General features: G+C 45.0%; 9 protein-coding genes and 1 non-coding gene across 30 annotated transcripts; 6 read left to right on the top strand and 4 right to left on the bottom strand.

The window, feature by feature from the left end:
- Positions 1-7,222: 7,222 nt before the first annotated feature.
- WDHD1 (WD repeat and HMG-box DNA binding protein 1) lies at positions 7,223-33,829 on the bottom strand. Its single transcript, XM_015632281.2, has 26 exons — positions 33,794-33,829; positions 32,974-33,066; positions 31,896-32,007; positions 29,736-29,887; positions 27,670-27,781; positions 27,089-27,139; positions 25,905-26,000; positions 24,416-24,508; positions 23,391-23,497; positions 22,306-22,441; positions 21,952-22,150; positions 21,576-21,766; positions 20,757-20,941; positions 19,433-19,674; positions 18,820-18,957; positions 17,733-17,889; positions 15,887-16,001; positions 14,475-14,606; positions 13,763-13,980; positions 12,236-12,366; positions 11,528-11,587; positions 10,654-10,697; positions 10,366-10,524; positions 9,854-9,993; positions 8,705-8,840; positions 7,223-8,128 (listed from the first exon to the last, which is right to left on the bottom strand). The coding sequence occupies exons 2-26, from the start codon at positions 33,048-33,050 to the stop codon at positions 7,928-7,930; spliced, it is 3,384 nt and encodes a 1,127-aa protein (XP_015487767.1). The 5' UTR covers positions 33,051-33,066; positions 33,794-33,829; the 3' UTR covers positions 7,223-7,927.
- A 58-nt stretch (positions 33,830-33,887) lies between these two features.
- On the top strand, positions 33,888-42,163 carry SOCS4 (suppressor of cytokine signaling 4). The gene is made up of 2 exons (XM_015632312.3): positions 33,888-33,994; positions 40,305-42,163. The coding sequence occupies exon 2, from the start codon at positions 40,406-40,408 to the stop codon at positions 41,714-41,716; it is 1,311 nt and encodes a 436-aa protein (XP_015487798.1). The 5' UTR covers positions 33,888-33,994; positions 40,305-40,405; the 3' UTR covers positions 41,717-42,163.
- A 19,366-nt stretch (positions 42,164-61,529) lies between these two features.
- Positions 61,530-73,873, top strand: MAPK1IP1L (mitogen-activated protein kinase 1 interacting protein 1 like). The gene is made up of 4 exons (XM_015632050.3): positions 61,530-61,612; positions 69,428-69,455; positions 70,006-70,719; positions 71,176-73,873. The coding sequence occupies exons 2-4, from the start codon at positions 69,432-69,434 to the stop codon at positions 71,185-71,187; spliced, it is 750 nt and encodes a 249-aa protein (XP_015487536.1). The 5' UTR covers positions 61,530-61,612; positions 69,428-69,431; the 3' UTR covers positions 71,188-73,873.
- Positions 73,874-82,260: 8,387 nt separating this feature from the next.
- Positions 82,261-87,100, top strand: LGALS3 (galectin 3). The gene is made up of 7 exons (XM_015629632.3): positions 82,261-82,313; positions 84,605-84,658; positions 84,805-84,827; positions 85,090-85,587; positions 85,739-85,827; positions 86,070-86,238; positions 86,847-87,100. Exons 3-7 carry the CDS (start codon positions 84,810-84,812, stop codon positions 87,000-87,002), a joined length of 930 nt encoding a protein of 309 aa, XP_015485118.1. The 5' UTR covers positions 82,261-82,313; positions 84,605-84,658; positions 84,805-84,809; the 3' UTR covers positions 87,003-87,100.
- A 970-nt stretch (positions 87,101-88,070) lies between these two features.
- DLGAP5 (DLG associated protein 5) lies at positions 88,071-107,512 on the bottom strand. 2 transcript variants are annotated; one of them, XM_015632277.1, is made up of 20 exons: positions 107,470-107,512; positions 106,818-106,875; positions 104,682-104,931; positions 103,274-103,482; positions 102,711-102,815; positions 102,170-102,254; positions 100,376-100,468; positions 99,494-99,564; positions 97,544-97,836; positions 97,048-97,163; positions 96,853-96,970; positions 96,378-96,463; positions 95,683-95,843; positions 94,858-94,950; positions 93,226-93,445; positions 92,008-92,230; positions 91,596-91,653; positions 90,353-90,509; positions 89,966-90,015; positions 88,071-89,295 (listed from the first exon to the last, which is right to left on the bottom strand). In XM_015632277.1, the coding sequence occupies exons 3-20, from the start codon at positions 104,920-104,922 to the stop codon at positions 89,173-89,175; spliced, it is 2,502 nt and encodes an 833-aa protein (XP_015487763.1). In that variant the 5' UTR covers positions 104,923-104,931; positions 106,818-106,875; positions 107,470-107,512; the 3' UTR covers positions 88,071-89,172. The 2 variants fall into 2 exon arrangements, with proteins under 2 accessions (XP_015487763.1, XP_015487764.1); XM_015632278.3 differs by lacking the exon at positions 107,470-107,512 and adding an exon at positions 107,363-107,439.
- A 6,884-nt stretch (positions 107,513-114,396) lies between these two features.
- FBXO34 (F-box protein 34) lies at positions 114,397-153,592 on the top strand. Of its 11 annotated transcripts, XM_033514907.1 has the most exons (6): positions 114,397-114,498; positions 128,030-128,108; positions 130,848-130,899; positions 139,770-139,869; positions 142,257-142,456; positions 150,785-153,592. In XM_033514907.1, the coding sequence occupies exons 5-6, from the start codon at positions 142,380-142,382 to the stop codon at positions 152,916-152,918; spliced, it is 2,211 nt and encodes a 736-aa protein (XP_033370798.1). In that variant the 5' UTR covers positions 114,397-114,498; positions 128,030-128,108; positions 130,848-130,899; positions 139,770-139,869; positions 142,257-142,379; the 3' UTR covers positions 152,919-153,592. The 11 variants fall into 11 exon arrangements, with proteins under 11 accessions (XP_033370798.1, XP_015486768.1, XP_015486766.1 ...); XM_015631282.3 differs by lacking the exon at positions 130,848-130,899; XM_015631280.3 differs by lacking the exon at positions 130,848-130,899 and having other exon boundaries at positions 139,770-141,992.
- A 3,701-nt stretch (positions 153,593-157,293) lies between these two features.
- Positions 157,294-176,270, bottom strand: ATG14 (autophagy related 14). The gene is made up of 10 exons (XM_015632073.1): positions 176,053-176,270; positions 171,317-171,379; positions 171,139-171,181; positions 170,653-170,734; positions 166,223-166,460; positions 165,349-165,578; positions 164,718-164,835; positions 163,495-163,585; positions 163,298-163,383; positions 157,294-160,451 (listed from the first exon to the last, which is right to left on the bottom strand). The coding sequence occupies exons 1-10, from the start codon at positions 176,268-176,270 to the stop codon at positions 160,145-160,147; spliced, it is 1,476 nt and encodes a 491-aa protein (XP_015487559.1). The 3' UTR covers positions 157,294-160,144.
- A 1,021-nt stretch (positions 176,271-177,291) lies between these two features.
- TBPL2 (TATA-box binding protein like 2) lies at positions 177,292-187,623 on the bottom strand. The gene is made up of 7 exons (XM_015631402.3): positions 187,462-187,623; positions 184,184-184,590; positions 183,377-183,464; positions 183,060-183,151; positions 181,831-181,998; positions 180,724-180,818; positions 177,292-178,984 (listed from the first exon to the last, which is right to left on the bottom strand). Exons 1-7 carry the CDS (start codon positions 187,510-187,512, stop codon positions 178,905-178,907), a joined length of 981 nt encoding a protein of 326 aa, XP_015486888.1. The 5' UTR covers positions 187,513-187,623; the 3' UTR covers positions 177,292-178,904.
- On the top strand, positions 187,322-187,393 carry TRNAG-UCC. Its single transcript has one exon. It is a non-coding gene; the product is annotated as a tRNA-Gly (tRNA).
- An 11,203-nt stretch (positions 187,624-198,826) lies between the features above and the next one.
- KTN1 (kinectin 1) lies at positions 198,827-273,201 on the top strand. Of its 10 annotated transcripts, none has more exons than XM_015631398.3 (44): positions 198,827-198,870; positions 221,262-221,713; positions 223,415-223,552; positions 225,934-226,101; positions 228,359-228,489; positions 230,880-230,996; positions 233,247-233,387; positions 235,267-235,373; positions 236,685-236,817; positions 237,781-237,868; positions 238,162-238,328; positions 238,934-239,002; positions 240,567-240,604; positions 241,186-241,276; positions 241,543-241,611; positions 242,332-242,369; positions 242,486-242,576; positions 244,819-244,887; positions 245,952-245,986; positions 246,110-246,200; positions 247,643-247,711; positions 248,558-248,595; positions 249,223-249,313; positions 249,473-249,541; positions 251,057-251,094; positions 251,549-251,639; positions 251,743-251,820; positions 252,692-252,729; positions 253,413-253,503; positions 253,603-253,671; positions 254,038-254,075; positions 255,012-255,102; positions 257,068-257,154; positions 258,966-259,055; positions 260,073-260,156; positions 260,724-260,813; positions 260,897-260,989; positions 262,441-262,512; positions 262,930-263,013; positions 263,213-263,296; positions 265,528-265,611; positions 266,884-266,976; positions 271,421-271,540; positions 272,691-273,201. In XM_015631398.3, exons 2-43 carry the CDS (start codon positions 221,296-221,298, stop codon positions 271,523-271,525), a joined length of 3,966 nt encoding a protein of 1,321 aa, XP_015486884.1. In that variant the 5' UTR covers positions 198,827-198,870; positions 221,262-221,295; the 3' UTR covers positions 271,526-271,540; positions 272,691-273,201. The 10 variants fall into 10 exon arrangements, with proteins under 10 accessions (XP_015486884.1, XP_015486878.1, XP_015486877.1 ...); XM_015631392.3 differs by having other exon boundaries at positions 221,262-221,818; positions 226,000-226,101; XM_015631391.3 differs by having other exon boundaries at positions 221,262-221,818.
- The last annotated feature ends 8,460 nt before the right edge of the window (positions 273,202-281,661 follow it).

The raw sequence follows: 281,661 nt of genomic DNA, 5'->3' as shown, positions 1-281,661 counted from the left end.
AGGGGATGGATGGGGCAGGGGATGCAGGTTCTTGCCCTGCACAGCAGCTCCCAGCATCATTCTCCATGTTCTCCCCATCCCCTCAAACTCCTAGGGCTGGTCCCTTTCCCACCAGGGTGATGTTGGTGCTTCCCACCCAGTCACTCCCTGGCACTGCTGGAATGCCACCAGCACCACTCTGAGGTGCTGTGGGCTGCTGGGCTTGGCATGCAGTCACCAGAATGATGCCAGGCATGGACTGACCCTCCTTGGTGACCATTCCCACCCCCTCATCCCAGCTGGGCTTCCATCCGTTCAGACCCCTGATCTCTGCAGACACCTTCCTGCTGCAGGGCTGGCGTGTCCCAGTGTTTTCATGTTCCCACCCAAAATTCTGGAACTGTGCTAACTGATGACCAAGACCAAATATTTTGGGAATCTGTGGGGATCTTGTTGGCATGTCACCCCAAAAGGTGGTTTGAGCATCTTGTGTCCTCCTGGGCACTTTTGGGGCAAACCCAGCAGACAGAGCACAGCTTGGGTTCAAGTGTTGGTGAACAAATAAATGCTGGGGCAGATTTTTTGAACACAGGTGCCCTCCAGCTGGAGCTATTCCAGGATTTTATGGGCTGGAAACTGAGTCTAAAGGCTCAGCTGAGCATAGCGTGAATGTTCCATCACCCAAGCACAAGCAGGGGGACTCATATTTTCTGGATTGCAATCAAATAAATGGCCAAGATCTAAAGGAGCCACAAACCGTTCTCTTCACACCATCAGTCCTTAAGGCAGCAGGGACAAATTGTCCCCCTCTTGTGCCTAGGAAATGGTGAATTGCTGGGAAGATAAGGAGGGGAAGGAGCTGTCAGAGGGTGGGGTGTGACTCACTGGCTTTCCTCCTCCTGACACAAGAGCTGCATTTAACAAAAACAGGCAAGAGGGGGAAAAAAAATACAAAAAAATACCCCAGCAGCTGTAACACGTTGCATATTTCCACATTTATCATTTGGTTTCTGATCACAGGTTTTACCAGAAGAGTCAGGATGACTCAGGTGAAATCCAGGGCCCTGCAGCCAGCCAGGCTTTACTCTGTTTTATTGCCCCAGGCTCCGACTGGGAACAGGAACTGCTGTACCAGAACGATTTGGAGCCCTGAACTGCATCCCTGCTCCTCCCCAGACACCCAGCTCATTTCCCAATCCTCTGAGGATGTCCAAATCCTCTTTTTGAACCAGACAAGTTCCCTCACTGAAAACATCAGCAGAAGGGTTGCGCTTCCCTTTGGATCCTGGCCGATCAGACACGGTTCAGAGGGCTGGGTAACGCTCCTGAGGAGCTTCAAACCACTGAGACCTAATCATCCGTACAGAAGAGGGGTTAGCAAAGGGCATCTAAGCATCTTGTCCCTCCCTCTTCTTTGCTCTCTTTGTTTTCTTGGAAAAGAAGAAGATAAGCTCCCTCCAGAGTCAACCCTGACTTTGTAAGCACCTGAGCTTAGCTGCTGTGGGAGCTGGTTGTACTTTTTCTCTTATTTATGGGGCAAGAAGGGCAGTTCCCAGCTTATTTACCAGCATGATCACTGCCTGGCTATGCAGAAAACCACTTTTTTCTGAGGATATTTGAGCAGAGGTTGCACACACAGGAGCTGATGCCAGCAGTTCTGTTAGTGGCCTTTGCCAACGCGGAATTAGGAGGTTCAGGTAGTTGGGATTTGTGCCAGGATGTGGAAGGACACAGCCCAATTTCCAGCCACTGTGGAATCCTCTCCCTCTGAAACACAGCCCCACATCAGCTGGGTAAGAAGAAGCACTAGGACTTGGCCTTTTGGGTTCTTGAAGTATGTTATGATGTTTTATTGATACACAGTTTTATTGACAGTTCCCTGTTATTTACACCCTATGTTCATTAAGCCTTCTCAAAGAAGTTTTTCTTTGCTATTTATGAATACATACCAAAAAAAAAAAAATTTAATACAGACTACAGACCAGAGGAATCAATGAATATTTAAGGTTGGAAATGAGCTCTAAGACCATTAAGTCCAACCATTAACCCAGCACTGCCAAGGCCACCACTAACCCATGTCCCCAAGTGCCGCATCCACAGGATTTTTGAACACTTCCAGGGTTGGTGATTCCACCACTTCCATTGGAAGCCTATTCCAATGCCTGAGAACCCTTCCAGTAAAGAAATTCTTCCCTAATATCCAATCTAGACCTCCCCTGGCACGACCTGAGGCCGTTCCCTCTCCTCCTGTCCCTGTTCCCTAGGAGCAGAGCCCGACCCCCCCGGCTGTCCCCTCCTGCCAGGGACTTGTGCAGAGCCACAAGGGTCCCCTGAGCCTCCTTTGCTCCAGGCTGAGCCCCTTCCCAGTTCCCTCAGCAATTCTTCAGCCCCTTCCCAGTTCCCTCAGCAATTCTTCAGCCCCTTCCCAGCTCCCTCAGCAATTCTCCAGCCCCTTCCCAGCTCCCTCAGCAATTCTCCAGCCCCTTCCCAGCTCCCTCAGCAATTCTCCAGCCTGAGCCCCTTCCCAGCTCCCTCAGCTTCTCCTCACAGGACTTGTGCTCCAGACCCTCTCCTAGAGGGAATGTGCCCTGTTTTTCTCTCCTCTGCTTGCTCAGAGCTTTGACGATATTTTCACTGTTTAAAGATAAGAAATTCTTAAAGATCAACAAAACAGGGAATACAAAAAATCCTGAGATTGCAACTTGAATTATTTTCAAATGTGGAATAAGGTTTAGAGGAGGTGAAAGCTCTGTGCACCCACTGAAGGATACTGGGGGTCCCTGATAGAGTCAGGGGATGCTGCTGGGGGTCAAGGTCCATGGGAAAGCCCTTCAGAGACCTCTCTTATCTTTGAAGGTGGGAGAAAATATCAAGCAAGGACAGGATGGAGCAGATCTGTGTTCAGGCTCCCACTCCTTGACCTGCTTTAGTCTGCATAACTTCCTCGTGGCTTTGGTGGCACTGAGTGGGACCCAACTGGGAAGGGCTGGAGCATCATTCCCCATGTGCAAAAGGTGCTTCTCAGGGTTGGAAGAGTGGAGTCCCCAAAAGAAATCTCTCCATGCCAGGGCTAAGGGTGAAATACCCTCAGCAGTCCTCACTGGGGCAGATGAAGCCATCAAAAAAGTGTTTCAAAGGGAATTTCTGTGCCAACAGCTGCTAAAAAGCTGCTGGAATAAACAGAAATCATGCACAGAAGACACCTGCTTTTCCTCTGTTGGCTACAAAATGGGATCATTCAGGACTGGGCTCAGAGCTTAAAGTTAGAGATGATGAATTCCACTCTCTCAATCCAGCTGCACCAACCCAGCACATCATTAACAGCTCAAGCAGCAAAAGAGCAAAGCAGATCAATCCTGCTGTTAACAGCAAGCCAGGACGTGGCCCCAAGGTGATCCTGGAATAACAGCTGAACCCACAGAGGCGATGGATGGCAACATCCCAGCCTACAGGCATCCTTCCCGTGCTCTGGAAACACAGCCTGAGATTTATCGGCCGCTGGAATCACAGTGCGTCAGTTGAAAGAGTGAATCACGAGCAGTTTAATTCTATTACCCAGAATAACGAGCAAAATTGATTACAGGCTCCTCAAATACTAATCTGTTACAGGAGGATTTGTTGCTCCATGAGGACAGAGGACCCCCAGGGTCTGAGGGGTTTTCTGCAGATGGGATCTGCACTTTAACTTCCTCAGCAGGGTCTCACAATTTAGGGATGAGACTGGAGGTGGAGGCAGCAGTTTTGCCCTGCTCCAGCTTTCCTTTCCTGCCTTCACAGAGCAAGGGCACAGGATCCCTTGTCAATGGGCCTTTCCTCCCCCAAAACTTGGAAAACTTCAGAAGGATTGGCCTGGGTAGGCTGTAATAGGTGAATTCATATTTAGGAATGTGAAACCAGACATATCACACAAGTCTCTTGGTTCTCATGGACCTGTTCCCAACAGAAGCTACCTGAGATCATCCAGGATGATCTTTAGGTCCCTCCATTCCATCTCATTCCACAACCAAGAGTGGCTTTGGACTCACAGCCCAGGCTAATGGGAACAGCAGCCGTGTCCTTGCATCGCTCCCCTCAATTGCTCGTCACTGTTATTACCCCAAGATATCGATAATGTGATTTGGAGACCAGACTGTTCCCTGGCAACACATGGCTTGAAACTATTCCTGCAAATTTTCCCTGCCATTCATGTCCAATTGAGTCAGGATCAAGTGGCTCTTTTCACAGCCTGGGTCGGTATTTGTGTTTTGCCTGCCTTTAAGTAAATTATTTACTATTCAATTTGTTTGGCAGCATTCAGCTGAGCACATTTAGTGCAATAACCAGGCAGAGGGAGAAGCCAGATCTGCTGTTCTCTGTCAAAGAACTCCATGAGACACCTGACTTTCTCACAGGCAGCTCTCACAACTCATCTCCTCCTTGGATTATCCAGCCAGGACCACCAGGTCACTCCATGACCAGTTATGTTTTTTGGAAGGAAGCTGAGGTGGATCTCATAGCCAGAGGATCTTTGAGAAGGGAAATCTTGTCCAAATACAGGTTCTCCCTTGCCCAGCTCCACCCTGAGAATCCAAGAGTGATGGATCCATCCTGACTCTCCCCTTCCACAAAATCATAGAATCATTTGGCTTGGAAAAGACCTCTAAGATCACCAAGTCCAAACATCAAACCAAACCACTGGGATTTCTAGCACAGCCAAAGAAAAAGCATCAGGCAGATTCCTTGGAACAGTTTCCAAGTTCTTGATTTTCCAGCAGAAAGGCTGCAAATTCAGGAGTATTTCTGAAGACTTCAGTGAAATTCTATTGAATTATGCAGCCACGTTGTTTACATAGATTGAAAGCAAACAAACAAACAATCAAAACCAGTTAATAGAGATTTACCTGTTTTCACTCAAAAATCCATTCCACATTTTCTGTTTCTTAGTCTGGCATTTCATTTCCACTCAAATTAGGATTTATTCCTATCCCTGTCCTGCTGGCGCTGTTGCTGGATGAGTGCGCCCCGTTCCTGGCTGGCTCAGCACAGCTCCCTGGAAGGCTCCAGGTGATGGAGGATGTATTTGTAGCTCTGCCTGGAGCTGTGTAATAGAGCAAAACCCATCTTTGATGATAGAAATGTAACAGCAGCCTCATGGGAGATGATCCTTCCAGCACTAAAGCAGCTGGAATATTCACTGCCATGGTCTCAAGAGCCTGTTTGCTGTTTATTTTAGGGCCATGGACAGAAATCACCAGGGAACAAATCCTGGGAGGAGAAGCTGAGCTGGGGGGGCTCAGCTTGGAGAAAAGGAGGCTCAGGGGGATCATTCTGGCTCTGCACAACTCCCTGACAGGAGGGTGCAGCCAGGTGTGGATCAGGCTCTGCTCCCAGGGAACAGGGACAGGAGGAGAGGGGATGGCCTTCAGTTGTACTGGGGGGTTCAGATTGGATATTAAGAAAAAATTATTAATGTGAAGAGTTCTCAGGTACTGGAACAGCTGCTCAGGGCAGTGGTGGAGTCCCCATCCCTGGAGGGATTTAAGAATTGTGTGCATGTGGCACTTGGGGACAGGGGTCATTGGTGGCCTTGCCAGTGCTGGGGGAATGGTTGGACTTGATGGTGTGGGAGGTCTTTTCCAACCTTAAAAATCCCATGATTCTACCCCCAGTCATGCAGCTCTGATGCAAATTTTCAAATCTGGCATTGGAAACAGCTCTGCCAGCTCTAACCTGCTATGAGGTGCAGACTGTGACCCCGAGCCTGGGGACTTTGGGTCTGAGGACACCCACAAATGTTACACTGCAAAAACTGTTACACAGGGAGAAAAACCACGTGGAAATCAGGGTCCTGCAGGATGGTCCCCAACATCCCCAGTGACTTCCATGAGACCACCCCCTAAATCCAGGAGCCTCCTTTTAAACTGACCTTTGGTGTTTGTTCAGAAGAGCTGCGAGATTGCAAACATCCAGCTCCCAGAAAACTCCCCTGGAAGTTTACTTTGGCTGTTTCCTCCCTCCACTGGGAGCCAAAAGGACTTCGGATGCTCTGTAGGACCAGTTGTTTGCAGCAGTGGATGCCTCCCCAGCTCCTTTGGAAGTTTTCCCTGCCCTCTTCCAACATCAGGTCTAGAAAGGGCTCTGGACAGGCAGCCCACACATGGATTTTGGATGTGGATAAGAATTACCTGGAAAATCTCCCAGCACCACACTCGAGATGCTCAAGTCACCCTCAGAACAATCTCATCTAGGAGAAAGAAAACATTTCAGTTCACCAAGCCCAGTGATTTTTCATCAGGATGTTTTCCTCACCACTGCAATCCCATTTTTTACCCAATACACCCAAATAGGCTTTACTAGCTAAAAATAAATCCCACTCTCTGATACAATAATTTCTTCCCAAAGAACGTAGAAAAATCAGAATGCTTCCTGCATTATGTCAGTGCAAAAAATTACTATTTATATTAAATATTACTTGCTGTTCACTATCAGCTGAAACAAATAAAATGCAAAATGACAGATAAACACTGTGGATGACAGAAGTATTGAAGTTGTCAGGTCTTCAGGATTTTCTGTTTCCATCCCTTGTTGACATCACCACCCTCTTTTTTTTTTTGTTTTCACCAAAATGACCTGCAGCCATTGCTAAAATAGTCTAATAAAACACTTCTTATGTTAAAACTGAATGGTTTTTAGTGAAATCTCAATTTTCTACAAATTTCAAGGTTTAAAGTGTGTCTTGAATGGAAAGTCATCTGCCTTTTATAGAACCAAAGAATCATTGAGGTTGTAAAAGATCTTCAAGATCATCAAGTCCAAGTGATGTATTTTCAGTAATAATCACAGTGGTTTGGGTGGGAAGAGACCTTAAAGAACATTCAGTTCTACCCCCTGCCATGGCAGGGACACCTTCCCCTATCCCAAGTTGCTCCAAGCCCCATCCAACCTGGCCTTGGGCACTTCCAGGGATCCAGGGGCAGCCACAGCTTTCCTGGGAACCTGTGCCAGTATGAAGAGGAATGAAAAAAGAAAACAATGAAAGCCTGTGCAAACAGGAAAAAAAAAAAAAAATATCATTTGAGAACTCTTCAGTCTCAGCTGTTATGCTAAAAAGTTATTTTAACTGATCTTTGAAAACTTTTCAAAAACTGAGTTTGCTTCAAATACATTTATTAGACATAGTGCTCTGTCTCCAGAGCAGGGTAAAACCAACTGGCTGGGAGATAGAAATCTGTTTACTTCAATTACAACTCCAAAGAAGATTCTATCACCTTAAACAAAGAAAAAGTCATATTTTATTTAAAGAAACAAATATTACAGAAACAAACATTAGAAACATTACAAGTTCTGAGCAGTTTCTGGATCCTGCTGAGGCAGGGATTGGGAAAGCACCTTTGCACAGTCTGGAATGGTTTGGCTTTGCACACCTGACCTTCCTAACTCAGCTTCTACTCTGGTTTTCCATCCCTGCCCATATCAGGCTCTGCCACTGCCACAGGTGTTGAAAATGCAGCTTAACAAGTGCCGGTGTTCAGCTTTCTCGCCCTCACACCCATTCCCCTGAGTGTCTTACTCTCAAGGCAGTAGGGATGGGTAGGGAAGCCGTTATTTTGCCTCTCTAAAACCACAGGGCAGATTTTGGATGTAGTTTACCCTCCCCAGAAGGATTAAGCTGCATTCAGCACCCAATATCACTGGTATCAAGGCACACAGGGTGTACCACAGCTACACAGTGCTGCTCAGGGCTGTGCTGCCAGAGAACAGACCCATGAGCAGGAACTTGTAAAAGAGTGGGAGGGGGAACTCAGCATTCCTTTCAAAAATTCATAATAAAACACTTTCTAACAGACTATTTGGAGCCAGGCACTCTTTTTGCCAGTGCTCCTCGAGCACAGCAGCCAATTCCTCAACACAGAGGAATTTCTTCCACGAATGCTTTCAGAACACAGACACTGAGAAGGCATCACTTCATCTAGCTCTGCTTGAAGGCAAAAGATGACAATCTGTTGTTTGTGGATGGATCTAAAGGCTTGGATTTTTTGGATACATTTGTGTCCTCGGATTTCTGCTCCTGGCTCTTTTTCACTTCATCTTCCTCAGCTGTGGGACGTTTTCGCTTTTTGTCTTCTGCTGAGTCACCAATGCTTCCTCCTCTTGCTTTCTCAGTCCACACCTTTGAAGGAGAACAGAAAACTACAAATTAGGCCACAAACCTCACTACTTTGTTTTATACACATTATTACTCTGATTTTAAGGTACTGAACTAATTCCTATGAAGAACTATCAGGGATTAAGTGCGGAACTATTTCCTCACTTTCCTTTCTTCTAACAACATTCTCCTTCAAAACTGGACTTCTTTTGAAACTGTATATGAAACTGAAGCTCTTAATTGTCTTTCTGGAGAAATGAGAAACCCAAAAGGCCCAACAAGTTAAATTAGAACAAATTTAATCCCCAGTAAATTGAACCTGGCTATATGAATTTAAAGTCATTCCTTTTGTTATTTGTTCATTGATTACATTCCTCTCACAAGCCTCACATTGGAAAAGCTGCTTTCTGATATTGCTTATAATTCAGTTTATATTTTCATAAATTATTTGTCATAGATCATGGCAGAATTCAAAACTGAAATCCATAAAGATGGACAAGAGCGGATTTTCAAGAAAAAATTCCTAACTGAAAATAACTGAGGGATTCACTGGAGGGAAAGAAATTATAAAACCCACAGAATTAGAGAATGTTTTCTTACCATCCTTTCCTCTGATGTCAGCATTCTAAATCGACTCATGCCTTCTTTTATTACTTCTGCTTCGTTCAGATCAGGATTATCTGTCAAAATGTTTGCTCTGTTCTCTTCTAGCCACATCTGGAAACCTGTCTTTGGTCTAAAGCAAGCACACAAAAAATTGTCTGGTTAAGAAGATTATAGGAAAACCACATCCTCCCACAGCAACATTTCTGAGCAGCACCTAACTGGGTTTTTATTTTCTCAGAAGACCTCTCAGGGCAGCAGCCTCCTCTGTCCCACTGCAGGGTGCTCAGAGAACATGCTGACAAGACTAAGTCAAGCATTTTTATTAAAAACTGTGATATATATATATGTGTATATATATATGGAGATTAACATTCCAGTTTTAGAATGACAAAGCATAATGGCTCTCTTCCTTTCCCCCATCAATCTAAAAATAGAGCACATTCATTAGCACAGCTCATCCTTCTCACAGCTCTCCTTGCCACTTGTTGTGGAACATCATCTGTAAAGGTTAACAAAAAGAATGCCAGTCCAAATGAGTAATAACTACCTTCATCTTCCTCAGCTAAATGAAGCCTAAATGAAACATGATCATAATTATGCAGATTTCATGAGGATTGCAACTGTTAGGAAACACATCTGCCTCCCAGGAACAAGACAGATTAGAGCCTGAGCTAGGAAAAGATGAGCTCCTCAGGCAATTCAGGTTTTTATTGACCTTCTCTTTTAAAAAGCCACCAAAATAAAAGCTTTTACTCTTTCACATAAGACCCTTATAGCTTTGAGCCTTGGACATTTTCTAGAGCTGTTGAAACTTCAGTATTTCCTATACTTGGAACTGACACAGCAGCATGGTTTCATTTATCAAAGGTCATTACAAGTAGTATCAAGGCAAAAATTGTTGCTTAGAGCCCCAAAATTATAGTTTGAACTCATTTATTATATTATTTATTATAGTTTGAGCTCATTTATTATTCCCTCCCACATTTCTCAAGTGGATTCAGGAATGTGACAACTTGTGAGATAAACTTTAATATTCATGTTATATTTCTTTGGCTAGTCCAACATCTTCAGAAATAGAACAGATTTTGAACCTGCATTTCTATCAAAATTGGAATATGGCACTGAGATGCAAGTATCTCTCACCTTCTGTTTTCAGTGTTTTCCTGTGCAGTGACTTTGGCTTCTTGGGACTCGTTTCCTGCTTTTTGTTCTCTTTGTTCCACTATTTTTTCACCAGAATTAGATGCAGCTGTGCGAGCCTGGAAGAAGGAGGCTGCTAAAACCTAGAGAAATCAAGAATAAGAAAGAAAAAAAGTAAAAACACCTGACTCTCAGACAACATGTACCATGTAGCCTAACAAACCCCAAGCCTTTTCTAAAGATACAATAATCACTTGCATTAACAGAGTATCTAGTCCATCCAATTTCAGAACAGCAGATGTTTACATGATTTAAAATAAAAGCACAAGGCCCAGTACAGAAAGTAAACTGATCTTTTTTTTCTGCTGTTTTATGTGCCATCATAATTTTTGCACTATGCTTAAATGAATCCTGCTGCTTCACTCACAGGGTTTCATACTTGAATAAAAGCTGGTAAAATTCCATTTTTTGTTTTTTCTTCACTGAAATGATGCAAGAAAGACTACAGACATTACCTGCTTGGTCTTGGGTTTGGGAGTCAGAGGCTTTATAACTGGAGGGTTCTGCTTGTTTACAGCTCTACTGCCAGATGAAGATGTTTTCTTTGAGTATTTGGTCATATTGTCTAAAATATTTACTGAGGGGGCCACTGGGTCCTTTTTGCTGGGTGACACCTAGCAAAACAAATAAATAGGTGTTTTATTTATTTTCTGTCACGTTGCTCTCCAAAGTATCTGTTATATTGGAAATTCCAGACAGAATCTGGATTTGCAGAGCATTGCAATCGACCCAGCAATTCTTACCTTAAATGGATTCACTCGTCCTCGGCTGCTGGATGCAACCAGAGCTATTTCAGAGAGAAAAAAGAATGTAAAAATGTCTGCACTCACACATATCCAAATCTTTGAGACAAAGTGCACATTTTAGATGAGTAGAGAGAGACTTTAATAACCCTGTGAAGGTTATGCTGTACGTGCTCAGCTATTCTTAGTTATCAGAAATGCCACACAGGACCAACAGCTTAAAATACAAACCCAGAGGAAGACCCAGTATTTCCTCCACTCCCAAATCCGTTTCCACTCCTATTATTCTTGCTCAAGGGTTGGCAGGTTGCTTGAGGTCACATTCTGCCCCTGCCTGCCCACACTCACAGTTCTACCTCAGGATTTCTCACTCTGCCTTGCAAGTAATAAATGTGCCTGTGATTAGTGAAACAAATCCATTGACCACTGTTCTCATTTCTCCCTTGTCCCAAAGAATGCCTTCATGGAATAGCCAGGCAAGCACTGATTCAGCATTTGGCACAGCTAAGGCCATCAGAACAGTGTTAAGGAACATCATTAGGTGGTGAAGACAGGAATAGGGAACCTCTTAAAAACATGAGAACAATGAGTGTGACCAGGCCAGCTTGGACAGGGCTTGGAGCAATCTGGGACAGTGGAAGGTGTCCCTGCCCATGGCAGGGGGTTGGAATGAGATGAACATTAAGGTTCCTTCCAAGCCAAACCAGCCCATGACTCTGTGGGTTTGGTAGTTCTGTGAATTTACCATTTGACAACACTGCTATGCACTAAATTTAATTAGTAATGGGAGAACAAAGGATAAAAAACAGGAGCAGATATTGTGAAGAATGACAAAGGTGTTATCCTTTTGTCCTGGAATTAATGATTTACTCACCAGGCTTTGGAGTAGTCACCTCTGCTGAAGTGACACTTTTGGAGAAACTATTTGGCTCTTCTAAAGAAAGAAAGGAGTACATATTTAAATGCAATAAAATATTGTAGCATAAATTCCTTAAAAAATCAAACCAAACAGACAAGTAAGGAAGGATGGGGCTTGAGCAACCTGATCTAGTGGAAGGTTTCCCTGGTCTTGGCAGCAGGGCTGCAACTGGATAATCTTTAAGGTCCCTTCCAACCCAAACCATTCTGTGAGTCCATGATTACAGTAAAATTATCTATATTTTAAAGCATGACTTTTCATTTTCAGACAGTACAAGCACTTCTCCAAAACCATCTGTCACCTCTACCTAGATTTAGAGTTGTAAATTTATTTCTTAAACCTTAAGCTTATTCCTTAAAGTGTACCCAGCAAACTACTCAATCAATCCAACTCCTGCAAGATTGGAGCTGAAACCAAAGTAACTGATTAGAAGGTGAGCCAGTCCTTCAGGAATAAAATCAGGCAACAGGAAAAAATCCCCCAGGGCCCCTCTAATGGATACTGAGCACAGTGCACACACAGCAGTGACACAGCACAGTGAACTTGTTCCTCTGCAGTCACTGCAGGCACAGGCTGGAATATGGAGCCACTTAATTCCTTATTAAGTCAGCAAAAGTTGTCTGGATAACTCCCAGTCTGTTCAGAGAATGTATTTTTTCTTACTCTCTTTATGCACTTCTGGGGTTTCTTCTGCTTCCTCACAGGCATCAATTTCTTCAGCATCTTCCACTTCTTGGTCCTGCTGCACATTCCTGCCTGGCAGCTGACCCCACTTCGTGGCAGAGCTGCTGTAACTAAAAGGAAGGAATTCAGCAGAAAGGAAGTGGTCACTAAATTCAGAAGGAAAACAAACAACAGATACCAAGCTCACTTATCTAATTTAGGCAATAAGAACAGTAACATTTGGCATCTGTGCATTATACCTTGATTAAACTGTGATCATTAAAGATTCATTAACCACTCCATAACTTTATTGCCAGAACACTTTGCAACAAATATAAATGCAAATATTAAAGATCTTCTGTAATCTCCATGTAAACATATATACCTCCAGTATCATCAGATTACTTTTCTGCATCCATGAATATACACACAGATGGTAAAATGGATATATAATTTCATACTGAAGGCACCAAGTTTCAAAATTTAATCTGATTATTCTCCAAATTCCCAGTATAGTAGGATGCACAATTCTTGCATTTTCCTCCTAAAATTTGCCAATTACCAAAATCTGTGTAACATATATAAACAAAAGGCTCATTTCTTTCCACCAAAACAGTGTTTGTGATGGATTTTAACCCTCAGAGTGGCTGAAGTTGCAGACATGGGATTACAGCCTCCACACACAATCCAGAAGAACAAGCCAGAGTTATTTAGAAATGAGTTTTGACTGTGCAATTTAACACAGAAGAAGAAGGAAAAGGCTACAGATAAGTTCAGGGACTTATCACTTCCTTTTGCTTAAATAAGTCCCAAACTTCATACATAAAATTGCTATAGGAAGACATTGCTTCCAACAATATGATATAAATGTATATAAATATATATTATTATTATTATTAATTGAAGTATGCTAAAAAACAATCCTGTAACAATTAAAAAAACCCACCAAGACACACACACACCTTTTCCCTCATTGTGTTATACAAAGCAGATGCAGGTAGGAAAGACTGATAGCCCAAAGAGAAAAAGAATGCAAAGCCAACCTGTAGTATGTCCCATAGCTTTGAAGAGCTGGGATTAGTTAGGAGGGAATAAGACTAAACAAAATAAATTGAGATGGGATATTGAAAAAAAAGGGATGAGTGGGAAAGAGGATTTTAAGACAGGTGTGAAATGAATGAAGATTGAGAGACAAAGAGCTAAAAAAAACAGGTGGGAGCCAAATAACCAAAGGTAGGGAAAGGTGGGAAGAGAAAATTCCAGTCAGAGCAAGTTAGTATTGAGGCTGCTGGACACAGGCACACAGGAAACGAGGAGATGTTTCTCTCTGTGCTGGTATCTTGGGACTGAGGAGTCCTCACAAGACACCAACAAGGATGGCCACTTCACAGGAATAATTTACAATCAGAGCAGCTCCAAGTGTCACTTCACCAATACCCTGCAAATTGTGGGCCAGAGAAGTGCATCCAAACATCAACAGAGCAGTAAAAACCATCCCAGCTTTTCAGGCACTGAAATTCGCGTTACCCAGCGTTCGAGTGCTGTCGGAAATCCTCTTCCTCCTCCTCATCTTCCTGTGCTGCTGCCAGCTCTGAGGCTTTTTCCACAGCCAGCTCGCTGAGGCGCTGGGCTAAGTTCAGCCTGCGGGAGCGGGAGGCGTATTTGATGGCCAAATTCACCACGTTGTGGGTCATGAGGTCAGCGAGTTCCACGCAGCGGAACTCACGCTCCAGCTTACAGGAAAGCTGCAAGAGAAGAAGCCTGAGGAGTCACACACCTCAATTCCACAGCTCCCTCAAGACTCCAGGAGTAGCAATATCGTGGTCTTGGTGGAGTGAATGAATAAAGACAAGCTACCAACAATCGTGAACTAAAGATCAAAGTAAAAGCTTTTTTATTTCCTTCTCCCCTTCACCCTTCACACTGATAGACAAGATTACCTGCAGCCCACCTTTTGTCAGAGTCTGAATTAGCTGACTGCCAATCACTAGCCAGACTCCTAATAAGAGGAATCACATCAGCATTTACATCAGATGCCATCTACAAATAAACTACAGAATCATAAAATGGTTTGTGTTGAAAGGGACCTGAAAGCTCATCTCATTCCAACCCCCTGCCATGGGCAGGGACACCTTCCACTATCCCAGATTGCTCCAAGCCCCGTCCAGCCTGGCCCTTAGCACCTCCAGTCTCAGGAATAAATCTCAGGGATTTTTTTCTATCATGTATTTGTACTTACAGCAAACAGCTTCATTAGAAGTTCCTGCTGTTCTTTCACTGCCTGATTTTTAGCATTTTCATCAAATTCATAGCCATTTTTTGACAAGTAATCCACGTGGCTGTGAAATACAACAGAACGCCAGTACTGTTCCTGAAAAAAAAGGGAGTGTTGGAATTCAGAGAGGAAAAAACAGTCTATAACATAATGCCTAATAATTTACAATGTATTTTATCCACTTATTCTTAAATTTCCCCTTCCTCTGATAATGAGGGTTGGGGGGTAGACAATTCTCTTTCAAGTCAATGCTTACGAAGGAAAAGATGGATAACAACCACACTTATACAAACTGATCCCAACAGTTGCCATATATGCTGAATTCCATTTATATTACAGGCTTGCAGAAGGATGAAACCTACATGTTCATCAATACACTATCAAGATAGACAATTCTAGAATAAGTTCTTTTATCTGCTATCCCACAGCAAACTGGAAGTATTCCAGAAACTTAGGAGTTTACCTGAGAGATATATAAACAGAAACTATAAGGCTAGCCTTGTTCAAAATAATTATAAAGTTATTCAAAACCAGTATGTTTTCATCAGATATATTAGAATAACTTTTCTTTACCTACACATATTACCCCAAGCCAAATTAACAGTTCTTGGCATTCTCATCCCATTATTTTGGGTAGAGGGAGGAATGGCAAACATACTTTATCAGATAAAGAACAAAACACTTAACCAAATGAGGGAGAATTCATTAAAACTGACAGTGTGTTTACTATTGAAACTTTGTATCTACACTTCTACCAAAGAGAATAAATTTCAAATAGCATTTAACTGTTCAAAGGCTGAGGTTAGAATTTTATGGTCATTTCTCTTTTGTGCATTACAGCTGAGCATCACAAGTCTGAAATATTTAAAATTGAAGAATAAATAATTATTTTTCTAGACGTTGTCCACAGGCACATCTTGCTTCAACCAGCCTCTAAATAAACCAAGCCAGAAGACCTGTGTTTTCAGTGATTATGAATCTGGATACTTAGTACGTCTTTTAAAAATTTTGTTATGCCTAAAATAGTAAAGCCCAGACATTTTCAAGAGCATCTTGCCTGGGATCCCCAATTCTGTTATCACAACCCACTAAAGACACAAGAGTGAGAAATACTTCACTGGTCAGAAACAGATCATGTGTAAATACAACTTTGCACCAGCTCTGCTTGTTTTATTTTGTGTTCACTTGGAAACAGCTGTGAACCAAACCAGAAAAGCCCCACAATACACTGAACCAAATAATCCACTTGGCCACGTGTTTTACTCAGGGTTTGCACTGTCCTCTTTCACAGCAGAGGTGATTAATAGGGGTCTTAGATAATCCCCACTCCAGGGACACCTGAGCCTCCCAGCTGTGGACCCCACACCATCCCATACCTCCATCTGCCCCTTCTCTGTTTCAACTTGGCAATAAGGAAGTTTAAAAGGCAGGATTACTACAGCAGGTCGTGGCAGGGTGGGAGGGAACCGGGCTCCTTTACAAGGAATACACCTGTGCACAGGAAACAAAACACACCCACACTCAGCAGATGTTCCACATCTGAAGCAGGTCTCCTAAGCAGCAAGATAATTTGAGGATTTGTCCATGGCAAAGTGGCAATTAAATGACTGGCTTGAATATAGCAATGTATTAGTATTTAGTATTATTATTAGTATTATTAGTATTTTACAATTGGTATTTAAGACTGCTGTATTAAATGTGCATAAAGGGTTATCTTTACATGGCAAGCAAGAAAAGATTTCAAAACCAGCAAGGCACACGCTGCTCTTGTTCACACTTTAAAATCCAAATGTGGCACATAACACACTCTGATCTTGATCTCACATAATGTTTGATTTAACAGCTGTAACAAAGAGTAAATGCAACATATTAAACTCAGAAACCACTGAATAACTGAAGGCACAGACTTATTGTTTCATTATATCGAAAGGAGTAATTTCTGGGAACAATCACTTATGCAAACCATTGACTGGGGGAAGAGCTGTGCTTCCTGCAGCACCAATGCAGCATTGACAAAAACATCTGGGTTTCTAAGCTGCTGTTTCAGAGACTTGGAAAAAAAAGAACAGGAAGCATCAGTGTTCTGGCTATCTCTTAATTAAGGCATGTGGTGTTTCTACAACAACCCTCCCCCCTCCATATCTTCATTATTCTTCTGGCTTTGAGTAAAATGTTCTTTGCAATTCAGAGAGCAGCACTCTCTTTCTTGGAGTAAAGGAAAAACTCAGGATGAGAGACACACAGTTAACCATTTTTATCAATGTGATGTGACCTGCACATTTTTGGTGAATTTTCTAGAGGCCAACATAATGGTTTAGAGGGAGAAACAGGCAGGGAAGTGACTTTAAAGCAGAGGTATCAAATTATTTCCCTTAGTCCAAAAAAGCAGAGTATTATAAAGAATGCCACATAAATAAAATGCAGTCTCTCATCAAGCTCTACAATTGTCCATAATTAGTAAAGTAAGAGAGTCTAAATTTTGTTAAAATATGTGAGCTAATGGGTTCTGCCCTGGTAGGAAAAGGACACACATCACTGAATAAAAAAGGCTACAAATAAAGCTTAGCAACAAAATGTCCAGCATGCAGGTCACACTAAAGAGAAACAGTTATTTAGACACAGCAGTGTAACATTTTATAAAGAAATTGTTAGCTTTCAGCTAAACATTTGAGCAATTTTGCATCCAGAATAGTTCTTCAAGGTCACAGTTTAAATATTAATATAATATAAAGCAGACAGCTCTGATTTATCTATGTCTGATGATGCAGATGAGTTACAGGATTGGATTCTTTTCAAAGTCAAAAAAGGGGAAAACAGGGGGGTTGGAAGATACCAAGAACCCCCAAAAACTTGTGAAAAAAAGAAAAAACAACTGAAACCATCAAAAGCAGGAGTAGATTTCTAACAGTCACCATAACTTTAGAAAGTTTCTCTAGAAAAATGCAGTTTTATGAATCTGTCAATAAAGTGCACACACACCTCTGAGCCAATTAATCAGTTACAAATTATAAAACTCTAATGAATTACTCAAAAACAGTTTAATAATGAATCCTCCATGCAGAATTCTATTTGGGGAGTTACCATTTGCTGTGCAAATGTAGCAGGCACCTGTTTCAGCACCAGCTGAAGTTTGCAGTTTCTCTCTGTAAAAAGGGATTGAAAAGGGATTCTCTAGGATTGAAAGCCAAGACAAACAAAGCATTTCCTTGTGAATTATCTGACCTGAGCTGCTGGGGATTTTCATGGATGCCAACGACCCAATAATGATCATATTTCCCTTTGCAATGCTCTCTGGTGTTGCACACTGGAATCCAAGTGTTGCCAAGTCCTCGGTTCAGCATCTGCACAATTCCCTCGGAATCCACGTAACAAGGGGTACCTGTTTGTTATAAACCAGAGCATTTCCTCTCAAAGGCAGCAAATTACAACCCAGCACGATGGGACTGGGGGATACAGCTGGGAAATGATGGTTTACACGTTTCAGATGAGACATCCTCACCCCCAAACAGCACAAATGAGTTTGGGAAAGGCAGTTTCCTTGGAAAGATGCGCCACCTTCTGTCAGCCAACTTCACTGCTGGTCAATTGATAAGTGCAAAATTAAAATATTTTATGGAGAAATCGAATTTATACTGCTTGGACAGATTCCCAAAGGAAATCAGCTATTATAAAATTACTTCTTTTATGTTTATTATAAAAGGTCCTCCCAAGCTACCAATTTAAGGAGGTTGGGGTGCTTTTATGGTGTATTAACACAGTTTATTTCTTTTGGCTGAGCAAGAAAGTCAGTCAGGAGAACAAGTTCTGATAACATTTGAATGAAAAAATATTAAATATTTCTGACAAATATATTGAAAGAATAGAGAAATAGAATTTTGTTTATTCTTGAGGAGGTTGGAAGAAAAAGTCCAAGTCCTGAGATCTACAATACTGAGAGGGCATTAATTAGTCAAACTTATTCATAGAATAACAAGATGGTTTGGGTTGGAAAGGATGTTAAAAATCATCTTGTTTCACCCCCTGCCATGGCAGGGACCTCTTCACTATCCCAGGGTGCTCCAAGCCCCATCCAACCTGGCTCTGGACACTTCCAGGGATCCAGGAGCAGCCACAGCTTCTCTGGGCACCCTGTGCCAGGGCTCCCCACCCTCACAGGGAAGAATTTCTTCCCAATATCCCACCTATCCCTGCCCTCTGACAGGGAAAGATTTCCTCTTGTCCTAAGTCCCTCTCCAGCTTTCCTGTAATCCCCCCTGTAGATTTTTTGTAATCAGAATTTCCCAACACTTCTCATACAGGTGTTTCATACCTTCAGCAGAGAATCCAACCCACACCAAATAGGATTTCCTTGTAAGAGAAAGAGGGTCTCCATGCAAAATTTGCCTTTTCTTCATTCCCAGCTCCATCAGCTGTACCCCAAGGCACTGGTCCCCATCAAATCCAGTACCTAGGGAGAAGTTATTCAATGACTGTGTTAAAAAATAGAAGAATTGGCTAAATTAGTTTTGAATCAGAAATTAATTCTAATGCAGTGTTACCCATGGATACCACTGTCAGACTATTTGATATTTTGGACACAGGAGATGTGCACAACAACTTCCTTAATTTCCTGTTGTAATTCCTTCTGGCACATCTGAACCCCAAATTTAATATATTAATTTCACTGTTTCAAAATTCTCCCCTTCCCCACAGTTTAATCTCAGCATCCCAATATCAAACACAGGCTCTGCTGTCAGAAGTCACAGATCCATGGGTTGTGATGGATGTGTTTGTAAAAGCATCACCCAGAAAAGGAGAAAAACCATGAAGAAGCAGAAAACACTCTCTGGTGATTACAAACAAATTAACCAGTGTGAGAAGCCAGTGAGAGGTAAGGACTGAAAACAACCCCAGTTCAAAAAAGGACAAAAGGAGAAAACTACCTCTGTGATAAACAACCATCAGCTGCTCTCCATGTCCTGCCATGGACACCACTGGGCCTGGGAGACTGAAAATCTCTTTTTGAACTCCTCCAACTGTGAACACACGGACCAGCAGGGCAGTGGTGGCACAGGCAGCCCAGCCCTGACCCAGACAGATGGCCTCAATCTCCTCATCCTTTGGCATATCCACAGTCCACTCCTTGTTGGCATCCCAGGAGCCAAAATGGATGCAGTGGAGCTTGCTAAGGCAGAGACAAAGAACCAACAAACATCTCAACATGAAGTAAATACAATATCTGAAAATACACTGGTATATTTAATTTTTATCAGAGATTTCTGATGGACCTACAGATGGCACTGCAAATTTCAAGTGGTCATTTGCAAAGGTGTTGCTTTTATTATTCAAAAACTGAAGAGCCAGCCTGACCTCCAGCACTGTAGATGTGAAGCCTCTAAAGCCTGAAGCACAGACAGTTGAAAGGTCTGAGGGGAGATTTTTTAGATGGAAGCAGTTAAATATCCTCCTTGGCACCCTGAATATCAGCCCTTATTAGAAGTCAGTCATGTTATGCTCTCTTTCAAAGGGAGAAAAATATTAGAAACTTCAGTTCTTAATAATTGAAAACTGCCTATGACCAATCTACAGACAGTGATTTTGAGAGGTTACCCATTTCCATTGAGAAAAACACTGACACTTTCAAAATCAGACAATCAAAATATAGCAAATAATACTTTTAAAGGCCGCTTTTCAACTTACCACGAGGCTGTATGTGTGAAAATAAGAAGAAAGCTCTTTCTTCAAGATATTTCCACAGAAACCAACAATAAAATACTGTTAAAATTGTTCTTAAATGCAAGAACAGAGTTTAACTGGCCCAGCTGCTTAAATCTTTCTGTGGTTTTCATAAACTTGTGTTCTTCACACTTGAAATTATTATGGGTATCATCAAACATCTCCTTAGCAACAGTGTGAAAAGAAATAGCTGAACCCTTATGATTGATCTTTAATCTGAGCAGACTGAAAAACTATTGTTCATGTTTACAATTCCCTTTGAGCCTGCAAAGTGTGTGAAGTTTCCAGTACATATACATTTGAAAAAGGAATTTAAAAGAAATTCTCAAGAAACAAATTACATTTTTCAGTACTCTTGAAGTCTTCAAGTAGGTGGAAGCTAAAATCCTCCTTGAAAGTGGTCCCATAAATAAAAGGCATGATCAAAAGCCAAAAAGCTCAAAATTGATAGAAGCTGATAATAAAAGCCGAAATATTAGAAACAAGTTGAAAGCAGCTCCCTATTATGGGTTTTGCAGAGCAAGGCCATACCTTGCAAGTTCCTCTGTACTCTCACAGGCCAGCAGAATGGCTTCAGTGGAGAGGTCAGCCATGGTGTGGCTCAGGGAGTTGGGGAGGTGTGTGGCATGATGCACAGAGGTGTCGTGGAATTCGATGTCTATGGCGTTGTCCTGCTCGTCGTTGTAGCAGCGAATGATTCCAACCGAGTTCCACACCTGGCAAAAGGAACCACACACACCCCAAAAAAAAACCCCAAATCACATCAAATGTCCTAAACCCATCAGATAGACTGCCCTAAACCAGCCTGCTGTAATTATTTTATCTGAAAGCAGAGTGGGTGGAAGGCTGGAAAAAGATTGAAGAGCTGTGTAATTAGGACTTGTGGTTCCTAAAACAGCTGAATAAGGCTGTTTTAAAGTATATATATAAAGTAGTTTCAGTCTCATTGCTCAGCCATCATTCTCCTTACCAAAATAAGTGTAAAAAACTTGCAGATAGAAAGAAATAGTGAATGATTAACATAGAAGTCTTAACAGCACAAAAATATCCACAGTTCTGACTTAAAAGGAATTTTTAAATGGATTTGCTAGAATTGAGTAGCATGGGTACAAACTGCACAGCTTGATTTTGTCTTAAAGCAAAGTATTTCTTTCTAAAGCAACTGAAATGTAAATCAAAGCATTATGGAGTCCTTGCATGAAAACAAAACTGCTTTCCATTATTAAGTTTCACACTGTAAAGTATTAATTTTTTTTTTAAAAAATCTTGGATTAGATTAAAACATGACACAAAATGGACAATATTAAATATAAAAGAAGCATCTAAATCTAAATAACCACACAGATTTACCATGAAGCGATGCATGAGATGCACAGGAGTGGAGCCAGACTGGAAGGGCTTTTGCCTGGGGGTTGGCATTGGCCCATCATAGAAAGGCTGTTGTGTAGATGATGGTGGCAAAGCTGAAAAGCCACCAGTCTCATCATCACCATCATCATCCTTTCCAAGAAGGCCAGAACTAGCTTTTATCAACCCAATATCTAGAAGTTAAAAAAAAAATATATATATAAAAAAATCTTACAAACAGTATTATGACATATTATAGGTTAAAAAAAAATTAAACAGTCAAGATTTTTCTGGAAAAACAAAGCAGAATATATCTGACTAGAGGATGCTAAAAGATCATCCCAGTAGAAGAGCTCTGGAAAATAAGTTCATTGTGTACCTAGTGAGTTATCATCATCATCATCATCATGAATTACTGCCCGTCTCGTATGGCCTGGGGGTTGCATAAGGTCATCAGCATCATCCTCATTTTCTCCAGTTTTTGGGGAAGAAGGTGGTTCAATCATATCCCCATTTAAATAATCATCATCATCTCCATCAAACAGATCATTGTAGTCTTTGGCCACTGCACTGGCAACCTACAACCAGATCAGCCATCAGCACAGAACTTCCTTTGGACATGGAACTCAAGAAATAAATTAACACACAACAGGGAACTTGAAGAACAGAGTGTTCCATATAATTTATGACCTAAATAATGATATTCATACAAGAAGTCATTGGTACTGAGCACCTTGTCATGTGGCTTCTCTACATCACCAATATTCTCCAACAGCCCCAGATTTCCTTCAGTGTCTGTGTAAGCAATTTGTTTATATTTAGGGTGCCATGCCAGTCCACAAATTGAGTATTTTTTCTCGTGCTTCATCCTAAAAAGAATATGAAAATAATGGATTTTAGTAAGCTACTCAGGACAGAATCTTCCCCTCCAAGAGTTATTGTAAAAAGTGGTAATTTTTATTAGTACAAAAAAATTATATTACACAAAATAAGATAATTAATAGGTCACCTTCAGAATAAACAGCTGCTATAAAAATAGAACAAGTCTTCCTTTTCTACAAAGAAAATAATTTAAGGTTTAAAAATCAATCAGAATCATATTCCTAAAACAATAGCTTCCTGATACACACTTAGAGGACAAAGGAACTCCTCAGCACTCATTTATTCAAGAACCATCCAGTTATAGAAAGAATATTATTTGTTTATCTTTAATAAACTGATAAACTAATCCTCTATCTTTTCCACCCTTTATCCTTACAAAAACCAACCCACAAATTATTTATATAATCTGTCTATAATTCTTAACATATAGATTGCAGTTACAATTACATTTCTTACACAGAATATTCAGATAATTCTCTTCTTCTCTACCACATTTAATAATACCTTTGATTTTAATTGGGGGGATATTTAGGGGTTTTTAAGAGCTTTAGTTAACCAAATTGCAATTTGTCAGTCTGTCCTTTTTGGCCTACAGGTGAGGATGACTGACTGGCTGTTTCTAGAAAACATGTTACTGGGGGTCTGGGATGTGAGAATTTGTTTCCATCAAAGCTATCCTTTAATCAAACATCAGTTTCAAAAATAGTAACAGATACACACAAAGACAGATTCTGGGATTTGAACAAAATCCACATTCAAGTCCCTTCCCTAAGGTGCATGACAGGTTAAACCAAAAAAACCCTGTAAATCTCACCAGGGCTTTTCAAGAGGCAGAGTTCTACATTTGCACAAAAACAAGTTTTACAGAAAAGACCATAAAATTCTATTTTGAGAAAAAGAGATGAACTTGGGGATTTATGGAACAACACTGAATACCTCTCTATGCACTGCTGGGTTTCCACATTCCACACCACTATATTGCCATCCACACTTCCAGCTGCCAGGAACTGCCCACAAGGAGACCAGACCACAACATTCAAGGGCTAAGGAAAAAAAAAAATAAAACAAATAATAACAAAAAGTGACCAATGCATGCATAGCATTCCTATTCTGGAGCTTAAAACAGACAGATATTCTGGAATTAAAAAATTGATAATCATTTTTAGCAGACCATATTCAGCCTCCTGTATATGGGCTGGGGTTAAGTCACTCTTTTTCTTTGAAAACTATTATAAAAATGGTTGCTTAAAAAAAACACTCTTTAAGATAGCACACCTATTTTTGTTTCAGAATATGCATCTTTTGTCATTAAACACAAACACATTTTGTTTGCCATGAGGCCAAACAAAACCCAATTCTAGACATGCAGAAAGAAGCTGAGTGTATTTTGTAAACTCAGCACTAAACATAGCATTATTTATTTTGAACTTAATACAGTCCCATAAATTAAAATCCAAGGCTGTGTGTTCTGCATATTAATATCAGAAGGAGAGTCTCTTGAACCCAAAGATCCCTAAGTACCTAGTGAGGCCAAAAAAAAGAAGGTGGCACAGTCAAATTTCGTCTCAATAAAATATAAAGTGAACAACTGACATCTCTGCTCTGTACAGAAATAATACTCCTGACATTTTCTCTAAAAAGCTCTGTATTTAGAGCAATTTGTGCAAACAGATGTTCTTCAGCTGCAGTGGGTGAGTCATCAGGAGACTTTAGAGACCTGGTGGGTTACTATAAATGAAAGAGGGGAATCAGAGCCACATGAAGGTGTTTGACACCACTCAGTATCTCTGCCCTCTTTTCCAACAGGAAGTAACAGGATCAGAAATTAAACAGAAAATGTGAACAATCATTACCAAGAGAAGGGGGCCAGGGAAGAGAGAGGAACTGTGCAGAAGACAATTTCTAGCAGAATAACATTTAAAATACAGAGTATTTAATAAACCTCTGGTTTCTGCAACTACCTGTGTGATGGAGGCATCTGACAGATTGAATTGGCTATCCCAGGTTTCTCTTCTGAAGAGTTCAACAGCTTTATCTACAGGAACTGCCAGCAGCTGCTCAAAGGAAAAATATTACACAATTTAGAACAAGTTACCTGTCAAACAGAGCACTCAAACAGCACAGTTCCTCCATTCAGAAGCCTCACAGATGTGACTGCCTCAGGATTTAACAGCTCTCTAACATCCCAGCCATGCCAACTGAGAGAGGAAGCTGAAGTAATTTAAATTACAAGGTTCTTTAATGCTTTCCACAGGCAACAGAGCAAAACATGCCTGTTTTTACTGTAATCTTCATTTCCTTCTGGCAGAAAACTGCACCATAAGGTTATAATTTCTTATTTATCAAAACATGACATACACACTCATAGTTTTCAATGCCCTGAGCACAAGGCTTGGGTGATTCTTTACCCTCCCTCCCTAAATTCCTTTTGATCAGGTTACAATTTCTCAATAAATCTGATTTGAATACCTGATTCCCAAACCAGCTCATTTCATCTTCCATAAAACTACATAAATGTTAACAGCTGGTTATTTCTTTAGGATTTATTTTTGTTAGGATCTTAGCAGCTTGCTTTGTAAGAGAAGCAAGACAACTGCTTACATTTTGAATACATGGGTGTGTGAAGAATTAGCTAAAAATTGAAACTATTTGGTTTTATACAACTTGGATATTGAAACAATTTGTACTGAGGGTGACATTCACTCTTCCTTGGAAAATTGATACATAACACTGTCATAGCAGCCAGGGATTTTGAAGAATCATGCAATCACTTAGGTAGGAAAAGACCTCTAAGATCATCAAGTCCAACCATTAACCAGACAGCGTCATCTTCACCACAAACCCATGTTCCAAAGTGCCAAATCCACGCAGCTTTTCAATCCCTCCAGGGATGGGGACTCCACACTGCCCTGGGGAGCTGTGCCAGATCTGACAACCCTTTGGGTGAGGGAATTTTCCCTGATATCCAATCCAAACCTCCCCTGATGCAAACTGAAGCCATTTCCTCTTGTCCTGATGTTTGTGACCTGGGAGAAGACACTGACCCCCACCTGGGTCAGTGCAACTTTGATCTTCAGGTAAAAAGAAAGGAAACAACTTACTGAAGAAACATTTGCTGACTAGGGAAAAAATTACTTAAAGCAGACAAGGACAGGACTCATCTGATGCTCTGTTGTGAACAATTTGATTACTTCCCTCGTGTACAATGTTCCTTCCTATTCAGCACACCAAGACTGTTTAATGCTGGTTAGGGCTGACAGCTGGACTCCTGCCAAACTCAGTCTGGAGTTTAAACAAGGAGCCATTTCTAGCTTTTTATGTTTTCTAAAAGGGAATTTCACCCCAAATATCTTCCTTACTCCCAGGACAATTTGGGCTTGCCCAGAATGAATTCTGCCATCCGACTCAGAGGCAAAAGAAGGATTAAGATGTGATAAAACAGTCACTTACCTTGCCAGTGCCAGGTTGCCAGGCAAGCCTGCAGATTGATTTAGCATCTATCACATCATTACATTTCTGCAGCAGCAGCCAGCTTTTCGTGCATGTCTGAAAACAAAATTTTAAAAAATAAGCTCTTTAGCTCAGCAAAAATCTGCTGTTTAGTACAAATTCTTAAAGGAAAAGGAAATCTATCTGAACTGAAATAATCTCTTTCATCAAAATACAGTAGTACATATTGCCTTAAAAATACTTTGTCAATGTAGCCCTGAAACGATTTTAATGATAATAAAACTACTTGTAACAGAAATAAGATCACAGAACATGTATTTTTAATCAAGTACAGAAGAAATGAGCCCATCTATTTTTAGGTTATAGAGAAATGTGGCCAAAAAGCATTTGTCAAACCCGCATCAGCTGCAGCAAGGTGACACACAGCAGCCTGAATATGGTCCCAGCAGTATAAAGAATGAATGGCTGTAATCTCAAATCACAGCACAGATTCATGCATCAAGCTGCCCCAGTCCTGGAACATTCTCAGTATAATTTCCCCAGAAGGCACCCACAGTCAGTCTGGAACATGAGATTTCACACAACTATGCTTGTGTCTTAAAAAAGTAGCAAGCCACAAGTGTGGGGGGTATATTTTCAACTGTACTTACATGAATAATTCCACAGGGATTCTTATTCCAGTCAGTGGCATTTAGCAAAACTAATGCCATATTCATATGCAGAACTGACTTATTAAAGCCTTCACCTGAAATTCTCAAATCCCTTAGAGTTCTAAGATTTAGCTCAGAGGCTAAATGTGTTTACTACAGTTAATAAATTGTTTATTATAATCGAAATTCCTTCATCCTGAAAGCTGAAATTCTGAAATGAGGAGTCTGATGTCAGTTGCTATCCTCATTTTGTCCTTGGCACTTACAGTGTTGGCCAATTAGGAGAGATGAACGGAAGGAATCAGGGATTTCACAGACAGGAAGAACAAAACACAGCTACCCAGGCAACATTTCATAATCAGGTTTTGGAATTTCTCCCAGAAGCAGATAGGAGTATTCTGTGAAGTGTAGCTAGATTTCATCCCCAAAAGGAAAATCCTACTCCAGGAGGGTTATTTCAGTCCAGCTCCTCTTGCTGCCTGTGAAATCCTGGATTTCTTAGGAAAGATTTCACGTGGGAAGGGCAGCCTTTACCTGATCTGCAAGGTTCCAGACTCTGACAGAACCGTCACAGCTCGCTGAGGCCTCGGGAAGAGAATGGAGTAAACAAATTAATAATTAAAGATGCAGAAAAATTAATGCTACAAAATGGAAAAATGCCTATAACAAATGCCACAGATACAGGATACACAGACAGTTCTAAGAAAGCCTCCCTGTTTAAACCACTTTAAGATTTAAAACTTTTCAGTGCTGTCATCTTGATAATTGTACTCAGCTCCAATAACAAGTTTGTAATTTCAAACCCTCATACTTCAAGTGAGCTATTTATTTGCAAAAGAAGCTCAAAATTAATATTAAATTCTTTAGTGAGGCCCCTTTTCTCCTCTAAATTAGATTCCAGAAGAACACAGACAGTAACTGATTAGTAAAGCAAAGACTGAGTTCTCCTGAGAGGCAACAGAATCCATCACCAGGAAGGTCAGATGAAATGAAGTTGTCTCCTCTGCCCACCCACTGTTGGGATTTTTTTGGTAAAAATTACAGTTTAATTTTTTTTTTCCCATGAAAAATGAGATTCAAAACAGAAAGCAAGTAAGAAAAGTGGTTTTTTTTACCAGGTAAACATCCTTGGGGTCAAAAGACAGGCTTAAAACAGGAGCATCGTGTCCTCGGAATGTTTTCTGCTTGCTGCTATTGGTCACCTCCACAACTTTGATCATAAAGTCACTGCAGATCACAATGACATAAAATTGTCAACATTGCTATTAACAAAACCAAACTATGTTTTTATGGCAATAAAAATTGGGCATTAAATATCTTTTGGGGCAGCTACAGCTCTCAACACTATTTCCATGTAATGGAAAATGAGAATCGAGGCTTGTTACAATAGGAATCATGCCAGACTGTTTTTATCAAAAAATTATTTTTGTACATGTCAAAATTCATAAAATATGGTTGTTTTTTGAAGAAGATATTATGCACACACAAATCATATATCTCTTCAATATAATATTCTACATGATCTAATAAAAATCCTTGTTCAGATACCAGAGAGCTGATGACTTAACAAGAACTATCTGCTGAATGGGAACAATATTCATTACTATAATTATTTGGACAAGTGGCTTTTAAAAAAAAGATGGTGCAACTAGCTTGTTTTGTGTGATCTTTTTAACAGGATTTTAAAGAATATTTAGTGCATCAGATACAATAAGAGAATTTTTTTTTTCATTCCTTCTTCTGAAATTGCAGCCATTGCTGCAGTTTAATTCAAAATATCAATCCTAACTGCTAAGTCAAAGAGCTCCTGTGATAAACTTTCAGTACCATTCCCTCTCAAACCTCATTGCAATACCCTCAGAAATTTCATTTTAGGATCTAATTCTATAAGGTTAATCATTACTTTTAACCTTTTTCACATAGTTCAGGCCAGCTTTGGCAGCCAGTTGGTTGTTAAATTTATATACAACTGAAGTTTGAAGATTTCATGTAAAAATGGAGAAATATGGGACAAATAAAAGCAATTCTTCTCAGCTGCACTCCTTCACTTCATGTTTTCACCATTTTCCTTTCGTATGACACAGAAGACCTCACTGAGGGGTGGCTCACAGTCTTGTGAGCTCTTTTTCCTAAAAATGTGGGAGTGCCAGCCAGGCTGCAGGAGTACTGGGGGGTTATAAAAGTTTTAAAAACAGCAAAGAGTTTGCTGTCTGCCTAATCTCTCTAATCAAAGTCAGATCCTGGGGCAGAGCTGTTTTCTCAGAAACAAGCACTGGCAGAGGGCCCAAAGCCATGATCCCTGTCAGATTTGGAGATTACACTGGTTACTGCCCAGTTTTGGTGGAGCTGCTGCCAGAGTCCAACATGTTCCTCCAAAATGCTTTTCTGGTTCAATTCACACTTAGAGAAGTCAGGAAGCAGATCTCTGCCATCTCCCCTGTGGAGCAAAATTCCAGAAGAGAGGCAAGCAGACAGCCTGAATTAGCTATGGCTGCCCAAAGAGGTCACCAAATCCAATTAAGAATCACCTGAGCCTTAAACACATGAAAAAAACCACAAAAAACCCCATTGCCTGCTGGCTATTTTGCCTCCTCTGTTAAAGGACTAGAGTATATTCTGTAAAAGCACACGTGCTGCCCTAAGAAAAGAACTAAACTACATATTAAATTCCCCTCAGGCAAGTCTTGAAAGTGTCATCTGTTATCATTTGGCAGATCAGTGATGCTTATGCCAGAGAATGACTCAAAGCTCTCACACAAATCAGAACAAATCTAACTTTTAGATGTGCACATTCATCTGCAGCTCCATGATCCTGAGCAGTTGGGACATCATCCTCAGCTCCCAGTGACAAAACCCTCAATGAGAGGAGACATCCATAAGGGTGAACACTTGTGCTTCAGACTGAGAGCTGAAAACACTCAAGCCTCCTAAAGAAATGAAATTATTTCACAACACCTGCCTTCTATATAAAACTACTTGGTGGATCAAGTAGCTCCCAGAGCACTGTTTCCAAAACTCCTCTTCATTCCTTTCCTCCCCTCCACTCCTCTGAAGGCATTTCCCAATCCTTTACAGCCCTTGGAGGTTTGGGGGTTCATGACCTCGCTGGTAACAATCAGCCTGTGAGGAATTTTCTGGATTCTGAAGGGCAGCAGTGTTTTCCTCATGCTTCCCACATTACCTGGATCCAGCAGCAACTTTGGTGCCATCAGGACTAAAGGTGACATGGTTGACGTGCATGGTGAAACGAGTGAGGATCCCATCAGGAGCTCCCTCAGGAAATGTGTGGATCTGGACAGCGTTGTTGGAGACTGCTGTGATCAGCCTTCCATTCTGACAACAAAATCAGTCACAAAATCTGTCAGCAAAAACACATCCATGCCACAGAGACAAAAATCCCACTCTGATGTCACAAATATTCTGGCAGATTAACTTTATTCATTCCAAAAAGGTCTGACAGCAACAGCAATAAGGGAAATACTCTTTAACTATTTTTTTTGCTGCCTAAAAATACAGACAAGCATAGTAATTTTAATGATTTATCTCTTTAACCAAACTAACTTGCATGCTGTTTAGATTCATCTGCTGCAGCATCAGGAGAGGGCACCCTTGGACTGGAATTCTCAATTAAATGCCACCAGGGAAAGATGAGAAGTTCATGAGCTATAGCTCAGTTCTTTGCAGAAAACAAAAGGCAGATGTTTACTAAAAATTAATCCAGATTAAAAAAAGTGCAAAACAAAAGAAATGATTATCCCACACTTGGAAAATAATACATCTTTGAGCAACAATACTATTCCTTAGTTGCACACAGAAGTAAATCTTTAAAATAAATATAAAGAAATGCCTTATTTTCTTTTTTATTATGTGTATTTTTTTGGGGGGGGGCTGTATTTTCATGGGGTTTTTTGTTAAGGTGTACAAAATTATAGTAAAAACCCTGAAGGCAAAGGAAGCAGCAGTCAGTAATGAATAACCTAAAAAAATAAGAGATTAGATTTACAACATCAACATCTCAGATCACTCCCTTGTGGCATTTCCCTAATGAAGTGTAATTTTTGGAAAAGGATTTCCTGACATTCAAGTCTCCCACTGTTTAAAAATAAAACATCCCTCAAAACTAGGAGCACCTTTTTCAATTTTTCCCAGGATTTTTTCCTCATCTATTCTTTAATAGTTTTAGCAATTTCTGCCTCTGCCACTGATTTGCTAAGAGAACCCATTTCAAGTCACCTCACTTGGTTTGTGAAACAGTAACTAATGTGATGGAAATCTACAGCAAAAGACTCTAAAAATCATTGATGAAAATAGATTTTACAGGTTTGGGTTTTGTTTTTTTCTATTTTGAAAATAGATTTTTTACAGGTATTGAGGAATAGATATCTACATGCATAGAGGTAATGTTAAAAAGGACATAAGAAAGAGGATTCATTTAAGGCAGTAATTCTGAATAAGATCTCAAATGATAACTTGTATAATGCAATATGAATATTTTAATACTCATTTATTTCCTCTTTCATACTACTCTACAAAACCACTGGTAATCGAAAAACAATTTCAGAATTTCTCTTTATCAGAGAAATAGGTTAAATACACAGTATTTGTGGAACTGATGTTGGCTTCTGGAAGTCTTCTCTTCTAAAAGTGCCACAAAGACATTATTTTAGACCCACTATGATTAATGTAATATAAAAAAAATTGGACATGAAGGAAATTATGTCAATTCTCAAGCTAAACACATGAACATGAATAGCAAAAATAATTATTTTCTATCATATAAATCCTCTTCTCACTTTGAGGACACAGGGTCAGAGGCATCTTTAGGCCAAACAACAATTTTGGGAGTGAAACATCAACCAATTACTAAAAAAAAACGTGTTACCACACCATTACTCACTTTGTAAAATCAAGTTTTGATTAATACAGATTATGAGTCCTTGGGACTTTAACACAGGCCCACATAAAACAACCTCCTGGCTTTCTTCCTAATAATTGATGATCACACCCTATGCTGGGAAAATTCTTGCAACCCACATGGTGAGAAAACACTGAAACAGCCAAAAAAGTTCATTGCATAATTAACTTAATCTGCTGGGTTTGTTTCTCAGAAAGGAGATCAAAGTCAGAAATTAATATAACTGAACATGAAGGAAGAGAGGGGGAAAAAAAACATTACAAAAGTTTTGTATAAGTGGTAATTCCTCTACAACTGTGTGTGGGGTAGAATGAGTTGTCAGAGGTAATTCTTGTTTATTGTTACCCACAGAACAATCCCTGAGCTGGCAAACCCACAACCTGCAGGAAGACCCACAACTGTGAGGAGCTGTGTTAACAACCCTACCTTCAGAGCACATGAGAAGGCCTTTTCTCCCACATTAATGGACTTTGGATCATCGTCATCCAGGTTTTCCCAAATCCTAACATCTCCATCACTGCCACAAGTCACAATACAGCTGTGGAAAGACACAGGATTTGTCAACATCCAGGAATCTGCTTGGTTGTAATGCCAAACGAGGCTTTTTGTGGTTTCAAGGGTTTGTTACCAGACAATCTCTTATGAACAGTCTTTGCAATGATAAATGAACTTAAAAAAAGAATAAAATAATATGGACTTTAACCACAACCACTATATAAGGTTATGTTATATATCCTTTGAGTTTGTTTTGAGAGGGCTTGGGCTTTTTTAAGCTCACCTTTTAGTCTATAAAAAGGTAATACTAAATATATAGTTTGTATTTATACATTCAAGACCTAGCACAAGGAAGAGATGAAAAAATAGCAATCCCAATATTGCATTCCTTCAACTATATTTTTAATTTCTTAGTGCATACATAAACGTATTTACTCCCACACTACACTGATTTCTGCTAAAATCAATGAAGTCACTCTCATAAAATGTGCATATAGAGTTTTTCTATATATATAAGACTTACTATATATATATATATATATATATATATGTACATTGGGATATATATATGCTTACATTTAAGTTATAAATCAATCACTTTTAAACTCAGAGCACCTAAATATGTCACACAGCCAGTTCTCAGCACAGGCAAAACACCAAGGATTTCTTGAACCGTGCCAGGCCATAAATCCATCCCAGTATCTCCCACAGCAGTGGCTGATATAGAAACTTACAGAATCATTAAGATTGAAAAAGCCCTCTAAGATCATCGAGTCCAACCATTCCCCCAGCACTGCTGAGGTCACCACCAATCTGTGTCCCCAAGTGCAACATCCACAAAGCTTTTAAACCCATCCAGGGATGGGGATTCCACCACTGCCCTGGGCAGCTTGTGACAATGACTGACACTCTTTTAGTGATGAAATTTTTCCTAATACCAAACTCCTGGGGAAGCATGAGAGAGGAACAAGCCCGTTCCTCTCTCAGTCTCGAGGAATGGGGCTGTTACCTGCCGGTGTCATTGAAGAAGACATCGGTGTGTCCCTCGGTGTGGCCATACCGCATGGGCTTCTGTGTCGATGGCATCTCTGCTCCCACCTGTCTGCTTAGGGAGAGGAAAAAAGAGGAGAAATAACACCACTTAAAAGGAAACACCTCAGGAAAAGCATCAGATTATGGGGACAAAGTGAGAGCTGCTGAGACACCCACCCGTTCAACCACCTGCAGGGAATGGGGACACTAAGGGGACACGGGAGATGAGGACACTGTGAGGATGAGGACATGGGAATGGGGACATTGCTGGGAGAGGAGCACGGGGATGGGAGATGAGGACACTGATGAGGTTATGGAGACTGGAGATGGGGACACGGTAGGGATAGTGACACCGCGGGGATGGAGACACGGGGTTAGGGGGAGCCACAGGGATGGGGGCATTGGGAAAAAGACATGGGGATAGGAGATGGGGACACTGGATATTTTGGGGATGAGGGACATGCTGATGAGGTCACTGGGCGGGAGATGGGGACACTGTAGGAACGGTGACATTTCAGGGATAGGGATATGGTGAGCACCGTGGGGATGGGGACACGGGGATAGGGAGCGTGGGGATGGGGACATCGCGGGGATGTAGGCCCGGGTTCCCGAGGCCCGGAGGGGCCTGGCACGCCGGGGCCTCTCTTTCGGCCGTCCATCCAGGCCAGACCTCGGCAGGGACCCCCATCCCCCGCGGCTGCCCCCGCTCCGGAAAGGTCCCGCACGGCCCGCGAGGTCTCGGTGGGGCCGTAGCCGCCATCCCTCCGCCATCCCTCCGCCTCCCTCCCGCCGCTCACCGCCAGCCCCGCCGCCCGTTCGAGCCTTCCCGCGCCCGCCGCCGCCGCTCCTGTCTCTTATACACATCTGGCAGCGGGGATGGCGGCGGCCGGCTGAGGGGCCGCGGCTGCCAGCGCCGAGCCCGCCGAGCCGCCGGCACCCGGCTGCGGACACAGCCGGCGGAGAGCGCCGGCCCCGCGGGCAGCGCCCGCAGCACCAGCGTGAGTTGGGGCCGGGACGGCGCTGAGGGGCGGCAGGCGGGGGACGAGCGGCGGTGCTGGGGAAATCGGGCTCTCCTGTCACCGGGGGGCTCGGGGTCTGCGCCCCCGTCAGTCACCGGGGGCTCGGACCGCACTCTGCTGTCACCGCTGCGGGGTTGGCCTGCGGTCACCGCGGTGCTCGGACCGGGCTCGGCGCTCCGTCCCTCCGGGGGGGCTCGGTCCAGGGTCTGCTGTCACCGGGGTAACTCGGCCCGGGGGCTGAGCCTTGTCACCGGGGGAGGCTCGGTCCAGGGTCTGCCGTCACCGCGGGGCTTGGCCCGGGGTCTGAGCTGCTGTCGGGGACCGAAGGGCTCAGGGTCTCCTGTCACCGAGAGCGTTCGGTCCGGGGTCTCCTGTCACCGGCGGGGATTCGGTCCAAGGTCTTTGCTCTGTCACCGCGGGGCTCCGTTTGCTTCTCCTCTGAAAAACCCCGTTCCCGACGTATGTATCCTAACACTAACAGGGCACATATATTCCCTGTTTATCCTTCTGTACATGGATTTAATGGCAGCTCCTCCAGGGGCACAGGAACGGCAGGGAAAGCCCAAATGAGGAGCTGTGTCCTTCACCCCCCTTGGACATCACCCCCATACCAGCGGGGGCTGCTCTCACCCAGCCGCAGGATCAAACCCCTTTGGAGATCCTGCTGGTCATTATGGAATTACTCTGGAATTCCAGCCATCCTGATGCGTGTGCGAGGTGGAGTTGACAGCAGTGGTAGTCAAGCTGGTAGCGATTGCACTGCAAAAACCATTAAGCTTTTTTCTTTTTCTTTTTCTTTTTTTTTTTTTCTTTTTGGCTGAAAAATAGGGAGAAAGCATCCTGACTGACCTCTTGAAGGATTAAAAAAAAAAAATGCTAGAATTGAACACACCTGAAATAAAGAGGAGAAACGGTGTTATCTGTTTTCCCTTTATGTTGCCTTAATGATCTGGCCCAGTTTATTCCTGTTTCTAAGAAAAAATTGCTTCCAGGCAAAACCCTTTTATCTTCAGTTTTGCTCTGCAGCGGGGTTATTGGTGGTTGGGGTGAGCAGAGTGATTTATTTATATTGGAGATGTGTTTCTCTCTAACACTCACATTGCTGGTAGTTTCATGAATGAATAAGTGACAGGATTACAAAGCAGGCACACTTCATTTAAAAAAATATAGAAATATGGCCAGATTTCATTATTAAACCTCGTGGAAGCTGTGTAGAGACATGTTTTCCATGGGTGTATCCTACATATTTCAGTAAATCGTGATTTCTGGCGAGGATAATGTGTTCTAGAGAAATGATTCGGAGCTGAACTGCTTATCAGATGAGTGGGAAGACCAAGCTATTCCTGCTGCAAGCCTCTGCCTGGGATGGAGACAAATGCCTGTCAAATGTGTTTATTTTTCTTAATCACTTTTATTTTCGGAGGCCCCGATAGAAACTGCACTTAAAGTGTTTTGCAATATAAAAGCCATTTTACATTCGGTTCTGTGTAACAACTGATTTCCTTGTCTGGAGGTGCTGCCTGCTGGGATAACTCTTTGAACAGCACAGGAAAACTGGGGGGAGGTTTTTCAGGGGGGTGTCAGGATCCCGTGGTCACTTGTCCAAGGGACTGCAGGCGCTGTGGCTTTGTCACATCCCAAGTGACACGGCACCAATTGCAAAGTTATACTTTAAATCCGGTTGGGAACTCGGGCTGCTGCTGGCTTGATTAATAGGTGTGAGTGGCTGGGAGCGGGGCGGGAGCCGGGAATCGCTGCTCTGCTCGGTTTCTGGGTGGAGCACGGAGTGTTGGTCATGGACCATGAAGCTTTCACTGATTTAGTGCTGGAGAGGCTGCTGGGATTTGCCAAGCTCTGCCTGCATCTCTCCTGCCACACATGAGCAGAGCTTCATTAAGGCAGGAGATACAAGCAGCCCTCACCTCTGGCACCTGCTGCCAGCTCAGTTCCACCTCCTGGGAGTGAATAAAATATCCCCCGTACTGGGGTTAGCTGGGCATGCCCCCCCTCTTCCTACAGTTCTGGGGATAAAGCAAGGCTGTTTCAGAGGAAGAAATATTTAGGATGCAAATGGTACCTTTAAAAAGTCTTTTTCTTTTGTGTATATGTGTAATAATTGCTTTAATTTGCTGTTAAAGCCTCTGGAGTCAAGCTTAGGTATTTTTAGGTGCTATCATAAATCAAAGTAAAGCCAAAACTGAAGAAAAATAATTTAAGACAGAGGACTTGAGATTTATTGTTATCTTTAGTAGGCTGGGAAGGTCAGGTTTTAAAATGTGGTCTTGTGGCCAAAATCTAATCAGGTGAAATTATTGAAAGCAGCTTGTGACCAGTGAGATTTTGTTTTAAAATAACTTTTATGTAAGTTATGGAAGAAAAAGTACTCCAGTTTATTGCAGCTTGCTGTTTTCTCTCAGGATTTTATCAGCTCTACAAAATCAACTTCCATAACAATTCCAAAATTGATTCATTGTTCTTTGAGAGCCTTCTTTAGTTGTTTAATTAGAGGCGCAATACAGCGACGTGTGCTTGGACAGAAAACTTTCCAAGTACTTCCTGCACTAGGAGGGTTGTGCAGCATGGGAGCACCAGAGAGGTGGTGAGACCTTCATCCTGGGAGTTTTCAGGACATGGCCATGGCTCCCCTGAGCCCACGCTGGCAGCAATCCCAGCCCAAGTGGGAGGTCGGGCTGGAGACCCCCCACCATCTGTTCCTTCTTTATGCAGAAAGGGAAGCAGCTTGAAGAGGACTGTTGGGCTGGAGGCAAGGATCCAGCAGCTCAGGACATAAGTATCAGGTTAAAGCAGTTCAGTATTCAAGTACTTATTGAATAAATAAGTACATTTATGGTTTTGATTCTCCTATTGGCATTATTGATTAGACATATGGTGAGGTTGTCTCTGTCTTATCACAGCTGTGGGTTGCAGCCTACCCCTGGCTAGGAGGGAATAGTGTTATCCCTCCAAACAGCAGCTGGATATTGTTTTCAGTCTGGGCTTGAAGTCTCAGGTTTGGGGCATCAGCTTGTGAAAGAAAAAGCACCTTGTCTGCAGACAAGAGAGAGGAACCTCTGAAGGAGGGAGCTGGGCACAGCACAAAACCAACAGCAAAAGCCACCCAGCTTTCTGCCTGTCCTTAGGGACTGTAGCTGTGACAGTGTTGGGTAACCTTGGACTAACAGCCGGGTTCTGTGGCCCAAAGTGAACTCTGCTCATCCCCCCATGTGTCTTTATCTTTGCTGTTTCCGTAGGCAAAAGGGTTTCCAGCATAAGGGTTTTGTAAAATCTGCCATCATCAGAAGTGCCTGAGGTGTCCCCATGCAGGACGAGGCTTTTCAGGCAGGACACTCATTATTCCTCCCAAAAGGAGCTCAGGCCTGATGCGTGTGAGCTGCACAGCACTGGACTCCTCCATTTAACCTTCCCCTCTAGGGAAAAGAACACTTTGTGTTCCCTCTCTTTTATCCTTGCCCTCCTGTTCTGCTCTTCCAGCAGCGTCCCAGCCATTAATGGAAGTACGTGGCATTTCCCTTGGATGCTGCTTTAGATGGATGGCCCGAAGTGGTAATAGAGCACTGAATGCCTTCCCTGCCCTTTCTGCCTTTTTCCTTTCTGACACTTTAATTATTTTTGGTCCCTGTTTTATTGGTGGGGCTGTGAATTACTGATCCAGAAGGGTGTGAAGGTGTGATCCCTTGCTGTAATGCCAAGCAGTGGGATTTGGGAGGCAGCACACAGACGTTTGTAACACACGGTCAGGTTCAAACCTGGCTTTAGTAGGATGACATCCCTTTTTTCCTTCATTTGTTCCCTGCTCTTTTCACAGCTCTAGTGTTCTGTCTGATTAGCAATTCCTGCTCTGACGTGGCAGAAGCAGCGCCTGGGCTCCAGCAGCCCTTCAAACCCCAGGGAAGCAGCTCTGGCTAATGGTGCGTGGCTTTGCAGCATCACGTGCTGCTTCCCCAGCTTCTCTTTCAGGGTTCAGGTACCACTAATGATTCATGACAGGAGAAAGGTACAAAGGAGAAGGTGGTGTTACAGCTCAATACAACAGCAGCCCAGAAATTCCATAAAACCCAAGCTTCTTTCAGTTGGAAGGCTGAAGCTGGGAGATAACAGGCACTTCTGGGTTTTGTATGTTTTGCAGTTTTTAATTAAAAGCCTGTATTCTGCATGTTCTTATTCCTTATATGGGCTGGATGAGCAGAATGAGATAATTGAAGGTTTCAAAAGCAATTACAAACTGTCGTATCCTAATTTTTAAGTACTTGACTTTGCAACCTCAGTGATATCTCTCTGTCCAATTAAAAATCCCATATATAGACAATTAATGTATTTTACCACAGGATGAATCTAAAAACTTTTTGTCTTCAGTGACTTCAGATTATCACCAGGGTAAATGAGATTGCTTTTTTCCCTCTTTTTTTTTTGAATTGTGGAGAAAATTCAGTGCTCCACTCTAGGTATTTCTGGATGAAAAATATCAACGTTCCAAAAGCAATCAATGAATCCTGGTCTAAATAAAGATCTTTTGAGTCTCACATGCAAGTGTTTTCTTTCTCCTGTCTTCATTGTGTCTTGCCATGCTTTCACTGGAAAGCAATTTGCAAAACCCTGAGAGAAGAAAAATAAATCTTTAGTGTAATCTTTGATTTGTAATGGCTGAAATATGGACCCTTTCCTGTGATTACTCTTGGTACCAGTGAGGTGATATTCATCTGCATTGCTCTAATGCCTTTTTTCTTCCCAACATTTTTCCAACATTGAACCTATCTTACTTTCATTCTACATTTCTGCATCTCCTCCCTTCCCCTGCCTTTTCCTTTCCCCCACATCTCTCAGGTCTGTGGGTTTTAAATAAGGAATGCCATGTGAAAAATTCCTGGGTGAAAGTTCCATCTGGGATGCATTTGGCCCACAGATTGCATGTGAGCCTTTTGGCAAGGCTGTCTTGTTCTTTTACTGAAAGCAGAGGCTCGAACTCAGCCTGCGCAGCCCCGGGGGACTGCAGAGAGGTTGTGTCATGCTGGCTAATCCTGATGATGAGAATGGATTGAATGGAGAGAGGAAGTGGATGCCCTTTTCTTTTTCCTGCTTAGTCTTTACCATGTCAATTAGCTGTAAAAAAATCCAAAACCCCAAAACAACATGACAGAAAAACCCACAGCCAAAAAAATACCCAAGTGCAACAGAGAAGCTGTGCATGGTTTTGGTGCAGAAGCATCACAGAATCATAGAATATCCTGATTATGATAAGTGATGGGAAATATTTCTACATCCTGCCATGCCTCAGGGGGTATAGCATCCATACCATATTGCTATCTACGTATCTTGAAAAAATCCTGCTCCACTTTCAACTGAGTAATCAAAAGAGGATTTTTTTCATCTTTTTTTCAAAGTGCAGCAGTCAAAAGGAAACCTCTTATCTATTTGAGAATTCAATATACCTTTGGAAACAAAAGAAAATGAAATCAGCAACCGTAGGTCTCAAAGCAACACTGATTTTAATAATGTAAACTTCCTTCTCTAATGAGCAATAAGCAGTTCCATCTTTCACGGCCTTTTAAAATTGCTTTTAGTAAGGGGCTGGATTGTTTTAATCCTTTTCAGTATGTAAAGCCCCAGATATTTCAATCCCTTAGGGCCTCACTTATTCCGTAGCTCCCTTCCTTTGAAAAGGCAGAGGAAAACAGCTTTCAGAAACTGACAGAATCTGTGACTGATAAAATTTAGGTGTTTTGTTGTTTTTTTTTTTATCCTGAAAGTGACCCAAAAGTGTCAGTTAAGAAAAAGATCTCTGGCATCCCACCCTGTGGATTAGTAGCAAACAGGCATATCATCTAGGTACAGTAGCTCTTTGTACTCTGACCTACTTGTTTCTGTTCTGGTTTGTTCCTTCTTGAAAGGTTATTTGGAAGAGATGCAGAATTTGCTCCATAAACAGCTAAAGCAGTATCACCTGCCCCAGGAAGGGTTTCCTTTTGAAATGGGCCCTGGCACAATGGGGTTGCCAACACCTAAAACGTTCTGCTCTGCTGCATAATCAGAATGAAAACCCAACAAATCAGATAGTTTTTTCTAGAGGATGCTTTTCCCAAGGAAGGGCTAAGAGAGCTTTTTCTGGGATCAGGCTGGTTTTTGTGGGGTGTGCTACTGAATTCACCTCAATCACATGATTTTCACGTGGTCATTAATTAATTATCCCTGTTGTCCTGTATCCACCAAGCACTGCTGCTGCTGCACTGTGTGTGCATAGCAGTTAACTGAGCTGTGTTTTCTTTTTCCTTAGATATTTCCAGAAAGTGCCTCAAGGAAGCTTCCTTATGTAGAAAAACCCCACAAGAAGCACAGTGTGCGCTTCCTGGCAACTTGTGAAGCAAAGCTGTCACAATGGCAGAAAACAAGGACAGCAGTGCGAAAAACGCGGATGTGAGGCCCAAAAGCAGCCGGAGCAGAAGCGCAGACAGAAAGGATGGATATGTCTGGAGTGGGAAGAAACTCTCCTGGTCCAAGAAAAGTGAGCATTGTCCTGATGTTGAGACAGCAAATGCTGCAGGAAGGTCGGGGACTAATTTAAGGAGCCAAGAGAGGAAGTACAGCTGCTCGTCCATCGAGCTGGATCTAGACCGGTCCTGTGGCCACAGGTTTTTGGGCCGGTCTCTCAAACAGAAGCTGCAGGATGCTGTGGGTCAGTGCTTTCCCATAAAGAACTGCAGCAGCCGGCACGCCTCCGGTCTGCCATCCAAAAGGAAAATCCATATCAGCGAGCTGATGCTGGATAAGTGTCCTTTCCCTCCGCGCTCGGAGCTGGCTTTCCGGTGGCACTTGATCAAAAGGCACACGGCCCCTATAAGTCCAAAGGCAGAAGAGTGGATAATTGCTGATTTATCCCAGCACGAGGAAAGGGAGGATCAGCTGCGAGACGAGGACGTTGCCAACGGGGGAATGGACTCTCCCTCCCCATCCTGTGACTTCACGGACAGCAGTTCCTCTCGGGGTGAGCCGAGGCCTGAGCTGGTGACAGGAAAGGTGGCAAGGAGCAGTAGAGATGAGAGCGACATGGACTCCGATGATGAAGTCATAACCCTGTGCACAAGTTCTCGAAAACGAAACAAGCCCAAGTGGGAAACGGATGACGAGCTGCTACGGATGGAAACGCCCCCGAAATACCACACCCAGATCGATTATGTCCACTGCCTAGTGCCAGACCTCCTCCAGATCAACAACAATCCCTGCTACTGGGGAGTCATGGATAAATATGCAGCTGAGGCGCTGCTGGAAGGAAAGCCAGAGGGAACGTTTCTGTTGAGAGACTCTGCCCAGGAGGACTATTTGTTCTCCGTGAGCTTCAGGCGCTACAGTCGCTCCCTCCACGCCCGGATAGAGCAGTGGAATCACAACTTCAGCTTTGATGCCCATGATCCCTGTGTCTTCCATTCTCCTGACATCACGGGACTCCTAGAACACTACAAAGATCCGAGTTCCTGTATGTTCTTTGAACCACTTTTATCCACTCCCCTGAACAGGACCTTTCCCTTCTCTCTCCAGCATATATGTAGAACGGTCATTTGCAACTGTACAACTTACGATGGTATTGATGCACTTCCCATTCCTCCCTCGGTGAAGCTGTATCTGAAGGAATATCATTATAAGTCAAAAGTTAGAGTGCTCAGGATTGATGTACCAGAGCAGCAAAGCTAGAAAATATTTTTGTGAAAGAAGTTTTCTCTGAACAGACAATAGTATGTTCAATCTCTTTTCCTTCTAGGTTTTTTGGGTTTTTTTTTTAAATAGCAACTTGATTATTTTTTTCCTTTTTCTGCATATTATTTACCACCCAAACTAGTCTCTGTTTAAATGTACTTTTGAGTCTTCACAGCTCTCTTTTTTAGAAATTATATTCATTGTGGGCTTTTGGAACAGTCCCTAGGTTAGAGTTTTATGGAATTCCAGGTAGGCTTTCTGGTATTTCTATAGATGGATAGTCGTTAGATCTAAAACCCCCTGAAAATCAGTTTTGAACTTGATCTGTCTTTTCTATTGTAGTTGACACGTGCTGCTGACATGATTTAAATAATTCACTGTTAACTAAAGATTGACTCATCTGTATTTTCTGCATTTCTTTTAAAATGAGTGCTCTAGCTTCTGTGTGTGTGTGTGTCTGTCCATCCCTATCCACTGCAGTAAACTTGTCAGTCTATTTCTAACATTACTATTCCAAGCAAAATGAAGTTTGAAAGAGGATATGATCTTTCTATAAATATATCAGGGGACTAAATACCAGGGAGAGGAAAAACAATTCAAGTAAAGGACAACACTCAGTGCAGGAACAAACATGTATAAACTGGTCCTGAAAAGATTTTGGTTGGAGAGGAGGAAGACTCATCGTCGTCAGAGCAGCAGGGTTCTGGAAGAGCTTTTCATTTTGTATAATAGCAGTAAAAATCAAACTGCTCATAAACTGGGGTTTGATCAGTGTCTGGAAGAGATAATCTTGTAGTTACTTATGATAGATGGGACTTGGACTTGGGAGCTCTGTTTCTGTGTTACTGTTGCATTATATGAAATACCCAGTTTTTGCTGTAGGAGCTGCCAATGCTTAAATGATAAAGCACAGGGTAAGAGGGTGGGAAGGAAGATATTTCCTTAAAAATCTGCATATTTAACGATCTGATTCTGCATGGTTGAGCCTGAGGTGATGGTGAATAACTTTCCTACTTTGTTAGTAGGGGGGTTGTTTTTTTTAATAAGTATAGTTAAAAAAGAAAACAAGTCTGCTGATTTTTCTTGCAATGTGAAGCATTCAGTTGAATGGCTTCCTGCCAAATTCCATGTACGGGAAAACCATGCATGGATAATGCTCCTAAAAGCATTACTTACATTGCATGGATAGGCAGATCTGCTGCTGAGTCGTTGGTGGAATCCCAGGAGACTCAGTGGATGTGGGTTCAGGCAGGAAACTCCAGGCTGGCCTCGGGTGCAGCTCCAGGAGGTGCAGCAGTGACCTGAGGTTCTGTTCCCTCTGTGTGCTTTATCTCCTCTCCATAACTTCACCCTGAACTCCTCTGCCAAAAGAATGTGAGATGGTGTAATTGTAACTCCAACGAGCACATTGTTTCCTCTCCTTTGACCACAGGGAGCTTTTGTATCCTCTCAAAATGCTTTTGAAATTGAGCCCCAAGCCTGCCGAGTTACAAATGGGTTTAATTTCATGCGTGTGAAGGATCCTATCAAAAAATCAGCAATGGCCTGTGTGTGAGGTTATCACTGAATGGTTGGGGTTGGAAGGGAGCTCTGGAGAGGATCTCATCCAAGCCCCCTGCTCAAGCATAGGATCACATCCAGGTGGGTTTTGAACACCTCCAAAGCAGGAGACTTCACAACCTCTCTGTGCAGCCTGTTCTAGGCCTCCGCCACCTGCACACTAAAGAGGTTTTTCCTCATATTCAGATGGAACTTCCTGTGTTTCAGTGTGTGCCTGTTGTTCCATGTCCTGTCTCAGGGTACTGCTGGAAGAAGTCTGTTCCCATCCTCCTGACACCTGCCCTTATGGTACTTGTATGGATTGATTGGTTCCCTCCCAGCTGTCACTTCTCCAGAGTTGAGGCCTAGCTCCCTCAGCCTTTCCTCATAGGAGAGAGAGATGCTCCAGTCCCCTCACCACCCTCACAGCCCTTCCACTGGCCCACTCCAGTAATTCCTTGCATTTCTTGTACAGCAGCCCAGAACTGGACACAGTCCCAGCTGAGTCCTCACCAGGGCTGAGGAGAGGGGCAGGATCACCTCCCTCGACCTGCTGGCCACACTTTCCCTCAGGCAGCCAAGGATACCATTGGCCTTCTTGGCCACAAGGACACAGTGCTGGCTCACCATGGGGTTATTCTTCCCCAGGACAGGGGCACCCTGCTTGAACTTCCTTAGGTTCCTCCCTGCCCATCTCTCCAGCCTGTTCCGGGTCTGGCTGAGTGTCAGCACAGCCTGGTGGTGTGTCAGCCACTCCTCCCAGTTCTGTATCACCAGCAAACCTGCTGAGGGAACACTCAGTCCCTTCATCCAGGGTGGTGAATAAGCTGAACAAGACTGGACCCATCACTGATCCCTTGGGAATCTGTCTGCAGGCAAGGAACAGTCGAGCACAGTGCTGTAGAGTCTGGCTGCAAGATTGTAGACTCAGACTAAGCAATACTTCTGTTTGAATCTTTTTATTTCACCTTGTACAGACTCCTGTAGATTTGTGGACATCAAATCCGTCCTTCAAGGTGGCTGCTCAGGACTTACCAAGGGAGTTTTGCCATGCAACTCCACCAGGACCTGCCACCCTGCCCTTACCCCCAGCCTGAGCAAAACCCTTTCCACTGAACTGCTGCCACTGTGATGATGTAAACAGATTTCCAGGGACATCTGCCTAGAGACCAGCCCGTTTGTTTTCACTGGGTTTTAAATAGGTTTGGAACCAAAGTCTCCAGGGAGAAAATGCTAACACATCAATCCATGGCATCGCACATGGATGAACGCGCTCCGGGACGAATTCTCAGCTGCTATAAATCAGTGTGGATTTATTGATACACTTATAGTGGCTTATCCCAGCTGAGATCCTCCCTCCTCCATATCCTAATGGAATTGTGGGACTGATGTCAGAAAAATGACCCTGTTTTTTTCTGTAATTTTTATCTTGTGCTGCTTCCATTCATTGTCTTTTGCATAAACTGTATTTTATCAAGGGCAGCTTTATTGCTAAGTCTGTTCTACCCTGTCACTGCCATTTTCCAGACACAACGTAGGGATAATCATTGCTCTGCTGTTGTCCACTGTGCCCATCCCAGTGGGATGGTGGGTTGGGATTTGGGTGGCTGCAGTATGAAGGAAGAGCATCTGGTTCAAGATCTGGAGTGACACCAAAGATATGTGCAGTCTGCTTGATTAAAATTCTCTCTTAGAAACTCCTACTTAGGGCAAAAAACTCATACTTTTAGATAGGGAATAGCGTTATTTTTATGGCAGGACCACAACAATTAGATTTTGACCAAAAGTTGTGCTTCAGAAGTTGGTGAAGGCCACCACCATTTTCAATATCAGCAAAGATTTTGTCCCTTCAAAATTAAAGGCCAGGAGAGCACCTTTTTTGGGGTATCATTCCCCAAAACACTGCATTTCAGTGTCACTTTGGATGCAGCCTACATTGTTTTGACATGAGTTGATGCAACACTTACCCCAAAAAACATCTTGAGCACTCCAAATTTAGGAGACCTATATAATACAGCAGTTGGGGGGAAAAAGGTGTGACACATAAAAATAGTGCCTTTGGACTGTGGGGCAGTTAATTGCATTAGTTTAGAGAAATCATATGTGGAAAGTATTGATGAATGATATTTTGTGAAAGTTCTTGCTATTTTTTCCTGATTTTTGTCCACCTATGTGACATTTGTCCCTAATAACACTGAGTCGTGTCACACATGCAGTCTGTGCAAGATCCATGGCATGAACTGTGCATGTTTTATGAAACAGAAGAACTCAAAAGGTCTATTTTGTTTAAATCCATTTACCTTTTTTTCCCTCTTCTTTCCCTCTTTATTTTAAATAAAGCTGGTAGGACTGGTTTTACAATATGCCAAGAACTGTCATCCTGAAGTTCTCCTCCCACTGCTGTCATTATCAGTCCTATCAGTGCTGCTCGTTCCAGTGCCACCTTAGAACACCTTGACCCAAAGACAAGCAAGTGGAATTCCATTTTGAAACCCTCTTAAAAATTAGCCTCAAAAACAGGGTAAAAACTGCCATTTTCTAAAATCACAGAATCCCAGAGTGGTTTGGGTTGGAAGGGACCTTAGAGATCAGGCAGTTCCACACCCTGCCATGGGCAGGGACACTTTCCACTACCCCAGGTTGCTCCAAGCTCCACCCAACCTGGCCTTGAACTCTTCCCAGGATGAGGAGTCCACAGCCTCTCCTCTCAGCCCAAATCCTGCCAAGACAGAAATCCCCCATTCTTCAGGATGAAGATTTAAAGTGGAACAAGGAAAGGTGAAGAGATGTGCCAAAACCCACGTGTTCAAGATGCAGCAGGCCAGTGGCTGAGCAAGGTCAAAAATCCAGAGGTGACTCTGGCCACAGCTCCCCTGTTTTGGGGCACCCAACCAGATTTGCATCAGGAATTGTGTCTCCAATAAGTGCTTTGAATTGCTTTGAAGGTTATCCCATTGCAGCACAGTGGAAACAGAGTGTATTGAATTGGTGTGAACAGCTTCTGGTTAAAAAAAGATCTGATTTTCATAAATTATTTTGATATAAGGTAGGAAAAAACGGTCAGGTTCTTGATGCACGCTGGGCAAACTACATATACAAGTTATTTTTATGGGATGGTTTAGAAAAAAATTAAACACTCTTTCCACTAATTGTGTCCTCTGGAGTTTGCTTTTGCCTGGAATGACTTTTTGCAGGTTTTTAACAATGTCATTTGTTGACCTGGGGCCATCGATACAGAGCGACTTCAGCTCCAGTAGAATCATTGATGGGCTTGGGGTAGTTGGTGTGTCTGATAATTGGAAATACATATTTCTTCTCAATTTTCCTGTTCTCAGCATTTGTCTTGATTTAATCCAGGCTGTTTTTGGAGCAGGATATGTATATATATAGCAGCACATCCAACTTTAAAAAAAAAAACAACAAACCAACAAATTATCATGATTTAAATGCTTTCCTTTTAAAGATGCAGGTGGGCTTCCAGTGTAAAAAAGAAATCCTTGTATGATGCAGTCACACAGGGCCTTACTATAAAATTGACATGCTCTTAAATAATTAAAAACGGGGATACTTTAATTTTGAAAAAGGATGCTGGAGGAAGGAGGTTAAAGGAAGCTTTTAGTCAGATCCAAGGTTAGATTTATTGATCTAGTGATCAATCCTTTTCTCTTTCCTGAATTTAAAGCTAATGGGAGACTATGGTCAGAGATGAGTGGCTTTTAGTTAAGGTTTTTGACTCTTATAAATAATACAACAAATGTCCTAATAAGTAATAAGAAATAAGATACTCGCTCATTCTTTTTAAATAGAACGAATGTGGCAAACAAGACTCAGCTGTAATTTTTGAAGTCATTTATTAGACAAATTGCTCTTCTCTACTTCTTTTACAAGAGAGACATAAACCATTATATTATTTATTCATGAATCATAGCCATTAAGATGATAAATCAAATTATCAGCTTCCTGTCTCTCTTCAGTTTTAATCATTTTTTATAGTTCATGCACTAAAAAGACAGCTTCCTTCCTATGAAACAAGAGACCTTCAGAGACCTTTTTATTGTAAATGTACATTTCCTTCCCATTTTTAAGTATATCCTAGTGATTTTCCTTGTCACTTTTATCTGCAATAAAAATCCAATAAGGAACTTGTTCATTGATTCAATATAGCAAAGTTAGCCATGAAGTAAGTGATTTTGGTTAACCTCTGAAACAATGGAGCACTGGAAAATGTAGTTAGAGGACTTTCTTTCTGCCACCCCTAAATGTGCATGGTGGCATCATATATTTAATAGAGAGAAATATTTAATAGAGAGAAATCCTGACACAAGCTGATAGCCAGACCCATTACAAAAGGTTTAATGTGATCTCTGCAGTAGTATCACTTTTAAAATGCATTCAAGCTTATTTTTTCTGCTCTGTTCACACAGCCTTTGCCTCTGCCCAGGCGGTGGGAGAGCTGAGGCTGCTGTGTGTGAGCTGAGATGGTTTCACACATCCTCCCTTCGCTCGCTTTCCGCCCGCGTCTGTCTGGCCCGTGACGCGGCGTGGGTGGAGAAGTGTCCATTCAGAAGGAAATGCACATTGATTTCCATTCCCAGCAGCAGCAGCCAGCTGGTTTTAAACTTGAGCATCCTCGGTAAAGGATACTCCTTGCTCAGGAAGCACCGATGAGGTCAGAGGTAGCCAGGGTGAAAGAGGAGCCTCTGCATCGCTACAAATACTCATCTGTGCTGCAGTGTAAAAATCAATATTTGTTTACTCAACTCTATGAATAATAGAGTTTTGGACGTAAATATATAATTTATGCATCTAAAATCTATAGCGTGGGGCTGACAGGAGGTGCAATAACTTCCCAATATCCCTTTTAAAAATCCCCTGGGCGTCTGGGTGATGCGTTATCTGGACAAAACACATCCTCAGCCCAGCCTCCCCACAGGCAGGTCATTGCAAACATCTTCCTGTGGGGATCCTTTAGGAATGACTGCCAAGTGCCCCATGGATGGCCTTGTGTGGGCATCCCAGGTATTTTATTGCTGTGGAGAATCCCTTGAACAGGGTTTGGGACCAATCTGAGGGATGCCTGCAGCGAGCAAAGCTCCCGTGGTTGCCACAATGTGGTCAGAGGGCTGGAGCAGCTCTCTTGTGAGGAAAGGCAGAGAGAATTGGAATTGTCCAGCTTGGAGAAGAGAAGGCTTCAGGGTGACCTAATGGTGGCTTTCCAGTACCTGAAGGGAGCCTACAAGAAATATGGAGAGGAACTTTTTACAACAAACAGCACAGAGTGACAGGGTGAGGGGGACTGGATTTAAACTGACAGAGAGGAGGTTTAGATGAGATATTAGGATGAAATTCTTCCCTGTGAGGGGTGTGAGGCCCTGGCACAGGGTGCCCAGAGAAGCTGTGGCTGCCCCTGGATCCCTGGAAGTGTCCAAGGTCAGGTTGGACAGGGCTTGGAGCAACCTGGGATAGTGGAAGATGTCTCTGCTCACGGCAAGGGGTGGAATGTTATGATCTTTAAGGTCCCTTCTAGCCCAAACCATTCCATGATTCTGTGAGGAACATTCCACAACATAATTACCATCATTTCCCAGGAAGGATGTCTGGCCTGTGTTGAGGGCCAAAGCCAGAGTCCTTCTGCTAAAGCTGGGCCGTGGGAATATGGATCCCTCTTCCCTGTCCTCTTGTTATTCCTGTGGTTCTTGCACATCAAAATGATGCAGCAGGAAAAACACTGGCCCCAAATTACATCCTATAATCCAACATTGCTGGGAAGTGCCAACTTAAAGATTTGAATCCAGATTCAAGGTAGGAGATCATTTGACTATCTAGAAGCTCTTCCATCTTATTTTCCTTAATTTTAATTAAGGAATTTTTTGCAGAAAAAAGTCTTAGTTATTTAATAAGTCTGATGTTGAGCCGGTAGCTCAGAGCATCTCTTGAGTTTGTTTCAGATGAGCAGGTTCATTGCCAGACCTTTTATTTTTAATGTGTGTCAATTGGACTAGACCACAGTCCATGACTTGTGCTAATGTGGGATTTTTTTTTGTTCAGGAAAAGGCTGGGTTTGTCCTTCCTAGCAGTTACATGATTGTATTTATAGGTCAGGTCTTTATGTGTAGCCAAATGAAGTTTCAAACTGGACAAAACACCTAGTAAGGGTCTTGATGCTGTTATGATTAGAAAGTTGTCTGATCAAATTTTGTTTCCAATTAAAAAAAATTGGATTAGCTTTCAGACTGAGACCTTCACTGTTATTTTTAGTCTACAACTAATGAACCCCTGAAAATAGAGTGTATAATGAAAATACGGTGATTGGTTCTGCTGGGATGGTTGAGAAAATACATTAGCAGATCAGAAAGGGTAATAAATCTTCCGTCACAACCTTCCTCATTAAACTAGATAATTTGAAATTGCCTCTGGTGTATTAAACAGTTCATTATTTTGAGGGGAGCAACACACAAGACAAAAGAGTTGTGTTCTTTTAATTGATATCCAAAGCCTGAAAAAGAAAAAAAATTAAGCAAATTTAGTCAAGAATAATCAATCTGAGCACTGCCTGTGTTGTTTGGAGCCATCCAAAACTTCTCATTCTCCAACTCAGGGGAAGGAGGAAAGGTCTTTATGAACACAGAGGCAGTGAAAAGGGAGTAGCTTTATTAAATATGACATTTGCACAGTTGCAAATTGAGGTTATTTCAGGTTTGTGGCTATTTTGGAAGGTTTTTGCTTATTAGAAATTAATCCACCCACACAGCCCCAAACTTAATTTCTTTATCAGCATTGTATTATTATTCCAGAAGCCTCTCATGCAACAAACATACAAAGGGTGCTGTAAGCCTGAGGGAAGGGTGTCTGCAGGGGCAGGAAGGAGAACCAGACTGGGATAAAGAGGAGCAAGAGAGGGGAACTGGGTTAAGAGCTGGAACAAGGAAAAAATCCAGTGCTGAGGTTCAACAGAGCCTCTTCTCTGTGGTGCTGGCCACGACCTCACAGCAGTGGGAAAGGGAACCTCCACCCTGGTGGTTTTTTTGACATCTTTGACCTGGCAAGCTGGAAGCTGAGGACAAGCTGAAGGCTGCTTTTGTCCCTCTTTTCCTAGCAGAACCTCTGGCATCAGACTGGGAGCTGCCTGAGATGTCGCCGCAGCCAAGGTGCCGCAGGGCTGGCCACGGGGACATCCTGTCATTTTTACACTCTCTGAGACAAATTATATCCCAGTGTGATACTGCTGGCTCTGGTGTCCTTGTACACCAGGAATCTGGCTCCTGTGCCCAAGGAGAGAGCACACATGAAGGGGAAATGGGGGAATATATTATTGGGGAAGATATGGCCAAGAGGGACACTGAGTGGGAAGGTGTGAGTTTGAGCACTCAGCAGATGAGGCACTTCATCATCTCACTAGGAACACACACATTTATTAAGGGAAGATTAAAAAAAGTTCCCTGTTTGAGCAAAAACCTCTTCCCAAGTCTTTTCCTCATCCGAAGGAGTTGGGAAAAAAAAAAAATCAGCTCTCCTCCCCTTTCCAGGCAGCCTTCCTCACACATGAGCAATGCCTGGTTTCTGCTGGATATTCCCTCCTGACAGGATCTTCTGCTACCACAGGTATGATCTGTTGGTACAAATTACCTGAGTGGGCGGCAGATTCTTGGCTAGACAATAGGCCAGCCAAGGAATAAAGGGATCCTTTCTTTCACAAGGAGCTGGGAGGATGCACGGAATACTTTGATACTGTGCTTCAAATAATAGCTAAAGCATAAGGAAATAATCCCTTGCCTTATCTGATGCGCTCCTTTTATTGATTCCAGACAGGCAGGATTATCGAGGGGGAAAGGAAGGGGAGGAAGGAGACAGAAAGAGGAGGCAGAGCAACCGGAGTCACCTCTTTCCAAAGGCTTCCCAAGCTATGAGTTGTGTCCCTGCTCTGTAATCTTGTGTCCTCCTTCCCCCAGCCTGCACTCCTAATTATTTCGATACCCACACGCTGTCATCAAATACAACTCCCAAAAGCACACTTTGGAACTTTGTTTGCCAAATGTTTGGCCACGTTAGGGTGGAAATTATTCCAGATAAATTCATTCAGCACTTTATGAGCTAAAAATGGCACATTTGTTAGCACACAAATAACATATGGCGTTAGCAAATGAAATTTAATACTGTAACAGCTGAAATCACAAGTGGGTCTTATCCACCTTAACCTGAAATGTCCAGTGGGAGGGTGTAAAGCAAAAAAACCATGTACACTTCAATCCATCGCCTGCTGGCTGGAGTGCTGTCATGAGCATCCAAAATTCCTTCTTGTGCTCTAACACACGACTTGGTTTTCTCTAAAAGCAGAAGATCATCCATGGCCACACCAGGCTGAGGCAAAAGTCCATATGGATGAGTCCTCTGTAGCCCACAGTGGCCAAAATTGAAGGCACAAGGAAGAGGAGCTCAGGCAGAGGCCAGCACAATTTATCCAAGTGTGCTTTACTCACCTCAAAATAAAAATAAGCATTATTGTATGAAGTTGTTTTGAATGAAACATTGAATTTTTGCATTGGACAACGGTCTCAGGCATGTGTTGGGATTTTTGGGGCTGTTCTGTGCAGGATCAGGAGCTGGACTTGATCCTTGTGTGTCCCTCCCAGCTCAGGATATTCTGCAATTCTGTGATTCTGCATTTATGGACTAAATGTTATAAAGTGTCTGAATTTCTGTCAGTAGGGAGAGTCATTGTGAACAACTGACTGCAAATCAGTGAATGAGAGTGGATCTCCAAAAAAAAGTGCTCTTAATTAATTTGCTAATTACAGCTCCTTTTTAATTATGAAAATACATTTTGACACACGTGAAATATATACTTTGTCTAAAAGAAAAGTAATTCTTAGCAATAGCAGACCTAACCTCGGTGAAATCTTTGCTGAGGGAAAGATTCCTTTCATTTTTTGCTGCACTTCAGTACAATGGTTTTGCTGGAGTCTTATCCTGCAATCCTTGCTCCTACCTACGTGCTCTTCAGAAACAATATGTGTGTGATTAGGAGCTATTCAGAAGTTTTAAGAGCACTGCACTGGCTGTTTTTACCTCCTGTTACTTCATTAAACCCGAGGTTCAAGCTGGGGGAAGGCCTCGTGTTTGGGGAGTTGGTCCTCTCTGCTATTTTGGCAGCATATCTTCTTGTTTTCCCAGAATGTGTTCAGCGCTGAGGGAAGGAGGGTGACAGTCCCGAGCAAGACTGGTTTTCTCAGGTCACCAGCCGGCCTGAGAGCTGTGACACCGGGCTGGATATCACCGAGGAAGTGTTCTTTGTGTCGCAATAGGTTCTCGCTGCTGCACACCTCGAAACCAAAGCAAGGAGATGCTCCACGTCCTGGAGAAATTCATAGTGGGTGTTATAGATACATTTTATATTGTTGGCTTTTTGCAAATATTAAAATGAATGTTATGTGTATAAGAATGAGAAATTTTGTTGTATTAATATAGTTTTCTTTATTTCAGTTATTGATGAAATTTAGAAATAGTAGTATAATACATATATGTTAGGCTATAGCATAGTATTAAAATAAAAACTGCTTTTGTTTGTATAACCCAAAGACTGAGAAAAAAAAAATAGCTAGAGAACTCCTGCATTTGTAAACTCTCTTATCCAGATGAAGCCACCAGTGACCAGAACTCTGGGGGGAGGAATTTACTGCATCTTTGGTATCAGGGAATGTAAATCTCAATGGCGCCAAAAAGATTGATCTATTGGGAAGGGGGCAAGAGAAAACTCAACAGAAGAACACCAAAAATCCTAAGAAGAATGTCTGAATATGTATGATAATTTATGGTTATGTAGTAGGGTTCTGTTTTTAAGGGACAATCCTTTGTCAGTAAGGTGTGCTCTCTTGGCTGAATGCAGAGACACCCGGCCGTATCTGTATACTTTATTTTTTTCTCCTAATTGTTTTTTATTAAACTTTTAAATTCTATAAAAATTATGTGAACCTCGTTTTTTCACAGTGGGAAACAATGGATGGCTGCAGGAGCGGTGGTGGAGGCGGGAGGGCTCGGCAGTCATGGGATGGGGAATCAAAGGACGGGAATTTCCCAGAGGAGGAGGAGGAGGAGGAGGAGGAGGAGGAGCTTGTTGACTTTTAACACCACCTGGGAGCTCGGAGGGGGGGAGGAAGCAGAGAAACAAACCCAGAGGAGGAGGAGGAGGAGGAGGAGGAGGAAAACAAGCTCCTGCCAAGCGGAGCAAAGGCAACGAGGGAATCTGGGAAAGCAGGCAGCGGGGAGCGGAGTTTGCTGGAGGCACTTTGTAAGTGCCCGTTCTGCTAAACTGCCTCCAGCACAGCCCTGGGGAGCACGAAAATAACGAGGCAATTATGTCCTCACATCCCTGCGATGCTGTTACAGCTCAGCCCGGGATGTTTTGCCGTGCACTTTATCACAACAGTCAGTCCCTTTGCTTTCTAAATGCCTGTAGAGAGGAGTGTTCCCGCTAATTAATTAGGATGCCTTCGCCCCTGGGGGTGGAGAAAGAGTTTACGGTGGGGATTTGGAGTCTGTTTCTTCCGACAATACTGCAAACATTCACAGGAGGAGGAGTTCAGGGAGAGCTGAGGTAGGGGATGATGCTCACTCACAGCCTGGAGCTGTAAGGCTCTGCTCTGGCCGGGGAAGAGCAGCCTGGCTGCTGGGAAGGCTCGGGATGAATTCTAGATGTAGGATTTCCATGCCAAAAAATCCGGAGCTGAGTTGACATTATTTTGCCCTGCTTCAACGAGAACTCCCCAGCGTAAGCCTGCACAAAGACAAACCTGCCACTCAAACTCAGCGGGGTTGAGACTTTCTCATCTCAAGCCTCATCCAAAACGCCCTGAAATCAGTGAGGAAGATTGGAAATGAAGTTTGGATCAGGCTCATTCCCAACCTTCCGTTATCTCACTTGCAATTTATCACTGAAATGGCTGTAATTCTCCCCAGGGAGAATTTCTAGTATTTAAACAGCTACTACCCTGCATAATTTCTTCCTGTTTTCATAAGAGAAAGAGGAACTGAGAACATTATGCTAAATGCCTCAAGAGTCCAAAGAATAGTGATTTTCATGGAATTTTCTGAATTTATTATCATTGTGAGAGATGTGGCTGGAAACAAGCCCAAGGTTAAAAAGTTCAAATTATTGTTTTCCTTTTTTTATTTTTTAAAATTATTTTTTCTTTTTTAATGACTGGAAGTGATCTTGAGTTAATTCCAGCTCTATTTGCACTTTAAAGGATCTCTGTTAGTCAGATATTAAAAATATATAAGTCTCATTTATTTATAGGACTCCTTCATAGTTGGGCAACTATTGATGTGACAAATCCATTTGACCTAAAATATGACTAAGAAGTGTATTTTTGCGGTTTGTTTATTAGTTGAGAAGTCCTTCCTGGGCTAATCTGTTTTCTGGCTGTACTCTTCCAGCAGGCTGATGGAAAAATAAGAGCCAAAGAAGGAAGCGGATTCTTAACAGTGATCATGAAAACTGCTTTATTCTCAGGGCATTTTTGCATGGCATTAGCAACTAAAAGGCACCACTTCAGCCTGGCACTTAAGCTATTTGCTTAATCAGGGCCTGAAAGCTGAGGAGGAGGAGGAGGAATAGCATGGGTGTTATTCCCACAGAATTTCTTGGAGCATTAAATGGCTATTAGCTGATGGGACAAGATTTAACTCTATGAAGTTCCAGCGGGTGAAATTCGGGATTTTTTTTTATGAGGTAGCCCAAAACTGGCAAAGGAATTGCAGCCATCAAATCTCTGCCCAGAGCAGGGAGGGTAGAGGTAAATACAAAACTCAGTCCTGGAATGGAATAAACTCTCTTAGCTGCACCAGGCACTTGGTAAATGCCCACCCCAGTTTAGGGAAGAAATGGGGAAAATTTCTCCCACCCTGAAAGATTCCTATAACTACTGAAGTTACCAGAAGAACATAGATAGGAAAGCAGAAAATGCAGCTCAGCCCATGCTGCCACATCCTCCCCCCCGCCCCCGATCAGCTCTGGATGTAACTTTGCACAGAGTGTTTTTTACTCAATACTCTTGTCGATAATTCATCACATTCCCTTCAGTAGCACCTTTGTCACATCAATGACTTAGAGATCTTTCACGAGCTCAAACGATCCTCATTCCCTGCATTACTACAAGCCATTTGCCTGTAAATGTGTTCTTTGGCACCCATCAGTGGATCATTGACCTTGCCAGTATGGCCACACCATCAATACACATCTGAACTAGAGACATGAACAGCTTGGTACCGAGCATTTCATGTCATGTACAAAATCCTAGAATCATTTAGGTTGGAAAAGACCTCTAAGATCATCGAGTACAACTATTATCCCATCACTGCCATATTCACCACTAAACCATATCCCTGAGGCTTGTGTCAGTGGCTGTGCGAAACCAGACCTCAAAGGCCCTCAGAGGTTTGCAGAGGAAAGTGCCCGAGCACCAAAACATCACCCAGTGAGCAAATGGATCCCAACACAGAAAGATAAAAATAAGGAACAAAGATACAGCCACAAATGGTGTCACGAGGAAGTGATGAAAAACGGAGTGATTGAGATTTTAGCAATCCAGACACATCCTTCCTGCTGGGAGCTGCTCACAGGAGAGCAGAGATCACCAGCAGCCACCCCATGGCACAAATGACCCTGTCCCACAGCCTGGCCTTGGGCGGGTCTCCCACGGCTGCTGCTGCAGATGTAACCCCAGAGTGCCAATTGCCAGGGGCCTGGAGCTTTGGCAAGGCGAGGATCACTCCACATTCCTTGTCTTTCTCCTTTTCCTGAGGACCTGGTGCTGCCCACAGTCATGAGGCCAGCTGGACCTCTGGGCTGTCCCAGTGTGACTGTTCTAAAATCTCTCCCCCAGGGATGTGTGAATGAGCCTGTGTGTTTATATCTGTCAGAGCATCTGGGCCACAGAGAAAATCAACTCTGCCCTCACTGCCATGGCAAAGCCTCCACAGCCAGTTATTCCTCACCTCCTCCTCCTCCCTCCCCCCCAAAAAAAAAGCACTTTGTTTACAATTGCAACATCAGAGTGAAATAAAATAAGGGGTCCTTTTATCTGCTTTTCAAGGTTTTGGAAAATTCATTTTTCCAGCTTTTTCTCCACAGCACTGAGCACTTGAAAACTTGATCCTTCAGAGAATGAAGGGCCATAATTCTATATTATCATCTGCCTGTTGGAGCCATGGCTGCCAGCCAGCCAGCAAATGTCACACAGCTCATTGAGAGACTGCAAGGATTGCAACACCATGCTGGGAGCCACGCTCTGGGACTGGGCATGTGGAGCAAAGGGGAAGGGCAAGAAGGGATCAGAAGGAGGAATCAGAAGGAATTTTCAATATCAGAAGCAATTCCTTCATGGAAAGGGTGGTTAAACACTGGGAAGGGCTGCCCAGGGAGGTGAAGTCACCATCCCTCAAGGTGTTCAGAGAATGTGAGGATGTGGCACTCGGTGCTCTGGTCTGGTTGACATGGTGGTGACAGTCACAGGTTGGACTCAATGACCTTGGAAGTCTTTTCCAACCTAAATGATTCTGTGATTCCATGACAGAGAGTAGTGAAAAAGGTTTGGATCAGTCCAGGAAAGGTGGTTCTCACTTTGGGGGTGAGGAGAAGTTGAGCACCTCTCTGAGAGGACAGATGATGAGGCGGGTTCCATTGCTGTCACCCACAGAGGAATTTCCTACTTCTTATTCACTAAAAAAGAAAAAAAAAGTGAAGAGAGCTCTGTTTTCTGCTGCCAGACATAATCACTAACTCCAAAACCTGAAAACAAACTCATACAGTAACTTGACACATGATCAAGGCTTTACATATCCACCACTGTGGGAAGAAAATGTACCCAAAAAATTCACTCCTTGTCACAGAAAGCTCATGTGTTAGTACCAAAGTGACTGTCGGAGTGTCTTTAATGACAGTTCACCTGCTCATAATTTCACAACAAGCAGACAGCTACACTTCCTTTCCAGTTCAATCCAGTTTATCTCCTCTCCTCAATAGACTGAATTTGCCATCCCCATGCACTTTGAACCAGTTTTATGATTTTATCTTCATGGCAACAAGCCTCTGCTTTGAGGAAGAGCACTTATTAACTAGAGACAGCGTCATTTTCAAAGTGATTTATTTTATGAGAGTTTTGAAATAAATGATCAGTCAGTGATTTGCCATAGGGGAAAAGCATATAAAAGCTTACCACATGCATTGAACATACCATCTGGTATCCCTTAAAATCTAGCTTCAGGGTGGCTCAGCTAATTCTTCACAGTGCTTGATGTTCACAGAGCACACTGAGGCATGAATTGAAAAGCGAGTGACATCGCCCTGTAAGAATCAACACTGGAACTGAAGATTAATATCTTACATCTCACTGTTCCAGCCCATCAGCAAGAGACTGGCATTTTGTTAATGAAAGCTGACGTTACATTCCAGAAATTGAAATTAGTTAAAAAGACCTTTTATTTTCGGGTTGGATAGCAAAGTGATGCCTCCACTGTGTGCTGTTCCTCCTGACTGGCTGATGTAAAAGGGAGGTACAACAAAGATATTGTTATTGTTCCTTTGAATTTACTGTTCATGGCATGAACAGCCCTCCGGGTGCGATAAAGTTCCCTGCCTCTGATGCCTGTCACAACTCAAGATCTGTGTTATTGTCCCTGAAAAGTACTGAATCAGACAATTTAAGTATTGTCTGTTGGTCTTTTACCCCAAAACAAAGGCTGAGGCAGGCAATTATGCCCAATTTTGTCACTGAAAGACAAGAGAGATGCTGAAACTGGAGGGAGTTCAGCAGGGGCCACTGGCACAGTTGGGGGCTAGAGCATGAAGAAAGGCTGTGGAAATTGTATTTTTGAGCTGGGAGAGAGGGTAGGAAGGAGCTCACGGCAGCCTCCAGCCATCCAGGCGGGTGGTACTGAGTGGGCAGAGGTATCTGGCAGGAGGACAAGCCACAAGTACAGCAAGGGAAAGTCTGACAGGATGTGGGGAATAATGGCAGCACTCACAGGGGCTGTTTTTAGGGATGGAACATCCACAGAGGTTGAGCAATCTCCGACTTTGGAGACACTCAGAACTCGTGCAGACAAGGTTCACAGCTATCCCTGTTTTGAGACAGAGGTTAGACCAGAGCTTCCTTCCAACCCAAATATTTACATGAAGCTGAGCTAAAAACAGAGTGGCCAACACTTGCAGCACACAGGCAGCGGTGCAGGCCCTGCAAAGCAGGCCTGTAATGAAGAACTGTCCTCACATTATTACACCAAACAGCCTTTCTGAATAATTTAAATTCACAGTTTCATCCCAACTTTTCCTTCATTACATAATTTAGTGTGCAAAGTACCATCTTCCAATAGGATGTGGCCAGGGCTTGGTGTTAGCCCCTCCCAAGACCTATTCCTGGCACTAAAATTAATCAATTGAATGTAAATTCCACACTGGCATGGGCTGCTCAAAGAAGCTGTGTCTGCCTCATTTCTGGAAGTGTTCCTGGCCAGGCTGGATGGGGCTTGGAGCAACTTGGTCTAGTGGAAGATGTCCCTGCCCATGGCATAGGGCTGAAACAAGATGGTCTTTAAGGTCCCTTCCAATCCAAACCATCCTGGGACTGATTTTTCCACCTTCAGCATATACACATACAGAGCTGAAGAGCTTCATTTGCCCAAGGGAGGGGAAAAGTTCAAAAACTCATCATCCTTTTCTGCTTCTACATATTGTGTGGTCCTAACACGAAGCTCAGCGAGGTTAGCTGATGAGATTATTGATTAAAAGTGCTATTGCAGTCCCAGTTTGTTGGCTGCATGTTTGCTCATTAATTAGGGTTTCTAACTACCAGATTGCTCAGGAAGAAACATCAAGCTCCAGGGACTCCTGCTGTCACCACTGGCAGCCCAGGACACGGCAGCAGCTGCCCACAGCGCTGCCCTTTCAAGCATGGAAAAGCAAAGGTGCCCTGAACACAGCTGGGAGGAGGATTGATCTCATTCTTATTTGCTCATTTCTGCCAACGAGGCCACGCCAAAAGGGCTGTTCCTACAGGAACGCCCAGTGATCGCTGGACTCAGAAAGGCAATTGTGAAGGATCTGTGAAGTCAGCCTAAATTTTCCATTCCAGACTAAATTTTATTTAAATTCAGCGGGCAGGTTGTCATGTCCTTATGGGATGGGGTCTATAGCAAATGCCCATTTAATTTTGGTAGTAATTATTTATGAAAATTACTCAGTAAAAACATTGCAGCTTCATTCCTGTTACAGCTTTCATAGAATTTCAGAATGGTTTGGGTAGAAAGGGGCATTAAAGACCATCTTGTTCCATCCCCTGCCATGGGCTGGGACACTTTCCACCATCCCAGGTTGCTCCAACTCCGTCCAACCTGGCCTTGGACACTTCCAGGGATCCAGGGGCAGCCACAGCTTCTCTGGGCACCCTGTGCCACGGCCTCAGCACCCTCACAGGGAGGAATTCCTTCCCAATATCCCATCTAAGCTGGCAGTGGGATCTAACCTAGCATCCTCTGGCAGTGGGAAGCCATTCCCTGTGTCCTGTCCCTCCATCCCTTGTCCCCAGTCCCTCTCCAGCTCTCTGGAGCCCCTTTAGGCCCTGCAAGGAGCTCTGAGCTTTCCCTGGATCCTTCTCCAAGTGAACGACTCCCTTCCCCAGCTCTCTCAGGCTGCCTCCAGCCCTTGGAGCATCTCCTGGATTTACTTTGAACTTGCTCCAGCAGCTCCACTTCCTTCTGATTTTGGGTGCCCAGAGCTGGACACAACACTGCAGTGGGGTCTGAGGAAACTGGAGCAGAGGGGCAGGTTCCCTTTCTCTGCCTGCTGCTCACGCTCCTGGGAATGCAGCCCAGGCCCCGGGTGGCTTCTGGGCCACCAGCACCCGGCTCCTGCTCCTGCCGTTGAATTTTCCCTGTTACTTCAGAAACAGCCAAATAATGACCTTGAAAAGCACAAATAGATGCTCACTCTCAAGGGAAGGGCGCCAGCGGCCGGGTCGGCATGTGCTGGGCATCGCCTGTGCCCGCGTTTCTGCTGAGTTTAACGGAATTAGCCGGGCATGGAAAGGCTCGGGATTAGTGCCATAGCTGGGAAGGGCAGGGCAGGGAACCACTCCGCGTATTTGGGCCCTGCCACGGGGGCTGGGGACACAGAGGCACACAGGGAGAGGGCAAAGGGAAAACGCAGATTTTTACGTGCAACTTTAGGTTTGGAACATGAAAACTGGATGATTTGGGATAACTTAAAATGAAAATTTGGTGAGATTTTGTGCAAGATGAGGTGAAATCCCAGCCAGGGGTCACGGCCCCAAGGCTGACAGAGCTCAGGGAAAGTTTGGACAAAGCTCTCAGGAACTCGGTGGAATTGTTGGGATTAACTTCAGACGTTCTTATTGAGTGAGAAGAAAATCAGAATTGGACTTTCAGCAGTCATATAGATCCATGACAAACAGCTGTTTATATGATTATTAATTACACTGTTTATATGACTATTAATTAGACTGTTAAACATGACAGGAGTTGTGCAGCTTCTGAAGTGTTTGTGCTGGCGGCTGTGGATCTAAACAAATCAGTTTTCTTGGAGCTTTTACTGGAGCCATCAATGGCAATTTACCTTGTACATAGAAATAACAGTTTAATTTCTTAGTAACTAAATTGATATTTATATTTTTTTTTACGGGGAGAATATTTTGCCTTTTTTTTCCCGATAAAGGGACAGAAGCGCTTTGCTTTGTTGGTTTCTGATGCTGCTCTTGAACTGCACGGCGCAGATTTTGGTTCACGGACGAGGGGGGCGACAAATCAAGATACCACTTTATTTTATTTGTTTTAATGAAAGCTGTGCAAACGGTGGTGAAATGCTGTTTAGCAGAAGCTCTCAGAGCCCCGGGGACACTGCGAGGGACACCGGGCCGCGTCCCCTCAGGAATGAGTCACATGACCTCGGGGGGGCGCCGCGCGCCGGGCAAAGGCGGGGCCGCGCTCGCTGTCACGTGATCCCACCCGGACAGCGCGGCGGTTTCTGGGCGGAGATGGGCGTGGCCTAATAGTGATGGGCGTGGTCTATGACGCATGCTCGTGGCGGGGAATGGGTGGGGCGTGGCCGGGGCTGGGTGTGAACGCTACCGCGCGTGGCGTGAACGAAGGGGGCGTGGCCAGACAGGGGTGGGCGGTGCCGGTGACACAGCGGCCGTAGTGGGGCGTGGCCGAGCGCGCGCCCCTCCGGTGTGGCGGGGTGGGCGTGGCCGCCGTGACGCAATTCCGGTTCCGGTGCCCGTCGCGGTGGCGGTGGAGCTGTGGCCGCCGCGTCGCTCCGGGCCTGCGCCGGCTCCCCCCGCACAGGTACCGCGACCCGGCCCCGCCGCCAGCACGGGCCCTGCGCCGCCGCGGGGAGCGCGGGAGGGCGGGGGGGCTGCGGCCGGGGAGCCGCCGGGCCGCGCCTCAGACATCCCGGAGGTGCCGCCCCGCCTGCGGGGGGCGGGCGGTGCTGGTCCCTGCAGAGCACCGGGGGTCGCTCGTGGCGGGGCCTGCTGGCTCTGTAGCGGCGGCGGCGGCGCTGTCTTGGCTGGGTTAAATATTTCTTCGGCTTTTTTTTGTGTGTTGTGTGGTCGTAGTTTATTAATGAGCGCATCAATGAGCGTGGATTGCATATAAGTGACTTTAACTTAAAGATTCCTCTCTAAAGAAGGGTTCGGGAAAGCCAGTTTTTCAGAGTTGATGGCAAGTTGGTTTACCAGATTTTAACGTATTTAAGACAGCTGGCTTACAGGGGAGGGCCAATACTGATCTGCCTGCCTGAGAGGTTTTGTTTCTGGCGGAACACTTGTTTCCAGGTGAATTCCGTGAAAATCGGTGCTGATGTGACGGTACTCAGCCTTAATGTCGACGGTGTGTAAGAACAAAAGTAGCTTCTTTGTCTTTTTGAAACCAAAATGACACACCCTGAAACTGCCCTTCCCAGGACCTGTGGAGATCAGGGGAAAAAATTGTGATCAATATCAGGCCGGTCCTGGAAGGCATTCTTAGTATTTTTGAAGCTTGAGTTCGTTCAAGTGCATTTTAACAGTGCCAGTTGAAGAAAGATGCCAGGTGTGAATCCTAAAAAGCGATTTTCCTGGCGAAGAACCTCTGCCAAGGAGCAGAAAGGTGTCTGGGTTTGTGTGTCAGGTGGGGTTACAGCTGGAATGTGACACATGGGTTTGATGTTTTTTTAGGGGGTGGCACACCAAAGCCCTGTAGTGAAGCTGTTTGATTGTCCCTCCTTGGAGTCATAGTGTTTATTTCATCCAAAACAATTAAAATAACTAAGCTGGTAATGCCTGAGAGGAGAACAGGGGCTGCCCAGGAAAGCTGTGGCTGCCCCATCCCTGGGAGTGTGCAAGGTCAGGTTGGATGGGCCTTGGAGCAACGTGGGATTCTGGAAGGTTTCCCTGCACATGGCAGGGAGTGGAATGAGATGAGCTTTAAGGTCCCTTCCACCCCAAACCATTCTGGGGTTCCATGAAGTGAAGCTCTGTAGCTCTCAAGATAATTTGGATCAGAAGATCAATTTTAATCATTCCAAGCTGCTGGACTAATAGATCTTTTTCAGGATTCCCGGGGCTGGCTGGTGTGGGCAGGGGGGATCTTTGGCAGGGGGGAGTCTCTGTTGTGCCCTGACTTTGTGTCACAGCTGGCACACAAACAAGGCACCTCCTTTTGCTCCATGCCTGCCGGGTGTGGGGCCATCTGGCTGCGTTTGGGGACCAGATGAAGGGATCAGCACTGGGCTTGGTGGGGAGGCAGCTGTGAAACTGAATGGCCTGATGAGGGTGAAGAGCTGGCACAGATCGCAGATCCTTATGGCTTTGTGTTTTACAGGTCTTGGAAACTGCCAGGACCTCTGTTTTTGAAGAATTATTTTCTTTTGGTAGTTGACAGTTTATAGCAAGTGCCACAATTTGGTTGTTGGTGTTAATGACATCTGTCCTGAAAATCTGAAAACTGACTTCTGGCATTTTTTCACTTAGACAGGGAAAGGGGCAGAAATATCCCCAAACCTCTCATAGCCACTGATGATGTAGCTTTTGGTTTCATTTGTCAATTAGCTTTATTCTCCCAATGGATAAACACCCAGGACACACCAAATTATTTTATGGTATGTGAGCACTGGGGAGCCTTTAAAGGTGGGAGAAGGGTCAGAGGAGGGGCCACCAAGATGATCAGAGGGCTGGAGCAGCTCTCCTATGAGGAAAGGCTGAGAGTGTTGGGATGGTTCATCTTGGAGAAGAGAAGGCTTTGGGGTGATTTAATTGTGGCCTTCCAGTAGCTGAAAAGAGTCTGCAAGAAAGATAGAGAGGGGCTGTTCAAAAGAGAAAGGGGGAATGGCTTCCCTCTGCCAGAGGGCAGGGTTGGATGGGATACTGGGAAGGAATTCTTCCCTGTGAGGGAACCTGGCACAGGTTGCCCAGAGAAGCTGTGGCTGCTCCATCCCTGGAAGGGGATGGGCCTTGGAGCAACCTGGGATAGTGGAAAAAGATGTCCCTGCCCATGGCAGGGAGTGGAATAAGATGAGCTTTAAAGTCCCTTCCAAGCCAAACCATTCTGGAATTCTATAAAGGCCGGCTCTGAAGTGTTGATATTTAATGCCTGAAGCTGCAGAAATTTGCATATTTTAGAAAACATTTAGAAGCTGTCAAAGACTTGGTGTCTCTTCCATTTTCTCCGTGTGCTATGTTAGGTAGTTACACTTATGTGGGCAGAAATCCTGTCGTGGATGAGGTTATGCTGGCAGGAATTAGTCATGTTAGAGTGACAAAGGAACCTCTCTGCCGAGGCAGCCGTGCCACCCAGTGGAAATGCAGCACACCCTGTTGCATATCCAGAAAACCTTTTTCTGTGTTTGAAAGATGATCTTGGAGACAGGAACTAAATCTGGCACATCAAGTGTTGGAAAAATGTCATACAACTCAAAAAAAAAATAAAAAAATAGGAAGGCAGTTGATGCTTAGTTTTGGGTAAGGAAGAAAAAGTGCTTTGGACAGCTCTTCCTAAAGACGGTCTGTAAGGACTGATGGTGGATAAAAGCCAGGAAAGGCAAAAGCATGGGAAAAATTGCCACAACATCCATAGTTTCAGTGAGATGGATGCAATCCAAGAGGGTTTAGAGCTGAAAAAACCAGCGTGGAGCTGGTTTGTTGTGGAAGCTGTTTAGTAGGACGGATTTAGCACGGCACACGTAGCACCACGCTTCCAGAAACAGGCGTTTCACAGACCTCTCTGAGAGTCACCAGTTGGTTGTGAACGCTGTTGGAAGAACTCTCCTGCCAGATCCGTGTTGGAATTGTGCTTCCCAGCCTTCCTCTCTTCCCAGTGCAGCGTGAGCCCAGCAGCCTCCATCATCTCACCTACCTGCTGGTGATTTTGGGAGCAGCTCATGGATATTCAGGAGGCCTTAACCTGTGGCCTGAAGGTTTTGCAGGGTATAATTTCTGGGCAGGTGCAGTGAAGTCCTTCCTGCCTCTCATGGCTCTTCAGGATAAAGGGTGAGAGCGATTCAGCTCCTGGCAGTCTTTATTTTTTTTTTTTTTTTAGGCATTGATCATCTCTCTCCATCCCTCGTTTCAGTTTCGTGTTTCTGGCTGTTTATGTGCTCCGAGGTGGCTGAGAGGTGGTGCCCTGACCAGCAGAGCTGGAGGTGGCAGGCTCTGGGCTTCTGGAAAGCCAGAGATGTTTCCAGGGGCGTTGGCCTTCAGAAAACAAAGGGAATCTTATCTTATAGCACGCTGGATGCAAGCAGGACTTCACTTTGAATGCTGCCAGCTCTGTTTTTCTGCTCCCTGCCAAATGACTTTTACTCCTGAACCCTCCTTCCATTTGCTCTTTCTGCATCCCAGCTGCAGGGAAGATAATTTGGAGTAGAGTTTACATGTGGCAGAATGAATGTCTGTTACATTAAGGGGTTTCTCTCTGCTGATAACAGTGCTTGTACACCAGGAAAGCTTCAAGAGATAATTGGTTAATTCAGGAGTCCATTTGTTAATTCTGATGACTCTAAAAATCCCATCAAGATCCCATTCAGTGTGGTTTTTTTTTTCTAAAATCTTGAGCCCATGTGTGACCAGGAGGGACTTCAAAATTTAGTTACTTGGAGGTCTTCTGTCTGACACTGTCTCTGAGTCTGATTGGTGAGCATTTGAATGCCTTGGGCAATAATTGTAATAATATAATTGATATTCCTGTAAGGTTTTGACTGGAATTCTTTAACTAGTGTTGAACAACCTGAATGGAATATAGATTCCAGATTTAAGTACAGATGAGTTCATATGTTGTCTGAATGTTAAGGGTAATTTCAGTTTCTTTTTTATGAAATGAAGGTGGCAGTACCCAGATTAAATGTCTGTTTAAAAAACATCCCTGAAATAGGCCATCCTGTCTGCAAGAGGATCCTTGACATGCTTGGCATGGGCTCAGTTATCCCAAATGTTGCCAACAAATGTTGCTCTTGTCTGCTTGCCAAAGTAAAAAAGCCACTAAATCTCATTATAAGCTATGCTTAACTACCTTTCTTTTTTTTTTTCCCTCCCATAAATCATGCAGTAGAATTGTTCCATTCATTTTCATGGCACAGAAATATTTGGGAATGATCTGCTAACAAATATTTGGGATATTAGTTGATATTTGGGAAGCAGGCCTGTTTAAACCTTGTTCACCCACTGCTTGACTTGAATTTGCTCTTCTCTGACACTCTTGTGACAGATCACAGGATTTTCATCTGAGTTCTCCTTTAGTTTCATTTCTTCTCTTCCTTCTCTCCCTCGCAGCAAATGTTCCAACTTCTTCTGTGGATTTTTTTCAATCTGTTATAGATCTGGTGTTCAGTTGGTCTTACCCCATCTCTCCATCTGCCTGAAATCAGGATTCTCTTGACCTGTTTTGGTGGTGTTTTTTTTAATAACTTGATGATGATGATGATTATCTGTGCACTTATGTATTACATAAGTGTTTTTTTTGTGCTTGTCAGTATATTAATGATTGTTTTCCCTTATTTTGGGGTTATATTAAATAGCTTCTCTGTCCATAGAAGTAAATTGAACTACAGTACCACCAAAAAGCACCTGCCAGCTTATTATTGAATGTGGTTAATTGCAAAAATTAATGAATTCTTAGCAGAAGAGGTATTTCTTGAAGATAAATTGAGTTTCTGGTAGAAACTCAAGACAGATGAGCTGTTAATAACAGGAGCAGAAACCACTTCCCTGATGTAGTTCATTTGGTTTCTCAATTTTAAACAAATAGTCCTTGATCTGAACATGTTCCTCATCTGAGACAAAGAGTTCTCACTTGAAAGAACTACTGCTGTTATAAATGAGTGCTGGATTTTTAACAAACCTTTGTATTCATGCAATTAGGCACTGAATTCCAACAACTTTGTAGATACATATTTCTTGAAAGGTTTATTTAAATTGCTAGGTATTTCTTGAAAGGTTTATTTAAATTAATAGGCATTTCTTGAAAGGTTTATTTAAATTACAAGGTATTTCTTGAAAGGGTTATTTAAATTATTAGGTGTAACTTGAAAAGTTCACTGTGTTTCCACAGAGGTCTGGGTTGTTCCATGTGGTCATAAATAACTTGGGAAATGAGATGAGCAGTGTCTTGTTGATACAAAGTCATTCAGGAAAGTAAGGATTAGGTAATAAATTTGCAGAAATAATTCAATGGCAATAAATCTGCTGTGATTCAGAGTAGATAAATGTAGAGTGGTGCATATAATTTCACATATAAAATGCTGGGCTGACCCTTGACACTGAGGAGTGAAATATTGCCACAGAAGTGTCAGTTCCATAGGGATCTAAAAGCAGCTGAAAAATTAAGAAATATTAGGAAGGAAATAGAAGACAAACCAGAGCATAATTATGATACTGTATAAATCAATGGTTATCCCACATCTTCAGTTCTCTGTGGTTCTTTCTTGTCATTCATCCCAAAAGATCCCAAAGACTTAGAAAAGCCTTTAATTGAGGTGAGGAGAATATTCAAAGGTATGGAATAGCTGCTGCATGAGGGTCAGGGGAGTAAACTGGAGCTCAGCCTGGAGAAGAGACAGCTGAAAGAAAATGGTAACAAATTTTAGGATAATGATCAGCATGGGCAGGGTGGATAAGAATAGACTTGCTGATTTCCTCAGCTGGTAGAATGGAGGAGCAACAAGTGAAACTAGTAAAATCCAGGTTTAGAACAAAAAAAGGAGGTGGCTCTTGTGCAACAAATAGCAGCCTGTGGAGTTCCTTGCCAGTGGGTGTTAAAGGAACAACTCTGAGGTAGGCAAATGAGACATCCCCTCATCTAAGTGAGGAAACTGGATGTGTTAGTGAATAAGGAATTATTTGAGGGTTATTGCTCCATGGAAATTACCTAAAGCTTATGAAGTGTCTGAGCTTGGAATCATTGAAGTGTTGGGGTGAGTGTCATTCCTGGTCTTGTTGTTCTCTGCTGGTCATCATTCAGATAAAATGGATGCTGAGATAAATGGTCCCTTGTTCTGATCCAGAGCTGTCCTGAGATTAGGAGATTGTGTAGATAATAAATTTACAGTACAGTTTCAGAGATGAATGTATAAATAATGTAAATATATATTAACCTAAAGGAGCTTATAAACCTATTTGATCTATTTTCATACAAACCTTCATCTCTGAGACCATTCTCTGTCTTGGAAGTCAGATCTTCACCATCAACAAGGGGAATTCAAGGATTATGTTTTGTGGGAACCATCTTTGCAGTAGTATTTGTACTCTTGACTTCTATTTTACATTTTTCCTCCTCTTAATGTTCCTTTCTGGATCCTACACTCTCCCCTAAAACTTTCTGACTGCTCTTGGGTTATTTTTTTAACAGTTCTCACCTCTGGTTATTTGTTAATATGGCTCATTGGTCCCTATTTTTTGGTGCCTATTTTTTTGGAAGTGTGGAGAGGTTGGAAATCGGATGCATATTAGTGACACCTCTGTAGTCACTTGCTGGAGTTGGTGAATGTAAATAAAAGCATCCTTTGCCCTTGGTGTTATTATTTATTCTGAAATAATTGGAGGGTAAACAATCAGCAAGCTATAGTTCTTTTATTTTTGGCAGTAAGATCCATGTGGGGATTCCAGCTCTGGGGTCCCCAACATCAGGAGGATGTGGAAGTATTGGCACAAATCCAGAGGAGGCCATGGAGGTGCTGTGAGGACTGGAGCCCCTCTGCTCTGGAGCCAGGCTGGGAGAGAGCTGGAGAAGAGAAAGCTCCAGGGAGAGCTCAGAGCCCCTTCCAGGGCCTGAAGGGTCTCCAGGAGAGCTGGAGAGGGACTGGGGACAAGGGATGGAGGGACAGGACACAGGGAATGGCTTCCCACTGCCAGAGGGCAGGGCTGGATGGGATACTGGGAAGGAATTTTGAGGGTGGTGATGCCCCTGGATCCCTGAAAGGGTTCCAGGCCAGGCTGGACAGGATTGAAGCAACCTGGGATAGTGGAAGGTGTCCCTGCCCACATCAGGGAGTTGTAAGTGGGTGACCTTAATGTCCCCTCCAAACCATTCCATGATTCTCCGATTCAATCATGTTTTGGTTTAGAGGCACTGACTTCAGCCACAAGAATCCAGCTATACCTTTTCTGAATCCCAGTTCAGAAAACAGCTGGAATCCTTCCCAGGCATCCCTGTCTGGGCAGGCTCCATATGCTCCATATGAATGCTTGAAATATTTTTTCCTATTGCAATGTGACCCATTTACATCCTGTGTGGCACTTGTCTGAGAGGAGGCAGGTGGAGGCTCAGGACTTCCCTTTTCATGGAAACTTCATCCAGAGAAAGGTGTTTGGGTTGCTCTGTGAGCACAGGGAGGCAGCTGGGACAGCAATAAATCCAGGGTTAAAAAACAAAAGAGTAAATTAATTCCCATTAGCTCACTGAACAGGAATCCCTAAAGGAGCAGCTGGCACAGGTGTCCCAGCAGCCAGGGGCAGTGATCACCCTGATCCGTGGGCCAGAGGCAATGTGCAACCAAGGCACCAAGAGATGCTGCCGGTTCAGCACCTGCTGTGCTCCAAATGAGACAAATGTAGATGTCTCATGAAGTCTTGCTTAAAAATACCTTTATTATTTTCAACAAATTTCACTTTATCTTACCTTACTTTTCAGCACAATGTCTGGAACTGATGATTTTTCGGTAAGTAACAGTTTTTCTTTCCTGAAGATCAGCCAATTGTGTTGATTATTCCAAAAGCTGACATAGTTTTTTTGAAGGAAAAGGGGAGCTGACAGCTGAGAGATTTCTTCTGTGTCACAGTCGTGGTGTTTTCCTTTTGGGTAGATGTAGCAATCCCTGGACTAAACATCAGAAGCTGCTGGGTGCCTCGTGGGTTCTCTCCTGTGACTTTTAACAAAGGAGCTGTGTTTTCATGGCATCAGGATAGTCGTAATGGAAATCTAGGAAAATGTTTTCAGCTTTGTGCTGCAGTTGCTTGTTGTTCCGTGTGGTGGGTCACCTTTTATCTCTGGCTTTTTAACTGCGGCCTGTCAGAACGCCTGTGCTGCCTTAGTGATAGGAGCTGCACAGGAGCGAGTGTAAATCATCTGTGTAAATCATCTGTGCCGCCACCGAGAGCTCTCCTCCTGCCGCTCCGGCAGCTGGGCTGTGCTGTGCTGTGCTGGGGGGATGTCTGCAGCCGGGAATTCCGCCGGGCACCTTCCCTTCTCACCGGCTCTTTGTCTTTCAGTTGGCAGATGCTTTACCAGACCAATCGCCTGCTAAAACCTCCAAAGTGAGCAGCACCAAGCCTGGCCAGCAGCCCGGGCAGCCTCCGCAGGGCTGGCCGGCTTCCAACCCTTGGAATAACCCCAGCGCCCCCCCTATGACTCCAACCGGACTGCCACCAAACACATCGGCTTCCAGTGTGCCCTTCGGACCTCCTCCCACGGGAATGTATCCTTCAATGCCCCCGGGACCGCCTGCTCCATTTCCTCCTCCTCCTACTGGACCCTCCTGCCCTCCTCCTGGTGGTCCATATCCACCCCCAACTGTGCCAGGTCCTGTCCCGCCAGGGCAGTATCCTCCACCAAATATGCCCTTTCCAGAGCTTCCACGACCTTACGGAGGTCCAACAGAGCCAGCTGCACCTCCTGCTCCTGTTGGGCCATGGGGATCCATGCCCTCTGGAGCATGGGGACCAACAATGGGAGGGCAGTATCCTGCTCCCAGCATGCCATATCCACCCCCCGGGCCATATTCCGCTCCTACCCAGACTCCAGGGGCTGCGCCGACAGTACCGTGGGGTACGGTCCCGCCTGGAACGTGGGGACCGTCACCGCCCGGCCCATTCCCTCCACCCACAGGATCATATCCAGCTCCAGGACTATATCCTACGCCCCCTAATCCTTTTCAAGTGCCATCTGGTCCTGCTGGTGCTCCATCAATGCCTGGTGGTCCCCATGTGAGTATTTAATTTTTCTAGGTCTCAAATTACTCTATTTCACTTTTAAGCGGGGAAGTTGAGTAGTGTAAAACCTATTAGTGCAGGTAAGGAGTTTCAGCACACCTGTTTTATTCCTCGAGTCAGTGGGATAATAGCACCTTGTTAAATATTAAATATACTAGAATGGTTAAATTATGTTTAATTGGAGCATGTCTCACATTATAGTGGTCTTACACTGCTTGGAAAGACTCTAAAAGCCAACAAAGCGAGGAGAGTATTGTAATAATTCTGAAAGAGAAAATATTCTGATCTTTTCAATCTAGAGAGATTACCGATAGAGCAATAAGGAGAGAATAACAAAATAAAAGGATGATTAATCCTTATTAAATTAAGGTGATTAATTAACAATATTTAACTGTGAATGAACTGCTGTGTGAAGAGCCTGTACTGACCATGACTTATTATCTCTTGCAGCCTTACCGCTGAACACATTCTGGGCAACAAAATACTGTAGTTTTCCACCTTCATCCACTACTTACAGAGATTTTTACAGTTTTTGTTTCAGTAATGTATGGGGCTATGAAGAATATTGCCTCTTGTATGTGCATTTGAGGTATGAAGGAGCAGTTTACATCAATTTACCTTGCTCATATGCTGGCATAATTATTTGGTTTAATCAAGTGAAATACAAAGAGAAGAAATCAACTAACACACCTGTGGTTCTTATGTTGGCAAGTATTTCTTGGAAAAACAGGAGTTGCCATGTAAGGATTATAAAGAATCAGGCCCATGGAATTCAAAGTTAATTCTTAAATTTCCATTAATGCTTTAAGTCACGTTGCCAGACTCCTGCTGGTCATTGAACGGATGGATAGTCATATTTTGTCTATTTTCAGGTTATTCTAAAAAGTCAATAGAGAAAGTGTTTCAACATTTTAGTCAAGAAACCTAATTTTTGAACATGCTACAGTAATTCAAACTAACAAGACAGAGCATGTGAACTCGAAGGTTTTCTCAGCATTTTGTACATACTCAAACCAATTGCTCGGTCTGGGACTACGGAGGAGAAGAGCCACGTTTGGAAGCCTTGGTGTGACTTGTCAGCACACTGTTGGTGTTCACAAACAGGCATTCCTGTGCAAGTGAAATAATCTGGATGTGCAGTTAACTTTGAATCAGCAAAATGTGAGTTTTATGCATGCAAATGAGGACATCCTGTTGCCAGTTCTCATTCTGTGGTGGTTGGAAGTTTGGCTTGGTCTGTGTAAAGAGAAACTGATCCCCACGTAGGTACTTCCCTATTTCTGACCTGGGTTCTAGTCATTTCAAATTTGACTTGGCTGCTGGGTTGTGTAAACCTGGCACACTTTTTCAGAGTCCCTGGAAACTGAACTTGAGCTTAAAACCCAACCTGAGCATTCCCTTCCCAGCAGTTTTTGGCACAGTTGTGTCACGACAGAGATCCTCGTTGCCGCGGTTGGGCGAGAGGGGGGTCTCGTTTTGCTGTCCCTGGGAGCAGCCCCCTGTTCCCAGCTGGGTGTCTGCATACCTCACAGAGTAGGTGGAATTTGGGAGAAATTGAATGTCAGGAAGCCTGTGCACTGCTGTGCAGCTGCCTCCCCCAAGGAGCGCTGCCCTAAGCTTTTGTGTTCTTGCCATATCTGTGCCAAGCGCATCCGAGGGGTTTGCCGAGACACAGCCACGTCTCTTGGTGGTACTTCATGGCCTACACTTGGACCACGGACAGTTTGTTTCTTCCCCAGCTGGGGATCTCCTAACTTAGCCTCTGTGGGTAGAATTAGGAACAGATTTTGCTTCACATGGTAGCTCATTAGGGAGTCTTTGTATCATGGAACTGTGAACACGAGTTAATTCTCTTCCAGTACCTTCATGGCTTCCTGCATGCGTGTGATGGACGCTCTAAAAGCACATGGGGTGACCTGGTGGTGATGCTCCTTGGTGGCCAATAGCCTTTATGGCAAAGTCCTACAGTATTTTTTGCAGGAGAAAGCAGCCAGCTGAGTTGTGGCTGCTTCAATCCAACGTCATGAAAGCTGATAGCAAAGGAATGTCTATTTTTTTTTCTTTAAGGAAGACAATACTGGAGCTGAACAAAAATACTTTTAACATTTCAACTTAAACCCCAGCAACTTAACCCTTGGAATAAGAACCAAAAGTGCAAGTCTTCATTAACCTTAAAAAAAAAACCCCAGTTACCCCCCCAAGCAGACTTGGCAAGACTAATTAAAAATTAACATAAGCAACATTGACTGCATTTGCTCAAGTGCTTTTTTGATACCTGCAGCCTTAGACTGTAAATCATTGTAGTGAAAAAACATTTATTCCAAATGAATGGATCATGCAGTAGCAGCACTCCAGTTGGAATTGCACTGGCCATATGTCTCTGCAGGGAATGGGAAGAGGTAGGAAAGGATAAAGCAAAAGTAGCAAGTAATGATTTTTGGAAAGGGGTTTTGTAAAAGTAACTAGACTTCTAGGTTCTTCCTGAAATAGGCAGGATTTATTACTGGAACATTTAGGCTAAAATTCAATATATATGGGATGTTTTTCAATGTATATTCGTATTTCTTGAGGTCATGAAAACTGTTTCATAACCCCTTTGTTTTTGTGAGCAGAGTTCTTTGCATAGCAGTGAAAAGGGTATTCCTGTTAATCTATTGTGTAAAAACTCAAGGTGTCACTATATACCGTGTAGTAACTTTATCACATGTTATGTCAAGTGTGAGCAACTTCTGGCCTGAAGCTTTTGCAATGGAATTTGTACATTTCTATGCATCATTTTGAGTTCAATTGCTGAGGAGTTCGTTTTGACTTGTGCTTTGAGGTTGACATACTGCATTTGTTTACAATACGAAATATAAGCAATCACATCTTTAAAGTATAGATTATCACCTGCTGCTGTATTTTCTTTAGATGAAACAAATATTGCTGTATGATAGTGAGAAGCTATAAATACAGGATTTGATATTTTTTTGAAAATGCTGTCACTTTTGTATAAGATTAGACATTAAACGTATTTTCAAGACTGTTGTGTTCACTGTTTTTCAATTCCTGCTTTTGACATGCCTGTGTAGACTTTTGCCTTGAATGAATAGTAAAAATAGGACATCCTTGATTTGCAAAGCCTGAATATAAAATCAGAATTACTTGACTTCTGTGAGTGTTTTTCCTCTTCCTTTTGTGATATTTGCAGCCTGTACCTAAGGGATATTAAATGTGGATGCGACCATGGCTCTGGTGTAGCATGTCAGCCCCAGCTATTGCCTGTTCACAAATTCCTTGGTAATTAGGAGAGAAAAGATCTGTTCTTGCTTGTTCCAGAGGAGGAATGGGACTGTTTTTTACCTGTGAAGAGTTTGTGTGTGTTTTCTCTGCCTCTGAACAATTCCTGTGCTAGATTGACACACATGGATGTGGTAAGTGACCCCCAAACCACTGATCTTACACACTTACCAGGAGTTTGATGGGATAAAGTGAATAACAGAAATTCCAGGGCTTGGTATCAGTGTGAACTACTACCTTTGGGCATCACTTGTGGCTGCATTTCCATATATTGGCTTGCAGATCAATTCACACTGAGCTGGCCAATGCTGCTGCCTTGCTTCACACCTTCACCCTTCAGGGAAGGTAAAAATGGCAGCAGTGAACAGGAAAGATTAGAAACAAAATTATTTATCCACTTTAGAGCTTGAGAAAAGCTTTCTTGGCCATGGTCCAAAAATAATCCTTACATCTGTTGATAGAACAGTGCAGGGTGTGGGCAGTGCTTTATCCTGAGTGTCCAGCAGTGGGATTGTCCCTTCCTCTGGATTTCTCAAATGAATTCTGTCTGCAACTCCTGTGCATCAATAATCCTGTGGATCATGCAGATCCAATTATGTTAATTGCTGCCCTGAAGACCCAGAAAACTTCAGGTGAATATTTTTAGGGACCACCTCCAACAAGGAGCAGCTGAGGGAGCTGGGAAGGGGCTCAGCCTGGAGCAAAGGAGGCTCAGGGGGCCCTTGTGGCTCTGCACAAGTCCCTGCCAGGAGGGGACAGCTGGGGAGGGTCAGGCTCTGCTCCCAGGGAACAGGGACAGGAGGAGAGGGAATTACTTTAAACTGCACCAGGGATATTTGGACTGGATGTTAAAGAAAATTTCCTCCTGGGAAGAATAGTCCAGCCCTGACACAGCTGCTCAGGTGGAGTCCCCATCCCTGGAGGGATTTAAAAGCCATGTGCATGTGGCACTTGGGGACAGAGGTCAGTGGTGGCCTTGGCTGGGGGAATGGTTGGACTTGATCTTCAAGGGCTTCTCCAACCTGAAGGGTTCAGTGGTTCTCAGTGGTATTTCCCTATTTCATTGTTAGCAGTAGAAGCTGTTCCAGGATTCTTGCAGAGTGGTCAGTGCATGGTTCATCCACAGGTGGATGTGTCAGTTCTGCTCCCCTCCTGTGAGGGCAGGTGCCCAAACTCCTGCAGCCGAGTCCAGATCTATTGCTGTGCCCAGACATCAAGGGATTCACTGCCCAGCCAGTCCCAGCTGTCCCCAGGGAGAGATGGTGATCACAGAGTGGTTTGGGTTGGAAGGAGCCTTAAAAACCATCTCATTCCACCCCCTGTTGTGGGCAGGGGCCCCTTCCACCTTGATGGGAAGGGTGTCCTGAGCCTCAGTGCAGTGAGAGCCCTTGAGCATCTGGGGACAGATGAAATGTTCCATGCATATTTTTATTAATATTGGCTGTCCTCTTTCTCAAGCTCAGAATTCCAGTTGTTAGAGGGCAATTCCACATGCACCAAACAGCCACTATTCACCAGGCACCGGTATCTGAGTGTTGGGAAATGAAAAACCTCAAGTCTCAGCTTTCACACAAAGCTTCCAATCTGCATCCACACAGCAGGAATAACTCCCAGTGTCTCACACCGGGGTGTGCTTATCCCAGAGACAGCTGCAGGAGCATCCCGAGTGGACTTGGATCCTGATGTGCCCGTGGGTGGGTCTTGTAGGTGTTTGTGCCATGCAGGGAGTGAGCTCTGCACCCACAGCCACCCATCCCTGGGGGCCTGTGCTGCTGCTGGGACCCAGGAGTGTGGTCTGGAGTGGGGTGGTGGCTCCACTGCTGAGATACTCCCCTGTTGGCCCAGCTTTTCCTTTTCCAAGGTTGGTGTAGTGGGATGAGCTCCTGTAACTTTTCCTCTGCTCTCACAGGTTAGTGGAATGAGTTACCTGAAAATGCCAGCTGATACCAGTAGGGGAGGATATTTTGGTCACCTTTGCCTGCAGAACCTCTCAGGGTTGTTGGGAGCAGGTTGCCCATGGAAGTTGCAGCTGCCACATCTCTGGAATTGTCCACAGTCAGGTTGGACAGGGCTTGGAGCAGCCTGGGATAGTGGGAGGTGTCCCTGCCCCTGGCAGGGGGTGGAATTTGATCACCTTTAAGGTCTCTTCCAACCCAAACCATTCTGGGATTGTGTGACACTTTTGTCTCGGGGTTGGCTGGTCGGTCAGGTTTTCTGTTTGATGACAGTGGGACTTTGTATCCCCTGCACAGCAGATCCTGAGCTGCGATGGAGTTACAAGTTACACCCAGGTGAGTGACAAGGGGTGGTCAGTGTAGCAGTAGGAACAGTTCTGCTCCCTGTTATCACTTTCCAAAGTGAACCCTCCCTGTTAAATGAGACACAGGGAGATAAAATCACAGTGCTGTGTTCCTGTCCTCTTCCCTCTCATGACAAGACAGGGAAGGGCCGTGTTGAGCAGCCCTTGGCACACCTTGGGTTTCATTTCAGGTCCTCCTCCTACTGTCTGTGCAAGATCTTACCTGCTCCTGCACATTAATGTTCTTGTGATTAGGAGAGGGAATTCTGTAGCAATTAACCCCTAAACTCCTGCATCAGTTCAGTTTCATTCCAAGTGAGGGTGAGGAACAGTGTCCTTCCCAACAGAATCACACATCACTCTTAGAAAGCAGTGCTGTTTTATGCCTGGTTAAAAGCAAATACAGAATTTATCCATTCTTGAAATAAATTTGGAAGATGGCAAAAGGCACTAAGATGTCATTTGTGAATTCCTGGGCTCGGTGTGAATGGGGAATGGCATGAACCTGTTCCAGGGTGGGTTTAGGTTGGATATTAGGAAAAAGTTCTTCCCTGAAAGGGTGGTGGGGCACTGCCCCAAACCTGCCAGAGCTCCAGGAATGTTTGGATTATGATCCAAGGGATTGCTGGGGTATCTGTGCAGGGCCAGGAATTGCACTCTGACCCCTGTGGGTCCCTTCCAGGTGAGGACATTCTGTGACACCTCTGGCTCATGAATGCAGTGTTGTTCTGGGGCAGATCCATGGTGAGAACCCCACAAGTGTGTGCTGACAAGGGCATTTGGACAGGATACTCCACTTTTCTGAGCTGTTAAAGTATAATGAAAAGCAACCCTGTGCTGTGGTGCCTTTTCAAAGGAACATGCTTAATTTGCATGATGTGAAAACTTTACATCACAGTTCTTTGTGTGACAGAAATGGTTCAGAGTGGTGCTTCCAATTTGCCTTCAATTACAGGCAACACCCTCCAGCAAAGAGAAGGTGACAGAATATCACAGTTTAAATTCACTCAAAGTGGGGAAAATTACTGCTTTATTACCCTGGTGCTGCTCTCACTGCGTGCCAGGCTCTGTAAAGCCAGGGTTTGCTGGCACTTCTCAAGGAGACAGAGTTGTTTATCTTGAAAGTTTTTTAATTGAAAAGTCTCAAAGTCTCATCAGTTTCCACACCAGGCTTTCATTTCTGCATTTCTGCCTGGATTCTGTCCTGTTTTCCCCTCAAAGCAGCACCCCATAAACCTGGAATACTGGGCTGATCACATTCTGTCTCCATCCTTGGGGTGCTCCTCTCCTGGGGCTCTGTCCTGGCTTTCAGGGTAAGGAGCTGCTAAAAGGAGGGTGGAAGTGGAGTGAAACCAAGCAAAAACTGCTCTGAGTGGGTAAAAAAAAAATAAATTTATAAGATGTTGGAAAAACGAGCTTGTGAGTGTTGTGTAAAAGCCAAGCACAATGTCCTTTACACAATTTTGCAAAATCCCTCTGGGTTTTGCTCTCGGTGCTGGGGCTGCCCCTCCACATCCTGCTCATCACCCGAGGCTTCTGCTGCTGCTCCACCTGCCCTGCAAAGCCTCTGGGAGAGGTGGCTGTGCCTGGTATTGATTATTTTTAACATTGAACTTGATAAAAAAATTGTGAAAAATGACATTTTAGTGAATATGGTGCTGCTGGGAGAGGTTGTTATAACCTGCACAGACATTGTCCTACCTGAGCTCTGGCTGCTGCAGGAGGAACACAAACACACAGGGTTTAAATCTGAGCCCTGCTTAGTGTAAGGCTTCCTGGCAATATGAATTTCTGTGCTCTGCAGAAAATCTAGTGCAGGAAAGAAGGAAAGGGACTCCTCCAAAGCTCCCCTTTCCCTCTCCTCTGCTTTCCTGAGATATGGTAAAAACCACCCATTGAGGTTGGATTTGATGATCCTAAAGGTGTTTCCCAACCTCAAATAAACAAATAATAATAAAGCTGTTTTAAACTCTTCAGAGTGGTTGTTTTCTGCTGGGTGAGGCTGAGCTGTCCTGGCTTTCTTTGCCCTTCATGTTTTTTCCAGCCCCCTGTGCTCAGTGTGGTGTCACCCACGGAATTTGCTCTCCTTATGGAGCAGCTGTCCCAGAGACAAGGGGTGTTCTCCCTGCCATGAACTGATGAAATCCCTTCCCTCAGCACAGCACTATTCCTCACAGCTTTTTAGGCTGGAGTAGTTTCTGGAGGGATTGGCTGGGCGAGAAAAGCACTTGGATTTTGATGGCAATGAGCCATGGGGGTCTTTGACCCCATCTGCACCAGCATTTGGTGTCACTGGAGGCATTTCTCCTGCAGTTATTTAAGAATATTTGTATGAAGGAAGCTCCAGAAGGGCCCCTGGGCACCAGGCTGCAGAGGAGGATGGAATTTCTATGAAGTTCAAAGCCAGGGGGAGTTTGAGGACTTTTGTAAATCTCTGTTGACACAAATTGCTACAAGACTCATTTAACGCTTGAAAAGCAACTTATGCTGGGATCTGAATGTCAGGCTGAAAGTGCTTCTCTTTTTCTGGTCTTTAATAATATAAAAGCTTCAAGCCTCAGCAGGGGTTTGCTCATCTACAGCCTCAGCTTGAGAAGCTGGGTGAAGCTTTTTGGGGTGGACTTGCAGCTGTCCTGGTGCTGCCAGAGCAGGAGGGGAATGGCTGAGCTGCAGTTTTGTGTTTTCCAGGAGGAGGAGGAAGCTCCAAAGGCAGGAGTTTTGCTTTGGTGCTTCATAAAAAAAATATAAAAGAGGACAAAGAGAGCAAGTCCAGACTCGCTGGTACACGAGGGTTCATGTGAGCAGCAGGGGTGGTGCTCCTTATCCTCTGGTTTTCCTTTCTTTGCCATCAAACTTGAGCTGCTGAAGTTCTCAACTTTCCTCTCAGGGAGGTTTTCCCCAGTGCTGGGGCAAAAGGATTGGGGAGGGTGAGATGGGGATGCAGCCAAGGAAGAAGAAGAAGGAGGAGGAGGAGGAGGAGGAGGATGGTCACAGAGGAGATTCCCATTGCCTGATTTTGCCCTTTTTTATTGCCGAGGAGAGCCAGAGGTGACTCAGGCACTGGAATGTGGGGCTGGAGCTGCAGTGACAGCCCAGGGAAGGGCAGTGAGGGGCTCCACAAAGGCTCCTCAAAGCCTGAGAAAGGAGGTGATGTTGCAGCTCCCCAGGCTGGGAGGTTGCACGGGGAGGAGGCAGAGATGGAGGCTGAATTCAGCGCTCTGGGATGGTGCCAAGCACGGCCCCCGTGGCAGATCTGCAGCCCAAACATTGCACACTGTGGGTGCTGCCAGTCCCACACACGTCAGGCCACAGAAATCACAAGGCAGGGAAACATGTGGATGTGGGCTGTTCTGCTCCAGGAAGGGAAGCAGATCTCTCAGGCCATGGAGTTTCTTGCCCTCTAGATTGGTTTCCTCCACGTTAATTTGCCACCAGGAAGAGAGGAGCAGCTTCCTGTTGATTATTTTCCATTAAGCAGTTTGAAATTGCTGCTTTGAAGTGATTTAACTTTTAGAGATCAATGTTCTATTGCAGTGGGGTGTTTTTCCACAGCCCTGCACCAGCTGCAGGGAAGAGCATCAACCTCCCCCAGCCAAACCCAGCCACTGTTGGATATTCCCTGGCTCTTGCCACTGGAGAGATGCTGAGAATTCTAAATGGGGAAAGTAATTTGTGCTAAGAGTGTTTGGCTGCAGTGAAGGGTAAGGTGAGAGCACATCCCCAAGAAATGGGGGGGTCTCATGGCTGATCCACCTCCCTGGGTCCTCCATCTCCCACCCCTGGGTTTGCAATTTGGGGCTTTTAATAAGGAGGTAAGGAGGGTTTTGTTTTACATTGAGGATTCTCTAAAGCAAACAAAATACTTGGGAGTACTTAAAAAAATTCAGAGCCACAGAATATATTGATTTTGAGACATGACTAATTCTTCAGTCACTTTGGAAGAGCCAGGGCTGCATGGCTGGGCATCACAACGCTGTGGGTGAGGAGATCTGTGTCTTGCATGTCCCTCAAAGCTGGGGTGTGCCAGCTCTGCTCTGCTCACTCCTGGCAATAAACCAACCTTTCACTTCCCTGGATCCCAGGAGGCAGAATTGTGAAGCTCAGTGGCCACACCTTGGCATCCTGTGAGTCACCATGGGGTGACTCAGGCGAGGAGCATCGCTGGCTCTGTGTGCAAAGGGCTCCAGCACCCACCCCAGGGCTGCTGGATCATGGAATCACAGAATGGTTTGGGCTGGAAAGGACCTTAAAGACCATTTCATTCCATTCCTGCCATGGCCAGGGACACCTTCCAGCACATCACGTTGCTCCAAGCCCCATCCAACCTCACTCATCATCCTTGCTGCAGCTTGGTTTATTTAAATGAAGGAATTAATTAGATCTGGTTTTGATTTCTGTATTCACTGATTTCTGTATTCATTTTGGTCAAATATTTGGTCAAATATTTTTCTTTATCGTGTGTCTGTTGCATAACTGAAAGGACAAACCTCAGGCCATTGGAACAGGAAAAACAAAACCAAAAACAGGCAAACCTTTTTGGAAGCTTTTTAGTAAAATCCTGAAAACAGCAATACAGGTTTTCCACGAAAACCTCTCTTCCCAAAGGCTTCTTGAGGGGATCTTAGGGAGGAAGGGAGAATCCTGTGCACAAAGGAATTAATCCAGCCTGGTCTGAGTGGAAGCTGCAGCTCCTCATGCCATGGATCAGGGATCCTTCAGCTTTGCTGCCTTGAATCCTCTCCAGGTCCCTTTGCCCTAAAACACCTCCAAAGATATTTCAGTGTCTGTTTACTGAGGGTTGGGTGCTGTGAGAGGCAAGTGAAGCAGCACTCCCTAATTAGGTGTATTTCTTATGCACTAATATTCTTAATATATATTACTTAATAGGTATTAAGTATAATATACATATTTCCATGAAATATTTAATTTCCAGCCACTCCCAAGGGCAACCCTGGAATTTTTACACCCTCAGGTTTGGTTTGAACCCCTGTCACAAGTATTAAATGAAGCTGAAAGGTATGAAAATCCAGGCTGGAGCCCTGATGGGAGGCAGCCCTCTTTTAAACCAGATATTTTAAATAAGCAGAGTTAAACCAGAGGATTTTATACTAAAATTAATCAGAGCCAAAGTCAAGAGATTTTTGCCCTTTTTTGGGGGGGAATATTGGGTGCAGTATCAGCTGAACTGCTGCCTAAAAGAAGCAATTTCTGTATCTGTAATGACACCAATTATGGGGTGAGTCCCTTAATAACCTTTGGTCAGCCCTGAATTGTTCAGGGAGATGGATTAGATGGTCATTGTGGTGTCTTCCAGCTGAAATCCTCTGTTCTGTTTGATTCTAATCCAGCCCACTTTATCCCATTCCTTTCTAATTCCTCTCCCTTCCATTCTTTTCCTTCCCTTTCCCTTCTCCCAGCGGCACTTCGGGATTTCAGCACAAAACCACCTTGTTCTTTTCCACTGCTTTAAGCTGTGGAGCCCATGGAGCAAACCAGAGATGATTCACCCTCAACCTCAAATAAAATCGGGCTTGTTGAAATTCCAGCTGCCTCCATCAGCCTCCCAGAGCCCATCCTCTGCCGGCCTCACTGCAAAACTCTTTTTTTGGATTATTTTGGGCTTTTTTTCCTATTTTAATTTTTTTTTTTCCTTGGGGAGAAAACGTTCAGAACTTAAATCCAATTGGTGTTTTACCGAGCTTCACTAAAGGGAAGGGAACCGAGAGGGATGGAGACACACGGGCAAACATCTGGCAAGGAGAACATCTGGCAGCGGCTCCAGGTGGGCAGGGCGGAGGAAAGGGAACCTCCGTGCGAGGCGCAAACCGCGAGAAAAACCAATTATTCTCTGTTAACATCCCCTGTGGGTGATGTCAGCGCTGCTAAAGGGAAACACAGCGCTGTTCTGGGCTGGCACGGGAGGCTCCGGCCCCGGGACCCTCCCGGTACCGCCCCATCCCCGCCCCGGGCGGGTCCCGCCTGTCCCGGAGCGCAGAGCCGCCGCACGCAGGTGAGGGGATGCGGCTCCCGCGGGGATCCCGGGGGGAATCGGGGGGATCAGGCACAAATATCCGTGAAAAGGAAAGGTTTGGGGTGCGCTCGGCCCCTGGGAGTGCGAGGTGGGACGCGCCGGAGCTCCCGCGGGCTCTGCGGTTTGGGGCGCACGGAAAGCCCAGGCTGGGTCTAGGGGGGATGGAGCAGCAGCCCAGGCTGGGTTTAGGGGGGATGGAGGGATGGAGCAGCTCCAGGGGTGTTTGCAGCTCGTGGGGTGCTGGGCAAACCCTGCCCGTGTCCCAAATCCTTGCGGGGTGGGGGTGAGGGTGGGCGCACGGGAGATGGAACGCCCCGGGGAGCAGCTGCAGGAATAGCACCGAAAGGGAGAGAACTGGTGTTTCTTTCCCAAATAGAAACTTTTTTCCACTTGGTGTGAGCACTGGGAATGTTTGGGGTCAGCTCTGGGATGTTCCCTGAGGCTGATCCTCTGCGGGGCAGGGTGAGCTCAAGCGAGCTCGGGCTCAGCTGCCCCAATGCTGCTGGAAATCAGAGCTCAAGTGCTCCACTGGCCAAGGGAGATGGATTAAATGGTCATTGTGGGTGTCTTCCAACTAAAATCCTCTGTTCTGTTTTATTCTAATCTAGTCCAGTCTATTCCACTCCATTCTAATTCCCTTCCCTAGCTTCTCCTTCCCTTTCCCTTCTCAGCTGAGGGAGCTGGGAAGGGGCTGGAGAATTGCTGAGGGAGCTGGGAAGGGGCTGGAGAATTGCTGAGGGAGCTGGGAAGGGGCTCAGCCTGGAGCAAAGGAGGCTCAGGGGGCCCTTGTGGCTCTGCACAAGTCCCTGCCAGGAGGGGACAGCCGGGGGAGGCTCTGATCCCGGGGAACAGGGACAGGACAAGGGGAAATGGCCTCATGTTGCACTGGAGGAGCAACTGGAGGAAGTTTAATTGGTTATTAGGGAAAATTTCTTTATGGAAAAGTTGCCCTGCCCTGGCACAGCTGCTCAGGGCAGCGGTGGAGTCCCCATCCCTGGAGGGATTTGAAAGCTCTGTGGATGTGGCACTTGGGGACCCAGTGCTGGGGGATTGTTTGGACTCGGTGGTCTCAGAGAGCTTTTCCAGCCTCACTGGTGCTGTGATTCCCTTTAATCCATCACTGGGGCACTGCTGAAGAAGGTGGGAGAAAACCCCTCCCCATGGCAGCAGCAAATAACCCAGAGGGGCATTTCCAGAGAGCTCCAGCCCTGCAGAGGAGGAGAAGGCGACACCGGACTCTGAGCCTGGTGCACCCTTTGGTGGCAGAGGATTTTAGGGGATTTTGGTAACAGACTCCAAACTGTCCAGACCTGTCTGGGAGACACGAGGCTCTGGCCACCCTGTCCCACCGGGTTGTTCCTCAGGGAACAGAACTGCAGCTCCCTGAGCTGTTCCAGGGGAATGGGGGGATCACACAGCATTTCCCACTGGAGCAGCACAAACCACGGAGCAAACCTGACCTGGCTGGATCCATTCTGTGTGTGCACCCCTGGCCCCACCTGCCAAACTAATGGCAAACCCAAGGGCTTTAAAAAGAGCCCAAAAGGCAAATAAAAGTTTTGGGAGACATGAGCTGCTCAAACACTCCGGGATTCTGCTGGGAAAGCTGCCTTAAAAACCTTAAAAACCACTTCCATGGGCTCAGGAGAATGAGGGTTTTGCAGGGAAAGGAGAGATTTGCTAGCTGTGAAACTTGGGGGTTTGTTATTCCTGAGGCAGGGCAGCCACACCTGCAAGCTTTGTGCATCCGAATGTTTCTTTCAAGGAGAATTTTCCTTCTGTTTTAAATTTGGAATTTTCCTTTCCCCGTTTCTGGCTCTCCCTTTTTCCTTCTCTTATGAATGCTCCCTTTGATGGGAGGAGCCCAGCTCGGGCTATTCCTGTTCACAGGCAGGTGTGTGTTCGGCCAGGCCGTGGTGTGCACTCTTAAAACTTGCAAAGCAGCTTTTATCTGCTGTCCTTCCTGGAATGGGACAGCTGTGGATGGATGGAGGAGAAAAGGGACCTGTACCCGTGGCTGCCACCCTCCTGTCCCCATTCCAGGCCATCCCATGTGGCACGGGATGGCTCCTGCTTGATGCTGTGCCTGCATCCCCCGGGAATTCCATTGGGGTTTTTTTATGGAAATACTTTCCTGGGTGGCGCCTCGGGGCTGGGGAAGTGAATGAGGCCGGGAGTGTTGTAAGCTCAGTGGTGGATTCCATCCGGAGGCTGTCGGGGCTGGGCTCTCTGGGTTCTGCTCCCAGCAGCGACTCCCGTTTATCCCGCAGGTGTTGGACCAGGATTTGTTCTGTGGCACCGGAGCTGTCAGCTCTGCTGGGCAGGTAAGTGATGGGAGCTCGGCAATTCCCATCCATTGCCACTCCAAACTGTAACTCCCCTCAAAAAATCTCTGGTTTTTTTTGGATGGGGCAGGTTAAAAATGACTGAAACTTCCTTTTTTTAAATTTTTTTTTATTTTTTTCCTTAGGAAAAATGTCAGACGGTTTCTCTGTAAGTATGGATTTCTTTAAAAAACAGAGACCTTTGCCTGGGATGGGAGGGAACACGTCCTTGCTAACCTGGGTCAATCCCCAAGCCCTCTCCAGTTACACCAGCAGTTACTGGTTTTCTGGAAAAACCCCGGGGAGCAGCTGGGAGTTGAGCTCTTGCCCTGGACCACGCTGCAGGCTGCCAAAGATGGACTTTGGAGAAGTCAGTGTGATCCCAGGAGGAATCTCCCACACCTGACCCTTGTCCTTTGCTCTGTCCCCAGTTATCTGATGCCTTGGCCAACAGCAACAACCCGGCCCCCTGTGCCCCCCCAGGCCAGGGCTGGCCCTCCTGGGGGAACCAACCAGCAGCTCCTGGAGCATTCCCAGGATATCCTGGAGCACCAGGAGCTTATCCTGGAGCACCTGGAGCCTACCCTGGAGCACCTGGAGCCTACCCTGGAGCACCTGGAGCCTACCCTGGAGCACCTGGAGCCTACCCTGGAGCACCTGGAGCTTATCCTGGAGCACCTGGAGCTTATCCTGGAGCACCTGGAGCTTATCCTGGAGGACCAGCAGGACCAGGAGCCTACCCTGGAGCACCTGGAGCATATCCAGGAGCACCTGGAGCATTCCCTGGAGCGCCAGCAGCAACGGGGCCATCTCCTGCCCCAGGACAACCATCCAGTGGCCCTGGGTTTGGGCCTTCTGCTCCTCAGGGAGGACCAACAGCTCCACAGGGAGGATCAGCTCCTCCCCAGGGAGGACCAACTCCTCCCATGGTAATGGCTCCGTCATTCTCAGGGTTTCTGTGTCTCCAGTGGCTGATTTTGCTTGGCCACAGCAGAGGCCTGGGGCTGGCTGTCCCCAGGGGTGGCACTGGGCTTTTGACATGATTTTTTTGGCTGACACCAAATCCCTGTTGTCCCTCAGAAAGTCCCCTTTGAGCTGCCCCTGCAGACAGGACTCGTCCCTCGGCTGCTCATCACCATCACTGGGACTGTGAACCCCAACCCCAACAGGTACTGGGGGTGTCCAGCTCCCATGGGGCACTGCTGGGTGGAGCAGGGGGGCTGGAACTTGCTTTCCATTTCTGAATAACCTGCCTGGTATAACATTAACTATTACACTAAATAAATGTGTAAATGACCTGTTTTTACCCAGCAGGGTCTGTGGGGTTTTCTTTCTCCTATTTTTGGGAAGCCCTGTAACAAAGTCCAGGGATTTTGTGGCAAAAGCAGCAATTCCATTCTTGTTTTTGCAGGTTTTCACTGGATTTCAAGCGAGGGAACGACGTTGCCTTCCACTTCAACCCCCGCTTCAATGAAGACCACAAGAAAGTCATTGTCTGCAATTCCATGTTCCAAAATAACTGGGGGAAGGAGGAGAGGACAGCTCCCAGGTTTCCATTTGAAGCTGGAAAACCCTTCAAGGTACCAGAAAAACCCATCCCAGCTCAGTCTCAGTGCACCAGAAGCACTGGGAGGGTTTGGGCAACAAGAGCTGTGTAAGGACAATGATGCTTCCACACAGGAATCGGCTCCCAGGGCTGTTTTTGGGGCAGACATCCCTGGCTGTCCCTACAGCACCATCCCAGCTTTTCTGACCCCCTCCTGCAGCTCCAGCTGCCCAGGGCATAACTTCTCCCCCCTTCTGGTGTCCCCATGGATTATGAAACCCTCCTTATTTACACTGTTGCTCTGCACAGTGGTTGAACAGGTTTCTGTAATGTGTTTTCCCTGCTGGCAGCTCCTCACGAGGTGTTTTTTCCTGCAAAGGAGGTTCACGATGTGGAGTCTTGCTTTGAGGGACTGGCATAGGGATGAGGTAGCAGAAACTGGGCTAAAACACGGAGGAGGGAGAGCACAGGAGAGTTTTGGGAAGGCAAAGGTCACACTGGTGTTGCAGCTGAGCTGCTGCACCAGCTCCTCCACACGCCCCAGGGCTGGATTCAGGTGGCAGTACCATGCCAGTGTGTGGCTTAAAACTTCTGGAACAAATCCAGTTGGGTTTTGGGGCTGATTTGGAGTTTTTGTTTCAGCTCCAGATCCTTTGTGAGACAGATCACTTCAAGGTGGCTGTGAATGATGCTCACCTGCTGCAGTACAACTTCCGTGAGAAGAGGCTGAACGAGGTCACCAAGCTCTGCATCGGGGGGGACATCGCCCTCACCAGCGTCGTGCCCACCATGATATAACAGGGAAACTCTGGGCAAACTCTGTGCTCTTTTATGGTGTAACACAAGTTCCTTCTCACCAGATCACTGAGAGGTAATAAAACATTTAACCTGGAAAATTTGGTTTTAGTAATAGCTTAAAAGACATGACACCCTCCGGGCAAGCTGAGATCTGATTTGGAATGAGCTGAATTCTGTACAGACAGCAAAAGGAGTTTGATTTCTGTGGAGAGGAACTTGAGAAAGCAGCCTGTGGCACTCTGTCCCTGGTCCTGTGAACAGGAACAGCAATCCTCCAGGAAGCACAGGGAAAACCTGACAGCCTCTGAGCCTGAGCAGGTATTTCAGGAGAGGGTTCAGAGCTGGAGGAGACAAAATCTCTCTGCTAGACTGGCTGGAGAAGCCATCCCTCCCTGTCCTTCATGTCTGCCCAGCTGGGGCCCAAAGCAGCGTGTCCCAGGTCCATTTCCCAGCCCAGGGAGATCCCATCCCCACGAGTGTTACGTACTCCACGGAACAGGTCACGAGCCTTGTGCTGCTCCCCACTCATCACCCCTGTGTGAGTCAAGACCGGTTTCAAGGGTGGGGAGGTTTATTGGCAACTCTACCCCGTGAGTCAGGCTGGTAAAAAAAGAAAACAGAAGTATGTTCTCTTTGCTGTGAGTCACTGCAGTCTTGTCTGGAAAACAAGAACAGTGCAACAGCCACCACTGAAGTTTCCAAAGCTTTCTCTGACGTGGCTCATGCTGTTTTATAACAGTGACTCCTTTTATACTTTGAGTGCCAAGTTACAAGCAGAATCCTTCAAATTTCCAGCAGATGCAGCAGTCTAGAGCAGCACACTGCTATCACCAGCATGGAGATGCTGTGGCTGCCCCATCCCTGGAAGTGTTCCAGGCCAGGTTGGATAAGGCTTGGAGCAACCTGGTCTATGGAAAGTGTCCCTGCCCATGGCAGGGGCTGGAACTGGGTGGGCTTTGGGTTCCCTCCCAACCCAAACCATTCCTCAGTAGGAAAGTCATTAAAAGATACCTGAAAGGATCCCTAGAACTGGAGTTTAGCAATGAAGAAAATGGATTCCAGCACACATCAGCTTCCTCTCTTTATTCAGTGTAATCAGTACACAGCTTCCAGGTTAAAACTTAAGCCAGATGAGCTCCCCTGGCAGTGGCAGCAACACTTCCTGCTGAGGGACTGAAAACTCTGCTTGGTTTGGGATCAAGGCTGGTGGAAGGATGTGTGTGTTACACTCAGGTCACTGGCACAAGAAGAAGCCCAGTGAAGTGTCTGTTAAAAATATAACAGCTGGTGGTACAGTAATGCTGCTCCTCCAAATCCAGAGTCTGTAGAACTGGAATGTTCCTTATGCACAAATATGTTACAGTCTAGATGGGGAATGCACAAGGAACAAGATGAGAGAAGAGACTGAGCATAAACATGTCAAAAACAAGTAGAAAACATGGGTCCTTAAGAAACTCAATAGAAAACTGCATTCTTACAGGAAATAATATCAATGCCTATTTCAATACATTGCCAAGAAAAGGTACTATCTAACTTAGAAATCCTCGTTTTGGATTAGTTTCTGATATTATAAAGCCAGTAGATGTTAAACACCAGGAAAACTTTCCCAGGAAATAATTGCATGAATCCAACACTGTCCTAGCTGGTGCTGAGGCAGGTGTTAACACATCAGACACTGCAGCCTGAGGGTGCAGAGGTACCCCCAGAGCATGGCAGAGTGTTCTGGGGAGGGAACAGGCTGGGTCTCACCCCAGAAGGTGCCCTCCCTCTCAGCAGAAACAGGGCACAGCTGCTGGGGTGGGCACCTTGCAGTAACAAGTCATGAGGTCAGTCAGGTCAGGGTAGAAAAGTTTAAAGGTGAACAGTTTTACAAACTGGAGGGCAGAAAATACATGAAATGATACCAACATCAAAATGCTTCAAGTTACAGTCAGAATTTACAGCCAGAGGAAACAGCAGGGATCACCAGAACACAGCCCACTACTGATGTACAGCAGAGCTTGGTGCATCACAACTGCACCATAAAATGATACAAACCCCATTACCAGATCCATTACCACAGACACTCTTCCTCTCTCAACACAGTTCCAGGGTAGCAGACTGTGTTCCAGATACCCTCTGTGGGCTTCCTGTTCATAGAATATACATATTTTGCATTTAAAGTCACTTTTCATTGATCCCCAGAGGGACCAACAGGAGAAAACACGATGAGGTCACTGAATACTTCAGCTGCTGCAAACTTCTGGGCTTTGGTCTTGACTGGAGTGAAGGGAAGCTCAGCATCCAGCATTGGCTGTGGGAGGAGCCAGAGTGTGGAGTCAGTGTTTGAGGAACACTTAAACCACAGAGCACTGGAAGGACTCTGATTTCCCCAAGAGTAATTTTGCAAGCTTATTTCCCAGGCATAAAATAAAGTGATTACACATGGTCCGTGTTGAAGACAGACACTCCTTACTCAACTCAGTAATCCATATTTTAAAGAGGATTTTTCACAAGAAATCCTACCCCCAAATTCTATTAATTCTATTAAATGTGAAAGCTTTTGAACACCTGCTTTTCCCTGCTGAATGTTACTTCCAGCCCTAAATGCTGAAGTGATTAAAAAAGAGTTGGGGTTTAAGAGTTAAAAAAAATCCAGGAAGAAAAAGAAGGCTGTTAGTGAATACCTACAAGGAAATTTTTAAGAAACACAATTTAAAAGCTCAATCTGACAAGAATCAGACATTGTCCTGCTACAAATGTCTTGATTCATCCTACACTCATCATGTGCAATAAGGAATACCAGTGTGAGCCCAAGCAAGGAGACAGCTGGAATGAGGTTTGTATTTAAAGTTACATCAATTGGCTCGATAACATCTTGAAGAGTTTAATTTTCTTCGTGCAGTAACTGAGTCTGCAGCAAAGGTGAACAGTCCTGCAACATGCAGCTTGTCTTAGTCAAATAAACTTGAAGGTCAACTTACCATATCAAAAGGATTTCTGTCAATGAGTGTCAAATCATTGCATGAAACATCTGAAAAATAAGTATATAGTTTAAAAAAAAAAAGTTAGTCTGATGCTGCTGATGCATTTATTAAAAGAAGAAATCCAAACCCTAAATGTATTTATTTCTTTAGCTCTCTCCTTCACATATCACTCAGAAACTACAGAGAAATCCAAGGGCACTGTTTGCTCATGTGCAATGTGTGTTTAAGTCACACCAGCTAAGGGAGGCTTTTCTAACAGCACACACAAATCAAGCTGACATTGATTTCAAAGAGTAATACACAGATTATCATAAATCCTCAGAATAACCAGAAAGGCCCAAGCAATGCCACCCAAACTGCACCATGCAGCTCTAAGATAAGCACCTGTCTGATGTATTTGTGGCTCTCCAGACTGAGCAAAATTTGTCTCCTTCTCTGGGCTGCACATGATGATGTCTTGTCCCTGATTTTCTGCAGCAGACAGTTCCATCTCTTCCATGCCATCCATTGCTTTTGATTCACTGCTAGAACTTCCCAGAACCTGAAAAACAGGGGTTTTCTCTGTTCCCAGCCACATCCTTGTTATGTCAGACCAAGTCCACATATTTAACCTACAGTTTTTATGGACAGTTCAGGAGAGACAGAGTTTTAACTCCAGGCACTGTACAAGGCACAGGCAGGCCAAGGCTCAGTCAGGGTTTAAGGCTGTGACTCATACCCCAAACACCCTTTAAAAGCCTGAAAATCCCTCTGAGTATACAGGAGTATAAAGGAAGTTCTTCCACAGAAAAGGTTTTGAACTTTCAAGCGTTATCTGGTGACTTTTTCCTCCAGAAAAACCTATCAGCCACACTGAAAGGTTTCCCCAGAGAGTGAAATCACCAAAAAGTAATTTCTCATTTTATTAGAGAAAGGATGAAGTAAAAGGCAGAAGAAAAAAAAGCAGTAACCAGGATTTTTAAAATATATATTATACATAGGGGGATGAGAGGGGAAATGACTGCTGCAGTCATGCACAGATCAAGCAGTAACAAAATATAAAGACTCCATTTCCAATGGAAGTTACTAAAGGATGACTGACTCCAAAGCACTGCCTTTCACTGGTAGCACAGTATCATCTAAATTAGAGGCCACATTCCTGCTTTTTTAAAGGCTACTCAAACAGGCAAATGTCACCAAGTCTTCAAGCCATTTCAGGACACGGATTTCTGACACTTGGGTTAGTTCTTGCTATACCTTTAAGGAGATTAGGAGCCCAATGCTTTACTGTGGAGGATGCTCTGAGGACCTTTTAGTCAAGGGCCCATAAATGCAAAAGCATTTGAAAAGTCCACACCAGAAAACAGGAGGTGGTGGACTTCCAGGAACATTGCCTGTCCAAGTGACAAGTGTCCTCCTGGAGCAGCCAGGACTTCCAAAGTACAGCTCTAAAGAACAAGATAAGGTCCCCAAACTGCAGCAGTCCCTACCTTTGTTCACTCAGAGATAAAAAACCCTGAGGAATACACAAGGTTTCTAAGTGAGGATTTGGTCAGAAGTCCAAGTGTCTTGGGTAATCAAAAGAATTTTTCCTTTGCTAGTAACAATGGAATATTTAAAACACATCCATGAACAATGCATGACTTACCTTATTTCCCTCTGCTGTGATAGCAACCAGACATGTTTCTTCTGCAACCACAGAAAGGCTGGAAGAGAAAACAAAACATTTTCATTCTTCTCAATCATCTTCAATCACCTTCAATCATCTTCTGACTTGTCCAACTAATCTTACCATTTGTTCTGTAGTTTTGCTACCTTGGTTGGCACTGGTGAGCTACATCAAACTTCCTGGGCAAACAAACTTCTACCCCAGCACCAAAATTACATTTGGGCAAAGCTCTGAATATTTGCTTAAGGGAAGGAAAAGTCACAAGTACTTTGCAAACTTTATCACTGCCAAGTTGAAAACTAACATTTAATAGGTTTTAACACCATGTCTTTCAGTTCTAGCTTTAAATGATTTGTACAAGGTTAATTAAAAGCTGCTTTAACATGCCTACCTTTGTTCAAGACCATCAGAGGGTTTATCCAGTGGGGGAGTGCTTTCAGTGGGAAGTTGGTCCCTTTTCAAGCTTTCTGCTGGGTGGAAGTCTTTGAGGCTTGATGGGGTTTGTTTTGCAGGTGCATCCTCAGGGTCACGGAGAGGAGAAGGAACATTCAGGAGCAAAGATGTAAAGGATGATCTGGGATTTGCCAGTTTTCCAGGGGTCCTTGGAAGCAAACCTGGAAAAAGTGTTTAATGGTTCATTCTTACAGAAGTTTGCAGAAGCTGAAATGAACTGATCATTATGATTCTAACCAGGAACACAATTGTATTCTCCTTGCTGAATCATCTTATAAAGTATTAGATGGAAATCTTATATACACACTTGCAAAGAAAAATTGAAATTATTAACTTCCAACTTTCAAATTAGGCAATTTTAATAGAGTTTAAAATACACAGGTTCAGAACTGATGCTTATAACAGGTTCTCTGCTGGAGTTGGCTTAAACCCAGTGCTCCTCAAAGCTTTTCAGGAGTTCTCCCCTACTAACAAGAGGCACATGAAAAAAATTGTTAGTTTTGTGATGAAAAGAGATCTGCACACACACAAAAAAAGGAAATTTAAAATCATATTATGAACTAGAAATGGGAGAGAAGCAGAAGTATTGGAAATACTGGCTGCACATAGATGTCAATAAGATAAGATGCTGAAAATAAAGTTATATTTTGAGCACCTGTTAAAAAAACCTGAACTTCAAACAGCTTTTATAGCAAAATGGATTATGTTACAATCTTGTTAACCATGAACACAGACTATGGGCTGACTTTATTTGCAGCTTTGAAAACAGCACTGAGAGAGGTTTAGTTAGAAAAAAAATAAAAATTCCAATTCCTGTCCTACAATTAGAGGATGTGAGCTGTCATTGATGACAAGGCTCATCAGCTGAATCTGGGAACGTTCAGATTAGAATTTCATTATTAAATTTATGCTGGAAAAACATGAACCAGCTATTTCACTTCTGTCTAAGCAGGGATTTCATGCTGCCATAACCACTCAAATCAGCACATTCATGTACACCAGCTTACTTTGGATGAAATTAGTCACTGGTTGAAACAGTGTGTCCAGTACTGGAGTTGTAGCCAGTATAAACAGCACAATTCCTCTCCCCAGTGAAATGGATTAAACTCTCTTCAGTACTTTCAGGTCACAGAAATCATGATTAAACTTCACCTACCTGAAAAGTTTTTCACAGGGCTTTCAATCCTGAAAAATCCTGCTTCAAAAACCACTTTTTCCACCTCTGGCAGCCTCTCCTGTTGTGTGCCCTCAGCAGCTCCCTCCTGCTTCATTTTATCCCTCATGGCTGCTTTCACAGAAGCCAGGCGGTTCCGGGCAGCAGTTCTGGCAGCTGCTTCCAGCTTGGGTTTGGGCACTCCATTTGGAACTGCCTTTTTCTGGAATGGTAAAAAGCAGGGTCACACCTAGAAATTCTGGATAGGAGCAATTACACATGAAGCTCCACACAGGTGCTGCTGCCACAGACACAGCAGGGAGCAAAAGGAGGTTCAGGGGAAACCTTCTTACAGGAGGGGGGTTAGGATCTGCTCCCAGGGAACAAGAATCAGGATGAGAGGAACTGGACTTAATTTGCATCAGAGGAGGTTTAGATTGGATATCACAAAAAATATCTTCACTGAAAGGGTTGTCCAGCCTGCCCAGGGCATCCCTGGAGGGATTTAAAAGCGTTGTGGCACTTGGGGACAGGGGCCAGTGGTGGCCTTGGCAGTGCTGGGGGAATGGTTGAACTTGATGACTTTTCCAACCTCAGCAATTCTACAATTTTATGCATCAAAGGCCTCTGCCCATCCCCAGGATCTCTTGGGCTGCCATCCAGCTGTTAAATTAAGTCTGATGACAACATTAACATTTTTTTTTTTTTCCAAATGAATCTGCAGTTCAAAAATCCTCAATACAACTTTTTTTTCCCTAATAAATTCAGTGAGATTTTGGAAGCACTGGGATGCAGGGACTCCTAGTGGCAGGGACATAGTGTAACCACAGGACAGACTCCAGGCTCTCAGTGAAGTCTCACTTGGCATTCAGTTTTCCATGGGAAGTTTTGTTTTGTCCCACCTGAAGGGTTCTGACATTTATGGGCAGCTCCCACAGACCACATTCCCTCTGTTTTCCCATGCCTGGAGTTTCTTATCCACTTTCATCTCAAAGTTATAATTAATTAAGCAGTCTCAAGGAACTGCACCAAGTTTAGGCAATGCAAATACAACTCGATAGTAAGAAGCAATTATTATTCAATTATACTTTGAATTATAACTGAATGAAATAATAATTAATTATTATTATTAAGCAATTATTTCAAACCAAAGAGTAGATAAAACAACTCACAGCTTATTTTGCAATAAGCACTAACTTATTTTGGAGAGTGTCAGATCCATTTGTGCTTAGAAATGCAGCAGTTTAAAGCCACCCATGGTGTTGGCTTAATGAGACATCATTATAATTAAACACTCCCTGCTCAAAACTGGCAGTCATTCCCAAATTTCTGTATGGTTTCCTTTCCAGTTAAGTCAGTGGCCCAGATAAATTGTTTTACATCTGAAGGGTAAGTTTATATCCTAAATTTGAGAGAAAGGCCTTGCTAGCATAGTATCCCATGACTCAAAAAAAGTCATTGTTAATTCTTAGCTCTAATCTTACCAGCCAAAAGCAGAAACTAGGACTAAACTCACTAAATAATACAAGTATGTGTGGGAGAGGTGAGGGAGAAGGGTGCACTCAGAGGAATTTCATTTAATATTCAATATATCTAAAGAAGCCATACCAGATGTACTTTAGGGGCTATTCATACCTTGACAACTGCTTTTCTTGGGACATCAAGTGGCTGCCATTCATTGTCTTGAAGCTTCTTCAGATTATCAAATTTTTTATTCACATCTTCAATCTATTGGTCACATTTAAGGAAAGCAAAAGAATACATTGTAAAAATAACCTTTATCCAAACAAGCAGAGTCTTCCATCCTGCAGGAAACATCTCTCAAATAACTCTGAAACAGATCAAACTTTTATGCTTTCTGCTGAGAAGTCAAAACCTATGACTAGAACCATAACAAATCCATCTCTGCATTTAACTGCTTACAAACTCCTTTGTTGAGTGCTGATTTACAAATACTGTTGAGAGCTCCTTTGATAATTCAGATTATATTTCATTGTGAAACTAAAAAAAGCATCAACAGAGGAAAAGAGATAAAGGTTTTCTACCACCTAAGTTCAGCCCTAAATAGGGGTATTGTAGTTTCTGTATTATTCTCATACTGAAGCATGGAACCCCTACTTTTCAGTGAGCTTCAAGAATTGTCCAAAAACTGGGAGGCACACATTGTGACTGTATTCTCACTCCAAAACAATAAGTTTTGGCCAAACATATTCATTCCAGAAACAGAAAAGATACACAGGCCACAAGAAGACACAACAGAAAAATTGGTCCAAGAATTATAAATCATAGTATCCCAACTGCAACTATTCACTGTCACAAAGTATTAAAACAAGGGCATGCATTTTTTTACATTAAAGATAAAAAAATAGACCCTGGATATTAAAAAAAAAAAGTTTCAATACTTGGTTCATAAATAACTCCATCAGTTTTATCTTACTAAGTTAGCATGCAAGTACATACCTGAAAACTAATCATATCCCAAAATCCATCCAGGTCTGTACATGTTGTTTCTTTTTCACCTCGTTTAAATTCACAATTATCAACCAGTCCTTCAAACTGTTTGAACCTTTCTCCTATGAGCAGCCTTGTCTGACCAACTGTGGTACGAATCAGGTCTTTAGCTGGTAGCAACAAGAAAAAAATACAGGACATTTTAGATAAGTAAGAAGTCTGGAATTTGTTGTCCCATCTATTGCAAACCTGTAATTTAATTCAGATGGAGCCTTCCCGTCCACTGAAATGCTCTCAAGTTGCTTCTTTCAAAAAAAAAATTACTCTCTCAAGTCTTAAAGATATGTATTGCTGGAGTCATCTATATTTTCCCAGATAAGGACACTTATTCCACCTTAAAAACTAATTTTATTTCTAAAAATCAGCTTGGTTAAAGTTCATACATTTAAATACACTTCAGAGCAATAGAACAACTATTTTGATGTGCACTTTGTTTACTTTATCAATCACCATCACAGCAACTGCTACACAAATTTTAGGAATAGGAAACTTCCTGTATTTTGGGGCAGACACCTCTGAATTTTCTCTGGTACAGCTTTGCAGATTTTTTTTGCTATTTTGCAAAGAGCAGATACATGTCCTACCCTCTGTCCCATTCAGTTCCCAGAACTCTCCTCCCAGTGGTGGTTGCAGCTCACTCTTACCATCCTCTGGAATCTCCAGCTCAAGGTTTCCATCCCACTGCAGGCACTGAGACAGCAGCCGCTCCGTCTCAGTCCGAAGAATGTTTCTGAAAATATAGGGATAGAGAAAAAAATAAGGATTTGGAGAATTTCCTGACTCATGGCTGTTAATGGTTACTATCTTTTTGCTCTCAGAGAAGCCACAGTCTTTAAGCTGAAGATTAGATTGTTTTATTTTGCTGAGTGGCTGTGGTGCAATTTCTTTTCTACTGCTTTCAAGCTCATGGTCCTTAGGACCAGGTGCTAGTCTCCAGAATTTTACATTCTTTCCTTGCACCTTTGGTACAAAAAGGAAGACAGGAATGCCTGCCTGCTGAGGTCACAGCTGACAGACACCAATCACCATGAAATTCAGCTGATCTTTAGAAGAGGACTTGTTATTCCTATTAAGAACCTTCAAATGGACATCAGGGAAGGGAAACAAGTGAACCCAAACCTGAAATAGGGCACATCATGCTCTTGCTCTCTTGTATCATCTGACTTCACTGCAAGTGCTGTTGAGACAGGAGTTGTTTTGTTTGATCTCTGAGTGGAAGTTCTCTCATCTGATTCACCTGCAGCAAAACATCAAAGTGTTCAGAATCTGGTGATAATTAAAAGCAATAGAATAAACTAAATGTGAACTTCCTACCTTCTCCTTTCAAACTTGTGGTCATTTGCTGTTCTTGAATGCCTTTAACAGGTGAAGTTTGTCTTTTTAAACTAGGATTTTGTGCTTTAATTTCACTGGATTTTTCAAATATTTTGCTGGAAATAAACCAAAGTACATTTAGTTAAGACACATTGAGAAAGTGACATCAAATATAGCCAATATTACAAAAATGCATAGTTTAGAAGGCAAACCTCCACACAACACTAGAGAACTCAAATAAATAAATCTGTGCAGGTAGATACAGGGCAGAGTCCTTGACAGCTGCTCCTCAAGCATGGAGAGAATTACAGACTATATCCATATCTGCTGCTAAGTCCACATTTAAGCTATGATAGAAACTATGATGATCAGGTGTTACAACACCATAATACTTTGTTTACAATTTAATGTCATCTTTCTATAGAAAAATGGTTTTTTGCATCCCCACAGAGAGGTTCACTTGCATTTCAGGCCCCATTAGAAGGAAGAATCTTACACTGGAGATTTTGAAAAATTCCAGACAGCACTGGGTGTCAAAAAAGCATTTGCCCTTGAAGGAGACATGGGTGTCACAGTGTAGGTTGCCAATCCACTCAGAGGCTGAAACACAAAGTTTTGAGGAGCAAAGGAGCGTGTTCTGGGTCTCCTTGGAGAAAAATTGTTGTTTTCCACTGAGGTTTGTTCTTGCTGAAGTTCTGCTGGCATTGAGTGCTTGGAATCAGCTGCAGAACTTTTCACTCCTGGATCCACTCCAGCATTTGTCTCCACTGCATGTTTAGAAGAAATTATCTGTAACAGCATAGATAAACAAATCAAATCATCAAATCAATCATGTGTTTGCAATAGGCATGGGTTGAATTATAACATGAATATCTGAAAGCCATCAAGAAGGGAACAGCTTAAGGTAAATAAGCTCCTAAAACAGCACAACTGGGCAGAAGTCATGAGTTACCAAACAAGTCCAACCATTTTTGACACCTGCAAATCATTCTAGAGCAGAAGTAACATTTCACTACAAAGAATGCAACAATCCACTCCAGGGGCTAAAGCAGAACACCTCACCTACCAAAACAGTAATGATTAAAATTGGCAAATGCTTGCTCCCACAGCTAGGAAAAAAAGCTTTAAGGTGATAAAATCCTCAAGAGCAGAATTACTGGCTCTAAATCCAACTAGGCCTGTTGAATAATCATAGTTTATGCACGTACTCCAATCCAAAGACTGAAAAACAAGCTGGAATAGGCTGATAGCTGAGGAATGCAACCCAAGACAAGTGCAGTTAGCACCACAGAATGTCATTAAAAGAGGAGAAAAAAATTAAACAATAATTCACATTCTTATGAGATGAGTGACTAGATAGTCACATAGAACACATTTCTGAGATACCTAATTCAGATTGTTAGCTCAAGCCAGCCAAAAAACTTTGGGTGTTTTTCAAGAAAATATGCATCTTCAATCCACTGAATGTCTTGTTATACTTCAGTCACCTCTGCTAGGAATGTAAACCTTGAATTTTGCTTTTAACCACCTTTTTCAAATGAGCTGCCTGTGGTTACAGCAAGAGTTTACCAACTGGCAGGGACTCCTGCCTGTGAAGAGGTGCTTGTCCAAGGAAGATACAAGTGCTCTTACCTCCTCTCTGGGTGTGATTGCACAATCTCAAACACACTAAAGCAGAGCTGCAGTTACAGGAACAAAGTGGAAATGGGAGGTGTGAGAGGGAAGAGTGGAGCAAAAGAAGGTAAAAATTATGGATAGTTCTTGCACAGAACTGGCTGCACATGAATGCATAAAAAATGCTGGAAGTGATGACACCAAGAACCACAATGACTGCCTTCAGGTGTAAATAATGCAGAGATTAGTGTACTACTTTGCAGAGAACAGCATTTCCACCTTTATTTTTTGGTGGTTCAAAACCTAAAATTGTGTTTATTTCTTAGCTTCTAGTGTCTCATATTGTTACCTGAGCAGAAAAAGGATTCATTCAGAATACACTTCAAAAAGGAATGAACTGCACAAAATTCACAGCTGCTTGATTAAACCAGCAAAGTGGGTTTTTTTGGTTTTTTGTTACTATTTAAAACATCAGATATATGTCAAATAAGAACTTCTTCTCTATTTTAAATCATTGTCCAGATCTTGACTAGTAATCACATCATCCATCAGTCATGTCCATATACATGGTGGGATTCTTGGGGTTGTCCTGTAAAGGGCTAGGAATTGGATTGGGATGATCCTTGTGGGTCTTTTCCAATTCAAAGTATTCTGTGATTCTATATGAGCACTAAATTTGATCTTAATTTTTAAAATATGGCAGTGTAAATACATACAACTCCTTATTAGTGAAATTATTACTTTAGGCTTGAGCACTTCAGCTACAATGACACAGTTATTGGCTCTTAAATCAGTTTTACTGCTTTTCCATTTCAACTATTACATGACCTACCTTTGTGGGATCAGGTTTGACAGCTTTCTTCTGCTTTCCTACATTTGCTGTCTTTCTCTGTGACTGGTTACCTACAAAAAGAGACACTCCCAGAGGTCAAAAAGGTATCTGATTAATGTAATCTTTCACCAAAACACTGCCATAAAAATCCAGTTGCTAAAGACATGGAGTGACTGTTTTATTTCTTGGGTGGGAGGTGGCTAGAGGGAAGAAATACCATTGTAAAAGTTCATTCAAAAGAAAACCAGGCCTAGGATTTAACAACCTAGTAACAGATGTATCACCAAGAAAACAGACTCATTAAGTCATCAATCTTTAGCTGTTGCCATATAGTAAAATAAAAGTCACCTTATTTCCTAAAAGGTTTAAGAAAGTGTCAAGCCAATTTGAGTTTAGATTTTTAATTTCTATATGGCATAGGAATCCTGTTGGTGGATTGAATTATAGTAAATTCAAGTTAAGCTAACTTAATTTAAGTTTAAATTTTAAGTAAATGAAAAAAAAAATATTAAATTATAGTAAACAGGCAAACACAGAGAAATTCCTGACCTGAAGAACAAAGGCTCTCATGTCTGTCAGAGATCTTCCTGCTCACACATTTAATAATTCTGTGGTCATAAAGAGCCACACACCAAAGTGCCAATTGTTACCAGTTCTGGCTTTGTTCTTTGAGTTGGAACTACCATGTGGACATGGATGCTCCACACTGATGGGTTTTGTGGGAAACTGTCCAGTGTTGGTTTCAACATGTTGATGTAGATATTGCACTAGAGTTCCAGACAAGAGTCTGGGTGATCCAGCTTTTGGTGCTTTCTTAGATGATAATTAAGACTTAAATGCAGTCTAAGGTACAGCTGAGCTACACAACTCTGCCTCACTTACCAGCAGTAGCAGCAGCTGGTTTCAGCACCTGCCTGGCTGCAGCTGCTCTGGTGACTCTCACACTTGGGGCTGGTTGGGCTGCAGTCTGCAACACTGCAAGAGAGATTAATCCCAGAGATTCCAAGTTTAATAAGGAGCTGCACACAAAAAAATAACTGAAAGTTTACATTTTGTAGAAATCAGAAAAATGCACCAGCAGTTATCAGTTGCATGAGTTTGCCAGAATGAGCAGGGTTGGGTGGTTTTGGGACAGTGCATAGCTTGGCATCCAGGCAGTGCACTGAGGGATCCTGACTGGAGGTGGTTTTTCTGTACAGGTCCATCAAGGTACTCAAAGCTTAAGGAATGCTTCCCACTGCTCCCTGCAATCAGAGTCAAGGCCCTCTCTATTTTACAGATGAAGTTTTTTAGAGTAATATCTTTGGCACGGTTATTTGCACAGCTGGAAGCTTAAGCAAACCACTGGGGTAACAAAGAGATGCCCTGGCCATTATGTGAAAGTTTTCCAAGGTCAGAATTTAATGCAGTCTAAAAAAGTAATCTTAAGACTTATTGGCTCTGAAATATTTTATAAAACATGACAAGTTCATGCACAGTATTACCCATCTTAATCACTCATCTTTCATTTTAGCACTGTTTCTAATAGGCTTTTAAAATGACAGCATTTTCCTGCACAGACATATTCCATGGGAGCTCTTTATTCCATTCCCTGTGTGTCTGAAATCCCCACTTGGTTATTGTTAATGCTATTCCTGTCTTTAATGTCAAGCTGTGATTCTGTAGAAGCTAGAATGAAAAGTTGGGAAAAAAATTACTGACTAAATAACTACAATGGAATTATTTAGCATTCACTTCCCAAACACTTTTATATTGGTGTTACACAGAATCACAGAATGGTTTGGGTTGGGAGGGACCTCCAGGATCTCCTCATTCCAACCTCCCTGCAATGGGCACAGAAGTATAAATACATATAATGCATACCCTTGATTCAGTACAAAACAAATAATCGATTTTAGAAAGAAATAATCAATGGATTTAGAAAAAGAAATAATCAATGGATGACCATTTTGCAAAAATTATACATTTTAATTGTTATATCAAACACTAATAATACATCTTTTCAGTACTCACCAAAGGCACTACTGAAACTTATTTAAATAAAGGTCTGCTACTTGTTAATTTGATTAATGATGTGAAAGCCATTTCACTCTGAATTACTGAATATCTTGCATTAACATCAACATTCCACATGACTTGGTTACATCTACTTAAGGATATCACTATGAGGTGAGCTATGAGGAAGTTTCTGATCCAAGATAATCTATTCCTTTAAAGGTGGCACAGGTTGTTTGTTTTTTTTTTAATTGCTGTTTTCTTAAAAAATATCTGTAACTGTGGCACAGAAAGTGACAGACACAGAAGGCACTTGCTCTTTTCTAACAGCAGTCACCACCTGTGATATTCTTCTTGAGGCAGACAGAAACCTCTGCCCAGCTCCAGGAGCTGAGACATCTGGCAGTTGTGCAATCTGTCCACTGACCTGTTTCTTTTCCCTCTCCCAGAAGGAATAATCAGTAACCAGGACTGTCAGGATTGTGCATTCCATTTCCCCCAGCCTATGGAGGCAACAAGCTCATGTGATCCCTGGAGCCACACACTTGATAATCTACCAGCTGCTGCCCTTGGTAGGAATGGCCATCTTCAAATCTCCCCCTTCCTTCCTACACCCAAAAATGTACTGTGGATCTTTCCCTGAAAAAACCCCAACTTTCAGGTTCAGCTGTATTTCCATACCTTTCTCTTTTTCAGCCACTTTGACTGTACTCATCTGTTTATGTCCTGCCTGTGTAGAGCGCACACTCTGCCCTTGGGCACTGACCTACAAGAAAGAAACAGGTTTTTTGTGAAGTATCAGATTTCCAGAAATTCAGCAGCCCAATTGCTTTCCTCATCTATCTATCCTAGATTACAGTAAAGGAAAAAGTCAAATAATTTGGCACAGAGGGCTTTAAAAAGTAGAGACATTAAGGATAACTTAAAATAGATTGGTTTAGGGATGTGTTATCATGCATTATCCAGCTAGTTAATAAATTGTCAGAAAAAGAATGAAGAAAAATATTTAAGCAACAGTCTAAGTATCTTGAAAAACTTGATTGAAAAATAGATCCAGAAAACCTGTGCTCTTTTCTGCTTGTACTGATCTAATCAAACTTGTAAAGATACTACCCTGAGTCTGAAATTGCATCTCTTTCTCTAAATTTATTTGGTTATATATATATAAAGTTTTATAAGTATATATATATAAAAGTTATATATGTATCTTAAAAAAACAAACCGTAGAGGATTTAGATGCAGTTGGCATCAGAATTGGTATCATAGTTTTTCCTTCTTGGATCTTGGCTTTTGATCGAGTAATCCTTCCAGAGAAAGCAGGAGCTGCCTGGAAACACCCCCAAGGAAATGAGAGTTAATAAACTCCTTTTTCCCCTTGTCACTGAGAGACTGAGCAAGAAGCATAAATGTGAAAAACAACATCTCTGTGCAAAATGGGTCAAGTCTGCAATCTGGAAAGCTTTGAAAGCTAAATTGACTAAATATGAACAAGTTACTAGTTCTAAAATAACGCAGCTCTTTCATTTGTGAATGAATCATTCCAGTTTTTTAACTGAGCATAGTCACAAATACAAAAATCCACATATCATTAGTACTATTTCCAGCTTTGTTTAAAAAAGAGAATGAGCCAAATTACTCCCTTATTGTTCCTTATCATAACAAACATTAATAAGGCATTTGGAAAACAAACAGCTTATTTGGAATAACACATCTTGTCCACAAATAGCAATTTAAACAGAGTACACAGATGCAATTAACTCAGATATGAAATATTACCCTTGTTACCTTCTCTCTTGGCTTTGCTACTGCTGGTTCCTCAGCAGCAAGTGCAAGAAATCCAGGTGCAGCTGGTTTGTACAGCCCAACCTTGAACACCTCCTTCTTGGCTTTCTCCCTCTGCTCCTGCAGTTTGCGAAGCTCCTTTTCTTCCTTGTAGCGCTGGAGCATCTCCCTGCGCTCGTTCAGCCTCTTGGTGGCTGCATTTGAGGCTTGTTCTGCAGCAGATAAGGAAGACAGACGTGTTATAAAATCATGAAGGTGTTTTTGAGCCAATAAGAAGTCAGAAATTTCCAATAAACTTTTCCAAGCTAGAAGAAGAACGTAAGTCAAAGAGCAGAACCGACTGGAATCTCTAAATTGTTTTAAACCCTCCCACTAAAAGGGAACTCAGTGGTAAATTTCAACTTAAAAATAAACTTCCCCAAATATCCACCTGAGGATTACTAGAAATTCACTCCTATTTCACAGGCTTGCAAGATTACTGGTATGAAAATTAACACTTCAACTTCTTATTTGGTTTATTTGTACCAGTTTCTCTATTAAAACACTTGCAATGTCATTGAAAAATGAGCTTTAGATAACAAAGTCTGACTCAGGCTGAGAAAAAATGAGTCAGAAGTTGTATGAAAGAATAAAACCTTAAGATGATGCCAAACTTGAATTATGTCTACCTGAAAAATGAATATCCACTTTAAGCTAAAATTTACAAAATATAATCAAGACAAATTTATTTAATTTCATATGATACTATTACATACAGACTGCACTCCAATAATCTTCAAAATATTACTATCCTCCAATAATCTTCTGCTATCAAAATGCTAAAGGTGAAAGTATTTCCAAAAAAAAACATTTTAAAATATTAACTTAGACCACAAGGATCCAGGAGAGGCAGGGGGTAGAATTCAGCATATATGCAGGTGCTATTTTCTGAGAGGAAAATTAGTTGTCAAAAACTAGCTATTTTCAAAATAAAATCATACTGTGCATTTACCCATTAATGATTTTATATATAATATAAAATTGCCCATTGCTACTCACACTTTAAGCACATGACAGGCATCAGTTATATTTTAGATGGTATTTTAGATTGAAGCTTTTCACACCTTAAAGGACAAAGTAAGCATAAAGGCACTTCCTATTGAATATTAATAACAAAATGCATTCTTCCTTTAGCTGCTGCAGTCACATCAGAGCAAAGCTTCATTCATACAACTGGAGCAGTGAGAAGGATATAGCTGTATTAGGATTTTATTGTCTTGATTTTAACACTTGGGAAGGCTGATAGGGTTTTAAATCTTAAATATTTTCATCAAATTAAAATGTTGACTGTTATCAGGTTTCTGTGATAATGCTACTAAACTTACTTAAAATACTAAGATTTAAAAACAAAAATGTCTATAGCAAGACTTACTCTGTTTCACATTGCTGTTCTCTTGAGAGCACAAATCCTTGGTTTCCTTGAGCTCAGAAATTCCCCTGTCCTTGGAGAGCTGAACATTGACATCTGCCAGCCCAAACTGCCGGCCCTTTTCAAAGAGCTTGTGCCTGTTCTCCTTCTGAAGGATGGATTTCCTGCGGGCAACCTTGGTTCTGAGGGCTTCTGTGCTCAAATTCTTCTTGTATCTACTGGCAAACTGGGAGGTAGCAGCCATCCTGATGACCTTAGACAACAATCACAGTGATTAGGACAACACTGTCACGTTTTTTTTGCCATTTTTGTTAAAGTTTGCATGTTATGAGCAAAGCCCCGAATTCTTTATTTCTGTAGGTGACTGGAGAAAACTTAAATGACAATTTCAGCAACTTATCATTATTTTTATTCATTCCAGGGACCAGTTTGGTTGTTGAGTAGTCACCAAGTCTGACACAGAATTAGGACACTGCACCCATGCCTGGGATTGGCTGGGCTGCTTTCTCCACAGCTGTTTTCCACATTAAGGAGATGAGCAAGTAAATGACAAGGCTGTAGGACAATACTTGGAAGCAACATTCCATTTAGATTAGACCTATCTGATAGCAAGGAATTTTGTCATGCAGCAGAGTACTCGGAACCAGGATGTTTCCAGGATGCAACTGCAATACAATAGTTATTCAAGCAGCATTTTTCCCATATTTTATAACCTGAGGAAGCCTTAAGCCAATTATCAGTTGGTTTGCACTTGCTGTGCTAACAGTACCTAAAGGGGCAGGAGAGGGACATTGGGCAAGGAAGAGCCTGGAGTGACAGGACAAGGGGGAATGGATGTAAACAGAGGGCAGGATTAGATGGGATGTTGGGAAGAAATTCTTCCCTGTAAGGGTGAGGAGGCCCTGGCACAGGTTGCCCAGAGATGCTGTTCCAGGCCAGGCTGGATGGGGCTTGGTGTAAAGTGGGACAGTGAAAGGTGTCCCTGCCCGTGGCAGGGGATGGGAACAAGATGGGCTTTAAGGTCCCTTCCTACCCAAACCATTCTGGGCTTCTGTTATCCCTGCATCCCCACCAAAACCTTTCCACCTCAGCTGTGCTCTTTCACATCTCATTTTCCACCACTTACAGAAAACAGCTTTACAGTAAGCAGGGTGACAGAGCTAAACACTCAACAGTTATTAATTAATTGGTTATTTAGTCATGTCAGGACAGCATGCTCTGATCAAACTGAAGGAACCATCTGAAGTGTTAGAAGAAAAAAAGCAGTGCAAGGTAGCAATAATGCAGAAATAAACTGAATATATGTATGGGAGAGTCAAGGAGAGAACCTGAGCTGTTGAAAGAAGGAATTCAGGCCAAGCCTGTTCAGATGCCACTGAGTTCTCATGGAGAGGGGAACTTGCACAGCACCAACAGCATCTGCACAACCTCCTAGAATTGCTTAGAACAGATACTGCACATAAACCTAAATCAGTGCATTTTACCCCTTTTTTCTGAGATGTTCAGTGCTCCATGAGAGCAAAACGGTCAGTAAAAGTTAGAAAGCAAAGGGGAATATAAATCAAAACTCAAATTGAGTACTGGATCTCTTCTACACAATCCTGGAAGAGCTGGTCCACACCAGCAGCACCTGATTTGTGAATATCTTGGGCTTCACCCTGCATCTTGCATTTCAGCTTTTAGAAATTGATTAAAAATGCCAGTTAATGATAAGTGCAAGAACTCCACTGCAGTTCATAGGTCATATTTGCCCTGCTTTACATTTAAGTGATTAAGGGAGGTTAATTCATGAGCATCTCCAACAATCATATTTGAACTGATCCTGCTAGTAATTACAGAATTAGTCATTACAGAATTGTTAGTAATTACATGGCATTACAGAAAGCCATAAAGAAAACAGTGGGAATACATCTCTACTATCTGTGTCCTAGAAGCAGCAGGCTTTTGAGCCCAGTGGATGATAAATATTCCTCAAAGCAGCAGTTTAGTCTCTCCATTCATCCTTTTTCAGAACAAAGTTCCTAAATTTACCCTTAACCATGTTCTTTAAGTACAGCAAAGTTACCAGTGATACCTGTGGCCTCATTTAAAATGTATGTCATGCTCAATAACCCAAAGATGTGTTTAGAACAAAAATACCTGTCTTCTCTTCTTCACAGGTTACTGTTCCCGTGGACTATCTTGCCCAAACAGGAGCCTAAAAGATTAATTGGTATTTAAATTGGCATAAATTCAAGTAAAGACTATTAGAAAGATGAAGAGGGCTTACATAAAATATTTGTGACTGGCTAAGGTACAGTACCAAAAATTAAAGCTGATAATTTATTTTGATAAATAACAGAGAAGGGAAAGAGACCCTTTTGACCAATAACACCATAAGAACCAAGTGCAATATGAACATGAAAACATTTAGGCGCTCTTTTAACACGAAAAGTGAGAAAACAGAGCAGGAAGAGCAAACATCGCTACGTTTAAAGCGGATAGAGACTGAGTAAAACCTGGACTCTACTCTTTCGAGCTGGGCCCCGGGGGTCGGGCAGACCCTCAGTCCCCGCTGTGAGGGGTCGCCCCAGGATTGTCCCCTCAGCCCCTTCCCCAGCAGCGCCTCCGGGTCCTCCCACCAACCCAGAGAAGCACCGCTGCCAGCCCACCGCCAGGCAAGACCCCCATCCCGGGCCGCTTACGGAGCACGCTGGCGGGGAATCAAGGTCCTTCTGACCACTCAAAGCCACTCCAGGACTCCCAAATCCCGTCCTGGGACCCCCAATCTCCCCCCGGGGCCCGACATTACCTGCCCCGCGCGCCTCTCGGCCCCCTCCGCGCGCCGCCCCGCCTCGCTTTCAAATCTCACCCGCCAACGCTCATTGGCCAGCCCCGGCCGCCGGCTCCCATTGGCCTCAGCCGCGGCCGGTGATTGGCAGCGCAGGAACCCCAAAGCCGGCTGCTTATTGGTCGTTTGATGGTCACTCTTAATTTCTATTGGCTGATCGGGGAATTTCCCCGCCTATACTTGCCGCTCATTGGCTGGCGGAGTGAGGGAGGTGAAGCTGCTGAGGGCGCGGGGGCGAGGCCTGTCCTTGGTGTCCTGCGCGGAGATGGCGGCAGGGATCGCTTGTGCCGGGGGTCACCTGAACCTGGAGTCCCTGTACCGGGGGTCACCTGGCTCAGCCGGACCTGACGGACACCTGGCACCGGTTTGGGCTTGCAAAGCTCTCACTCCCAGCGGGTCTCAGGGACATTTAATGAGCCCTTCCACTACCCACAGAATCTCAGAACGGACAAGGCTGGAAAGGGACGCCAGTGGCTCATCTGGTCCAATCTCCCTGCTGAGGCAAGGACATCCCAGAGCACAGGATTGTGTCCAGACAGCTCCACGTATCCCCGGTGAGGGACATTCCACACTCTGTGGTCTCTGTTCAGGACTCAGTCACTGCACAGGGAAGTTCTTCCTCATGTTCAGGTGGAATTTGTGGGCATCAGTTCCCACTCGTTCCTCTGGTGCCATTGCTGGGCCCCCAGGAGCAGAGCCTGGTCTGTCTGTGACCCTCCTGCAGACAGGGACGGACAGGGCTGAGGGCCCCTCTCGAGGCTGAACAGCCCCCGCTCCTTCAGCCTTTCCCCGTCAGAGAGATGCTCCAGTCCCGCTATCGTCCTCCCCTGCACCCGCTCCAGGAGCTCCGTGTCTCGCCTGAACCCAGGAGCCCACAAGGTCTGTGTCCACACCTTAATATCTGCATTGTGCCACCTCCTGAGGAGCCGAAGCCGGGTCTCCACAAGTGTGAAAGGGCCATAAACACATTATTAAAGTGGTTTTTATTAACGACCTTGTATTTCCTGCAATACCCGCATCGCACTAACCCCGCGGGCTGCTGGGGTGGGCTGCGTTTAACCCCGTTCTCAGCAACCGGAGAGTTCTGCGTTTGTTTTTTAAGTGGTAACCTGGGAAATTCAAATGCTAACGGGGGAACCATCCGCTTGGTGGCACTGCAAAAATGGGGACGGCGTTTGGAGGGGAAAAGAAAAAAGTGTTTGGAAAGGAGAAACTGCTGAGCAGCGGGAGCGGTGGAGGATAGCTATGCCCTTCCAGCAGCCTGAAAATGTGGGATCCCCTCTGGCGTTACACAAATATATCGGTAATTTTGTATATAAATGCGATTTCAAGACAGCAATAAATGGATTAGGTACTACAGTAAGAGCACAGAGCTGTTCCCCACGGCAACGATCAGACTGAGTGGCTCTGGGCATCCCAGAGCAGTCGGGGAAGAGTCACCCCCTGTTTCTGCAGACTGACAAAGGTTCCAGCAAAGGTCACAAATATTGACCATCCAGCCTAATCCTACAGTCATTTATTTGCTAGTGATAATAAAAGAAATCAGCATGGAGGTTATTGAGTGCTGCCAAAGTGATGGTTTGAATAAGATTCAATTAAACGACAGAACCACAGGAGCTCAGGTCTGTAGAGTACACAGATCCAGTCCAATGCAGTCCTCGGTATTTGCTGATTTTTCTTAATCCGCTTTTTCTCCTATGGCAGTGGAATTTGAGGGCATTCAGCAATTCTACCTTATATCAGGATATAGTCCAATGATGTGAGCCATGCTGAAACAAGTTTTAGGGAGAAAGTGGGTTTAGGAGTGTCATCATTTCGACCAAAAATCGTGGTTTTTCCTTACTGCATACCTGAATATGCTGAAACAACTCTTGTTTGTTCCTTGGAGCATCTGGACTTTCACTTTTGCTCATTTCCACTCTCGTGGGTGTAGATAGAGAATTTAGGAAGCTTTGCTACAGCCTGGGCTTAATCTCAGGAGCTCAAGTAACAACAGGAGTGATAACACAGCCGTGGACCCTTGAGGAACCTGAGTAGCTGCCCTGGGTTTGCTGTGCACTGCTCAGGTGTTACCTGAGCCAGGTAGGTTACAGCCAGAATGGGTTTCCTTAACGTGCTGCAGACACCTTCCACTGACAATATTTAGGTCAGCACAAGCTGTGTTTGAATAACGCCAAGATTTTAAAGTGTTGTGATGTCACTGAAGATAAAACACTCTAATCAGGTGTTTTCCAGCCAAATCCCTGATTGCTACTGATTTTATTGTGCTAAGAGGAATATTGTGTTAAGAGGAATAAACATATTACCATTTCACAGAAATAAACAAGGGATATAGATTTCTAAACTCATTATCCTGTGCAGATATTAGCCATGCCTGAAAGGTTAAACTCCTTGTTCTCATACACACCTGATGACTTTATGATAATATCCCATTTTAGCCATAGAGCTTTTAGAACCAATTTGAATTTTTTTATTTCTTGGCAATATAACTGTCATTATCCTACACGTTTTGTACTGAGGAGATCATTATGTGGCAATCTGCTAACTTGTTCTTTCTGCTCTTCACTCCTTCACACAGAATATCGTTCTTTGTGAAGGTGATTCTCCCCACTCTTGCACAAATGAAGAGCAATATGGAGTGTGTAGGTAAATCTATCCTCAAATTTATCCCTGAAATAATTACATTTTCTGATCATGTTTTTGGTGAAAGTACAGGCAAATGGAGCTACAAAGCTGTACCTCACAGCCACTTGCATGCAGTCCAAGAAAATCCTCTGTAGGCAAAATAAGACACTGCAGAGGGAACAGGTTGCCAATTTAATTGATAACCTCTCAATCAAGTATTGAACAACAAATTCATCATGATGCATTGGCTGCTGTTCCCACTTCTGCTCAAGGTTTTCATCTGAAGTGGTTGCTAGTTTAAAAACCAGAAAAAATTCTAGGAGAGAAAATAGAAGTGAAATTCTTGTCTTTGAGCAACTAGGGAACACAGTTAAGCTTCTTGCTCTGTTCTGCAAGGTTTATTTTGCTCTGCAGCCCATTTTTACCAGGAATAGGAGGAAGCCACCCCCCAGTGTCTCAGCCTGTAACCTGGGAGGAGGGCATGGTCCAAGCAGGTAGAGATGTTTGGACTTGCACCTGGATGAGCCTGCAAAGTGTCTTCCCTTTCCTGGGTATTTTTCCAGCACCCAGTTCAGCACATACAACAAATAACATCAAATGCAACCTTGACACCCACGGTGTTAAACAGAAATTGTTATTGCTCCAATCCTTCAAAGAGAACTGACAGACTCTTAAACCCCAAAGTTTGGGCCTGGGATCCTGAGCTGATGGAAACACCTACACTGGCTGTGCAAAGTGATTCTAATACAGCCCTCGTTTGATGTTTCCTTCCCCCTGGTCTCTGCTCCCAGGTGGGAGTTTCCACTTGCCCTTGGGAAGTGTCTCTCTCTGGACTATAAATAGTAGGACAAGGTACCTGACTCTGGAGATTCTATTGCACTCTGGCAGCTGATACCCAGAAGTTGGATGTTGTAGCACATTTATTAGCTCCCAGCTTTCACAAAAATGCAAACTAGCAATGTCAGGATGCAAAGTACAGTTGGGAACACAGCTTGAGTGGTTTTATCTCAGCATATCTGTACATCCTCTCTCATTTATGGCTTGTTTACACCAAATGTTCCCTGCTGCTACAGATTTCACTCACAAACCTGCTCCAGCATTGGAGGTGAAAGCGTCCTCAGCTGGCTTCTTTTTTCAAAGTCCAAGGCCACATTCTTAAGGATATCACACTTCTTTCCAAACAGACTCAACCCTTCTTAGTTTTCTTCCATGGCAAAGAAGAGGATGGGAATTAAACCCAGAAGAAATGCTGGATTCAACAGTAAACCAACCATAAACTGAGTTGAGATCAACCTTTTTTTTTGTTTCCGGGGACTTTGAGTGGGTTGCTTTGGTGGAAATGTGTTTTTATCCCCTTGAGCAAAAGCAGATGAAGAAACCACTTAGTGGGGTGGGATTAGATGAAGTTTCAGCAGTGGGAAGTAGGTTTCTGAGTTAGGTCAAGACTATTATATTTTCCTCTGAAAGGAGCATTTTTTTCCTTACTTGCACAATAATTCCAGTTTTTTGGGTTTTTTGGCTTTGTTTTTAATTTTGGCTGAAAACCTGTATCTTTTTTTGGCATGTGCCTCCATTGTGTCTCCACAGGAGTGGAGTCCATGTGCCCAGGAGCAGAACTCCTCCTGTGGAAGCTGGATGGAACTGCTGGAGTTGTGTTTCATGGTTAAAATTAATACAGCCAGTAAGGAACTGTTTCTTCTCTTTGTTTAGAGACTATGACACAAAGCTGTGAGGAATATGACTGCTAATCAAGATGGGAACAATGAAAGAACTGTAAGGACTTGGTTAATCCTCTTTGCTCTGACAGAGTTAAACTTATCCAGGTCTCTGATAAGATAGGAGAGGTTTTCTTTATCTATTGTTTTTTTAATGTTCAAGGCTACTGAAATGCAGAAGGACCAGATGGCCATTTAAGCTAAACAATGTGCAAAATCTTTCTTGTATTATCACTAAGTGCCCCGAGGGGGTGGGAGGAGAAAGGTTGTTTAATCATTAGGAGTCACTTAGCAGCAAATGGCAGTTCACTGTCTTTATCAATTTACAATAGAAGATTGGGGCCGTATCTTTGTGGGGCCTTTTTCTAATACAGTAGGGCACATATTTAATTTCCCTTTAAGTGATCTAGGGATATCTTGCATCTCCCTGCATGTCACCAAACTTGAGGGCCCTGCTAGTAAATAGTTGTTTTTTTCCATATGCATTTGGTCCTGTACCAAAGTACAGAATTTTTCCCTGGAAGACAGGAAACTACTGTGTCAGCAGCAGCTAAATCCTGTTGTTGTTCTATGGTTTGTTAGAGTCCAGTGGAGAAAGTACTGGAGAGGTGAGAACAGTGAGAACTGTTTTCTGTCCTGATCTAATATTTGACCTTCAGCCATTCAACTTACCTCTATCTTCCCTCCCACCCTCGCTTTGTATAGCAGCCATAGTCAAAAGAGACTTTGGGAGGTCCGTCTCAGCCATCTGAGACACCGTGTAGATGTGATCCTGGGCCTTGGCTAATTAGCTCTGCCCCTTGTCAGGACTGTCATGGCACAGTGCTGTGCTGACACACTTACACTGCTTTTTAGCTTGAGAACAGTCTCAAGGATCTCCTCTCAGCAGTGTACACAGAGAGTAAGTAGTGCTGCCTTCCAAGAGGTAGGGCAGAGAATATTCTGAGTGGAAAAGGACCCACAGGGTTCATCCAGTCCAACTCCTGGCCCTGCACAGACACCCCAACAATCCCACCTTGGTCCTGAGTGTTCCAAACTCTTCTTGAGCTCTGGCAGCCTCGGGGCTGTCCCTATTCCCTGGGGAGCCTGGGCAGTGCTCAGCACCCTCTGGGGGAAGAATCAGGAAAGAACGGCTTCCTGCTGTTCCCTGGGCTGGAAAGAAACCGGGCCTTTTCAGTTTGCTGCCTGCTTCCATCCAAGTGGACACGATTTGCCAAAATCTTTTAAGGAGAGGGGAAGCTCCTTCTTGTAGAAACCTTTTTAGGTTCTGTTGCTGTAGTGTCACAGTGCAGCTGGTTTGGACTGGACACGGTGGGTCTAGACATAACACGGGTCTGGTCTAGCCATAACTCACATCTAATTTAGCTAGCCTAATTCATGTCTGAACCACTGCCCACCACTGGCCAGGACGCTGGGCAGGAAGAGAAGTATCCAATAGCTGTCTAGCCCGGGAAATTTGAATTGAGTATTTAAGTGAGTTCTGAATAATAAACGAGGCTGCTTGTCTCATGAGCACCTGGAGCACGAGTCGTGAATCTTTGTCTCCCCACCCAGGACCCTCACGCTACAAGGTTCAATCTATCATCTGATGCCACCACTTAATTCCTCGTTTCCCAATGTTTTCCATTTTGTTTCTCTTGTTCTCAATACCTTTGATTTCAGAGCATTTCTCCAGTGCCCTTCTCTCTTTCTCGCTGCAGGCTGAGGCTTCTTGAGCACTGCACAGCAAAGATGGCTGGGCTGACACTTGCATGACAAACCACTGCTATGGACACATCTGCAGCAGGAACAGCAGCTCACGTTTTCCTCTGCCAAGGACAGATGGCAGCAAAGGGTATTTAGTGATTTTGCTGGGGAGGAAACGTTGCCAAAACAAGCTGGCAAGACTGGCACCACGCTGGTGGGGTTCCAGTAGGGAGGGACAGTCTCAGTGACCTCCCTCCAGCTCTTTTGGGATGGAGTCACCATCCCTGGAGGTGTTTAAGGAAAAACTAGACATGGCACTCAGTGCCATGATCTGGTTGCCAGCGTGGTGTTTGGTCATGGGTTGGACTCGATGATCTCAGAGGTCATTTCCAACCTAATTGATTCTGTGATTGACTCTGCAGTCGAGTGTTCAGTAGGTTTCAAAGACAGGAGATTTATCGAAGGACTTTTTGGCCTCCTGTAGAGGACCGTACAGATTTTTAGCTCGTTATCACCAGACTAAAATCCACTGATAAGCTGCCGGTGCCCCGCAGCGGGCTGGGAACTGGCACCCTCGTGGCTTCCAGTGCCACGTTGGTCGCTAAGCCTCGTCGGCGAGCTGCAAGCCCGGCTCACCGGGGAGAGAGAGCGGGGGACCACGGGGTCGCCAGCGCCGGGGGCTGCCTTGGAACTCGCTGGCCTCGAACAGGGCCGAGCGAGGAGCCCGGAAGCGCCCCGAGCCGAGCCCCCGGTGCCTGGTGCGGCGGGGCGGCCGGTGCCTGGCGCGGCGCGGGGGCGGCTCCGCGTCCCTCCCCGGCGGCTCCGCGTCCCGCCCCGTTCCGCCCCGGATTGGCGCGGCCGCCCGGCTCCTCCCGCCGCCGCCGGGCGCAGGGGGGATCCGGCCGAGCCGAGCCGAGCCGAGCCTGGCGGCTCCGCTACGGCCCGTCCTCCGGCCCCGCTCTCGGTAGGCTCCCGCGGGCGCGGCAGGGGTGGGTGGGCGCTGGGTTCGGCGCGGTGCGGGCAGGTGGGCGGCGAGCGGCGAGCCGGGCCCGCCCGCAGCGCCCGCGCTCCGCCGGCCATGGCGGCTGCGGGGCCGCCGAGGGGCCGCTGCCGCCCGCAGGACGGGGCCGTGCTGAGGGCACCGCACTCTGTCCCCGCTCCGCTCGGTTTTATTTTATCCTCTCGCTTTATTCTGACCGCGGTGCTCCCCCAGCGCCCGCGCCTCGCTCCCGGCCTCCCCGGGCGTTTTGTGGTGCTCCCTCCCGGGCGCCGCTGGCAGCGCTGCCGCGGCTCTCCCGGCCCGGCGGGTCGGGCAACGGGAGCCCAGGAGCGGGGCCGTGTCTCCCGCACCTCCCGGTCACCGTGCGGGGTGCGGAGCATCCCCGCTCCCCGGGGTTGCGTAACGCGCCCGTCCCACGCGTGGCCGGGGACACCGAGCCCTCCCTGCTTTCTGCGGGCCAGTCTTTTCGCCGACCCTCTTTTAAAAGCAATCCCCCTCCCAAACCGCGTGTTTTCCCCCCAAAATTTGATCTCCTCGGTTGCGGTCACTTCCTGGTCGTGTTTTTTCTGCACTGTTTCCCCCGTGGTTCATGCATCGATCAGCCGCCCTTCAGAAGGGAGGGGTTGTGAACTCGCTGAACATAAACAGTGGTCCGAAAAAAGCTTTAATGGTTACTAGATATTGTGATAATTCTTGAATAACGCCTTCACGTGGGGATGGCGTAAGAACCTAAGGAAAGGTTAAAAGTACAATTACAGTGGAAGTGATTTCTTCTCGGAATTGCTTCCTCCAAGGCCTTACTCGAAACAATAAGCGTAGCTTTTAATTTGTTCAGTAAACCGAGGTTATTGACTTGTGCCATGCGGCTCCCAGTTGGAAAAATCTGCTTGGATCAGCCGGACAAGTGGGTCTAAGGCTCGTCCTGCGAGGTGCTTCGTACAACGCCCAGCAGCCGCGTGTGTCTCTGCTGTGTTTTTAAATAACCGGCTTGGATGGGGCTGTAAAGCTCAGCCCCAGCAGCCCGGGGCGTGTTGCGGGCTGTAAAACCCTCCTGCGAGGCCGTGTAAGTACTCCTGGGGCTGCCCTGCCCTGCCGGGCGCTGTCCTGGCCGTGCCACAGCGCTCGGCATCCAGTTTTGGTGGCTGGAGATATTCAGGGGAGCTGTGGAGCAGGCGCAGGCTCCAGCCGAGAGTCTTAATGAGTGTTTGCGTAGTGCTTCGTGTTTTCTCGGATGAAAGGTTTTACATAATTGGCCATTATAATTGTCTGTCACCCCTAGAGAAGAGCCAAAAAAGCCCCTAAAAAACAAGCGTGGAGGTACGTAGTTGTCTTAAAAGTCCAAAGTCTAAATGTGCCTGTAGGTTGTGGATGCTGTTACTGTTCAGTGTGGAGGCAGCAAAATGACTGAGTAAAAAACCAAAATTAAATAATTAATCTAATTCTGGCCTCCTTTTGAGTCATTTGATCAGCATCATCGGGACAAATTACATCCTGCTAGCATTTGAGATGCTCGTTCTTTGGTGCCCAGAAGAATTCCTAATGTGACTCTGGTTCTACTGGTGTTAATGTTGGTTGTATTTTTTTGTTTGTTTCCCCTTGAAATCTTAACTGGAAGCCTTTTACATGTTTTGATTCCTTTTTAATAAATGGCTAATCCCTTGCTGCAGGGGATGGGAGTGTTTTGAACGCAGCATTTTTGGGTCCTGAGGGGAGGGGGAAGGGAGTGCCTTGTGTTGCTTTCCAGCAGCCACCCGCCTTCCCCAGCCTGAGTGAAAGGGCCTTATTGACTGATTTTGAAGGTAACCTGCCCAATTCTCCTCTTACATGCTAAAAACCCATAAATTTGCTGTAGCACAGAGCCTTTGAGGGGAAGAAATGGAATGTCAAGGAGCCTGGGCTTCATCAGGAGCAGCCTGGTAACAAAGGCACTGTCTGTTAATTGCATGGTGCTTATCAAAATCTCCCCTCCTAATGATTTAATAGGTGTGAAAAGTTGTGGGATTTGATTTAATACCACTGTCTTAAAATCATCCTGTATGCTCAGTATGACTAAGTTGTCGCTTTCATATTTAATTGGAGAGCGAGCAGAGGCTGAGGAGAAAGCTGGGGATGTTTCACTTGCACTAAATGATTTTTAAAATCTTTTCTCCATTTGGAGAAGGATGGTGAAGAATTGTGAGTACCTTGTTAAGTGCTAAGCTGCAGCTGAGTGACTTATACGTTATAAAACATCTTTCTGTGTCTCTTAAATTTGGAAGCTCATCTTGATGCTTGTGCTGCAGGTGTTTATCCCAGTGTTCCCAGACTGGTCTGCAGCTCCCGTGTAAGGTAGGACTGTGCTTTTGGAGTGTGGAAGTGGCAGGTTAGGTTTGGCTGATGTGAAGGTGAGCACTGTGTGGTGGATGCACGACACTGCCTGGGTAGTAACGCTCCCCGAGGTTCCAGGTGTCAACACGTTCATCACGATGTGTTATTTTCACTTCTTGGTGCCCTACAGCATAACCAAACCAGCGTTTTAGTATAATCCTCACACAGAGGTTGTTGTATTCCCAGCAGATTGGGCATATTTCAATATTCCTGTTGCAAGTTTCAGAGAGGAGAGCAGCTTTTCTTGGACCTGATGGTTGAGTCTATAAGGAAAACACAGGACTGATCCTAAACCTATCATGAAAGATAATATAACCTGGGAAACATCTCTTGCCCATGTCTGCTGGGATTTTTTGTCTCTTGTGGATTATTTGGTCATTGGATTTATCCCTGGATGTTCCTATCCATAGATTTGAGCTTTTGAGGGAAATACTGGTTTAGTGAAAGTTATGGTTGGAGATCCTCTTCCCAGCTCTATAAGCTCTGCAGGAAGGAGGGCACAGGAATGGTGCTTTGGTATGTGTGGATGCTCCATTTTTATTTGTACCATATTTTACTGGCTTTGTTTTCTAAGCTATTTTGATTCTCTTAACTTATTAAACTTAGAGTCTATTAAAGTCAGTGTGACAGTCTTTCTTTAGTGTAGGAATGTTGTCCTTTTTTCCCAAATGTCATTTTTTCCCCCCTAAAATATGAAATAGAATAATTGTCCATAGTGCAGATTGTGCCTGTAATTGTGGGATTGGTATTTGGAATTCACACTGTAATTGTAGATTTAGTGTTTATTCCCCAAATAACTTAAGTTTTTTTTGGTCTTTGTTGTGGAAGGGGAATATCTGCTGTATCACTTGCAAATCCTGCTGTTGCAGTTTTATGCCTAGAGCATAACTGGAGCTGTATTTACCGCTGTAGGCATGGTGGCTGGTTTATTTAACTATTTTGGGTATCAAACACAGAGAAATCACAGCACAACTGTTTGGTGTAGGTACAGGATGAGCATCAGCGGTACCATGACCTGGCTGTCCAAATTTGGGTGTCTGCAGCGTCATTGCAATGGGTGTCAGGGAGAGATGGATTAAATATAGTTCAGGTGTGCCCCAACATGTTGCAGCTCTCCTCCTGTTGCAGTACAGGGTTAATAGGAATGTTTACATAGATCACCTTCCTACACACCCCAGGTTCAATCACCTCTTTGGCAGTAATTTGCTGCTGGACAGCCACATGACTGCTTAAAGCTGTTTGGAGAGTAGAAGTACACTGCAGAGGAACACCTCAATGGCTGTTAATAAAGTGTCAGCTTTAAAAAGAAAAATTTAGAAATGGCTGACTGGTGTCTCGGGGTGTAGAAACTAGTGCTTTTTTTTTTTTCTATGTGATTAAAAAATAATCCTGCTTTAGAAGCTGTTCTGTCTGCAGTTCACAGCGAAGTGATGGCATTTGGGTAGCAGGGAGGCAGAATTCCTGCCAGTTAAAATCTTGCTGTCCTAATGTGCCATTCCGTGCAGTGCTTGGAAGCTGATATATAGTGTTCTTCTGCCTTGCAGCAAAACAACTAGTGATTAAAAATTCAGCAGATGCTGTGGTTCACTTAACTACTTGTTCTTGCATCATTCAGGTCATATCACACAATTAATGTTGCTAATGTTCAGTCTAGATTTTTTTTTTGCTCTAAGAATGAAAATTATCTGAGCTACCATGGGATTTACAGAACTGTTTTGGCAGGAACTGGGCTATGCAAAGTAAGTTATTCAGGACTGTTTTTGCCCTTCCCCTAACTTGGAGAATCTTCTTTTGATTTCAGAAATATTATTTCTTTGTGCCAGACAGGGCTGTAATTTCTGCAGCTTTTCTGACTTTAAAAATCAAAGTGTTTTCTTTTGATTGCTTTGAGATAAATGAGACTCCCTAGATGAGAAGGAAGAGGGGGAGAGCACGATAGGTGTAAGTGCTTGCTTTCTTATTTAAACTCAGTGTTTCATTTGGCCACAGAGGTATTTTTGTAAGAGAGTTCTCATTTTGTTGCGGGCAGGGTTTCTGCTGCTTTCAGTACATCCACTTTTAACTTGTACAATTTTGGTTAATAGTATTCAATCCAGGGTGTCACTTACTTGACTTTGAAATTAGCGTTAAACTTTACCTTCCCCTCCCTATGTTCCTTTAATTATGTAAGTTTTGGGTTCTTTTTGTAACAGGCACACATTCTAGAAATATTTTCTGGGCTGCCTGAAAGTAATATTCATGTAGGAAGAGACTTGTAGTTTGTTTTTACTTCTTTTATCAGTTTTTTACTTGGAAGCTGGTGTTTAGGAAGAAGCTTAACCACTCTGTGATCAGTGCAGCAACTTGGTTTTGGTTGTCCTCCCTGCACCTTCTCAAGACTTTCCTGCTGCTGCTGCAGTGGGAGATTCTCCTGGGTGGTGCCCCCTAAACTGGGTGGATGTGTTGATATGAGCCTTCATGGCTTGTGCTGTTCTAAGGAAGATAAAATGCAGCCTGACAACACAGAAAAATTGCTGGGTCTTTCAGTGTCTTTGAGAGGGACTTGCTGTGGTGGAGCAGCTCTGGGCTCCAGTGCTGGGGAGATGAAATTGAGAATATGGAACACAGGTGGAGTATTTTGGTCAAGGGCACACACGAGGTTGAGCCCTTGCTGGAGAGCTGCAGGGCTGAGGGGAAGGTTGTGTCTTTTTAAGTGCAAAGCAAGGGGCAAATCCATAATAGGAATGGAAAAGTTGAATTTGTATCACACAGTATATGATGGATGCTCCTGTGAGCCAGGTTTTGGAGAAGTAATGGGCAAAGCCAGGAGCCTTTGTTGACACATGTTGTTTGGACTTGCAGTTTGGGTGACTTTTTGTGATCTGTCAATTAGCACATCAAGAAGATGTATTTTTAGTCAAGGCAGACATTTTTCTTTGGAAAAACCTGTTTGGACTATTAACTCTAAATGTTCTTTGAGAGAACTTGTCTCATCCACGTTGTCAGCAATCAGTTTGAAAAATGAGGTCTTAAATATGTAAACCCTCCCCCAGCCTCTTGAGTGTCCTGTTCAGAATGACAAAAAAGAAGGATTCAGGCTGGTTTTTGCATATTCCTGCTTCCATGAATGCACGTATCCAATGTGCTGTACTTGCAGAATTGATATTCAGGATAATATGTTTAATCTTCAATTGCAAAAAAATAGCTTCACACATAGCTAATTCCATCTGCTGGAGAAATAAGAGCGAGGCTAACTTCATCACTTATTTGGGACCTGCTTTTTGCTCTGCTAATTACTATGTATGAACTTTGGAAATTTGCATAATTTTTTGGCAAACCTAAGCGGCAGCCATTTAATTTAGAATTTTTATTAACTTTAAACATCCCTAGCAACTCCTAAACTACTTCTGGTTCATTTTGTGGTTTTGGTGTTTTACAGGTTTTGATTTTGAAAGCTTCAGTAGCTTCTTTTTTCTTTTCCTTGCAATGACTTTGTATAAGCAACAGCAGCTTGCTGCCATTTCCAGTAACTTTCAACCTGCAACGTGACACAGAATTCCTTCTGTCATTCAGATAAAAAAAAAGTGTTGAAGTTAAGTTCTTGTAAAAAAAAAAAAATCTAAAAAAGTAAAATTAGAAGGTAGGTTTTGGTTGCTCTTCTGCAGTGTGAGAAGAGCACTTGCAATATTTTAAGAGTAGATGCATTTCCAAAAGTAACCTTGGGGAAACTGGGGCATGTCAAGTCTGGTCCTAATTCTGGTAAAAGCTGGTCTTATGATGTGAATTTTTAAGCTCCAAAGAATTTGGATATAAATTCATCATTGCAGATAGCTAGTAAATGTTCTGTCTTACTCAAAGGCTGCATTTTAACACTTTTTCAGCTTCCCAAGCTTCAGCATGCCTTTTCCACTTGGTTTGCTTTTGTTTTTGTGACTTCCACCTTTCACTGATTTTGCTGGTTGGCAGTCAGTGGAGGCAGATAATCTGTAAAATATTGAAGCAGTTGGAATTTTATAGCAAAAAAATACTGTCTGCTTTATTGGAATGCTGTCATTTGGAGTCAGCTGTTACGTGCTGATTTTCTTTTGGAGTCAATAGACTGGATTAATTTTAAAGTTTGAATTATTCATGCCCACTTTCTGTCTCAGTACCATCTGAAACTTCCTATGTTGCTCTGTACAGTTACACTCCTGAGTCTTTGTCCCTCTTTTCTCATCCCTCTTGCTCCGTTGACCACTTAAAAATGCAGTTTCTTCCTCAGGATGAACAGGGTTATATTGCCAGACTCTTTAATTCCTCTCTAATTGGCAGAAAGCCAAGCATAAAATCTTCTTCATAAGTCACCCTAGAGGTTTCTTTGTATGTGCTATTATTTTCTTTGCGTGCTAACATTACTGAAAATACTTTTTTTTTTTTTTTCCCCTCCCCCCAAGTCTAGACCAGGCATAATTATGTTCGTGTGTATGTGTAGGCTTGGGTGTTGCCATGCTGCAGTCCAGCAAACAATTTGAAGTCCTTGGGCAGTTTAAAACCAAAATTTCTTGTAGCATCAAAGGCAGCACTATCCCCTCTGCATCTAGGGAGGTGAAGTAATTTTCTGGTGTATCTGAACTTCAAAGACAAGCTCATGGCTTGTGCCTGTGGTCTGGCTTTCTGAGATGTGTCATACTGGAGGCTATATTTTAAAAAAAGAGTTTGGACCCTAGGTTCAAGCAGGACTTGTGCATCTGTGACAGTGGCTTGTGTTGGATTGTGGATTATGTTCATGTGCTTCCAGAGCACCCCAGTTCTCTCTTTACTTATGAAACTCTTCTTTGAGGTCTTTGTTCTGAGCTTCACCCTCATTGTAAAAATCCTTTCCATCATGAAGCCTTTGCTTTTGTGTTGAGCCTCTTAATGTTTTTATGTCTTCAGAGTTTCTGTGCTTTCTCCCACTTTGACTCCTGAGGTTGAGACAAGCTCCCTGTAAATGTACATCCAAAACTGCCCCTTTTTCTCCTGCTGAAAGGCAGCTCTTGCTTTGCCATGATGTCTACTGTGATTTTCCCTGTTCATTTCCCTTCCTGACCTCCTACATGTGTCCTGGAGGATCCTCTGCTGAGCAATGAGGACATGCAAGGCATGGTACCTTAAAACAAGTGTCAGGCACTTGGTAAGGGAATTCTAAAAGAAAAAAATCCTTAAATCTTGTTGCCTGAAAATGGGTTTATACACTTCAGTTTAACAATCATGGCACCAGAACTTGTCAGCAGGTGTGGGACAGACTGTTAGTTCCTTGCATTTTTTCACTTAATTTCCTCACTAAAGAAGGATGACACTCTACCATTGTTTTTTTTTTGTTTTGTTTCTTTTGTTTTTTAATGAGATAACTTTATCTTAATAAACAGATGAATGAAGTGATGCAAAGAGTGCTTGGTTTTGCAGCTGAAATCTCTGGGAATCTGCTGCTGCTTCTGAAACTGGGGCTGTGGGAGGATTACTGATAGCAATGAATCCATCTTCCATGGTGTTAAGGAAAAAAAAAACGTTCCTGTATTTCTCTTAAAGTGCTTATGGATTTTTTTAGATGCAGTAGGACTGCAGATGTAATCATACTAAAATATAAAACAACTCACTTCGAATTGGTCTCTCAGCAGAAGGAGTTGGAGACGTGACTTTGGTAGAAGTTACTGAGAATTGTGTTTTTAATGCAGCTTTGCAGCCTGTGTGGATGGGAGCCCAGAGCAGTCTGAGTCATGCTTCCTCCATGGAGAAGACATGGGATGCCACCAGCAATGGACTAAACCAGTTTTCCTAATGATTGCTTTGTTCAGCTTTAGCTACTTATGGGGTTGTTAAGATGGTGTCAGCTGATGTGTCAGCTGGAGGCCATAGGGTAAATTGTAGGATAAAGAGCAGTAGTTTACATACCTTTGTTGCAAATGTCTCTGCAGCATTCTGTACACTCTTCTTGCCTTAAAAAGGTGGGTTTTTTTTTAGCCCTTTTTGCTGTTTTGGATCAGTAGATGTATGGAGTGAGGAAAAAAGGGTTGTGTAAGGATTTTGTGAGGTTAACACGGCTTCATCCCTGACCTGACTGAATCCAACAAAGTGAAGGCACCAGTGCATCCTGCAGGGATGGTCCCCATTTTCTTAGGGAAAATGTTTTTAAGAAATTGGGAAGAGCTTAGGAAAATGTCGAGGAACAAGTGAAAACTGAGTGAAATTCACTCAGATGAGTGAATTCAGAGAGTGAAAATTGTTGCATCTCTAGTGGACCTATACAGAGCAAGTTTGTTGATGTTGCTTTAATGGTGGTTGTAAGGTTATTTTAATTTAACATTTATATATTTATTTTATTTTAAGGCTTTGGGGAATGCCTCCTATCACCTGTGTTCCTTGGGTCACAAATAGACTTTACTGGGATATATGTAAGGCAGAGGCTGCTGAGAGAAGCTTTGTCTTTAATTAGACCAGTGGGTATCACTGGGGTGGAGGGGAAGAGATGAGTGAGCTTTTGAGCCTGAATAAATGTCAGATTGTATTTTATCAGAATTACAGTTAATCAGGGATTCACTGAGTTTCCATTTGGCTGTGGGCTGTCTGGGGCCTTTTTGCATCTTCCATCTCTTAGCTGCAGTTATGGGAATGCTGCATCTACCACTTTACAGATGTAAGCACAGCTCTTCAGGGGAAGGAAGGGTAAATGACCCAGGTAAAATGAGCCAGGCTGGAGTCAGTAAAACTACCCAGAGTGCCAGCAAGTGATACCTGTGTCCTGAGTTTAATATATTCCCTTCCCAATGGGCATGCCCAGGAGGATTAGTGAGAGATGCTTTAACCTAAAGCTACTAGGATCAGCAGTGCTTTTTTTTCCTCCCCTCTCAAAAGTGGTTTGCTTTTACTAAAATAACTAAATGCAGACATGTTAAGCTTAATATATACGCGTGTGTGGGTACCTGAGAAAGCATCCCATTAGGTAACCCTGTAACTTTCTCCTGGGGAGATGCTGAGAATATCACCTTTGCTGCCAGTCAGGACCAAGCCAGGCTTGTTAGCAGCTTGTAAGTGACAGCCCTACTTTGCTTTGTGGATATTTTAAGTGATGAGGGTAGCAGAGCTCCAGGGAGAGGTGATAATGTCTGTGCTGGTTTTCTTCTTGATAGGGGGGTGGCGGAGGAGGAGGAGATAGGACTAATTGCATACCTTCCAATTCCAGTTACTTCATTACAGAATAATCATTGGAGCAGCCCTGCAATCTGCTCTGATAGCAGATAAGTGGCATGGCTCGAAGCACTTCAATCTAAACAAAACTTAAGTGCTTTTTCCTTTTTCCCTGGAGTGAAACTGTAATTTCGTTATGTGAATGTTAGCCAGGACAAAGTTGTTTTTGCAGCTGTCATGATGATTCTCTGGGCTTTGTGTTAGAGGTATGTCCCCAGTGTATGTAGCAAAAATATCCTAAAATACTGCATTCCCTTACCTGGAAGCTTCAGTTGAAGGCTCTCCAAATGTTTGCCAGGTGAAGATCTGTTTAGCTTTGACGTTAGATGTCTCAGAGGGTTTAGATATAAACCAGTGAAGGTTTGGATTATATTCCTTTCCATAGCAATACATGTTAATTAGCTTCTCTGTCTGCATTAGGCCCTGAAATAGTTGAGTGAAAGAGCCTGAGTGCATCTCAGCTGCTTCAGAATACGAGTCCCTGTGGTGAGGGTGGTCGCATTGAAGCATTGCCTCATTTTGGTTCTCTGGAGTAGAAATGGTGTCAAATGTAACTTGTGATGCAAAAGAGAATTATCAGGCAGAGCTTGGGAGAGAGATTTTGCCTTTCTTTGAAATAGGGTAAAAGTAAATTTGTACTCCAGGCTGAACCCTGGGAAATCAAAATATCCCAGAATATTTAGGTTGGGAGGGACCTTCAAGCCCATCTTGCTCCAGCCCCGTCCCATGGGCAGGGAAACCTTCCACTATCCCAGGTTGCTCCAAGCCCCATCCAGTCAGGCTTTGGACACTTCCAGGAATGGGGCAGCCATGGCTTCTCTGGAAAACCTGTGCCAGTATCTCATAAAATACCTGGAATTGCTGTTGATGATGATGACTTTAAGGTACCGATTTAAGGCCACAAGAGCACCCCAGACAAGTGCCTGGACTTTGCACAGTGCAATACCGTCCAAACCTTAAACTCTCTTCAGGCTCATTTTTTCTGAACTGCCACAGAACCATTAAATCTGATCTGTTCCTAAAAAGACAGCTGACTGTGCAATCTGAGCCACATAAAATTCTTTGTCTCTGCTTTGCACTTGAATGGAAAAGTAGTTTGTTTTCCCATTAAATTGACCTCAACTGTCGCTGCCCCAAAGGGGGTCTGTTCTTGCAGGCTCTACTTGGCCGGGAGGCAGAGTGTGCTTGGCTCTCCCTGTGTTTTGCTGCAAGCCTGCTAACTCACTCCAGGACAACGGCAGGATGGTAATGCACTAAGGCAGGTATTTGTTAGCAGGTTAAATGTTTTGGGAAAGAAAATGTAAAATACTTGCCCAGTTAAAAGTTAGTAGTTTTGTAAGTTCAGTCCTGGTTGTGTTGGTTGTAACTTGGCTGATTGGGTTGATTGTGTAGATGCAACTGCAGCATTAAGCTCTGGGAATAAAGTGAGGTGGTGTGAATTTCAAAGGAACAAAGAGTACAAGGTCCCCTTAATTTAGTCTTACATTTTTAGCTTTAGATGTCAGAGGGGAAGGCCCAAACACACTTTGCAAACCAACCTGTGCATTATATACTGTAGTGGATCCATACCTTGATAAGAACAGTGTGACTTATTTAATGAGATGAACTACATCAGCTTTTTTGTTAGAAGAGGTATTTATTTATTCATATTGGGGAAAAATACATTTTTCTTGAGAGTCTGTAGCTGATCAGACTCCTAAATGCCTTTCTAGCCACTGATGTTGCAGGGACAGGAGGCTGGAAGGCTGGATTGGGTATTGCTTAAATAAAAATGAGGTTTAAACCTGGCAGGGCTGCCTGACCCCCACCTGCTGGGGATGTTGAGTCACAGTGCTCTTTGCTCATGGTTTCTTTGGGAGAATGTTTTAGGATGTGAGTCTCATGTGGGAGCACATGAGGTGCCACAGTGCCTTTTAAAGAGGTTGGGTGCCTTGACTTTGTAAGGAAAAGAAGCCAAAAAATGGGCTGTGATATCTTTCATGCTGGCCAAGCTGCTCCAAGGGTAATCCAGGTGGAAAGGGACTCACCTATGGAGAGGAGGTTCAGCTGGGTAGTCAGGAAGCATCAGCAAAGCACAGCTCCTTCCTACGAGTGGGCAAAGTTCCTCCACCTGTAAACACCATCACACACACCCAGCCTTGGCTCTTCTCTGGCTTCTGTTTGCCTTTTAATGGTTGTAGAGTGCCTTGGTGCTTCCTTCCTGTCTTCCTGGTGTTTGGCTCAGGGGTTTGATGGCCCCTCAGATGTTGGAATCAGCAGATGGGAGCAGGTGGGTACTTGGTGAATGTCTGTGGGATTACACTGGTGTTTTTATGACCTGGGATGGCTGCACTGGGACTGCTCATGTGATTCCATATCCAGTACTTAGTTACCATCCATCTTCACTGCAGAAAATGAAGGCAAATTGTTACTGGAGACTTTTCTAGGGAAAAAAAAAATTAACGAGTACCTGAAGGGCCACAATCCTGTGAATTGTGTGTAGTGTCATGGAGCTGTGAGCAGGTTTTCCTTATTGCAGAAGCTGGATTGATTCCTCGGGGCTGGATAACATCTGATTTTTATATGAGGGAGGGGAAAAAGCTATCTGACTTTAATCTGAATTTACTAGGTAGTTAATAAGAAAGACCTCTGCCCTGAGTGACTTGCTCAGCCGATGTTGTGTTGCAGGAGCTCCATGGAGATGAAGCCTGCTGGCTTTATTTTGCTCTGAAATCTATTTAGCTTAAACTTGCTTCCAGAATCTCATCCTCCCTGGTACTTCAGACTTGTGACTGGGTAACCTGCTGAGTGTTAAGGGTTGTGGCAAAGCCTGGGTGCTTTGGTGGCTGAGAGGTGACACTGGCACATGGAACTCATCCTTCAGGTGACAGGCAGAGGCACATTTCTGAAAGCTGTGTGCTCCAGCCTGTCTCATCCCTTTATAATCTGCAATTTATATTTAAAAGGAAAGGGATTTAAATTGTTTTCTGTGCAGCTGTGGTCCGTGGGAGCAGTTGGTTGTTGTGATGTTTGGACCTGAAGCCGCCTTGGTGGCCGATTGCGTAAGCCAGCAGGGAGAGAGCGAAGGTATTCGCAGCAGTCACTTGGAAACTGGGGTAATTCAAATCTCAATCAAGCTCAGGCTCAAACAGGTTGTGGAATTTATTTATACAACACCAGTGGGGTGTGTGACACTGCAGAGCCAAACAAACAGCGGTTCCCAGCCCCAAGGCTTGTGTTGGGTATTAGATAACGAGGGATGGGGTAATTACAGCCAGGGACATGGGTGGAGGGGTTAGAAGTGGGTGAGGGCTACATCCCTGTGGAGAACATGAAATGTGCCTCATTAATGGCAGTGTTAAGAAACTGTGGGTGCAGCTGGGGTTATGGGAAGGCTGGAGGTCAGCCCTGCAGAAGGAAGTGTTGACTGAGTTATTGGAGACGCGTGGATTAATAAGGGAAAGCGGAAGGAGGCAAAATGAAACCGGCCAAGCGTACGGGGAGGGGCCGGGTTACGCAGAAGCTGACGTACAACAGCAGTGGCTTTCCAGGGGCTTGAGGAATCTGGGTGTTAGAACAGCCACTGGGAATCCACACCCAGACCCCAAAACATGTGTGCTTGATGGGAAGAGAGGAACAGGTAAAGAAAAGGGTCCACTGTGACTTCTGGGGGCTTTGTGGTCCTTTCTCTGCTGTCTGTGTTCCCTGGGCTCTCATGGTGCCCAAGTGGCTTCTGCCCAGCCACCTGTAGTTTTGCTGGGATGTTTTTGGGGTGTACTCGATCAGTCAGCACTGAAGACCTTGAATTGGTGGTTTTCCACGTCAACAGTGCATGGGTTGTTGTTCCCAACATGTTCCCATATGCCCTTTGCTCTGGGAAAACGGGATCTTTCAGGTTTTAGGAGCTGGGTTATTAGCACTGTTACTGTGTCACTAATTTCCTTTTTCCTTCCCTTTTGCTCTTCAGAAATGCCATTCTCGTGAGTGTGCAAGGAACCTACAGAACTGTAATGTCTAACCCTACATGGAATAACAACTCTTGGAAGGTACCACCCTTTTTTAACTACATGGCTTTGTTACAGGTTGGGTTAATGATGTACTGATCTTTGCTTCAAAGCTTGAAATTGAAGAACTGTGTCTTATGTAATGCTGTCCCTTTGAAAGGGCTGACAGTGCTGTGATCCTCCAGTCTCTGATTTCCAGAAAAACTGGGTGCAGCCTAACACTTGGCTCAGGGTGCTGAGGGGCCATCCCTGTTTCTCTGTGGATGATGTCTTCAGGCAGCTCTGGTGTTGCCTTAGGAACAGATGGTGGTTTCTATTCAGAGAGCTGAACTAAGCTTTCTTCTTTTGGTGGCCATCCTTGGAAACATATTGCCCTTCTTTTTAGTGATGCATGATGGTTTGCCTATTTCTTCAATTCATTGACCTTCTGGACTGTCTTTCTTGAGGTTTCTAGGCATATTTATGAGGAATATTGCGAGGAAGTGCAGTTACACTTTAACATTTAGATTGAAATGTCTTGGCTGTTCGTGCTGCATTAACCAGCTCTCAGGCGTTGGCTTGTTCTGCTGTCTGATCCCGCAGTGATGCCATAATACTGAATTTTGGACTGCCCTGTGCATTGCCATGGCAACAGACTGATGTCACACTCTCAAGGACATGACTTCAGTGCACGATCATGCAGAGGCACAATCAGATTTGTGGAGGAGAAAGCTGACTAATGCACATCTCAAAAGCAAACAAGGGGAATGCAGGTTACAGCTGACCAGCCAAGGTGCCTCAGTGTGAAAATTCCCTACTTAGAGGAGGGGCTGATCCTGTCTCTAAGACAGGAACAGTTGTCTTGCTGAGCTTCTCTTCACCATGGAGAAGCAGATGACTTGCAGGTTTCCTATATCTTTAAAGCAGGTGGTGGAAGAGATCATCGTTTCTGGGGTGGGGAAATGATCTCTGGTTTCAGAGCTTTGAAAGGGTACTGCTTTGTTTTAATTTTAAAGAACCTCTCAGTGGTCTTGTAAGCACCCTGAGAACACTTTGACTTGCTTAATGTTGTTCAAACAGTTTAATTGGTTTTCCAAAGCTTTTATTTTATCCATAACATTGGAAGGTGAAAGGGGAACTCCGCATCTGCATTATGGTCACATTTTCCTATATCCTATTAGCAGATTCCAAGATTGTTTAATGTGATCTCCACCCATTTCATTTGGCTGCAACCTTTGCTCCCATGAAAACAAGGCTGATTGTTCTGAATTGCTGTGTGTATGTGCTTTGGCACGGCATGAAGGTACCTATAATAACACAACCATTGTCTGGAAAAAAAGGCAGTTTGCAGTAATAACTACAAATAAAAGGGTGCAGTCCAGGGGTAAGACAGATAATGGTCGTTTTCCCACCCGTTGCACAGGGCAGATTCTCAAACATGGTCACCCCTCAGCATGACAGAGCTGTGGGCTTTAGCCTGAGATGTGAGTACTGGGAATAAGGGACTGAAATATTTGCACATTGTTCCAAGTTTCTCTTTCCTGGCCCCGGTTCCATTGCACATATCTACGGATGGGGAGACTGAATGACTTTTGCACAATGTGGTGTTTTATTTGCATGCTGTGAGCAGTTTAACAAGTGTGTGTGTGCTAAATGAAGCATTCCCACTTTCAGTGAGCAGCTGATGCACCCTTAAAATAAAATAAAAAAATTTAAAAAGTGCCTTTAGGTTGAACAGTGGGGTTTTGAGGGGTGACATTGTGTTGTGTGCTCAAGTGGATGGTGGGTTGTGCCAAGCCTGAATGTTAACTAGGAATGTTGTGAGATGCAGCAAATAACCAACTCACACTCCTTGGTGCTAAAGTAGTTTTTGCTCATCTCTGAACTTTGTGGGATAAAAGCTGTTATAGTGCAAGATTTGGAAGGAATGTAATTGTTTGAAATGCTCAGTGTCACAGGAATTGAGGATATTTAACAGAAACTGGCATTTCTTGTGGCAGTTTGGTTGCCTCCCAGGACAGGAAACTGTGGAGTGTTAAAAAAAAAATCAGGGAAGAAGTTTAACACCCCTCTCTGTAAATCACAGTGCTTGAATTCAGATCCTGGCCTTGAGCTGAAAGGACTGGAAGCTCTGCAAGACCCAGTGATTCGAGCTGCTCTGTAGAGAACAAGATGATAATGGTGATGGACTATCAAGAAGGCAGCCTCGCTGAAAAGAGAGGCTTTGTGATACAGTCAGGGGAAGGAAGTCTGGAGAAGTCAGAAAAGGAACAGATGTGTTTGGTGGTGGGGAAAAACTTAACTATCCCTGTAGTTTGCTCTTGCAGCGGAGCCAGCTGGAGGAACTTGATACCAAACAAAAGTAGGCACACCCAGGATTTAGCAGAGGGGTCCTGGAAAGCTGAAAATCAGTGCTTTGGTGCTTTTCTTTTGACAAATACCTTATACAATGACATCTGGCAGATATATTTTATATGTGTGTGCAAAGGTGTGTGTAAAACAGCCTGAAGGTGTTTGATGCTTCTCTTTAACAACAATAAAAGAAATATTGATATATGAAGTGATACTCAAAATGGGGAGCCAAGAGAGATGCCGTTCCCTGGGAAGGAAATAATGACAGAAGATGCATTAAAAAAGAGGGTGAGGTTTTTTTCTAGGGTGTGTTTATGGATGGTGATGACTTGAAGTGTGATAAAACAGATTGCTGATCCTGTGTATCAAAGTACCAGTGGCAATGATTTTTCAAGCTGTTGAAACCTGCATCCACAAAAAAAAATATATCTGTTTTGTTCTTCCTAATAGGTTAATCCACTGTAATTGGCTGTGAAATCAACCTGGGGGAATTTTCCCATCTGTAAGTGATGCAGAGCCTCCTTGCTCTCTACTTGGCAACCGTACCTTCAGATAATTAAAAGCTGTTTTTTAAAATCCACTTTTCTTTCAACTCTTGTTTTTCTGCATCTTGCTACTTCTCTGAGAGCTGTCAGTCACCCTTCTGGCCAAGGTGTAAAATGAAGATAATGTGCTTTTAGGAAAGGAAAACTGCAGATGATCTTTATACTTTAATTTTTTTAAAAAAAGATAAAAACTACAAAACTAGGTGAATATGAGGTGCTTTTTAGCATGCATGTCACTGCTGCATTTCTGAAAGTAACGAAACTTTCCCAGTCCAGTATGGAAAACTTTGACTTTCAGAGCTCTGGTGCCACTTGCCCCTCTCAAATCAATAACCAAGCCTCCATGGTTTGCTTAGGAAGCAGTTCCAGTTACCCAGAAATTACAGGAGTTGTTCAGCACAGGGATCCTCTGGTTTCAGCACATACTTTCATTGCTGTGTAGTGTTTTGAGAGGCCGAAGGGTGGGATGCAGCTCCAGCGAATTTCCAGATTTCTAGCAGTGTGAGGGACTGTTTTTAATAGTGATGATAAAAACAGCTATTCCCAGTTGGAGGTTTAGTCAGTGGTATAATTATCAGAGCTATGAAATAGTGCAGGGATGGCTTGGGGTGGAAAAAACTAAGGCTTGAAACTTATTTTCTTGAGGGAGCTGTTTGAAATTATTTTCTGCAAGCTCATAGAGAATTGGTGAGAGATGTCAAATGGTGATGGCTCAAGATTGGTGATTGCTTTGGTAATTCAGTGTTTGGGCTGGCAAGCTGCAGCTGGCTTTTGGGAGAGAATTAGATGTTGAAAGCCAGGGTGGGGGAGTGGGAGCTCTGGAGTGGCACATTTGGTTTGTAAAGTGCTGAGGGTTTCCGCAGCAGGGTCACAATCCCCAGCTCCAAAGCTGGCTCACTTAAACCATCCCTTCTGAACCACAGTTGTGAGCGCCTCATTTTCTGCTTCACTTCTTAGTGATTTGGTGGTGGTTATTCATATTTTCTCCATTTGGTCCAAGAAGGGGAAACTCTGAGAATAAAATACTGTTTGTGCTGGAGGAAATACTGGGAATATTGTGTTAGAGAGCAATGCAGGTATTTTTTTCCTTTTCTGTCTTGATTATAAAGCTGTTTTTTGGACCTGCTAGAGCGGGTCTAGAGGAAACCACAAAGATGCTCTAAGGACTGGAGCTCCTCTGCTCTGGAGCTGGGCTGGGAGTGTTCACCTGGAGAAAAGAAGGGTCTGGGGAGACCTTGGAGCCCCTTCCAATGCCTAAGAGACTTGGGGAAAAAGAGGGAGTGTGACTATTTATGTGAGCAGATAGGGTTGGGACAAAGTGGGACAGTTTTAAAGTAGAAGGGGAGAGATTTAAATTAGATATTGAGAAGAAATTCTTTCTTGTGAGAGTGAGGAGGCCCTGGCACAGGTTGCCCAGAGAAGCTGTGGCTGTCCCATCTCTGGAAGTGTCCAAGGTCAGGTTGGACAGGGCTTGGAGCAGCCTGGGATAGTGGAAGATGTCCCTGCCCATGGCAGGGTATTAGAACAAGGTAATCATGAAGGTCCTTTCCAACCCAAATTGTTCTAGGATTTTGTTTGCTGTGTTTTTTCATAAAAAAAGTTTAAAGTCTTGTAAAACAAACCCAAATCTGATTTTTTTAGTGGACTTTAGAAAAATTCATACATCCAAAATGGTTATTAACATGGAAAGAAGCACACCAGGATTGTTTCTGGTGTCCTCTTATGGGTCAGTGCCACTGAATTTTGAAGAGGAAATGTAAAAAGGGAAAGGCAGAAGCAGAAAGCAGAAGTTGTCACAGTTCATAAGAGTGCAGAAGTTGTCCTTTACTGAAATTTCAATGCTATTTTGGGGCTTTTCTTTTTTCCTTAAGAACGAATACAGTGGAATTTGTGCTATGCTTAGGATTTCTGAAATTTTAATTGTGTCAGTTGCTAGGTGTATTGACTACAAAGCTCTGAAAATATCAAACTATTTTTTACTTCAATAATTCTTGAGTTATTAATGGGGAAAAAATATCTTTAAAAAAAGAGCTAAAAAAAGATTAAAGATCTGTGGAGTTGGTAGGTTTCCAGATTAGCTTAGATTTTAAACAGTCCTTTGAAACAATCATGCAATAAGATACTGTATTTAATGTTGGTCTCTATTGCAGTTTAGTTTTTTCAGAGTTTATGAGTGGGTTCAGCAGATGTTTTATGTATAACATTCTCTTGAGAATTTCTATAAACCCAGGTGATAGTTTGTCTGGGAAGGATTTGTAGTGTGTCCTCCTGGCTGCCTTCTGTCTTCATCTTGAGCCCTTTGGCTGTAATGTGTCACATGTCTGGGCTTTGGGTGTTCAAAGTCCTTTCTGGTCCCTTTAAATGGTTTCTGTGCTTTTTTACAAGCTGCAAAGCAGTTTAGGGTGGGAAATACCCTGATGCTGCTTTGGCATCGTTCACCTGTGTTTGTGTGAGCCCAGCTCTGCTCACCAAAGCCCTGTTCCCTCCCTGTTCTGCTCCTGCAGCTCTGTCTGTGCTTGGATGAGCTCTGCAGGGGCCTGGTTCTGGCTGATGGATATTGAGGGGTTTGCTTGGATCATGGTATCATGCCAAGTGCTGTTGTGAGTCTCATTTGCCTTGCTGTGCTATTCCTCCTGTCACTGGTGAGAATTCCAGCTTTGTGGTGCTGGCTGTGACACCCTGGTGTCCTGTTTCTTTCCCTTTCCTTGCATGACTTCATGCTGCAGGCCTGGAGCTGGAGGAGAGGTGCTCATTCCTGGCAGCCCCAATGATGTCAGAGGGTCCCTCCCAAAGAGACCTGCTGGAAATAGAGCTCTGGAGGCCTCTGGGTTTAGAGTGGCTGCTCCCTATCCAGGAAACTGGGGCTGAGAGTCATCTCTCCAGAAGGTGTGTCCTCATTGAAGAGCTGTGTCACCAGATCCAGGAGTTGTATGGGAACGTGAGAAGGTTGTGTGGCATTCATGGGAATGAGAAACCTCATCAAGTTCCACAAGTCCAGGTGCAAGGTGCTGCTCCTGGGTCAGGGCAGTCCCAGGTGTGAGTGCAGACTGGGACAAGAAGTCATTGAGGACAGCCCTGCACAGGAGGACTTGGGAGTTCTGGTGGATGGAAGTGTGTGAGCCAGCCATGTGTGCTCACAGCCCAGAGGGATAACTGAGTCCAGGCCTGCTTCAAAACAGGAGTGGGCAGCAGCTCAAGGGATTTGGTTCTCCCCCCAAAGGTTTCCTGGAGAAGCTGTGGCTGCCCCATCCTTGGAAGTGTCCAGGGCAGATTGGATGGGGCTTGGGGTTGGGATAGTGGAAAGTGTCCCTGCCCTTGACTGGGCTTTTGAAACTGGATGGATTTTGAGGTCCCTTCCAACCTGAACCTTTCATGTGTTCTATGAAGTAGGATGTTATCAGGGAGGTCAGAGACTCAGAAGTCTGAATTCTCCCCTACATCAGGAATCTGATGGGATCTGCACCACATCTCACAAGAAGTCAGAAGTGAATAAAAGGGGGAGACTGGAAAATGGTCACTCCATTCAAGGAGGAATATTCCTGTCCCTCCTGAAGACTTGACATTAATAATTAGCTGTGAGTGATTGTAGTGGGTGGCTCCCTGCTGCAGGGGACAGACACATCCATCTGCCCACCTGATGGGTTGTCCAGGGGAGGAGGTTATTGCCTGCCAGGAACTGGAACCAGAGATGTCATGGAAGGACTGCCAAGAGAGCTTAAAGGTCAAGATAAAGTTCATGAGGTTACTGATTACTGTTGTGGACAAAACAAAAATCCATCATTTAATGATGGCTAGAATAGTAAAATAATAGTAAGAAACAAGTATAAAACCACCATATTCTCTCTCCAGTTTCACTGTGGGGCATGACCTGCTCTGCCATGGGGCCTGGCATTAATTAGTGACTTTTTTTTTTGGTCTTAGATTGTAACCTCTTCTTTAGGGAGCTTTATGCTTTGTTTCATAAGACACAGCTGGAAAGCCCAGGGAATCCAGAGCTTGTTCAGAGGGTGTGGGTGGTGGTGTGTCTTGCTTGTTTGTGGGTGGGTGGGTTGTTTTCAGATGTTCCTAAGGAATCTGTTCTGGTGGAAGTTTGCAGATGTAATGAGGCACTTTGTTCCAAAATGTGCTGTGAAAATTTTTATGCTTTCTGCATGAAGTCTGTCCTGGAGTTGGGTATACTTGGATAGCTCTTTCCCTAAGTGTAGAGCAGACTTTTTTGTAAACTGCTGACCTATAAATTTGAGATTTCTGAGTTCAGCATTTTTGCATTGTCCTTGCAAGGTGGAAGACAGTTCTCTGTGAAAGTGTAACATTGGGGCACCAGCAGTGGCCTACTTTAAACAAAAGTTAGAAAATACTTTAGATTTTGTAACAATTCATGAGACATTGATGCTAAAAATAGCAGAAAATGCTTTTACGTGAAAATAGAATGGATTCAGGAATATGATAGAAAAAACTTGGGCATTTTAAATGACAGAAATAATGGAATCATAGAATGTTAAGGGGTTGGAAGAAACATTAAAGATCATCTTATCCCAAACTCCTGCCACGTGCAGGAACTTCTCCCCCTAGACCATGTTGCTTAAGGCCTTATCCAGCCTATCCAAATATTTGCAAGTAATGGCACAGTTACTTCTAAAACTCTTTTTTGGTACTGTTACATTTAATCTAGTGTTTGTGCTGCAGAGTAAGGTTTGCTGAGTTTGGGTTTGGAGACCCTGAGTTAAAATCTGGATACTTTAGAGATGCTTAATGGATATTGTAGCCTCTCAGCTCTGCAGGGGACTGGCAGAATGAACCCAGGTGGAAACTGTTCTGATTCTTTTGTGTGTCTGTGTGGTTTTGGTGTGCTTGAGGTTTCTGGAGAGTGTTTTTTGGGGTCCTTTTGTGCCTCTGTCTCTGCTGAAAAGGTATCACAGTGGTATAGGACAGAGAAAAGCACAAAATAACCTTTTGGTTAAAGAGTAAGATCCCACAGAAGTAAATAAAAATGAATTGTCCCTTATTCTGCTAAACTGTGGAGGTCTGGACCTGTGATCAGGGAATATGGGGTGGTCTCAGAAAGGAGAATGGGCAACCCAAGAGCAGGTCCAAACCAGTTAGAGCCATAGAAACCTGTTAAAGCCGTATTTTGTTCAGTGAATTGAGTTTTAAACCTGATGAAATTAGTGCTTAACCTTGAGTCACCTGCTGTGGGGTTTTCCTTGTTAGCAGAGTTGCAAAGAAGAAACTGTATTTATTTTTTTGTTGGATGTTTAGAAGTCAGTTGTAAGTTTGTTTTGCTATTTTAGAAGCCATTTCATGGGGTCATGGAGAGGTGTGCAGGAGCAATTATTCCTGTGTGTTTTGTGCCATGGTGTAGGGGGCCTTCTTCCCTATGTAGTGTCCTGTATGAGATTTTTGGTGTTCTGGTGACATTTTCCTTTGTTACCATTTACCAATCAAAAGGCCAGTCCTATGCTGGAGTACACAGATGCAGAGATACACAAAGATACACTTGTAATCAGAGTTTTGCAACTGAGTTTATTTCTGTTATGTTACAAGATCTGCTATGAAACAGGAGAAGGAAACTTTAGGAATTAAAAGGGGTCGTTATCCCTCGCTGCTGGATCACTAACAAACTGTTCCTGGTGAACTGGTGAGGCATTTCTGTCAGGCAGGGCATGTCATGGTCACTTTATGAGCTGTCACAGCAAAAACAAATCCACCCTCTGCGTGCCATAGTGAGTCAAGTGCACCTCTCCAGCCAAGATCCCTGCTATCACAGGCAAAACAGGGTGATGAAGTGATTCTTAGCAATCCTAATCTGCCACATTGGGGTTGTAATAATAATAATAATAATAATAATAATAATAATAATAAGGATATTTTTTGCAAGCTTATGTTGTGTTCTTGAAAAAGATATGATTCTTGCTGGTTTTGACTGGCTTTCTCTAAAGTGGGGCAGGTTGGCTCTCTCCTGGTGTTCATGCTGATCTTTCATAGAAGCAGTCTGGGTTTCTGCCTCTGGTGTTTGTCCTGAAACTCCCTTTTCACGTCAGTTCTGCATCTTGCAGTCCTTTCTACCCATCTTTGAATGTGCAGGAGCAATCCAGTGAGACCTCAGCCTCACAAAACCAGGGCACGACATCTCCAGAGCCCTGGGAGTGTTGCTCTACTATATTTGGAACCAGCTCTATTGCTTCTATAATAGGAAGGCTTCTGGAAGCTTCCTCCTTCCTCTCGCCCCAAGAAAGTAGCCTTTCAGCTGAGCTTTCATTAATTCACAATCTGCATGGCAAAACAGATGTAGTTTTATAGGCTAAATAATTCAGATGTGGCTCGTGGGTCACATGGCCTTGAGCGTGATGTGTTCAGGGAGGATTTTTGCCCTTGCCCCATGAGCTGAGGGTGCAGCAGCCACAGCTCTGCTCACGGGGCCTTTGCTACCCCCAGTTTGTCATTCAGGGCACAAGACACTGACAAGAGGTGCCAAGGCAGCTTTCTAGAAAGCAAAGTGATGTGTGAGCCCCGTGTGTTTGTCACCAGAGCTGCAGCAGCACTGCCCAGTGAGGGATTTACTGGTTTTGTTTTCCTCTTGGATCAAGCAGAACAAATCTAATGAGCCAGTTCTTAACTTCTTCCCAGCTGAGCAGCGAGTGATGTCCTTACCCAAATTGAGTAAGGCAGTGGAAACCTTTCAGGAATAGTTAAACAAGGGAAACACTTGTAATATTATTTTTCCCAATACTCATGCAGGGCTAAGAGGGTGCAGCAGAGCTTGTCTTTATTTTCTTTTTCCCTTCTGAGGTTTTTCCCTTTGAGGTGACAACTTAGTCCTACCAATGCTTACGCCACCTAGAGAGAAAGCATGTGAGCCACAAATGTGGAGCTTTTCATTCTTTATTGACGTGATCATGGAAGGAAAACAGGTTCTCCCTGTAGTGCTTCATTGGAATAAACATTTCACATGCTTATCAGTACAAGTAGTGCTGTTTGACAGCAGTGAGGAGTCAGATGTTGCCTTGGAGCCCTACATACTCATTTCCCTGCTTCTGAAACACTCTGGATTTTGCCCACTGTGCATTCAGAAGCGTTCCTTTCCATTGAAAGGACCTAAAATCCACTTTGTAGCAGGCATTTTCCAACATGATTTCAGGTGTGGATTGGAGATGGCTGAGTCTAGTCTGAGTGTCTGAGAACCTTGTCCTGCTGGGCCTTGTGAGTTCCTGCCAGGTCAGGGGTAAGTGGGTTCAGTTCTGACCACTTTGGGTTGATTCTGTCTTAGGTCCAGCTCCCTGAGCAGCTTTGGGTGGGAAATTAGAGAGGAGCAGTACTGATAAAGGGGAAGGTGTGAAAGGGCCCAGCTCCTGGTCTTTCCTCTTAAGAGAGGTGCTCCAGACCCCTCTGCTGATTCTGCTTACATGGACATCTTTAGTTTTCATTTAAATTGCTGCTCTGTCCGATGGGATCCAAGGATAGGAGCTTGGAGGAGCTTAGAGAAGGAAGGGCTGGAGTGAATTTGATGGGGAAATGAGCAAAGAGTAATGGTAACCAGGTCCTGCTGCTTTGCCAAGCAGAAGTGCCATCATCAGGTTTTGGTGTGGGAGTAGACACAGGAAGCTCCTTCACATTAATTCCATCTGGAACCCTGTGGCAGTTTCATTGCCTTTAGATCAGATAATACCAGATCTGCTTTGGCATAAATAGGGGAAGCTTGAGCACACAAAGTTTCACAAGGCAAATGATGCCTGTGATGGCTCCTTAAGGGTTAAAAGGCAGTTCTTTAGGTGTTTTAAATATGTAAATATTACCTGAAGAACAGTTAAAAAGAAATGGTTGTGTTGCTATAGGTGTCTTAAGAGGCTGTGGACCTGGTGTGTCAATCACCTCTCTGTCAGACCGAGCCTGGGAGCTGCTGTGGATCATTCCCAGTGGGAGTGTTGGGATGAGGAAACACTTAGTGCCAAAGCCTCTTGCTTAGAAGGATCTGGTGCTGTTATATGTGTCCTGAGGGGTGTTTGGGGAGGGAGGAAGGGGTGACTTGGCTGGGGGATGACAGAATTGCATGTCTGGTGAATTACTCTTTTGGAGACAAGGATCATATAACAACCTGAGCTTGAGCTCCGTGGTGGGAGAATAAACATGGAACCTGCTTCTTGCAAGAAAACAAGTACCCTTATCTTGCTATAAAGTCTCAGCACTGACTTTTTCCAGCCTAATGACTGCTTTTGGTATTAACATTTTCTGCTCTGAAATGCTGCTGATCCTGAATATGCTGATGCTCTTTGCCCAGCTGATCCAGAGTGACATCCCTATGGAGCATCCCAAAGCTTGCCCTGCATGGAGGTGGGGTGCTCAAATGTGTTTTTAAACATGTTTTTACCAACAGGGCAGTTGTTGCTCAGTTTCAGTCCAGAGGCCATGGCCTCCTCTCAAGAAAGTGAATTTTCTGAGAGGATGTGCCCACCCTTTGAACTGGTTTGTTGATCAGTTACTGTTGCTACAGCTAAAACACACTTGCACTTATCAAAATATCAAACGCTGTAGTGAATTGCTATGCAGATGGGGAGACCTTGACTGCAGCCTGGTTGAGTTGATACATTTGTTTTCCTAAGCTGCAGCAGTCTTCAAACCTGGTGATAAGACAGGGAATTTTGTGGGACCGTTCCCTGAGCTGCCGTCCGCGGCTGAGAGGATGTGATGCTTTCTGCTGCCAAAACCCAAGTCCTTCCCACATCTTGTGCAGAAAGGCATATGTTTGGGGGTGGTTTCAGAGAGGGGGAAGAACACGATTAGGGTTTTAACTTCCTCTTCTGTTTTGTTTCTCTGTGCATCTGTATTTCAGTTTTTTGGGCTGTACCCGACTATGTGCAAAACTTAACAAATCGGCTGCAGCTCCTGCTAAGGATCAGCCTTGGTACAGAAACAGTGGTAGTTAAAAGGCAGTAAGTATATCTGCTAGCTTAAATGCTGGGTTTTTTTTCCTCTTCCTTTTTTTTATAATTCACAAGCACAGCTTTTTACTCCTCACACAGTAGGAATTTGTCAGGAGCTTGCTGGCATTAATAGTCTATTTCAGCCTTTTTCTATAGCCCAGCAGCTACAGAGGGGGGGAAAAAGCATGCTTTGTATGGAGCTGTGGTTGGGTCTGTGCTGCAGTGCCCATCTGAACTTGGCTGTGTCTATTTTGTCAGCTTTTGCTTCCCTCTAGTAGTTGCTGGTCCCTTCCTAAATTCACGAAATCTCATCACACAATGCCTGTGCTTGGATCAGGGTTCTGGCTGCTCCTGACCTGAACCACTTCTCTTGATGGTTTTGCTTCTCGAGCTCTTTACTGCAAACAAGATATCTTTGGGTTTCAATTCTGTCTGGCTTTTCTATCTTTTACTTCTCAACTGCTGTCCAGAGGAGTGGGACTTGGACAAAACATGTGGTATTCCTAAGCAGGGATCCATGGAGAGGGTTTAAGCTATTGGAAAAGTGAGTGGCATTCTTGAAATGGTGTGGTTGTGTTTATTTGGGTGTGGATATAATCATGTTTCTGTGATACAGTTCCTGCTGAGTTTGAAATGCTAGTGTTAGTAAAACCAGAAGCAGAGCCAGACAAAAGACTGGAGAAAAGTCAGAATTTCAGTGACTCTTAGTGATGGTTCGTGGGAAAGTAACGATTTTGTGTTTGATTTTCCTAAAGCACTTGGGCACATGCTTTTTCTTGTCTGTGAATTACTGTTTGTGGATATATATCTTTACAGCATGAGAACATCAGAAACAGCTGGTTTTGTGCCTAGGTTTCACTCATAGAGAGGTAGGTCCTTGTTAGAGACTCTGGGTAGTCTGATGAAAATGGTGTTTAACTACAAAGCTTCAATTTCTGCTGTTGCTGATCATGGCAGCCTAATTCCTGGTCATCCTGAATCCCTGCAGCAGAGGATATGCTCTCCTCCTCCTCCTGCTCTGCCACTGCCCTGCCTTCGTCTTCTCCACCCCACACGTTTCTTAGCCTTGTGTTGAGCTCAGCAGAGATTTCTTCATGAAGACTGGAATGTGTTTATATAATATTTTATATATTATTTTAGGCTGCTGCTACTCAAATGTAGGCAAACGCTTAACCTCTTATTCGCCATCATTAGACGAACCGTGAAATTGCTGTAGCAGACATCAAGTCAGGTGGATCTAAACCAGCTTCTGCTTTTCCTGCCTGGAAGGTTCATCCTTCATCATTTTCCTGGCAAACCAAGAGCAGGTTTTCCAGCCAGGAGTGTTTAGTGGGAGCATTGGTTGTGAACCACACTGGTCAAGCTGTGCTGAGCTGGGTGTAGTGGGGGTTCTTCTGTGTGGGAGGTGTTGGGAAGGGGGTGATGTGAGAGGCTCAGTCTCTGCAAAAGCAGGGGTAGAGCAGCAGTAGGAACACTGGGCAGAGCTGCTGAAAAGGAGAGAACAACCTGCTGCACTAAATCACAGCTCCCTGGGGACACAGCTCCATAGTTAGCATCCTCAAATGGCATTCCTTTATTACGGCATCATTGTGCACGGTCCTCTGGAGAGGAAGCAAACGGTCTCTAAAACAATCTGCTGGCAGCTCAGGCTGGGCTATTTGAGGTTTTCCAGGGCTCTTTTGCTGTGTCACTCTTCCCTTTAATGTTCCAGCTTGAAGGTTGTTGTTCTTTCTCCATCAAAGTGCGTTAAAGTGCCGGTAAGAGTGTCTGCTCCAAGGACAAGGTGGGGAAGGCAGCAGCCAAGGGAGAACAAGAGATACTGCAGAACCAGCTTTGTTTTGGTGTAATCTTTCTTATCTGCATGTGATGCAAAGACAGGGCGGTTTTCACAAGACTTAAGAGGCTGCGTGGTGACATGTTTTCTGTCCTTTTATAAAATCCACCACGTTATTTTGATTAGAACACTAACGTAACTCCTGGCAGCCTCAAATCTCACTGCTAGCAGCTACTTCCCTCCAAAGCCTGATGTGGTGCTAACAAGCAGAGAGATCTTGTGCGTCCTGTTTACATGGAGCTGGGAAGACAGCGTGTTCCGTGGGAGGTGCCAAGGTAGCACTGCAGTTGGATATAAGGTGAAAAAACTCTGTGTGTGCAGACAGGCCGTGGTGGGGCGTGTTCATTTGTGTTTGGTGGTGTTCAGGAACTCCAGCTGCAACACTGGCATGATGGTGTTAAGTTCTTTTATATCTGAATATGTATCTTTTATATCTATGCATGCGTAGCATGTTTGTGTTTGTATATATTTATATTTATATCTGTATCTATTCTCTCTCACGGGAAAGTCCACGTCCTGATCATCTGTGCTTGTGATCTTCTGATGAATTCTCTGTTTTCAGTTTTTAGGTGGCAGAGACGCGGTGAAGCCGAGTGTGGGGCAGGCAGAGCTGATGGGGGAGCCTGGGGTGTAGCCCAGGATGGACTGGCTGTGACGACGTGCCTTAGCTGGAGAGGTTGTTACCATGAAGAGTTCCTGCAGAGCTGGCCTCCACAGGGAACCGCTGAATGCCACATCCTCCACCTTCCATCAAGTCAAACGGTACGAACAGACTGGCTGCTCTGCCTGCAGCTGAGGATTCAGCACCGATTTTAGCCTTCTCCTTGTCCTCTCCTATTGTCTTGTGCTGTCACTCAAACATTTGCTCTAAATTCTGACTCTGGGGTAGTGTTTAAGCGAAACGTTGTAATGGCTTAAGGGCAGAAATGTTCTTTGACGTTTTTATTTGATAATGACAACTACAGATTTGCTGCAGCTGGTAGTGTACTTGCAGAAATCCTTGGGTTTTCTAGCAACAGCTGTAAATTAGTTTGGGAAACATGACTTTGAAGTAAAACTTAATTGGCAAAAAGGATCATCAGAGTAGGCTTTAAAACATGCAGGCAGCTTAAAGCAAGTGGAAATGCTGGCAGTCATTGTTGCGGTTTGTCTTACTATGGACTAAGTAATTAGATTAGTTTAAGCCCAGATTTTGCATTGCTCACTCTCCTGTGTCTCTTATTAAGGAGAAATGCACGATTGATTTCAAACACTTGTGCTTATGTGACAATTAAGTGAATGCCTCTCACTGTGTCTCCTTATAGGAACACCGTGCAGAACAACTTGTCCTCATGCAAATGCAAGGACATGCCAGTTTGATGGAGTTCAAACTACTTCAAAATATATGTGTATTCTTTTTTTTCAATTCTTTTTTTTGAAACCAAGGCTCTTAAACTTCCTCAGTCTGGAGGAAGAGTGCCAGCTTTTTGGTTTCCAAAGGCTGTGTGGGTTTAAAGGAAACTTTTAACCTTTGTTCTTTGTGGTTGTGTAGACAGCATATACTTGCTATGTTAGTCTCATGGTAATTTAGTGCTGGAAAAGACTTCCTGGGTCACCCAGCTCCCTGCTTTCCCAAGCAGGATCTCATAATCCCTTTTGTGAACTTAGTCCAGCCTCAAAACATTTACATCTTTTCTTGCATCTTTTCTTCTCTCCTCCTGTAGATCAAGCCATTACTGAAGATGACAGATCTTGCTGTGCAATTAGGAATCTTCTTTTCTTTCCCAGCTGAACATTCATGGCAGTTTATAGACTCAAATGAGTTTCTGTTCCTCTATTTTCCTTCTGCCTAAGGACCGCTGCTTATTTTCTGTGGTTTACCTCTTCTTCTGCATTCTGTAAAAGGGGGTTGTGACCATCACCTGTGGTTTTGCTAAGTGACCCAAGTGTTCTCTAGTAGCTTCTTGAGTAGCAATTCCTGCTGTTCTCAGTCCTGTGCTGTGCTCTGGAGCTGCTCTAACTTTTCACTGCTGTCACAGCATCACCTGCACTTCCCTATTTAATGGATGTCTCTATGGTGGCCAGTTCACCTCAGTTCCAAAATTTCTTGGTGTTCCTCTTGCTGGTGCATCACTGCCTGCATTTCAAAACCCTCCTCAGTTTGTGTTACTTGGAGCTTTGTGCCTCTCTGTTATGGAACTGCCTCTATTTCTGTGGGTGCAGAATTAGTGCTGAGGTCATTCCTAACAAAATCAGATGTTCCCAGGGCTGATTCTTGAGGCATGTCTTTGGTTTCCAGGCTGGTATTTTCTTATTCAGCATCACCTGGGGCTGTCTGCTGCTAAGCCAACTCCTTTGTCTGTTTTCCCATTCCTCTGCCAATCTGTCTTAACCAGTAAATCTCTTTGTGCTCTCTGAAGTCTATGTGAGGAAGATATAGTAGATTGGTCTAAAAAGATGGCTTTTTTTGAGAACCTTGAGGTTAGTCTGGCATATTGAACTATTCCCTCTTCCCCCTTTTTCTCTGTGTCACATTAATCCTCTTTGCTTGCAAAGCACCTTTATATTGGAGTCAGAATACGAGCCCTGGAGAGGCTGCAATCATTCTTCTCCTCTTTCTCCCCTGCAGTGCCCCCTCCAATGTGCCACATGTTTATTATCTCCTATTGTTGCCTTTCAAGAGGTTTATAAATCCTGTTTCTTGGCCTGCAATGCATGAGCCTATCTGGTTTGGATTCTAAAATTGGGATGAGCCAATCCTCACAATTTTTATGAAGCTCTCTAATCCTCCTCCTGCCGATGCTCTTGTTCAGATTAACGCCTGGGCTTTTGCCCTCACCATCACCCTTACCTTCCCTTTTTAAAAGTGGTGCAAAGTCAAATTTGGTGTTTCGTGTTGTAGTCTTGATCTCTGCCCTGCCCTTGCTTGCAGCCCTGTTTCTCTTTTCTCTCGCAAACTGAAAAAAACCGTTCACTATTTCTTTGTTAAATATCTCTGCAGTGACTTAATGCTGCACCAGTTCTCATGTTTATTCCTGGACTTTTTGATCTCTAAGGTAGAAGTTTCCAAGTGATGTGACCTGAAACTTGTGTCTGCTTCTGGTGTCCTTCACAAAGAAGGATCACATCCAGTTGGAGTTTGGATCTTGTTTGGGATGTGTTCTTAATAATGAAATCACCTTCTGACTCCTGGAGAATGCTGTGTGCAGTGAAATCCTCCCCAGCACAGCTGACTTCATGAACCAATTTCTTTCAGTCTTGAGTTTCAAAAGGGCAACCTGATAACTTGCCCTCAGCTCTACTTTTACTTGTTTATTCTTTTGAATGCTGAGTCTGTTACTGAGTGTGTGGTCCAAGGTTAATTTCTGCAACCTTTCATGTGTTCTCATTAAGTATGCACAAAAATGAAGGCTATAAATAGCTTCACTCTGTGTTGGTTCATTAACACAAGAAATTTGTTGCACTGTGATATGAAGAAAGGTCTTGGTCCTCTTGTACTTTATAAATCAGGAATCAAATTAATAAAGGTAAAACATTTTTGGAATGACACTTGTCACTTACCTGTGCTGCTCTGGGCAGCTTTCAGCTGAGCAGAAGCCCACCAGTTTTTATCTTGTCCCTCTATGATTTCCTCTCAACCACAACCACATGTGCCATCCCATCATCTCTGAGCCACATGTTTCTGGAGCAGCTGATAACCTTGAATTCCAAATCTTTCCGTTTCTTTTGTTGCCTTCTGCTTTGTCATCTCTGTGTCGTGTCTGGTATGGTTGGGAAGCAGGGCTTTGAGCTTCCTGAGGCTCAGCACAGAATTGCTGCTACATCTCTCCCTTCACGGTAAGTGCCTTTATACAAAAGCCTGCCAAAGCAGTGGCACTTCTTTCTGTACAAAATTTAGGAAGTAGCCAGGGCAACTGTGCTTTACTGAAGGGTGTGTGTGTGTGTTTAGTGTAAAACGTGTTCAAAACATTGATGGGTGGGAGCCCTCAAAGTGGAGTGCTCTGTGTTGGGTTTGGGGCTGCATGCTGTCACCCCAGTCTCTGTGTGCTGCAGATGATGGGCTTTGTGGGATGGGTTTTCTGGCTGTGCTGTGTGCAGCTGTATTTGGGTGTTGTCTCCCCCAGAGTCAGGTTATCTGAGCACCTGACACAGGTGAGCAAGCTGGGGAGGGACCCAGCCTTAGGAGTTTGATTCTTACAGTGCATTTGGCTCCTCTGCTCTGCTGGGCCAGCTCTGCCCCACGGTTTTGGCATTCTTCCACTTGCCCCAGGCTGGCCACTGGAGCAGAGAGCTCTCCTTCAGCAGCCACATGCCTTCTGTTTGCCTTCAAATCCCGCTCTAATCCTTGCTGGCTCTCCCTGTGCTGCAAGAGGCATTTTGGAGGTGTTGGGAAGTGGGTCAGGAGCAGTTGCTGCTCCAAGGGGAGTGGGTTTTCAGGAAATCAGATGCTTCCACAGCTGCCAGAGTTGAACCCACCCCTGCTCTGGAGCTTCCCAGGCCTCCTTTCTCTGAGCTTGGACCCTTGCCATGCTCCAGAACAAACTCCACGAGTAGCAGAGCTCCTTCCATCCCGGGACTTTCCCGCCCCGGCAGAATCCATGGAATGCCTTTGAAGCAGCTCTCTGTCTGCTTTGTTTTGCCCTGGCAGTGCAAAGGGGATGGAAATGGTACTGGAGATCGAGCCCAAAGGACCCACCAAGCCCTTCCAGAAATAACAAGTGGTTGACCGTGGTTAACTCCCACTCTGTGCTCAGTCCTTGCTAATTGTCAGTGTCCTTTATGGAGGAGGAAAACTCTATGGACAGAGAACTGGGATGCCAGGGAAGAGGAATGCTTTACCAGAGGTGTGGGGTTTTTATTGTTATTGATGTTTTTTCCCTTCTCTATTTTTTTTTCTTTTTTGGCTCTGTCTTGTGTTAGTATGTCCTGAGGGGTTTTTCAGAGTTGTAGTTGGCACTGGGTGTGCAGTCAGCAACACGAGGAGCTTTTGTTGATTGGAGTTGGTGTTTACAAGGAGAAATCCATAGGAAACTTGGGGGTGTTTTGATGGAATTTTTCACCCTAATAAAACCTTCCGGTGCTTTCCTCAGAAAACTTGCAGTGTGAAAATGTTGTTTGTGAAGATTAGGCTTTTTTGTTGTTGTTCTTGCTGGCCAGAGGAAATCTTTTGGCTTCACTGGGCATCATCAGAGTCCCTGAGTTGGGAGCTGGAGGGGGAATTAAGGCTCTCTGTGGACCTTACAAAGGAGCTGTGAAAACTGAGTGTTTTATAAGATTTTTTCCTCCAACTCTGGAGTTTCCACTAAAGCAAATATATTACTGTTTTAGGCTGCTGTGATTTAGAACATACATAAATACAAAAGGATGCTGGAAGATTCTATCCAGCTTGGCAAGTAGAATCATGGAATGATTTCGGTTGGAAAAGACCTCGAAGGTCCATCTCATTCCAACCCATTGCCATGGGCAGGGACACCTCCCACTAGACCAGGTTGTTCCAAACACCATCCAGCCTGGATTTGGACACTTTCAGGGATAGGGAGTCCACCAGTGGGTTATGGGTCTTCCCTTGGGTGAGGAAAAAAGGGTTGTGTGTCTGAGCACATATAAAGGAATATATTTCTGTATCAGCAATGTGTAGTAACCAACTTGATAAAACTGCTGTGGAAACAAGCTGTAGTTAGGACTTATAAAAACAGCAGTGTCATTCCAGCAGTGCAAGTATCCTGTTTTTCAGACATGGCTGATTAGAAATAGAAAAACTGGCCCCTTTATTTCATCAGCTTAAGGATGGAATAACAATATAAAGGCAGCACTGCTCGTTGTTTCAGCGCTGATCATTCCTGGCAGAATTCTCTTATCAGCAATTTAAAACCGCACATTTGGGATTGAAAACCTTTTATGTTTGCTCCCGTGGACTTCTGAAGAGTCGTTGTCTCTAAAGATAAAATTAGAGAGCTTGATAACTTAAAGGGTGGAGGAAAGCAAACAGAATTATTCTGGAATGAAGTGTCATAGGGAATATGTGATTTCACCTTTTAACAACTATTTTTGGTGGTTTTAAATATTTAAAAGCTTACCTGCAGCTGCCACAGCTCTCTGCTTGCCAGCACTAAGAAACAGGGGAGTCTGTGGGTGGGGACTGGGCTCTGGTTCATCTTCAAAGCAATTTCTGCTGGGAAGCCTTGTTCTAATTCTAGAAGTTAGAGATGAAATGTGCTGCTGACGTGCAGGGAAGGAGCTGTGATTGCCTAAAAGTTCATTCTCAATGTCCACAGCAAAGGATGTGTGAGGTGGGGGCCCGTTTTTTCCAAGTGACACTTTCAGGTAAGGTTCATTGCTAAGATGGCTTTTAAAATGAAAGTTCTCTTCCCTGCTGCTGGAAAACTCTGAGGCAGGTGGCAGCTGGTCTTGTGGAGTTTGCAATGCTCTTTATAGCTGTCTGAAGTTATTAGATGAAGGTTTTCTTTAAATCTGGATCCATTAAAACATGTGCAATGAACTGAATGCTGAATTCAAATGAGGCAATTATTCTGGCAGTAAAACTTTTGACTAAGGCATAATTTTGTTATGTAAATTATAACTTTTCAACCTTAAAAATGGTATTGTTGGCTTAGCCAGGGACGAACTGAAACATAGGAAATATAACCTTAAACAAGAAATTTGTAATAGGTGAGGCAGAACTTTACCCTTTATCTTTCTCCATAGACCAGAAATAGCTGGGAGCAGCTGAACCAACTCTGCTGGCTGAACATGTCCCCTGAGCCTGTTGGGATAACCAGTTTGGTTCTGGTTTTATTCATATAATACATGCTCTCACCTCCATTTGCAGCTTCTCTTAATGAAGGGTGTTGAGCTGATTGTCCTGCTGGATTCCTGAAAACTGCTTGAAGAAAGCCTTTTAGAAACAAGCTCAGCTCATCTTTCAAACACCTTGGCATAAAAACTCATGAATGAAATTTGATCTTCTGCTCCTGGCTCAGGAGATTTCAGCATGCAAAGTCGTGTTTTAATTGTATTCACCTCTTCTCCCCAGGGTACGGTGGCGAGCAGCCACCAGAGCTTTTCTCTCTCCAGTCTGGGAAATGTCCTTCTGGAAGGGAAGGGAGGGGAAGGCTGCAGGCACTGTTCTCTGCAGCAGTTTGCTGCAGTGCTTCACCTGCTGCTCTTCTGGGCTGGGCTTTAGCCAGGCCACATCAGTGGCCTGACCCTGCTTCACTGTGAAGTACAACCAGAATGAGGCAGCCCCTGTGAAAAACGAGGCCAAAGCAAGCTCCAGCAGGCTCGATTTCCCATTTTTCTCTCCATGCATCTATTTCAACGCCCCAAAGTTCTATTTTTATGAGATTATTTTAGTTTTTAGCATCCTACTGAGGAGGAAAACAAAGTAGCTCAGCTGCATTTTGCAGAGGAGACTAAATTGGGAGGTGACCCAATTCCAACGAGCTGGAATTGGCACGCAGGAGGCACGGGGAGAGAATTAACCCAGGGGCTGTGTAGATGTGTCTGCAGCACTGGGATCTTTTACTCCCACAGTCTCTAGGTGAGATGCAGGTGGTTTTGGCATTGTCTGGTAGCAAGAACCAGATGATGGTCTCCCTAAAAAATCCAGAGGGAAGGAACATAACATCTGCCTTTCCAGCAGTTGCTTCCTGGCCTTGAAAGCCCTGCTGGGACCAGAGAGGTGCAGAAAGGTGAACTAAGCCCTTCCTCCTGATGTACCTCCCCAAAATCTCTGTGCCTGCCCTCCCTTCTTGTCACTAGGGCCAGAAGGAGGAACCAAACCTCCAGGGACAGCAGTGGTTAGGCAACACAGCTGCTTCTAGTCCTGGAGGCTTCCTCTGCTTGGGCAACATCACTCAAAAACTTGTTGGACTTTATAGACCAATGAATTGAGGTTTTTAATTAAAAGCTGCTTTTAGGCTAGAAATCTACAAAGTTACTTAAACTTAAACAAAGTTACTTAAACAACTCTCTTGGTGTTCGCTCTCAAGGGAAACACTTTCAGTGCCTGAAATGTGTCTGTGTCAGCTCATGATGAATGTGCCATTGAACCTGCAGCTCTTCAACTCTTGAGCACAGATCATCCCTAAACACCCTTTGAGTGCAACAACTCAAAGATTACCATGGAAACATAATCTATAGTTAATTCTGTAATGTGCTTATGTGATACAGCTGGGAGAAGAGCTTGGAGTCTCCTGTGTGGCAGTGCCCCGGGCTCTGGCGTTCCTGAGCTTTGAATGGAAGGTGACTGTGGAGGTGTGACAGAACAGAGGAGTCTGGGGCTGCTGCTGCAGTGTCAGCAGCATCCAAAGGGTCCTTCACAGCTCTGGAATTCCTGACTCTAAAATCCCATCCTTGAGAGTGGGTGTCCTCAGCTGGTGTCATGCTGCTGTCACTTTGGGGGGTTGGCAACGTAAGGGCTCTTATGGGAAAGTCACCAAATTTGCCATTATCAATATGCTGAAGGAAAGGTTTCGTTGCCCAGAGAAGCTGTGGCTGCTTCTTCCCTGGAAGTGTGCGAGGATGGGTTGGTTGGGACTTGGAGCAACCTGAGATGTAGTGGAAGGTGTCCTGCTCATGGAAGGAAGCAGAACAAAATGATCTTTAAGGTCCCTTCCAACCCAAACCACTGTGTGATTTTGAGTGATACTAGGAGGTTAGATATCTCCTGGGATCTCTGGTTAATATAATTACTCTTGCTAATTTCCCTTTTGAGCTTTAACCACATTTTATCTACCGAAAGGAGCGTGTGTGGTAGCTGATGTCCAGATAAACCTGTGACCCTCGTGTGCCTTAGAACTGGAATAAGGAATGAACAGGCAGAAGGATGGCTCTAGCTCAAGAATGAACCACTAGCTATGTTTTCACAACTGATACAATTTAAACTGTAGGATTTCTCCTTGCAACTGCCTGGAAACAGATTTCTCCGATGGGAAGTTCTCTCCTACTGCAGGAAGTTCTTCAAGGGTGGATACTGCAGCCTTGGTGGCTCTTTTCCTTTCTCATGTGGTTCCTCTTGAGGTGTGGGCTGGTGCCTGCTCTGGGCCACCTTCTCTAATTCCAGACAGGCATATTTTGCAACTATAACTTCTTCCCTCTCTGTTTTTTCAGGGTTTCTGGTATGCACTTAAAGCCATATCTCAAGTTACAGAAGAAAGAGCGATCCCCAGAAATAAGCCAGGATTCCCTGCGAGGCCACCAGGGACCAACACAAGGAGAAAAATACACCAACTGCAGCAAACTGAACGTTTTCCCCAAACCCTCCCTCGTGACTCCATCTCAGAAGCTTCTGGGGATTATTTATCCAAATACTATGTGCAATATGAACGGGAAGGGCCCGGCGGACGGTCCAAGCGCAAGGGAAAAGAAGAACGCCCTGTCTGCGACGATCCACCAGGGAGAAGAAGGGGAAGGGCCGCTGGATGTCTGGGCTGTGGTGAAACCTGGCAACACCAAGGAGAAAATCGCCTTCTTCGCGGCGCAGCAGTGCAGCAGCAACACCCGCGCGGGCTCCATGAAAATCAAGAGCACGTGGGACATCGACGGGAGAACGGCCAAACGCAGGAAAAAATCGGTGGATCTTAAAAAAGCCAAAATCCAACTGGAAAGAATGAGGGAGGTGAACGCCAGGTGCTCCCAGCCGGAGCCTTTCGCCTGCGGCATCGAGCACTGCTCGGTGCACTTCGGGAGCGACAGCGGGGAGGGCGCGTTCCCGGGCCGCTCCCTGTCGGTGATCGAGATGGTGGCGTTCCTGGAGCAGCGGGCCAGCGCCCTGCTGGTGGACTGTGCCAAGACCTGCACGGCCGCCTCTGCCACCAGGCTGAGCGCCCAGTCCAAGGCCACCTCGCCAGGCTCCGACCCCTTCTCCTCGGGCGGGGCGTGCGAGGCGGAGCGCGGCCCCGGCGAGCCCCAGGGCGAGCCCGTGCGCGTGCTGGACATGGTGGCCAAGCTGGAGTCCGAGTGCCTGAGGCGGCAGAGCGAGCGCGAGGCCGGGAGCCTCTCCCGCAACAACAGCTTCCGCAGGAACGTCGGCAGGGTGCTCCTGGCCAGCGGCACCCAGCCCGAGGGAGACGGGGGAAAGGGGGTCCCGGCTCAGGGGGACGGCCTGGGGGAGGCAGGGGTGGCAGAGGCTGACTATGGAGGTCACTGTGGCCCTCTGGGTGCCACCGAGCTGTGGGATGGCGGCGCCTCTGCTCGGCAGCCGTTTCCTTCGGGGCTGGATACCCGGGTGGGGAATGTGAATTCGGGACTTGCCCACGCGGTGTTGGCGATGACAGCTGGCAGGAATGACACTGAAACGCGGATTGAGCCTCCCAGGGCTCTGCTGTCCCCATGTCCAGCTGCTGCCAGGCTGCCAGCGGATCCCTTGCAGAGCAAGAATGCGACTGTTGATTGTATGTCGAAAGAGCCTGTAATTTTCCCAAAGCATCCTGCTAGGAAGGAGCCCTTATGCATCAGTATATCAGTCACCAAGACAGAGGAAGGGTGCAGGAAGGAGAAGCTCTCCAGTTCTGGTGAGGATTCACTCCCAGGGAGGCTGTTTTTCCTCCAGGGTGAGCAGCCTGCTGCTCACGAGCAACAGCCACGGCGGGAGAGTATCCAGGAGAAGCCAGGGGAAGTAGCCCCAAATGAGGATGAGGATGCTCTGGCATCTGCTAGATCGTGTGTCAGAAGCAGTGTCCCTACAGAGCCATCAGCCCCTTCTGTCCCTCCCACAGAAGGGGCTTTGCAAGTACTTGATGCTTCCTGCCTAAAGCGGCAGGTTTCACATGACTTTCTGGAAACCAGGTTTAAAATCCAGCAGCTTTTGGAGCCTCAGCAGTACATGGCCTTCTTGCCTCACCACATCATCGTGAAGATCTTTGGCTTGCTTCCCACCAGGAGCCTGGTTGCCCTAAAATGCACTTGCTACTACTTCAAATTCATCATCGAGTACTACAACATCAGGCCGGCGGACTCGCGCTGGGTGCGCGACCCTCGCTACCGGGAAGACCCCTGCAAGCAGTGCAAGAAGAAATACGTGAAGGGGGACGTGTCCCTGTGCCGGTGGCACCCCAAGCCCTACTGCCAGGCCCTGCCCTACGGGCCTGGCTACTGGATGTGCTGCCACCGCTCCCAGAAGGGCATCCCGGGCTGTAAGCTGGGTCTCCATGACAATCACTGGGTCCCTGCCTGCCACAGCTTTAACCGCGCCATCCATAAGAAAACCAGAGGAGCTGGAGCAGAGGTGGAAGAGGAATATTAGTGCACAAACACTTTCCTGCAAGATTGTTTAGGATAGGAGGAGGAGATTCTCATGCCTTGTGCTGTTTACAGTGTATATAATTGTCGTGATTATTTTTTTTTTTCCCCCACAGGGCTATGAAACTGCACATACTCAAACACAAGAGCCTTTACCTTTTAGATTAAAAGAGAGCTTTTAGTCCATCTCTGTAAATAACACTATAAAAACTAATTGTACATACAGAGTCTACAGCTGGCTGAACAAGGTAACCCCTACAATGCAGCTATCCCAGTGTTGCGGCTATAGGTGTGTGTGTTTTTAAGTGTCTTGTTTCAAAATCTGTATATCCTGTATAATATATGAATGTTTCTGAGAAGAAACTCTAAATAGGTAAAGGTCAACTTGTTTAAAGAAGCTGCAGACAACTTAACTGGACAACAAACTTTAGACTATAGAGCAGATCCATTATATTAGTGTGGCAGTGGATTAAAAAAAAAAAAAAGAGGAATATTATTGTATAGTCAGAATATAAAAAAAAAAAAATTCTTGTCTACCTTACCCATGTTGTCTGGTTGGGTTTTTGTTTTTTTTTTTGGTTCTTTTTTTTTTACATAAATAAAATGTGCATTCTAGATCTGCCTTACCAGACATTCTCTTGTAAGACTTTTGCCCCAAAATAAAAATGCTGTAAAACACGTGGCAGAAACTTGGTGCTGTGCTGTAGTTCAGACGTGCAATGTGCTTTCTCTAGCAAACCTGTCCTGCTAACAAAGAAACAAAAACCCCCAGCTCTCTAGTACTTGGAGAACTCCCTGCTGTAAGAGTCACAGATTCCAGCTTTTCCTTTCCTTCCTGCCAGCCCTGTGTGCAGCAGAGGCTCCTTTCATCGGGAATTCTGGTGCTAGGTGTGTAAAGCTTGCAAAAACTTCCTTCTGCTTCTTGGCTCTTGTGTGGGCACCTGCCCCATTCCCTGGATGCTCAAGGACGGAGTGTGGGTCCAGCAGGATCAGTGTGGAGTTGCCTTGGCTCTGTGGTGTGCCAGAAGCTTTCCTATCTCTCTGTATGGAGTTTTCCCTTGCAAGAAGAATCCTTGCAGTGCTTTGCCCTGCTGTGCTGCAGCCCTTGGCCTCTCCTGCCAGTGCTGTGGGTCGCTGCTTTCCAGGGGAATCGCAGGGGTTTGTGCCGGATCAACGGCGATTCCTCGCACTCGGAACGGGAGCGGAGCGTGGAATCCGTGGCAGAATTTCCCTGGATCCGTTCCTGGCCTGCCATGCTGTGAGCCAGACCTCAGCCTCCCGTTAGAGCCCTCGCAGGGTGGATGGTTTGGAAGCCTGGGAATGGACCTTGTTCAGTCCAGCAGCCGCATCCAGCTCCGTCAGGGGAGCAGCAGCCGCTTTCCAGGGAGCCCAATGGAGCAGGGCAGCCGTGCCTTTGCCCTGGCCACGTCTTTCTCTCCCCCACTTGGTGCTGTTGCTGTTCCTCTGCCCCTTCTCAGGGCACGGATGGACTCCTGGCTCTCACCATTCCAGCTGGAGCAGCCAAAATCTCTGACCTGGTGCAAGAAGAGCTGGTGCCACCTTCCCTCGGGGCTCACCTCGGGCCTTCCTCTGCCCTGCCAAGCCCAGGGAGCCGCTGGAAAGGGCAGGGATGGGGTGGCCCTGTGCCTGGCTCATGCTGTTGTCTATCCTTTGGTGCTGGATCAGCAAGGTGTGGAAAACTGCTGCCTGTGGGGGCCAGGCTGAGCCACCCACCTCCACCTGCCCTGGGCTCCCAGGGAGTGACTCACCTGGTTTTGGAGCTCAGGAGGACAAAAGAGGGTTTTGAAGGCTTTTGTTCTTTGACAGTGGGAGAAGGAAAATCGAGCCCTGGCAGCCTGAAATGTGGGTTTGGTGAGCTCAGGCTTTTCAGGGAGGTTTAAAGGATGTGCTGGTTTTATATTTTGCCTTCACCTGCTCCTGCCACCCACCGGGTGTCAGCCACCCCTCCCAGAGCTGCTCAGCCTCCCTGCACTGCAGACATGATGACAAGCAGGAGGAATGAAATTAGGAATCTGAAAGAAGGGTGTGGCTGCCTTGTAATCGGCTGGGAAGGGGGAGAGGGAAAGCGAGATCCCTCCTTAATCCCTGACTTCATCCTCTAACAGGGTGCAGGCTTCACCCAAACTTCCATCTGCTCCCTCAGCTGCGCCCAGACCAGCAGCAAAACAACTTCCAGGCTGTTGTTTTGCCAAAGCCATCGGCATCAAAGGCCTTCAGCTTAATTTTGATTATGGGAAAAGAAAAAGAAGCTGCTTTCCTGTCCCCCCACCCAAGACTGTGGAAAACTTGAGGCTGACAGCAGCGAGGAAAGTCCCTCTGAGGCTGGAATGGAGTGGCAGAGGAAAATATTTTGTAATTAGATAAGGGGCCAGTGAGGTCATTTTATTTGGAACAGGGTATGAGATTTTGTTGAACAAGGGGAAAAACGAGGATAAAATAATATCATGAGGCTATTTTGTTCTTGGAGCAGGTAAATCCAGAGGACAACTTGCTATCTACCCTACTCCATCTCCCAGGCTGGCTGGGGAGTGTGGGCAGGTTTATACATCATTTATTACGTTGTCTGCCGGAACTGTCCCTCCTGCACAGCATTGCTGTTAAAAATTGTTTCATGGAGCAAGCTTTTGCAGCCAGAAGTGGGTTGGTTCTGAATGTTGCCATGCTGAGCTGCCTGCAGGCTTTTTTTTTTTTTTTTTCCTGTAACATTGTAAAATGCAGATTTCTGTTTCCTTAAGGGATGGTTCAGGAAGAAGCCAAGGTCTGATCAATGTTAGATTTTTGGTTTTTCTTCCTAAGAAGCAATTAAAAAAAAAAATAAAATCCAGTGTTGGATTTACAAAGTTCAGTGTTTAGAACTGAGGATGGAGGACTGCACCATGTGCTTGACTTCCCTGCCTGGGAGCATTTGGAGTGTCTGGACTGAATTTCCAGATAGGCCTGCGAAGAAGTTGTAATAACATTTCCATTGTCCATAAGCTTCCAGTTCTCATCAAGCTCTGGGGCTCTCCTGGCATGGCCAGCACTGAGAAAGCTGCCTGTGGCTGAGCCTTGTGGTTGGGTTCTTGCTCCATCCTGGCTGTTTCTGCAGCAGCTTTTCCTTTTGCTGGGCCCTGTTCCCTGTGGAGAAATCCTGGGATGCTGCAGCAGAGTTCAGTTCCTTGTGTTGGACCCAGGTCCCTTCCTGCAGCATCTGCCCCTGTGCCCTGGAGCAGTTGGTAAAGCCACGGAAAAGCTCCAAGGGCTGGAGCCCCTCTGCTCTGGAGCCAGGCTGGGAGAGCTGGGGGAGTTCACCTGGAGAAGGGAAGGCTCCAGGGAGAGCTCAGAGCCCCTTGCAGGGCCTGAAGGGGCTCCAGGAGAGCTGGAGAGGGACTGGGGACAAGGGATGGAGGGACAGGACACAGGGAATGGCTCCCAGTGCCAGAGGGCAGGGATGGATGGGATATTGGGAAGGAATTCCTGGCTGTGAGGGTGGGCAGGCCCTGGCACAGGGTGCCCAGAGAAGCTGTGGCTGCCCCTGGATCCCTGGAAGTGCCCAAGGCCAGGCTGGGTTAGGGTTGGAGCAGCCTGGGATAGTGGAAGGTGTCTCTGCCCACGGCAGGGGGTGGAATGAGGTGATCTTTAGGTCTCTTCCAAGCCAAACCATTCCAGGATTTCACACCTGCACAAAACTGCACTGCCAGATCCCAGCTGTGTCTCCACTCCCACTTCTTGCACGGTGGAAATGGTGCTGAAGCCTCACCTGGGGCTGTTTCTCCTTCCCACCTGCCTTTGGCTGGTCCAGGCAGTGCTGGTGTAGGGACAGGTGAGGGCATTTTCAGGCTGCTCTCCTGCCACAAACCACAGTGGGCAGAGCCCAAAAGCTGCTGCTGCTGGTCCTGTTTAAGCAGAATTGGCCTGAGCATTGTCTGCATGAGCTGAGCTCGGCCCAGACTCTGCTCTGCCGCTGGCCATGACCCGACTGTGCTGTGACCGAGGCCATGAACTGCCCCAGCTCTGAGTGCAGGAGCCCCAGGTGGCTGCTGCTCCCAATCCCGAGTGTCCAACAGCCAGGAATCACAGGGCCATCGCTCCTTCCCATCTGATACATCACAAAAAATGCAGTGGGAGGGGTTATTTCTCCCCCCTTGGTCCAGCAGCCTGTGACCCATGGGCTGCCAGGGCCCGTGGGCAGAGCCTTCCCTGCCACTCTGACACCACTTCAGCAACTCCATCCTTCAAAAGTCACCTTCTTGCATCCCAAAACGAGCCTGTAACGAGGAGCCTCTGCATGCAGAAAGAATCCAGCAGCTGCAGAAACATCTCCCAGCACAGGAGCAGCCCCGAGCCAGGCTCACCCAAGAGGTTTATCCGTTTACATGTACAGAGAGGGATGTGTGTGTGTGTGTTGTGCAGGACTCCACCCCCTGCTCCCATGGAGATGCAGTTATTTTATGTAAGAGTATTTTTTTAGAATGGGTATTGCTTATTCCACCGCTGTACAACTGATTGCACTGTAACAGGTCTGGTCCCTGTGATGCTTTGAAGGCTGGAAATTCTTGTGTTCTTTGCCCAGCACAGTGAAAAACAAACCACACAGAAATAACAGTCATAAATATACAACTTTAAAAAAATTACTGTTAAAGATTTATTGCAATAATACAATAAAATTTAGAAGAAAAAAAAAACCACCAAAACCCAAAAAAAAAAACCCAACAAAAACCAAACCATTTGTGTTTAGTTACATTTTAAGTCTGGAAGTTGCGAGAGAGGGGCCGCGAGTTTCCGCAGGTGAAAAAGCCACCCCCAGGTCCCCACCCCAGACCCTGCCCAGGCACCTGATTTTCAGCACAGGGCTGGGCCCCCAAAAATCAGGCTCTTCCTTGGCAGCCTGAATTGGCCACCCCAGGCCACTGGTCAGGACCAGAAATCCCAGCCCAAACTGAAATTCCCGTGTTCATGCTACACAAAATGTTTTGTAAACTCTCAGCTGGCTGCCTTCAAATATCTATAATTACAGATATTCCCATCCTCCCTCCCCCAACCCCCCAAACAACCTGGGAAATGAATCCTGGTGATTGCACTCAAGGTTTGGACATACTGTTCTTCCTCAGCTACACATGTGCAAAACACTAAAAAAAAAACTCCACCACAACCTTGTGTTCTGTTACAAAAAAAGGTTCCATGAAAAGCCCTCTCTTAACACATCTGAACACCCCCACGGTGCCCTTGTGCACTCTCAGGGTATGACAGGGTTGGAAATAAATTATTTTGGAAAACATGGATATGAAATATATGGCTTAGAAAAGTTATTGTGTTGGATTTTCTTTCCCTAAGTTCAGTGACAGTGCACGAGGCTGAGTCATGGCCTGACCTTCCAGAGCTCAAAGCGCAAAGGCAGCAATGAAAAAGGGACTGAAATGCCTGTTAAAAAACAACCAAAAAAAGGTTTTTAGATGGTGAGATCCAGTGCAAAATCCATGGGGAAGCAGAAGGGGCTGGGCTGTGAGCCCAGTTTCCAATACTGGCGTGTGCTGGTTGCTCAGAGCTGTGAGTGATAAAGTGCTGTGAGCCACAGAGCCCAAAGGCCTGGGCTGGGCCTGGCAGCGGGGCTGGGGGCACTGACCCCCTCGGGCTGCAGCAGCCCAGGGGCCTGGGCTGTTCTCCTAAAACAAACCCAACTCTCAGAGCAGAGGAGCGGCAGGAGCGAGGGTGGTGTTGTCTAACAACGTAAGCAGAGTTAAGGGTCTTTGGTTTAAAAAAAAAAAAAAAGAAAAAATAAAAAAATTGGAAGAAACTGCTGACAAGAGATGCCCAAGCTCAGGGCTGAAGCTGCCGTGGAGGGGTGGGTGACACAATGTTCAGCCAGACCCCTGGCATGGGGCACACAGGTGTCACTGCCACACCTGGCTTCCCACCCCTCCTGGCTGGGGACAGAGGCAGCGCTGGCCAGCCTGGAGAGGAACAGAGAAATCCACCACAGAACACCCTGTGAGGAGGCTGGGAAAGCTGGGATCAGGCAGGGATGTGCCCTCTGTCACCGTGTCCTCGTTAGGAGCTGTGTCCCCACAAGCTGTGGGGCAGTGCCAGAAATCCTCCCTCGTGCAGGGAGGGCAGGAGGCTCTTCCCTGGCTGGCCCTGTGGAGGAACTGTCCCAGCTCTAAATGTAAACGTTGGAAGCTCTGCTGAGCAAACCCCCCGTCCTGCAAGGCAGAGGAAGAGAAGGAGCCCTGGCTCACCGAGTTCAGCACCCACCTCCTGGGGATCCACGAGCCAGCTGTGCCAGGGAAACCAAACCAGCTTAGCAGTCAGTAAACAACAAACCCCACCAAGAACATACAATAAAATAGGGTTAAAAACACATGTAGTGTGGAGAGCGCGTGATTTCACCAAATTAGCTGGAAATGAGGTTTTTCTAATGCTAAAAAATGGCAACGTGGTGTGGTAACCGATGGATATTATTGCAACAATGCAATTCTGTATCAGCATCGAATGTGGGTCTAGCAAGAGAATGTCCAGTGTTTCTTTGGTGTATGGTATTAAAGAGCACAGAGCCTGTGTGCCTCAGCACAACACAAAACTTCTACACCTACCAGTGGAAACAGCATGGAACGAGCCAGTTTTCTATGGCAAAACTGGGTAAAGATTCACAACCAAATCTAAACCAAGAGCAATTTGCTGTGTGAATTCCCTGTCCATGCTGATCATTTGTATTAAAAATATGGCAACAGAGATTAGAAAACATGTTAAAAATGCATAATTTTCATGTCCTGAATGAAAAAAATTTAGAAATACGCATTTTTGCATTATGCAAGACAGATTTAAAACACACACACAAAGGAAAACCCTGTAAGGAGTTAAGAAAGTGGGAACTGCGTTTGCACCACTGTCCAGACCGTGCCCTGAGCAGCCTTCCCTGCGCTCACCCCAATCCAAACGCTCCAAAATCTGTTTCTTCTTCAGAAAGTAGAGCTGGAGGTTGCTGGGTCCTTTCACAATCCTCGATGCAGACAGAACCGAGACACAAAGTGCCCTCGTGGAATCCGTGGGCAGCACGGAGCTCATTTACAAAACGGGGCCGTCACAGTCGTTTTGGGTAAATAAAAAGGTTTTCTCCGGTTTACAAAACGGAAGTCTGACCTTTCCTTTGTTCCAGGCACTACTTAACTGAACAGGTAAAGGTTGACTACAGCACAGTTGGGGAGGGGTTCCTGGCACAGCCCCCTGTGCCCGCTAGCGGTGCCCAGTGTAGGCCTTGAGCCACGAGGTGACCGAGGCGGCGGCGGACGAGATCATCCCGCCCGCGCTGCTGCTGGCGATGGGCTGGGACACCTGGGTGCTCTGGCTCTGCAGCATCTCCACCTGCTGCGAGGGGATGTCACAGAACCTGGGGCTGGGCAGGTTCTCCCAGTCCGTGCCCAGGTCCGTCTCCTCGTCACTCACGTGCTCGTCGCCGCTCTCGTCCGTCTCGCCCGCCGCGCTGGGCTCCACGAACTCCATGGAGTCCTCCAGGTCAGCGCTGATTTCAAAGGGGCCGGACCTGTGGGTGAGGACACGGTGCCATCAGTCCCTCTGTCCCCTCAGCACCCTGCTCTGGGCACAGCAGAGATCAGGTCTCTATCAGCTGGCAGAGGGAACTTGGTGTCACCATGAGAACACAAACACTTGGCCGAGGAAGGGATGGGGTTCCAGACCATGGAGCAGGAACGCTGGGAGAGCAGTTCTGCTGTGGCAGGGATACAGAAACACACACAGAAAGCTACTGGTGATAACTCAGGGCTCCAGTGGTGGGAATCCTGCCTTGATGTGGAGCAGCTTTAAGTTCCAACACCAGCCCTGGCCAGGCCAAGAGAGCTCAGCTCTGTCAGGCTGTACCCTGCAACTTGCAGGTCTGGCACAACTCACCAGTGACTTCCCACTCTGCCCCAAGCAACACCTCAACCTCTTTCTCACTCTGAGGTTGGCCAGACACCAGAGCAGACTGCCCAGAGAGGCTGAGGGGTTTCCCCTGGAGACACTCCAAACCCCATCACACAGCATCACAGAATGGATCAGGTTGGAAGGCACCACAGTGGCTCATCTGGTCCAATCTCCCTGCTGAGGCAGGGACATCCCAGAGCACAGGATTGTGTCCAGACAGCTCCACATATCCCCAGTGAGGGACATTCCACACTCTGTGGTCTCTGTTCAGGAATCGGTCACTGCACAGGGAAGTTCTTCCTCATGTTCAGGTGGAACTTGTGGGCATCACAAGTTCCCACTCGTTCCTCTGGTGCCATTGCTGGGCCCCCAGGAGCAGAGCCTGGTCTGTCTGTGACCCTCCTGCAGACAGGGACGGACAGGGCTGAGGGTCCCTCTCAGCTGAGCAGCCCCAGCTCCCTCAGCCTTTCCTGGGGCTGTGCTCTGAGCAGGGCATGGGCTGGATCTCCACGGTCCTGCAGGGTCCCACCTGTGCTGTGACTCGGAGTTCCCTGCTGCCACTGCCTGGTGGGAGAAGCGATTGCATCCTGCCCCATCCCACTGCTATGGGCTGCCCGTATTCCATGGAAAAAGGTGGATTCCCCACAGCAAGCAGCGTCCCTGACAGAGTTCACTCCAAGCCAAAAACTGCTCCGTGAACATGAGCAAAGGTTGATGGAATCATGGAATCGTTTAGGCTGGAAAAGACCCCCAAGATCACCGAGTCCAACCATTAAACACAGTAACCATTTAACACTGCCAAGAGTTTAGCCAGCCTTAGAGGGAGAAGGAGCCTAAAGCAGTGATTTATCATGGGAAATATTAATCCAGATAATTAAAGCTTGGTAAAATTATAAGTGTATGAAAAAAGCAGCATATAAAGGAGATTGTCAGGCAACCACAGGCTAAGGTACCTAAAGGAAAATAAAGAGAGCTGGTTGCTGCAAACTTTGCAGCCAGCTGAGAAATTAAAGGCAAACACTCCTCTTTCATGGTCTGGAAAGGAATGGGAGTGCTGCCTCCTGGCAAAGCCTTTTGCTTAACAAGGCAACTCAAGAAGGGAGTCATCAGGGTTGAGGCCAGAAGAGACCATTAGATCATCTCAAGTGACCTCCTGTCTAACAAAGGCCACTGCGTCCCACCCGTTCTCCCTGTCCTGAGCCCAGCAACTCCTGCCTGATGACAGCATCCATTCCAGAAACTCATCCAGCCTTGAGAGGATGACAGAAGGAAACAGAATCCCCACCTTCATTCCTGTGGGTAATTAATGTCTCTGCTAAGTGCACGGGCTGCATTTCAACCAGCTCAGACTCTTTGCTCCCAGTGGTGTCTGTAAAGCCATTCAGCAGCCTGGTGGGTATTTTATCCAGCTCTCCTGTAACCCTTTCTTTTACTCTCTGGACCCAGCTGATGCATGTGCAGCTCTGTGACACCTGCACAGGTGCCCAATGCAGCCCCTGGACCTTTTAGAGCAGCTGCTTTCCTTTGAGGACACAGCTCTCCATCCTCTGGGTATTTCCAGCACTCTATTTTCAGGCAAGCAGCAGCAAGCAGAGATTTCTGTCCAAAATCTTTTACAAAGTGTGGTTCCCCAAGTCTTTGGACTGAATCATAGGGATGTATCCAGAGAACACAAGGAAGTGGGAACAGGCAGCTCCTCTTAGTGGCACTGCAGGTTTTTGAATCAAACCAGATCCATACAAGAGAACAAAGCAGAAAAGCAGATTTCAGAACATTACTGTGTTTTTTTTGCAGACTGTCTTGGGCACAAGTGACTTGTGTCTGGGTTATCCCAATGGGGCAATCAGCTGTTTGCTTTCTTATATTTAATTTGTAAAAAAAGAAATAAATTCTTAAACCTGGTGTGTGCAGGCCAGAACTGATGTTCTTTTCATCATGTTCTAAGCTAAGAGAACAGCTGTCTTTAATCTTAATTTACATATAAATGAAGATTATTTGAAGGGTCAGCTTTGGTCTAGGCAGTTCATTGACTGGAAGTATTTTGGGAAAGGTTTGCCTGGGATTCTTTTCAGGGTTTGTTACTGGATGCTCTCAGGTTTTTGCATGTTGGCAAGGCGTGGGCAGGGTCACCCTTGGAGCATGGGCCTGGCATTGGTGCTGCTGTTCCCTGGAGGGAAGGAGTTCCTGCTCCTGGGTGTAGGGGGAATAAATCCCTCATCAGCTGCAAAGCCTCCAGCTTAGCCTGCCATAGGCAGAAGCACAACAAACACACATCTGTGAAATTTAATTCCCTGCTCACGAGCCCCTTTTTCTGTCCAGTCTTTCCTCCTCCTGGAACTACCCTGATTTCTGTGCTGAGGACTGATCCATAGGCACAGCAGAAGACAATTTCCCTCACAAATAACAAGGCAAAGGCATAAATTCAAAAGGGATTCAGCCATAGGAGAGTTCATATTTCTTTCTTACCTGCCCAAGTTCTCGGTGTCTGGGCTGACCAGGTACATGAGGTTCCTGAGGGTATGCAGGGGGTGCAACAGATCTAAATTTACATGCTGACATGGGGAAGGGAAAAAAAAAACCATGATCAGGCCCTGAAGGAAACCAGCAGGCACAGCTGATATTTAAAATGCTATTTAAAGACATCAAATGTTCATCCCCCCTACCTGAGAGAAGCAGAGGTGAAGGATATTAGCATTCAGCTTCTTCACTGCTCGTGTGAACCTGTGTCTGCTGAGATTCTCTCCACAGAATTCACTGTTAAAACACCACACACACAAAAATAACAAGAAAGCAAAATGCTGTGAAAATACACTTACTGGAGGCATCAGCATTCCGTGCCCTGGCATCCTAACAAATCCTGGAGTAAAAATCCTCACAGTGAGCACTTGTTCAAAGTCTACAACCAGTTTTAGAGTGCTGAGGAGATTAATTTTAAACCTAGCAGGACTGTGAGCATTTTATCAACAAGCTGTTCTTGCCCTGGCCTCACCAGTTTCCACAGGACAGGTGGTGTGAACTGTAGGGAACTCAGACCCACCAGAGCCAAACGGTTTCAGATCTCCTTTAAAATCTTGCATCATTTCCTGTTCCCAACCTTTTCCTTCTGTGAGGGCTGAACACCCAAACAAAATCAGAAAATCACAGAATGGTTTGGGTTGGCCTTCAAGATCTGGTTCTAAACCTCCAGCCACAGGGTGGGGAAAAGCTGAAATCCTGCACAGCTTTTGTGCCCTCACTTTGACAACCACTGTTTTAAAACACTTCAAAGAATCTCAGCAGCACCTCTGGGACCCCTGGGAGTCTGACCAGGTCTGCAGCTCCTTCTGTGCAAGTTCCCAGCTGCTCCACATAGACAGCAAAATTCTAACAGTGCTCTTCATCCCAAATGGGGTTTATGCAGTGCACTCCTAGGTGTGTTCCCTGTGGGGGTTTTATCCCATTGGGAATGACACCATTGTCTCACTGGGAATTACAGCCTTTAATATGGCTGCCATGCCATATGACAGGACTTGCCCTACAGCACAGGAGGCAGCAGAGCTGTTCAAGAGCTGCTGGCTTGGGCTGGGATTTTGTGAAGCACAGTGGGGTCCAATAAAATGAGAAGTGCCATTCATGCAAGTGCCATTTCATCTCTCATGTGAGGATGCTGAATATGTCAATTAGAGAGGTGTTATTTGCAACTGTGAGATGGTTGGTCTCCCTCTCAGGAAGTAAAAAAGGAGGGAGGAACTGTTAACTGTGGTGTAAAATCCTGCTATCCCTCCCCTCAAACAGCACAAAAATCCATGAGCCACCTATGTTATCAAAAGCTGTTCCAATTCATGACTTTCTTCCTCAAATTAAACTGATCTAAGGTCACTGATTCCTCTGCTGTGTTTTTACTTGCCTGTTGCAGAGCTTCTTGGGAAGATTTACATCAAGTATGAGAGACAAAGTGTTAACAAGCTGAGTTGCATAGCACAATGCAGCACTGATGGTATGAGCAGGGTTATTATGTTCCATATCTGAAAGAAATAAAAACAACATGAAATCTTTGTTTTAAATGAAGCCTTGGTGGGTGTGTTAATATGTTCCTGGAGTCTACTCTGGAATATGTCATTTCTAAGTATGGAGAACAGCCTGAATCTAGCAATCATTTCCAGTGAAATCTGTCAGAAGTTGGAAGAAAATAGTAATTCTTGGAATTCCTTTTAAGATGATGACATGTGAACTGTGTCAAAACTGTGAATAATTAACTTTCTCTATTTCACTGTGCTGTGCATCCCAGGGAGCATTTCATGCAAAAGATTTCAGCAGACTAATCATAAAATCACAGAATGGTTTGGGTGGGAAGGGACTTTACAAGACCACCTAGTTCCAACTGGGGAGGGAATCTTCTCCTAAAATCCCTACTCTGGCATTTATTTCTGCCTCAGGATGAGAACAAATGGACCAGTCTACTGCTCCTCAGTGCCTTCTGCTAGCACCCAGAGCTTCTGGAGTGTCCCAGCTGCCTAGAACCAGGCCTTGCCCCTTACCAGGTCCCTGTGTAGTCTTCTTCTCCTCCACCCAGCTGTAGTAAGCTGAGTAGTCCCCGTTGTTGGGGAGGATGATCCAGGGCCCCGTGATGCTGATGCTGGTGTCCCCGTTGTGGTCGTCACACACCCACCTCCCGGACAGGTACGTGGTTCTCCGTGCTTCTGCCAGCTTGCTCACAGTGCTGGAGGTCATGGCATTGTCACTCTCTGAGGATACGTCCGCAGGGTCCCTGCAGGAGCCACAAGGGGTTGAAAAAAGGTGGTTGAAAATAGAAGCAAAGTTGGACTTGGCAGGTCCTGAGTCAGATTTCACTCGGGGCAAAGTGCCGGTCAGAACGCTCCTGCAAAACTCCTCAGTCCCAAAACTTCTTTCATTTGTTCTGAGGTTTTTAATTGGCTATTTTTGTAGAATCCAGGAATGGTTTGGGTTGGAAAGGACCTTATAGACCACTTCTGAAAAACTCCTCATTCCCAAAACTACTTTCATTTTCTCTGGGATTTTTAATTACCTGCTTTTGTAGAATCCTAGAATGGTTTGGGTTGGAAGGGGCCTTACAGACCATCTCATTCCAGCCCTGCCATGGGCACAGACTCCTTCCACTAGACCAGGCTGCTCCAAGTCCAGCCTGGCCTTAAACACTTCCAGGGATAGGGAATCCATATTTTAAGGAAGTTTAACTCTGGACATGCACCTCAGATCTCTCAGTGGGGAGATGAAAGCACCTCCAGATTCAGATTCTTCTGTGGGTGAGAACACAACTCCTCCTCCCCACAGACCCTAAGGGAGCCAGACCACCTATCTTAGACTGACACAACTCCCTTCTGGCTGCCTAAAGCCAAGCCAAATGACCCCAAAAGGACAAGCCTGCCATACCTCATGCTTGTCTTCACCTCTTCGATGGGGAAGATGACCGAGGTCAGCTCCAGGATGTGCGTCCGCCGCAGGTTTGCCAGGTGCTCGTACTGCGTTTTCAGGTCGTAGGTTTTCTTCTCCACCAGGTCTCCCAGCTTCCTGTTGTGCTTCTGGATCTTCTCCTTCTTCTCCTGGTGCCTCTGAGCCCTGCGATAATGCTTCTGGTTCTCCTCTTTAATCCTCAGCAGCCCCTCTGTGTCTGTGAGAACAGCAGCAGATGTTACCCCTTAGAAAAAGAGCTGGGAGGTGCTTGTAGGAAAAGCTTGAGAAAAGCTTTATTAATATTTATGGAAAACAAGATGTGTGGCAGCTTAAAACAGAAAACCCTGCTAAACTATTAACTTCTTCCAGCTGCTCAGTGGTGCAAACTTTTTAATCTCCTCTGAAGATCTCCAAAGAGACTGCAACTGGGATTATTCCTTCCCTATCTTTTACCCAGCTATTTTTGGATTTGGAGCACAAAAGCCAAGATTTCCCAGTTTAATTAAACTCCTGAGGTAATCATCCTGACAGAAATAGCCTGACTGTACACGTTTGCATCATGCTGGCCAAAAAAGCCCTGCCCTGCTTGCAGCCAAAATCAAGTGCAGATAGCATCTTCATTCACCATTTCTGGCTCCTCTGCTGCTGTTAGTGTGGGTTATTTGGGCTTCACTCCTGGATGTGCTCTCACAGCACCTGGATCCCAACAGTGCAGGCTCCTTGTTGCCACAGGGAACACTGGCTATCTCCCTTTCCACTCACAAAATGGGAATTGTGCTCCTGTGCTGAAGTGCTGCAACTGCCTGGATTCACTCCACGTGTCAGGCACACTGAGGCTTGGAAAAATACCCTGCAAGAGAGTCTTGAAGTATCCAAGGTTGGGCCTGATGATCTTAGAGGTCTTTTGCAACCTTGATGATCTTACAGTCTGCTAAGTCAGGTATAAAATAAGCAGCTGCAGTAATGCTCCCACAAACAGACAGTCAGCCACCTTTAAAAGCACAGGGAAAGATTTGTGCCCTCCCCAAATAAATGTTAAAAACTCTCCCTGTGCCCTAGTTTGAAGTGTGCCTGCCCCTGCAGACACAGAGGCTGCTCTCTCTGAACATCAGGAATTATTTCCAGTCATCTGATCTGCTGCAATTCATGGTGTGTTGGTTAGGAAGGAAGATCTGGTATGTGGGAGATGCAAAGTCCCAAATTAAAGGAGGTGAGAAAAGCTCCTCCATGCAGATAAGAACTAATAATCCTTAGGTTTATATAATATAAAAAAGTGACCCTTGTCAAAGGAGTAATAGAAAAATCCACTTTTCTCTGAGCAATACCAGAATTCCTATGTGTCAGCTGTAATTCCCTTTCCTTTAAACAGTCCTGCAACATCAACAGAAAATCAATTAACACTTGTATTCATAGTCCCAAACTCTCCCTTTGCCTAATGAGCAAGAGACAGAGGAGGAGGAAAACATCCATCTGTTCAATTTTCACATTCATATTCAACTTGAAAGGCTACTTTTTCAGAGTAAACTCCCTTCCCTGCAGGTCCAACAGCAATTATTTGGGAGCAGGGGAGACACTGCACTCACGTTTCCTCCTCAGCAGTCCCAGGGCATAAACAATTGTCCTGCTCTGTGCACAGCACCTCTGCTTTATGACCCAGTTTATGAGGTGATTAAATACCTGTCCCCAGGAGTACTTCAGGACAGCACTGTGTCCCACACACCTGCCTGATAAATGCAAGCCCAGGCACACTGATCTCTGCCCAGAGAGCTCTGCCAGGTATTTGCAAGCCTGTCTCCTTGAACTGTTCTGCACAGAAGGAAGGCAAACACACAGATTTTAAAATATTATTTTAAGCACCACCAATTATTGAGGTCTCCAGGAGAGTCAACTCCAAAAGCAGGAACCCAGTGTTCCAGAAATGGTTTTTATTTCAGAAAATTAAACTATGCCACATCCAAGAGCAGAGAAACAACCTTTTCACACTTTTCAATGTGGCCCAAAAGTGACCAAGTTGGATCCTGTTGACAAGACCAAGTTGGCTACTCACAGCTGGAATTCATTTCTGGTCTCTCTCCAAAAGCAACTGAGCTAACAATAGGTTAGTTGGGCAATAGTCAGCTCAGTTTTTAGGTTAAATCTAATCAAATGCACTGTGAATCAGGAGAAGTTGCAAAAGTTGTAGATAATAAATTCCACAGAAGAGTGGGAAAATGGTGAACTCCACTCCCTAGCTGGTCCTAACACTCTGTCACCTTCAGAGCAGAGCACTGTAAGAAAAGGTGATTTAATTCCTTAAAGTCACATTGATTTCCTCTTTTCCTTTCTTCACAGGCAAAAGACAGAAAGTAATCTAATAATCTAATCTAATCCCTAAAACAATAATCTTCTACCAACTGAAAAGTTTGTTTTTCTTCAGTTTTCTCTCCTCTAAACCAAACATGAATTTTCTTAGCCATTCTGTTTCATTTCTAATACTCAGATTTTCCCCAGGTGATTTGTATCTTTCTTAAATTGTTTAAATTGGACACCAGACTTCCACTGAAGCAACAGCAATACCTGACACAGCAGGATAACTGCTTCCATCTTAAATACAGCACTTGTATTAGTTAACCCAGAAAGAGGCCTGAACCTTTCTGGAGCAGCACAAGATTGATAATTTTTATTTAATTTGCAATTCCCCAGATCCCTTCCTGCTAAATCTCACCACCATCCCCCATTCTGGGTTTGTTTCTCTTTACAACAATGTATACCTTGATTTTTATCCTTTTTAGATGATGCTGTCTATTTATCTGCACGATTTTGAATTTGGTCCTGATCTCCAGGAGTCGTTTCACCATCCAGCCTGGCTTCCTCCATTCCACCCTCTATTCTACTTAGCTATTATGGGAAATACTGAAGAGATCTGGGGCAGGAACTGGCTCCTGCTGAGCTCCACCTGTCTCACCTCCTCAGCTTGACCAGTGTCCCTGCTCTTTGAATGCAGCTTTTATAACCTTTTGTGATGACCTTGCAGGGGTTACACCCAGAGCAAATTCTGTTTGCTCACAAGACAGATTCAGACAGTGCCCAAATCCAAGTCATGTGCAGCTTCTGCCACATCCTCCACTGCACCACTTGATCTCCAGACAGGAGTTGATTTGACATGAATAACATTACAAAAATAACAAAACGTGGATTTGACATGAATATCATAACCAAGTGATGCCAATTTTTAACCACCTTATCTGTCAGTTACCAGCACAGCCCCTCCAGGTCTGTTAGAGGATGTCTTTGTCATCACTTTGAGGTTCTCTCCTTTCCCTTTGAAAGCAGGGACTGTTTTCAGCTTCCTCAGACACCCTTGTCCCCTCACGTGTTCCCAAGCACTCCACAGACCACTTCAGCTTGTTCCTTAAATGCTTAAAATGCTTCCATAAAGCAAACTAATGTGTAGCTGTCTGTTTCCTTTCCTCAGCCTGCAGTCCTCTCATGATGTAAAATTTAACCTGGCTAAGCAGCTGATCACATTTTCTTTGCAGGAAGATGAAACAAAGGCAGCACTGAACGAATGCTTCAGACTTGTCTGCACTGTTATTTGCTCTCTTTCCTGTTAATTAACAAACTTGTCTGCTCCTTCACCTTTTCTTTATCATCCATTTGTTATTGTTACTATCCATCCTCCTTAATAATTGAAAATAATTTTGCATCTCAGCCTTTTTGATTTCTCACCCCAACCCGTGCTAATTCTTTATGAGTCTTCTCAGGTTATGCCTCTGCTTCCGTTCTCTGTGTGGCTCTTCTTGAATTTCAAGCTATAAAAATATCCCAGATTCAATCAATATGCTTCTGAATATGCTTCCTCTACTTCCCTTGCATGTAGGTGGTAAGGAGAGCTGCATATTCTCTTCTGAAAAATGACCCTGCAAATTTAGTGTAAAACAGTTATTTTTTTTCATTTCAAAAACTGAAGTTTCTGAATGGAGCCTACACTGTATTTCAGTGACTCTTGCTCAAGTAGGATTATAGGGTTTTCAGACAGGTGTGGGTTAAAATTCAGCAGTTTCAGGAAATCTGTGACAGCTGCAGAGCTGTTTGCTCCTCTTTATCAAGAGGAAGTGATCAGAAACACTACACTGAATAAAGCCATCTCTAGGGACACAGCCAGAGTCACAGGCTGCTAAGCATTTGCTCTTAAAGCTGTTGCAAAACCATCTCCATCCAGCTGAATAATGTCTGCTGTTTGCTAATTAAAACCCAAGCATAAAAAGGCCAAAATCCACTCAGTGATTTGCCTTCATGTTGATTTAGGAAGTGATGGTTTTGAAATTCACCATTTTTTAAAAACCTAATGTTCAAATTCACCTCAATTGATTTTTCACTCTAAGGCACAGGGAGTTTTTCCACATCACAAAAGCACAGGCATTACTCACGTCTTGTCATTTCATCATTTTCTTTGCAAATGGTCTGTTTCAGCTGCTCAATCCTCATCTTGCAAGACATTATTTTCCATCTCTGAAAAAGAACATTCGGCAACTCTAGGGCACAAACGACTTCAAACACACTGAACTAATGATTAACAACAAAGCCAGCAGCTTTAGTGCAAAAGTAGCAGGATGCTCTTGAATGGATCAAACAACTAAATATTTCATACAGTGTTCTGTGCACAGAAGAATGCCACAAACAAAATGAGTGCTTAGGATAAAGTCAATCGGTAAAATAAGTTATTGAACAAACATCTAGTGAGAAATGAAAAATTCAGCTTGGAACACTCTGCTGGGCAGAGCCCATGGCAGTTTTGCTTACAACAGGCTATTTGGGAAAGCAACACAATGCCCTCAAGGTAAACTGAAACTTTAAACTATGAGATCTAGGAATTTGGAGAGTTTAAAAACCATGGGACACTTGGAGCAACTCACCAGCTGATCAGTTATTTCTTTCCCTTCCATGGCCTTCAAAACACTAGAGGAAAAAACATGATTGAAAGTTTTATGACTATCTGGACTCTGTCTGCCTCCAGCAACAGTGTGTTAAAAGAGACTTTTTCATTTTATGAGATCTCTTAGATTTTAAATCAATTTAATAAATACAACTTACTGTTTTTGGAATTCTCTCTGTTTGGTTTTAAGATGCATAAGCCTCTCTTTCTTGTCTGAAAACCTGGAAGAGATTAAATTCTTTTATTGGTATTTTGCACAATTTCAGCACTGTAAGTTGTCTGAAAAAGATAATAAAATTGGAGCTTGGGGATGCTCCAAACCTCAGCTATCTGTCTTCATCTTGGGAAGTTAATGGCTCAATGTGTAAAACTCTTGCAGAACTCTAGAGCATGTGTCTCACTGGAATTGCAACAGAACCTCTAAGCTGGAGAAACACCAGAATGTCAAACTATCAAACAAATAGCAAAGTACTGTTATTCCTAGATTTATAGCTTAGCAAGATCAGTATTTTGTGTGTTACAAAAAACACCGAGTACTTTAAAAGCCTTCAGCCACTGGAGAAATTAACAGTATTATCTGACCCAAATGTCTGCTTCAGCTCTGCTTCACTGGATTCTAGGGTATGGGAATTGACCAGAAAGGAATATTTCAGGATTCAGCATCCTGTGTTTTCACCCTTTGAGTACACAGAAGCCACATTCTGCCCCCCCTTATTGTTCCACAATTCATTCTATTTTCCTCTGCAACATACAGAACTGACAATTCCACTCTAACAAAGCTGTGACATTTGCAGATGTCCCCAGATCCCTGGAAGTGTTCAAGGCCAGGCAGGATAGGGCAGGAAGGTGCCCCTGCCCATGGCAGGGGTTGGAACTAGATGGTCCTTAAGGTTCCTTCCAACCCAAACCATATAATTTTATGATTTTACCTTCATTTCATGGATATTTAAGCTTTATTTAGAAATAATGGTACACTAAGCCTTGACAGAATGACATCTTGGATTTCCCTCTCTGTTACTCTGTGGGTTTGATTTCAGGTAAAACTTCAAAATGCTTCACTTTTTTCATTCAAGTGCTGAAATCTGAAAGCTTGGTGACTACCTTTGGATTCAGAGCATGTGTAACCACCCTCCCAGATGACATTAGCATTAAAACAACAAAACCACTGGCTGCTGCTTCTGTAGTCAAGCAAAAGAATCTGTTTTCCTTCCAAAACAAACCAAAACCAAATGCAGGTGCTTGGCACAAAAGCCAGAGGCCACACGTGAGCTGGAGGAATGTGGTGCAACTGGAGCCCAGCTGCTCAGCCCAGCGTGTCCCCTCTTCCTGTGTGTCCTCACCCCAGGAGTCACCCTGGAAATGACAAAAGGCCCTGCATGAGCCTCCTGTTTACCACAGAGCAGTGCACACCTACTGTACCCCGACTTTTGGCTGCCACCAAAAATCCCCTGGCCCAGAAACAGAGCTCAGCAGCCACACAGGCAGAGCGCTGGGGTAATTTGGCAATTCTTGGGCTCAAAGCTGGATTAATGGGCACAGGCTCTGAACAGAATTACCCAATTGCCATCCATCACATCAGCAAAAAGTTGAATGATGTGTCAAAGAATACAGGAATAAATTAAGTTCTGACTGTGGAGAGAAGACAGAAATATTTGTGGAAGCCTGTAGAAATTCCAGCTCACCACGCGCTCCGGCAGCGATGGCGAACAGCTCCTACCAACTTCTCCAGCAGGTTTCTCCTAAGCAAACATTTCCATTTCTTTATATAGCTCTGATTTCAATTGCATTGCATCCTGCAACTCATTTCTCTTTATATATCTTTAGCCTTTCAATTTGGCAAAGAAACAAAACTTGGGATGAATTATTATAGGAACTCCCATAAAATGTAAACTGAGATGAGAGAACGTCTTGAATTACCCATGAAATGTTTGTCTTTCCTCAAGTCTTATCACATTAAGGTGAGATTTTCTGTGGTTGCCTGGCTTATTTCCACATGTTCATGATTAGAGAGAAGAAACCAGAGAGAGGGGCTTCCTAATCTGCAGGAGCTGATTAATGCTGAAGGAGTTGAGGGCACTATATCCACTCTAACTCCCTTGCTGAAAAAAAGTCGCTATTCCTAACCATAACCCATAGCTTGGAGAAATTAGCCAGGCTCAGACGTCACAATTACATTGTCTTTGGCTTTTGCCATCTGCAGACACACAAAACAAAACAATTCAGTAGTCTGGGAAACACACTGTGAGAATCATGCACATGACAGGCTGGAGGACACTCCTGGGAGGAAGAAGAACCTTTGAGCTGAGACCAACATCAAGATGCCAGCTTGGCTTTTGAATATACAACACATTACTCATGAAAAGAAGGATGACAGTGACTGTTTTACTGGAGGACTTCTGGACTACTCATCCCTAATTGTAGCTCTCCTGAAGTAATTAATCTTAACAGCTGAGGAGCTCCCCCTCACAGATACGGGGTGTGATTTTTGCCAGACAGATGAAAAACTTCCAGTTTTACTGTAGCTCTTCTAAAAATTAGCACACAAAATAGTCCCATGAAATCTGAAATAATTGGAACATGAAATTGTTTGTCTTCATATAAGGAAAATTCACAAGAAAATGATAAAAATAAACTACTGTTGGATACAAGGAGTAATGCTTGGTTTCTTTATATTTAACCAGGAAGATAACAATCCTTTTCCCCCATCTGTGACACTTTAAAAAGACAAATGGGAGGCCCAAGTGTCCCCAAACACTTCCATGTTCTGAATTTTGCCACTCAGCAAAGCCCTTGTCATGACACTCCTCTCTCCAGCACTGGCTGATCTAAAATTAACCCAGGTACTACTAGAAGGCATAAAATAAACAAATAAATAATGATGGCTGTAAACACCAGCTGAAAGGCAGCCAGTGAACTGCACCTGTCCCTCCATGGCTTTGCCCTGGTGGTGCTTGGTCACCATTTCAAACATCTCCCCCTCTCCCAGGGCTCACATCACAAGAAATTCAGAGACACTCACAAAGAGCAAACAAAGAAAACTGACCTCTTCCCCACACTTACATCAGTCATTCCAAATATTAATTAGGGAATGCAAACAAAGTATTTCAGGCACAGTTTAAACATAATCCCACTATCCTCAAAACCCAAGCTTTTGTCCTACACAGTGTTCCTGTAGTCATGGAGGATATTTAGGTTGTCAACACAGTGTTATTCATGGAAGTGTGCTATTCCTTTAATTCATTTAAATAAATTTGCCATTTTAAATGACTTGCATAACTGCAATTCATTAATGGAAAAGTTCTGAGCAGCAGGAGAAACAAAGCCTGGGGAAATCCCAGGTTAATACAGCAGTAGTGACCCCCCAGAGATGGAACTGTGATCCAGGCAGAAGAGGGGGGAAAAAACACAAAAAAAAAAATAAAATAGATTTAATCCTTGCAGTTAAAAACACAACGTAAATATACAGGAGCTTTTCCAGCCACAGACAAATGGGGCAGTGAAAGCTTCTCAGGAGGATGCAGTGACAACTGCCAGACAGAAAAGCTGATCCCGTCTCATGTGAGAAGATAAACAGGGTTTTCTGTTACACTGCTGCATCTTTGGCTAAAGCTGCTTCTTTATGACTTCATTTTTCTGATGGGCAAAGGCTTCTTAAGCCTTGGTTAATACAGAACAACAGTGCTTCAACTCTAACAAAGACTACAATTGAATTTCTATAATTAAACCTGATATTTAGCCAAAAACTTAAGGCTGCAAGAGAGACAGGAAAAAACCCAAACTTGGTTTATGTTCCAAGCTCCATATCCAATCTTTTAATAGAATCTGCAGAAAACCCCAAGCAGTCTCACACAGCTACACGTTTTCTACCTATTTTAGAAAGGCTAAATCTAGTTTGTGGTTCTACAACACATCTTTTTTATATTAAAAAAAAAAGGGAAAGCCATCCAGTGATAGACTAAAGTCTCAATTCTGCAAGCTGTGTCACACTGGATGACAGCTCTCCCGTGGATGTTGATGGGTGAAAGGCACTGCTGTCCCCTTGTTTCTGGGGACACAAGGAGCCTTTGGAGAGAGGACATCACCACCCCACCCGCTGCTTGCCACCTTCCCAAAATAGCTCCAGGAATCGCTCCAACAGCTGCTAACCAAGCTGCGAGAGAGGGACCAAGAGCACGGTGCCAGCCAAGAATCAGAGCCATCCCAGACACGGCACTGGGAGACTTTTTAAGAATCTGGGATGGACACGCTGTGAACAACAGCGACGGAGGAGCCATCTGAGTCATATCATGAGAAAATTTGTTTATGGGCATAGCACTCATCCAGCCTCCCTCGGGGAGAGCCAGTGCTCCAAAAGGAGCAGGATGGCACACGATTAACTCAAGTGAAGTATTTTTTTGTAATGCTAAAGGAGGGGGTGTTCACGTTTATGGGTCTACACACAACAAAACGCTTGGTTCCTTTCTTATACGCCTTCCTAATTTCGCTTAACGATTCAGGAAACTCCTGTTTCAAGAAGTATTGACGAAAACAAGTAACCCGTTTGAAATAACACTGTACGGATTTCTGTGCCCTGAACTGCCTGGAGCTTCTGTAAGCGACACGGAGACCTCTGCACCTGACTGTGTGAAAGGGTGATTCCTTAATTATTATTATTAAAGCTATTATCATTTCAAGGCCCGTGCCGGGGGTCCTGCTATGTCCGCCCCCAGCCCCGGGGTGGGCCCGGCAGCCCCCGGCGCGTTCCCCCGCCCACACCCTGAGCCCCGGGACAGCGGGGAAGGGGCAGAAAACCCAGCCCCCCATCCTCGAAGCACACCCTGAAGGGCCCCCGAGGCGAGGCGGCCCGCGGCAGGGCAGGGAGAGGCCGGCCCGTTCCCCTCAGCACCGCCGGTACCTCTCGGAGTCGCGCCCGTCGAAGAAGACGAAGTCGCCGCTCTGCACGCACTTGGCGCAGGTGAGGCGGCGGCGCGTGGTGTTGCAGAGCGGGCACCGCTCCACCGCCACGTAGAGACCCTCGGCGTCCTCCTCGGCGCCCCGCAGAGCCCCGGGCCCGGCCCCGCTGCCCCCGCCCGGCCCCGCGGGCTGCGGCCGGCGGCCGCTGGGAGCCGCCATGTTGGGCGCCGCGGGTCACGTGGGACGCTGTTGCCGGGCAGGGCATTGTGGGAAGGGGCGCTGAGGCGGCGGGCGGGAGCGGGGGAGGGCGCGGGACGGGCCGCGCTCCGCCGGGAAAATCCCGATTTTTAATAGGAACTGCGCCCTTCTCCTTCTGCAGAAGGAAAGGCATCATCCCTGGCCTGCTCTCAGGGCGATGTGGGGTGTTGTATGCCGTAGGGTTTCCCAACGGGTAGCTATAGCATAACCAGGCAGTAACGCTGCCGTGGGACTTATGGCTACCAACCAAAGCACGGCCGTGTATTTACAGTAACATCCAAATCGCTTTGGCCAAGTAGCAAATACCGCTGCACATCCTTAAAAACGACGCAGGGGAAAGGTTGACTCAACGCGGCCTTCATGGTGGAGCGACGATGAGGAGTTAAATACAGGGGATAATGTAGGGCTGAGGAGAAGGGAGCAGCTCTGGATCAGGGAAGGGAACCTTAAAAATCATCCAGTTCCAAACTCCTGACCTCGAGAGGGAAGCCTCCATTAGACCAGGCTGCTCCAAGCCCTGTCCAACCTGGCCTTGGTTGAGCAGCTTGTGCCAGGGCCTCACCACCTCCTTCTGACTAAAGAACCTTTTCCTGATAACTAATATTTCCTAATATGAACCTACTCTGTTTGAAGCCATTCCATCTTCTGTCTGTAGTGAGAAACACCAGGCCGTTAGAGTCCACAGAAGCCAGAATAACTTCAGCAATATCCCCATATCCCCCTTCCCAAAAGAAATGCAACTGCAACAAAACATTGTCCAACTTTTTTTTTTTTTTAAAGAACAATTCCCAGCCTATATTTCTCCCCATCCCAGTGTTATCAAACACTAAGCAGGAACAGCACTGTAGAGGTACAATCAAGATTGTTGTTTTTAAGACAAGGGTTACCATAGCAAACATTAACTTAATCAGTGAAAAGGCACAGAGCCCATTTCTTATCTCTAAGGCTTTATCCGTGCTTCTAAACAGCACTAATTTTACCACTGAAACCATGTGGCAAGCTCTTAACCAAAATGTGATTCCTTGAAGAGGGCTCATCTTAGATAAACATTTTTCCCCCACCAACACCTCAGTGAAACCAGGTGTTTTCACTTACAAAAGATTTTTGTCACTGAAGCTCATCAGCTGCGGTGCAAATAAAAGTCCAGCCCATGGCTGTGGAAAGTCTCCAGTGTTAGAAAGCAAACAGAAAAGTAAGCCTGTGTTTACAATTGACTTGAGTGTGGAAATCCACAGTTTGACAGAGAAACCGATAACAGCTGAGACCAGCTTATCATGAGGAAGTGCACAAAGTTTTTCTAACTCTTTTCCAGAGAAGCAGGGAGATAGATATAAAAACACTTGTGAGAGACACATAACAGATACCAATTTTGAAGTCACACCCTCGCCGAATCAGAAATAAACTGTTGTGGCAGCAACTAAGCCCAGCAAGACCCTGTTCTGACTTGAGCCATAGCCCATCCCGAGTATTTCCAGTAAGGACAGAGCAGGATTTTGGCCTGGGTTACACTTAAGTCATCTAAGAGCAGCCTCTAGTGGTGTTTCCAGACAGGTACCACACCTTCAGGAGGGAAGAACACAACACAGACTGTTCTGGCTTGCTTCCAGGGGCTTTCCAGAACAGCCGTGGGATCGGCTTTGCACTGTTCCTGCTCCCAGAACCACTCTGAGCAAGACACCTTGAAAAGAAAGGCTTGAGTTCAAACCAAATACAGGAAGCCTCATTGTTTTTGCTCAAAAATTACCAAATGTACTGCCATTGGCTGAATTCTGCTTAAATAATACAGATAATTAAGTCACAAGTGTCCAAGACTTTTTGTATTTTCCTCAAGTCCATTTTTAACAAAGTTCCAAACCAGCGTGGTTTTGTCTGCACCAAACTCCCATGATCTAAGGGTATTTCAGTAATACAAGTGGGTACCATTTAGTTAACATCTAACTTGTCCTGTGTCAAATTAGATAATTTAATTAGTTACCCTCCACCTACAGATTTTTCTAGGTATATTCCAGGAGTCAGGAGCTGCAATGTCTTCTCTGTGAAAGAAAATCCTGCACCATCACACACAAGAGTTTACCCAGCCAGTGGGATCAGAGTGATTCAGTACATGTCTTCTAAACACCAAAATTAACTCATGGAGGATTTTGTAAGCCATGTTATAGACAATAATATATGTTGAGCTTAAAAACATGAAGCTACAACACTGCAGGAGCATTTCAGGACACTTAAAGTTGAGGATTTTCATTAAGCCAGTTTGAAGTGCAGTGTGGATTCACCTGTTCAACAGGAGAGAGACACATGGCTCCTATTACAAAATATTTTTAAGTGCTACCTTAATATACATCCTATTAAAAGTGTGTTCACTTATCAAGTTCTGTAACTTGACAAGAGTTGTCTGAACTCAGATGGATTACAGACAAATAATCTGAAAGAAAAGAACATTTCACAAGCTATAGAAAGGCATCAGCATATGTGGCATTTGGAAATGAATAATTTGCTTAATAAACCCCACAAATGGGTCCAGGAATCCCCTTGGCTTCTGTTCCATGCACAGCAGCACAAACCCAGGTGTTATTCTGGATTCCTCTGTGAGCTGTGTCATGATGGTTTCTTGAAACCTCTTAAGATGGGGTAGATGTTCTCAAATGCTTCATAGATTTCAGAACGGTCTTTTGCTCCTAAATAAACATTTAAGGAAAAAAACAAAACAAAGACAAAACAACCCATGAATTATCAGTGCTCAGAGTAACTGAACGCAGTTTAAACCCAGCAGGATTACAAACCATGAAGAAACCCAGGGGATTGAAAGCACCTTAGTAATAAATGCAGAATTTTCATCTGCCACCTCAAAGAACAATTTCTAGCTTGCTTAGCTTTAAGACTAGTTTTGTTTAATCTGTGGAAGCAAAACAGCATTTTTTTGCTCTTGACAGGTGCAAAATACTGGCTTTGAAGAAGGAAAAAAAGCAACTGAGCACCACCATGGTGTTATATGCTTAAGCATAACAGCTCTGCCTGTTCATAAGGTGAAGGGAAAGGTAGAAACAAGAAGTGAAAGGTCTTTATTTCATACTGAGAGTTGTTCCACAGTTTGAGAACTCCCCAGCTCTGAGAAGCAATTTTAATTTTAAGCTGTGTGTTAAGACACCTTTGATTTCAAATCCCTTTCTGTGGTATTGTAAACAAATCTTTAATACCAAGTCTTACACACAAACTGCATTGCAGTAGGAACATTCCCTTCCAGAAACACTGTTCATGCTGGTCCAACAAACATCAGCTACAAGAAAACTGCATTTAAATGAACTTAAAGGAATTAAGCCCTACTCAAGTTGAATGTGTAAATCTTTTCTCATGTCCTCACTTGGACATAAATAATTAATCTGCCTTATCACAACTTTTACTTTCAAAAGTAAAGTTACATTCTTGATTAGGGAAAAAAAAATTCCTCAAAGCTCAGAGAATTCAGTTTTATCATCACAGTTGGGCCCAGTACTCAGAGAAAAGGACTGAGTGTGCAGCAGGCCCTGAAGCAAGGGCATTACAATTAGTGTACCCCAAAAAATGCAAGCATCAATGGAATGGAACTGACCGGTATGATTTTACTAAGGCCTAAGAAAATGGGGGACATTGGAGAGGGAAGAATTTAAGCTTTGTCCTGAGTGCCCCATCCTTCAGTTCACTGAACTCATTCCTGATTTATGGTTGTGAGAATCTCTGGCTAAGGCAGGCAGCACTTCTCTTGCCTTCTACATGTCTCAAAGCTGTGTTGTGAATATGAATACTGCATTCAGAGCTTCTGGGGACAAGCATCATCTACCTTTCAGTACATCTGAATAGGAGCAGTTTCATGAGCTTCACAAAAAGGATGTGCCAAGAGCTCAGGAATTCACCTTTTTTGACCTGGGATCTGAGATACAGGTATCTGCTGAGCACACTGACTCAGCAAGGCTTTTGCCTCATGTTTTTTTTCCAAACAGCCTGGAACAAGCTCTTAGATCTCCACCCTTTCCTCTGATAATCCCTACTAAATGTTGTCAGTGAAGTGTTTTAAGAAGTTTGTTTCCTGTCCAAGCAATTCTAAATTGCTTATTGTGAGGTTCCTATTTAAGTGCCTGAGTAGTTGCTGGCATGTCAGCATCCTGTTGGCATCCTCTGCTCTGGCATGTGGCATCAGGCTTTGAATGAAAAAAAAATACTTAACATGGAAATCTGAGACTCTATATATGAAACATGACAAGATTCCAGTGCAACAACACTGATGGTATCTGCAGAAAACACAGATAAGATGCAGCAGCCATTAGAAAGATCCCTGAGTGGCTTTGCTGTGGCAGGATACTGATTTTTAGTTAATGTTTAATTTAAATGCTCTCTCAGAAAGTGAAGCAGTGGGCTACAGATATAGAGAGGCACCACTTACCAGTCAGTACAACTTTTCCAGACACAAAGATAAGCAGCACTATCCTTGGTTTGACCATCCTGTAAACCAGGCCAGGGAATAGTTCAGGTTCATAGCTGTTCAAAGCAAGCAGGTAAGATTAGCAAAATGCAAATGCTGTTTCAGTGTTGTATAAACAAAGTATAAATAAATAAATAAAGTATAAATGAAGTACTTTTTAGTTATAGTAACAACAGGGTAATTAACCACACAGGTTTTATCTAGCTGCCCTGAGAAAGGCAGGCCGGGTTTTGGACATCTTGAAGGGAAACCTGTTAAACCCAGCTGGAGTTGGTGAGGGATCTCCATGATGTCTTCTAAAGACTTGTGAGCCACTTCTCATTTGTCATAGCATTGGAACCTTTATTACAATCTTCAAACAGTCCTCAAGTCATGGAATGGCCCTTAAAAATCACCCAGTTCCACCTCCTGCTGAGGGCAGGGACACCTTCCACTATCCCAGGTTGTTCCAAGCCCCATCCAGCCTGGCCTAGGACACTTCCAGGGATCCAGGGGCAGCCACAGCTTCTCTGGGCACCCTGTGCCAGGGCATCCCCACCCTCACAGTAAATCCTTCCTCAGTCTGCTGAGAGCCCTTATCAGGAAGCATCTTGTGCAACTTAGACAAGATAACAGCCAACATAAATATTTAATGTATATCTAATTCCTAAATTAAATGGAAACTATTAGATGCAGTGCTAATAGAAGACAACTGAATTTTGGTTTTGTCAGTGCTGAAATCATCCTTTCCTGATGGCAATATCTAGTTTTGGACAAACTGATCTCACAGGCACAACATGCCCATCACTCAGCTACAGCTTTACTTTCAATTCTTGGCTAAAGAACATCCAAACAGAACCAAAACAATATCCCAGAAAAACACAATATACCTGCAATTCTGTATTTTGCAAATGCAGTTTGGCTTCATGTCTGAAGGCTGGAAATCCTTGCAGACAGGAATCTGCTTTGCTGGGGGTTAAGAGGCCACCTTGGTACTAAAATCCAGAGTGGAGCCAAGGCATGGACCAGGCTCCAGTAGCTGCAGACCCTGCTGCAGGGTGCACAGGGCTGTACCTGATTTCCTCATACCTGCTGAACTGCTGGTGGGTGAGAACCAAGCCTTCCAGCCGGATGGGGAACCTCACATCACAGCTCCCCACCATATTCTGGATCTTGAAGTCCAAGAACTTGGCAGGGAAGCCAAGCTTCTGCACCACCCGTGCGTATTTCCTGGCTGCCAGCCTTGACTGCTCTTCACTAAAGGAAGAAACCTTTATTGTAATCTCCAAACAACCCTCAAATCTCAGAATCCCAGAATGGTTGGGGCTGGAAGGGACCTTAAAGCCCATCTTGTTCCACCTCCTTCCATGGGTAGGGACACCTTCCACTATTCCAGGGTGCTCTATGCCCCATCCAACCTGGCCTGGAACACTTCCAGGGATGGGGCTTTCACTGAAGGAAGAGCAAAGGAGAAAAAAATCAACTTTTCTTAGTGCTCTCCCTAAACACCAACAAGGTGGCATTCAGTTTATAGCCACCACTGTGCTAATCTGCACTCCAGAAAAAGATATTCTGCTGCTCAGAATAGCAAGGTTCCATCCCCAGAACAGCTGCAGGGAGCTATAAGGAGTAAGGCACTTGTTCATTCACCTTCCTGTGGTCTGGTGGAACCCACTGGAGAGGTTTCATCACTCAGAGGTTCCCCTTTTGAGAAGTTTTCAGTTCCTCAGAACAGCTTCTCAGTGCTGATCCAGGAGTTAGACTGCAGGCACCAGTACAGCACCACCCCAGGTAGGTGACTAGGGGCTGGGGAAGAGGTCTCTTTAGCATAAGTTAATTCTAATTGACTGTTTTGGGATATAAAAACCAAGGAAATCTCTGCTGGACTTCAGGATAAAAAGATTCAGAGTACAGAAATAAACTTTTGCTTTCCCCAATTCCCATTTCTTCTAGAGACAGATGTGTTGACTCTTGAACACAGACACTGAAGAGAGACTTGACAGACACAAGCTATGTCCTAAACACTTTAAAATCAGTGAGAAATGCAAAAAATCCCTTAATTTCTGGGAATTTTAGCAGCTTTTCTACCAATGTCTGCTTAGCTCAATCTAAATTCAGAGACAGAAGTACACAGCTCAGAAATTGCTAAGGTGCCATCATGAAGAAAGCAAGATTTTCAATATCAGTGGTTCACTTTTTCTTGCAATTAGTCCTTTGTTAGATATTTTAAACAAGACTTTTGCATATATTCTGATGGAGAATGTTTGATAGTTGCAAGACCCAGGCCTTTAGAGGGAAGGGAAAAAACAGAAAAATACCTCTTTGCTCCTGTGCAGACCATTTTTCCTGAACTGAAGATGAGGGCTGTTGTTCGTGGTTCCCTGATTCTCATGATCACAGCAGCAAACCTCTACAAATTCAAAGGAGGACTGAAATTTCTGTTCAGCCTTGCAACAATTAACACTTTCAAAGTTTATCACAACACATATTTGCTTTTTAAGTGTTTCTTTACCACCCTAAAGTTATTTTCCACCCACCTAGGAGCAGGAGTGTTAAGACCACAGTCATGGGACCATTGGGTTCCATCAGCACTGGGAAAGGGAAGTGAGGGTAAAGCTTTGAGTCCAGGATTTACCTTTGGGTTGTACTCTGCATTTCTGGCATGCAGAGCTATGTTCTTCAGATCCAGTTTACAAGCCAAGTTTACGGTTGACACGATATTCCTGAGGAATGAGGGAGGAATTTTCTCCTTGCAAAACCCAGGCACTGCAGAGCCACCCCCCAGCAGCACTGGCTTAACGTGGAGTCACATTCCAATTAATAATTGCCATCAACTGATTTCCTGCCTGTCTCTTCTCCACTCTAGCTTTAAGCTGCTTCTGGCAAAACTTAAGTAATTCAATCCCAAAAGTGCACTTTGAGATAGAACAAGGCATGAAATTATTAGCCTCTGAATTATAAGTTTGTGCGTCTTCCAAAACCTGTGTCACTGAAGTATTTCACAGCTTTGGATTGAACCATTATTGACCTAAGGTAGGTATGGATGGGTCATTTTCTACAAGTATAAACTACTCCAGAGTTGCTCTATCCTAGACAGGACAGCACCTTTTAATGAGGGCCAGAGTTTCTCACAGACTGTTCTGTTTCTCTTGAAAAAGCAAAGTGACATCTTTAAGCCCCTGGAGTCTGTTGTCATCCTTCACATTCTCCTTCCTGGAAGAAATCCTCCTAGTCAAGTACCGTCATATTTTAATCCAATATTGGTAATTAATTTTCTCCACCTCTCCCCTTCAAGAGGAACAACTGTTCCTGTGAGTTTTTTGGCTTATTTAAGACTGAGCCGTGCTTGCTACATTCTCCAAGTGAAAAGTCAGAGCAACACCTTGCAGTTTAAGCCAAACTCTGACTATGGTGTGTGCTACATAAATAATACATAACTTACTGTAGCTGAGGGACTATTCCAGAACTTTCTGAAGGAGATATTGCTGGGGTCATCGGAGTCATTGGAGTCATGGGAGGACACACGCCAGGTGCCTCAGGAGATGGCTGAGCTGTGTCTGGATGTGACAAACTGCTTTCATCCATGAAAACACCACTGTCCTCATTACTTGTTGGTGACCCATCAAGCTCTTTTTGTGTTTCGTGACCATCCTCAGAGAGGTTTTGTTCTTTGTTATCTTGGGTAACATCTGGGAGAAAGCTGAGATCCACGGAGGAGAAGTCTGTACAGAGCTCCTTGGAATGACTGAACTGGGAAGCCAACACCCCATCTTCAGCTGTTTGAATTGGAAGTTCTAAATCATAAAGGTTCATAGGAGTGAACAGATGAGGACTAGTGGAGAAGTCATCCTTGAATGAAGAAAAAGTGCCATTAAAGGTCTTGTATTAGAGCAAGACTGTAACTCTGTAACTGGCAGAGTAAATTAAGATTAATCTTCAATGAGGAAGTTTCAGTAATTTTCCCCCAATATATATTTTAACAAAGGCTAGTTTTAAAATGGAAAGTGCTTTGCTTCTCTGTGAGTGTATAAAAATCCAGGTAGCTTGTATAATGCATTTTCCTACCACAGCCCTTGGGCATCCTAGAGAACTCTGGGGACAGCAGAAATTGAGAAATGCAGGTGTAACACTGTCAGTTCAACCCTTCACAGCCACTGTCACCCCCCTCAGCCATGTACACAACCACATTATCACGCTCATGAGTTTTTCCAAGGGAGACAGACAGCATTTTCTGGCTGTCTTTATCTCCCATTCTGTGTATTATTCCATTTCCTCTCTCTGCAGGGGACAGTGTCAGTGTTGTTTTGTGCAACAGAGGGCAGCAGCTCACAGAACCAGCAGCAGCTCATTCCTCAGCTCCTGGAGGCCACCAGCCTGATTGAAGCTATAGATGAGAAGATGGGACTAAAAAAAGCCTCACCACAGTTAGCTGAACCAGCATCCTGCCCTGCACCAAGCACACAACACACCTGCAAGTAAGCTCTTTCATACTAATGGCCTTCTTTGTCAACTATTTATTACTAAAAGCTTTTTAAAAAGCATCATCAGGTCAATGTGGCAAGAGTTTCAGGGTGGGATTTATTCCCTCCTCTCCACTGGTGCATAAGCCTCTTTCTGAAGGGAGTTTCTGCCAACATCCACAGCAGGTGACAGCTTGGACTAAAGAATCCATACAAGAGGTTTTGTGTTTAATCAGGCATTTTTAGGCTCAAGAGCCAGAAGGACTTGAAAAGTCCAAGCACAAATCAGAACAGGGAATGGTGTGTAAGACTGAGGCTCTCAAGTTGGCAGCAGCTGCTTGACTTGGAGCAGGATTTCCAGATCAATGCTTCCCAGCCCTGAGCTAGTGCTGCTCTCTTCTAAGTCAGCTCAGCTGACAGCCCAGCGTGCTCATGGGGAGATCTCTGCTCCTACTTTGCAGTAGATTTACCTGCAGACACTTGGAAAACTCTGGCAAAGTGACAAATCCTCCCAGAGGACCCTCACCAGCCTGAATACAGATGCAATCAGGAAAGCATTGCCAACACCTACATTTAAAATTGCTTTTAAATTACAGAACTCCACAGAAGATCTGGGGGGGGCAGGGTGCTGTTGAATAAGTCTGGGTATTCCTTTACCCTTTAGATAAAAGGGTTAAATATGTAATTAACAGTTACAAATAAAACATTATGGAATCACAAAAATACATCTATTCTAAACAGATATTTTTCAAGTCAGCAGCAAGGGAAGGAAGTCACAGTCTCCACAAAAATTCCAGTGGATGAAGGATTAGATGTTCAGCAGCTCATTAGGGAGGTTTTATATGAACCACAATGTAGAGAAAATGCTACAAAAGCTCCCTTGTGAGCCTACTCACATCATACTACTGGGCATCAAAGAATGAACATAACAATTAAAAAAACACCCACAAACAAACAACCAAAGTCAATTTGTGACATATCTTAAAGAAACTGATAGAGAAATGAGTGGTGCATGAGGCTGGAAGTATCACACAGCTATAGAGTTTCCAAAAAGTAAATTGCCTGGAGCAGGTAGAAACAGAAAGCAAATTTTCCTTTCTGCTCAGGTTTGCACCTAAGAGGTCTGAGGAAAAGCCCTGATAGGGTTAAGCACTGGGGAGTATTTTCTTCATGTCAGACAGATGCTCAGAGGCTGCAAAAGGGGCACAAGACCGTGTTTGCATTGGGCTGGCTGCCAAGGGTTATTGCTATAGACTCTGGGTTAATTAACTTCACTGAAAGCCCCACCAACTACACAGCTTTGGATATCTCCCAGCAGCTCCAGGGAGGAGATTTCACACACAGATCCTGTCTGAAATCCCTCGGTTTGGGGCAGCTTGAGGGGAAACAGCCTTTTCCACTTTCACTGCAGAAATCCCTGCAACTCAGGTAGACACAAATCAAACCCAGCTGCCTTAAGCAACAGACTTAGATTTTTTTTCCCCCTCCCTGCAGTGATATCATACATCTGCTATTATCAAGTGTTCCAGCAAGTCTAAATATAAAAAGCTCATTAAGCATTTGTAAAAGCTGTATTATACCTTACCACATTATATACTTTGTGAGGGCACATTCAGAGGGCTTTACCCACTGGCACAGGACGGTCTCTGGGATTTAAACAGCTTGTGCTAAGCCTGTTTGCTGAGCCGAAAAGTACTTTACAACAGGATGCAAAGAAGTTTTGCTCCCTGAGTAACGATAATGCTCAGCTGTGGAGTCCAACCCTCTCCTAGTCCCTCACCCTGATGTTCCTACAACCACCTGAGATCAGGACGACCATTCCAAATACCGAAATAACAAATTTTTACAGACATTTATCAACCCGAACGAGGAGATGCGAGCCTCGCACCCTCTCAGTGCACACTGCACCAGCACCCGGGCTGACCCTCGCAAGCAGTATCCCACAGCAGGAGTTTAAACACAGCCATATCATCCCTCTTACAGGGAGAAAAAGCTTTAGGGAACTCCTCCGTGCTCCCGGACAGGAGGAATCCCTCGGGACAGAGGAATTTGGGGCTCAGCCCAGCAGGAACGCGGTAACACCGCATTTGAGGCGCGGCTGCGGGGCTGAGTTCAGCGCGGCGTTGGTGGTATAGTGGTGAGCATAGCTGCCTTCCAAGCAGTTGACCCGGGTTCGATTCCCGGCCAACGCAGCTTCCTTTTGCTTAGGTTTATTCTCCTTTTTTCTCCTCACTTTATTTTTTTGCTTTCTCTCCCTTACCTGCCCGCTATAGCTCTCTAGGTACTGCTCCAGCGGGGACTCGCCCTCCATGGGCACAGCCGATAAAAATCCCCAAACCTCGCTCCGGTCCTGCTTTTAATCCCCAGGGTCAGCACCGGGGCCACGTGCGGCTTGTCAGGGAGCAGAGCCCATCGCAGCTGGGAGCTCTGCCCTCATCAGGCAGCCTTGGAGCCTCTCTCCTGGCCGCACAGCCGGCTGAGAGGGTTTGCCCCGTCCTGCAGGACTAGAGAAATCAGGGTGCTCTTCTCGTGTGCTTTACAGCAGCCTAAAGGCACAACCTGTCCCCGAGCTCCTCTGAGCCTGTTTTCCTCTGCAGGGTTGAAGAGAAATGGAGTTGGACCTGTAGTTTAGACCTTGCACGGATGATGCTTTTTAGCAAGTGTCGTGTGCCCCTGAATTTCTCCCACCTGCCTCATTGAGTGCAATGAGGCACATCTGGTCCTTCGAGAAGAGCGGGGAACACATCCCTGTGCCTGCCTGGCTTGGTGGATGTGCTGACTGTCGTGATCACTGCACCTGTTGCTCTGTCAGACGAGACTTTGCTGTCAGATTTGCTTACAAACAGCAAGCTGAGCTGAAGAAACCCTTTGGAAGAAGACGTCAAAGCTCAGACATGCAGCAGGTCTTTGGGAGGTGTTGCCAGGCTCTTCTCACTGCCCCAGAAATGCAAAGGCTTAACTTCGTGCTCTTTATCCAAGGAACAGAGCATGCACGGCTGATGAACATCCTTCCCTCCTCAGCCAGCCTGCTGGGCTCGTTTGTGGTATTTCTGGGACTCACCTTACAAGTGAGTAATAAAAGGTTCCAAATCCTCTCAGCCCCAGAAAAATCCAGCCTCGAGCAGGTTGATTTACATCACACAGCCTGTCCTGGAGCACCCGGGAGGCAAATCAGGCAGCAAAGCAAGGAGAGGACTCAGGGAGGTTGTATTTTGAATTAGGGAGGCTGGTGGAGCTAGCTCGGGTCAGCTCAGGATGGTTAAATCTAAAATGTCCCATTTAGGGCTGGCAGGTGATCGGGGTGCTTGCAGACAGCTCCATAGTCTCATGTTAGAAAAAACAACTATTTTTCCCATGCCAATTTTAAAAAATATTATTTCTCTTTCAAACTGCTTGTGGTTCCACCCACTCCCTTTTTTCCCCCCTCTCCCTTTCTTCTTTTCCTCTCCTTCTCTTTCCCCCCTCATTTTAAATTCCTTTGGGAAGCAGCACCCACCCAGATCCCGGCCTGAGTGGGTCAGGGCAGGGAAGGAGCTGCTGGAGGAGCCCTTCCCCACGTCCCTGAGAGGAGTCGGTGACCGGGTGATCAATCACTGCAGTGCACAGTTCCTGTAATGATGAATTGTCATGAGCCTTAATTAGCAAACTGGTTAATTTTACTTAGAAAGTTGATGATTAGCGCCACAATAAGTGCTTTGTGCATTCTTTGTAAGAGTCATTCAATATCACTCTTCCTTGGGTAACTAATTGGAGAAGACTGTTCCACAGAGCCCTCCTAGCACCTCTCGATCAGCCTCTTCAACATTTCTGCAGCAGGCACTGCTGCTTCACCTGGATGCTGGAATCTCATCAGGGGATGGCACTCATCACAGGAGACTTCCAAAAACCTGGAAGGGACAAGGAGCAAGTCATTAAGGAACCTCTACCTGTTTAATTCATCAGTGCTCTGCACAGCTGCATTCTATTCTAGCATGCCCTAAATGCCTTGCTGTTTGCTTTGAAGTTGGTTAATCTGGTTTGGCTTTATCTTATCTTTTTCAGGAGGCAGTTTCAGAATTAAAAGCTTGTGACTGACAGTGTTCTGCTTTCTGCTCTCCTGAGCTTTATCCTAAACCTTTATAGCTGTAATTGTCTCAGAAGAGTGTAGCTTGCCTCAGGTGTAGCTTCCATCTCCCAGTGCCTGCAGCGTTAAAGCTCTGCCTTTGGAGCACAGAGAAGAGCAACTGAGAGCTGGATCATGTTCCAAAGGAAAAAAAATAAATTCCATATATTATGCACAAGATGTCTCCAAATTCAGCACCTTCTAATTAGTCCAGGAGCCAGCACCCCCCTGTCAACAGCAGAATCCAAGTCTTGTTGCAGAGGTTGTTCCTTCTGTGTGGTTTAGCCTTATTTTGGTCCCTGTGCCTTGATTCCCATCACATCAGGGATGTTAATAGAGTGAGGTGCTGAGGGGCACCCCAAGAGGGTCAGGGAGAGGAGCAGGCGAGCTTCAGTCAAGTCAGTGGGAGCAAAGGATCTGTGTGGAGCTGGAAAAGCTCTCGAGAAATGCCTGCAGCCCGACAGGCAACTCAGAGAGAGATGCTGGAGTGCCTTTGGCCTGCCAAGTTTGATGTGTGCCTTCATCCTCATACTTATCTGTCCCATAATACTCCATTCCAGACCTGGCAGTATCAGCACATACTGGATTTATTGCTAGGGAAGGAAAGAAGTTGCCATGACTACTCATCGAGTAATAGTGAGTAATTTGATTTTTAATTGTGAAATATTTAGCGTCATCATCAGGTTGTGCTGGTGTAAACAGGAACAGAATCAGGTCCATTAGAGTTGGTAGCTGGGTCTAACCTGCCCTGTGTAAATCAGGAGTAAATCTCTGGCAGAAGTGAGGTTACAATGGTTGGAAGTTGAGCCAGAAGCCAGTGTGATTTCCCAGGTTTGCTGGGTGATGGGAAGGGCTGTAACTTCCCATTTACCCCCTGGTGCTGTGTGCCCCTCCCTGGATCAGGTGATGCAGCCCAAATCACACAGTGTAAAGGCTGCCTCTTTGCCCTGGTCAAACTGGGGCTCTCTTATTCCCTGAGCAGGGCAGTAATGGAGGAATTTGATACTTTTTGCAAACATCAGTGGACTCTGAGCATTTATGTGCTAATGCCTGTGCCTGCCATGCTCACTGGCAGAGTCCAGGGTGTGTTGGCTTCCGGATCAGGCAAGAAAATCACTTCTGTCAGATGGGAAAGGGGTAAACTGGCTAGAAAAGAGCCATTTTTTTCTGGCTTCTACAGCTCCATTATGTGCAATGGAGACACTGACTGCCCCCATGTCAGAGAATTGCTGAGAACCAGACCCAGAGAGGATTGCCAAATTCTCCACTGAATGCCAGAGGAAGAAGCACTGTAAGTAGAAGTAATCTGTCTCAACTGAAAGGCTGAATAGTGACTTGAAAACTGTACAGTTAACTTCATTTAATTTTCCTATCTGTGTCAGACAACCAACTGCTTAAAGGAAGGCTTTCTGTGTGTTGTTTGCATAGAAATCCACTCATCCTGTCCCAGCCTCATGTGGGGCAGGGCACAGCAGTCTATTTTTATTTTTCATTCTGTGTTGTATTTAAAACGTGGACAGAAAAGTGGGGAAAGGGATGAGGAGGGTTTTAAACATTGGCTGCCACCTTAATTGCAGCCTAGCAATGAATAGCTGCAGGCTTTCTTGGACAGCTCCTCCGTGAATGTCACACACAAATCCATCTGACACCTGGGGTCAGAAGTATTCTTCCATGCTTTTTGTTAAGTCATCTTTCCCACTCTAGTGCCAAAGGGTCTGGCTAAATTGAATTGCATTTAAATGAGGTGAGTGTGTGATGGATCATCCGAGTGCTGCTGTTTCCCTCCAAGTTTTGTGACAAATCTCTCTAATGCAAACACCGTGTCTCATACCTTGAACTCACTGCTGCAATTAAATGCTGATCCTTTAATCCTTGTCTGGAAAAACAATATAGTAATAGGAGTCCTGCGTGTTTGCACAGGAAAGGAGAGGTGTGCACGCAGCAGATGCTGCCAAGAGCTCTGGTAATTCAGTTTGTAGGGGTCACAGTCACATTGGAGACACCAGCAGTGACATTAGCACGTCCAGACCTTCAGTGCAAGCTCTCCAGGAATTAGAGCATGGACTGTGATGCCTTCGCTGCTGTGTCAGCTGAGCTGTGACACCACCACAGCTTTTATCAACTTATTGTACAAACTAAATGCAAATACAATGAGCCAAAGAAGGGTGGGTGCTGACCAATCACTGAATTCCCCCTAAAATTGGGTTTTGTCTGAATGGTCAGCAAGATATAATGACTGACACTGGAATGAGTCTGCAGGGCACACAGCTCGGTGATTAGTCAGTTCTCATTACCTCTTCCTCCAATTAATGTCAGCAAATCAGTGCTCTTGAATCAACGAGGACCTCAGGAGAAACTAAGCTTCCCCAAAACGCTGCCAGATGTCAGCAGAAGCTCCAATCCCCTCGCCTTGATGGTTCAATACTTTTTACACACATAATTAACTGTTAACACCGTCCTGTTTCTGTCACTCCAGCCCTTCACCCGTGGTGTGCTGATAAATGCTGTTAGTTTTGCTGTGATGGAGGAGTCTGTGCCCAGCTCTGCTGCCTCATGCTCCTGAACTTCATCTTATTTCCATGCTCATCCCAGCCAAGCAGGAACCCAGCCTGAGATCCCTTTTGCTACAGCTTCGTCACTCCCATTTGGATCTTTCTCCTTGTTGTCTTTGCAGTTTCCCTTCAGCAGGTGATGGAATTCGGCTTTCATGGTCAGTCTCTGGAAGTGGAATATGAGTTAATTTTCCCCATACTATCCAAAATACTGTAGGGAATATTTTTATATATTTTTGGTATCTGCAGGTTGTGGAGGAAGCTCACTTGTCACAGTGCCCTTCATTACAAAGGTGTTATTTTTTTCCTCTTTTTTCTTTCCCTGTGACTTGTCAGGAATAATTAAATGCTGTGGTTGCTTTGACCTCTCTTCAATGGGCATTTACCCAACTCATAAATACAAGAGTAGCTCCCCTGAACTCTGTTTCACTCAGGTAGAGTTGTGAAGGTTTGCTCAGTGATGCTCTGAGGAAAATGAGGAACCCAGATGGGCTTGTGTTTGGGAGGATCCCAAGCTGGTTGCTCTCTAAAACCCAAATAGTGTTGCTCAGCTCAATTAAGAATTGCTTATTAATGTTTAAAATACATTCATCCCCAGGTATTTCCACGGTCCTTTTTGCTCCCAAATTGGCAAGGGCAGTGCTGCTGTCCAAAATAAATGAAGTGTGTGAAGACAGTTTAAAGGCATTGAGGAATTTCAGACCTTTTACATCTCATTCGGCTTTCACCTAATTTGTTAATGGGTATGTTTTTCCCTGTGGGAAAATAAAGCTTTTCTCTCTGACATTTGGTAAAGGACCTACTAAACCTTCTTTTGTCCCTTTGGGTAAAATCAGTTGAATTAGCTTTTCTGGTGCCTTTCTGTTTTTCCTAGAGATTCTGTGTTGGTTCTTAACCCTTTCTGCCCCCTAGTTTTGAACAGTATGACAGAAATCCTTAGATACCTTAGAAGTGTAGGTACAATGTGGGCAACTGTGAGTTCACTAGGGAGAGGCTTATTACTATGTAAAAAAAATTTGATATATAGGTGAAGAGAAAAATATTTGCTTATTTTAGGAGTGAACTAAAACAGAAGCTTGCAGAAGGATGCACTGTGAGTTTGTGACATTGCTGGGAATGTTTGGATCTCCAGGGGCACCAGAGAACAGGATGTCTCCTCAGACCTAAGGATTTGTGAATGTTTCCAAGTCTCCAACCACCCTTGGGACACAGGTGTGTGTCACCACCAGGGGTGGCAAACTGGGGACCTTCGTGTGACATCGCTCTAGGCAGGCGGATGCATCCCTTGTGAAGCTTTAGACAAAATACTTTCATATGAAGCTGCTCTGCAGTGGCAACAGCAGCTGGGATGGCTCCTGTGCTCTTTGATTTATCCAGACAGGCTACCAAGGTGTTTGCTGCACGTTTCCTTAGATGTTTGTCACAGGCTGACACACGCCGTTCCCGTGATGCCTCGCACAGCTCAATCAGTGTCCTTCCCTGGCTGGGGGAGGAAAACATGCTGAGCCAGCCTTGCAAGCTGCTCCAGCCATGGGACACCTGATCCTCAGGATGAAAGAGCACGAGGTCTGTCTGACCCTCCATTGCTTTTTTCTCCCCATCTCTCACTTTATATTCTGTTTCATGTCCATCCTGCTACGTTTCAGGTGAACGACAGGTGCTGAGGAGGGACACGTTGTGTTGGTGTTGCAAAGGTTTTTCTTTGCAAAGGAAAACATCTTCATTCCATAGGTATTGATGAAGAAGGGTATTAATTAAAACCTGCCCTAGATTAATGCAGAACAGCATAAATGATGAGCAGGTGCTGTGAATGATGAATGGGAGAAAAGGATTTGGACTGTCACCGTTCCACCACACAGGGAGTGTTTTACAGGAGACAAAGGTGTTTACTGTGTCATTTCTGCATTTGCTTTACATAACAAAAACCATCATGTGCCCACTCTTAAAAAAATCATCTTCTGCTAGGATGCTACCAAGAAAGAAGACAATTAGGAACTTGCCTTGAAATAGCACTCTTATGGGAATTCAAAGCATGGTTATTATTGTGCTGCTTGGAAAGCTGCTTTTCTGTCCAGCTTCCCTGTGATCCCTTTAGCTCTATCTGATACCAAAGGCTTGAGATCTCCAGATTAGAAATTAAATTCCACCTCTGTGGCCCAGACCTGATGACCTGCTGGAGTCACAGCAAATAGGTTTTATTTTACAGTGAGAGCTTCCAGCTAAAGCTGTTGCTTTTTGGACAAAGTCAAACTTATTTGGAAAAAGAAAAAAGATAATTAAAGGCATGCAATGCAGGTGTAGGAATAATAATTGACTTGAAATTGAGTAGGGATTATCCAGAGTGATGGCAAGCCCTGATCTTGCAGGGATTTAGGTATTTGTTTTGTTCTGCTGGCATGTGTGAGTACACAGGACAGTCGGGAGGGCTCTGTCCTGGGGGATTTAGGGGAGGCTGTGGCATGGCCAGGAGCTGTGCAGTTGGGACAGCTGGGTGGGATGCAGCACTTAGAGCATCAGGCAGCAATTCCTGCTGCTGAGCTGGGTATAAACCACAGCATTTCAGGGGTGGACAGGTGTGCTTTGGGTGTCTGGTACAGGAACAGCAGCCTGGGGAGGGCAGGAGAGGGATTTTCACATTGAGATTTCTGTTTTATTTTGCATATGTAAGAACTGGCAGTGAGTGGTGTCAGGCCTGTGTTGGGAGGTGGGGACTGAGGAGCCTCAAGGGAAACTGGCAGAAATCATGATTTAAGTGTGATCACTGTGAAGTTGTCAGTCACTGAGATGGGTATTCAGCTATCTGGGGTCCTCTAATTGTGCTGCTCACAGTTGGTCATATTTTGAATGTGATAAGATTGAACAGTACAGTTTTAAACCAAATTTTGGACTTTTCTGTGCTCTGTTAAAATGATGAAATCTAGAAATGGAAGGTGAATGTAGTTTATAATTTTTTTTTTTCCAGTGAGCTTTGAAACAGTTTCAAACAATTAGCTGGATTTGCAGCAGCACAAAATGTGACCATCTCAATTTAATTAACACCATGTCTACATTGTGATAATGGGGGGATTCTGTGGAGACTGGTAGTAGCCCAATGGATTTTTATCCTGCTCACATACAATGTCATGGTTTAGATTGTTGTTTTTTTATTACAAGCTTTTACTCTCCTTGCAAGAGTTTCCAGTGTCATTTCTGCTGACAGATGCTGCTTAGGACAGATTTATTTTTATTCCCTTAAAGTTGAATTGGATCAAACATCTTTTTCCATATAGCTCAAGTTTCCACAATGGAATTACTCCTAGCTGACTACTCTGAGAAGAAAATTGTAGTAATTTTTGTGACCTTCTTTAGCAGCAATTGAAATGTTTTTTGGCACGTGTGCCTATAATCTATTAATTTCCACTTCCTGTCAATTGCAGAGATTCATGATTATAAATAGTATGAAAAATTTTAATGCAAATAGAGAGAGAGAAAATCCAGCATTTGGTATTTTTTTTTTTTCCTAGTTGGATTCAGTGAGGTGTTGAAACATGCAGGGCGTTTGTTTCAGGCTTTGATAAAGATCTCTCACATTCTTATATAAAATGCTAAATTAACAATAATCAGCCCCCACGACTTACAGCCCTGCTCAGCACATAGCTTGCCTTTCTCTCGGGCTTCCTCTGAATCCACAGATCTGAGGGCTTTTTCCCTGTGATCTGAGAAAGCAAAATTCCTGACAAAACTAATGACTTGGGGCTCCTGTGGTATTTTAAAACCTTTTCTTTTTCCCCATGAGTGGCTGCCTAATGTGAGTGGGATTTCAGTGGCTGTTTGCATTATTTCCTCCCTGCAGTTGGGACATTCAGCACCATTAGCCTGCCCAGCTGCTCAGCACAGCGGTGGCTCCGGTGAGGTTTTCCACCAGGTTTCCCAATCCACACAGCTGAGATAGTTTATTGCCTTACATTTTGGGTAATGGTATCTGACATGGGATTTTAAAGCATTTTCAGGTCCTTTATGGTGTGATGTTGTGGCACATCACTAAGATGTGAAGGACCAGAGACTTCTGAGCTGGTGGGAAGTAGAATGTTCTCAGCTGGAATCCTTCAGAGCAAGCAGTGACCACCCAGCAAGGAAATCAACTCTGAATCCTGGAACGAGGAAGAGGAGATAGTTCTGAATCAGAGAATACCCTGAGTTGGAAGGGACACACAAGGATCATGAGTTTGACTGCTGGCCCTGCACAGACACCCCAACAATCCCACCCTGTGCCTGAGAGTGGTGTCCAAACACTCCTGGCAGCTGTCCCCATTCCCTGGGGAGCCTGGGCAGTGCCAGCACCCTCTGGGAGAAGAACCTTTCCTGGAATCCAAGCTAAACCTCCCCTGGCACAGCTCCAGCTGTTCCCTCAGGTCCTGTCACTGGTCACAGAGCACAGAGATCGGTGCCTGACCCTTCTGTAGCTGCAGCAGCTGGATTTGCTGGATCTGCTCTTCCATTGCAGCTCCACTCCTGGCAGGAGGGGCAGCTCTGTCCCTCCAACGCCCTTCCCAGGCTTGTGGCTCCAGTCTTTCTGTCGGCAGGACCTTCACCCACTGTCTGTGAGGCAGCAAATCCCATTCCTGGGAAGCTGTGGTTTGCTTCTGATGCCAGCTGGAAAACTCTACTGTGGAAAAAAGTAATGAAACATCTGCAGAATCTGCTGCTGCCGAGCCCTGCTCCTGACCATCACTCCTGGAATGGTTAATATTAGGAAGATTTGGCCTTAAATTTTCACCTTGGAAGCGCAGGGTGGGGATGCTGCCTTTGGCTGGATCATGTGCTGATCTCAGTAGAGGAGTGACTGGCTGGGATGTGCTGAGCCAGGGAAGCTCCAGGATGAAGCAGCAAAACTCTGCCCGGCCAGCTGATGGCCGGTCACACATTGCAAGTGTCCGGCTGCCTCCACACCCCCGCGGCCACCCCTCCAGCGAGGCCTGTGGGCCCGTTTCACCTGCCAGGCAAAGGCACAGCTTCCATCAGCATCCACCTCATTCCACAGCCTTTGTTTGCTCCGGAGAGTTTGGGAGTGCAGCGGGATTGCAGCTGAGTGACTCCCAGGAGGGGAATACTGAGCTCTCCCCAAAGCATCGTATCTTTGATACCGGGTGCTGTGGAGTGGGTGACTTCTCAAAGATGCTGTGGGACAAATAAACAAATGGCTTGCTCTGGGCAACAGGGCCTGGAAGTGAAACCAGGCTCCTCATTGCCAGAGGTCAGAAGAAATGATGGGAGGGTTTGTGCAAAGCCCTGGGGTGATGCCAGCCTCCCTGCTGGGATGACTCCCCTTTGCCAGCTGCAGCTGGGCCCCGTGGACCTGACCAGCACCAGAACTTCCCTGTAGCCACCGCTAGCTCAGCTGTCCTGCTGAGCCAAAAAACGTGCTTTTTCCTGTGTTTTCCCCAACATGTTTGGGATTCTGGGGAGCTGAGAGTTAATGTCAGTCCCCCAGCGATGGATCTGCATGGGTGCCCTCGGTGGCTTCTTGGGCTGTTTCGCTGTCTCCAAGTGACTGACAGAGCATCACTTTCCATCTCCGTGGGTACCCACAGGTCTGTGGTCAGCCACTGAGCTCAGGCAGGGGAAAGCAATCTGCCCTGTGAGCACTTTGGGAAGGATCTACATCAGAGAGAAGGGAGAAGAACTTGGGGCTCTATGTAGTCAGAGCTGAAAAAATCTGGTTTATCTCCTTCCCTGCAGACTCCACAGCCTGCTGGGATGTCACTGAATGAGCCCCTGTGTGGTCTGTGCTGCAGGCAGGGCCGACAGGCAGTTTTAAGACATGTAAGGGAAATTGAAGGACAAGCTCTATTCCCAGTCATGTCTGGTCTCTTTCATGTCCTGGAGGAGACCTTGAGGTGTGCTCTGTCTGCTTGCCTTGGGTCCCTGAGATCCCACACCTGCCCATTGTGCCAGCTCCGGGAAAGGGCACGGAGAGGGATATGGTGGGAACTGGTTGGAACTGGGGAGGCTGAATGGGTGATCCCTGTGCCCGGTGAGTCTGGGCAGTGGGAATCCTGCATGGGGCAGGTCTGGGGGAGAATGGTCCCCACACATGGGTGGGGAGATCCCTGGGGGGACCTGGGTGAGGGAGGTGATTGGGTGGGGTTTGTGTGGATGTACCTGTGTTCCCTGCGTGTGGAAACCTGGGTGGGAGGATCCCTGTCCATGGGTGGGGAGATCCCTGGGCATCCCCCTCTGGGGGAACTTGGGGTGGGTGATCCTTGGGGATCCCTGCCTGCTGGAAGTCCAGGTAGGTGATCCTCAGGAACAGGTGAGGGATTGCAGCATGGGAGAGCTTGGAGGTGGTGGGATCCCCGCGTGTGGGGAGTGTGGGTGGTGATCCCTGGGATCCCTGGGATCCCTGTGTAGGGGGAGTGTGGGTGGTGATCCCTGGGATCCCTGTGTGGGGAGTGTGGGTGGTGATCCCTGGGATCCCTGTGTGGGGAGTGTGGGTGGGTGATCCCTGGGATCCCCGTGTGTGGGGAGTGTGGTTGGGTGATCCCTGGGATCGCTGTGTGGGGAGTGTGGGTGGGTGATCCCTGGGATCGCTGTGTGGGGAGTGTGGGTGGGTGATCCCTGGGATCCCTGTGTGTGGGGAGTGTGGGTGGGTGATCCCTGGGATCCCCGCATGTGGGGAGTCCAGCTGGATGAACCTCAGGACCAGGTGCGGGATCCCCACGTGGGGAGCTCGGGGGGCGATTCCCCAGCGCACGGCTGATGCACCCACACACGTGGCAGAGCCGGGCGGGCTCTCCCCGCAGCCGGGGCTCCCCGCGGCTGGGCTGCGGCCGAGATCCGTGCCGGGCAGGGCCGGGCGGTGCCGGGGGCTCCCGGCCGGGGCGGTGCCGGTGCCTTTAACGCGCGGGGGGGCGGCCGCAGGCGCGGCGGACGTGCGGGGCCGCCTCCTCCCCTTCCTGCCGCCCGCGCCGCGCAGCACCGGCCGCTCCCGCTCCGTCCCCGCAGCCCCGGCCCGGCCCTGCCCGCCGCCGTCTCGGTGAGTCCCGCCCGGGGAACGCCGCGGGCCGCAGTGGGGCCGGGCCCTCCCGGCGAGGGGCGCTGGGCCCAGGCCGCGGCGGGCCCGGGGCTGCGGCCCGGCCTGGGGGGGGGGGTCCGGGCGCGGCCCCACGCCGGGGAGAGGCCGCTGCCGTGGGGCCGGTGGGGTTCGGGGGGCTCTGGCGGGGTTCCTGTGGGGCTCCGGTGCTTCCCGAGCGCATCTCCCCGGCGAAGCGGGGCAAGCACACCGTGGCCGCGGTGTTCCCGGAGCCCGCTGCGTTAAACCGCACGCCGAGGGGCGGCTGGGCGAGTATTGACGGCCGGAATGTGATTCCGGAGCCCCGGGTGAGGTTTGGCGAGAGGCGGCTGCTGCAGCGCCCGGGTGGCCGGACGAGCTTTAATGAGCATTGCGCTTCATTACCGCGGTCTGGGCCGCCTTGGGTGCCTGTGCTGGTGTCAAATGCTCGCAAATGCCGCTCCCCAGCCTCGTGTTGTCACTGGTGTTTCGTTTCTGAGGTTGCCCTTTGGTACAGCCCCGGTCCGGGTTGTGTGCAGCTCTGTTAACCCTGGAGGTGTTCATGCCCCCATCGCCTCTCCTCTGCTCACAGCTGACTCCCTTCTTCCAGCCTGCAACTTACGGGGAAGGAAAGAAGAGTTAAGGTGACAAAGCTACACCTTTTGTACCCGGCTGCCTTCAGTTGATGAAGTATTTTAATTGAGTAGGTGGTTATTAAGAATAACGCAGCTTAGCATCTTTTCTGCATTAGACAGTGACAAGTTCTGCTCTGTAGTGAGGGGCATCCACCTATGTGCTTTAGGTTTGTCATTTTTTAACCTTTTTCACCCCCACACCCTCCCCGAGGCTCTGCTGTGTATTTTGAGGTCACTGTTAGAAAACCTCAAAGATAATGCCTTGCTTTCTGGAAGAGGAGCTGAACTGATACCCTGCTGTAGATCTTTTCTGTTTAAAATTCTCCCTTTTCCCCTCCCTTGTTCCTTTAGCGTTTCTGTTGCTGCTCTGTCCACCAGCACAAGTAGTATTTAGTTGGCATAATTATTCTATTTGACATCTCTTTACCTATGACAAGGCAAAAATCTCTCGCTGGGCAGTCCAAACTGGTTGCTGCAAAAGTTGAGAAGGGATTCAGTTCCTATGTTCCACCTCGTTTGAGATGTTTTTCCTTGCCTTTTCTCTCGGTGGATCATTATCATCCTCCTGTTTGGCTTGGGCTGGAAGCGTTTCTCTGCCTCGTGGACCTCTTGCCTGTAACTGCGCTGTAATTTCTGCCCACGAACAGGCCATGCAACTCGCTTTACCACATATTTTTTCTCTTGCCTCATATGCTGATGCTGCTTTCTGCATACTGTGATTAAAATAACTTTCGTGTGTAACTGCAGCAGTGAAAGGTTGGGGATTGGAGAGAACCACTAATTCTCTGGTAGAGTTATTACCAAATACCTTTTTTTTGCTAGTTTTTTTCCTTATTACCCCCCTTTTCTAGCTGCTCTCGAGATGATGCTTTCTGCTCTCAGAAGTAGCAGCAGGAGGTTCTGAAGGACACAATGAGATTTTAATTTTATCCTTTATCCCCTCCGTCACAAAACCCTGTCACAGACCTGATGACTACTTTGTTTTTGAAACCCCTTGAAGAAAAGGGAAAGACTTGCTCAAGCCTGTGTAAAGCTGTGGTGTTGCTTGGTTAGCTCTGTAACAGCTTTCATTTGCGTCATCTGCTCTTGCTGTTGGAGATTTGGTGGTTATGGCTCAAAGATGTCTCATCATTCTTGACCCTGGGTGCTCTAAACCTAGGGCTAAATAAAAAATCCCTTAGGAACTGGAATTCCCTGTGAATTTCAGAGATGATGGCCAGGTCTGTGTTTCAGTTACACCCAAGATCCTGTGAGGACACAGGGGACAGGACATGTGTTTTATTTTAAGCATCAAACTTGGTTGCTCCTAATCCCTTCCCCTGCTGCTGCCAAGGCACCCACCTCTCACCATTGACTCTGTGAGGCTTCAGCTCCCAAGTTTAGTTCCCTGGTCATACCCCAGTGACGTGCCTGAGTAAATAGTGTGAATGCCCCCTGTGCCATCCCGGAGGGATGGGGAGGAAGCAGAAGGCAGAGTGGCAGGAGGAGGGAATTCTTCATCCTGCTCTTCACTCCAAAAGCTGTGGCAGCAGCCCAAATCAAGTTTAGTTTCCCTGTTTTCAGCACCCATCCGTGCTGTGGATCCCTTTCATAACATAACTACCTCCAAGGTGAAACTTGATCAGTTTATTCTTTCTCCATCTCTGCAGGAGAGCTGTTGGAGAACCTCCTTGAAGGCTGGAGCAGTTGCTGAATTTCCATCCTCAAGGTGTTTGTGGCCTGTTTGTGTAATTTGGTTTTGGTTCTAGTGTTTCCATTTGCTTTAAATGATTGTTTTCCCTCCCTGATGTAATTAGAGCAATCGGATCCCCTCTTGACCCCTTGTTTTCATAGGTTAAACAAGTTGAAGTCTTTAAGTCTCCTTGAGTTGTTCTCTTATCGATATTCTCAGGATTTCCTTGTCAGTGACAACCTTTTGCTTTTACCCATTAGAACCTTTTCAGTATAAAGGGAATTTTATGCATCTGTGTTCAGCTCTTAAACTTCCTGCTCTGCATTGGCAAAGCAGCAGGATTGGGCTATTTTTAAAAGTAGGAATATTTTGGAGGGGGTGATTGCTGCACTAAGCTCACAAACTTTTTGACATTCCTCGGGTGATTGTTTCAGGCTAATGAGACAGGGAGTTGCTGGGCTAAATCTGTCCCAGACAAATCACTTCTTGTTAATGACTGTGCATAAACTATGGAGATGATAAATTGGAGAATTACCAGCCCATGACTCCCAGGAATCTGCTTCTCCTCTCATCATTATACAAGATGTCCAAGCAAATAAAACACATGGGGACATTTTTTAAAAAAGAAGTATTTATTTATGTTTTTAGAAATGTAAAAGCTTCTTCCTGTTCGCATGCCTGAACTACAGCTGGTGGCAGGAGAGAGGGTACTTGGGAGCTTTGAAAACTTCCTATTTCTTGCCAGAATGGAGCCTTTAAAGTATTTTCTTACAATGTGGACTCTTTGGCACTTTTTCCAGGCTGATGCCTGTGGTCTGCAGTTTGGGAATGCATCTGTGCCTGCTGGTGTGGGCACTGCTTTAGAGACTGATTCCTGCTTTTTTATTTTTTTTTTTCCTTTCCTCCCATTTCCAGTGATTTCAGAGCAGAAGCAGCAGCCCTTTCATGGATAAACACCATTCATTGATCTGGACTCTGCTGCTGCTGCTTGCAGTTGAGGAATTTTTACCTGGTGGAGGGAGGAAGCAGAATGTATCCAGGTGCTGCTGTGAGATAGTCTACAGGCATCTCCAATTCCTACCATTCCTCTGCAAGGATTTTATTTTCCTCCCTCTGTGTGACAACTAAGCAGCACCTGGGCTGAGTTCCCTGTGTTTGAACTTGTCCTCTCCTGGTCACTGCCATGCCTGTGTTTAGGACTGCTTCATCTAATTAGATTATATCAGAATGAATAAGTGAATCTCGATAAATGAGCTTATGGGGGCACTGTCGGGTCAGCTCAGTCCCTAAATATAGGTCCTGGGCAGAGGGCAGGCTTGGTGCAGGATCTCTCCATACAGCAAAATTAAACAGAGATCTCCTGGGAGTGCATAAAAATTACACTGCCTTGACCATCTTGTCAGCCTGGATGCTCCAGTGTCTTGGTACAAGAAATACCAAAGTCCACCCAAATACGAAGATTCTTTAATTAAAGCTTGGTGCGCAGTTGGAAGGGGAAGTCATGGCAGTGGAAACTCTAATAATCTGAGGTGCTAAAGAATGCAAATCTCATGATCCTTTTTAATGCTTCCATTTTAACTAGAGGTGAGGGTTTTTTTTTTTTAAAGTCTCTTAGATACTCTTAGATAGAAAACAGGGGAAAAGAGGAATGGTACCTGTTACATGAAAACTTTGGAAACAATCTCTAACTGTACTAACACAAGTAAAGAACATTATCTCCTTGTGTGGTGCAAGAGTAATTTGAGTGCTCAAGCCTTGAGTTTTGCTGTGGAATGAGTGTGGGATGGGAGGGAGGGGAGAGGGGCTGGAGCTGTAAGGTTTGTAGGGTAATCAAGAGTTACTTCTTTTCTGCAGTGTTCTGTTTTTGTTGGTGCTTTGTGCTCACCCTGCTTATCAAAATCCGCAGCTCTAAATTGCTGTTGCTTAAGAGAAGTAAAAGTAGTTTCTTCCCCTTTTCATCCCATGAAGATTTCTTTAGAGGAATAGCATTTTTTCTGTTTCAAATGAAAGCTCATCTTTGCTCATTCATCACTGGGGCTGCATTGTAACTTGGAGAAAGTGTATGTAAATCAGTCATATGGACAAGCTACACATTTTGTTGCACTGATAATCCCTATTATAGTGTTGTCCTCTGCTTGCATTTACAGCTCTTTGATGCTGCTCTCAGGTGTGCAGGATTTTCACTGATAAAGAAACACAGGGAACAGCTCTTCTTGCAGGGTATTTTTCTCTTTTTTTCATTGGACACTCTTCCTTCTGGCTGATCCCTCTGCCTGGCTTCCCTGTCTGGCTCTGCTCACAGCCAGGCAATCCTGCAAATCACTGCTCTGCTGGAGCTGCTGCATCACAGCTCCCCTGCTGCAGGAAGCAGCTTTAAGCCCTTTTATGCTGTGAAGTTGAGGAAATAGAGCAAAACTCCTGTTTTCCTTCAAGTTGCAGTTGAATGAGTAATGGAGCATCAGGGAAGGGCTCTTTTTCTCTCCGAGGAGTTGTGTTGATGTTATCCAGCAAAACACAAGTTCTGGTTTTGGGTTTACACCTATTAATTGAATAGGTAACCTTCTCAGCCTGCCTGTCTGGTGTCCAGCTTGTCGAGCATGTGTTGAGTGACCCAGGGAAAATCAAGCTGGAGTTCAGAATTATGTGGGTGTCAAAGGCTCTTAAAGCCTGGTATATTTATGCCTGTGATTCATGGTGCTTCCAAAAACAATCCAGCTCTCATCCTGCAGAGGGGAAGTACCTCAGTCCAGTGTTATCAACTTTTGCTTAGCTGCCAGAGCAATATAAACTCAACCAGAGTTATTTTGGGCTTCTTATTCTTTTGCTTCCAAATCCCAGCCTACAAGTTCCTTGTAGAAGAAATGCTGGCTTAATTCTGTTTTATACTCTCCCTTATGGACTGAAAACGGCTAAGCAGGGTATTTTATTTCGGTGTTTAGTACATCTCATTCCTGTCTGGGGTGTGAAAAGATGTCTTTTGTCCGCTTGCTACCACACAGGAAGGAAGTTGTTGAGTCTGGGAGATAAAAGCTTTATCTCCTCCCCTGCAAAGGACAAGCTGCCACTCCTGGGCTGGCACCACTCTGCTCTGTCCTGCCTGTAGTTAGGGAAGAGGGGAAAACTTTCATGGGAAAATGTGAGTGGACTCAAATCTGTTTGTAAGTGCGTAGCTGTCAAGGAAGATGATGACTAAGCTATTGCACAAGGTGCAGTTCTTCAGGGAGCTCACCAGGATTGGACCGGATCATGACTGACTCATAAGAGAGCCTATAATATCAGTCAGCTCCTAATTTTAATTATTACTGGTTTGATCTGACCACTGGCCATGACTACTTTTCTTTCCCAGCCAGTTTGCTGTGGGGTTTTAAGTTGGACAGTCTACTTTTGCTAGCAACAAATTAAAAAGTCCAGTTTATTGGAGGAAGTGAATGGTTTCCGGACCTTGGGTGGGAAGTCCTGTGTGGCAGGAGTGTTTAAGATGTCTTATGTCTTGCATTTGGCTCACATGGGTGTTTCTCCATCAGGCACCTGCCCTGTGCTGCTGCCAGGCTCTGCCACGACACTTACCTGCCCGTTTTACAGAAGGGAAAGCAGAGGCAAAGCAGGTGAAGATGCCTGGAGGTCTCCAGCAGAGCAGCTGGTGGTGTCTTTTTCTTGGTCCCATCTGAGACCTGAACCCAGTGACAGGAGAAGGGGGAATGGATTTAAACAAAGAGAGGAGAGATTTAGATTAGATATTAGGAAAGAATTGTTCCCTGTGAGGGTGGTGAGGCACTGGCACAAGTTACCCAGAGAAGCTGTGGCTGCCCCGTCCCTGGAAGTGTTGAAGGCCGTGTTGGACAGGGTTTGGAGCGACCTGGGATAGTTGTTCCATGGCAGGGGATTGGGATGTGATGATCTTTAAGGTCCCTTCCAATCCAGACCATTCTGTGATATGATATGAAACTGCTTTCCTGCAGCAGCCAGGACTGTTCCCATGTGCCCCCTTCCTTTCAGGGTCTCTTCCCTGGTGTGTGTGTGAGGCCAGGCCTAGCCCCAGAAAGTGATGTTACTTCTTGCCTCCCAAACTGATTTGAAAGGCTGCCTTGGTGTTTAGTGCTGCTTTGCCCTCTGAGTTATCACTTAGTGTTGCAAGTGGGCATCCCAGCTTGGTTTTCATGTAGGCATTGCCTTTAATTCTCTGTGAGGACCTAAAATCTGGTACATGGAACCAGTTGCAGCATCTCTGCTGCTCCTCTCTGCTTCAGCTCCAGGTGTACCTGAGAGCATCACCATGGCTACAGCAGCTCATAGCCACTGCTGTGAGCTTTTACAGGGCATTTTCAGATCTGAGAAGTGATGGGAGTTTAGGGTGCTATGCCAGGAAGGGTCCTTTCCCCCAGGACTAGGTGGGAATTCTTTTGCCTCCTTTAGCTTGCTGTTCTCCAGGGAGAATTTGTGTCCTGTCCTTGGAGCAGGCAGTGTCTGCAGTTCTCAGGGGCGTGTGGTGCTGGGAATTGGCAGCAAATGGAGTTTACAGGTCAATGCTGTATCTCCTGTCACACCTACTGACCTTTGCTTGGTTCAGCACCTGTTGGCAGCACAGGTGGCTCCAGGTGTGATGGAAGGACAAAGGACTAAGCTGCTTTTTCTCTTCATGCTGCCTGCTTTTGTTTACAGCAGTGGTTGTGGAGGTCCATCAAGCTTTACTTCTCCAAGCTCATGGAGAATTGTGCTAAGAAGGTTCCTCCCAACCCTGTCCCCAGCATGGACAATGAGCAGCCTTGTCCAGAAGAGAGGTGGAGGTGGCATCTCAAAGCCTTGGAAACAACCAAGCTGCCTGGAGGATTTATGGAGGTTTTGTTAGGATTTTATTGGGTTCTCTGGGCTTTCCCACGGCAGCTCAATGGGAGTACTGACAGTTTTTCCTTGTTACCTTTACCTAAGGTCACTTCCATATCTTCAGCCTGTGCTACACTACTGCTAGGATTGGGTTGCATGCTAAATTTAGTGAACCTTTTTACAGCTTGGTTTGTGTATGTAAAACCAGAGGGTTTTTTAGAAGCTTTTTAAGGGGTTAGAGCCTGGTTCAAGATGCCCAACAAGGCCAGGCTTTCTTTGCACAGGTGGCAGCACCCCAGGCCAGGTGTGGGAGGGTTCTTCTCTGCCTCAGTGTACTTCCACACAGGGATTTGCTGAGGTGCAGAGCCCGTGGGTGGGAGGGAGGGCTGTGGAGGCACAATTAGAACTTGCATAACATGGTCTGCAGTCTGAGGCATGTGAGAAGTGCTGGCGAAGGGGTTGGGTTTCAGAAGTTTTAAAGGCTTGTGAAAATTCTTGATCAGATGTTTCCATTACAATCCTGCCTTTTTCGGCCCCTCCCCTCCATCTCCAAGTTTCTACCTCTTTTCCGATGCTGTTTGTGTGCCAAAAGAAGAATTTATTGGCTTCAAGTCTGGTGTACCTATTTCTAACTAAATTTTTTAATCCTTGCTTGGCATTACAGGCTACTGGAGCAATAGTTTGAGATGTAACTTAAGTTGGAGGCAAATAGATTTAGATCTGTGTGGTTGCAGTGAAATGTTTGTTCAATTCTTGCACGCCAGAGGAGGAGCAGATTGTGGGACAGCAAAGCAAAAGGAGTGAGAACCCAGAGAAGCGTGAGAGAAATGACCTCAATTACTCTGCATTTCTACTGCTGAGCATTTTTAGGCCTTTTTAACAACCTGGCATGTTCTTGAGTTCAGATCAGTGCTGAGCACGTTGGGGCGGGTGTGTGTGCTTGTGTTAGGAGGCCGTTTTGGGGGCAGAACTCTGGGATGTTGGGTTCTTGATTTCAACTCAAAACTCTTCAAATATGCAATTCACTGTTTCCAGCTTCTCTAGGAAGCTCCTGCAGTCTTTGGTCACAGGTGAAAAGAACCAGGAAACCTTTAGAGATGTGCTCTGAACATGCCTTTTGCAGGGTTCTCGTGTGGCTCTCAAAACTGCACTGAATGTGGGGCTATGCAGTGAACTGGGCTGTGGAACTGGGACCAGTAAGGAGGGTTGCAGCATCCCCTGGGCTGCTGCTGCTCAGAGGAGCATTAACAACCCTCAGCATCACTCATCTGGGGCATCAACATGAGGAAGGTGGTAAAAGAAAGCTACTTCACCATATGGTTCGGGTGTGATTCAAGCATTAAGCAGGTCTGTGGAGGAGCTGGAGCCCTTTCCCTGCTGCTGGAGGGGAGTCTGGTCCCCTCCTCTGGGTGTTTTAAGAGGCAAATGTTGCCTTGGGGTGTGCTGAAACACTGCACTGATTCCTGAGTACATGTGACCTTCTTAATCTGCCTGCCAGAGCCTAAAGGATGCCTAAAGGTGATGACACCAGGAGATGACACCAGCTGTGTATCATTTCTTCAGCTGTGAATGCCTTCAGCAGACTGGTCAATGAAGCACAGAGGTTAACAAGGTGAAAAGAAGCCTTGTGGGCAGGAATGTGTGGTGCTGCTGTTCAGGAGCACATCTCCTTGTTGTGGAAGCTGAAAGGATGGCATCTCGGTGGGGCTGTAGCCAGTGAAATTCTTGTTGTAGTGCAGGAGGTGTTTTGGATGGATGATGAGGTGAGCTCTTAGTGCTGCCCTTGATAAATGAGATTCGTGCAGTGTCTCAAAAGAGAGCAGAGAAAGGCCTTAACACTTCACCTCCCTCAGCAGGGAAACGGCCACAGTTCTGCAGCAATTTCTAAAACTTCATGTTGTGCTTTTAAATAGAGTTAGAAGTTCCAGCTTGTGATGCAATTTTTACTTTGAAATGCACTGGTGTAACTTGTATGGTGCCAGTCCTGCAGGGATTGCTTCTAAAGCCTCTTGTTCCTAAACCATTTTGAAACTTTATTTCTAACAGTATTAACAGCACCATATTCTACAACATGAGGGATCTGGCTTGGATGTAGAAGTGCTGTCTCTGTGCCTGCATGATAATGTGCTTTAGGATAAATGTTGAAGGACAGCTCTGCTATGGAGCAGTCAAACTAACTCTGTCTACTGTGGAAGTTTTCATGATGGAAGTTTGTTCAGCCTTCAAATTTGCAAATTTCTGCTGGAGCAGAAAGTCAAAATATCTGCTGTAGTAAGCCCCATCACCAGCAGAACCTTCTGTGGTTCACATTCCGTCCTGAGCATACCTCTAAACATTGCCTGGCTTCAGAGGGTTTGTAAGTAGAATGCTTTAATCTGGCAAATGATTTTAAATTTAATGCACGGTTGAAATAAAATCCAGCCCTCTTTGGAGTTGTTGTTCCTAACGTGACTCTGGATTAAAACTCATTGATTGCTACCAGCAAAAGACTGGAATTAAACACAGTGCCCCTGCTCCATGCAGAGGCTGCAGATTGACCATTACAGCACCGAGCACCTTGTTGGATTGAGGATTGCGAGTGTTTTCCTGACTTGAAGCCCAAATGCAGCCATGGCCCATTGCTGCCCATTTGTTCCCCTGCCAGCATTGTCCTCTGGCTTCAGCCCCTCCCTGCAAGGTGGGAGCAGAGGAAGCAGGGCAGGGTCCTGTTCCTTGGGTGCAGTTCAGGGCAGCAGAGCTGTTCATGCATAGAAGGGAGGGTAGCAAGTAATGCCTGCTCAAGCCCGGCTGTTTGGATTTTCCAGTGTTTTTGTGTCTTTCTGACCCACGACTTTGGTGTAGAATATTAAAAATAGACATGCTGATGCAGTGCTTACCAGGCTGTGTAGGCTGAAGAGGAGGCAATTCCAGCCTCGTAGTACTCCCTAAATTCTAGTTTGATAGTTGTGCATGTTGGTGATAATTTCATTTATGATGCCTCTGTCAGTTTACAGGAACTTTGACTTCTCTGTGTTTAGTCTCTGTTTCTCTGGTCATCCAGCCTGTACTTGAAGGAAGCTTTCTTTTTAAAATCTTGGGGTTGAGAAACTAACTTAACTGCATATCCCTGAGCTTTAAACTCTTGGCACATTTGAAAAATCATTATCACTCTGTGAACTTTGGTTGTTTAACTGATAGATACTTTTCCCCCTTATTCTTTTATTGTACTGTGTGTGGTGACAAAGAAGAAAGATCTTCCCTGTTGATTCCTCTCTGTTTGCAGCTGAAGAATTATCCAGACTCAGTCTGATGATGGGGTACAGCAATCTTGTTTCACTTGATGCTCTCATTTAGCTACATCTGTGCCACATTGACAGTAATTTTGATACAGCAATCCCATGTTTTCCCTTTAGAGACAAGTGAAATCACTCAACTCCTTAGACATAATGTGTGCAATAAATAATGCCTTGAGACTTCAGGTAGTTAGAAGAAACCACATGAAAGCATCTAGATCTGATATGATTCACAATCACTAAAGTTTTGATTTCCCTCTGAGCTATCAACTCTTCTCTGCCTTGCAGCCTGTTCCCAGCACAGCTCAATTTCATTTTCCTCTAGGAATTTGGGTAGATGAGAGCATCCGTCTGCTGCTGGCTTCTCCTTTTGTCCATTGCTGTTTGACAATAGGATTGTCGAGTCACTGAGAGGTTAATGAAGCTTTTTTTCTTTTTGTCAGTGGTCCAACCTCTTTGTATAGCTGTGTGGAACAGCACACTGAACAGAAATAATGGGAAAATCTTGTTGCTGGAATGACCGGGGTTGTCATTTTGTGATACCAGGGTAAAGAACTGCTTAAGCTTCAGGCTTCTGGCTGTGTTACGGAGCGGCTGAGCACAAATCCCTCGGCAAGAACATTAAATATTAGTTTCTCTGTGTTCTCCTTGTGTCCAACAGTGCTGGAGCAAGGAGAGAGAATCTGAATGATTACAGTCGGTTCAGCAGTAGCTCCCATTTAGTATTTAGGATGGTTTTGTTACGAGCCTTTTGGGGTTTGGCATTGGAAAAAGGGTAAATTGTAGCCCTTAATTATGAAGTGTGGGAACAATTGGAGCCGGACAGACAGGCAGCAGTCCAGCTCCTCTTCCTGAGTGAGCAAAGCTTTTGTGCTGTGCCATCCCACTGCACAAATGACCATGCCGGGCTGTTGCTGGATTGATTGGTTTTGATCCCTTTTAGGAAGGGGTTTGGAAGCTCTGATTTTAGGTTTATCACAGTAGTCAGGCTCCTGCCCTGTTGCTCTTGAGCATTCCTGTTACTGTGGCTGCCACAAAGAGTTTCCCATGGAGGGGAGCATGGGATTAAAACCCAGTTGTTAAATCCAGTTCAACTGGGACATCAGTGTCTTGCTTTCTGTGGGTTCAGTGACAAAATAACTGTGATGAAAGATGTGAAATTGCTGTGTTTTGCTCATGCAGGGAATGGGGAACTTTGAGGGGGAATTAAGCTTGGGATGGTGTGGGATGGATGGCACGTGGGTGAGCTGTGACTTGCTGGATGTAACCTGGGACACTTCTCCTGCCCTATCTCTTATCAGCTTGTGGATGAGGCCATCCAGCAGAGCAGGGTGGCACAGTGGGATTTACAGGAGTGTTTGCTGGTGGCAGTGCTCCAAGAAACTCTCACCTTTTCCCTCCAGAGCACCTCTCCAGGCTGGGTTTTCCCTACAGTTCAGGCAAAGTGCATCTCTTATCACTCAGACCTTGCTGCTGACCCCAGCCGTGCCTCCTTTCCAGGCTCTCATTGCAGCAGAGCTCATGCTGAAAAATGGAAAATACAGAACTCCTCTTTGGGACACAACTTCACTTTTTTTTCTCCTTTTTTTTTTTTTTTTTAAATTCCCCTCCTGGGAGCTGCTGAGCCTTTGTGGTGGCTGGTGTATGCATGGCCCTGCATTCTCCTGTTGGGAATGTTAAAAATACCAGCTACAATTTTCCCTTTCCACATACCAAAATATATTAATGTGCCGCTGCTTTGATTAGTCATTTCCTCCTCTTTTGTTCCTTTAGCAACAGGGTAAAGGGACAGTGTGTGCACACTTGAGTAAAATCTTGTCTGGTTAAGAAGTCTGAAGCTAAATAGATTCTCTTAGGTTAATACCTGTCTTTGTTGGCAAAAGACTTCTGTTCTGATCCCTTCAATATACATTCAAAAATAAGTCTGGATAAAGTCACTTTTATGGTGTTCAGACTAAGAATATCCTTGTGTGATTTATTTTTGTAGTGGAAAGAAATTCTGATATGAACAAGATTAATATTCTTACCATGAATTTAATATATTCTTGCAGGAAGACCTTTGGTGATACATTGCTATAGGAAATTTTCCAAATTCACTTATTTTGGGGTTTCTTGTCTTCCTGCTGTCCCATCACCTTTGTGCACACATTGTTCCTTCCCTGAGCTCCTGTGAGACCTCAGTGTGGGTGGAAACTTGGTGAAAGCAGCAGTGTGACACTGTTGGGCTGTGCGTGGCTCAGTTTGGGGGGTAGTTCTGGCAGCCTCTGCCCCCTTGGGGTGTGGGGGTACAAAGGTTAATAAATCCAACCTATAGGGACCTGCAAAAGTTGCTGTGAGCAGCTTGTTTGCCCTTGAAGGCTGGGTATTTTTTGCTTCTCTGTTGCTGTGGCTGCCTTAGTGAGAAATTTGGGAGAAAAGCTTTAGCACCAGGCGGTCTGGAGAGCTGAAGAACAAGTGGTAGGTTTAAAACTTCCTTGTGTGTGTGCAGGAATTCAAGTGAATAAGCTAAAAAGTTGCCTGGCGAGTATAGCTAAGGGCAAAGTTGAGTAGAAATCTGGAGAATCGAGCAATAAATTAAGACTGATCTCTTCTCAGTTACATCCAAACTTTAGAAACACAACCCATAAACAACATGCCATCCTCTTTAGCAATCTGTCGTGGTTTTCCTGTCGCTCTGGCGCCGAGGGCGTCTGCTGTGCCCTGGATTCAGACGGAGGACAGCTTGTGCCTGCCTGGGGAGGTGAGGCTTGGGCAGCCTGAGGGGAAAACTCTGGTGCTGGGGATGTGCAAAGCTTGCAGAAAGGGAATTTTACTTCTCCTGGGATGCACAGGCAGGTAATACACTCGAGTCTTCTTGACTCTTTGCAGCTCTTGTATATAAAAAGCTGGGTTGTTTTTTTGAATGAGCATGAGCCTCCCAGTACTCGGATACTCGGATGCCATTCATACTTTCACAGAATCTGCTAAGGCAAAAAAAAAATAAAAAGCTGAACCAAAGGCCTTTGCTTCTTTTGTTTCTGTCTCCTCTTATTTTACATTTCTTTTTTAAAATATTAACAAGAATTCATAATACAGGAATGTATATTTATACAGTTATATTTGCTATATACACTGGCAAAGGGAAAATGGTTAATTCCAGCTGTTTTCTCTTTGCAGATTGCTGTGAAGGTATGAGAGGAATTTGAGTACTGAGAAGCTGCTGCTCATACCTGCTTTCCTCTGTTATAGAATCATGGAATGATTTGGGTTTGGAAGGGACCTTAAAAGCCGTCTTATTTCCACCCCATGCCAGGTGCCCTGGACACCTTCCAGTAGACCAGGCTGCTCTAAGCCCCATCCAAACTGTATTTGAACACTTCAGGAATGGGGCAGCCACAGCTTCTCTGGGCCACCTGTTCCAGGGCCTCCCCAGCCTCACAGCCAAGAATTTCTTTACACACTTGGAATTGGGTGTAAGGAGATGAAAGGGATGTAGCAGCCCTAAATTTCTCAGGAGGTGATCTTAATTATTTTTTTGGTTTTACTTGGAAGTTGGGGCTCTGCCTCATTTGTGAGCAGAGGGTGGTCAACTGCATCATTCCCATGGGTGCTGCAGTCCTTGTTTTAATTGAGTTAAAGTAATAGAGCATGGCAGGGGTAGGTGCAGAATGAGCATACACTAATGCACCTTCTTCCTGTGTCAGAAGGGGGTTAAGCTGTATTAGAGTGAGCAAACCCAGCTGGGCTCAGACCTGTATTGTATCTGCCCTGGCTTTTTAGGGACTGGTAGCTGCTCCCTGGGGCTTTCTATGGGTCCAAGGTGAAGATTAGACTGTGAATGCCTATTTATACACTAGATCACAAGAGCTGTCTTCAGGCCTTTGTTGAGGTGCACAGCGGCTTTAAAGCTGTGTAAATGGCTTTGGTGTGTGGTAAAGCTGAGCTGCTGTGGAGTGTCACAGCAACCCAGATTGTACAAACTCCTGTGAACTTCCCAGACAGCTAATTAGAATAAAACCAGGTGTGGCCTGGTCCCTCCCTCCTGTCCAGGTGCTGGGCAGAAGCAGATTTCAGGTGTGGTTGTGTATGTTTAATGCTTTTGCCTGTCTGACCCAAGAGCCTTGGCTCGAATCTGGCTTGTGCTTTTGGATGAGCTCGTGTTGCAGGAGATCCCTTGATGCTCAAAAACTGCACAACATATGGAACTGCTGCTCAGACTGGGAACCTAAACTCAGCTCTGGCCATAAATCTGCTAGATTTGGCTCTTATTTGTAGTATTATTTTGAGAAAATTCTGTGATCTTTTTTTTTTTTATGCCTTCCTATTTTGAGAAGTATCACTTCCCAGTTCCCTGTGCACGGAAGCGGGTGGTGATTGAAGAGCAAATGTCTGATCTGGTCCCTGCCTGCGTGGAGAGCAGGGAAAGGGGAAATGCTTACCCAAAAACCTGAGCTGGCTGCTGGGGTGTTTAAATGCCTCTCAAATAGTTCAGGGTGGTGTGGGCAGAGCACGTCTGTACATGAATGCGTGAAGGAAGGAGCTGGGGAAGCCTCAGGGGTTCTTTGGAAGTAGTGATGGGAAGATGCAGACTTGCTGAGTAATTCCTGCTGGAAGAAAGAAACCTTTGATTTTTACAGGCACTTTGGAGAAAGGTAAAGATAATTTGTTATCTTCTGACTCTGGAGATAATAGGTGTGTGTGCCTGTTAGCTGCTAGTTATTTAAAGAGGAAACTTGCAGTTTCTGAAACCTGGTGGAGCCAAGGGCATTTTTTGCTGGTCCTGATGCATGCTTGCTTTTATCCCATGTAACATCCCCTCACAAATACTGCAAGGAATGTTTTGGATTCCTAAGACTTTCCTGTGCTGAACAATATAGACTCATTTAGGTTGGAAGAGCCTTGAAAGATCAAGTCTAACTATTCCCTCAGCACTGCCAAGGCCACACTAACCCATGTCCCCAAGTACCACATCCACATGGTTTTTAAATCCCTCCAGGGATGGGGACTCCAACACTGCCCTTGGCAGCCTGTGCCAGTGCCTGACCACCCTTTCAATGAAGAAATTTTCCCTAATATCCAAACAAAACCTCCTCTGGTGCAACCTGAGGCTGTTTCCCCCTGTCCTGTCCCTTGTTCTGTGGGAGCAGAGCCTGAGCCCCCCTGGCTGCACCCTCCTGTCATGGGGTTGTGGAGAGTGAGAAAGTCCCCCCAAGCCTTCTTTTCTTCAGGCTGAACCCCCTCAGCTGTCCCTGGTGCTCCAAACCCTTCTCCATCTCTGTTCCCTTTTCTGGACAAGCTCCAGCTCCTCAACATCTTCATTTTCCTGAGGGGCCCAAAACTGCCTCTAGGACTGGAAAATCCCTGCCCTGGTCCTGCTGCCACACTATTCCTGATACCAGTGTATTTGTGCCCATGCTTTGCTGAGCCCAGTGACAGCTGCTGTGACAGGGTCTGTGCAATTTGGGGATATTTGTGTGAGCTTCCAGGCAGGAACGTGGAGCCTGGTTTTCCTCACTCTGTGCCAACAGCAGGCGTGTGCACGTTTATCCCGGGCTAAACGCGAGGCTGCTCGCTCCGCTTTCGCTGATGCTAATTCCAGTTCTGGGCTCTATCCTACAGCCCAGGTGGTTTCAGGGCGTCAGCTGCTGCCTGCTGAATCCCTGCCCTGCACTATCTTGTAGGAACTTGCCCAAACAGCCAGGCTTTGGTGGAGGTACCTGGGTGCTCCCTACTGCCGGCACTGGGACAAGATCAAGGACATCTGCTGCTGCTACTGGTGGCAAGGTGGTGCAGCCGTATTGCGCTCCCGGCTTCCTCTCGGTGCTGCTGCTGCATTTTGTCAGGTGTTTGCTCTGAAGCTGTAGTAAAAAAATCCTCAGAAAGTAAAGGCTTTTGTGGAAGCAAAGCTACTCTTTCTGGAATTTAATAAAGAGCTTGTCTGTGTTAACTAACATCAAGCGACTGAGAGCAGACAGAGCCCAACAGATGGTACAAACAGCGGCATGTTTGGAATGGAAAATATTTACCTAGAGGGTATTTGAAGTACTGAGCTTGTGCTCTGCAAATGGCTTAATTGTATCAGTGTAATAAAGTGGAGAGCAAGATTTATTGACAAGTTTTGCTCTGCTCTTGCTGTCAGCACCTTGGAGGGGGTGTCAAGCACTGTTGAGCTTCCCTTGAACAGGTCTCCTTCCTGGGAAGAGGAGTTTTAGCACCCGAATGGCTCAGTTGGTGTTTTGGAGTGTCTGCAGCTTTCTCCTGTGGCTGCACAAATCATGCTGTCAGGGCAAGTATTGAAATGAAAAATTCAGAGCTTGAAATGCTGTTTATTATGCTTCCCCTCCAGTCTTGGGTTTGGGAGGATTGGTGTAAACTGAGCATGGAAATACAGATATAGAACTATAAAAACTAAAATTATATTCTTTAAAAAAAATACAAATATGTAGGTTAAATTTTACCCTGAGTAATGTGTGCAGTTTGAATGCCACAATATAAGGAGGTTATAAAAGGTATTGGAGAGTACCCAAGGCCCATGGAAGTGGTGAAGGGTCTAGAGGGGAAGCCATGAGAGGAGTGGCCGAGGTCACCTGGCTTATTCAGACTGGAGGGGATGAGGCTGAGGACAGCCTTCATCCTCGTCTGCAGCTTCCTCACAAGGGGAAGGGGAGGGGAAATGCTGATCTCTTCTCCCTGGTGACCAGCAACAGGACCTGAGGGAACAGCTGGAGCTGTGCCAGGGGAGGTTTAGGTTGGATTTCAAGAAAAAAATTCTTCCCCAGAGGGTGCCAGCACTGCCCAGGCTCCCCAGGGAATGGGGACAGCCCTGAGGCTGCCAGAGCTCCAGGAGGGTTTGGATGATGCTCTCAGGCACAGGGTGGGATTGTTGGGGTGCCTGTGCAGGGCCTGGAGTCAAACTCTGATCCTTGTGGGTCCCTCAGAATATTCTATGACTCTCTTCTGTAACTTTCTGATTCACCACTGGGATCAAAACTCACAGGTCCATTTAGACCTTCAGCTTTTCTGGCTGCTGAGTGCCTCATGCATGACTTCAAACTGTGCCATTTTAGAGGTGACCCGTGAGAAGGTTGTGTGTGATCTTACTGGAAGCTGTGCCTTTTCTTTACGTAGGTGTCAGGTGGGGTTTATGTGCAATACCTTAATTATCCTGTGAAAAAACTGCTCAGTGTTGGTGTTGTCTGGACTGGGTGTTTTTGGGAACACTTCCTTCCCAGTGAGGCTGACCTGCTGAAGTTAGCCAGGTGTTAATGAACTCAAGCAAGTTTGATGGGCTAAAATCCCTGCCTGCTCCAGCAGCTCTTTCGTGTCACATCGCAGCAGCTCTGCTGTCTTTTGTGTCTTATCTTGGGGCATGAAAAACCCATCTTGTTTTTTCAGTAGCACACAGCGCTGCTTAAAAATCCCCAAACTAAATCAGCCTAAGCTGTAATTCTGCAGTTTTCCCACACACTGTACTAACACTGATGTTAAATGAACTACTCTGAGGTTTTTCTGGCAGCCCCCCATTCCTAGAGCTTGAGCCCAGCAGTGCTTTAGTCAGGTAATACTCACGAACAAGTCATGGAGTTGCTCTTGCTGTATGAGTTTGGAATAGCTGAACTTCTTGTTTAATTTCAGACCTTGCCTGTGGCAGATGTGGGTTTAGTTGCCCAAGTTGCTGGGCATAATCTCTGGAAAAGCTCTGAGGGAGGATGAGCTTGGGAATGAAGCTGTTTTCAAGAGGATCCTCTTTGCAGCTGGCTGATACGAGCGTGTTCCAAACTGTGTGCAGATCAGGGAGAAGAAAAACAGTGCTATCTGTTTGAGGAATTTATTGAATCCAGATACTGCTCTGAGACTTCTTGCTGTGTTCCTAGTGGCTGTTGGATGTGAGCTGCTTGCCAGCTTGAGAAAATCCCAGGGAAATATCCCAATTAAAGGAGCTGTTGCCTTAGCTAAATCATATGTGGTATCTCTTAAACTCCTTAGTATTTAAAAAAAGGCACCTTGGTACCTGTATTTCCCCCCTTTAATGTTAGTTTTTCAAAGAGGCACAAATCCCTGGAGATTATGTGCATTTTAGGACCCAAGCATTTATAGAAGCCGTGCTTCTCATGTGCTGGGGCTAAGCTATGAGTGACTCATTAGCCAGATGGAGCTATAATTTATTTCTATCTTCTCATGTAAGTTAATCCCCTGGACCTAAACTGAATGAATATCCTGTGAAATGTGGTACCTTCACAGAGTGAAACTTGAGATATAAATTCAAAAAGGCAGAGGGTGGGTTAGAAAATCCAGGGCAGCTTGAACTGCAGGGGAAGTCAGGTGCAGGCAGTAATAGCGCACTGGAGTTCAGAAATAGTTATTTTTCTGTGGCACGGGGAACAAAAGTGCAATTCTTTTGTTAAAGGCGGGATGGGAACAGTAACTGGGTCTGTGCACTGCCTGGGACAGATGCAGCTTGTTCCCCTTTTTCAGAATGACTAAAGGGATGTTGTGAGGTCTGGAATTTATGGGTGAGACAGGAGCCTGTCTGCAAGGGGGGAGCCTGGCACGGGTGCTGGACTCTAAGAAACGTGATCAAGAGCAGGTTGAATATCAAATAAGAATGAAAGGTGAGTATTTAACCAAATACCTTGAAATTTAAATGCAGTTGAAGTCACTGTGCCATCTGTAGGGAGAGGGAGAGCAATGTGATTGCTACTGGGAGTGCCTTGCCTGGGATTGTGGGTTTGGGTGGGTGGGGAGAGTTCTCTGAAGGAGCTGCAAGTGTTAAAAGTCCCATTGCAGCACTTCTGGAGGAGAAATGCCTTTTTTTTTTGTGAGAGTTTCTCTTAACCAGGATGGTAAAACTAAGTGAAGCAGTTAAGCTGGTAGGTGAAGGTGTGTCAGTGTAGCATTTGCTTTTTTCTGCTTTAATAGATTGAATTTCTTCATCCTATTTCTTTCTGCACGGCATAGGATTTTTCTTCCCATATAGATTGATTCTTTTTCTTCCTAGATGGCTTGTCAGTGGAATACAGAAATATAAATGGAAATGATGGAACTGTTTTAGTAATTGTAGATTGTCAGAGGACTACTGGAAACTGTGTGTGAGCCAAAACACTGCCAATTTACCCCATGGCAAGGATGCCACTTTATAAAGACATTTTGACAGGGGGTGGTATGATGGATGTTGTTCTGTCATTCTGCATAGAGCCAGCAGCAGTGGGAACCTCCTAGAGTGAGTTTTAAATACTCTTGCTGGGCTCAGATGAGAAATTAATGTATGACCATCAGAGCAGAGCTTTGGCTTGCTGTTCCTGTATGCTTAATCAATTCTAGTTACACCCAGAGACTTTTATTTAGATTTGGGTTTTGTTTTTTTTTTAACTGTACTTCCATGTGAAAAACTGGGTGTGTGGAGTTCAGAGATCAGATCTGCATTCCTCTGGTCAGTGTTTGGGGTGGAAAGGTCCATGTGGCTCGTGTTTGGCTTTGCTCTGATGAGCAGGAGGGGAACAGGAGCAGGATTGGGGCCTGGGGATGCTCTGGACTCAGCACTGCAGTGTCATGCTCCAGATCTGGGAGATGATCCCGTTTTTGGTGAAATGCAGGGAGGGGGGATGGAGGCTCAGCAGAGCTTGTCCAGCTCTGAGATCAGACCTCAGCTAGTCCAGCACGCCTTCCCCACCCGGACTAGCTGTTGTAATTATGTATTTATGGCTCCTCTGGAAACAGCTGTAGCCTTTAAGTGTGTCTCTCCTCTCTGGTCTCAGAGCAACAATCACTTTGTGGAGGAGGTCGTGCCTCGATGGCCATGGTGCCCTCCTGACCCTCGAGCCTTGAACCTCTTTACCAGCACATGTTACCCTGAGCCTGGGGTTTGCCCTGAGCATCTGGTGTCAGATGTGGGAAATGTGCAGGGACTGGCAGGGTGTGAGTGTCCATGCCATGAGTTCATGGCTGGCTGTGTGCTGGTGTCATGAGCTGGGCTCTGCTGGGCTCCTCCTGCTCGGCCATTGCGACTGTTGCACTCATGTGTTGTAATGATCAACTTAATTACACTTGTGAAAAATCTGCTTAATTACATATTTACTTTGGGGATTAGCTTCCCCCCCCCCCTCACCGTAAGCATTCAATATTGACTTTGGCTGAGACAAATTTTCAAGATCTGCTTCCTTCAAGAGATGACTAATATTAGATTACTTAGTGCAGGGAGCTGGGTTTATCAAGTAGCTGTAATTAATAATTTTGAAAGCTCCAGCTTAGTTTTGAGCATCTGTGCTTTTTCTCTCTGAAAAGACAAGCTTTTCTTCCCTCTCAGCCCTCCCAAAACTTTCTGTGCTGGATGTAATTTTAGACCCTGTAATTTTCAGTGAGCTGTGTGCATTGCAGAAAATAAATACAAACTGGGAGGAGACTTAATGTTAAGACAACTGATGAATAATTAGTGTATTGAAGTGTTAGTCTTTTATTTGGATAACTTAATATCCAAATTAGAGTTCCCAAGCCTTGCTTTCTGTGCTGCTCAATGCACTGTACAAATATATTATCACAGTAACTCCTCTCTGTCCAGAAATTATTCTATGTAACAACTATTCCCTCTTGAGCCAGTGCCAGACTCCACACCGAGCTCTCTGCAGTGTGGCAGGATGGCACAACCCACTTGGTGATAGCAGCTTCCAAAAGACTCAGGAATTGAGTTAAAACAACTTCAAATGAGTAAAATCTTCTGCCCAGAGGCAAGGAGAGTCTGTCCTCTCCCTGCACCACGCAGCTTCTCCATGGACTTTATTCCCTGTGCCCTCAGTAGGCACATCTGTTTTCATTTTTCAAGCAGCAGTAAAAATATTCTGAGCAACCTGGCTTGAATCCCTTGCCTTGCATTCCCAAGAGGATGGGTGTCCCCAGGGATACTCGAGTTGAAGAGTCATTTTTTCTTGTGTAAAGGAAAATGTAGTTGTGGCATGTGCTTCCCATGATGGGGTTTAAACTGAGTTGGTGGATTGGGAATTGCCTAATTAGTTTGGATTATGTCTGGATTTTTTTTTTTTTTTCAATATTAGGTGGTGGTTGGGTTTTTTTGGGTTTATTTTCCTTCTTGGAACAAACAGTCTGGAGAAGATTTGGATTCTTCCTGCAAAAAATCCAGGTCTGTTCATAGCAATTAGTTGTGAAATGGGAAAATCTGGCTTGTTTTGACTCCAAAGTTAGTTTTTTTTTAATGTTGTTCTGACTTTTTTTAACTGTGGTTCCTGATTTCTGAAAAAGAAAATAAATAAAATGTTTGGGACAAAAATATTTTTTTCAGCAAATTATTCTGGAATCTGGTCTGTATAAGTGCCTTGGAAGTTTTATACCATCACATGTTCAAAATAAGTAACAGATCTCCCTGTTCCCCCATAAATGTATGGAATTTTCGTGAGTGTAAAGCTGGATTTTAGGCTTCAAAAAGCAGTTTTGAAAACACCTGATTGTTTATGGTCAACTAAAATTCAGAACTCTCTCCTGTCTTCTCCTCATTCCACTTCTGACATAAATCTGGGAAGAAAGGGAAGGTGAAATTTAACTTCTACTTGCCAGGATAAGAATCTAAATTCATTATGTCTGATTTATGTAAGAAAAAAATAAAAATAAAAGTGGTGTTTTGCATGTACTGGTCCTTGTTTCACAGCCTCTGGAAGTGCTGACACATGTATTTCTGAAATCAAAAGTTTTAACTTTGTGATAGTCATGTGGGAAGAAAGAGTGAGGAAGATGAAGAAAAGCAAGGGAAGGGAATTATTCTCTCCTCAGATCAGCAGTCTGGCAAATTGCACTTCTTCCTATCCAAGCCAGCAACTTTGAAGCTGTTCCCTGGTTGATATAGTTTGGTAATTTTATTAAAACTCCTTTGAGGCTACTCTATAACGATGAGAATTCTTTTTTTATTATTGTAATTGGTGGAGGAAATAACACTGAGGGAAAACCTGTTCAAAACCTAATTTTTCTTCTTTTTTCCTTTCTTTTCTCCTATAGGTTTTTTAAGAAATCATAGCTAAGAAAAAGCACAATGGAGTTTTACGAGTCTACCTACTTCATCATCCTCATTCCTTCTGTGGTTATTACAGTCATCTTCCTCTTCTTCTGGCTTTTCATGAAAGAGACTTTATACGATGAAGTCCTCGCCAAACAGAAACGGGACCTAAAGTTCCCTCCTACCAAGGCCGACAAAAAGAAAACCGAGAAGAAGAAGAACAAGAAGAAAGAGGCTCAGAACGGGAACATCCACGAGTCTGACTCTGAAAGCGCCCCTCGGGACTTTAAGCTGTCTGATGCCCTGAGCACGGATGAAGAACACGTCACTGCCGTCCCCTCGGGCGTCACCGAGGCCTCCGCCGGCGTCAGGGAGCGCAAGAAGAAGGAGAAGAAGCCCAAGGCCAACCAAGATGATCACGTAACTAAGGACTCGGAAGGATCCAAGTCTTCAGGCAAGAAAGTAGATCCAGTCCCTGTTACAAAACAGCCCACTCCACCATCTGAACCAACAGCAGCTAAGAAGAAGCCTGGGCAGAAGAAGCAGAAAAATGGAATGGGTATCTGATGTTGCATATGCTTCTTGCACAGAACGCCAAAATCGTGTTCTGCTTTTTGCAAGGCCACAGAGTGTCTCTCACAACTGTTCTGCCTGATCTCTACGGGGCAAAGCTCCCTTCTAACCTTTTCCTTTTTTTACCAGCTATTGCTTTTTTCCTCCTTGTTTTTCATCTGGCAGCAGTGCTCTGGTTTTCCTCCTCCCGTCCTTGCTTTCTTCTACTAAAGATGAAGTGAAACAGAGTAGCTTGTTCCTCTGCTTTGCTCTGTGGTTTGGCTGCTTTGCTCTCAATCAAAATTTTGATTACCTGAGAGAAGTCAGTCGATGTTTTTGCTGTGTGCATTCTGAGCCAGGCTGTGAAAAAGTGGAGTCCTAAGAGTGGTTGCTCTGATAAAGGAGGGCATCTCAAGAAACCTCATAGCAGTCTGCAAAATAAATTACTGTTTAAGTGCAGGCTTAATGCACAGAGAGGTGTTTGGTGGCTGATTCATGGATTAGTGGTTGATTCATTGCTGCCCACCTGCTACACCTCTTTAACTGAATGGAACTGATGCTAAAACTGATCTGGCTGTTGTGACTGAAATTTCCAACCTAGAACAGACCAGAAACTCATCAGAATCACTTCTGACTGTCCTGACCGTATCCTCAACAGCTGACATGTCACAGTGTGGTTATCTTGACCAGGAATAGAAGTGAAAAAAGAATAAAAATACCCAGTTCTAGAAATAAATGAAACCAAAGATATTTGCAGATCTCCTTGTGAGGTGCAGGGACAGCAGGTCTGCACAGGGAGTGAGGAAAATGAATGACATTGCTGCTTGATGTGGGTAGATTTTTTTCTTTTTCTGAAAAAAAAGCTGGAGGAAAAAAGACCCACCCACTACCAACAGAGAAAGTATCCAATCTTGTTTGTGGGTGTTCTCTGAAAATCTCTGTGGCACAGTTAAAATGTGGTCTGCAAGCACAGTTCTGAGGGCAGCCACAATGAACTCTTATCCTTGATTACAGGAGCTGACACCAGAGCCCTGTGCTGTGCGTGTCAGCTCTGACAAGAATCTTAATATAGCACAGGCTGTCCAAAATGATAAAAAAAATTTATCACTAGAAACTGCTTTCAAAAAGAACAGTTCCCTAATGGGAAACACTTATTTTCTGCTTCTCACAGTCCCAGTAGCTATTGGGGATGTGTGTTTAAAGTGCCCAAGTGGGTTCATGGAGGGGAAAATACACTTGTAAATAAGAAATTAATATGGGTAATGTGTGCTGTCTGCTCTGTCACAGTGAAATCTGGATTGGAGTTGTTAAACTGTTCCTTGCTGTGTGTTCTGCTTGCACATGAGATTCCTGTCTTAAAAATCACTGGGTGCTGTGGCTCTTGATTCTGCTAAACCTTCCTGTTGCTTTGGGGTCTCACCTGATCTGGGAATTGTGTGAGTCTGTGTGTGAATGCAGATGTGGATAAATTTGTGTTTCTGACTTAAAAGATGTGAGTTTGTTTTCCTGTGAGTTGAGAATTTGGTTATGATAGATCTGCTGATTGAAAAGTAATGCTGAGAATATACAGAAGAGCATATATTGTCTTAATTGTTTGTTGCAGATGATCAAGATAGTAAGACTGATTCTGTTGTATCTCCTGCCAAAAAGCAAGAACCAGTGCTGCTCCACCAGGAGATAAAGCAAGAAAATGTGTCAGGGAAGAAGAAGGTCTCTGCAAAGAAGCAGAAAGTTGATAATGGTGAGAATTCAGTGTGTGACATTGCTCAGATAAACCTGACTGTTAAACTTTCTTGCCATCCATCCTTTAGCTTCTCTTCCTTTGGAAAAAGAACTCGTGGAATAGTAACTCTTCTGATTTGAAAAAGCAGGAATTCCAGGAAGGAAAGATTGCTGAGCCTGAGATCCTGTTAAATTTTATGAACATCTGGTATCATGGGATAATGAATGTTGTGAACCTTTCTGAGCTCTCTTGGATCCAAACATCCATGCTTGAACGAGGAGGAATGTGCAGATTTAGAGTCTGAGCTGAGCAGGCTCTAAGTTGCTCTGAGCAAGGCATGTCTGGAAGTGCTGCAGTCATCTGCCCCAAACAAGATTGCAGTTTTTTCAGCCAGTTGCTTTGACCACATTCCTCTCTTATTGTCCTTTTGTTGGCTGGCTCTTGCTCCAACATAAACTGTTCATCTTTGCTGTCAAGGCCTTCACTGTTCGTCATCCCTTGTTCTCTGCCAAGATGCTGCTTCTTGTGTCCTCTTGGCTCACTGTGCCTCTGTGTGTGTGTGTGTGTTTTTCTAATTTTTTTTTTATTTTTTTAGATTTTTTACAATGAGTGCTGTTGTGTCTGGCTTTTGGACACAGTGTGACCATGAAGTTCTGTGAGGCCACCTTGTTAGCTTCTCAAAACTCTTCCCTGCTGGGGCAGCTATGAAGTTGGAAGCTGATGGGCTGCTCCTGGAGGAGACACTGTTGCCCACTGTTCCTTTTATACTTTGGTCTGGTTATCAGGTGCAGATCTATTGTGGGCACTGTTCTGTCCAGCATGGAGTTAAAAGTGCTGTAGGGCTCCTGTATAACTGAAAAACTCCTAAATGATTCCTGGAAAAAGCCTGCTGCTGGGGAACTCAGGATGTGATCACTTTTTATGGATGTTCTTGTGCTTTTCCTGATGGAAGTGGGTGTATTGCACTTTTTTAGGGGCTGCAAACTTGTCTGTACGTGGCAATTAATGTCAGTACCAGCTTAGCCAGTAGCAAAGCTGAGCTGTCAGTGCTACAGGGCAATAGCTCATGCATTATTTCAGTGCAAACTGTTTACTTTTCAAACCACCTCTCCAAAATGACACAGTAAAAATGAGCTGTGGTGGACACCAGGATTAGCCAAGATATGACTGTGGTGATTTCACACTGCAAAATGCCTCATTGATACTAAAAAGGTTTTGAAAGGAGGGGAAGTTCATAAGGAGAGGAAGGGAAAATATGAGGAGAGCAGCTGGAGTAGCTGGTGGTTGTTTCTGCTAGAGGAGAGCTCTCTTCTCTTCTAAGCTTACAGTGTACCTGCAGGTGTTTGCTGGCTGCTTAAGTGGAGAGACACCAGGTGACACAAAAAGGTCCATCTGGCCTATTCTCCTCCTTTAACAGCAGCCAGAATTTGAGAGTGTTTCATAACTGGCTCTCTGGCAGCCAGGAGTGCATACTTGTTTTGCACTGATGCCCAAAACCCTGCATCCCACCCAATTCCCCTTCTCTCTGTGCTGCTGCCTGGCATCTGTTGTCCATCAGCTCTGCAGTCTGGGCTGGCTGGAGCAGTGATTTGCCTGCTGGGCCATGCACAGCCTTTGGCATCCTGCAGGCAGTGTGGAGCAGGAGCTGGGCAAGCAGCAGCTGCAGCTCTGGCTGTGCATCCTGCCCCAGGTCTGTCACTCCTGCTCTCCCCTCACCTGCTGTTTGGGCAGAGGCTGCTCCTCACCAGGGTGATGCAGAGGGGTGGGAGTGGAGATCTGGGCTCAGGCAGTACCTCTGGGTACCTCTCTGTGTGTTAATGATGCCCAAAGCCTGCTCTGACAGATGAGAGATCTTCATTAAGTGCAGTGGGGTCTGCATGCAAAATAAGCTCGATTGCTGCCCCTGCTGAGTCTTCTGCCTAAGTGGTTGAGTTCACAGGTGATGTAATCCATGGAAATGCTGGCAGTGAAGTACCAGCTTTTAACAGAATAGGAACAAAAAGCTGTACTCATGGTTTAGGGATGCTGAATGATTTCCTGCACAGCCACAAGTAAAATCATCTCATTGATGCCGTGAGCAACTTTGTTACTAATGTGAAATGAAAGTCATAGGTAAAGGTTCTTCTCTTCCTCTTGTTAAAATGCTAAAAGACAGCTTTGGAAGTAGAAATTTAATTGAAGCTATTAAATTACTATGCATTAGAGACCTTTATTTGATGGACTTACCTGAAGAGCTTTAATGAGTTAAACTGTGAAGGATAATAGAAATGGAGAGTATAATTAACTATTGAGGTTAGAGATGCTTTACTTAAACTCTTAATATATTAGGCACCTTCTCTAAAAATACTGGTGTCAATTATTACAAAGCTTTAACCCATCCTGTGGACTTATGATTACAGTTTTGGTGGATGAACCTCTTATTCAAGCAACTACTTATATTCCTTTGATGGATAATTCTGACTCAGGCACTTTGGAAAAGCGTGAGCCGGTTGAAGTTGTAAAACACAATGTGAATGAGGGCATCCAGAAGAGCAGTGGCAAGAAACTGAAGAATGAAACAGATAAAGGTAAGAAACTGATAATTCAGTCTGTTTCTGGCACAGCCTGCTTGCAAACTCCAACAGAGAAGATGTGTGGGGAGGGAGATCCTCTGATGTAATGTGAGGAAGGGATTTGAAGAAAACGTTTGTGGCTGCAGGATGCTCTTCTTGTGTGTGCTCATTTCTGCCTTGTCTTTGGCACTGTGGAAAGGGCTCTGTGCCATCTGAATCCTTTCAGCTCTGACTGAGCTTTTGTGTCCCCAGTGAGCAAAGGGGTGATCACAGACCACACAGATGCAGCAAGGGAGTTCACAGTGGAGAGTTCAGACATTGCTCACAGGGATGGATGCCAAACCCAAGGGCGTTCATCACAAGCTCTTGGGCTCTGCTGGGGGCTGAAGGGCAGCCTGCATGCTCCAGGGCTGTTGATGGAGCTATCTGAGGCTGACCCAGTGCAATACAGAGTGACCTGATGCAGATTGTCAGTGGAGAGAGTCTGGCAATTTCCAGGGAGACTCTGAATTTTCCCTTCAGTGCAGCTGGAATTGGTTGGGACAGGGAAACTTCCTTCATACTCTCCCACAAATGCCTGGAGTGATTAATGAGCATTGTGTTCCACCCTGAAGCTTTAAATAGGCCTCTGCCCATCTCAAAGCCTAACACACTTTCTGATCCATGAGGTGAGACCTCAAATTTGTGAGCAGTCAGAGAGAAACCAGGTGACTGAGCAGTGGTACCAGCTCAGGTTTGGGCAGCAGGCTGATTTTTCAGCATTGTCTGGTCACTCCCTTCACTCTTTGGAACCTCTCTTTTTAGTCTTGTCTTCTAAAATGCCCCCTCAAAAGCTTCCTGGCAGCTCTTTAATTGGATTCCCACATTCCCAAGGCTCCTCTTGTGCTTCTGGCTCAGTGGCTGCACGTTCCTGTCCTGCAGCATCAAAGCCCCTCACGTGCGCCCGTCCCTTCTCATTTCCTCGGCACGCTGTGACCTTCTCCATGAACTCCTAATTCTCCTGTGTCAGCTGGGATTTGCCCTCCCGATATAGAAGTCTTTCCCTGCTCTAATTGTAAGCTCCTTGGATGCAAGGGCAAGGTCTCTGTGCCTTCAGGGAGCACAGGGGCAGGTCCTGCCCCGGCTGTGATCAGTTCCCAGCTCACTGGGCTGTGGTTTCAGAATATTGGCATATTCCTGGTAATGATGTCAATGCAGCACTGATGTGAGCTGAAGTGAAGACTAAGTTGGATTTAGGACTAGGAGAGAGTGTGCTAAAATTCCTCAGCACTCCCTCCCCATGCTCTGTCATTCAGTGATTTTATGCTTGATAATTTCTTTTAGGTCACAGTGTCACTGCTGCTTCTTTTTCTTCATTTATTTCTCAGACAGTTCTTTGGGTTGGATGTGTAACTTGATTTCAGGGGCATGTTTAGCACCTGTGGTGAGAAACCCAGACCTGTCTCCATGATCTATGGGATAACTTCTGACCAAGCATCACTTCTAAGCTTGTGCTTTTTTAAATTCTTCCCATCCCTTCACATACTTTTGGGCACTGGTGAATATTGGACAGGTATACAGGGTGCCTTGGTCTTGTGCTCCTATTTCCTGGAGTCAGGGGGCCACCTAATGACCTGTCTATGTGCAGCCAGTTTGTGAGCAGTGTTTATTGTTAGAGAATAGTTCAGCTGAATTGTCTTTCCTCGTGTGTGTCTTTTTAAACACTTGGTCAGCCATTAAGGGGGATCTTACTGATTTCATCTTCCTACTGCTGAACTCTTCTTGCAGCAGTTCCTTCAGTCTAAATTTGGAAGTTAATATTTTTGTCTTCCATATATTGTAATCAAAAATGTGCCAGTTTTTAAATTAATTAACTTGTCATGTGCATATTGCTTGTGCAGCCAGGCTGTCCTCCAAATTGAGAACTCACTTTAAATTATTGTCATGATACACTGGAAAGGACTTTTCAGTTTTTCACATTTATGCTATTTGTTTCTTCCAAAATCTGTGTTATGCTTTGTCTTCTTGCTAGCAACACTATAAACGTTCCCAACTGTGCAAACAAAGTGGTGGGATTTTCTCTTTTCCCAAAATTATCAGCTGGCAGATTGTTATCTGGTTTAAATTGGAGAGATGTTGTTTTTGCTGAATGTTCATGACCTCTTGCTTCTTGGCATTTCAGACTGGAATTAAATATAATGCATAATTATACCACATCACATGCTGTTTCAAGGCAAAATAAATAATTCTGTACAGAGTCCAAAGTAAATAAATCCTCCCTTCTGTGTTGCAGAGAATGCTGAAGTAAAATTCAAGGATTTTGTAACATCCATGAAGAACATGATCTTCTCTGAAGACGAGGCCCGTTGTGTAGTGGAGGTGTTAAAGGAAAAATCCGGTGCAATTCACGATTTCTTGCAAAAGGTGAATGACTGTGGAGTGTGGTGGGAAGACAAAACTTACTGAACAAACAGAAACTGGAAGAGGTGCTGTCAGATTAGCTCTGTCAGTGTTGTTGTGATCTGGGCAGTCTGTCTTTGGAAGACTCTCTCCAGCTGCTCTGTGCTTGCCTTGCATGCAGGAATGAGCTGTCAGATGCCTTTGTGCTGCCATCTGCCACGCCAGGAGTGGCTCTGGCCACTTGGAAAGAGCAGGCATGGCTATGGAGAAGAAGGAATAAAGCAGGAATGCTGCTGCTGACGCGTGTCTGTTGGCACAGGGAAGGATGGCCGCTGGCTTTTGGGAGTGATCTTTCCCAAATGTGTAAATAGGATAAGCTGTGGGAGGAATTCAGAACAAGCTGCTGTGGCTGTGCACTAGATCAGCTAACTCTATGTTTTGCAAGGCTATAGAATGTAGTTGGACTCCTTTGGATATTTTTCATAGTGTTGTAGGGCAGTCCAGGTTTGGAAGGGATCTCAAGGGGTTTGGAGTCCAGCCTCTTACCTAAAGCAAGACCAGCTCTGAGGTCAGCCCATGATGCTCAGGGCTTTATCCAGTCTGGATATCTTGAAGCCTTCAGGGAATGGGACTGCAAGACCCCTCTGAGCAACCTGTGCCAGTGCTTGGCATTTCTTTTTAATTCTTGTAGTCAAGAGAAGAGAATGGTGTCCACCAATATCTTACCAGTACAGAATCACACAGTCCTTGGGGGTGGAAGGAAGCTCTGGAAGACATCCAGCCCAAGCCCCTGGCCAAGGCAGGGTCACCTGTAACAGGTGACACAGGAATGTTTCTAGGTAGATTTGGAATGTCTCCAGAGAGGGAAACTCCACCCCTTCCCTGGGCAGCTGTTCCAGGTCTCTGCCATCCTCTAGGGAAAGCAGCTCTTCCTCATGCTGAGGTGAAACTTGTGTTTTAGTCTGTGGTCATTGCTTCTCGTCCCGTTGCTGGGCACACACCTACTCCTCCCTGCCATGACTCACTGTGGGTGTCACTCTGTGCTTGTCACATCCCGTGTGTCACACTTGAGCTCTTGCAATCCTGTGTTCCGCTGCAGACACGGTCCCAGAGCAGAAATGCAGAACTGGCTGTGTCTCAGTCCAGTTAATGCAATATATCAGCACAACAACACAGTTTGGGCTGGGAGGGCCTTCAGGATGCTGTGCAGTCTAGCAGCCTGTTCAGAACAGATCCAACACTGAATTCTGAGCAAATTGCTCAGGGATTTGCCCAGTTGCATCTTGAAAATCTCCAAGGACAAAAGCCAGTAGTGCTACCCTTGGAATGGTGTTGCCTGTTGAGCAGCCACCCTGCTTACTGTGGCTTTTTTTTTTCTTTTAAAGGAAGGTTTGGTGTTAAAGCTGAACCTTTAGGATGAAAACGAGTTCTTGGGATTGTATACAACAACAGAATGTAGGTTTCTGTAGGTGAGAGTGTGAATCATGTTCTCTCTTGTAGCTCATTTAAGTCATTGATGGTGTGTTTGCACTGCAGGCATGCACATTACCACTAAAGGAGAATTTCCAAACAAATTCAGGGTCCTTTTATGGAACTGGCACTTCTGTCCTTCTTCAGTTTTCAGACTTCAGTGAGTGAAGTCCAAGTAGTCCAGCCTTTTCCTCAAAGCAGCACCAGCTCTGAGGTCAGCACAGGCTGCTCAGGGCTTGAAACCTTCATGGGCTGAGACTGCACAACCACTCTGGGCAACCATCACACTTCACTGAGTCAAATCTGAGCACAAACACATAGAATTTGTGCTCTTTATTACATTTATTTAATTTGTAGGAGCAGTATGCAAGTAGCAGGACCATGGGGATTGTTCTTCTAGGTCTATTCCCCCGAGTATCTCTGAAGCTTTGTGTCAGTGTGCCAGCAGAAATGTAATTACATCAGCTGGAGGCTCTCCTGGGAAGTGGAAGGAGACACCAGATCAGTTTCCTTTTCCCTTTGTGGTGAGATACTTCAAGCAATTACATTTGTTAGATTATACCTGCTTGGAGCGTGGGCTGGACCAGTTGATTTTGGAAATCTTTCCAGCCACAGCTATTGACTGATTCAGCATCTCTGCATCTTTTCCCATTATTTCTCTTAATGGCTGTTCTTTGTTTTCTCCACTGCCACCACAGCATCTCTCTTCCAATGGGAAGCATCTTAAGAGTCCATTTACCCCCTTAATTGGTTCCCATGCTTTGAAAATGCATTTCTTTGTCTGGTGAAACAGGATCCATTAGCGGCAGAACTGGGTACCAGTGCACCGTGCAGATGGAAAATTTGGGGGCAGGAGGGGGTGTTCCCTCCTCTAAGGTTTGCTCTCCTGCCTTTTAGTGTGCTGTGGCACTACTTGTGGTTGTTTTTGTGTCATCCTGCTGCAGGCCAACAAGGCTGAGATGGCTGCAGCTCTGCACCAGCTCCAGGACAAGGAGAAGATGCTCACAGCGGTGAAGGAGGAAGCAGCTGTTGCAAAGGAGCAGTGCAAGCAGCTCTCCCAGGTAAGTATTGAGGTGTTCATGGGTATGGAGAGGAGCAGGGGTTTGCAGGACTAGCAGCCAGCAAATGCTGAGCTTAGTATAAGCCAAAAGGTGGAATATTTTTACTGAAAAAGCTTACCAAGACGCTACGTTTGGTTTTACAATGTATTTATGCAGTTACTTTCCAGTAGTTTTTCCAGGGAGTTAATTTACTGAGATTTGTAAGCTCAGCCTGTTTTTCTTTTCAAATGGTTACTTTAAAAACACTTCCTTCACCACTGTGAGTCTGTTCTGTGGATGCAAATATTAAATGTCTTTCCTGTACTGCAGTTTCAATTTGGTGTATGTTGTAGCATTCACATGCCTGTGTGCTTCTAGGCACAGCAATCACTGCTTTTCTTCAAGAAGGAAAATACAGAAAGTGCAGACTGCCTGCTATCCCCTGGAGGTGCAGCTCTGATTGCTTTGGACTAAGAGGGATGCTGATGCATCACTGTCAAAACCAGCTTATGAAAATTTACTTTTTTATGAACCTTTCAGAGGAAAACAGTTAGAGCACACCAAATAATGAGGCAGATATGGACTGAATTTTAGAGACTTGGGAGAAAGTTTTGTCTGGCTTGGAAGCACATGAGCATTAGACTTGGGAAGGCCACGTTGTGGGACATAATTTGGGCACAGAAAGCTGTGTGGCTGAAGGTGGGGAGCAGAGTGGCCAGAGAGGATGCAGGAGTTGGGAGCCTTGGGAGATGACAAGGTGGAAAGAGGGGATCTGCTGCTGAAGGAGCAGAGAGAATGGGTGAAGGAATATGTGGGAAATGCAGATGTGGTTGGGGAAAAAACATCTGCCAAGTGGTGCTTGTAAAGGAGGAGCAGGAGCTGTAGAGAGGTAGGAATCATCAGGGGTTTTTCCCTCTGTCTGGGGAAGGAAAAAGCTGGGAGAAAATGGATAAAAGCAAAGTTGCTGCAATGCTGAAGTATCAGGATAAACAAGTGATAAAGCTCAGCTTGACTGATAAAAGCTCTTATCTTCCAGTTAATGTGTTTCTCTGAAAACACTGTCAAAAGCTAAAGGTGCTTTAAGGTGCAGAAGGATTCCTGAAGGGATCTTGGTAAGGATAATACCTGGAGAGGATAAATGAGAGCAAGAGCTGAGTACCTGAAGACTCAGAGGTATTTGGCAAAACACAAACTAGAGAGAAGTTAATCTTTCCAGGATCTCTGGTTCTACCCTGATGGGGTAGCTGGGTTACTGAGAACTACAAGTGAATGGTGGGGTTGGTCTAGGGATAGAGGAAGCTGCAGTGTGTCCTGGCACCCTTCTTTTAATTGCAGCTTAGTTAAAAAAAAAAAAAAAAGGAGAAAAGTATTTTTTAAGCTGTCTGTATTTTATTTGCAGAAGTAACTTGGGAGTTTGATCTACAAGACAGAATAGCTTTTATTTAAACTAAAAGGTGAAACAGACTGTGTAATTACTCCAAAGAGATGGAGGGTATTCAGGCTAATAAATTAGAGCATTTAAATTGTGTCAGGGCTTCCTGGCAGTGTTAGGAGCTGTGTGGCTAGAAACACCTGAAGCTCGGGTGGTACAAATTCCTGTTTGTGTGATGGGAGCTGCTGAAAGCTGCACTTAAATGTTTTTGCTTACCACAGCAAGTGCATTTATATTGCAGAGGAGCAGCTCTGTGGATTTCTCAGGTGTCTGGGTTGAATTACTGGCTAATAAAAGATGAAAAAGCAATGTGTATTTTCATCTGAAAGCTATAATATGGCATCATGCTGGTGGGATTCAGGGCTTCTCTGGCCTTTGTAGTGCACTAATAGCCCATCTCCTGTGGCAAAGCTGTTGGCTTTGTAACCTGCAACAAAGCAATTATTTTGCTCTAAAGTGCTCTATTTTGCCATGGTGCTTTACTTGCGTTCTTCCATTTTGCTAAACTTGGGATGAAAATCTAAACTTTGTCCTGTGATATCTGTGTTTTTTCTGTGATTTGGCCAGACATAATAGAAGTAAGACTTCCATCTCTTCTGAGACAATGCAAGATCAGTTTTTAAATTGACAAACTTCTTAATAAACATGAGATTTATGATGATACAGGATCAGCATAAAGTTTTGGAATTTTGATCCGATTTTGTAAATTTGCTGACGATTTGATGCTGACTTTGGTTTGATGCACACTTGCTGTATTTTTAGTTATCTTAAAGACTCTTACCCTTTAGAAAGCAGCAGTGGGTGACTTGTTTTCCTTTTCCTGTCACTTCCCACCCCAGGAGCTGGTTGCAGAGAAGGAGAGGAATGGTTTGCTCACGGCCAAGATGCGCGAGCGCATCAACGCGCTGGAGAAGGAGCACAACACCTTCCAGAGCAAAATACACGTCAGCTACCAGGAGTCTCAGCAGATGAAGATCAAGGTAAATGCCTTGCCAAAACTGCTGAAGCTGATGCTCATGCACAAGCAGATAAGTGGTGAGGAATCACTCCAAAACTTTGTGGCAGCTTCCTGATTTAAAAGCAAGACAGGGAGTTCTCACAGGTGATTTTTGTGGTGTGTGAAGCTCAGGGCTGGCCAGGCAGCTGGTCCCTGGTGTAGTTACTTTTCCTTCCTTGTGTTCTGCTGAAATGTTACTCAAAGTGTAAAGTCTAATTGAAATACTCAGCTTAAGGGAGCCACTAATGCCAATGATCATTTACCAGCAGATAAATGTCTCTGAAATTATAGTACAGAGTGACAACATAGCATAATACACATGAAATATCACTGCCTGAGGGAGTGCTTTGCTGGAAATATTTGAAGAGCAGCCACTTGTATTTTATTAAAGACCCTTGTTACTTTCTATTGTAGTTGCTTTATGAAGGAGTGACTTTAGAAGGGTTTATTTCATCAAATTGAAAACTTTACCTTAGAGTTTTCTAAGGAAAATGGCCCATCTTACACTTACATTTCATTCTAGTTGTTCTTTCCTTCATGGATGTCACAGCATTAAGCCCAACACATGTATTTCCCAACTTCAAAATTGTATCTCTGTCTTGGCCCTTTGGAGAGTAGCATCTCTGCAGTTTTGGAGCAGAGGAAACCTCCTTGGAACCTGTGGAGGTAACTGGACAAGGAGAGGGTCTTGCTGCTGGCTGGGGAAGGGGGAAGGAGACTTGGGCACACCTGGGAGAGTTTAGCAAGTGCTGCTGTCCCAGGCAGAGCTGGAGAAAGGAAATACAAAGGATCCAGTGCTCTGGTCCTGCTCCCTCTGCTGATGTGCTACAGCATGGCAGAGGAGCTGAAAATGGTCACAGCTTCCACTTGGGTGGGGTTTGTGCCCCTGCTTCTCTTGGGATCTTGTTGGCATTAAAAAACAAAACAGGCAAGGAAAAGAACTCCCCAATAAAAGTCCAAGGCTCAGCTTGTTATGTTTTTTGGGGCAGAACTGGAGGTGGCAGCCCTACAAGGGACTCCTCCCTGCTGCTGGGTTTGTTACACAAACATTTCTTTGGATTTTCCAGTGTAAGAAATGCTCACTGATGAATCAGCCACTTGATGAAACTGGGTTTTGGAATGGTGTCAGCCATGTCTACAAACTGGCACTGATAAAGGAAGAGTGTTGTGTGTGCTTGAGGATTTTCAGAGCAGACTTTTGGGTTCCAAGACCAGCTCTGCTGTGTCTGCATATGCAGAGTCCATTTTTTCTCTTTGAATCCTCTCTTTTGATTTTGTTCACACTATTCTGAACCTTGGGTTATCAGGGCTTCTTTCTGCCTCAGCTTTGGAACCTTGCTGAAAATCAGAATATTAAATGAGGTCTAGCCTTTTGCAATTTGCATGCTGTAATCTGTGTATTGTTAATTGTTACTTTTCCTGGTTTGTTGAAAGGAGCAGCAAATGAGGATTATCTAATGATAATTCACAGCATGTTTGCTTTATTTCCCTTTGGAAGAGTAATATATTTGTGTCCAGTTATTGATAAATGTCTCAGGTTATGTAGCTGAGCAATTGGTGTTCTGAGTAACACTTATGAAGCCTTTTAAACAATAAAAAAGTTGCCTTGATAAGTAGAATTGATGCACTGATAAAAAAGGAAACCTGTGCTATGATTTGAGCACAAGGGTCTCTGTAGCACAGTTTAATTTCAGAACTGGTGCATGAGGAAGGAACAAAGCTCCCCCTCTCCCAAGAAATTCACTTAATTTTATTTACTGAAACTATTATGGTACCTCACCTACTTCTACAAGCTGTTTTAGTTTTTTTTTATTGCTCTTTAGCTTAATCTTTTATGGAATTGATCTTTCTTTCCCCATCAGTTCCAGCAACTCCGTGAGCAGATGGAAGCAGAAATAAGCCACCTGAAGCAGGAAAATGGTATCCTGAGAGATGCTGTCAGCACTTCCACCAATCAAATGGAGAGCAAGTATGTTGGCAGCTATTTGGAGCTCTGTGTGTTTTTGAGCCCCCCCCAAAGAGTTTTCTGGCTTCTCCTTCTTTTGTTTCCAAGCCCTTGGCTGTCTCTGAATTAATGGTTAAGCTGGGAGCACAAATATTTTAGGCTGGACAGGTAGCTGGTGGTGTTTGCATTGAGCCAGGGTTTTCAGAACAAATAATTACCTTTTGTCAACTTGAAGCCTGAGCTTTTAAGGCTGTGGTGCTGAGGCTTTAAGAGCAAGGAGTGCAGCAGTGCTCAGGCACCCCTGGTGTTTTTGGCAGGGTGTGTATCCTTCCCCTGGGGCTTTAGGGGATGTCCTGGTTGTGGCCTCCTGGAAGAACTGCAACTCTAAACTTAGAATATCAATACCCTGCAGGTGCTGGTGCTGCTGGGGTGGCACTTGGATTAATCTGCTGGTGGTGCAGATGTTTGGAGAAGCAAAAATTGTTTTTTGTGAGTTATGACTTGGGCTGCCCCTGAGCTGGCAGGGAGGATTTTGTGCATTGTGCAGGGCACCCTGGTTAAGGTGTGTAGAGGTCAAAAATGACACAAATATTCTCTCTCAGGTATTTGTTACTGAGTGTCAGGTGCTCAGAGAAGGGTGTGGAACCCTCATTTTAGGTGTCCTGTTCATTTAAATGAAGCATTATTACCTTTCAGACAGTTATCCTGAAAAGGCTTTAATTCAAGCAAACTTAAGATAAAAATGAAATGCTTTTTACTTGCTTAGGCACAAAGGGGAGCCTCTTAAAATTCTTCCCTTGGGCTGAGCAAATGCATCCTCTCTCCCAGCTGAGAAAGTGCATCAGATACCTCCATAAGTTAATAGCCAGGTCAAGGCCAGGAGGCAACAAATAGTCTGAGGAGATGTGTGCAGTCAGTAGTCCAGGAGGAATAATCCTCAGCAAGCCTGAGATCAATAATCCTTTATGGGAAGAGGAAAAGAATGTGAATTTCAATGTGAGCCCTTTCCTTCTGCTGAGCCTCTTTAGTTTATATCAGCCTGCCCAAATCTTGCCAGTCAGCTTGCAGACCTCTTCAAGGAGCTGATGTTTGTGGCTTATTGCTCACCCTTTTTTCCTGACCCTGCCTTGGAGCTTCTGAGTTGTGCTGATGGCCAGGAGCGATGGTTTTGCTGCTGCGGCCAGGCATACCTGACCCTCATCCCTTTCCTAGGACAAAACAGTTTTAGAGGGGGGAAAACACCCCAAACCCACTCTCTACAGCTCTTTGGTTGCAAATATAGGACTTGGTGTTGAGATTTGAGTAGCAAATCCCTGTGGAAATGTTTGTTCCCAGGCAGTCGGCCGAGCTGAACAAGCTGCGCCAGGACTACGCCAGGCTGATGAACGAGCTGGGGGAGAAGAGCAGCAAACTGCAGCAAGAGGAGCTCCAGAAGAAGAATGCAGAGCAGGCAGTGGCTCAGCTGAAGGTGCCTGGGGTTTTCTCTGCCTCTCAGGTTGTGCTCAGGGTTTTATCTGAGCTGGGATGTGAGGCGTGTGGGAATTGCTTTTTTAGCTGCTTGTTTCAGATGGGCTCAGCCAGCCTAGGGGTTTGTTTAATGTTTTTACTCAGTGCACTGGGTTTTGAGTGATTACCCAGCTCCCTGTGAAGTGAAACTTACCTTCCAGGTAAATATCTTTTCAACATCACCAGTTAAGATTTTTATTTTGCTTTCTGTGAGAGTACAGTTCCAACAGGAGTTGATATTTCAGAGCCATTCATCCAGATGGCACTTTCCTTGTGTGGTTTTTATTTGAAGCTACATGCTTTTGCTTAAATATATGCTTATTTTTTAAAATAAATACACTTTTTAAAGAGTTAAAATGTAAATGGACTGGCTTCTGGATGAATCTTTCTGTTTCTCTGGAAGGAAGTATTTTGCTTTTTTTTTTTTTTTTTTAAGAAGAGAAATATGTTTTCAGGTGAGAATGTCAATCCAGAGCTCACAATTTCTTTAATATTTGCAATTAAATCTCACATACCAGAAGCTGTCCCTGCCTTTCGCCCTGGCAGGTGGAGAGTTGGTATCTAGAGTTGAGATGTTTTAATTACTGGATGCAGATTTATGTGGTGCTTGGCTGGTCTGGCTTCTGGTGTTAATTCTGAACTATCAGGGCAAAGATGCTACATTTTCATATTACAGAAACCATTCTGTTAAGAGCCTGTAATGAAATCCTGTTCACAATTTGCCTTTCAAATTAATAGGCTAAACTAGTCTAGGAGGAGGATTACAGAGCACTCTGTCTCTCTGATGTGCCCTAATGGAAACAAGAAACAATTTCACTTCCTTGCCATATGTTTTGGGAATAGCACTGAGGAGATGCACTCTGAATGCTTCAAAAATAAATTAAAGGTTAGACTTCTTTTCATCAACTCTTTCTTTAATGTGAAGGTCCAGCAGCAGGAAGCAGAGAGAAGATGGGAAGAAATCCAGGCTTATCTCAGGAAAAGAACAGCAGAACATGAGGCAGCACAACAAGGCATGTATCAAAAAATTCCCAAATAATGCTTATTGCAGTGAACTGGATGTTCCCATTTGTAAAAAAATAGGGCATTATTGAGTAAATGTCTTAAATAAAACTCAGGTGAAGTCAGCCCTGCTTCAGCACCCTGGGGAAAGTGTTCTGGGATCCCAGGTAGTCTGAATGCTGATGGGGGAGCTGAACCTTGTTGGAGTGAGGCTCCTAATCAGCCTCCCTGTTTACAGTGAAAATGATTTCCCCCAGAGTTAAATATTGACTTCTGAATTAAAATCCTGACATTTCTGCTACAGATGTGCAGAATAAGCTTGTGGCCAAAGACAATGAAATCCAGAGCTTGCACAGTAAACTTACTGATACAATGGTGTCAAAACAGCAGCTGGAGCAGAGGATGCTGCAGTTATTGGAGGCTGAGCAAAAGAGAGCTACTGAGGAGGACTCCATGCAAATGCAGGTGCAGGTAGTATTGCTCAAGTGTTTTAAGGGTTTGGGGTTTTTCCTTTCACTTTGTGTCTGTGGAAACACAGAAATATCCCTGAAATGCTGCTTTAGTAAAGCTTTCCCACCGAAAAAGGATGAAAAAACCCTCCTTATGAAGTGAGAGCTTGTGTGTGGTGCTTTGAGGAGGTGTGGGGCCACCTCACACCTGGGAAACACTTGGGGCAAGTCAGGAAAAGGTGCTGACCCCATTTCCCAAGCTGTGAAATAATCCATGGTCTGGGGAACACCCTGGGAGAGCAGCTTTGATGTTTGTGTGATTTCCCTCCTCCTGGCATCAGGAGGTGAGAGGCAGCATGGACATAACTCTCTTGAGGGTTTCAGAGAAAGCAAATGGGTTATGGTGAAGCAGGGAATATTTTTTCTTGAAACAGAACAGGTTCTGGTACTTCCACTCCAACTGGTTGGTTGTAGTGGGGAGAAAAAAAGCCAGCATCTTTTGTGAAGTGTCTGACATGTAAATGCTGAACTGTTCTTACTAACATAATCATGGCTAAAAGCTAATCCTAGCAAAAGTCGAGTAGCTGCAGATCTCAGCCTGCTTTTCTTTCTGTGCTCTCTTACAAGGAGCTGATAGAGCAGAATGATGCTTTGAATGCTCAGCTTCAGAAGTTTCATTCACAAATGGCAGCCCAGGTACAGCATGTTCTCAGACTTTCTTCTGTAGTCATGACTTGTGAACTTTCATTAAAAGTAAGACTTTTTCTAGCTGGGTGTAAGGCTGAAAGCAAAGACTTGTTAGCATCCTCTTTTCTAATGTTCCTTAAACTGTTTTAAAACTTTAAGCTTTTTTTTTTTTTTTTTGGGAGGGGGTTGGAATCCAATTATTTCTTCCAGTAGTGGCTTTAAAGGGTTATTTATAACTAAAGGGTACCTTTTTCAATATTTTTTCTCCTATAGCTTTGCATGTATGCAATTCTGTCTTGTGGTTCTTTTGGTCTTTCTGCAGTCCTCCTGTGAACCACCTGATTGTGTATTTTCCCTTGTGGTAGCTCCTGTCTCAAGCTGTCTGTTCATTTTAGTGCTGATTTCTGTGCAGAAGAAAAAATAAATAAAAAAAATCACACCAAAACCCCACCAAACCTGCACAATTCCTTTCTCAGTTATTTTAATCTTCAAAATTTTGGTTTTGAGACATTATTTCTGTTGTAAACACTGTGTAAAGCCTCAGGATCACTGGAGTTGCCTTCATGTAGAGAAAGGTCACAGAAATCAGCTCAGAAAGGCTTTGGGGGCACAAGTGGGGGCTGTTCCTATGCAGTTGGGTGCTGCCTTCTTTTAATCATGGATGTGCTTGATGGAATTTGATTAAATTCAACATCAGGCTGGAAATCTGGCTTTGCTTTGAAGTGCTTTAACCCATTGGGTGGGGAGAGTAGTGAGGGAAGAGCCACTCAAGATTTACAGCATCTTCATGGCCTGCTCCTCTCATCCCTTTAAGGGCTTTGGAAATAAATTCCTAGGGAAATGTTACTTTTTAGCTCTGAGTCACACAGGGAGGGTACTGGAGGTGTGTGCTTTCCCCAGGTAGCCTCAACTAGCCAGGAAAATTCAGGGATGTTTTTCCACCATGGACAATGGGTATGAAAATAACACTTTGGAGAAGCGAGTTCGGGGCTGTGTCCTGCTCTGGGTATCAGGGGTGATTAAACCCTTTTAGTTATTAGAAGGGACTGGAATTGGGAACATGGAAGTCCTGCCACAGTTTGCAGAGGTCCCTCGAGGCCTTCAAAGTCAGTGTGGTGGCCCTGGTGTGTGTGACAGCCTAGGGACAGGCTTTTTCCAGAGGGAAAAATGCCACTTGCTGATTTTGTGGTGCTGTTTCTGTTCACAACACAACTCCTGATGCACTGTGTGCAGGGTTTTCTTATTTTTTATTTTAATTGGAGTGGTTTGTCAGCAGAATGTCCCATAAAGCACTTAGTTCCTGGGAGGGAAGTGCTGCTGAGCCCTGTGGCTTGTTTGGCTCTGGTGAAGAGCAAATAATTGGGGTCTTTTCCCTTCATGTTGCATCAGGCCAGAGGGGAAGGGATGTTAGTATGTGCTGGTATTCCTTCAATGTTCTTTAGCCAGGAAATAGTTGGAAGCATCCTGTGCTAGTCTAAAATAACCAGACAAATGCTATTCCTGCCTCAGTGTAGATGAGGATTCTTTCACTTGCTTTACTTGCAGTTATTTTATTTTTTTTTCCCTCCTGCAGACCTCAGCTTCAGTCCTGGCAGAAGAACTTCACAAAGTGTGAGCATCCATTTCCTCAGGGATTTGGGAGGTGTTGTTGGCTTTCAGTGCCTGCCACCTTCCCTCCACTCACTCACAGAGTGTATGGGAGGGACTGGTGAAGGAAATGCTGCTGTCTGTGCTTTTAACTTCTCATGAGATCAACTTGGGAGCTGGGAAACTGCTTCCTACGGATTTCCCTTCCATGGCTGGCCTCAGGTTTGGAGTCTGCTGTAGCTCTGAGCTCCAGAGAAAGCAGCATCTCCTCTGTTGTTCATCCCTGCCTGTGTGCAGGATGCAGGAATGTGCGTGACTGTGAGAATTGTTATTATTTGGGCTGTGGGGCTGTGCCAGGAGGTTTCTCCCTCTGGGAGATGGGGTGTTAGTTGTGTTTCAGAGCTAGGGAATGTCTCATAAATTTTTTGGCAAGCAGACAGCATTTAAAATGGAAAAGTTTTGGACCCAAAGTGTACAGTCAGCAGGATTTGGAGTAGGAGCTGGACTAAAGGGCTGGGGTGTATTTTGGGTTTAGCCTGATGCTTCCTGCACCACTTCCATCCACATCTTCTGTACTGATCTGTCACTGTTGCCCCCCTGTGCAGGATTGCAGAGAAGGACAAACAGATAAAGCAGATGGAGGACTCATTAGGCAATGAACATGCCAACTTAACCAGCAAGGAGGAAGAGCTCAAGGTATAATAAAAGCCTGTGCAAATGCCAGATGATCCAGGGAGAGCATGTACAATATGAGGTCCCCAAGGCTGCTGTCTTTGGGTCTAGAAAGAGCCTTTTCAGCTACAGGTCTGCTCTTCTAAGCAAGGCCAATGCTAGATATGGGGAAAACTGTTGATAAGGAAACTTGAGGATTTTCCTTCAAAAAATCCCCTGAAATTTCACCCTGGAGTGTGAAAGACTATCAGTATGAACTGCAAATACATTTCTTTTTTTCCTTCCTTCAGGTCTTACAGAATATGAACCTCTCCCTGAAATCAGAAGTACAGAAGCTACAGGCTCTGACAAATGAACAGGTAAAGCAGTTGTTTTGATTTTCCTCCCTTCCCAGTATTCTGTCATGAGTGCAAATGCAGATCTGTTGGCTTTAAGCAAGCTTTGCTTAAGCACATTAATGGTGTGAGGCTTCCGGATTGAGCTAATATCTGATTCCCTGGAGTTCTTAGAGCTGGTAGGACTCCTAATTCTTCCCCCTCTTTCACCTCTAGCAAAGTCTTGTACTTGGATATCCAGGTTACTGAAGCATTTTGCTTGGTTGGTTTAGATTTGCAGGCATGAAAGGTGCAGGAGACTTCACAGGAGTGAACACATCTGTCTGTGGATATGCAGGCCTGGCATTTGCATACAAGATTCATAAACATCCCCCCCAAAAAAACCCCAAAACCCACAACTCCCCCTGTCTCACCACAGAGATGTTTTTAGAGCCAGACAAAATGCTGTCCCTGTGTTGCTGCTATGTGGCCTGCTCATTACAGAAGTGGAAATGAAGTGTTTAATTAGAGATAATCCCAGTTGTCAAATGAATCTCTTGGAGATCGTCTTCCCTTTGTATAATTGCATGCCTGTAGATTGGTGGTGTAGAAGTGCATGAAGACAAGCTTACCCCTTTCACTCTTGATTTCAGTCATGTGCTGGGAGGCCAAATGACTTGTTCTAGCTTTCTAATATTGTGGAATGAAAGGTTGATTGAATCATGTGATGTATCCTAAGTCTGTGTTAATCCTCTTTATATCTAGGCTGCTGCTGCACATGAGCTGGAAAGGATGCAGAAAAGGTAAATAGCTCTGGGATTTGATAAACAATGTTTATCAGTCTTTTATGTTCTTTTCAATGATGCTTTTTGTAAGATTTGGATGGGGAAACGTGTTTAACTGTTCTGCTGTGTCTCAGCATTCACATAAAAGATGACAAAATAAGAACTCTTGAAGATCAGCTTCGAGAAGAACTCACTCAGATTTCAAACACAAAAGAAGAATTCAAGGTAAGATAAAGAACAGGTGGTTTGGTGCTTGTTTTCAGTAAGTTTTCCAGTCTCCAGAGGTTGTGGAGCAACTGTAGAACAGCGAAATAAAACTGGCCTTTGAGTGCTGAGGTAAATTACAGTACTGTGTTTGTAAGGCAGGAGCAATGTGGGATGTCACAGTAGTAGCAGCAGAGTGAGAGGTGGGATAACACAAGTTAAATGCAGTGTCTGCAGTTGTGAAGAGAGAGGGCTTTGAATTCTGCAAGAGGAGGTTGTACAGTAAAAACTGTTGTGATTTCTCTGCATTCCACCTGCAAATGGCCTTGGTGCTTTGGTGTGGAGCCTTTGTTGCTTGGATTATCATGCCAAGCCTCTGTTTTCTGTCAGGCAGATACAAAAATGCTTATTTTAATTCTGCCTCTTTCCACATTTTCTCATAAGGCTGCAGCTAAACTGCTGAAGCTTTTGTTCTGACATCTGGGGTCTGCACAGCAAAGCTGCTGCTTGTTTCTGGGTGGTGTGTGCAGAGAGCAGCTTAATTCCTCCTTGCCCTCTGCCACTTTGGCCTTTTTCCTCTGAGCTTGGGCTGTTAGGAGCAGCCCTGCTTCCCGAGAGAGGTGCTGATCCATCCCCTTAACTCCTTTAAAGCCTGTGGTGGGTGCTGCTGCTCCTCTGATGTTTCTGGGGTGAGGTCAGTCCCTCTGAACCTCCCTCCCACTGTCACCTTGGTGAGTTTGCTAGTGAGGAACAGAGCGAGTGGGCAGCGGTGCTTTTGTAGGAGAAGCCTCTGGAGCCACCTGGAGCTCTTTGAAGCAGGTAGTAAACTTGATTCTTGTATTAAAGTGACACTTTCAAAGAGGTTTTGATGAGAGTCCCTTGCTGATGCTCTGTAGTTTCTCTAAGCTGTCAGAGGGTAAGAGGGAAGAAGTTTGTTGAGTTAATGAAATAGGAAACAAAGTACAATTTGAGTTGATTTTTGGAAATAAAGCTGTTGACTGGATTTTCAGTGAAGCGTGTGCTGGGTCACGGGTGCATGAACAGTGTGGAAAATGGAGTGGGAAGAGGTGGCAGGCAGGGGTAAGTGGGCAGATCTCAAGTTAGTGACACTATCAGGGCTTTCAGTGTGGTGGAAAATTATAAAACTGTAGGTGAGGTGAAAATGAATGTGAGAAGGAATGTGAGCATCCTTTTAGTGGGATGGTTTCTGTAGTAACTGTTACCCAGGAAAAAGGCCTTAGAGGTGTTGTGAATGGTTATGTGCTGTAATCAATTCAGTGCTAAGTAAGAGCAGAAATCACCTGCAGGCAGTTCCAGCAGTTCTTGGGAAGTGAATAGAGAACTGAATGCAGATCATCATCGTGGTGATGGTGCAGAAATCCACAGTGTGCTCTCAGCATGAATATTATGTGCTGCTCTCTCCTTCCTTCTCTCTTTGATCCCAAACAGAAACCAGACCAGTGCTGTTGTAAATGCTTCCACTTAAGGAAGTGCTGCTTTTTTCCCAGGCACATGAAAGAGGGAAAAGCCAGGTTCAAAACAGAGCAGTGCATTTAATCCTCACTGTTGCTCCCTTCCTGCTTGTGTTTTCCCTGTGAGGCTTTGGGGCTGGAGCACAGAGCACGTGTCCTGCTTTTCCCTTTTGTAAACCACCAAGCAAGTTTATAAAAAGACAAAAAGCAGCAACAGAGGGTTTTAAAATACTGTCTGCTGAGGGATGCTGTGACAATTGTGTGGAGCAGGAATGCAGGAGGAGAGGCAAAGTCTGTCCTTCCCTGTCCATCTCTTCCCAGCCTTCAGTGGGACCAAGTGTGGGAGCTGTGAAGCTCCTCTGCTGCTGGACTGCCAGTCCCTTGCTGTGCATTGAGGCAGCTGAAGGGAACTCAAAAAGGGGATCTTGGACCATTTGCTTCAGCAGATGAATGTTTTGTAAGAGGCAGTTATCAAATCTTGACACGATGCTGGTGCTGCTTTAGGAGGAAAATGCGTTTTTTTCTGAGCTTCTCACATTTGGTAGTGTCTGATTCTCTGCCAGGGAATAAGGATGGTAACAGCTGAATTTCTCATGGGGACATAAGGACAATACTTTTGTCCTTAATACAGGAAAGCAAGACAGAGAAGGAAAGGACTCTTTGTAGTCCTGTAGCTTCCAAGGAACTCTCTGTAATGACTTCTGTGCTATTTAATTGCCTCGTTGCCATTATGAAAGAGCTGTATTTAGGCTCTGCAAATAATCTGATAAAATGCCTCAATTTTCTTCCAGGTTCTGAAGGATCAAAACACAACTCTGCAAGCTGAAGTTCAGAAGCTGCAGACTCTTCTGTCTGAGCAGGTACAGCCAGTGTTTGCTGAGCTTTTATCAAGTTTCTTCTGTGCTTTTAATTATTTCAGTATTTTTATTTCTTCTTAACCTGACTGTAGGCTGAGCTGGTTGGTGTCAAAACCTGATGTTTGTTTTAGGCATTTTCTCTTCCATGGAGGGTCAAGCAGGACAGTTGTGACTGTCTTGTAGACCTAGTCAGGAATCTCCAAACAAAATCTGGATATTTTTTTCCCACTCCTGAAGACTTACATAGCTTATCACAAACAAGAAATTATTTCTGCAACCACTCTGACCCTTGGAAATAGAAAACTCTTTACATTGTGATATTTTTTACATCCTGTTCTGTATTTTTGCCTGTGGCTCACCTGCTGCAGCCAGACAGGCGCTCACAGGATGCTGCAGGTTCAAAGCTGTTGTGTTGTTCAGCTCCATCTCCTTTGGGATGTTCTCTGGGAGAGCCCATATGAGCATCCCTGACTTTGCACCATTGTGGAATGAGAAAACTTCCTGAAACACTGGAGAAAAAAGACTGGCAGCACAAGAAATTTTTTCTGTGTTCCTGCTAGTCAGGAGCTCCCTGTCTGGAGCTGCTCCCTTTCCTGTGGTGGAGAAGCAGATTTGCAGCCACTGCTCCCCTGGGTCTGGCTGATCTGGTGTCCTGTCTGAAAGACTGGAGGTGATTTTTCCTGGAAGCTGCTTTCTGCTTCCCATCTGGTCTCTCACAATGGGGTGGTTGAGAAATTATGAAATTTCAGTTGAGGAATTATAAATGTTTTGCTGAGTGAGCCTCAGGTAGAGCTTTTAGTTCTGATAAATGCTCAGAAGAGGCAGATTTTTTTCAGGTACTGAGCTGGCTGCAAGTTCATCAGTGTAAAACCATCAAGGCATTTGGGCTGGATCTCCTCTGAAAGCCTGACTTCTTTCCAGCATCTGTTTTACACACATGTGCCATGAGGACTTTCTCCTCCTACTTCCTTTTCCTTTAAATTGGTGCTTTCCAGTTACTCATTTTTTAAATCCCAAACAATTATTGATCCAATTAATGATGGCCCTCTTTTTTTTTTTCTTCATAGACAAACAAAGACTTGATAGAGCAGATGGAAAAAAGGTAAGAAACTGTTTTGAATCAGAGGCTAAAATAAAGATTTTGTTAAGTAAGGTTACTGTTGATAGCTAACTGCCTTCAAGGTTAAACTCACTTTTTTCTTAATTTTCCCTCTTGCTTTTTCAGCATGAGGGAGAGGGATGATAAAATCAAGACAGTTGAAGAGCTGCTTGAGGCTGGACTGATCCAGGTGGCTACTAAAGAGGAGGAGCTGAAGGTAAAATCCCTCCTATCATCTTTGGATGGGGAAATAGAGATTAAGTGCTCTTGTGCAGAGTGAATGTTGGAGTGCTCATAGTTCAGTCTGAGTTCATTCTGAATAGGAAAAGCACCTCATAGAGATGGGGTTAAAACCTTTTCTGTAAGATAGGCTAAGCATGAGCATCAGCAGGGTAGAATAAGTGCTTCTCTCTGCTTATTTTAGGGCAGATTTTGCTTGGGTGCCCTTTGGAATAATGAGAATATATTTCTAGAGCTGTACATTTGGTCTAATCTCCAACAAATCTCCAGCTAGGAAAGGATGTTTTGTAAAAAATTGGTATTATAAGACTCCTGGTTTGTTTTTTTTTTTTTTTTTGTTGACAATCTGAAGTGTTAAGTGGATTATGAACTAGTGACATTTCTGGGATGGTGATAAAGTTATTTCCTTCCTGTTTGTTTATAAAGAAGGTAGTGATGGGAAGCCTGGAGAGCCAGTACAGAAATCCCTGTCTGTCCTGAGCTGGCTCTTGCTGGAAAGCTGTGTCCACCTGAGCATAGCCAAGACAATGTTCCCTTTCTTAAAGTTCCTAAATTCCAGGGGCATTGCTGACCCCTCTGTGCTGGGGAGGGCTTGTAAACCCTGAGGTTACTGAGGAGCCAGAGCTGTGAGTACATCACAGACTCCTTTAGGCTGAAAAAACCTCTGAGATGGAGTCCAGCCATTCCCCAGCACTGCCAAGCCCATCACTGAACCACATCCCCAAGTGCCACATCCACATGGCTTTTAAATCCCTCCAGGGCTGGTGGTATTTTTCAAATCACTTGTTTGAAATAATATTTTACAGATTTTTATAATAATATAATATAAAATATAAAAATATAATGCTGACAGTGATGTTTAGATTATGTGATTTTTATTCTTGTAGTGCCTTTCTGTACAAAGGCATCTTTGAATTCTTATATATTTTGGATGGTATTACTGACTCCAGAGTAGGATCTAGACTGTTAAAGCCCATGGTGTTAGATAATTTATATTTGTATTCCCAAAGTGGTGAGAAGCCTGTCTGTGGGAAAATCCCAGTATTATATACATAATACATATAAATATGTATATAATTATATATATATATATATTACATATAAATAAATGGGCTGTCCAAAAGATGGGCTGTAGCATGATTAGTTACATTTGTTTTTCTGACCTCTCTGCTCAGTTGCAGCATTCCCACCTTGCATCTTAGCTGGGCTCTAATTTCCTTTAAATTGGTGTCCACTCCAAGTTATCCATGGTGAATAATTAGTCTGTTGAATACTTTGGCTCCAACAGCTGCAGAGGGGGGTCTCTTTCAGATTTTCAAAGTCTTTCACTTATTCTAAAAGAAATTACTTTTCTGTCAAGCTTAACACTTTTTTCCCCCACAAATGAGGCTTTCATTATCTGTGTGTCTGCTTTCAAAGGCCCTGCGAACGGAAAATTCATCTCTGAGAAAAGAACTTCAAAGCCTGCAAATTCAGCAATCGGAGCAGGTAGTACTTTTCATCTAAAACTTTTATTACACCTAAACTAAATCTGAAAGAATCTTGCTGTGGTTGCAGAAGTCAAGGGAAGAAGGTGGAGATGCCTTTGAAGCCTGTTGGCAAAGCATCCTGTTTTCTTTCAGCGTTGGTCTGGGAGCTGATACTTCTGTCAAATATTTCCTTTGCAGAAGTGTCAGAAGCAGGGCAGACGTACAGGATGCAGTCAGTGCAGGCTGGGGGTTGGTTTGAGTTTGCCATGCTCTGAAATGGCTGTGGATCTCCTTTTCCAGAAGCCTGGAGCAGCAGGCATAGCTGGCAGGCAGCTTGTGCTGCCTCAGCTTCATAATGAATGTTTGAGCTTCCCAGTGTCAATCCACACTCTGCCTGTGTCACTTACCCCTTCTCCTTGTGTCTGATCAGTGACACTGTCACAGTGTTGTCACTTTTGATGTGCTGATCAGGAAGTGGCTTTCCTTGACATCCAGCTCTGCTTGGACACCTCAGGAGGGCAATTAGTTCCTAGAAAATCATTTATGGAAGAGGAGAGGCACAGTGACCCTGAAGAGATGTACAGCAGTATCAGTAATAAAGGGTAGCTGATGAAATGCTGGTCCTGAACCTCACCCTCTCCTGGTAAAGATGGTGTGGGTTTGCTTTTGTTTTCCTGGAACTTGCAGTGAGCTGGTTTGCCAGGAATTAATTTTCTCAGGAACAGCCAGATAAATAAAACCATTAGGCTTTATTCATAGTTCATCCAGAGCCAGAGAGCTCCAGCTCTCTATCCTCACCCCTCAGCATTCACAGATTGTTCTGCTCTGTTCTGTTTTTCCTAAGATGAAGCTCTGTTCTTAACAGGTTTCCTTCCAATCACTGGTGGAGGAACTGCAGAAAGTGTAAGTTACTGCACAGATTTAATTCCTGATTGTTAATTGTCTTTATTCCATGACTGCAACTGTATTGCTTCCCTGAAATGTTTGGCTTTTAACTGGGGGAAGTGTGTGTGGCAGGAAGCATTTTTATTTTTGAAGCATGTTATGCCAGATCAATACCTGCTGAAAATCCAGTTGCTTCTCTGCTAAGCAGTTAATTTCATAAACCTGACTTTGACTAGATGAGGAATTGGTCTGATTTGTCAGATAATCATTTTTGTTCAGTAGGCACTTTAAAAGGATTGGGATTGTCTCCTGTGTGTATGTTTTAAGTTGATAAATACTTTGCTGGAACGTCCAGTGAAGGCTGATTTTAAGTGTGTGTCATTCCAGCCACTCTTAATATCTTAATTTGCATTTTTTGACTGTAATAGTATTGATTTAGCATGTGAGCTACTGGTTATATAAAGCCAGCTGGTTCTGCACTAGTCCCAGTCTTATTCTTCCTATTTGTTCCTCCTGCTTGTTCCCACTGTGGATCTCAGAGGTTGGTTATGGGATGGGATGTGATAGCAGAACCAAATTTTGTGGATTTGCTTGAGTAGCTCATTTTTTTTTCCAGCCAGCTAATGTTTCTCTGCTCTTTTTAAGGATCAACGAGAAGGATGGAAAAATAAAATCAGTGGAAGAACTCCTACAAGCTGAAATCCTAAAAGTAGCAAGCAAGGAGAAGACTGTTCAGGTATTTCTGTGCAATCCCTGCCTTCCTTTCTGTGCTGATGCCACGACCACGTTTGTCTGTTACTGCATGGCATTCTACGGTGATCAATTTGTAGCATCCATTTTTGTGGTGTTTTTGTGTTTCCATTGTCCAACCCTGTCTTGTTTTGTCATTGAAAAGGCTTTGACACAGGAAATAGAGGCTCTGAAAGAAGAAGTAGGAAATTCCCAGCTTGAGATGGAAAAACAGGTAAAATACTTTAGTGCCAGCAGTGTGAACCAGCCTTGCCTTGGATGTGCTGCTCACTCATTTCTGTTCTAGTGTGTTCTGTTTCACTGGTGAATGTCATTGGGTAAGGAACTTTTTAATGCTGGAACTATGCTGTTCTTGGATAAAGCCATAAAAACGTAGGATAACTAGTGCTGTCCTTCAGAAAACCACACACCTCTGGAGCTTTTTGGATCCTTAGTGTGAAATTTGGCAGGAATTGCTGCAGCTTATTGCACTGCAACATTAGCTCTGCCTGGGCACAGTGTCCCTGTAGTAAACATGAAATCCTGGGACATCCTTGGAGACTGACAACTTGGAAATTCCAACTGCTGAAGTTCCTGCTCCTGTTGTTGGCCTTTCTGTGTTGCTGGAGCAGTACTACAGGCCCAGATAGTATCTGGTTTCTAGGTAAACCCAAGACTTTTTTTTTTATCCCAGTACCCAAAACAAGTTTGGTCTTGGCACAGTCAGTTTTACTTCAGCTATCAGGGGTGGAGGAGTATGGGGTTTTTTGGCATGATTGCTGTCTGGCATCCAAAAGAAGGGAAGCCCACGTTTCCTTAGGGAGCCCATTCTGCAGGCAGCAAATCCATCGTGCTGTCAGGAAGTTTGCTTGTTTGTGTGGGTTGTGTTTTTGGTTTGCACTCTTTCAGTCCCTTTAGCTACATTCCAACGTGTCACCCCCTTCTCAGTGTTAGAGTTTTGTCCTTTTTAGGCAAAGCTTCACAGAATGTGTTTCTGTCCTGGGCTTTTCCTGCAAAGCAAAGTTCCAGGAGCTGAGGGAGATATTTGTGTGTATTTCCGTTCCTGGAACTGTCATAGCCCAGAAAAAAATGCAGTTTAGGTTTGCTGTTTCTGGAGTTCTCTGTGAGAGATGCTTTCTCCAAAGGTGATGTATCTGTGCACCTTTTAGTCTCCTGCAAGCAGAAGAGAGATTTTTGGCAGTGTCTGAAACCCCTGCCATGTTCTGGTAGAGGATTGACAGATAACCACTGTCAGGCTTTCACACAGCATTCAAAAGTAACATTCCCACTAAATCTTATGTCTCCAATCCATATTCAGCCTTAGAATGGGAATTTAAGGGAGTGCTGACTTTTCAGAGAGCACCCAAAAAAGCACTTCCTTATGCAAGGTCTCAATGGCCAGGGATGATCTCTGTGGTTGGAGCTGTAGTTGCCAGTGAATTGGTGGTCACAGTCACTCTGCTTCTTCCTGTGTGTCTCCTGTGGGTCTGCTTCTTGTTCCCATTTGCACTGTTCCCTTTGCTGCTCTGGAAGTCACATTTTATAAGTGGGGAATGTAAATAGTTGGGGACACTTGGTGCCTTGTAATTTAAAAAGTGCATTTATGCTTGCTGCAATAAATGATGCCTATTTTGATAATAGTTTCAAAACTCCTTGATAGTTTCCCTCCTTGTTTCTGCATAGAGCAGTTTTTAGCATTTATGTGCCTTTTCCATGTGCATTGTACTGAAGTGCTGATTATTTTCCTTAGGTGACAATAACATCACAAGTCAAAGAACTTCAGACTCTGTAAGTGCAGCTGTTCATGTCTGATCTGCCCTGTGCACCCCTTACTGACCCCTTAAATCCAAGTCAGAATGGAGGGATGGAGGCAAGGCATAGTGGAAATCCTACTTTGGTGATATCTGAGCTGTAGGGCTGGGGAAATGATCCCTGTATCCTCAGGGAGGGGCAAGGAAGTATTTTTGGATGAGGAGAGAGCAGACATTTGTGAAACCCCTGCAATGTGTCAGCACAGAGTTTGCTTTCCCCTAATGAGCAGTGCCATTGATCAAGGGCATCTCGTGCTAACCCAGGCTGAAGTGGAAGTGTTCACACATTGATTTTTTAGTAGGTGAATTGTGCTTGTGCCTTTGATCAGAGATGCTGCTTTTGTTAGGTGCTGCAAAGCACAGGATGTTTTATTTTCAGGTGGATGAAGAAGCAGGGGGTTTATGCTGTGTGTCTGTGTTCAATGACACAGGTTGAAGGGGAAGGAAAAGCAGGTGAAAACCATGGAGGCCTTATTGGAAGAGAAGGAGAAAGAGATTGTTAAGAAAGGAGAATGTCTGCAGGTAAGCTGCTTTAATATTCTGAAGGGAAATAAGTTCTGTTGTAGCATTTCTGGCTGGGAAAAGTAAATTCCCTCTTCTAAACTTACTTTTTATCTATCTAAAGGGTCAGAAGGATACAATTGCACAATTAACCAGTAAAGTTCAGGAGCTGGAACAACAGAACCTGCAACAACTCCAACAGGTACAGCCTGCAGAGTGGATGTGGTTTGGGAGTGCTGCTTGATTGAACAGGAAGCTGTTTTTTTCTCCTCTACCTCACACTGAGGATTTGCATTGGCTTCAACTTGGAGATGTTTTAAATCCTACTTGCCTAAGCTGTTTGTAATTCAGAGAACCCACTAGTTCAGCTGTGTTCATCCAAAACAGGTTTTACATAGATAGTAAGTTCTGGGAGGTTTTAACTGGGATGATACTGTCCATAAAGAGGAGCTTTGGTGGTCTGAAAAACTTGGAGCTCACAGACAGTCCCAGCTGTGTCCCAGCCACCTCCTTGCCAGGCTGAAGCATCTCTGCAGGGCTCTGGTCATGCAGGAACTTTGGCTGTAACTGAACATAGCTGCATCTTTTGAAGTGGCCAGGCTGTGCTGTGATTCCTTCCTGCCTTTCCCTGGGGCTGGAATATTTTGTGTTTGATTTCCTGCAGTGGACTTGAGAGCAGACAACTGGACAACCTTGAAGCCAGGTGTTACTTAATGGAAGAATTTTTCCAATAAGGTGGTATTCTGGCTCAGTTTGGATTTTTGTTGATGGTAAAAGGAGGAGACTTGAGTTGAATTTTTATTTTGGGTGGATGTCTAGACACAGGCATTTATCCCAGGGGAAAGATGGAATGGAGAGCAGTTGGCTGGTGTGAAGTTTGAGATGCTTGGTGTAAGCTCTGTTTCTGAAATCCATTATGTGTTTAGATATTCTTGGAGCAATGCCTGATGCAAAATTCCTGGTATTTCTTTGGCAAGTGTCTTGCAAGCTGTGTGTTGTCCCTTCTCGTGCAAAGAGCTGCTGTTAATTTGAAAACCGTGCCATCAAAATGAGACCGGGAATTGCTTTTTCAGGTACCTGCTACAACCCAAGTCCAGGACGTGGAGAACCTGTGAGTATGCAGAGTAGCAGTTCCTCAGTTGCCTGCTGGGAATATGCATTCAGCTTATCTTCAATTACAATGGTTGAATAGGTGTCAGGAATTTCATGGGCTTTGCTAAAATAAGCTGTTAGTGCCGGTGGCTGGCGTCCCTGCCCTGAGCTGTGCTGCTCACACACTGGGAATGTGCACCCAGGGCTCTATTAACCAGTGGAACTGCTGCTGCTTCTCGTGGCTGGTGCTAATTTCTCCTTCTGTTGAGCATGTTTAAGGGTTGCAGTGCCTGTGGCTCAGTCGGTGGCAGCAGCGAACAGATCTGGTTTGTGCCATTTTCAGGCTGAGATGCAATAGCCAATTCTCCAGCTCCTGTTTTATGGAGAAATGCTGCCAGGCTTTTCTCTGTTTTGACTCTGCTTTGTCTGGCTGCTCCAAGTCAGAGGAAGGTTGTATGAGATTGTGCCAGGAAGGGCTCTGTCTTCAAAGCAGCTCCTGTGACGTGCTGCTCTCCCAGCAGAGCTGGTACAGCCCGTGTGTGGTACCTGAGGCAGCCTCAACACACTAAATGGGTTTATCTTGTGCTGCACAAACTGTCCCAGTTTGAATGTCTGTCCCTTTCTAGCATAAATTCTTACTTTAACTTTTTTTTTCCCCCATACTTTAACCCTTTCTCCTGACTTTCTAAACCATCTCTGCAGGTTGAAAGGGGAAGAAGAACAAATGAAGAAGTTGAAAGCTATGGTGGAAGAAAAAGAGAGAGAAATTGCAAACCAAGTAAAACAGTTACAGGTAAAGTTTTGATGAAAACACCTTGTCTTGAGGACTGTATTGTGAGTGCATATCTCTATTTATACTTGAGTATATATATTGCCTTTTTTCTTTCTACAGGATGTGCAAAAAGAAAATGAATCTTTCAAAGCTCAAATACAGGAATTAAAGCAGGAAAACTGCAAACAGGTACAGTCTCCAATTGCACTGTTACTGAGTGAAGCCAAAAGTGAGTGGTGGTAGCTTGCATGGATGGCATGGAAAACCAGGAGTTGTACTGCCCATGGAAATCCAGGGGCACCTTTGGGGTTGGGTTGCACCAAGCCAGCTTTTCTGGCTGTTGTATATCTGCTCCTCCTTTCTTTTATCATATGGATTTGCAGCCTTGTGCTCTTTCTTACATCTGCTGTGTTCCTGGCCAGAGGAGGCTGCACAGGATTCCCTCAAAGGCCCAGAGTGTGCAGCTTTCTGGTGTTGCAGCAGTGCCTGGTTAACAAGGCAGATCCTGGTCTTTGGTGCTGCTCTGCTCCTAACACATCTCTCATCTCTTTGTAGGCATCTCTGGCTGTCCAAAGCGAGGAGCTTCTCCAAGTGTGAGTACTGCCAGGAGTTGAATGCATTGGACAATTGATTCAGTTCACTTAATTGCTCAGGAAATTTAGAAATAAATGCCAAATGTACGATATTGGAGTATCTGACGTGGCCAGTAAAAGAAACAACATTAAATTAAATTACTGTCTAATAAAAGTTGAGCATGGGAGATTCTGCTCACACTGCTAATCCTCAGGTGTAATCTCCTGCAGACAGATAGTACTGGCAATATGTTGTGCCCACTGCAGAAGTAAGCCTTGATTGATGTTATTTTGAATGCATGCCAGCTCAGCTGTATGGCTGAAGAGTTAAATGTTGGTGTTTCAAGCAAAAGTGACAGGCTTTTTACTCAGAACTTCAGCTTAGCAGAGGGTTGTTCCTATTAGAAAATCTGGAAATCTCTTCCAGGGAAAATCTCAGGGGTAAAAGTGTGTTATAATGTGGGGCTGAAGCACATTAAATAACTATGTGGAAACTAATGCTATATTGTGCTAAGCAAATTGCCACTGTCATGCATTTTTGGCTGGTTGAATTATTTGTCTTTCAAGTTAAATGACTTACAAATTGTGGATTAGGTGCCTGAAAGGGAATGCTCTCATCCAGCAGGCAGTGCCTGTTCTGTGGTGTTGTGCTGGTGTGGGCTGGCTGACTCTACCCTCAGCTAATGTGTTGCCTTTCCATGGCCTTGATAAATGTGTGCTGATGCCTGTTGTAGGCAAACAACAGCTTTACAATGGGTTTGCTCAGGCAGAGCAGTTCAGGGAGCAGTGGGAAGCAGGCCATGCTGCCAAGTCAGTGAAAACAGCTTTTCAGAGAGAGCATGTTGCTGGAAGGGAAGGCAAGTTAGTGTGTGGGAAAGGGTGCTTCCATTTCCAGTGCTTCACTGGAAATGTCTTCAGTGTCTCCTGACTTGTTTGTGGTTCCCTTTGTTGATTCAGGGTTGCAGGCAAAGAGAAGGAAATTGCCAGTCTCCAGAGTGAGCTCGCCTCTCAGAGAAATGCTTTTGAGCAGCAGAGGAAAAAGAACAACGTAAGGAAATTCTTCCCCCACCACCCCAGAAAACCCCCCAAAATAACCAAAACTGTGTTCCCAGCACTTCTTGAAGCCTCTGGGGCATTTTGCAGAGAGCATTTCTGACAGCTGTCTGCTGTATTGTGTCCCTGGGCACTCCTTTCCTCTTGGGAGTGACTCAGCACACCTGACTTGAGTGCTCAGAGTTGTGTCAGCTCCTGGACAATTTCTTGATTGGATGAGAGAAGGAGACTTGCTAGGGGACACATCCCACAGCAAGTTCTTGGGTTTGGATTCAAAGCTGGTTAACCCTCTTCAGAAACATGTCCTTTGCCAAGGGAAGGGAGGGTGGGAGGAGGAAAGGTGCTGTGATCTGACAGAGTTCTGGTCCTTGTGTGTGGGCATGGGGGGAGACATCACCTTCAGGGTGCTCAGATCTGGCTCTTCCCATTCCTAAGAGTGGCTAATCCTGATCTTCCAAAGGATGTGAAGGATGGAGCCTTCCTTCACAACAGCTGCTGATGGTGCAGTCTGGGTTGTTTGTAGATGGAATTAAAGATTGTATCTTCAGTCACAAAGCTGTGGAGTTACTTCCTTGTAATGCATTACCTGTGCAGGGCAGGGGAGTGTTATCTTTTAAGTTACAAGGAAGAAAGTTAAAATACAGGGTGTTTATCTCACCTGTCTCTCCTTGATACCCTGTAAAATCCAATGAATACCAGGCAACAAGCTTTATTTCCTAATAGTCAGGCAATCTAAGGGAAATGCACAAGGAAAATATTGAGAACTTTTGAGCAAGGAGTGCTGTTTAAGAGTTGAAATAAAGTAGAGAGAAAGAGGCTGAGTAGTCTCAGAAGACAGATGAGCTGGAAAGTTAGAACAGAAGGTCTGATCCTGCAGATTCCCAGGGTCTGAATACCCTTTGTGCTGCTGGCAGAAGTCTGGCTGCTGCTAAAGGCAGACCAGGCCTGTAGGTCCCAACTTGTTCTCAGTTGAATTCAATGTTGTGCTTATATCCTGTGAACAGCCCTTAGGATTGTGAGAAAATAGAAGTGCTAAGGTAAAACCTAGTGTTAGGTGCTTGCTAGGCTTTTGATGAATTTAAAATGCAACCCTTCCAAAACAGCCCTTTGCTACAGGAGATTTGCTCTGAGGGTTGGAAAAAATTAAGTCTAAATCCCAAGCACTGTAATCTCCTCGGTGCAAGGTCCCACCATCCTTCCTAGAGGAGATTGTGAGGCTGCTCTTAGAAGAGCTCTCAGCCTCTCACTGACTTGCGTTGACATCTTGTGGAGTACACGTTTGATGACCTCGCCAAGAAAGACTCAGGAGGAGCACAGCACCATGGCCTTCCCACGTGGATCTGGGATGTGCTCCCCTCTGCTGAAATCCCAGAGCCTCCCAGGAGGGCTGCTGAGCACCAAACCAGTTTTGTGTGGGTGCAGTGGAGAGAGCTGCGAGCCCTGAGCTGCGTGTTCCCAAAATCAGCCGCGGCGCAGCAGCGGGGTCGGGCCGAGGTCTGGCTGCAGGATCAGGGGCGTGAATGTGCACACCTCCATGTCTCCTGGGGCCATGCTGGGTTCTGCACTGCAACATGCCTAACACTCTGTTGTGTAATCTGTGGTTTGGTGTCTGTGTTCCTCACTACTTTTGGAAACTTCCCTCTTTCTTCTTACAAGTGCAGTCAAAGTGTGGGGTCGCTGTAGTGATAACGCTCTGCAGTAACATTTCCATCAGTTTTGGACACGGGGGCAGGTTGGGCAGAAATTGGCATTTTTTTCCCTCCCCACTTATCATTCAGACTCTTTGAACATCACACTTGTTTTTTGCTAGTGTATGTCACACTCCCCAGCAAAATCACCTTGCAGTAACCAGCATTTAAATGCAAATGGTGGAATGTAATGCGAAATATATCTCTGAAGTAAAAGCGAAAACAGTTTGAATATTGGCTGAACTGAAATCATTCTTTCTAAAAATGATTAGGACCTTCGGGAGAAAAACTGGGAAGCAATGGAAGCATTGGCATCAACTGAAAAATTGCTGCAGGACAAAGTGAACAAGACTGCCAAGGTTGTAATGTTGACTGCTAGAAATGATGCGTTAAGCTAGAAGCAGATCTGCAGCTGGTTTTTTAAGTGAAATGGAGACATTTAACTTTTACTGCAGTTTAAGTATAATCTCTTCTGAGTGATCATTCATATACTTTCACCTCTGCTTCTTCCTGTTGTCTTTAGGTTGTTTGTTTTTTTTTTAATGGTTAGTTTGTGGGCATGCTGACTTTTGATTTCTGTTTGCATAATTGTTAGAGCTGTCGTGAATTGTTTTTGATTTGTGGGGAGCTCCAGATTAAAAGCTGTGCTGGTGAGCATCCTGCTTTCTTTGGCTGTGAATGAACAGATCTGTTGGACCTGGGAAGAATCAGGACTAAATTATTATAATTATTGTTATTATTATCATTACTATTATACCTGGGAGCTTCTCAGAAAAATGGTGTGTCCACAGCTGTGAATTTCCTCCTTGAAGGCATGTGAAGCTCGACAGGGACTTGGACCAATGTTCAAAATGATATGGGATGTGAACTGCTCTGAAAGGAGCTTGTGTTTGCTGTGGGCCTGATTCAGTGTTCTGTGCCACTGTGCAGAACTCAAACAAAAAAAGCATCCAGCTGTCTCCAGGAGCAGCAGGGGTGCAGCCAGGAGCAGAGGAGCGGTGTTTGGGGTTGTGTGTCTGTGTCCTGGAGCCGTCCCCGCTCTGCGCTGGAGGAGCCTGTCCCTGCTCTCGCTGTGTGCTCACACTTGCCTGCTCTCTCTTGCAGCTGGAAGAGTTCAGCAATCAGCCCCTCTGCCACTTCATGGTGGCTCCCAAACCTCTGCCAACTAAAGCACTTTAGCACAGCCTCACCACCTAATGTCTCCTGTGTGTTTCTGTCTCTGAATCTCAACCTGCTCACGCCACCGATCCCTTCAGCAGAGGAACTCGGAGCAGCCAGGCAGCAGCACTGATGTCAAAGGGAAAAACAATCCCAAATATCAGTGAAGGATTTTGCCTGAAAGCTGCCCTTCTGTGCAGTGTGTTGGGCTTTCTACATTTAAGTTTAAATGGGAGCCTGAGTGTTGTATGGCTAAACTAACCCAATCTGCCACAAGTGCATGTCCTGTGGCTGCTCTGCTTTTGATGTTAAATACATGGAAGGACAGATCTGTGGTGCCTCTGGCTCTGGGTATTTATATTTGCAGAGCACTAACAAAAAAAAAATAAAATTGGAGATTGTCACACAGCTCTAATAATTATCCCATTGCATCCAGGGTTGGGAAAAGAGGATGTAAGTGGCTTCCTCTTAAGTATTTAAAAGTAATGTTTAAAAGTCTTCCTTTCTTGGCCTGGTTCAAATGTGCATTAACACAAAATTTCCTTTTGACTTGACTTCTGTTTCTGATGTGATGACATTACCTTATGGTGATTTTTTTCACACCTAAAATTATTTGAATAGTACAGATTAAAATATAAAAATAGTTGATTGACTGAACTATTTGATTTTGAGCTCACTTAACTAGAGTGGCAGGGCTGGTGTGATCTGTGGGTGCAGTTACTCAGCACAGTGCAGTTTGTGTTGTGGACAAGTGAACAATGGTGTAATTTCTGTACAAACAAGCTAGCCTGGAGGAGAACTTCAGAAAATAAAAGCTTTAGAGCAAATGCGATGGCTGAATTCTGAAGCAATTCAGTGCCCATTTCTGAAGCAATTTACTGGCAATTTTAGGGACTGTAGCACCTTTCTCACTTAGAAAAAGACTTCCTGGGTTAAGTAAATTGCTGCAGGCACAGGAGAGGCTGTTGGCAGGTTGGTGCCCAATCTCACCTGTGCCCTCCTCTCACTTTAGGAGAAGCAGCAGCATTTGGAAGCTGCCGAGGTGGAGACGCGCCAGCTCCTCCAGAAGCTCTTCCCCAAAGTCTCTCTTCCTTCCAACATGGTAAGAGAACTTCCTAACCTGCTGCTGGGAGTCAGGGAGCTCTGGTCCTGCTGTGCTGGGCAGTCCTGGAGTGTTTCTTCACAGCCCCTCTATCCCCACAAGGGTTTTGTTTGCAGTGGGATGAGAGTTTCTCTTGCTGGTGATGCCTGTACTTGCACAGGAAGGCAAAGCTGCAGATAGGTTGCTTCAAGAAGTGTTAAAAGAGCAAAATCAAAGTTATTTTCTTGTGTTTTTTATGCCCCAACATCTGATTTACCTGTCTGTGTTATCTTGTGTCTCACTGAAATAGTAGATTTTTAGGGGTGGATAATGCCTGCTGTGTTTGCTCACTGTCTGGCACGATGGGGATTGATACATTCCCAACCTTTCCAGAGGAGTTGCACTGTCTCAGTGACAGTTAATACAATTTAGGGGGGGTTTATTTTATTCCCAAGCACCAATTTCCAATTTTATATTTTTGGTGGCTTTCAATGGTTTGCAGGGAAAATGCCCTGAGTTTATGGGGTTCAGATGGGGTGAATAACATCAAGTGAGTCTGGAAAAATTTGGTGTATTTCATTTAAAACCTCTGGAGGTTTTGAATATCCATATTTAAAATTGTTCCCAAATGTGCTGAAGTAAGTGTCCTGATGAACCAGTCTTTAAAAAGACTTCCTGTAAGGTTGGAAAACAATCTTAGAGTTGTACAGCATCTGCTTGAAGTGCTCAGGAATTTTGGTAAAGTTTCCTTTGAATCTTCAAATGTTTATGCAGAATCCTGACACTTGCAGGGAGTCCTCTGTCACCCAGCTGTATTTCAGCTCATCAGGGCCCCCTGAGCTGTGTGTGTGTCTCATCACCTCGTGCTCCTGGGTTGCTGCCAGCTGTGTGTGGCTGAAAACAACCATCGAGCTGTGTGTGAGCTCTGGGGACTTGTGGCACTGAAACTCTGCTCCCTCAGCCTGCAGTGGGGAGCCAAATGTCCTGAGGAGTTCTCCTGAGGTTATTCTCAGCCTTAACTGAATGATTTCCCAACAGAGCCACAGCGAGTGGATATGTGGGTTTGAAAAGATGGCTAAAGAATATTTAAGAGAGGCTTCTTCAGGATCTGAAGATGTCAAGGTAGGCACCAAGGATGGACAAGTGGTGGGTGACATAATGTGTTTGTCCAGTATAAATCTTACAAATTGTGCTTTGGGTTGGGAAGTTCAGGTTCTCAGGCAAGTCACAAGAAAATAATTTTTTATTAATTCTAGAATGGTTTGGGTTAAAAATCATCCAGTTCCCACCCCCTGCTTTGGCCAGGGATGCCACTCACTATCCCAGGTTGCTTCAAGCCTCATCCAGCCTGGGCTTAAAAACTTCCAGAGATGAGTCAGCTACAGCTTCTCTGGGCGGCCTGCTGTTTAGATATTTACAGAAATGTATTTGCATCTTTGATAAGTACCTCGTGGAATTGAAAATCCCCATTCTCTTTTTAAGTAATGGGTTTTTTTTTTTCAGTAACTCAAAAGTTCGTGGTTGGGTATTGAGAGTTGTAGGTGTGCACTGCACTTGCTGGTGTCTTTTCATGGCTTGGAAAGACACAGACCTGCCCAGGAGTGATATCAGCTTGTTGAAATAAGATGAATAGAACTGAAATCCATCCACTGAGATGTGACTCTTGTGGTCCCTTTCCTCCTTTGCCAGGCTATGGAGCAGAAGTTGAAGGAGGCTGAGGAAATGCACATCCTGCTGCAGCTGGAGTGTGAGAAATACAAATCTGTTCTGGCAGAGACAGTAAGTGGGATGCCTGGTCACCTCTGTGATGTTCCAGCTGCCTTTCTTCTGCTCTGAGCTTTCAAATCCCTCTCTCTTCTTAGGAGGGGATTCTACAAAGGCTACAGAGGAGTGTGGAAGAGGAAGAAAGCAAATGGAAGATAAAAGTTGAAGAATCACAGAAGGAACTTAAACAGGTATTTCTGAAGTTGTTTTTTTTTCCTCAGCAGCCAGGCAGGTTCTGCTTGAAGTCAGAGAGGGTGTCTGAGCTCTGTGAAGGCAGGTGTGGAACAGCCCTGGCTGCCTGGTTTGATGTTTGCATGACCAGGGGATGAAAAAGGTGAAGCTTGCAAAAGTATAATAGGAATGATTCCTCATCTCAGTGGTATTTTGGTGCTCTGATACTTAGCTTCATATGAAGGCTGGGTTTTCATTTTTGAAGGGATGTATTTCCATGAAAGAGACTGAAAAATGGAGGATTTGTTGAGATCTTTAGACTTGTATCACTATTTCTGTTGCCATTTTTGCAGAAGCAAGAAAAATGAACAGCACAGGTATAAAGTCTTTGAGCATTATGATAAATCTGTGTCACAGTCACAGAATCCCTGAATGGTTTGGGTGGGAAGGGGCCTTAAAGCTCATCCAGTTCCATCCCCTGCCATGACAGGGACACCTTCCCCTATCCCAGGTTGCTCCAAGCCCCATCCAACCTGGCCTTGGACAATTCCAGGGATGGAGAATCCATTGCAGATGCTGCAGGAAGCAAATACTAAGTAATAATATTAATGCTGATGGGATAGGAAGCCAAAGATTGAATATACAAGTGTCCCAATCATGTGCCCAGGAATATATATTTTTCTGATCATGGTAACTTGGACTCTGTTTTTATTGAGCACATAGGTTTTTTTCCAAGTATATTTGTGAACAGACTCTTTGTGCTAAAATTGAAGTATCATAGAATCATAACAGTTTCTTGAAAGCTGTTAAAGTAGTGTTCAATCCATTTTGGTCAACTAATTACACTTGAAATTGCCTGCAAAGCTTTCCTTTTAGGAAGGCTCTGTTGCTAGCAAAAGTGGGAAGAGAAAAGGCTTTTATGTTTTTTTTCTGAATCTAGAATTAAAGTAGGTCAAACTGCTTTTTGGAAAACTAGTTTCTAAAGTATCTCTGCTTAGTAAATTTGAGTGCCACTGTGTGAGCCTGGCAGCAAACAGATGATTTATAAAAATCTTGTGTGAGGGGCTTGTAAAGGCCATCAGATCTCGAACTATAGATGTGCTGCCATCTGCTGCACTTACACAGCCCCAAATAAGGCTAAAAATGCTGGTTTTGGGTATGTGGATGGTGGCTATTCCCAGTCTGGGAAGGATATGTTCCTTACAGTGGTTAATGGACAACTGGATTAGTGCTTATATTCCAAATCTTTCAGGCATGTGGGCTCTAAATATGTCAGAGAACTTGGGCTGAGAATAGATAGGAATGGTGTAGAATCAGTATATTGAATTATTTGAGTGAACATCTTATTTTATTCAGCCACTCTGATTTCATCCTTAATATTCTTAGATCATTTCTACAATCTTGTGTATTTATACAGAGTTTGTCTCAAACCAACCCAACTAAATATCTTTATTTTTCCCCCAAACTGCAGATACATTCTGTGGTCACTTCTTTGCAGCACGAGGTGGAGAGGTTAAAGGAAGAAAACAAAGAAGTTGAAACTGTACGTGCAGGTGGTTTTTTCTTCTTGTCTTTGAAGCTTTATGTTGTTGAAACACCATTTAGGCTTGTGCTGTAAATCTGAACTTCTCACTTTAACCCAAACCTTTGGGGCAGGGTTTTGAAAAGGCAGAGAAGCTGGAAAGTTGTTCTGGTTTTTACTTCTGTACTCACCCACTGGGGCTCTTTCTTGTGAGACTGGGCAGTTTCACTGCTTGTTGACAATCATGGGCTTGATTCTTTCTCTTTTTATCTTATTTTTGAGGTTTAAATCTGCACTGTGCAATCACTGGGTTTGAAATGCTCTCTAAACATCATGGAATATTTGATAGAAATTTACAGCCAATTATAAATCAAGCAAATGATACTGCAAAGAAAGCACTGAGAACATCTGTTTTTAACTCTGTTTTTCTGTTTCTAGCTTAAAAAAGAGAGAGAACATTTGGAAAGTGAACTAGAAAAGGCAGAAATAGAACGATCTACTTATGTTTCAGAAGTCAGAGAGGTAAACATAATTGTCCAAGCTGTATTTTTTTTTTTCCTTTTGGTTACCAGTTGGCTGGCAAACTAACCTAGTGCTTAGCCCCTGTGGCTGAGGAGTTTGTATGCTTGTGACCTTAGGGTAGAGCAGCACACTAATAACTGAGCAGAAGAGAACAGGCATCCTAAGGAGACAAATCCTAAAACTCTAAACTTCATTTCAGCTCAAAGATCTCTTGACTGAATTGCAGAAAAAACTTGATGATTCATATTCTGAAGCAGTAAGACAGAATGAAGAGTTAAATTTGGTAAGAAGCTTGTTCTCCGTTGGGCACAAACGAGGCTCCCAGCATACGTATGAAGCGGAGACTTATTTCAAATCCTGTCTGTTCTGCTAACCTCTTCAGCTTGATATTTTTGTCCATTGAAATCATTTATGTAGTCTGACTTTTACAATTTGTCTCTTTTCTCTGCTCCTAACAATAGCATGTCTGGTTCTTAAAGACTTTTTCCCAAAGTCTGTAAGACTTTCGTTCCTGAAACTTCTTGAGAAGATTTGCAGTGCAGGCATATGCAGCAGCACATGTAATGTCCTTGGAGCAGCAAAAGTGGTGCTCTCATTGGTTTAACTGGAAGATTATTCTCTGGTGGGGTTTCTTTTCCCAGAGCTTTTGAGGATGCAGCAGTGCTGTGACTGTGCAGAGCCTTTTCCATCCTGCTCTTTATGAACAGAAATTGGCCAGACCCAAAGTTAGATTAATTCAGAGTATTCAGCCATTCAGCTGCTGACACCCTGCTGTGGCTGAATGGCTGTGCTGGCTTGGTGCTTGCATGTGTTACAGAGTGTTTGGCTAGAAATGCTTCCAGCCAATAATGCTCCTACAGCAGCTTTCTCAAGAAGGACTTGGATTAACAGGATAGACCTAAGGATGCATGGTTTTCCATTTTGAGCCCTTTCCCTTCTCAATTGTTTCAGTGACCTGTTTTTTAAGGTTGCAGGAGCAGTCAGAGCCTTCCTCTGCTTGTATTTGGCCAGTGCTTTCCTGCTTTTGAGCCAGAACTGGGGAGGGTTGTCTCTGTCACTGTGTCTGTGGGATGATGGGACAACCAAGCTACTGCCACTGATGTAACTGGGTTGAAAGAGTTGTTTTAGGAAAATCACCACCACCACAGTAACAATCTGCTGAAGTTAATGGTACACCAGCCTCAGCAAGCAAAGCCTTTCATTCTGAAAGCAAGGGAGATGGGAATTGAATGCCTATCTTGGAGTTAATCAGTAAACACCAGCCTCTTTGAGACAGCAGTTTATTACTTCTGTGCACAACAAAAGCTTAAAAAGCTGAGCTCCCTGCTAGGGCAGCTTGAGTGCAATGTGCTGCTGGGAGTGTGAGGATGTGTTAAACAGCCACCTCCATGCAGCTGGCTCAGGAGAGCTGTCCTGAGCGTGTGGGAGTGGCTCTTGCAGGAGGCTGAGGAATAGAAATGATGTGATTTCAGAATGGGTTCCCCACTATTTAAGAGGTGAGCATGGAGAAGCTGAAACTGCAGAGGAGCTTCCCCAAAATGTATAAGCCCAGCATTCACCAGCACAGGTGCTCCAGAGGGGGAGTCCATCCAAGGGTGAGACAAATAAAATGTGTAGGTTTGGAGTCAGTGAGAATTGAGGGCTCTGAGTAGCCCATTGTTCCCTCCTTTAATCTCCTGCTGGCTCCCAGGAAGATTGACAGCAGGAATAGTGAACATTAGCACAGCACACTTCAGAGACACAAATCCAGCAAAATTGGCACTCGAGTTCCTTGTTAGCACTTCTGTTTGAGGCTCAAGCCTCAAGTGCTGTGGCTGGTTCTGTGTGCCGTGTTGAAGAGCAATCAAAATACCCTTTAAAAAACTGTGTATCCTTTGGAAGGCTGCGGTTTAAGTACTGACTGCAGCCAGTAGGAAGTATTCATCCCTCTTGACTGAAATAGTTTCACTTTTTTGGATTGAATCTAAACACAATCGACAGCTTAATATCCCCCTGTCAGTGATTCATGCCTTGATGTGCCATTAACAGACTGGTTAAGTCAACATAGTTGTAGTAAGTGGTGCTCTATTAAGATGACAAGTAGAGCTTTTTAGTTTATTCAGCAGTAGAGAGACTGTTTAGGCTGCTCTAGGAAGATGACAATCCTCATTTTTGCATATTTGCTGTGAATTAAGTTGGAGTCTGGGCTGACTCCCGTGTTAAGGATGCTGGAGAGGCTGATGCTCCTCCTGGAATGGAGTTGCAAAGTTGAAACCACTTGTAAGGAAGCCAATGCCAACCACATTTTTTTCTTCTGTAGTTTCCATTCTTTACCTTTATCTTTACAGATGGAGTCTCTCTTCCTTGACTGTCCTTGTAGACCTCATCATACATGTCAACTAATCCCATGTGTGCAGTAATTGTTAGTAAATCTTACTCCCTTTGCAGTCCATGTGCACTGGGTTAATCCCTGGGACAGACAGATGAGATCTGTGTGCGTGAGGGAAACTGATTTGCTTTGTTACTGTTTTGCAGCTGAAAACGCAGCTAAATGAAACATTGTCAAAGCTCAAAGTTGATCAGAACGAGAGAGAAAAGGTAGCTGGTGACTTGCCCAAGGTAAGCAGAGACCCTCAGCAGTTGCACATAGAAATGTTAGCAAAACCCCTCAATGTCTGTGGTTTTGCAGTGCTGGAAATGATGGTTTGAAGGAACTTGATTTGATCTGCCTGCCTGCTGGGGTGTTCTGCTCCATGGGCTGGGACTGTAAGAGCTCTACCTGCACGTCTGCAGAAATGATAAAACTGCAAATAAAAGCTCTGTTTAATCATCCTTCTTGAAAGACTCCCCTGTTCACGATAATTTTATGCCAATAGGAACAAGTGGTGATTTAGGGCTGACAAATAACCCTTTATTTAAAAGAAACCCCAGCCTAACAAAAAGCCTGTCCCACAGCCCTCCACCCACACTGCAGCCTGAGGCTTTTAAATTCAATCTCAAATGGCAGAGGGTTGCAAGCTGATTTACAAAGCATCTGCCCTCTTGCACATGGTGCCATATCCATTTTAACCCAGGAGACTGCAAATCCTAAAAGTTAAATCTGTGCAAATGTGATGGGACAAGCAGGTGGGTTTCCTGTGCTTGTCCTCAATGACTGCTCTTACAAGATGGGGTGGAGTGGAAAATCTTGAAGCATGAGAGAGGTCTCAGTGCTGGCTGTCACTCCAGAAACAAAAGCTGTCATGGGAGAATTAATAAATGGAGACAGGAATAGCCTGTGGAGTGGCTGGGCTCTGACTCCAGACCCTGTAACACCTTGTTCCTTCAGCACAGTAAGCAAATGGGGCTGAGTTCTTCCAGGACTGGAGTGGGTAATGCTGTTGGGGGAGCATATCTGGTCCTGGACAGGGATAGATGATCATAAAAGCCCTGGAGGAGGTGAGAAGCTAAAGGAAACCTGCTGTAATGAAGAATTTAAAACATTTTGTTCTGGACAGTTATATTATTGACATACAAAGCCAGCTGTGCTGGTGTCTGGTTCATGGTATATCCTACATAAATACAGAGCTGGGGTTAGGATTTTGGAGATCAGCACTCCTGCTCTTGTGAAATTTACTGCATGATTTTTACCTAATAACTTGATGTGAGACTATTAAAGCTCCCCTGTAGGATTGCTCTCAGGTGCAGACAGGCTGACATGCAACATGCTGATTGTGAGGAGACATGTCAGTCTTGGCAAATGGGTTGGTCCCTGGAGCAAGTCTGGCATAAAACAGATTTCCTCCTGAGCAGTGATTTCCTGTGTCTCTGGTGCTCACAGGGAGATGGGGGCTTGCTAATTGTGCCTTCCCTTTCCTGCCTTTTTTTTTTAATGACATCTCTCCCTTACAGGCCCAGGAGTCTTTGGCAGCTCTGGAGAGAGAAATTGGGAAGGTTTTTGGGGATGCCAATGTTATTGAAAACAGCGACGTTTGCACAGACTCGGTGAGTGTTTCCTGGAGCTCCTGCTCAGGGGCCACACAAATCTCAGGCAAAGTGACCTCTTTGGGGAGTGAGGTGCAGCAAAGGAACAGGATGTTTGCTGCTGGTGGGTGATTGGGAATGAAGATTCTGGTGCTACAGCTTGCCAGGGTGTCAAGGATTGACTGGGAATTTTGCTGCTGTCTGGGTTGTGACCTCCTTCCTGTGGCTCAGATTTACAAGGAGGGAAGGGAGAGATTCTGGGCTTTTGATGAGTTTTTGGCTTGGTTTGGACAAAAGTGGGGAGATCCCCAGACTTGTCCTTTCAAGAAGGGAAAAGGAAAGCTGAAACTAACTCTGCTGATGACTAAGTGAGCTGAAAACACTGTTGGGTTGGCCCTTGCTAACATCAGTAATGCCAAAGAAGGGCAGTCTTGCACAACCTGTAACAGGCAGAGATTCTCTTGCCAGAAATTGGTTCCTTCTGCTCCTCCTCTACAGCTGTGGCCAAGAGCCAGACCTTGATTTCAGCTGGTCCTGTCTCCTGGGAATTTGTGTTGAGCTTGATGTGGCCCAGCAGCAAAGTCTTGCTGAGATGAGCTTCAGTAGGGAGCAGCCCTGAGTGCTGTGGGTGGGTGACTCTGCTGGTGTTCCTGTATCCTCCAGCAGGGGAATTGCAGCTTGAGGGTCTGGAATTGGGTGGGCAGTTTCTCACACTTGCAGCTGACTCCCCTGAGCCTGTGGGTGGCTGTTTGCACGCTTGGCTGTGGAGCTGGTACTCAGAGTGTCACCCTAAGGACACCACCTGCACAGAGGTTTGGGCTGGGGCTTTGTCACTGGCTGTTTCCATCCCTGGAAAAACACACCAGCCCTGGCATAGCTTTCCAGAAGGCAGCTGGGAAGGGGAAGGCTGCAGGAGATTCTCTCCCAGCTCACTGGTGTCAGTGGAACTCATTACCCATTTTCTTCTGAGGGACAGAGTGGAGGGAACCGCTGTTGTTTGAGGGGGAGAGGAGCACTTGCTGATAGGACAAATGATTTATATCAACTCCTTTTAACTGCTGAACCTAAGTGCTTCATCAGCTGCAAGAAGCAGCTCGGGGTCCTCTGAGGAGAGCTGCAGAAAAGCCTTTTTTGAGGTCATTAACAGGAATGAAATGGCTTTCCCAGGCTAATCAGTCATGGGTGCTGATGGACCCCTGCACTGTGAGACTTGAGATGTGTCAACCCTGGGAGCTGATTCCTGCAGGAAGGGAGGGCTGCTGAGCCCTCCCTGTGTTCCCAGGGTGAGGCCAGGGGTTTGTGGTGCCAGTCAGGTGCTGTGTGTCCCTGTTTGCAGCAGGCTGGGGAAAAGCTCCCCTGAAGCCAATGCCCAGCTCTCTCTGTGCTTGTCCCTGTGGTGCATGGGGACAGCGATGCCATCAGCCCTGGCATTCCTGGCTGGTGGCTCTGCTCAGCCCTCCTGAGCTGGGCTGGCAGGAGATATGTCCTGTGGTGCCCCAAACCTGCTCCTTTGCCTTAATTCTCACAAAACTCCTCTGGCTCTCGCATTGCTCTGCTCTTACTGCAAATCGTGGAGCCCAGGTTTCTGCCAGAATATCCATGGCTTTATTCTAAAGAGGAATGTGGAAAAACAGTCCTAATAAACCTGCAATTAAGCTTTCATTAGTAAAAATACATTAATTGTCTAAGCAGCGCTCTTGACAGGTAGCCATTGGCAGAGGCTGGAATTAGAACATTATCTTTTCTCCAAGCCTTTTCTGCTGCCTTTTTTATTTTTCCTCTTTTTGAGGGGAGAAAAGGAATCCGTCTCCCCAGAAGCCTAAAAACCCAGCTGAAAATAGCTCTGAGATCAAAAAAGAAAGTCTTCCAGCCACTTCCACCTAGCAACAGTGCCTTTTTTTTTTTTTTTTTTTAAATGAAGGACCTGAAAACACATGCTCGAAAATGAACATATTTGTTCCTTCTGGGTGCTGGAACCAACCCACAAAATTGAGAAATGATACATGCATAAACCCTCAAACACAACTCAGAGTGTTTTCTTTAGACTCCTTTTCTTTCTATTTAAAAATAGACCATTTGGGGTTTCTAATCAGCTGCTTTGTCACTTAGGGGACCAGCTGATGACTAAAGGGGGCTTTTTAGTGTGCTTTAAGGAAGTCATTTATATTCAGCAGCTTGCTTAGGCACTGAGCTTATTTTGAGGCTTATGTGAAATCTAATGTGCTTTTCCCCCCAAATCTCAGTGCAGAGCACTCCATCACTGGAAACTGGGAATGCCATATGTGTGAAACAGCAGAGGGGAATCTGTGCAGGTTCAGCTCCTGCTTTAGCTGCTGGGTCTGAAATCACAGGGGCTTCCCCACTACCATCCTCTTCCTCTCTTCATCCTCATGTCCCAAAGAAGTGGAGTCACAGAATCCTGGAATGGTTTGGGTTGGAAGGGACCTTAAGGACCATCCAGTTCCACCTGCTATGGGCAGGGACACCTTTCACTAGCCCAGGTTTCTCCAAGCCCTGTCCAACCTGGCCTGGAACACTTCCAGGGATCCAGGGGCAGCCACAGCTGCTCTGGGCACCCTGTGCCAGGGCTCCCCACCTTCACAGGGGAGGATTTTTTCTGTATATTTGACCTAAATTTCCCCTCTTTTCCCCTGAGTCACAGAGAGCACAGGGCTGGGGCTCAGCAGTGGCTGTGTAAGGCAGCTGTGCACTCCTGGGTTAGCAGGAGCTGCAGGAGATCTGTGCTGAGCCCAAATCCATTGGGATGTAGTCAGGATTGGCCCCAGGAGGATTTGGGATGTCTGTAATTCATGAGTGAACACTGCCTGAGATTAGTGAGGTCACAAAACAGAAGGGAGATGCAGTAAATGAGGGAGGAGCTGTTCCCAGAGAGGGAACCAGGCTGGGAGTGGGCTGGAGGACTCGTTCCTTGCTCCTGCTGGTTCTGTGCTGCTGCCCAGGCAGCCTCACTGCTGGTCAGTGCTGGATTAATTCATCTACTGGGCTGCTAATTGCCTTTGCCTTTCCACTTCCATCAGTCTGTATGAGACTGCTAAGCCAAGTCTCAGCCTTGACAGACCTGATTTTCTACTTTAATAAGGGTAAAACAGGTTAAGGCTACCTTAATACAGATCCCAATGGCTTTTTTTACTGCAGAAAAATGTTTACCAGTTGCACAGGAGTAAGAGCTTTGCTGTAGATTTTGTTCTCTTGTCTGAGCTCAGAGTCATTCCTGTAATGGTGCAGGTGCTTGAGTTTGATTTACTGCTCATTCTGCATTTCCAGCCAAATGGGAGCAGGGAAAATGGCCCTCTCTGAACTCCCTCTAATTTCCCTGGAGCTCTGGGGAGAGATTTTCACCCCCATTGTGCATCAGTCTCGTTCTGTGGGTAACACCAGAGTGGGGCTGACAGATGCTGAGTGCCTGCAGACCCCTCTGTGCTCCTGTGCAGGATTTGGTACTTCTGCACTGCTGACACCATGGCAGAGTTGCTTATTTTTAGCTGTTAAATTTCAAGGAAAAGCTCTCCTGCAGGTGATCTGCATGTCTGTGCTCTGAGCTGAATAAGGAAGGTGTGTGTTAGGTGTGGAGTGCTGTGTGTGTCTCTGGAGGAGTTAATCAATAAAGGCAATAAAACAGGGATTACACAGCACTGTTAGCCCAGCAAGGCTGACAGGCAGGAGGGGGAGAGTCCATCTTCAGCTGTGACACTTCCTGATTAATAAACTGTCGGATTCCTAGGGAAAAAAAAAAAAAAAGCATTTATTTAAACACAAGCACAGCATTTTCATTTCATCACAGGAAACTTTCTAGCTTGTGGTAGCTTTCATTTTCCCTTTTCTCTGTGTTTTCTGGTGCTTGGACTGCTTTGTGAAGCCCTCATCCAAGTCCAGGTGTTGCTGGCAAGTGGGAATTTCCCAGGGCTTTGGAGCAGAGGGTGAATCCATGGGATGGCTGTGGCTGGGGAAGGCTGTGGCTCTGCAGGCAGCTCTTCCAAATGCTGTTTCACAGCTGGAGCTGCTTTGGGCTGGGCTATTGGGCACTGCTGAGGTCACCATCCCACAAATCCTCAGTCACACCCAGGCCTTGGTGGTCCAGGAGTTTTGCTGTGGGGCCAGAAGTCGTCCCTGTGTTACAAACCACGTCTGTGGGGGATTCAACCAGGCTGGTGGGGGAAATAACCTTTGAGATTGGATCAGCTGTGGATATCAGCACAATTCCTGGAAACAGGGAATGTTGGAGTTCCAGGCAGGGAGGGTAGGAGTTGGATGTGCAGGTGATTCCTGGAACAGGAAAGAACTCCTTGACTTTGAACCTTTTCTCCATAAACCCTCTGACTGACAAGAATTGTTCCCATCTGCACCATGGGTTGTAATTTTATACAGAGGATCTAATTCTAGGCTTTCTTGGTAATTAGATTGTAAATGAGTTTTTAATGATTTCCTTTTTTTTCCCTTCTTCCAGGAATTGAGTGATAAAAGGCGAAATGTGGTGGTGAATCTTACCCAGGATGTGGGTCATCTCAAGAAGCTGCTCATGTCAATAAGCCAAATGCTGTCAAAGGGATGAGGACACTACAGCCAGGTGGGTGTGGACAGTGGTCCCCCAGTTCAGCTGTTGGGAAGGTTCATTGGTGTGTCCTGGTGGGACTTTGTTCAAATTAACAAGTCTCCTGTCAGAATGTGAGATTTTTTAGAATCAGATCACAGAATCAGTGAATTATTAAGGTCCAAGACTGAGTCCAGCCATCCCCCAGCTCTGCCAAGGCCAGCACTGACCTTGTCCCCAGGCTCCACATCCATGTGGCTTTTAAATCCAGGGACAGAGATTCCATCACTGCCCTGTTCCAATGTCCCTGATAACACTTTCAGTGAGGAATCTTTTCCTAATACTGATCCAAATTCCACATGCAAATCACAAAAAGCTTTTGGTGGGCACTGGATTTATTCCTCTCTGGATGAACACGAGAATTACCTGAGACTGATCTTGGAGTCCCCATGTTCCTCTGTAGGCATGTAATTCCTCCCCTCCCTGCCACTTGGTTGCCCCAAGTTTTGTTCTCCTGTGCCTTTTTTCCTCTTTATTTGCTCTACCAGCAAACTGCCTGCACTTCCATGCTCTGATTGCTTTGGGATGAAGGATTTAAAATAACCCCCTGGGCATTCACTGAGCTGCCAGCAGGGCCTGGCTGTGGGTGTCTGAAGCATCAGCCTGGTTTGAGCTCTTCATCCAGCCACAGACACGTGGACAAGGCTTTAATTCGAGTACACAGCCAGCTTGGAAACCTGGACCTTTGTGCTGATAAAGTTAAATGACCCAGAGTTAGCTGAAGGCTGGATAAGCTCAGGATAACACTGAACCTTTTAAGGAAGCTGATGCAGATTTGGGTCTGAATTTGTCTTGGGAGGCAGCACTGAACAAGGAGTGTCAGAGCTCCCTTTCATCTGCTGAGGATGGGGACTTGTTACATTCCTGATTCAGGTGCTTTTTATGCTCCTGCCTCTGTAACTCAGGGCCAGCAGAGCTGCTGGAGGGCACCTGGGTGCTCAGGTGGGAGGGAGGTGCTGCTGCACCTTGGCCTCTGCCCTGGGAGGCTTTTCCTGCTCAGCCTCCACCACCCAGGCTCCTTCCCCTGGGATTCCTGGTGAGCTGGCACCGAGGAACTGCAGGTGGGGGTTTGGCTGTTCCCTTGGGAGGCTGCTCCTCTGACCTGTGATTTGTGTTTCTCTTGCAGACTGAAGTCACGGGGGAATCGTTCATTTGAGGATGGCAGAAGGCATTGTATTATATTTTGCCAAATTAAAGCCTTATTTATGTTTTCACCCTTTCTACTTCGTCAGAAACACTGAACAGAGTTTTGTCTTTTCTAATCCTTGTTAGACTACTGATTTAAAGAAGAAAACCAACTCTCTAGACACCTCCAGAGTTTAGTTTTATAATAAAAACAAACCTGTTTGGATAATTAGACCTTTACATTCCTGGAGAGACAGTAAACACATAATCTTTTATCTTATTTTGCTCAATAAAACTTGTTCAGAAAACTCCAACGTGGTAAAGTCACCGATGGGAAATGACATTTTAATACTGATGTTGTACACTGTTTAACTTAATTACATTTTTGGGATTAGCTGCCTCTGACTTCAACCTCAAGTAAACAAACACTTTTTTTTTTTTTTTTTTTTTTGGTTGCTAATGTAATCAGTTTTTGTAATGGTGTCAGCAAATAAAGGGATGCTATTATTCAAGGTGTTCCTGCTCTTTTCTTTCAAGTGAATTTGGATGACTCAGGTGAGGTTTCCACCTCTCCCCTCCCCGAAATGAGCATCAGGCTGCACCCACTGTGTTTGTTTTTGGGCAGAGGAGGAGGCACCAGCAAACTGGGGAGAGTTGGCAACTCCGAGTGAGTTTTTGTTCTAAAGAAAAAAGGTATTGGGGTTTTAAAAAATACAAGAAAACCCCATCAGAGTGCAGTGTAAATTGTGGTTCTGTGTCGTGTTTGGGAAGGATCAGTGGGAGGAACAGCTGGAACCCCTGGATGTGGCAAAGCCAGTGGTGAGCAGAGTGTGTCCATTTGCCCCAGATCCACCCCCTGCATGGGAGTCTGGGGTGGAAGGAGCTCTGGGAGAGAGTTTGGATGCTCTGTTACCTTCTGCTTTGTTGGGAACAAGTGTGGGGAGGGTCTTTGAGGGGACAGGGATTCTCCTGGGGGCGTGGGGAGATAAGGTGTCCCCTCCTGTGCATCTTGGAGGAACCTCTCATTGCTGTGGGATCCTGCAGTGGGCAAGGTGAGGGGTGGTTTGGTTTTTTAGAACATTTGAGGATGTGATTATCTGAGGGCAGGCAATAAAACAGGGGTCAGTTGTTAATTGGGGGTTAATTGCAGAAGTGAAGCAGATCAAACTGCTCACCCTGAGCTGTTCACACTCCCCTCTGTGCTGGTTTCTAGTTAACATTTGGCCTTCACCAGGCAGGAGGTAAAGAAGCCTCTTCCTTACATGGTTCCAGTGATCTGGATCATGCCAAGTCCTGCTGGGAGCTGTGAAATAGCTCAGAAGAGGGAGAAAAAACTGGAAAATGTGGTTTCCTCAAAACAGGAGCTACCCCTGGGCTCCAGCTGTGACCACTAAAGCCTTGTGTTCCATGGAGATGTTATTCCATGGAGTTAAAACCCAAATGCCATTAGCCTGACTCCTGTAGGTGTTTGATGGAGAAACACAGCCCTGCAACTGCAGATCCAAGGAAAACCTGAACCCTGGAGGCTCTCCACACTTGCCCAGGTTGGGGTCAGAGGCTCTAGCAGGTGTCTAAACACCTATTTTTGGGGTCTGAGTGGCAGTTTAATGGATGCCTGCAGCTTTGAGTGGTTTAAAATGATTGAAGAACATAACCCAGGAGCTCCAGTGATGAAGGTTTGGGCTGGGGGTGTCCCTGTGGCTCTGATTCTTTCCTGTCCCTGAGGCAAGTCCTCTTGGCTACCCATGCTAGAAAGCTCCTCTGAAGCATCATCCCAGTGGGAACTGGGCTCTGTAGGTAAAGTGATGTCCTTTTTCCCTTAAAAAAGGTGGTTTTGCAAATGCTGGAGGTGCCTCATTCAATAAATAATTGCTTTTGGAATGGACAGCAGTGCCTGGAGAGCCTCTGGATGCAGCCCTTGGAGCCTGGCTGTGTCTCCAGGCTCTTGACTTTGTGTGGGCTGTGAGCTGCAGGGGCTGCAGTGCTCACTCGAAGAGGGGAGGGATTTGCAGCATCATCCCCTTTCTCTCTTGGCAGGAATTTTCCCTGGAGAGGACGGGAGATTCTCGTTTTGAAATTTAAGCGCGGGGTTTCATTCCGCTGCAGGGGATGTGCAGAGGTGTTAAGGGCAGCTGTGGAAAGATCCCCTGGAAATCTCAGCTGAGCAAAGCCTGATCCCCTCTCTGAAGGGTGAGGAGAGGTCAGGCTGGTTCCCCAGGAGCACTGGGAAGAAGAAGGATGCAGTTTCATCTCGCTGTCCTCTCCAGTTTGGAAAGCTTTGCCTCCCCGGTTTGCTCGCTAAGAAATCTCTCCTGCTCTGAGCATCTGCTGGGAGAAAATGGGATGAGGAAAAAAAATAAATGAAAAAGTGTGGGAAGCTGATTGATCAGTGCTAAGGCAGAGCTGGTGCTCAGTGTGTTCCCAGGGCCGGGAGCCTCTGGGTCTCTCCAGCCCGGCCTGAGGAGCTGTGGCAGCAGGAGAGGCAGGATGGTGTCTGCCCGCGCTAGAGGGAGACAATACCTAATGGATACAGGGATGCTTTTCTTGGAAAAAAGCCCAAAGTGGGATGTTTGGATGCTGGCAGATGGATGATTTTTTATTTTTTCTTGTATTTATTTGTTTTCTCAGAGGTGATTTGTGGCGGCAGAACCCGCGCCGTGCGATGCGAGGCCGGGTGCTCCCCGTGAGCTGCTCCCTGTGGAGCCCGGCCTGTACCACTTTCAGTTCATCATCATCCATGGAAATGGGAATGGCAGGTGCAGGGGAAGGCTCTGAGCTGTCTCCCTGAAGTTGTGCTGCCTCTCCTGAGTCCCCCAGCACAGCCCTCCCACCCTTTCCTGGCTCTATCCAACACTGGAGCATCAGGTTGTTTACCCGGGAGCTGCTGCTGGGTTTTCTCAGGCCGTGACTCACTCAGCTATTTATTCCTGCCATTAAAAAAGGAAAGCTCGTGCAGCTTTAATTCAACCCCAGATAATTCAGCTGATGTTGCCATAAAATCCCTCTGCAATGACACAGCTCTGTGTTCCCCCAGGGGTCCCGGTGTCCCCCTTGCTCCCTGTGTGACCTTGGCTTTCTCCTGCAGCTCTCTCAGGGGTGTTTGAGGTTTGGTGGTCACCAAGGATCTTGCCAGGCTGCTTTTGGCAGGGCTTTTTGTACTGGGGGGGCTCTTCTGAGGCTCCTGGTGGAAGCTGAGTGAGGGGAGCTTCTGCTCCCTGAGTGGGAATTCCTAAGGGAGCATCCAGAAGGTGAAAAACACCATATTTCTGCCAGACTTCAAGGTTAAACATCATCTTCCAGCAAAAACTCTCCTCCATGGGCCCAGACTCTGCTTCTGCCCTGGCTGGAGAGGAAAGGCTTTGGGGAGAAAGCCTCCGGAGATGCAATGGGATGTAAAGTCTCCAAAAGCTTTAAAACAAATTGGAGATGATTGCTGCTTTTCCAGCATTCAGGCTTTTTCTCACAGCCTGGAAATCTGTCCTGCTCTCACAAATTCCCATGGATTCCCTGTCAGCCCTGGCTGGGCAGTGGATGTGGGGGGAACAATGGGCAAGAGGTGCTCCCTGGAGGGAGATTTAACCAAATATCTTCACAGAGGGTGTCTTCTCTTCCAGACTTGCTTAAAATAAGGCAGGACTAATTCCCAAAGGGACAGATTTTGCTGGGAGCTCGGCCTGTCAGAGGGACAGGATTAGAGCCTGAGAGGAGGCTCCTCTGGAGCTTCATGTGGATGTTTTCTCTGTGAGACTGCTGAAGCAAACGGGTCAGGAACAGCCTTGAGGAGCTTCCCAAGTCTGTATGAATGACCAGAAGCACAGGAGAACCCATGGGAATGCCAGGACTCGCTCAGCTGCTCACTGGGGGATGTCACCTGTGGTGTGTCCCCTTGCAATCCCCACCTCTCCTCGCGCCGTGACACGGGGACCTCCCAAAGGTTTCCTTTCTGTTTGAATTTCCACGTTTCTGTTTTTCCAAGGGCATGTCTGGGAGGGTGCTGAGGTGGCTGCTGGAAGTGTCCCTGTTCTGATGTGTCCTGTGCTCAGGATGGCTGCGAGTTTTGCTCTCAGCTCGTGCATCCACGGCACAACCCGCACGTGGCTCCTTGCTGGCTGTTTGCAGCTTCCTGTGGGGATGCTTCTATTTTTGGAGTGGTTGCACCTAAAAATACATCTTCAGGCTCCTGGGGAAGCTGGCTCTGCATCACTGAGGAGCTAATTAAACTGGGGGAAACACAGGCCCTTGAGCAGGGCTTATTCCATGTTGCTGAAAATGTTGTGGGTTTGTTTTTTCCCCGGTTTTTGCAGAGATCCGTGTTCCTCTTGCACTGCATGGGCAAAGGTCCTGAGGTTTATCCTTCCTCTGTGGGAAGGGCAGGTTTGCACCTGGGTGTTTGGGCATTAATGCTTTTTTTTTTGGTGCAGCTGTGACCCCCCCCAGACCCTGAATTTCAGCCTCAGCCCCACTTGTGACCACCCTGAGCAGCCCCTCAGTGGAGAAGGGATGGGGGCCTGGCAAACAGCTCTAAATTTCACACTTCTGTACATTTCTGTGCATTTCTGGAGATATGGGGTTAACATCCAGCTCAGATGTGCTGAGGGCTCCCAGTGATCTCGAGCTTGGCCATCAGCAATTCTTTCTATTGACAAAAACACTGTCAAATGTGGCCTTGGGTCCTGTTTGTGTCACTGTGGCACGAGAGGATGGAGACTCTGAAGGTTCACGGCCTTTGTGATGTTCTCACAGGACTTAAAACACCCCTCACCACCTCAACCAGTCTTAAAGCAGAGGAAAAACAAGACCCCAAGACCATTTCAGAGCTCACATTCAGAGCCAGAGTGTTCCTGCAGCACATCAAGGCTGCCCAGGGCCATCCTGGAAGAACCTGATCTCCTGCTTAAGCAAATGGGCTCATCCTAATCCAACCCTATTGAAAACAACCTGAGCTGCACCAGGCTCGGGATTCTTTAAAATCAATAAATATTTCAGGAGCAGAGGGAGCTGGTCTGGATCAGCAATGCTGGTCCTGGCTGGTCATTATTAATTCAATGCTTGCAGCTGTAAATTGGCTGAGGAAGCACAAGGGCTGAAATTTTAAGTGCTGCTTGCCCCCACATGCCTGAGATGATTTGCTGGGTCTTCAGTGACTCAGAATGGGGCCCCCAGCCTTCACCCAGGTGTTAAATACAGCAAAAAACAGTTGTTTTGCACGTGTCTCAGTCTGTGTCCTCAGTCCCTGGGTGTATGAAGCTGTGACAGCAGGACTTGGGCTCCCAAAGTTGTGCTTTCTAGGATGTCTGTCCTAAATCTCCTGCTTTTGGGGCCCTGTGGTGGAGTGAAAATCTTGGATTAAGGATGGCTGCCCTGGCAGAGTGGGATCAGCCCCTGTTCCCAACCCAACGAGGCATTTTGTTACCCAGCTGAAACAAAGAGAAACTGATACCTCTGTCCTCTCAAAGGGCTTCTGAAACCTGATGAGGAAAACCAGCAAGAGCAGCCTGTTTGTTGGTGTGAGTGAGAACACAACTGCTCTCCTGAGAATAAGTGTTTGTAGGGAAAAGGCCTGAAAATGGGACACTCAGAGAACAGGAACTTCTCTAAATATCATGGAATCACAGCATGGTTTGGGTTAGAAGGGACATTAAAGGTTGTCCAGTTCCACCCCATGCCATGGGCAGGGACATCTTCCACCATCCCAGGCTGCTCCAAGCCCTGTCCAGCCTGGCTTTGGACACTTCCAGGGATCCAGGGGCAGCCACAGCTTCTCTGGGCACTCTGTGCCAGGGCCTCCCCACCCTCACAGGGCAGAATTCCTTCCCAATATCTGATCTCTATATATTTTATATATTATATATTTCTATTTGTATAATAGAATGTAAATGTAACCTCCCCCCTCCTTGCTGGGGAGGGGCAGCTGAGCTCTGTGCTGGTTTTGGGGGGATGTGGGGTTGCTCTGGGGCTCTGCAGTGGTGTCCCCATGTGGCAGAGTGCTCTAGGCCTGGCCCTCTGCCCCCCTGGGAGTCTTTTGAAGAGCTTTGCAGCACAGGGTGTATTTATTTTAAATGCACATATACATGATGCTGCTGGGCTGGGGGGGCTGTACAGGCAGAAACACAAACTCTCCCCAAGTTTTCTTTGCCCTGGGATTCCTGTTCTTGCTGGTCAGGGTGAGTTTATTGCAAATCTCATGGTACTTGCCAGGTGAATCTCTCTCTGCAGGGCCCTTCTGGAAGCTGAGGCAATTTCACCCCCTAAAGCTGGGTAAAGGGTGAATCCTATGGGACTAAGAGCAGGAGAGGAACCCCCAACAGTGCATGTTTAGCATCTCTTGTGCCCATAATGGGGCTCTGATCCCATGCAAACATCATATCCGTATGTTACATGTATATTTCTATTATATTTCTATTTTTGTGTGTGTGTTTCACCACTAAAGGGAGGAGTTCTATGGTTCCAGGAAAGCTTGGGCAGGGCTTGGAGCAGCCTGGGATAGTGGAAGGTCCCCCTGCCCATGGCAGGTCTGGAATGAGATGATCTTTAACCAACCCAAACCATTCTGTGACTCTGAGTCCTAATTTGCAGTTAAATCTTGCCTGAGGACGGCCAAATCCAAGCATAATTTTTTTCCCTTCACCTTTTGCTTAAAATCCACGTTCCAGGCTCATCTTTTGTTAACTAAATCCACCTTTCAGCATTAGCCTTTGCCATCATCCTGCTTCCCCAGGCCCTGCAGCTGACAATAAGCTGCTGTAACAGCAACCAGCATTAACACAAGGGCTACTCTTAATTACAGGAGCTGCTGTTTATCTCCCCAGCTCTGTTTGCTGCTGACAAAAGCCCACTCAGGAGGGGGGTCTCTTGTTAATAAGCTGCATGTGCACCCCAGCAGTGATATATTGATGTATTTTTAATAAATATTCTCCTTTAAAGGGCCACATATGTATTCTGGGCTAATCCTCTCATTACAAGATCGCGGGGCGGCTGCGGGGTCGGTGAGAGTGTGCCTGGCAAAGCTGGATTTCCTATTCATGGCTGGTGCCTTAGATCTTGTACTTCCTGAAGGGGAGAGATGATGAGAGTAATAACGGCTCGCTGTGCTAATTATTGTCATCCTTGAAGTTTAGAGGATGGAGGTGCATCGCCTCAATTAAGAAAAACGGGGAGCGATAACCCGATAATAGAGAAGCCTTTCGTTAATCAGTCCCGCTGGAAATGGGAGGCTCTGCTGAGGCTTCTCCCTGTCCACCACCACCAAATGTCTCTGTTAGGATGGGATGATAGGGAGGGAAATGGGGATTAAAGGTCAGGATGGTGGCAAAGGCTTGTCCTCTGTCAGGAACCCTCCCAGCGAGGGCTTCGCTCTGTGCCCCGTGGGTGCAAGGACCACATCCTTTTGCTGCCTAAGCTGGAGCAAACCTGGAGTTAGTGGGATGGAAAGGCACATTTAAGCCTTCCTCTCTGCTGTTTACCTTGCTCTCCCACTCAGGTTGCAGGGGCTTTAATTTTGTTAAAATCCGATTAAAATATTCCGTTACCATTTGCTCAGCTCTGCGTAACGGCGGCTCTGTGTACACTGGGCATCTCAGGAAAGGGGAAAAAGGGCTCAGATTAAAGCAGCTAAGCCTGCACAGGCCAGCAACCACACAGGCTTTGAACTGCTGCATCCTGGTTTCACTCAGTGTTTTCCACTCACTTATGTCTTCTCTACTTTCATCCTTTTTCTCCCATGAAAAAGCCTCCTTTTATGTGAAACCTCCGAGTCTTTTCTTCTGCTGATGGGAGAATGAGGCATCCTGGAGGTAGAGAGGCTTTTAAACCAGGCTGGTACTTTGCAGGATAAAGCATTCCTGGCTCTCTAACAGTGGTTTTCCTTCCCCTGGTGGCTCTGGATGGATCCCATGTGCAGGTTGATAAAACAGCACCACAAATGCACAATTTTTTACCTCTGTCTCCCCAGACTGGAGTGCACAGACTGGAGTGCCCAGTGGAGACACTTAGTGAAGAGCATCTTGTTTAATTTCCTGAAATATTTACACATTGCATGGAGCAATGGCAGGGCTGGTGTGTGTCCCTGACACTTTGAAGAGGCTTTGGATGGTTCACATCTCTTCCTACTTGTGTTTAAACTCCTCAGCTACCAGACATGGGAGCAAGTGGTGAAGGCAGCCTTGGCTTTGCAGGAGCTTTCTGCCTGCAGGGAGTTGTAAGATGGGACAAACATCAGCCTGGAAGGGAATTTAGGGAGGTGTGAGCTGTCCCTCACCACTCTCCCAAGGCAGGAGTGAGGAGTAGAACCCCTGGGAGAGGTGTGATGCTGCCTTTTGCCTTTTCCCAGCTGTTTTAGTAAGGGGATAGAGGATTTCCTCATCATCAGCTGGGGATGCATCCTGTGGGGAGCCTGTCTTGGGGGATGCTGCAGCATCCACACCTCCACAGAGCTCGTTTTGGGGATGGGGACAGGGCTGCCACTCATGAGCAGGGCTGTCCCCATCATCCTCTTGGCTTGGGATGCTGTTGAGAGGAAAACCCTGGGTGGGGAAACAGGGTTTGTGTCTGCTGTCTGCACCCAAGGGTGCTGCTGTCGGGTGCCAGTGATGCTCTGAGAGCATTTGCCACCACTGCTGGCTCAGGGGGGCACACACATCCTGCAGGGATGGGGTTTTGGCAGCACTCTGGGTTGGTTTTTAATTTTTTTCCTTCCTCTCAGCAGCAGGGAGAGAGCCTGGAGGGGAAGGATTGCCTCCTGTTCTTTGCTGAGGATGCTGAGCACTGGGGGAGGAGGTGGCGATGGAAATGACTCATCTGTCTAGCGGGTCCCTTCTCCTCAGCGCTGCTCCCACGCGGGAAGGTGATGCTTCTCCTCCTTCCTCGGCAGGGGAACAATGGAGCTGTGGAGCTGTTCCCTCTGCAGCCCGGTGCCTTCAGAGATGCCTTCAGGGCCAGCAGGTTGGAATGCTGGGGTGGCACCGTGGCCCTCC

This window comes from Parus major, chromosome 5 (assembly GCF_001522545.3).
Source record: "Parus major isolate Abel chromosome 5, Parus_major1.1, whole genome shotgun sequence".
Classification (NCBI taxonomy): Eukaryota; Metazoa; Chordata; class Aves; order Passeriformes; family Paridae; genus Parus; species Parus major.
Note: the sequence above shows the minus strand (reverse complement) of the source record. Positions and strands in the feature narration are given on the sequence as shown.

What these genes read in the sequence shown, in the direction of transcription:
- WDHD1 (XM_015632281.2), bottom strand. Translation starts at nt 33,050, where the DNA reads ATGCCATCGACACAGAAGCCCATGCGGTATGGCCACACCGAGGGACAC. An exon ending in GATGGTTGTTTATCACAGAG is followed by an intron (nt 18,958 to 19,432) that starts GTAGTTTTCTCC and finishes ACTTCTCCCTAG; the next exon opens with GTACTGGATTTGATGGGGAC. An exon ending in CCCAGAAGTGCATAAAGAGA is followed by an intron (nt 11,588 to 12,235) that starts GTAAGAAAAAAT and finishes TTCTTTCTTTAG; the next exon opens with AAGAGCCAAATAGTTTCTCC.
- LGALS3 (XM_015629632.3), top strand. An exon ending in GAGGACCAACTCCTCCCATG is followed by an intron (nt 85,588 to 85,738) that starts GTAATGGCTCCG and finishes GTTGTCCCTCAG; the next exon opens with AAAGTCCCCTTTGAGCTGCC. An exon ending in GTGAACCCCAACCCCAACAG is followed by an intron (nt 85,828 to 86,069) that starts GTACTGGGGGTG and finishes TTGTTTTTGCAG; the next exon opens with GTTTTCACTGGATTTCAAGC.
- DLGAP5 (XM_015632277.1), bottom strand. Translation starts at nt 104,922, where the DNA reads ATGGCTGCTACCTCCCAGTTTGCCAGTAGATACAAGAAGAATTTGAGC. An exon ending in AGTGGCTGAAAAAGAGAAAG is followed by an intron (nt 100,469 to 102,169) that starts GTATGGAAATAC and finishes TCTCTCTTGCAG; the next exon opens with TGTTGCAGACTGCAGCCCAA. An exon ending in GGGATATGATTAGTTTTCAG is followed by an intron (nt 94,951 to 95,682) that starts GTATGTACTTGC and finishes TGTGACCAATAG; the next exon opens with ATTGAAGATGTGAATAAAAA.
- TBPL2 (XM_015631402.3), bottom strand. Translation starts at nt 187,512, where the DNA reads ATGGAGGGCGAGTCCCCGCTGGAGCAGTACCTAGAGAGCTATAGCGGG. An exon ending in GGAATAGTCCCTCAGCTACA is followed by an intron (nt 183,465 to 184,183) that starts GTAAGTTATGTA and finishes CTCATTCCTCAG; the next exon opens with GAATATCGTGTCAACCGTAA. An exon ending in GTCTGCACAGGAGCAAAGAG is followed by an intron (nt 181,999 to 183,059) that starts GTATTTTTCTGT and finishes TTCTTCCTTTAG; the next exon opens with TGAAGAGCAGTCAAGGCTGG.
- MAPK1IP1L (XM_015632050.3), top strand. Translation starts at nt 69,432, where the DNA reads ATGTCTGGAACTGATGATTTTTCG. An exon ending in CTGGAACTGATGATTTTTCG is followed by an intron (nt 69,456 to 70,005) that starts GTAAGTAACAGT and finishes TTTGTCTTTCAG; the next exon opens with TTGGCAGATGCTTTACCAGA.
- KTN1 (XM_015631391.3), top strand. Translation starts at nt 221,296, where the DNA reads ATGGAGTTTTACGAGTCTACCTACTTCATCATCCTCATTCCTTCTGTG. An exon ending in GTGGAGGAACTGCAGAAAGT is followed by an intron (nt 248,596 to 249,222) that starts GTAAGTTACTGC and finishes GCTCTTTTTAAG; the next exon opens with GATCAACGAGAAGGATGGAA. An exon ending in GCAAGGAGAAGACTGTTCAG is followed by an intron (nt 249,314 to 249,472) that starts GTATTTCTGTGC and finishes GTCATTGAAAAG; the next exon opens with GCTTTGACACAGGAAATAGA.
- ATG14 (XM_015632073.1), bottom strand. Translation starts at nt 176,270, where the DNA reads ATGGCGGCTCCCAGCGGCCGCCGGCCGCAGCCCGCGGGGCCGGGCGGG. An exon ending in GACGGGCGCGACTCCGAGAG is followed by an intron (nt 171,380 to 176,052) that starts GTACCGGCGGTG and finishes AATCTCTTCCAG; the next exon opens with GTTTTCAGACAAGAAAGAGA. An exon ending in GAAGACTACACAGGGACCTG is followed by an intron (nt 164,836 to 165,348) that starts GTAAGGGGCAAG and finishes TATTTCTTTCAG; the next exon opens with ATATGGAACATAATAACCCT.
- SOCS4 (XM_015632312.3), top strand. Translation starts at nt 40,406, where the DNA reads ATGGCAGAAAACAAGGACAGCAGTGCGAAAAACGCGGATGTGAGGCCC.
- FBXO34 (XM_015631285.3), top strand. Translation starts at nt 142,380, where the DNA reads ATGAAGAGTTCCTGCAGAGCTGGCCTCCACAGGGAACCGCTGAATGCC. An exon ending in ACCTTCCATCAAGTCAAACG is followed by an intron (nt 142,457 to 150,784) that starts GTACGAACAGAC and finishes CTGTTTTTTCAG; the next exon opens with GGTTTCTGGTATGCACTTAA.